Source organism: Tachypleus tridentatus, chromosome 2, assembly GCF_004210375.1.
Source record: "Tachypleus tridentatus isolate NWPU-2018 chromosome 2, ASM421037v1, whole genome shotgun sequence".
In the NCBI taxonomy this organism is placed as follows: domain Eukaryota; kingdom Metazoa; phylum Arthropoda; class Merostomata; order Xiphosura; family Limulidae; genus Tachypleus; species Tachypleus tridentatus.
The window spans coordinates 76,404,305-76,650,710 of NC_134826.1; the positions used below are offsets into that span (position 1 = coordinate 76,404,305).

The following is a 246,406-nucleotide window of genomic DNA, read 5'->3' on the forward strand; positions in this document are numbered from 1 at the left end:
AACTACAACTGTTTTTTTCACACGTGATGTATCAAACTCCACTTCTGTCACTCTACCCCGGATGAGACTAATAATATAATATAAATTCTCAACTGCTCTCCGAATACACAGCAGTTCTTTTTTATTATTATTACTGCATGTTACGGCTATCGAAACCAAGTTTCTAAATTTGTAAGTCCACAGATTTGTCATTGTGCCACTGAGGGACATATTCAAAACATGAAAATGATTCTCTTGTGTGTACGAATTAGGAAACATTGGAATATCTGAATTTGTTTCCTTTTTTTTTATTATTAATTTCTTCTTCCAGTTTCGTAGCTTCAAAGGTCGCTGCTCAGGAAACAGCTTTACTGAGAATCTTTAAAACAGAAACATACAAATAATAGTTTTCAACAAAACATAAAAATTCTAAAATAAATACATATGCATTTTAAATATACGAGGATATAATACAGACCGTGTATAAATTAAGCATGTTAAAATGTTCAAAATTAAATTATATTAATCAATATACTCTCCTGTTTAAATCAAATTATTATTCTAATCATACTGTTCCTTATAATTATAATATAAATGCAATTTACTCACATAATTTCATATTATACTTACTTTTTGTTTTCTGTAAGTCTTAGTAAATGTTTACACGGTTTCACAATTCCTACCCGATTTACACAACCAATTTCTTTGCTCACTGATTATTCTTTGCTCTCTCTCTCTCTCTCTCTCACGGGTATTTATGTTTATATACCCAGGAGGGTCAGGTTTTGTAGACCTCTTCCTCCTTCCTTTGTGCTTCTTTCAGATCAGTCAAGTGTATTTATACATTATACACAAGGACCAGAGAAACCTGCACTTACTCAGGCCCCTGTCAGGGCAATGTCCATGCACTATCCACATATACACTTGGTAGAAATAAATAATTTCTCCACAATTATTTGCACTTTCATTAGACAGGTATCAATTATAAAACATTCACATAAATCCCTTTCAATATTTATTAGTTAACTCCTAAACTAATGTGGATTGTACTTTATAGGTGGTCTTTTTATTTTTATTTTGAAAATATATATTTACTGGGGAAAAAATGTTTAGGACTATCCTCATCATGTATGTAGTATCTGTCTAGTTCGCTTACTAGTTCTTTTTTTTTCAATTTTTATTAAAATAATTTAATTGTACAATGTAGGAGTCTATCTGCTATTGTTTCTATGTGTGCATATTTATGCATGAATTCAGATGATGTAGTTCTGGGTACTTAATAAGTTGTTGTAAGTAGAGTATTTTTTATTGTTTGTAGTTTTGCTTGTAGGGGCTGCATAGTCAATTATGGGTCTAATGTGCGTTTTATATATTTTTGTGATGTTGTCTGCCGTTGCTCCACTATTTTTACCAATTAGACTCCTGGCATAGTTTGTTCTTCACCAAATTTTTGTTGTAATATTACTTGTATGCTTTACCCATGTTAGCTTAGAGTCAAATGTTAGTCCTAAAAATTTTGCAGATATAGCAGTCTGAACGAGTGCTTCATTCATATAGATCTGAGATTGTGCTTTTTTGTGTTTAGTTAACTTTGTGAATACTACTACTTGTGTTTATTTTGATTTTGTATTTTTGACAATATTCACTATTTGATTGTGATTGTATATGTGTTGGCCAAAAGAGTTGGCGGTGGGTGGTGATGACTAGCTGCCTTCCCTCTAGTCTTACACTGCTAAATTAGGGACGGCTAGCACAGATAGCCCTCGAGTAGCTTTGTGCGAAATTCCAAAACAAACAAACAAACTGTTATAGATGCTCAGAAAAACTATTTCCTAAAGAGTGGCCTTTGAAGTCAAAATACCAGTAGAAGAAATTAATAAAAGGAGATACATAAGTGAGACGTTCCAGTGTTTAATTATGTATATTAGTAATATAGTTGCCTGAAATAATTTTGGTTTCATAAAATAATCAATATCTTTGTACAGGAGAAGAAACTTTGAAAATCAAATAGGCCAAACATGTTACTATTGATGTCAGGAATACATTAAACTCATCTCATTTTTAAGTATCAGGTATGTAGTTCTTAACTTTTGTGCACAGCAATATTTAATATAAACATTATTTTGTACTTGATAACAATCCACAATGGTTTGTTATTTTAGAATTTAAGGATGTTTCAGTGTGAAACTGGACTAAAGATTGATTGTCACAGTATAATGGCCACATTATAACGCACCCACGGCTGAAAGGGCGAGCACGTTTGGTGAGATGGGGATTTGAACCTGCAACCCTCAGATTACGAGTTGAATGCCTTAACCCACCTGGCCATGCCGGGCCTATCTTTAAACAATAGACAGAAAAGTCAAAGAAAATTAGCAAGAAATAGTCATGAAAATAAGAAAAGTGACAATAAGGCTAACAAAACAAAGATAACATATAAAATTAAACTAAATGATAGAGAATATCGAAACAAAAACCAGTCAAACCTCTGTTTAACAAAACATCAAATGAAGTCAGGGATACCAAATAAAATTACAACAAAATAATCCAAGTAGCAGAAACAGACCACATGTCAACTACCAGAAATTCGTATTAAGCTCATAGTGTAAATTTATTCACTTGCTATATAAGAAGTGGACATTATCACATTACATAAATAACATCTTGTTAATGATACTGAAAGTAAGTTGTAAAGTTAAAAATTAAGCACATGCAACAATAAAAATTTCTATATAGAATTCAAATAAAGTCTTTCATAGTGCTGTTATAAGTGTCTGATAAAACTGATATATACATGCATGCAGCGACAAAGCTCCAGGATGTGTACAATGACCATTTGGACAAGGCCAAAAGTTATATGGTCCAAAGTAGTTGCTGTAACAATCTTTAGGGCACTGGACACTTTCCTTTTGTTCTTCGCTTCTGAAGTTGCCAGGTGGGCATGGATCTTAAAGAAAAGAATACTTTGTAATGTACATACCTAACTGTATCTTAAACACCAAAACTTTGATAAAAAGAAATCAATAAAATCGTGTGACGAAGTTACAACTGACAATAAAGAACAGAGTAAACCTTTTATAGAACTATTATTTATAAACAAAGTGGGGCGTGGTTCTGTTTTATGACTAGTGTGTTTTTGAATATGAATTATTTATTGTACATATACATTCAGTGTCTAAATGTTAAATTTGTCTGTCTTATAAAAATACTTAACAATGGAAACACTTCCCAATATTTTTCATGTAAAATGTTTATATACACACGTTTCCAATCCCTCTGTGTTAAACTGTGTAACCTTTGATATGTTTCAAAAGTTACAAACTATTAAAATAATTTTCATAAACTGGCTTGAAAATACTTGAATTTTTTTTTGACGTATGATATTTACCAGAAGAACATTAATGTCTGCAGGCAGGGAAGGGTGATAGAGATGTTGGACGTTGTGGGCTTGAGCACCCACATATTGTACTGCTCTCCTAATTTCCAATCTTCTTATGTGGGACTAACAAACTGGAGGTTAAGACTGCTAGATGGTGTATCACCACTGCAATGTGGGTTCTAATTTTCATTCACCTCCAAAGCCTAAAATATATTTTATGATTCTACATTGTAGCTTGTGCCCTAGGACCTTATTTTTAAAACATATGCAGTGTATTTTGTTTAATATTAATGTGTTTTGTTTATGGTATAAAAAAGTATGGTTATAATATAATTAAACAGAAGTTTGGATTTACTATGACCTTTTTTTAAAAAATATGCAGTGTATTTTGTTTAATATTAATGTGTTTTGTTTATGGTTTAAAAATTTATGGTTATAATATAATTAAACAGAAGTTTGGATTTACTGTTTTTGACACAGTCTTTCCTCATGATTTGTTTACTTATTTAACTTCATTTAAATGTTATTGTTTAATTTCACTATAGATATATACAAAATTAACAATAAAAAACTCTCAGAAAAAAACACATTAAGTCCTATTATAGTTTATATGCTTAAGATCTAAAGTCTATTAAAATTGTTTATCCTTATACTTATTATCCAGAAACAGGATCCAAATAAAGATTTCTTTCACCAAAAACTAATAGCTGCATTCTTTGTTAATGATGAATATTCTTCTCAACAACATACAACAATCTGCCTGATTTGTCACTGCAATAGAAAAACAAATATAACACTTTCTAAGGCAAAATACTAAATGTATATAGGTGTTCATTCCAACAGAAATGATATAATAGCCAGTATCTTGATTCAAAATAAAACATTAAATAAAAAGAAATGTTGAAAAGGTACTGCCTCTAATAATTTTTATAACTCTATAGAAAAAAACTGCCAAATAATTGTATACACATCAGTTTGTATCCTTTCTTATTATGTAAATTTTAAAATCTTTGAATTTTAAAACTCACATTAACAGTGGACAAACTACAAGTAATTGACTGTTTTCATCAGTTAGAAGTAGGTCTTAAAAATATGAAAACATGATGCTTAAAAGCAATATATGTACTACATTAGAAGAGCTTTAACCTTAAAATTTTGATTTATCAGAAAGTTTGTAAGCAATACCAATATCTACAGCCAATGTGGTTTGTGTCTTCTAAAGCCATCCAAAATACTTCATGTCAAAATAAATAACTAATATTACATCTCTATCTCATAGAGACTTAAAATCAGATTTTGCAGATATTCTTAAAAGTTAGAGGAAGCAATGGTCTATACACAGTTTCAGGAGTTTAATAATCTTTGTCATCCTCATGGCTACATATTTATATATGAGAACTGGCTATTATGCCTGTTCATATTTACATTTTTTCAACAACACTTGCTATTTTCTAAGAAAACTGCTAGCCACTTTGTGAATCATACTGAGTAGATAAACAAAAGAAAACAAATTTGTCGCCACAAAAGTAGTAAGGTTTGTTTGTTTTTTTTAATTTTGTGTAAAGCTACACAATCTCAGGCTATCTGCACTAGCCATCCATAATTTAACAGTGTAAGACTAAGGAAAGGCAGCTAGTCAAAACCATCCACTGTCAACTCTTGGACTACTGTTTTATCAACAAACAGTGGAACTGATCACACATTATGATGCCCCCATGGCTGAAAGGGCGAGCATGTTTGGTGTAACAGGGATTAGAAACTGCAACCCCTATACTACAAGTCAAGTGCCTTAATCACCTGGCCTTTCCAGACCCAACTTACAAGGATTTAACATACTCATTCAAGAAATATTGAGCCAGATCTTTCAACATAAACCAATACTGGATTAATTATGAGAGATTTTATCATATTCTAAAACTCTTAACAATTTATCAATATTATTCATTAATTAGTTCTATTAATAACTTGAAGTCACCAAAGCTGAAAGTATGGAACACTACTTTAATTATTAAACTGAAAAAAAAATCATACACAGCAATATGGAAAACTAAAATAATTATTCAACTTGACAAATGAGTATACAGTCACTGAATATACACTCACTTATAGACAAAAACATGAAATATAACAAAAATGAAAAGCAAGCATAGTTTCTGTAGCATTATTTCTAGACTAAAACACGAAACTGCGTTAAGAAATCGAGGGTCACACATCTAATAAAAAGTCTACCTCACTAAATAGTTAACTATAAAAACAATATATATACATTTAGCTACAGAAGATCACAACGTTTTCTTAATACATGGTTTTAAAATAGATTCATTCCCCTATAAATACAGTTACGACAGAAAATGTTTGTGCCTCTGCGTCCCAAGTGGTTTATTGCTCATAACTTAAAAAGTATCATGAGTAGGCTAATAGAAGTACAATATATTATAAATATTAAACTAACACACACCTACATAAATTTTTATGTAAATTACACAACAAATAAACTGTTTATAAACAAATAACCAAAAATAGGAGGAGCAGAAAGTGTTCTTACAGTTCAGAACATGTGAGAAAAACTGATATTCCCGTAAAAATTTTGTTCAGTTTGACAAATAAACAACATTATACCATTCCAGAACTAGACACTGGGTTCATAATTACTGGAATTTAGCCAGCAAAAAATGTACTTCCGGCAATTTAGCGCCGTCTCCGTCATTATCTGCTTGGTCATCATGGCAAACAGGAAACGACTTTCCAGTGATTTAAAAAACCAAATTATTGTTAAATACAAGTCTTGTGTGTCTCTTTCCGCTATTGCTTCACAACTTAATGTGCCGATTTCTACTGTTCAAAGCATAATTGCCAAGTTTAAGCTTACAGGATCAACTGCTAACCTCCCTTGTTCCAGATGCCCCACCAAAATTCCAGAGAGAACCAAGAGGAAGTTTCTCAAAGAAGTTAGTAGGAACCCTCGTTTAGCACGTAATGACACGCAGAAATTGGTAAGGGAAACTGTGTTTGAAGTAAGCACCTCTACAATTTCGAACATGTTACACTCTTCTAGGTTTAAATCATGCCGTCCTCGTAGAACTTCATATTTAAAGCCTGTTCATTTAGAAGCACAATTGAGGTATGCAAGAAAGCATGTAGATAAACCATTTATCAATTGGAAGAGTATTCTTTGGTCAGACGAGACTAAAATCGAACTTTTCGGCCACAATGATGTTCACTATATTTTCCGTAAGAAGGGGGAACAAAATCTTCCAAAGAACACCGTCCCTACAGTTAAACAAGGAGGTGGCTCGATCATGCTATGGGGTACCTTCAGCTCTTCTGGTGTAGGCAGCCTTCACCGTGTCAACGGAATCATGAAAAAAGAAGAGTACGTTGATATATTAGGCACTTATATCAAGAATGATGCTCGGAACTTGTGGCTTGGGCGTCGTTGGATCTTCCAGCATGATTTTACAATACATTCACAAAATGAAACTATACTTATTACTAAACCTGATGATAGCATTTCTTTTATTTATTTAATTCTGAATCTAGAGATACAAAATTTACTCCTGGTTAATAGAACTATAACTGTTAATTTGTCTATCTCACCTGTAAAGTATGTAGCACTGGAATGCCATACATGTGAGGAATGTTTATTTGGGCTGAAGTCAAGGAAGAAAACTGATTTGACAGGAATCTATTCCTAATTAACTGTAATGCAAGATGAATTTCTGCTGGGGTACCTGTATATAGATACTTTTAGATATACTTTACTATAGATAAAGTTTATGCTTTATTCATTACTACAAACTCTATAAAAACTTGTATATTACTTTACCATCCTTAATTTGGATATTATTATGTTATACTGCTTCAGCTAAAACCTATTATTAAAACTCTTATACTTAAATAAAACCTTTATACAACACACTAGAAATGAATATTCTTCTGTATACAAACAAAGGTCTATTCCACTTAACTATGGAGAATGTTGTAACATTAATTATTTGTGCAATATAATAAATTCTTGCATATGTATGCAACTTGACTGAATGAAGTTAATATAATCTGTTGGTCAAATATATGGACAAAACATTATCAATCATAAAAGTGGCTGATGATCGCCTTATGTAGACTATGACTCCAATATCTTTAAGATACTGGCTATAAGATTGAATCACATCTTCACCACTACAAATGACAGTTGTATCATTGTATAAAATTAAATGGACTTCACTAGGTCAGCCAATTTATCATATTCCTAATAAACTACATGTCCTTATTAACAACGCTCATGATAGTTCATCTGCAACAGTATCAAGAACACATGCAACAATTTCAATATGTTTACACATGTTGTACTTCACTTCAAAGTCATACAAAAGGCATACAGTAACTTGGAATAAATTCCAATTCCATTTTCATACAAGAATGTGGTCTTCCTTCTTCAGGTATTATCAGCAATTAGGTAATGCAAGGTTTATATTTATCATTACAAAGACAGATGACACAGGAATTAAATGGTGCCAGCAGGTGAAAGGAAGTAGATAAAGGTCAAGTGTATGAACAGTGAATAGACCTTGCCAAGTACAGCTGATATTGCTAGTACCATTAACATGGTTTAGCGAAAGACTGTTTGCTTTGATTATTTTTTAGAGTTCTTAAACATTCTTTCTTTTTTTAGTTTCGGGTTGGCATAGGAGAAGAACTTAATCCCAAAGTACCCCATGATTTGTTTCATATTGATGACATTTTAAAGAGAATATCTGGAAATCACTTCTAGACATGTAAAATTGGTGTTTGTAGCATCTTACTTCTAAGGAACATGACATTTATTCTATGTATTTCTTTTCACAATCACATGGGATACTATATAAGCCTTGTTTTTGTTCATTAGTAGGGATTATTTCGGATTAGGTAGTAAAACGTTAATTTTATGTGAAAGTTTGAAAACATATCCTATGTTGCAATTAAATGTCATCTTAATGATAACTGTTTACAACATTTCACATACATTTAATTTTAACATGTGGTTCACCAGCATATTATTAATGACAATCTTTCTCAGATTATTACTGGATTAAATTGATTTTAAGAGTAAAATGTGATATGCTATGTACATTTAAATAAATAATCTACTAATTTACAATTCCAAATACCTCTTTATCACACCACTATCTATAAATTAAAAAAAGAAAGAGAAGAGTTGAACTTGTCATCTGTAGGTACGCATGTGTATGTTCATCTGGCTTAAGAAAACATGTTACAATCTTTTTGCAAGATAAACTTGGTTTACAGCTTAATATGATGAAATCATTATAGTTTTCTATAGTGGAATAACATCTTGAATGCACAAGTAAGAATAGTTATTTAACAATATTACTTATTATAAAATAGTCTAAAGATTTAAAAACCCAAGTTTCATATGAACTCTTCAATTACAACAACAACATTTCTTTAGTGATTTATTTTACCTGACATTCAAATCCTTCCAGGATATTTGTAATTTGAATTTTAAAATAAATGGCATCTGAGAGTCCAAGTTTATACTTTTTACAGAACAAAGTTTGAGATCATTGTTGAAATGATGCCTCTTTATAAGTCTGCTAGCACTGGAACAATTTTTTTTTTATGTACTTTACATGCTCGCCCTGACAACCAATCAGAAGACTATACAATGGAATTTCAAGGCATGTTGAAACATCACTCCCATCTTTTCCATTATTACTTGAGTCCTGTATAATCAAAACATTTCTGGTTACTGATAAATTGGGAACTCAGTAAAACTAAAATAATTATATGAAGATAAAAAATTACTGCTTGTTCTCATTACACAATTCAATATAATAAACATTCATAATTTTTTACCATTCATGAATAATCAACATATGTTTTGCTTTATCATTCACTCTTTAAAAATAAAGTTTTATTAAAATAATCCATATTAACAGTGTGTACAGCATGCACAAATTTTTATTACATCCTTTTATGAGGTTCAGGTGACAAAAAACGTTTGGAGTGCATCACATTAGGTAAAACTGTTGCTTCTCTTGTAAATACAGAAGTTCGTTAAATAATTCATTCTGGAAATTACAAAACAATACAATACATATGTATTTTAAATTGGCATAATCATTTTGAATTCTAGAGTACCTTTTTTATATTTCAAATTTAAAACTTATTTACTTACAATGATATTTTGAAATTGAAAAAAAAATGTTATTGAACACTTGTACAATATATTTTGTATATTAGTTCTCTTACCAGAAAGTTTGTTAGGCTAGTTTCGAGAGTTGTATCACAGCATTAAACTGGTGTAATACTGTCACTGCAACTTGCACTTTGAACTATTAGAATTTAAGAGGAAGATATATCAAATTTAGTGCCACTACAGTAATTAACACTAATGGTTATAAGATATGCAAGATACGTTATCTTTACAACTGAAAAAATAATTCCTACAGAATTCTAAGTTGTATTGCATCTTTAACTATTTCTCCAATGCATCAAAGAACAATAATAACTGCTTATTTGTCTACACTAATTTTCTAATTAATTAGAGGATCACCAGTGTTGTCCAATGGTATCGACATAAATAAATACTCTTGAGCATACTGACTTCTGCATGCATTATAAGGACCACATCCTATGACACACTGTTCTTCAGTTTGATACTACAATTGTCCTAATGTCTGTATATTCACTCAATAACAGGCTGATGAAATGGAATGTACTGCATGTTCAATTGGCTTCAATCATCTCTAGTATGTATGGCATGTTCTTAGAACTGCATTTTATCTTGTCCTGTGAGTCCAGAAGTGCAAGTCATAATTAAAGAAGTTATTTTAAATACATGATCAAGAACACCTGAGAACCTTATAAATACCCTGATTTTAAGTTTCAAATATTAGGGGTAGGCTATTCTTGTTTGCTCTTCATGATGACCATACTTTGTACATAAGTGGAATCAACCTCCGTCAAACCTTCATTATTAAACGTAAGGATGAACAACTATATCAAGAATTTCTAATCACATATTGAATAATCAGATGTCTTACTTATGACAAGAAAAAAACAAGTTCCAATCACCTTTTCTTTTTGTAGTTTAGTTTTACAGATAACAAATTCGAGCAAGGATCTCTTCTATTTTCTAAAGAACATGGTAAGCAATGCTTGTGTTTATCATTTGTTCAAGACATCTGTCATTGGAGTTTAGAAACTGTGACAATTTAAACGGAGTGTAAGAGTGTCACCTATAGATAATAGACCAAAGGAAAAGAAAAATATCGGCCTCATTAAAACACAACAAAAGTAATACTGTCTTAATTGATATGTTCTTTTAACAGCTGTTAAAGGAGATATTTCACACCTTACCAGAAAAAAAAGATAAAACTGTCATACTGTAGCCAACATAAAATCAGGAGCTGTTAATCTCAAATAAATCATTGGCAGTCAGAACATGAAACTTTATCCCTGAATTACTGGAAGAGCTAGATGTGGTATGTCAAATTTAACAATTTTATTCTTTTCTGTGTTAGCAGTAGTGAAATTATGGAGAAATCTACACAAGACACTTGACCCTGCTTATGTTGTTCAGATGGGCTGCTAGGGTTAATAAAACAGTATGGTTGAAATGTTCTCATAACAAGATATCGGTTTCTGACTCCTTTATAAGAATAAATAACATGTCTTATTGTGTTTGTGGTTAAATGTCAGTTACATTACCTAACTGTATGTGATAGTCTTTGTGTACCACTAAATTTGGTGTATTGTTAAAAATACTTGTTACAGCACTTGAATGTAGTGAAACCTTACCTCATAACTTGGGACTAACTAGAGAAAAAAATTACAAACCTAGACTGCTCAAAACAATAAACACTTAGACTTTGCCCTTTGTATGTAAATTTGCCAAAATAGCAAAACATTCTCAATTTGTCTTTACTACCTCTACTATAAGCAACTGGCATACAGGACAGCTGTGTGAAGTTTGTTCTTAATCATTTATATGCTAATTAGGTGTTCAGTTGTGGTTGTGAACATGTGATATAATCTCTGTAATTGAAATTAGTGAAGACTGACAAACAGTAGTCATTTGCTTCTATTATGGTAGATGTTCTTGCTTTCTCCAAATAACCATTTATTATTTGGAAATGGTTCCACCTCTTATCAATAACACTTTGCTGTTATGACTTTATAGCTTCTGTTTGCCCAATAACCCTCCACACAAGTGAAACATCCATGTTTATTAACTAAAGTAAAGAATACATGACCAATTATTTGCATTGCAGATAATATGAATGATCATTGGATGGCTGATTTGACAAACAGTGAACTGAGAAGTGATGTATACTGATGTGTTTAGCTTCACATACTGTCAACTAAGTGTTATAAGGTTTTTAAAGTTTAAAACTATCATAACATATTCATGTTGTGTTTTCTCCTCTACTAATTAGATTTTTTTCTCACAAACAGGTGATATATAAATATCATGTACTTTCAAGTTGTACAACATAATAAAGTTTTCAAAGTATTAAACTAAGATTCAGACATAACATATATTAATATCCACTGATTGTCATTTGTTTTGTGCCATTTTCTCAATACCCCTGCCTTTGTAGAACCCATCTTACTTATAAAATAAATGGAATTTTCTACAAATATGTGTGAAAATCTAATTACCGAATCAGTGTGTGTATTACTGCAGCTTTTTAGAGCACATTAACATTTGTTGTCTTTCTAGAAGTTCAACTGTACTTTCACATATAATTTTCAAAACAAAGACCAATTAAAATTCTTTCTAGCCTATAACACAGACATGCTCAATGCTATACAGCTGCACGTCTGTCTATACATATTCAACAGTTAAAATTCCAGATTTTTTCAAAATCTGTTACTTTGTGTTTTTCATGATATATTTATTTTATATAAACATATTCTATAATTTCATTTCATATACATATATTAATCAACATAAATATAAATCTTTCTTAAATACTGAAGTTAATATAAACACAATGTTTCAGTGTATATACATATTTGTGAATTTACAATAAAGTTCTACAACACTAATACTAAAAGAGTTTACAGGTCATTAAAACTAGTAACAGTTTTTTTTAACATGTTATAAAATGTTCACAAACTATTTTCACATTTTGTAGTACTAATCTTTACCTTTTTACTCTCCACCAATAATATCAGTAAATAATTATTTTTGTCAAATGGTTATTCATGAATCACCTTAATACATTGGCTTAAAAAAGTCTAACATGCAAAACAAGGTGTCCAAGTTAAAAAACAAAAAAGCTACAAATAAAAACATGTCTTGTAACCAAGTGTTAGTTATCTACATAAATGAACTTGAAAAGAATCTAGCATATCTTCTCATCAAAATAATAATGCTATTTAAAATTGTTTCACATCATTAGATTAAATTTCAATAATTGTTGTATTAGTTTCTAGATTTTTTTTTCCAGAGAAAGATTCAAGAGAAAACATGTTTTATGTTATAAAAACAAGCAGTCTATCTTACCTCACTCAGAGCATTAGAGAAGACTCCACAATGAAGACTATCTTCTTGGTATTGTGGAATAATCAAGATAATCAGAAACTAAATCATAGTGTAAAAAGTATTTATATCTCTCACCTCATGGGGTTTCTCTGCAACTCTTTTGAGAACAGTATTTGAATCTGTTGTTTGAACAGCTATGAAAAAAATTGATCCATCATACATATTTGGATAGTTTTTATCATCATAAGTAAATATTTCCATTCATATACCAACATCTTCATAGATGGATGACAAAGCAAATGATTCTTTTACAAGCATTCCTCACAGTTACAGTTTCAGTTGGGTCTACTGCTTCAACTTTGCTATATGTGTACAAGTCTTTACGATTAGTACAATTTAAAAAAATTGGTTCTACTGTACATGACAGAATATCACTGATTTCTTCTGTGAGTGGGGATTATTTTTTTTATGTGATGATAAGAACTTAGGCCTGATACTGGATATTTGTTTATCTGATTTATCTCTCTGATTACTTTTACTTGTCTCCTCATCCTTAATATCAAGAATATTACTAACTTCACAACATTTTATTTCATGTAAGGCCATTACCTGCATTTTTCCAATACCATTCACTAGACTTATCACTAATTTCTTTACACTATCAGTACCACAAGAGAGGACACCAACATGTTTAAACTTTCTAGTATGGCAGCATTCATAATTCTCAAGTTCAGTGTTTAGTAAACTCATATAAATACTATCATTAACTGTCATGGACGTTATCTATGTTGACTGACTTTCAAATTACTCCATGACAAGTGGCAGTTCCACCAAAAGTTGTTTGAATGAGTTTTGTTTGCCTCTTAAGCTACATAAAATAAAATTGAGGAATCACTAATGGCACAAGTACAGGATGAGACCCCAATTATACTTGCAGCAGTCACAAAATCCAAGTTGATTTCTTCGGAAAAAAAAAAAAACAAATACTAAATTTCTGTTATCTAATGGCTTGTTCACTAGTTAATAGTCTATCTAACGTACAAGCACACAGCAGAACATAGAGGACACCAGACAAACGATTATCACTAATTTTTATCTTTCCTCCTTGCTTAATGACAAAACTCTGAAATGTGTAAAAAACTAGTTTTTTATAAATCTTGTGCCTTAATTTCAAAAATGCAGTTTTCGTAAGCTAGAGGTATGTGGAAAAATATTTTTTTAAGATGTAGAAGGTTATAAAAATATATTAATTTAAATATTATTTTAATTTTTTATTATTTATGCACTTGCTACTAAATTTTTTGCGTGCAAATTAGCAAAGTTACATACAGAAAGAATTCAACCCCAACACCTTATAAAAATTAAAAACCAAATTACACAAACATTCATGTGAATTTGAGAACGCTGTTTATGATATATGACATTGAAAATTATAAAAGCAAATATTACCAAGTTGGCTTTTTAGCTTGCACTTTTATTGAATATATACTTTTAAAATATATGAATTAAATTTTAAAAAGAAAAACCTTTCACAATTACTTTTTTTGTTGTTGTTGTTTGGAATTTCGCACAAAGCTACTCGAGGGCTATTAATCAAGCCTTGTTGTCATAGGTAAACATATACACCTGAATTCAATTATAAATACCATGTTAATAATCAAATTTATCTAAAGAAAATTACCAATAAAAGTTATCAGAAATAAAAATGATAAACACTGAAAATATTAGTTGAAAATAAATATTCAACTCATAAAACTGATGCACGGATGAAAAACAAGATATTTGCTTTTGATATAGTAGTGATGTTAGATAAAATCTTAGAATATAAAACTCATGTAAAAGATTTTGATTTTTAACCATAAAATTCTCAAAAATAGACACACTCTTAAGAGTGGATCTCAAGATAAAAAGTAAAAGTTAGCTAACCTTAACTTTTTCTAGTAATTTAAAATATAATTAGTATTGATTTTGCCTATAAAGCATTCAAAGACCAGGACGTGTACTTATAGTAGACGTCCGTCCAATTTTAAAACATAATTCTTTGTTCCAGGTCAGAATAAACACTTTTCCAAACAAAAATAACAAATGTCGTTTACATATTTATAAACTTAAAACCTTTAAATATGGCGTCCGTTAATTAATTTTATTAATTTAATCTGAAGCTTTCTTGTTATATAATTGTATGTTTGTTTTGAATTTCGCGCAAAGCAACACTACGGTTATCTGCACCAGCCGTCCCTAATTTAACAGTGTAATACTAGAAGGAAGTCATCTCACCACCTCTGGCCAATTCTTGGGCTACTCTTTTGCCAATGAATACTGGGATTGACCGTAACTTTATAACACCCCCACAGCTGAAAGGGCGAGCGATTCCAACCCGCGATCCCCGGATTACGAGTTGAGTACCTTAACCACCTGGCCATGTCGGGTATGTTACATAATAATATCATAGAGTGAACTTTCAGTATCTGAGTAACACAATAAAATATTTCATTTAAAAATGAATAACATTCCTGTAAAGATACCCGATTTTTAGCGTTACATGCTGCTGAACCGCCGGGGAGAGGGATAAGTAAAGAAAAATCGACAGTTAAATTCAATTTATCTTAGTCTGCTTTCTAAAAATTATAAAACACATTTAGTTTTTTTTAATTCATCCATAAATGCTTCATTAATAGTGCAACGGACAGTACAATTTGGAGTGCTCGGAGAGCGCCACATGGATCAGGAAGTGTACTTCTACAATTTGTTTTTTTTATTTCACGCAAAGTTACACGAAAGCTGTCTGCGCTAGTCGTTTCTACTTTAACACTGTAAAACTAGAGGGAAGGCAGCTAGTTATCACCATCTACCTCCAACTCATGGGCTACTCTTTTAACAAAAAATTGTGGAATTGACCGTACTTTTATAACGCCCCCACGGCGGAAAGGGTGAGCATGTTTGGTGCAACGAGGATTACTTCAACAACCAATTGTTCTCTGGATCATGTAAAGTCTCAGCTGCAGTGAAGAAAGTCAGCTTGTTATACTTAATGAAATAGCTCAAATTAATGGGTAATATAGACTGGCAAGAACATGCTTGCCAACTTTTTTCACTCCTTAACGAACCAACTGCCATACAGAGCAACTGAACAGAGATGACCAATTTATTGCTGAATATTCTAATGTTTGTTTGGAAAGTCGTGCTCCATGTAGATTTTTTATAGGATTCTCCAACCCAATGTAGATGTCCTAAAATGTGTACAAAAACATATGGAGTGGCTAAGATCTGCATTAGTTAACAAACATGAATTCGAGATCCAACAGATAGAAAAGACCGCTGTATTACAGAAAAGATGCTATGATAAAACAATAAAAGAATGTATATATATCAACAAGGAGACAAGGTTTGGTTTTCGTATGTGCTAGTGGTTCATTTATGGTTAAGTAGGAACTTTCCTTGTGTTCTGTCTATTTGATGAATTAGTGTAAAAGTTACATCTGTCAAGAGGTACGTCCAATTGCATAATACATTTGACCAGCTGCATTCATAGATCACTGATGAAGTTTTTAAGTATTAATTTGAGTTAAGAAATGTAAAAAAAAAAAAAGAGATTGATAAGTAAGAGGAGGTTTAAAGTAATATTTGGTCTCACCACGACTCACAGGTGTAGAAGTTAATAGCTGAAAGTACTCATTAGGTTTTTTCAACGAGCCAGATGAGGAAATACTGGATCTAGAAATGAGTAGGTGAGTTACTTTACCCATTTTCAAAGGAAGCAACAACGATTACCTCCTAGTCAATATAGTTGTGATTGATTGATGATCGAGAGCAAGATTAAGATATTAATATCACTGAGTGAAAGGAAATGTGATCATTACTTTGAAAGATTTTAGTTCCCCTGTTGACAAGGGTCACAGATGAACGGCCATGTCATCACGTTTGTTGACTCGCATTCAAAATTTTATTCATACTGTTTTGTGAATGTATGTCACTAAGTTGGGTTATCAAATTGTATATTATAATTAAAATTTTAGTACTATACATATGTTAATTTTTTAATTTAAATATTAAAAAACACATAAATGTCGATTTTTGTGTTTCAGATGGTATTTTGAATGCCGCATTAGTTCAAATTAGAGGTTTTGTGATGTGCAAGTACAAAGTCTGTAGTTTATTACGAATTAAGTACTCAAATTACCGATATGGATAAGCTAGAATATAATATAAGAATCAGAACCTTCCATCATTTCTATTTTCTGAGCTATAAAATATACTTCTTGAATCAATCTCGAATTTTTCTACTTTTGAAAATACTTTCTCATATACACCTAATTTACTGAATGGCGTGTGTATGACCAATGGAAGATGAGAATGTCCGCACAGTGGCTTTATCAGTCTCTTTGAGGTGTTTGAATATCAAACTTTTTCGTCTCGTGCTAGATTCTAAACGGTAAAGTAAGACGATAGTGAGCTCGAAATCTTATATTTTTTAGATCTAAGTACAGTTTACTAACTAAGCTTGATAAATTATAATGAAATAACAATAACACTAGTCAGAATAAATATATATATAAACCTAAAAACATTACTTCGTTCATATTCTCCATGTGCAAAATTTGATAAGGCTTAGCGACTTATATCGAGCAGCAAACGAATGAAAAGCTCGTAACTAGACGAGATGATTTTGTACTATACTTTTTTTAATTACTGTTCTATGTTTTGAGAAAAATAAGTTTAAGAACTTATTGGTGAATGGTAATAATGTATATGCATATATAATACATTTATACTGAAATGTGACTATATTTTACAAGACAGGCCACTTTTTAAAGGCCAATTTATACTCTTGGACAGGGTAACTGAGTGCACGTGCGATGCGTCGTTGCCACATTTGTGATGTTAGTAGTTTGTTTTGGGCCCGGCATGGCCTAGCGCGTAAGGCGTGCGACTCGTAATCCGAGGGTCGCGGGTTCGCGCCCGCGTCGCGCTAAACATGCTCACCCTCCCAGCCGTGGGGGTGTATAATGTGACGTTCAATCCCACTATTCGTTAGTAAAAGAGTAGCCCAAGAGTTGGCGGTGGGTGGTGATGACTAGCTGCCTTCCCTCTAGTCTTACACTGCTAAATTAGGGACGGCTAGCACAGATAGCCCTCGAGTAGCTTTGTGCGAAATTTCCAAACAAACAAACAAAGTTTGTTTTGTTTTTTGAATTTCGCGCAAAACTACACGAGGTCTATCTGCGCCAGCCGTCCTTAATTTTGCAGCATAAGACTAGACGGACGGCAGCTAGTCATCACCACCCACCGCCAACTCTTTTTACCAACGAATAGTGCGATTGATCGGCACATTATAATGCCACCATGGCTGAAAGGGCGAGTATGTTTGATGTGACAAGGATTCGAACCCGCGACCCTCAGGCTAGATGTTAGTATAATCATCAAAATAACCAGCTTCTATCACGGATGGAGTGAAAGGTATGTAGTAAGAACCAAAGCGATATCACTCGTATACAACCACTCGTAGAAACTTCATAGCCGTTCTAGGAGTCTCCTGGTGAGGTTAAAATGAAATAATATGAGAGCTCACACCTAAGACTGCCGTGAGTGTGGATTGTAAAATTATATATATAATTTTCTTCATTATAAAAATTTGCATACTTAGCAATGTTTATGCATTGTTTTCTAGGTTAAAGGGTTTCAAATACGATTTTTGTAAATTGTTTTTTTAAAAAATTCTCTGGTTTATAATGTAAAAATGTGCCCGGCATGGCCGAGCGCGTTAGGTGTGCGATGCGTAAACCGAGGGTCGCGGGTTTGCATCCCAGTCGCGGTAAACATGCTCGCCCTTTCAGCCGTGGGGGCGTTATAATGTGACGATCAATCCCACTATTCGTTGGTAAAAGAGTAGCTAAAGAGTTGGCGGTGGATGGTGATAACTAGCTGCCTTCCCTCTAGTCTTACACTGCAAAATTAGGGATGGCTAAGGTTTCTCCTTCTGGTTGGGGGTTGTGCGGTGGGCAAACAATCTACTCACTTAAAAAACCAGTCTGTTAATGAATCCGTATGTTCCTTCATGGAATCGAGAGGCGTAAGTAAAATGTGTTCATTTTTGTTTCCTTATTTTTTATATATTTTTTGTTAGGTAAATGTGTGATTATATTCCTTGTATTTATTTACGGGAAAGTGTACGGTTGAATAGCAAACCATATGCGGTTTCTTGCATATTTAAAGTGCGGAAACTTGTGGACAGGAAATATCCTTTATGTAAAGTGAATGAAAATTAATTGTCTTTGTTTAGGAGTTTTGTTTTTCTCTGTAATACGTTATCTGTGTTAAGGTGTTCATTAGCTTTCTCTTGTATTTGTGCAATATATTATGTTAAACATATTTTAACTTCTGTTCTTTATTTTGTTTGAAACATTGTGAGAAAATAAACGGTTTGTGTCAAAGGATTTGGTTCATTCATTTGATTGTAAAAAACTCGACATGATTCTACTGACCAGTTAAACAATTATCACAGTTAAAGGGTTTTGATTGTATGATGTATTGTTGTTAGAGAGTGTTATTGTGTAAAATTATAAATCAATGTGTTGCATATATTTATCACTCTTTCTGTTTATCCATGCAATGTATTATCTCTCATGTCAGAATATTAAAGTTTTTATTGTGTATTGATTTTCTTTGTTTAAAGGTATTTCAATATGTATTGTATCATTGTTAAAAAGTTATTCTCGTATATTTTGTTGTAGTGAAGTGCATCAGTAGACTTTGTTGTATTCAAATCTTTTCATGTGTAAGAGCTATTATTTATGTTAAGAGCAGTGATGTAGGAAGGAGTTGCAAATTGGAGGTGCTTGGCTGGATATTCAGATAATACAATATTATAATTTAAAGTTGCTACATAAGTCAAAAATATAAAAGTGTTGGTGCTACAGCACATCACATTTATAACGCTTCTTAAGGGTATTATTGTATAAGAGTAATTAATTATGTAAACTAAGTTTATTAAAGTTTTATTTGATAGCCTGTTTTTAGTGTTTTTTTTTCTTCATAAAATGCTTCATTTGTAGTCACATTTGTTTACGGATATCGTCGAAAGGCATTTGAACGCAACTAGAAAGTGCTTTTATGAAAGCTATACAAAGTTGTGTATTTCCTTATAGATTAATATTAATTAATATAATTAATACAGTATTAATATTTTAAAAAATTCAAAATTGGTTATTTATATAGTTTCCACATAATATGTTGGTTAAGAAGTTCAGTAAGTTCCTTCTGCTCTACTGACTGCTGCTTTGTGTCATTCATGTAGAGTAGCGCTTTTTGTCTTTTTTCAATAAAGATCGCTCCAAGGTCATAAGTAGTACGTGAAGTTATACAGTTGTCTTTTCCACAGATGATCTCTTGATGACTTTTTCGTTTTTTGTTTCACTTGCAATCACCAATCACATAGGTCATCTAATAATTGATTTGAGTAAGTCTAACGTTTAGGCGTGCTACTCGTAATCCGAGGGTCGCGAGTTCACATCCCGGTCGCGCTAAACATGCTCGCCCTTTCAGCCGTGGGGGTGTTATAATTTGACGATCAATCCACTATTCGTTGGTAAAAGAGTAGCCCACGAGTTGGGGGTAGGTGGTGATGACTAGCTGTCTTCCCTCTAGTCTTACACTGCAAAATTAGGGACGGCTAAGGTTTCTCCTTCTGGTTGGGGGTTGTGCGGTGGGCTAACAATCTACTCACTTAAAAAACCAGCTTGTTAATTAATCCGCAAGAGATTGCGGCCCTATGTTCCTTCATGGAATCGAGAGGCATCAATAAAATAAATAAAATAATAAAAGTCTAACGTTAGCGAGTTATTCTGGCGAAAGATATATTAACTCCGAAACATTAAGCCCAGACAATAATCTTTTATTGTTGTTTCAAAAGAAAAAAATGAAATAAAACCCCTCTCATCACTAAATTTACTACACTATCATTTTCCTTGGTATCATATTTAATCGAGGCCGGCATGACCAAGTGGTTAGGGCGCTCAACTCGCAATCCGAGGGTCTTGGGTTCGAATCCCCTTCAAACCAAACATGCTCGCCCTATCAGCTGTGGGAGCGTTATAATGTAACGGACGGTCAACCACATCACTCGTTGGTAAAAGATTAGCCCAAGAGTTGGTTGTGGTTATTGTTGACTAGCTACCTTCCCTTTAGTCTTACACTGGTAAATTAGAGACGGCTAGCGCGAATAGCCCTCGTGTAGCTTTGCGCAAAATTCACAAAATAAACAAACATGTTTAATCGTAATTTACGTTGGAGTGACAACTTTAACAAAATAAAAAAAAAAATCTGTTAATCAACATCTTGCGCATTTGAATGAGATCAGGGGCATTCAACAAGAATGTGCACCCGACATCATTATTCATATTTATAAAGCTTTTATTAGGCCCTTAAACGAATATGTTAGCGTAGTTGCGGGTAACATGTCTGATAACCTTCCAAGCCCTTCAATACAAAGCCATCACGTCAGTTCTCGCCTTGACTCACTAAATGTAGGCCCGGCATGGCCAAGCGTGTGAAGGCGTTCGACTCGTAATCCGAGGGTCGCGGGTTCGAATCCCCGTCACACCAAATATGCTAGTTCATTCAACCGATCAATCCCACTATTCGTTGGTAAAAGAGTAGCCCAAGAGTTGACGGTGGGTGGTGATGACTAGCTGCCTTCCCTCTAGCCTTACACTGCTAAGTTAGGGACGGCTAGCGCAGATAACTCTCGAGTAGCTTTGAGCTGCATTCAAAACAAACAAACACTAAATGTAGTATCAGAACTCAAAAGTAGAATTTTCAAGTTTACTAGAAAAAGTATTACTTTGTAACAGTTGTTTGAAACTGTCTAACCAAACAGTCTTCAGCACTAGCAGTAACTCTTGAAATTTGGCACATCATCCTCTCTCCTTTTCAACTATGTAACTAATATAGCATAGTGTATTAACCATATATGCCTTTTTCTCGTTTCAGCCTCACAGTTCAGATGATAGATTATTCAGTGTTAAGATAGTGAAAGTGATTTTTATTCAGGGTACTCCTGTTTTCCTCCCATGACAAAATTCAGGGTACTAGGTCTACACATCCTCAACCAATGGGTTTGTCATACACATCAGTCAAGTTTAATATAAAAGAGAATCTTACTTTAAAACCGCTTGCGGCTTTCGGATTTTTGCTTGTTGAGCCCCTCACCCGTTAAGTATTATATGCATCCATATGAATGATTTTTTGTTTGTTTCTTTTAAGTTTGGTAGTTTTTAAAATTCAATCTAATACCGCAAGCAGGAAAAAGAGAAACCTGTTTTTTAAACACCTGCGATTTCCTCCGAGCTTTAGGTTCAAAATTCATTCCGAAATATCTACCAAGTTTAAAAGAAGGGAAATTCTAAAACAGAATATCAACAAAATATTTTGCATACGACCTTGTTTTAATAAGTTAGATGAGACTTCAAACCTAACTATCCAATAAAAGTGAGTCTCCGTGGTAAGTAAAATACATTTTCACTGTGCTTGTTTGAATAAATATTATTTATTGTGATTGTACATTTGGGCCTAGTCTCTCCTTATTTTTTGCAAAGTTACTTAGTTGATAAATATAAAATTATTTCGAAATAAATATATTGAAAAATCTACTATTACTTTGCAGACCTATATGAAAAATTTTCTATCACAATGAATGAGGTATGCTTGTTACCATTTGATATTTGAGCTTCCATTGATCTATTACTACTTTTAGAGTAAACCTGTACTTACTTTTACGGATCCCTTAATTTTAATGAGTTGGATCACACTAACGCTGCTTTTGCTTTGCAGAGTGTGTTTAATAATTTCATTGCATTTATTTAGGTGGTCCTGTCGTTTTGCATTCACAAGCCTGTATTAACACCAGAAATTAGCTTATTCCATTGTTATCCAAATGCACCCCCCCCTTCCATTGACTCAACAGTATTTTCTGCAGATTTACAGCGCTAAAATCTGGGTTTCTGGGTTTTGATACCCGTTGCTGGCAGAGCAGTCATTGTATAGTTTTGTACTTGTTTACAAATAAACTTAACAAAATTTATCCTACATGTATAAAATATCATTTTGCTGTAATGGGTACACACTTTATGAGACATAACGTAAATTTTGAGGAGAATGTGCAATAAAGTCCCATTTTAAAGATTGTAAATAATCATGAATAACGACATTCCTTTGGTATTGCATCATCAGCCGAGGATGTCACTGCAGTAGAGTTCCGCAGCTGACATGCTCAAATGTGTTGTAGCGCATTTGTAGAGGGACGCTGAGTCTCCACATCTATTTCGTATGAAGTGAAAGTGATGAAAGCAAAGTAGAATACAAATGTTTATGTCGAAATCTGAGTTAATGACCTAAGTAAATCTACGAGGAGGGTTAATGAATGATTTGTACATTATTACTACTAGCATTTTATTATAGTTTATACATATATGCAACCGTATTCGGACTCGTCGAAATCGTACTGGTACTATTAATATTATTTTGATTCTTCATTGTTCGAAGCCAAGTAAATTAAATAGGCTTGTGACTAACTAGTGCTAGTGATACTAGCACTAGTAGTAGTACATACTATCCCTTGAAGTGCTAGTACTACTACTAGTGATAATATCAATCATTGTAAAGTAACGTGTACACTGCCGATTAAGGGCGCAGGAAAAAATAAAAATGGAAAGTGTAGGAGAATTTGAGTACAGCACCAAAGATTTAATTGGACATGGCGCGTTTGCGGTGGTATTTAAAGGACGACATAAAAGGGTAAGTTTACATATTGGATATTCATATATGCTATTCAAGTTAAGGTATAGCTTATATCACTTAAAAATGTTTTGTAAAATAAATGTAAACAATGTGTTGTTGTATAAAGGTTACAAATTATACTGCAGTATTTAGATAGACCAAGTTTATTAGTAATGTAATTTTAATAAATGACAAAAATACTTTCCTTCTGGGCAGGTTTAACTACTAGTTCTTGCAGTTTTTACTGGAATCTTCTGATACTATGACAATTCTGAGATGTACTTGTATGTGATGTTTAATAATGTTCAACATCCATGAGAAAAAGGATTTTATTGAAATTTTAATTTTAAAATGAACTATCATCGTGGCATTATATCACATTAGAATTTATTTAAGTGTTTGTTTGTAGAAGAAGTTACCAGTGAAATTGATTTTCTGTTGCAACACATTTTCACTAAATAAAACATTTTTAAATTTGTTTTTGGTTGTTTTTTACTTGAAACGTAGTCCTTTTTGTTTTTAGTTTTTATTGGTTAAATCTGAAACACTTTTTGTGGAAGATTCAATTTTTATTTATTATTCAGTTATATAAGTACTGCCTAGTTATAAAAATATTTCCCAGTTATTATTGGTGCAGTAGTTTCTGAGATCCATGTTTTAGATGCAAGCTAAATTATAACAAGGTAATAAAAATTAAAGTATAAGGAATTCACGCTGAAAGTAAAAAGTTGAATTGTGAAGGGGTAAGTGTTCCATAGTTTGTAGGGTGCAATATACGTATATATATTTTTAAATAGTGAGTTGAACCAGATTTTTTAGATGGTATAATTGAGTATGGAGTTTCTACTTTGCTTGAAGGAAGAAAAATAAGTTTACTGTGGGGAAACCTTTTAATTAGAGTGTAAAATGTTTGCTAGAAGAAGTTAAAAGCAAGGTAACAGATGGCCATTTGACCCATTGAAGTTACCCCTAAATTAGAAAATGTTTTTACATTTCAATTTAAATTGGCTTTTAACAACCTATAACTTAGTTGTCAGAATTTCAAAAATAGTTACAACTAACAAAAAAGCAATATTATAAGGCAAACCAATCTATTTATAACTTCAATTAAAAACTAAAATCCAGGAATCAATTTTCATCTCATCTTCCAAGACTGAAACTGTTATTCAATAATATTCAAATTTGTTTAGTTTTCATTTCAGTGCACCCCAACTGATAACCCATAGGAAGTCTTTTCAAAATCTTAATTTTCAATTAAAATTTTAAGCCTCTCCTAATATCTTAAGTAACATAAACTAGACACTAGATGTTTCAAGAATCATTCTAGAAACCTTCTTCTGAGCTCTATATAACAAGTCAGTTATAATCTACAATTTGATTCCAAACTTATTGACATAAATTAGTAAAATAGTAGTTCAATAAAATTTTGAATGCAAGTCAACAAACACAATGACATGGCCTTTGACCTGTGACCCATTGTAAAGGGGTTACTACTGTTTTGCTTTCCCTTATCCAGTCATTTTTCTGTCAAGTTTATTAGTTTTTATTAAGTGCCACTGATGTGATTTTCTTAGCTATCTTTTGTGTGCCATCAAAAACTTTTTAAAAATCTAAATCTGTTAGTACATGAAGTGCATGTACATCCATCTCTCATGCAGATAATGTGCAACATTATTAGAAACTATTAACAGATTAGTAAGAGAAAATTGCCCTTTAGTAAAGTTCTGTTGATTTTTTTTCTGTGATATTTTTAGTTGATTAAATTCTGTAGCCTAAGAAGATATCTAAGCCATTAAAATTTATAATAAACAACAAAGGAGATGAGGTAGATCTACTGAGAGACCCTACTTTTATTACTAGTTACATTTTTCCAGTCATACATGCACGCTTTCTATTACTAAGCTGTTTTTCTGTGTACTAAACTTTTCTACCAATTTGTAAGCATCAAGCTTGCCAATTAATCTTCTCTGAAATGCCAAAGATATCTGAAAGTAAAGATAATGTCAGCCAAATTACCATTATCCAAAGTGACAGAACTCCTATCAAAATCACCAAGTTGGAAAGGCAAGAAAAAATATCTTTTTGAAATGTTGCTGTGAATCATAAGAACCCAGCTTTCCAAATGCTTTTATTTAAAGGTTTTTCACAATGACCTTCTTTACTTTGCTAACAACAGAAGTAGAAAAACATTTGTCTTGTAGTGTTTCAGATTTATCTAGACTTTTATTTTGATTGTCATGAAGTATTTTAGTGTCTAAACTTCAGATAGTGTTCAGGGACAACAAGGGATCTGTTGGTTCATCTCTGCCATATCATCCTCTAAACTAATAAATTATCAAATAAATAAATTAAAAAAAATGAATCCAATCCTTATCATTCATCTATCTATCAAGTTTTCTTTTAAAATCAAATTTATTTCCTGCACATCTGAAGCCAACCACCCTATTTGCAAAATAAAATTCTCAGCTGAAGACAGCTTCTACCTTGATTGAATCTATATTTGCATCCCATAGTTCGATGATTTTTGCTGTTAAATATGAAAAATGTTGATACATCAACATTATCAGTTTCTTGTACAATCTTAGACTAGATCTCCTACTAACTATTCTTTGTTCAAGAGAAATAATTTTTAAATATCTTAATCTCTTCTCAAACGACAACCCCTCAATCTCGGGTATGATTTTAGTAACCCCTTTCAACAATTCAATGTCTTTCCTAAGGTAAGAAGCTCAAAACTGAACTCAGTATTCCAAATGTGGCCTAACAAGTGACTTGTACAAAGAAATTATAACCTCTTCTGATTTGTATTTATTATTTCTGTAGATAGAACCTAAGGTCCTATTTGCTTTACCACTAGCAACAGCATATTGCTTGGTTGACTTAAGAATCCAAATAAATTAATTCAAATTATAAACCACATGATATATTTTGCATTTATCATAATTAAAACCCATATGCTGTTCATTTAATTCAATAAATGATGTAAATCCTTTTCTAAAGCATCACTATCCTCTTCACATCCAGCAATACCCAAGACCTTTCTTGTAAATCCAAAAGCGCAGTGATCCTAAGACTGAGCTATAAGGTACACCACATGCAAAATTAATCTTGTCTGACTGAACTTCATTTATAACACCCCTCGGGGGTGGATTCCTGTACGTGGTAAGGGTACCTCCCAGGGAAGGTTCTGTTCTTTGTTTACCTCCTCTGGGATCTAAACATCCACCCACATGTTTGCCCTGAGTGGCAACCTGTGAAAGGGAGTCGGAGATTTTCGCTGGTTTCTCCATCCAAGGAGTTTCTGCAGTGAGGCGTATATCCACTCTCAAAGATGGAATTATGGTGCCGACCAATGTCCATTCTCACATTTACATCACCACGTCTGCCTGCCACTATGAAAGCAGGCTATCTTAATTGCAAAGTACAGCCATTCATTCCAAACCCTCTCAGATGTTTCCAGCATCAGTAGTTTGGTCACTTGAAGGCATCATATCATGGTTCCTTGATGTATGCTTGTTGTGGTGGCAAGAACCATGATGCCTGTAAGTGTGAAACAGACCCTCATTGCATGAATTACAATAGCTCTGACCTGTCGTACTTTTTTCTTGCCCTGAATAGTTGGAAGAAAAAAAGGTGCAGCGTTTGAAAACTGTTCATAACATTACTTATCCTTAGGCTCAAAAGTTGCTGTGCACCACTTTTACTCAGTTGTATGCTGCTGCACTTCATTCCACAACAACAGTGGGAGTGCAGATGGATCTTTCTGTGCCTCCAAAAGAAGCATTCTCTAAACAAATGAAAAGTCTTTTGACCTTCATGGTTAAAAAAGTTGAATAAATTTCATCACCCATCTCAGCCCTTAACACACAGCATATCCCAGGATTCACTTCCTTTGATTCTGGGTACAGGCATTTCTTTGGGTACCTCTTTTACTCCCACCTCAAGATGCAAAATTATAATTCATTCATGACCTCAGTCGCTGGAATCCTGTTCCAACAGACAAAGACCTGCACAATCGAGCCAGGGCAGTATCCATGGAAGTCAATAGACCTCCCTTGAATAAAGACAGTAAAGGGAAAAGATGTGGCTGTAAACAGAAGGGTTTTCCACCCAATTTGCGTACATATAAATAAAAATGACCACTTTGCTACAATGGAACTGTTGAGGTTTATGTTCTGATCTGGATGGTATCAAAAAACTGATTGCTTCCTACCATTGTGTACGTCTTTTTCCTTACAGGAAACATTTCTGAAACCTGCCAATACAGCCACCTTTCAGCAGTTTTCTTTGTATAGAAATGGCAGGCTGTGTGATGGACGAGTGCATGGAGGGGTGGCACTGTTGGTTGATCAGCATGTACCCACCCTGTCTTTGCTATTTGACACACTCTTGGAGGCCATAGCCATCTGTATTTCCTTGGGTTGTACCATCACTGTTTGTTCTCTCTATTTCTCCCCTGGTGAGACCTATGATGCTGTCTCCTTTTTTAATCCTGGGGGACTTTAATGGACATCATCTCCTCTGGGGAAGTGCTGATATTGAAAGGAGGGGTTGCTCTGTAGAGCAACTGCTCTCTGATCACAACCTTTCTCTTTTCAATACTGGTTCTTCTAGAACTTTGGCTCTGCACTAGGGCTTTTTGCACTTTGCCAGTTCAGAGCTTATACGTAGAGTCTCATGAACCTTCTTTGTACCTCAGCCATTTGCAACTGTCTTTACTGTATGCTTCAAATCTTTGTTCCTTACCAAAGCATCACACCTGGGCTTGTGTTGTCCTTCCTCGGTGGGCTATACTTTTTCAGACCAGAAGATCTGCTATTGCTCCTTTTGGCCTTTGTATTCAGGCACAAATTGGATTAATTGGGTCTGTCCTTGGATAACACTGCTATATCCACTGGTCAGCCCACCCCACCATGGCTTTTTACTGTCCCGAAACATGACTTATCTTTAAGCCCTCTGAGAAAATCAGGCACTCTTGTTTGGAAATACCGCTTGTTATTTGCTGAACATCTTTTGAACCATCCTTCCGTTACTGTTTGTACAGATGGTTTGAAATCAGGTGACTGTGTGGACAGTGTCATGGTTTGTTGTGGTTTGGTGATTGTGTACAGAATCCCTTCTACAGCTTCTGTGTTCACTGTTGAACTGTATGCCATTTTTCTTGCCATGGATCACATGTAAGCTAAACAGTACTCAAATTTCACTATTTCTGCTGACTTTCTTAGTTCTCTACTGGCTGTGGAATTGCTTCACGTTATTTCACATTCTGTTTTCACCAATATTCAAAACTGACTGGCCCATTTCTGTAACATCTACTTCTATCCAGTTTTTCTGGATACCAGGCCACATTGGTATTTGTGGGAACAAGCTTGTTGACACTGCAACTAAATCTGTCTGCTTTGGCACTATCACTGCTGTGCGTGTTCCATACATGGACCACAGTCCTTTATTCAAGGCTCATCTTTGTGCCAGTTGGCAGTCAACTTGGAGTGAGGAATGTGAAAACAAGCTTTCCCAAATAAAACCGTATATTGGACTTTGGCTGTCTTGCTTCCGTAAGGATTGGAAAGAGGAAGTTGTTTTAACTAGACTACACATTGGTCAAAGTTTAACTTATTATTTTCTTTTCTCAGGGACTGGTGCACCAATGTGTTGTCTGTGTTGTACTCGGGTTGCATTAAGCCACATTTTACTGTTTTGCCGTCATTGAGAGTCATAATGACGGCACCATTTTAAACATGTTCTGTCTGAATGTTTATCCATAACGTTAAACAGTGTTATTGATGATGGTAACACTGTCCACTTTTAAAATGTTTTGAGTTTTTTAAAGGCCATTTATCTTTTTAATGCTATTTAAGTTTTTTTAATTTATACATTAGGCCTTATTAAATGTGATTTCCTTTTAAGAATCAGTCTATCTAGTTGGATTTGAAATTAGAAAATGGCTGTAATGTCAAATGACTCGAAAACAGGACTGGAAAGGCCAACTTCAGGTGACTAACGCTGCTGTTTGAACTACCTGCTAGTCATCTTGGCGAGTAGTAAAATTTTGCTTCAAGTCTTTTAAAACTTTTATTACTTTGTGAAAATGGCCATATCATCAAATAATGAGCCCTCTGCTAGTACAGCGGTATGTCTCCGGATTTACAATGCTAAAATCAGGAGTTCGATTCCCCTCAGTGAGCTCAGCAGATAGCCCAATGTGGCTTTGCTATAAGTAAACACACTCGTGAAATAACTTGGAACAAGGACTGCAAGGGCCAACTTCAAGTGACTAACGGTGGTTTTTGAACTTACCTGTTTGTGTTCCTGGCAAGTTATGATAATTATAATTATGCTACAGAAAGTCCTTTACATCTTGTATAACTGTAGTTTTTCTCTTACCATTGGAGACTGGATGTAAATATTGGTTTTAATGATATTTATATATTTTTTTAAAACTTTGTTTTGTTTTACATTAATTTCCCTTTATGAATTTTACTAATTTTACTTTAATTTTAACTTTTTACTGGAATGCAGATAGCCAAGCTGCTTTGTGCCATAAAACACCAATCCTACCAACCAACCAACCCCTCTTAAGCGTGTGAAAAGTACCAGCCTGTACTAGTGAAACTCTCACTTTACTGTTGCATTGGAAAGTGAAATTAATAGAACCAGTTCATAATTGATCTGGAATGTACTTTGCATTTTGTTAAGAATTGTTGGTTTTGGTGAGTGAATAAAGGATGAAGTGTAAAGTGGTTATTGTAAAACTGGTCACTTCATTGCAGATATTCAGCTATGAGATACCATGGAAACATAATGTTCTTAATTATTAGGCACAGATCTCCAGCTAGCTATTTGTACTTCAACATTAAGAAGGATTCCATTTGTTTATTTGTAGCTGTGAAAATTTATCAGGTGCAACTTGAAAGCAGTCCTGTATCTGAGAATTTTCAACATTATGATAAGTGGTGTTGCTCACACAGATAATATGTGCAAACAGGTGATAAAGTTTTCTCATGTTAGGCAGCATTCTATTCACAAATGTAGTAAAACTAACTTGCACAAGCTTCTCTCACTGCACATGTCACTTAAGAGCAAGAAATTGTGTATGGTGTTATTTATTTCTTTATAATTTTGAACATTTGGTTTCATATCTCTTCTAATCTAAGGACCTTTTGTAGTTTGTTTTATGATAGTCTTCCATCCCAGGGATAATCCTATCAGTCCTTTTTCATACTCTTTCCAATAATGTAGTATTTTTATCCCTTTAACATCTATGGAAAGTGTTTTGTCATTACTCTAATTGGCAGAAATGTACAGGTGGAGATGGTGTGTATCTTTTGTATATACAGGTGGAAATGTAAGGGTTAAAGTTACTGAAGACTGAACTGTACTCTGAGGCCCAACTAGAACACTGTACAAAGAAATAATTTGACTTACATTCAATATCACTTTAGATAAAGCTAGAACTGGATGATGTAATTAATTACATATGAACAATGAGTACATTTATTGTTGTCATAAACTCGTATAGTAATCAGAATTAGGATTAAGTTAATTAATCTAAATGTTTCTCATTATTACTGTTTTTGTTTATTCTAATAGTTGAATGATTAAAATTATTATTAAATTGATTGTCACAACTATTGAAGTGATGTAATTAAACTAACAAAAAAGACAAAACAACCCTTTTATTTAAATATTTATTGAGCTTTTCCTTCAACTTGATTGCATCTACCACATCTTGAAGGCATTTCATTCCAGACCAATTGTTCTATTAGAAAAATAAAACTGTTTTAATTGAAGTTGTCTCCCACAATTGAATGATTAAAATTATTATTAAACTGATTGATACATCTGTCCAAGTAAACTAAATAAACAAACAAGAAAAATTGCCCTTTTATTTAAATATTTATTGAGCTTTCCCTTCAAGTTGACTGCATCCACTGCACCTAAAGGCATTTCATTCTGAAAACTGACTCTGCTCTTAAAAATAAAACTTTCTCAGCTGAAGATGTCTCACACAAACTTTAAACTTGCATTCCCTGATGTTATTATAATTAAATATAAAAACATATGCATCAACACTATCCATTAACAATCTTAAACACCTCAGTCAGATCCCTTCTAACTCTTCTCTCTTCTAAGAGAAAAATTCAGAGATCTTAATCTATCCTTGTACAATAACCTTTCCATTCTAGATTTCATTGTATTAGTCTTTTTCTGCACCCTTTTCAATAGTTCAGTCCTCTCTTAAGTAAAGAACCTAACACTAAGCACAATGACCTATACAGTGGCAGTATAATCTCATTAGTCTTGTATTTAATATTTCTGTAGATACAACTCAAAATTCTGTTTGCATTTCTGCTATCAACAGCACATTTTTCAGATTGTGTAAAAACTGATAAACCAAAACACAGATCTTTTAACACTGTTATTCCCATCAAAACTATACTCATGTTTCAAGTTGTAATACCTCATGTGCATTATCTTGCATTGATTATAATTAAGTCATCTGCCATTTATTCACCCGACACTTCAAATAACTTATATCTTTGTAAGATAGTAGCATCTTTCTTATAGCTAGCAACATTCAAAACTTTAATGCCATCAGCAAGCTTAGATAATATATTGACCATTCCTTCATCTACATAATTTATGTAAATCAAAAAGGGCAGAGGCCCTAACATAGCCCTGAGGGAATGCTCTTGTGACAAGAATCAAGTTAGACTGAATTTCATTTACAAGTTTTCTGCCATCCATCCAGTTTATCTAATGATCCAAGTTATCCAACACAGAGAGATAACATTATAAAATGCTTTCTGAAAATTAAGATACACCATGTTTGCACTCATACTCTCATCTGCATGGGGAGTGACCTCTACAAAGAATGTTACAAGATTAAAAAGGTAAGCTTTTCTCTAGTGAAACCATGTGGACAATACAACAACATTTTAAATTGTGTTAAATGACTTTTTGAAGCATTTGTTGTGTTTATCAAACTTTCAAAATTTTTGTTACCACTAAAGACAAATTGGCTTATAATTACAAGGACAATTTTTATCAACTTTCTTTAAAACAGGAGTAACCTTAGCCAACTTCCAATCTTTTGGTTTTTGCCCAGTTTTAAAGGTAATATTTTTCTATCATATTTCCATCTGGCAACTGTTTAGGTTGGTGACTGTTGCTTAAATTTCCTTTTAACAAAAGCTTAAAGAATCTAATAACATGGCCATCCAATAATCATCAGATATTAGACTTTTGGTATCATCTGATAAAGGCTTCACTCTTTTACTAATATTTTGAGTTGTGTCAATAGAAACATCTATTGTTTAGATGTTTTTTTGTTTGGAAACACCTATCATATTTAACATGAATAATTTCTTAGGATTTGAAATAGAGTTGGTCAATATAATCATGTAGTTGACAAAATTGATTATCTGTGAGTAGTAGTTACGTAGATAAATTAACCTTTTCACAAGGGGTCGGAGCTCAAAGGACATGTTGTGTCTGTTGACTTGCATTCAAAATTTTATTGAATTGCTATCTTATGAACTTGTCAATAAGTTTGGAACCAAATTGTAGATTATAATTCAATCTTTAATGTTATAAATTAATTTTTTAATTTAAAAGTGAATATTAACAGAACACATCTAAATATATATTTTAGTGAATCACATTGTATGTTAAATGCAGCACTTTTTAAAATTAGATGTTTGTGTGCTAAAATACTAAGTCTATAATTTCATAGAAGTTAGTAACTCAAATTACTAATGTTGACAAACTAGAATATAAAATAAGAACCTCATATCTTGTAATTTTGCTGATATATGGCTTATGTACTGAATAAAACATGGTCCCCCCTGTTCAATTCTTTCCATTTTTTTAAATGGTCTCTTGTATAAACTTACTACAGTATATGACATGAATAACAAATCAACAGCTTAGAATATTCCCAGAGTGGTTTTTCTCAGCCATTTTAATTTTTGAAAAACTACAGTATTCTTTCAATCTAAGCTTTCAAGGATGTAGGTTGTGCTTTTAGTCTGCTGAAAGATTCATAGTTTTTAAAATCTAAATAAATCATAGTTACTAAGCTTAATAAACTGAAGTGGAATTCTGTGGTATCAGTACAGGTGGTTATGATTTGTTATACATGGTTTTATATATATATATAAAACTTTAAAAAAATGTTTAATATCCTCCATGTGCAAAACTTTAAAAGGCTTTGCAAACTATGTCAAGCAACAGTTGAACACAAAGGTCCTAGCAAGAAGAGATAATTGTTTGCTTAACTTCTTTGAGAAAAACAAGTTTCCTAACTTTTTTATACATAGTAATAATCTATATACATAAATAATGTATAATAATTTAAATGTTACTACATATAACAAAATACCAGCCCACTAAATGCTAAAACATTGCTGAGACAAGGAAGACTAAAGGTCAGTTTTATATTATTGGGTATTTGACCTGGGTGCACATGCACTGTGTCAGTGCAAATTATGTAATGTTAGGTATGCACTACTGGAAGGTCAATATAATAAATATATATGTTCGTATATAGTGTTATGAGATTTAAGCTACCTACACTAAATATTTGTGTTTTTTGTGTTATAATATGTAGTCAGTCTAACACAAATTATTTATTTCTTAATTTTTTATGATGGTTATGAGGTTGTTTAAATGACAAACCTCACATAGAGTATAGAAAGTAACAAAATACAAAGTTTTACCGAAAACAAATGTTTTAAGTGTATTTAGGAGGTTTTAGGGATTACACTGGTATTTCAAATTTCTGGGATGAAGTATGTTTTAAACGTAACTTGAAATCAGTTTGCGCTTAGACTTTATTTTCACAAACAATAAATTATTGAAAATACTTCATTAGAAAATCTGATTTTTTTGTGTACAGAAATTTGGTATCTTTACTAGAAGTCTAACAATGTTTGTGAAGGTACATATACTGCATCAAAAGTAATAGTATACGTATGTGCATATATCAAGCCTGTCATGAAAGGGTTAAAGAAAGAGTTTTATATACTTAATCCATCCACCTATGGCACTTACACTCTCTGTTATCAAGAAGAAAATACCTATCTTCTGTGATCTTCATCAGAGTCAGTGCATTCATATGAGTAATGTCAAAAATGTCATCCAGATTATTGATAAACTGCCTTTTTTAATTAGCTTCAGTTTTTCTTATTTCATATTTCTTTAGGTTTGCCAATTTTTGAAAAAGCTTCTCCAGTTTGATGTTCTGGATCAATTGGAGTTTGAACCTTCTTCTAAAGAGCTAAAGCTTTCCTGGTCACAATCTTTGGACTTTCACAAACTGTCTTCTTTAATGTTTTGTGATGGTAGAAAAACACCCACACAGCACTTGCCTATTTGAAAGTGATTTGCTTCTTATCAGTTCAATTTCTTCTGAAATAAACAGCCGAAGCATGGCCTTCATTTTCTAGTATCCATTTGCAATGATACAGAAGAATATGCTTAAGTACACGCACACATGCACGCACAGAGAGAGAGAGAGAGATTCTAGAAACTTCTTTCATATCATACAGTATATTCCACAAGTTTAAAGTAACAGCATGTATTATTTACAAATAGAATGTTATTGAATATTCTGAATAATGTGAAATACGTTCAAACATTTAGAACATGCTACAGTATTCCAGAATGTGTTAGAATATATTAGAACTTTCCATAGTTATTTAGAATATTCAGAATATGCAAATAAAATGTAAGGTACTAGGTAAAATTTCAGTTATCTTGAAGAACCCATAAATGCTATTCAATAAGGGATAAAAGTTGGTTTGAATTACTCATGTATTGGAACAAAATATAAAGGGAGGGAAGTGTTGTAAATCAAAACTTCAAAAATAAGGGTCAGTTGAATTACATCTCACTCAGTAGTCATTTAGAATAGTGGAACAATTATGAACAACCTATATATTTGTTCCTCATTTTGCTTTAAGATTTATCCAGTGAAGAACAAATAGTTGTTGTGTGGTTAAAAATAATTAAGAAGAATGAAATATACTACAGGGTGGCCCACAAGTCCCTACCCATCCATATGTTATTATGTTATATTCAATTACGCATGTATTATAAATTTTTATTTTTTTTCTTCAGAAAAATATGGCCGATGTAAGCCCATTCACACTTGAAGAGCACATTGTGACAAGTACGTCGCATAATATTATGCAGCAAGAATGAGGGATAGCACACATACACTGGATACATAAGATATATGGATGGGAAGGGACTTAGGGGCCACCCTGTAGAATATGAAATGTATAGCAATCTTATTATACCACATGCAATAATAGATAGTCATAACATACAGAAATTTAATGCAACCTTATTGTGTGATGTACACTACCATTTTAGCACAGAAAAGTAATGGATCTTATGTCTCATAGAATAGACACTCATAACATGCAGAAATGCAACACAGTCTTGTTTATGTAACATACAATAGACAGTCATTACATGTAAAAATGTGATGCAACTTTGTTATGTATAGACAGTAGGCAATGGGAACAAATATAAAACGTTTTGCCAAGTTGTTATACCACATGTAGTGGACTTTCGTTACATACAAAAAGATAATGCAGTCCTATTATGTAGCATACAGTAGACAGTCATAATGTAGAGAAATGGAATACAAATTTTCATCTTATTTACTGTAAACATTGATAACATTTTATAATTTAAGTTAAATATTATTCTAAAGCTATCAGGTAATTATCTTTGCATACAAATTCAAAGGTACTGCATGCATAGAATTTGCTGTTGTCATAAAGCATCAGGGTGAACCTTGAGTAGATAGAGCCTACATGCAGAAGTTCTACTAGTTTTGTCATCTAACATTTCAGATACATGTAATTGTTTGTTTGTCGGTCATGTCTATTTATCATATATGTCTTGGTGAGTACACATGCATTTTACTTCCTTTCATCACCATGGTGGATTACATTTAGTGTTAAAAGAATATAATACATGTATTACATTTGTGTATATATAATGGTACATTTTTACAGAAAAACTGGAGAGTAAACCTAGTTTAATAAATCTTTTTTTTGTTTTAATATTTTCATATTTGAAGCAGTCAAAACTGCTCTGATGAGACTGAAACTGATGCCATTCTATTTTTATAGTTTATAGTTTCAATAAATATTTTCTCAGTATCATTTCATTCAAGAAAAAAAATCAAAGTTTGTATAAATTGCTTCTTATCAAAGCTTTTACTTAAACATGAACACAAGTATTGTTTTGTTTCAGTCTTGCAATTTTGGACTAAAAAATACAGTAAATATGAGTTAGTATGATGTTTAGTCTATACATACTGTTCTTGGAAAATTTAAAGATATTTTTAAACATTTATTTTTACAGAAAAAGGACCTGCCTGTGGCTATTAAGAGTATTACAAAAAAGAATATTGCAAAATCTCAGAATTTACTTGCAAAAGAGATCAAAATTTTACAAGTAAGTATATGGTTCACTTTTTGTTTATCAAATCAGATTATTAAAACAACATGAAAGAGTAAACGACAAAAAGTTGAAATTGTAATAAATTAAAATAATGAAAATTACATTTTACTAATCTTGCAACAATGAATAATTTTACCCTGCAAGTCTGTACTGCACACTAACCTAAAAATAAAGTATAAATTAAATCCACCCTCTATTTTTCAGAAAATTATTGATTTTCTCATATTAAGTTCTCGTTACGTACTGCTGTGCTGCCCTCCACTACTGTTAGTTTGTAGCAACTCATTCTATTACCTATAGCAGAATAAGACTAACTTAACTTCAGCATAATTTGATTTTACATTTTTCAAGTTTGCTCAAAGCTAGCAATTTACTTTTAACCCTTTCTACATATGTGAGACATAAAAATTCCATTTCAGCATTTCATCAGTTTTACAGGCATGAATTACTGATTATACTACACCTACATATTCAAAATTGGCTTGAACAGTGACATTGGTTCCTCAAGAAATGTTTCTTTCCTAGTTCCATCAAAGGTGATCAGTATTTTGAAACATTGAGGATCTCTAATAATGCTTGCATCATTCTGTAATAACTGTAATAGGCAACACATTCACATATAGCTTTTAATACATGTAAATATTTATTACAGCATCATTTATGACTGTTTTAATGAATGTAACTAAAAATAAGCAACAAAAGATCTCAAGTGTTGCTAATCTTCAATTACTTCACATCATTGGTTCTATAGCTTGTAAATTAAAAAAAGTGTTGAGGGGAGTCACAAAAACAGTGATGAAAGGGCTCTCAAAGTGGGAGCAAGTACATTGAAAACACCAGAGGATATAGACTACTATGTGGGAATTAAAATGGTTGGTCTCTTACCAGGGTATCAGTTCTTGGACATGATAGATTGATAACTGAATGCAGTGGTCATGAGTCCAAAGGAAAGTTTAAGCAAGGAAGCAGAGATCCTGAGAATGAGTGTTTCTGTGTTGGTTGATGTAAGAAATTGTAGTAAGTTTTCTGAATGGATCATGACAAGAATACCAGACAAATGAGACAGAAACTAATAGAAAACTAATTTAGAAGTAAACATTTCAAGGATATTTATATGGAGAGATTGCAGGTACAGGAGTCCAGAATTGCACTTCACCCAGACAGAGAGGTATTGGTTTAAAGTTTGATATGTTAAATGCAAAGCTACACAATAACTCTTTCGTACTGTGCTATCCATGCATATGGAAACCCTTATGAATGTAGTGTTTTTAGCCCTCAGATTTACTACTGACTCACTGGATATCTGAACAGATGTAAAGTAGGGTAAGAGGGAATGTTCAGGGTCATGTGGTATCAAATAATCCTCTTCAGTAAGAGTGAAACTGAAGCTGTGAAAAGATGAAATATACTAAGGGGACTTACCAGTCAGTTACCTCTTTCTTTCTTTGTGAACCTGACAATACCCGAAGAAGGTCGAAACATTGTTTTTGCATATATATATGCTACAGAAAGTCCTTTACAACTTGAATTACTGTAGTTTTTTCTTAATGTTGTAGACTAGATGTAAACATTGGTTTTATGCTATTTATGTGTTTTTAAATTTTGTTTTACTTTAATTTCCTTTTATGAATTTTACTCAACTTATTTTTTACCAGAAGTCTGGTGCACATAGCCTAGCTGCTTTGTGCTATAAACCAACCAACCAATTTTCCATATTACTTCTCATTTAGCAGTGCTTATGTTCAGATGTTTAATTTGTGCTCTCTCTTATGTTTTTTTTTTTCCATATCTTCATATTAATTTCTCTGAAGTATACTATCCACTATACAATAGTGATACTTGTATATTATTTCGAAGTGAAATTTTATATTTCTACCCACTTACTGATCTTAACACTTTTTTCTTCCAACATGGTTGTGTTTGGTTATTAACTTTGAATTATGCAATCTCAAATTCTAAGTTACTACTTCCAAAAATATATCTTCTGTACCACATATACAGTTTTCAGATGGCAGGTCTTAAAGTATTTTTGGTTTTACTTTGTCAAGACACTGATCATCTAATAAGCTGATCTTCATTGGGCTTCAACATTTTGGGGGCTCAAATATTTGAAATTTGATATGCTAATTTTGGAAAGATGTTATACTATTATGATTTTTTGATACTTATCTGTTAATATTATCATATATAGTTATTTGAGTTCAGTAACACAAGTTTAGTTGATCAATATATAATAATAGTCAAAAGTTCAGCTTAGAATTTAGAGCTTAGTTATATCCTTTGTCCTGTATTGTTAGATTAGGCTTAAAATGTGTATGTTATTCTGTGATTACCTGCAATATCATAAATCTGGTTAACAATGGTGGCAGTCTCTGTTTGTCCTTTCCCTTTTATCACCACCTAGTTTTCTAGCTTCATCTTATACTGTCCATTTTCCATCTGGATGTGTCTATCTTCCACTTCCTTTCTTAGGTATTCCACCTTTATCTAGAGATTTTCTTGGGATACGTTCTCCTTATAATGACATATAATGACGTCCTGCATATTGAGGTGTTTGTCATCCTCAGTTCTTTTCCTCTACATGTGGCTTTTTTGCTTCTGGGTTCTTCTCTGGCGGGACAGTATAGTACACCATTTATTTACATCCACTTCCAATAGAGACTTATGGCTGGTTTTTTTTCTCCAATGGCCCATTTTTTTTGTAGCCACCCCTATGCTTTTATCGTTATGTGGTATAGCTCTGATTATATCTTCTTGGTCTTTGCCACTTTAATTCATGTTTCGTGTCTGATATCTTTCCATCTTTTACCTGTTATACAAATGGTTTTCTGTATTCATCATGTATGCTCGATGCTGATTGGAGTTATGGATTGGTCAGTCTCACATCAATTACTACTTGTTTCTTCACTGTTTGACTATATTGTACATATTTACAAATGGATACTAAGGGAGCAGTGAGACTATAAATACTATCCTGTCAATAGCATTCATAGTCTCATTGCTACCACAGTATCCACTCTATAGTTTTTCATCATATTCTGCTTTGGATTTTACTTATCTTTCTGATCTTCAAGAAGACCAAAGACTGGCATTTGGTTGTTGACCTGTCATTTCTCAGTTGGTATTTTGTTATTCCTTGGTTCCATATGGCAAGTTTTTTTATATTCTTAGATTCCAGCAAGGATTGACTTATCAGATGCCTTTTTACATATTCCAGTTGTCCTGCCCATCAGAAGTTTTGTTCATTTCATCCATTGGGATTAAGTCTTCCAGTTCTGTGCTTTTCTATTTGTCATTATGTTTGCTCCTGAAATATTCAGCTTAGTCACAGGGGCATTGTTTCACCAATGTGGGAAGGCTCAGGTTTCATTATTACATGAATAATTTGCACATACTCTTCCTGTCTTGTGAGAACATCATCTCTTGCACTTGCATTTTTTTTTGTAGGAGGCACTTGGCTGGTCTGGCTTTTCAAGTTTTCCCAACATTTTTTCACAGCTACCAAATATTTGTTGAATTTGACTGTGCCATTACTATGTTGGGCATCCCTTTGCTATTCCCATAATAGAATCTCTCTCATGATAGATGCTTCTCTGTCAAATTTGGATGCCTCTAAACAAAATTTGTGGACTCCAGAGGAGTGTGCTCATTTCACATCAGTGTACCTAAATACCACACTGTCCAGAATGTTTGTTTCCTCCCTCTTCTTGTGAATCAGTTGGTCATACTTCACTTCAAAAAGTTTATTGCCTTTTCTTATCAACTGTCAAAGAAAAGGGCACCTGTTCCATAACTCTGCTTCCATGCATTAGACCTACTGATTTGAGCTTGCTCCAGTCAGATGAATATCATGGTTTGCCATGTGCCAGGGGCTATGAATTTTGCATTGAAACACTTTCTTGGCTTGACAGGATCCTACCCACAGAGTGGTCTCTCTCCACCCTTAGGTTTTCACTAAGCTTTCTCTATTCTGGTCTCCAGTTCCTCATTCTTGGGCCCTAATAGTTGATACTCTCAACCAAAATTGGTTTCACCTCTTTGACTACCATTCTCTTCATTTTCTTCCTCATGTACTTACTTTGGCCTGCACAACTTTGATTTTCTCTGCTTTGTTTATTGGCATCCAGGCTCCTCTTCTTCTACCCCATTTTCATTTTCTCTTGTTCCAACTACATATGTTAAAGAAATTTACCCAAGAGTATTGTCTCATCATTTTCATATGTGGAATTGGTTTGGTACATTACCCACAGTGTGACCTCTCTGATTATTTAGCCTTTTTTCTTATCCAATTCCTGTCATCCTTTGACTCTACCCATCTCTGAACAGAGGTAGCAGGTTTTACAAAGTTGGTTCCTATGAAACTTTCTCTGAGCTGTTCTACTGTGTCTTACCTTTTGTTCTTTTACGCAGGGTTGCTTGACCGTGGATTGTCAGTTTTCACTATCACTGGTTATTGACTGGTTTTATTAACTATATTTTGCATTTTCAATTTTTGCCAGGGCTTTCCTCCTTTTGTCCTCTTCACTTTGTTTAGATCTTTCCTTCTTTTTCAGTCCCCTAGTTCTTACTCGCATGCCTGATCTAAAATGTAGTTTTAGATGCTGTTACTTGTGCTTTGCTTGAAGCGTGACTTCATGCAAAAGGACAAGTTGATTACTTCCATTGATATCTATCCAGTTGAGACAAGGGTAGACACACATTGTACAGTCTAATCATGTCCTAACTGTACCATACTTGTTGTCTCATCAACTGCTTATGTATTAGTGCTTGGTTGGTGATGCTAAAATTCTGTCTATCCTTGTAACACTTGGAACTTTTTTTGCATTTCCTTCTAGATGAAGACTATATTTTCTTTGAGATGAGATGTGGCCTATCCTATGAAGCCTTTGCCAATAAGTGTTCCATTCCATAGACTTTCCCTTTGGGTGCTTTCTGAAGGAAGCACATCTAGGTTTAATTTTTGCACTGCACCTTCCTTCATTTTAATATGGAATTTTTTTTATTCTGTGTGAAGTTGTAAGGTATTATCTCAGAAGTTAACACTTTCTTTATTGATATATACACCTGGATATCTTCTCACCCACCCTTCCCCACTTCTGGTTCATTTTCGTTTTGTCTCAGATACAAGTGAAGTTAATTCTATTGCAAGTGCCTAGGAAAGCTACTATGCAAGGAGGTTTTGTTGCTTTCTTATTTGTGGAAGGCTATCATCATTTCATGATGATGACACTGTCCATTAGTACAATTTAGGTCAAATATGTTTTTCTTAGTTGGGAGATAGCTCAAGACTAGTGGCATGCAAATTGCATATGCAGAAGCACAAAGGAATCTAGCTATTCTATGTAAAGATATAAGTATCTATTGGAAATACATTTTCAAGTAAGAAAATTGTTAACATTTCTCTTTTTTAAAAACCTGGAATATTTACTCTGTGTAATATAAACCAGTTTTTAAAACATATGCTGTTTAAGTTACCTTGTTGAAACTGAGTATAAGTGCATGTTCTGGTTGCTTTTTTATGAATACAACTCTATTAACTCATTTAATGTGTAGTTGAATATCTGTATCTGTTTATAAAATACAGTATATTGTAATAAAATCAATTAAAACTTGTAAAAGTTTTATTCTGCTTACTGAAGAAAATGTGTTTGGGAACAATTTTTCTTTCTATGTAGGAACTTACTGAACTTCATCATGAGAATGTTGTGGCCTTATTGGAGTGTAAAGTAGGTTGCTTTTTAGTATAATCTTTATATTTATTTATTTTGTATAACATCTCTATTACTTTTATTGTAACTCAGAAATACTTTAACCACAATTTCCTCTGCACTTAATGACTTCTGCTGTAATATTAAATCTTTAAAATGTTTAAATTTTGTTATAGATAATTCATGCAAGGTGGTGTTTAGATATTAATGTATACCCTCTTTTTTTTTAAGAATTTCCTGAAATTATCACTGGGTACTGTTACTTCATTTATTGTGTATATTAATATATTCATTATATGATGCATCCATATAACATAATTTATTTGTGCACATCAAACATTATCACTTAATCTATATAAGAAAGAAGAAAATTAATGAATACACAGCCATTTAAGTTTTCTAAATATTTGGTTAAAAGTATTTATACATCCATTTATACATGTTGTATAAAATATCTAAAATTTTAATGTCTCTCTTTATTTTTTGGAAGTTGCATTGCTGGTCTTTGCACAGAATAATAAAATTTTGCTTAGATAAACACTTCCTCCCCCCTTTTTTTTAAAAACAAGAATAGATGTAACTTGGACCTTTTAGCTTGAATCTAGTAGCTGTCAAAATTAAGTCTTCTTGAACCATATATTAGTCAGGATTTAAACTTTATCACATGATTTCTGATAAATTACACTAGTAATTCAATTATTTGCAAATTTTTAGCAATAAGAAGATAATGCACATCTGGAAGATTGCTAATTTAGTTGCCCTTCAACTCAGAGTCGTTTTTCTCTGATTTGAAGTAATGGCAGTCTTGTATTTTGAACTGTTTGGATGCATCTATGAAATACATGTGCATTGGTAATAAATATTCCATCAGAGCTTTAAATAGATATACAGCCAGACTAAATCTTTTTATTTAATGGTGACAGTCACTTATGTAACTCACCATGAAAATAATGGGAATAAAATTTGACATTATGGAATTTGATCTTAAACTTCTAAGTTTATTGTTTTTGTAAAGATTACATTGATGAATATGAATGATGGTTACTTGTGTGTTATCTACAATTAAACAAATTACAACCAATGTTTTGTATTTAAAACAATTTTAAAAACTTTATTGAAGCCTACAGTGGCTTCCACTTTATATATACAATATTTCAATGTCCTTTATGTTGTCTTTAGGAGTTATTTGCAAGACATACTAAGCAATATCATATTATGCAACAAAAAATGTATAAATGAGTGCCTTACAGATAACTCCTGAAGATGACGTGAAGGATATTTAAACATTGTACATGTATATTGAATTTATAAAGTTGAAGCCATTAAAGGCTTCATTAAAGTTTTTAAAATTGTGTAAATGCAAAATGCTGATTTTATTTATCAAATTGCCTTGATTTTGTTTTTAATGATTTTGAAAAATATTGCTGTAGTTAAGTTAAAATTCTATCAAGATTACTTCATGTAAGTTGTAGAAATAGATTTCATGAAAATAATTTCATTTTGTAATACTGTGGTTTATTTTTTGATATTAATTCAGATTGAAATATAAAACAATAAATTAGAGAGGCAAACTTTGGATTGTATAAGTTGTAAAACCTGTTTTAGTCATTATAAAACATTCTCTGAATTGAATGACAAAATATGTAAAATTGTAGTATGTTGATTTTTTTCAATCATATTTAATTATAAAGAATTAACAAAAAAGCAAGAGTTATTCTAACTTTAAAAACAATGCAAAATATCTTAAATGTGCCTGAAATGAAGTAATGCAAATTTAGAATAAAATCTTATATCTATCTGCATTAGTAAATATTTTGACTGCTCTTTTGTAGTTGAAATGTTCATCAGGCCTTCCCATTGAAAGAATAATTGAATATTAAGTGAATTATGTTGTGATAACCTCTTGATCTGGACAGTGTTAAGGTGCATTTTATCCATTTCTTGATTGAAGAATGAGTTTTTTCATCCAATCAATTTATTATGGTCCCTTAGTGGCACAGTTACATGTCTGCAGACATAAATTACAAGAAACTGGATTTCAGTGCCTGTAGTGAGCAAAGCACATGTAGGCAATTGTATAGTTTTGTGTTTAATTCCAAATAAACAAACAGATTAGATGATTATTTTTTTGTCCAAGACACAAACTTACGAGTTATCTTGACTGCTGTGCACCCATGTCTAGTCATGCATAGATGACATCATAACCATGTATAATGTTTATTTTAACCATGTACAGTATTACTGTTATGAAGCTTCAGCAGAATATGTGCTGCTGTTTGCCTGTCTAAGATATTGCACATACAATTTCTGGAATGACTCATTTACTGTTGAAACATAATTTATCTAATAGGCTAAAATAAATAGATAATAAAAATCTAACAATTCCAAACATATCGTATTTAAGGTCTAACAAATCTATTGTAACTTTAATTTATTTTCCTGTTGCAACTACATATTATGTAGGTAGAGCAGAATTTTTCTGTGAAAACACCACTGATAATGCAAGTACATATAAAATTATGATAGTGAAATTAAAATATATATAGTAATAATCTCAAACCTATAATTTCTTGAAATTTGTGAAATTTCTTCATGTTTAACCTGTTTAGTTTTTGTCAAGCAAAGTAATCAATCTGTTAAGTCTGTTGTCTGGATAGTAAGCAGTTTACAATATTTCAAATTTGGTCAGACTTTTGGCTTCTGTTATAAACATTTTAAAATATTCTGACAAGAAAAGATGTATTATTAATTGAATGTAAAAATATGTATATAATCATATTATACACCAATTTATTTTCATTTATATGCATGTTTTATTTGTGAAAATTACCAAACCTATATGTGTGTGTGTGTTTTGCACTACACCGTACTTTGATAAATGTGTTGTGAAACTACAAAGTATGTTAATTTGACTGTTTCATGGACTTCAGTAAACTTTGGTTTTGTCTTCACTTGAACTGAATTAAAATAGAAATTAGTTATTGAGACCAGACAACTGAAACAGAACAGTTTATTTTATTCTGAGTGTGTCTGAATTTTTATATCATAAAGTTGTAATGGAGATTCTGTTTCACATTTTATTTTTACATGTAATCATATTCATCAAACTTTTCTGTTGCAGGAAACTGCACACCATGTGTATTTGGTTATGGAAGTAAGTTATCTTTCATTCTTTAATTTTTGCATAAATATTTCAAGTGAGCATATTCATGTTAGAAATTTTTGTTTGTACTTTGAGTTAAGGTATCTAGCTGATGTTTTATATAAGGTTATTGTGTGACTCTCTTGTCATATATGCAGTGTATTCTCTGTGCAGTTCCTACCATAGAATATGAATATATGCAGTAATTTTCATATTTTTGTTGTTGTTGTTGTTGTACCAGGTTTTCACAGGAAGCTACTATGGTACATAAAATGATAGGTCAGTATTAACCCTCTCTACATTGGTTATGCAATTGTTGGCTTGCATTCAACATTTTATCAAACTACTATTTTATGAATTTATGTTAAGAAATTTGGAATCAAATTGTGGATTATAATTCAAACTTTATTATATATGAATTAATTTCTTAATTTAAAAGTAAATATGAAAAGAACACAAGTATAGATTTGAGTGAATCTTGTGGTATGTTGAATGCAGCACTGTTTAAAATTAGGTGTATGTGATACCAAAATACTAAGTCTATAACTTTGTACAAATTAGGAGCTCAAATTATTCATATTGAGAAGCTAGAATATAAATTAAAAACCTTGTATCTTTTTATTTTGCTGAAATATGGTTTATGTACTGAATCAAACACAGTGCCCCTGTTCAACTCTCTTCATTTTTTGAAATAGTCTCTTATATAATGCTTACTTCAATATATGACATGTGAATAACCAATCAACAGCTTAGAATGTCCCCAGAGTAGTTTTTTCCACCATTTTAATCTTTGAAAAAGATTCCATATTCTTTCAGCCCAAGATTTCAATGAGGTAGGTTGTGTCTGTAGTATGAGCTGTTACACAAAACTGTCTCAACAAAATTATTATCAGTATTGTATTTAATTCCCCTAATTGCTGTTGGGGGCTCCTTGTGTATGTTATGTAGAAAATGGGTGATTTAATCTACTATTATTTTTGGTTAATTCGTTATATATAAAATTTGTTGCAATGAGCATAAAATTAATCAATATGATCTTATATATAGACTGCATTTGTAATGAACTGTGTAAGACAAGGTAGTGATTTGCAGGTTAATGACCAGAATTTCATATTAATTTTTTTTTACCATAGTATTAATGGTCATCACATCTCAATTTTTTCTTTATGTACACATTTTTTCTAAACTAAAATATATTTGCTGCTGTTGAAAATACTTTATATTGTATTTTTCTCTTGAACAGTGCCAAAATAAGCAGTTTTTCAGTTCTTAGTTAAATGGATATTTGATGTTTGTGTTGAATTATTTTCATATTTGAATAAATTAATGTTTTTTGTTACATTGATAACCTTATATTCTGCACACATGCACCAACACAAAATAAAACTTTTCTAAGGCAGAATTGCACAGGACTAAGTAAAATTTCTGGCTTAAGCAGGTTTTCTGACTAAGACAGTGAACATGCATTTCTTTAATTATATATTTAATTTTTGAGCAGAACGTTATACTTGCTTGACTTGAGGGAAGTAAGATGTTTGTAAATAAACTTGTTATTCTGTTTATGCTATATTTACTAGAATATGAACAAAAACAGATATTCAAAATATACACAAGTTAACATCTTAACTTTATTTTAAGAAAGTGTCCAATTTTAACTGTTTCTTTTCTTAATGGGCTTTCTCATGTGGTTAAAAGAGAACACCAATTCTATGGCCTTTTCATGAAGTTCATTTTCACTCTTCATTTTTGCATACAATTTGATAGCTTTATTATAACTTAACACTTGCGATAAAGTAGGAATTTCTATTTCCTCACTATCTTTTCCACTTTATTCATCTTCTGAATTTCTGTTACCATCTTCTGATTCTATTATAGATTTTAAATCAATTTCATCAGTTTTTATTAAAACATTCGTGTCAAAGTTCACAAAACTTTCTGCATTCACAGAATCATCAGCACCAATCATCTCAGAGTTTGGATTTCACTAGAATCATCAAAACAAACAACTTTTCCACAATCTTTGTCATTATCAAGAATAAATCTACAGTTTCAAAAGCATTTTATTACACATTTATCTTTCATGCATTTGATTGAATGACTTAAAAATGCCATTGCATCTACTACATCAATTTTCATGATTATTTCAGATGCTCTCTGACAGTTGTCCGTGTTTGCAATAATATGTTGAAGCATCAATTTTCTGTATTTCGGTTTTATACACTATAATTCTATTATCTAGTGGCTGTAGAGCTAATGTTGCACATGGAGGTAGAGAGACTAAATGAACATTTGAAAGTTGAATTTTTGGATGACAAGTTGCATTATCTAAGAAAAGTAGAATATTCCCATTTTTTTGTTCACATCTTTAGTTTAATTTGTTCAAAAATTCCTTGAATATAGCACTTGTCATCCATGCTTTATTATTTGCTTTCCATTCCACAGAGTTGATTTTTTCCTAAATTTTGAAATGCTGCAAATTTTCAGTTTTACCTATTACCCATGGTTTCTCTAGTTTTCCATCAGCCAGTGTAACTAAAAGTACAGTCAATCATTCTTTCAAATAATGACCTTCAGAATAATGATGGCAGAAAAAAGAACAGAATTTAATTAAACAATAATGTATTAATATCACTACACAACGAAGTTTTTGCTTCTTGAACACTGTTGGGTGTTCCTTATAGATTTTTGGCTTCTGATCACGAAAATCACAGGTTTAATGCTAGTTAAAGTTTAGCTGTTTTAATTAAGTAAACTGTACTCTATAAATGTTTTAAAATTTCTTTTTTTTTTTACTTTGTTGTTGACACTAATTACAGTCAAGGGTATATATGAAATGTTTTAACTTATTTCTTTTCTTCTGTTTTATTATTGCTTGTGTGTTTGAAGGTCCTCTTTTTTTGTTTTTACAGTTTTGCAATGGAGGTGACCTAGCTGACTATTTTCATGGTAAGATATTGTTTTTGTATGTGTGTGAAGTTTATACTTAGATATATAAGGTACACTTTTGAATCATAATTGTCTATTAAATTCTTGCTTCCAAGTTGAAAAGTCACTTAGCTCAAAGTAATATTTTATAAAGTACAAAATATACTACATTTACAAATGCTAGCTCTGGCTAATTATCTTTGTTAAACTTTATTTATCACTCGGAGTAAATTAGACTAGACAAGAAAATTATTTTTGGTTTTGATTAAACCAGTTATAGGATATGCTAAGCATACCTATGGTGTGATGTATGTAGTAATTCACTCTAAAAGAAATACTAATTAAAACATTGAAATGGTCAGCGGTATTGGAATAAAGTTTTTACATTGTGCACCCAAAAATGTTGATCATTCAAGTGTTTCAGTTGTTTATATACACAAGTACTTGAAATTTTAGCCTTTTAATTTTACAAGTTTCTATACAAGTCTGGAGAAATGCCACATTTATTTCCAGAGCTTGAAAATGTACGAAGAATCATATCTCTGTTGTTAAAGTCTGGAATTTAGCTCGTGTCATGGGTAGAGCTGGACTATTTAGTCTGTTAATTGATGTAATCAATAACCTGTGAGAAACAGTTATGCAGATTAATGTTCTATAAACTAGTTGATCAGTTGATTAATGTTGTGAAATAACTGACTAATCAAAATCAATGTTTCCAATTGGTACTGTTTGATTATTTCAACAGTCAATTTATTAAAATTACAATTAAAGTAATTGTCACAAAAATAGTCAACAAATCATAATTAGTGTGTCTCAGAATGGATGGTATGGGTATTGAAATTTTTACTAACGAAGTAGAGAACAACGTTTCCACCTTCCTAGGTCATCTTCAGGTTAACAAAGAGTCTGCAACTGACCATTGCTGGGCATGTCTTGGGGATGAGAGTATAAACAAGTACAGGATTATATGGGGTGCTGCCATTAAATCTTAGGTTATTATTTAGTATAGGTATAAAGGTGTTCCTTTATATTGGTTTAATTTTGGTTTTAGTTGTTGTATAAGTATGGCTTCTTTGATTTTGCACTTGTTTATACTTGTTTCCCTACTTAGTATCTTGGTGTTTTCTATGGTTATGGTGTTTTTATTTGGTTTGAAGTGTTCATAAACATGTGGAGGTGTTTGTTTTTTTGTTCTTTGAATCTGGTTTCCATTTTTCTGCTTGTTTTGTCAACATAGAAGTTGTGGCACTATATTGTTTCAACAGTGTTCTTTGTTACAAAATAAACAACAGTGAATTATACAAGTTTAGTAGTAGTGCTTGCTGAAACCTTACAACATTCTGATTTGTCTCTATTTTGAGTAACAGTTTCTCAAAGTATGGATATGATTGTTATAAATTTGCCAAGTAGTTTACCTAAACACAGCATAAAACAAAGAAATCACATTACTAGAGATTGTTTAAGGCTCAGTAAAGGGACCTTGTTGATGTTTGTCTCTTTGTTTGGAATTGTGTTTTTTTTTTAATGTTCTAATAGATATATGTGATTTAATTGAATTGCAATGTTTATAAACATAAGGTGTGTTTTCTATAATCACCAAATAAAGGTGCCATCAAATCATCAGATGTTTAGTAAGTATGATAGACAATTACAAAATATGTAGATGACTTGTATCTCTATTGGTTATTGATTTTATATTTATTGTATTGAAACAATATGCAGGAAGAGAACTTGTAGATGTCTATCTATCCAGTTAAAAGTATTAAACTTTTCATATCAAGTAAAAAAACTTATATTTTTTGAACTAGGTGCTAACTTCAAAACCATATATTTGTGCTAGGAAAGCATGAATTTTTGAAAGTAACTTGTTAATCTGATGTTTAGGATTTTTTTAGTTTCATCATTCAGTTATTTGAGACTTATTTAAAACCTTACTAATATTTTGTTTTTTAAAAGTTCAAAATATTACTATATGTTTTGAGTATGTTATTTTGTCCAAAAAACAGAAAAAGGTATAGATATTTTATAACTTAATCATCCTTTGTAATATTTTGTTATTAAATTCTCACCTTATTCATTTTAATCAGACCAAGTCATTTGTCATTTTTATGCTTTTTCAAAGATTAACTTGGAAATACTACATTGGGGTTTATGAATCGTATTTTTATGGGTTGAAATTATGAAGTCCTATGTGTCATTTTGTTAGTTATTGCTTTTCCTGTTTCTACCATTTATTTGTTCTTTATCCCACTCACCTGGATCTTTATAAAACTTAATAGGTACATTGCATAGTTTATGGACTTGTAGTCGTGGTTTGGTTATGCAATATTTTGTATACTACGTGTTAGTGAATACTGAAATATAGTAGTCCTTTTCAACTCTAAAAGAGAGAAAAATTAGACAATTTTAACTTTTGCATTTAAGATTTTTTCATTGAATTACAAACATTAGGATATAGTTTCATGTTCATTTAAAACAATTGTTATTTTAACTGTTTTTACATTGTATTTTTGTTAATTCCAGCTAATGGTACCCTCAGTGAAGCTGTGTTGCAGCTTTTTCTTCGACAGATTGGTAAGCTTTCTTTTTTTCATGCATGTTCCTGGTGAGTTCTGTAAAAACATTTATGTATGTTAGTTTGTAATAATATGTATTTGTATACTTTTATGTTGGTTTATAATGGCTGTGTATATTTTATGAAATTCTTATTTTTCCTGAAACTGTTTAAATATCAGTATCACACATTTGATGTACAGTATAAAAGAACATCAAAAGGTTGTAGCCAAAGTAGGCTTGACATTTTTCTTTCTCATGTTTTAAAAGTTGTTCTAATGTGGACCTACCCTCAGTTTTTTTCAAATATGTAAAGTGTGAATAAAGCTTTCAAAGAAAAATTGATATTTTGTTATGTAAAGACATTTAATATCCACAAGTTAATGTGTTGCATATTAATATTTCAAACACTGCAGTGTAGTTTCTTAAGTGCTGATCAAATGAGAAATTCTTAATCTTCAGTTTATTAAAGATTCATAAATAAAATTTTATTTGTAAACCTGAATAAAATTAAACCACCAACACATTTCTGTGCTGTGTAGAACACAAATTTGACTTTTTATACAAAAAAACTTTGGAAAACTCTTATGGAAATTGTTTTATATACAACTTAAAATGTTGAATACAATCTCCAGTGTTTTCTCTAGAATTATACTGAATTCATTCAGTTGTGTGCACATTGTTAGGTGGGGGTTTTTGAAGACTTGTATAGAAAGGGTATGCAGAAAGTAACTCTTTAGGTATTCATTCATTAAATAAGTGGGTGAAAGTAAATTATAAGTGAAAAAATTATCAAGCTGCTTCTTGTTAGTCAGTTCAGATTTAACTATTAGCACTGTACAGATTGAAATAAATTACAGTATTCTTATTTTATGCATTAAGTGGCTATCTGTGGAAAATGATTTCAAACATTCCAAAGTGTGTTGTATAGTGACTTCATTAGTGACAGTTAGATTATTTGTTGTAGATTTTTAAAATAACATATGTACATCATAAGGTTATAGATGAATATTTTAACAATGTTTTTAGTATCAAAATTTAAAATTTGAGCTTATTAAGTTACCCAATTGTAAAACTGTGGACTGGTTCACAGCTAACTGTAGTTTATGATTATCTTAGCTGTAATTCTGGTGCAACTACAAGAGATCCCTGCCTCCTTTGTATTAAAAGTGACTGGACTCACTAAGTTTATTTCCCTGTAATTTTAATTACAAATATGATCCTCTTGCAGTTCCAGGGGCATATGTATGCCACTGGTTCTAGCTTTAAATACTATTGAGGTATTTAACAGGCTGATGTTTCAAGAGAAAATATTGCTCACTACTTTGTTTAGTATTTTACTGTTTTCCAAAAATCTGGTTCTTCTCACAAAGCAACCCATTTTTTCAAGTAACGTTGCAGGCCTGTCATGGCCAGGTGGGTAAGGCATTCAAGTCATAATCCAAGGGTTGCGAGTTCAAATCCCCGTCACACCAAACATGCTCACCATTTCAACTGTTGGGGCATTATACTGTGATGGTAAAACCCATTATTTGTTAGTAAAAGAGTAGCCCAAGAGTTGGCAGTGGGTGGTAATGACCAGCTGCTTTATCTCTAGTCTTAAACTGTTAAATTAGGGACAGCTAGTGCAGATAGCCCTTGTGTAGCTTTGCACAAAATTCAGAAACAAATAATCAAGTAACAAAAGAAATGAAAGTAAGTTAATGATACTGATTGAAAGATTAATATCAACTTCAGATTAGAGGAATCTGTGCTCATAGAATGAAACTAAAAATCAACTTTACCATCAATATAGGTAATTGAATGTACTTACATTTCTGTATATAAAGATTAGGATGTATTATGTTGTGAGTTTGGTGCTCTCACTGTTAATGTTTATTATCATGTTTATGTGTTAATTATTAAGTGTTTTGTCACTAATCATGTTATAAAACTTGTTTATCAAATAAATAGAGTACAATTTCTAGCTTTCACCAGATTTACTGATATCATCAGGTACATCAACTACAATGAGTGAACTAGTAAACTGGAAACTATGAAAAACTAGCTATCCAATAACAAAGTTCCTCACCAATACTGACAAAGTACTTCCTTTAACCCTTTTCATTGCAGGCATCCTTTTCTGTATCATGAATTACATTAAAATTTTTATTAATTTGCTTTTTTTATTCCATGATATGAATAAACTTAGTTTAAAAACTTAGCTAATATTCTAAATTTTAATATATAAGATATAAGTTAATTTTATAAGGCAATAATAAAGAAATATTTCTCCTAGTAAGAGAATTGTGAAATTTACTCCTTAATTTATTTACCACCCATCTGAAAAGTACAAAATGTAATGTCAATTATTAATTATAATGTCGTCATCACTCTGGCAAAACATAATGTCTGTAATCTTCAATCTTATTTAGTTACAGTCATAACCTAGAAATTTGGACTTTTACTATGCTCACCTGTTACATCCTCTTTTTTAGAAATTACTAACAGTTCTCTCTGACATTTAAAGCTATATTATTTATAACCAACAGAAAGACTTTTAATCTATCAAGTATTGTATTATATTACACTATTTGTTTAACAGAGAATTGTCTATTTTGCTCCCAGTTGAAACATATCAGTGAGCTTAGTTGAATTTTCAATAGCTTTTGTTGCAGTTAGAAAACCAGAAAAAACTGTGATAGTTATAGTGCATTGTCTGTTTTTTGTGTGTTGTTATTCTGTGTTCTTTTGTGCATTATTTGACTGAATAAAATTTAGTGCAGTAGTACCATTAGTATCAAAATATAGGGTTAAATTTCATCAACAGTCAACAAAAAGAACAACAGAAAATAGAAGACCCAGGTGAGTATTATATTTATTTTTATGTGTATTCTTTAATTTATTATTATCAATAAAAATATCAATGTAATTAATATAGTATAATATAAAAATATTATTTAATAAAAATTAATAAATTAGTATTTTTATTATTCTAAAAGTACCTAAAATATAAATATTACAAACTTTTTAGGTTAGGTAAAATAAATAGTAAGTTTTCATGAGGTATGAGTAATCTGTGCATTATGTGATTCAGTAGAGTAATGTAAACTGTATGTTTACTAACTTATTTACAAATTTTATGGCAGGAATATTATAATAACTTTACAGTTAAGAGAGAATAAAAAAATGATATAAACAGATGTATACTGTTGCAAGTTTAAAGCTATTTAGAATAAAAAATGTAGTTTTATGTCACAATTTGAAGTCATTCTAGAAAGAAGAAAGGGCAACTTATACATTTGTTTTGTTGTTGTTGTTTTACAATGTCAACCTTATATAGTTATAAAATATAAACTTTTACTTAAAAAGTTTGAAATTTATTTAGGAAGTTTTAGAGATTACACAAATGAAATGAGATTTTTCAGATGAAGAAAGATATTTTTATCTTATCTTAAAAATCACTTTGCACTCAGAACAGTTAACACTTCATATATTCATGGAAAAATTTTTTAGTAAAAATACTTCATAAAAAAATTTTGGTATTTTTACAAATGACTTGATGCTTCCTGAAAGCTTGTGAATTTTTTAATGATTCAAATTGTATATTAGAATTCATAGTGTGGAAACTCTAAAGGTCAATTTTGGGTAGATTTTTAGGTTGAATTGATTGAAGCTGATCAAGAGAGTTACTTATTTGTCCAATGGATATTTAATTATATTTTTCAATGCACTGTGCAATTTTACTTCAAAGTATGTTCAAAGTCTATAGAATTTGCACACAAATATCATATAGTGTAAATAAATAAATCAGTCATTTAATTAGCACAAATATTTATTTTCAGAACAAATCTTTACATAGTTAACATAAGTAACAAATCTCTTGACTTTATTTTTCAAATCCATGTGTTAGTAATAAGTTTAAATAGCATTATGAGCCAAATGCTACAGATTATTAAATAACTGTATTTAATCAATAGTAAGTTAAACTTCAAATTAAATCATGAAAGTTTCCATTGTGTATACATTTAATTGCATCGGAATATAACATACGGCCAACAAAGGGTCACTTGGTCCTTCACACCTTCTTCTGAGAAAAAGGGGTGCAAAGTGTGTAATACCAAATGAGAATTTGTGGACACAAACTTCACTAGCATGATTTAGAATTCTCTTAATTGTTTTAAGTAGTTGGTTATTAACAATTGCATTGCTAACTTTCTTTAGTTACCAGTGTACATATTATTTCTGTTTTGATAACATTTTATTTGTTTGTCTATCATTGTAGCTGAGGCCATGAAAGCTCTTAATGCAAAAGACATTGTTCATCGAGACTTAAAACCTCAGAACATATTATTGTGCCATTCAGGGAAGTCGAGTCCAAAACCAAATGAGATCACTTTGAAAATAGCAGATTTTGGGTTTGCTCGTTTTCTTGAAGAGGGAGTAATGGCTATGACACTTTGTGGTTCTCCGATGTACATGGTGAGCAAGAGATCCATTAATTTCAAAAATATTGGTCTTAGAATCTTCAGTCATAATTTGTATAAAATTTTTATTAATGTGAGAAAAGAGAAATGTGTGATATTATATAAGATATTTTTTTTATATGACATTATTATTATTGATTCACTGTTTCTGATATTGACTTTTTACATGAACATGTTAAAAGTGTTTTTTGAAAAAAATGAAATAGAAATATTTGCAAGCAACATTAGAAATTTTTATCATTAGTGATACAGTATGTAAATCTCTTTCTGCAGATTTAATTAGATTTGTGTATACATTGGAGTGTTTTTTCCATTTTTCTGTGTGGCTATTTATAAGTGGCTGTCACTAGAAGGATTAAGTAAGCTGAAATTTAATATTAAAAAGTTACCTCTTCTAATATACTCAAGTTAAAAAAAGGAAACATCAGGATATTTTTTTATCAAAGCATTGCAGATCATGTATAAGTATATATCCTTATTAAATATTAATGTAACAAATACACGAATTAAGAAAATATGCAATGAAGAAAATGTAAGTACTGAATAGAACTGTTAATCCCCCTACATAAAAAAAAAGGAAAAGTGTTGGAAAGTAAGAATTATAGAGGTGTTGGATTGTTATTATCAATGCATAAGATACTAAAATCATTTACAGAAGGATAAAGCTATACTCTTTGAAATTATTGAAGAATATCAAGTAGAATTCTAGGCCAAGTAATCAGTTGTGGACCACTTTTTTGTGGCAAGGCAGTTTTGGAGAAAATGAAGTATGTTAAGCAATACTGGCACTTATTGATTCATTATCAGACACGTTACATAGACCAACTATGTTGAAGATCGTGAAAGAGTGGAATTCCATATAAACTAATAAAAAATGTTTAAAGCTTATTATGAGAGGAGTGAATGCTCTTTCAAGGCAGAGAGAGTGACATAAGCCAGCAATGCCTTCTTTTACCATTGCTTTTTTAATATTACACTGGATAAAACATCAAGGAAAAGATTGCATAGGTATCCAGGAGTGAGCCTGAGATTGGATAACCAAAACTGAATTATAGGTTTAATTGTCTGTGCAGGTAATGTAGACAGTATACTGAAAACAAAGAAATGATTACAGGATTAGCATTGTTTTCCAAAAAGATGGCTGAGAAGATAGGATTAACCATAAGTAAGAAATAGAACGAAAATATTAAAAGCATGTGGAATTGGTAAGCTTGGAGAATAAAAGAGAGCAATTAACAGTGATTTTGAATATATATGAATAAACATAGGAACAGTTAAGAGATGATAATATGAAAGCAGAAGGGATAAGCAGAATTATGTGTGGATAAAAAGATTCTGGAGTTTTAGAGAAATTAGAATATACAACACTGTAATTAAACTGGTTGTCCTGTATGGTTCTGAAGCATGGTCACATTAAATATATTTGGAAAAGAAAGTACATGTTTTTGAGAACATAGTTTTATGAAGAATTTGAGGTTTAGTGTATGATGCAGATGAGAACAGATGGAGACAACAACATAACCAAGAGATAATGAATACCAGTGAATTAACTTATTTTTAAATATAACTCCTCAGTGTGGATTCCTTTATGTGGTGAGGGGACCTCTCAGAGAAGGTTCTTTCTTTCAGTTTACATCCACCCACATGTTTGCCGTGCATGGCGACCAGTGAAGGGGAGGAGAGGATCCTAGTGTTTGAGGGGGTCCAACCCTAACACATCACTTTGGCCTTGAATTTCTGAAGCTGGGTGGCCTTGGGTTGGTTTCCCCAAGCTCAATCAGCTGCTCCACTTAGGCTAGGGTCGACCAAGTACCAGTGTTATATGTTCTCAGTGGGTGTTGTGAGCATTGTGTCTGATGCTGGTGTTTGGCTATAGTGCTCATGAAACCCTGGCATTGCTGCAGTGTCCTTGTTTGACATTGTAGGACTCTATGGTGGGTGAGGACAGTGGGCAGTGAAATGTAATCCCTTTATTATGGATACTCCCATCCACGAAAAGAATAAAAATGAAAAAATTGATAAAAATAGATTATTGGAAAATGAATACACATGGACAACTCTGTTGTACGGTCACCACTACAGTCAGATTCTGTACTTCAATTTCTAAACATGCGTTCTTTATCTGAGAAATCCTCAGGGCAAATGTTTTCCTTTTTTATTCAAAAGGGATTAAAAGGGCTTGGTGGCTCCCCTAAGTCAGTAAGGAAGTTATGATCTGGAAATATCTGAATACAAAGAGCATTGGGGATATACCCATTTAAGTTACTCCATATGCAGCTTTTAATTCTTCCGAAGGAGTTATAGTTGAGAGGAATTTAAAGAACAATCCCAACTCTGAGATACTTGCTGGTTTCTCCAGCCAAGGTGTTTTTGTGTTGTGCTGAATCTTCACTTGCAAAGATAGAATAATGCCACCTAAAATCTAGTTATTTTGACTTTTACATCTCCATATTCACCTGCAACAATCAAAGCAGGATACTTACATTGTAAGGTTACACCATATATTTCAAACCCTGGAATATATGTTTTCAGTACCAGAGATTTGGACATTAGAAGAACTCATGTCATGGATCTTTAACTGTGTTTGCTGAAGTGGCAAAGACCATGAAGCTCATGAATGCAAATTTGAACCACACTGTCAACTGCAGTGGTTCACACCCCTTGTACTTTTGTTCTTTCCCTCAGTGGGTGGAAGAGTAAGAAGTACGATGTTTGAAGATTGTAAATAATATCTCTTATCCAAAGGCTAGGAAATTAATGTCCCTCACTCCATCTCAGACATATGCTGCTGCACTCCATTTCACTTCTACAATGGGAGTGCAGACAGATTTCTCCATGCCTCCAACAGAATCACTTTCAATTACCTCAAGAGTTTTTTTCCCCTTCCATGATTAAGAGAGTAGATGAGTCAATGTCTATTCCCATCTCTGTCCCCTTTACTTCTTCCAGTGGCTCCCAGGATCCACTTCTTTTGATTCCAGATTCTGGCATTTTCTCAGGTCCATCATCTTCTCCAGCCCCAAGATGCAGAACGATTATTTGTTTATGCCCTCAGTTGCTGGAATCTTTTAATGATGGAGAACTGCCCATTTGACTTGGGGTAGGATCCATAGATATCAGTAGACCTTCTAATAAGGAGAAAGAAAGAAAAGAGATATGGTCCAAAACAAAAGGGCTTTCTGTGCAATTCTTCTCCAGGTAAATAAAAATAGCAACATTAATACAGTGGAATTGTCAAAGCTTCCATTCTAATATAGATGATATCAAGGCACTGATTGATTCCTCTCATCCTATGTCTTTCCACAGAGGATACATTTCTTAAACCTGTTGATACAGAAATCTTTCTGCAGTTTTCATTGTACAGAAATGATAGATTGTGAGATGAACGAGTGTATGGAAGGATGGCACTGCTGGTCAATCAGCATGTGCCCACCCTGTCTTTGACACTCAACCCATCCTTGGAGGCTGCAGCCATCCATGTTTTCTTGGGTCATACCATCAATGTTTGTTCTCTCTACCTGTCTCCTGAAGAGAACTATGATCAGTCAGATCTTGAACAGTTGCCATCTCCCTTTTTAATCCTGGGGAACTTTAATGGACATAATCCCCTCTTGGTAGGTGCTAATATTGAGCATATGATCTTGGATCACAACCTTTCTCTTTAATACTGGTGTTTATATTTATTTTCATGTACCTAGTCAGTCCTTTACTGCTATTGATCTCTCTGTCTGCTTCCCTTCACTATTCTTCCACTTTTCATGGAGGGTTGACAGTAACCCATGGGGCAGTGATAATATTTGTCATTCTGAGAGAGACTGGCCATGGTTGATGCCACCTGATCTACGTGCCCTGAAGAAAGCTAAACCAAGCCAACTGGTCCTATTTCACTGCTCTCTTGGAACTTGATTCTGCCATCGTCTGTAGGCCATTGGCAGATGACTGTGTGGCTGCAACGATTGACTGTATTATTCAGGCAGCTACTCAATGTATTCCTGACCTTGACACATTTTCCATGGTATTCTTTTCCTTGATGGAATCCTACCTGCCACCATGGTATGGAAGACTCAAAAAAAGGCCTGGGATACCTCATCACTTTTCAGCAGGCTCGTGCACATGCTTGGCAGGTTAGACGTCAAAGCCAGAAGGAATCCTGGATTAAATTCTCAACCAGCATCTCTTCTACCACCAGTTCCAAAGTCATATGGGACAAGATTTGGAAGGTCATTTGGCAGAATAATTCTGTCCCCCTTTCAATATTGCTCTCTGATGGCCAGGAAGTTTCTGATACCCAGAGCGTTGCTGATACTCTCAGTGAAAACTTTTGCAGGGTATTTAGCATTTCTGCTTCACCCTCCACCTTCTTAGCCATTAAGACTTGGGCAGAGCAATTGCCTCCTTCCTTTCAGGCTGGTCATCTCTGGGACTATAAATTGCCCTTTTACACTGCTCTTTTATGCTGGTGAAACTCAAGCTTGTTCTTCATTGGTCTAGCACTACATTGGTCAGACCTGATATACACTACAAGATGCTACAGCATCTCTTTTTTGCTTCTCTTGCTGTTATTCCGATTGTTTTTAACTGGATCTGGCAGGAGAATGTTTTTCCTGATGTGTGATGCCAGGCTATTTTCCTACCTTTTTCTAACTTGGGAAAGATTCAAAGATTCCTTCAATCTACCATCCAATTGCTTTGATGAACTGTCTCTGTAAGACCTTAGAGAGGATGTTAATGCTCATCTTGTTTGATTCCTTGAGTCAAACAACCTCCTTTTGCACACCCACTGTAGGTTCCAATGACAGAGCTCCACTGTGGACCACGTGATTCAGCTTGAAATGACAACATCTTGTGTCACTATTCTTTGAACTTGAGAAAGCTTATGATACTACTTGGAGGTATGGCATTTTGTGAGACCTTCACTTATATTGGTTGTATTGCCATTTACTTATTTCTATTAAAATTTTTTTTAATGGACAGGTGATTCCAAGTTTGTGTGAGTTCAACACTTTCTTGTTCTTTCCTACAGAAACTTGGAGTCCTTCAGGACTATCTTGAGTCCTATCACACTTTTCAATATAAAGATTAATGCCCTTGCTGGACAACTCCCTCCTACTGTTGCAAACAGGCTTTATGTCAACAACTGACACATCTCACGTGAGTCATTGAACATGAGGTTTATTGAGTGGCAGCTACAAACTACTCGCAGTTGTTTACAGAAGTGGATCACAGCAAACCATTTTAACTTTTCTCTCTTTAAAACCGTTTGCATGCACTTTTCCTACTAACAGGGTATTCACCCTGATCCTGAACTCCGTGTTGGGAAAGTTGTGCTTTCCATGGTCCCTGAGGCAGAGATCTTGGAGTTTATATTTGACCATACAAGTTGACCTTTATGCCACACATTGAGCAGCTATGTGTTAAGTGTACAAGGGCACTGAACATCCTAGAGGATCAATGTTCTGTGCTAAAGATTTGTTGTGCCTTCATTTAATCAAAACTGGACTATGAGTCTCTGACATATGGCTCTGCCAGGAATATGGCTTTGAAGATGCTGGACTCCATTCATCATCAGGGGCTTTAGCTTTGCACGAGGTGCTTTCCATACTTTCCAAGTCCAGAGTTTATACATAGGCTTACAAACCTCTTCTACACCTTTGCCAGTTGCAACTATCTTTACTGTATGCTTCAAAACTTTGTTCTTTACTGCAGCATCTCACCTGGAGTTGTTTTTCTTCCTCAGTGGGCCATGCTTTTATGAAACAGGTGATCTGCCATTGTTCCTTTTGGCCATTGTATCCAGGCACAGTTGGATGAATTGGGTTTGTCTTTGGACAGCATTGCTGTATCCACTAATCAGCCCATTCCACTATGGCTTGCTACCATCTCCAACTGTGACATTTCTTTGAGTCATATGAAGAAGTCAGATACTCCCAATTTGAAGTACTGCCTTATATTTGCCAAACATCTTTTGAACCGTCCTTCCATTCCAATTTATAGAGATGGTTTGAAATGAGGTGACTCTGTGGATTCTGCCATCATTTTTTGTGGTTTGATGGTTGGGCACAAAATCCCCTCTACAGTTTTTATGTTCACAGCCAAATTGTATGCCATTTTTCTTGTCCTGGATCACAAAGAAGCCAAGCAGTCCTAAAATTGTGCTATTTATACCGACTTGCTTAGCTTTTACTGGCCCTGGAATTGCGTCATGTTAGTTCTCACCCTGCTCTTGCTGATATTCAAAATCGACTGGTCCATTTATGTTTAGCATTTACTTCTATCCAGTTCTTCTAGATATCAGGCCATGTTTGTATTTGCTGGAACAAACTCACTGATACCACAGCTCAGTCTGTCTGCTCCAGTGCTATAATTGTCATGCATGTTCCATATATGTACCATGGTCCTGTATTCAAGGCTTGGCTCCATGCCATTTGACAGACGACTTGGAGTGAGCAAAGTGATGACAAGCTTTTTCAGATAAAACCATCTATTGGACTTTGATGGTCTTGTTTCTGTATGAATTAGAAGGAGGAAGTTGTCCTAATTAGACTGCATTGGCCACAGTTTTTTAACTCTTCTTTTATCATGGACTGATGCACCAATGTGTTGTTTGTGTGACTCTAGTCATAATAACCTGCATTTTATTATCGTGCCAGTGTTACAGCTCTGAGTGAGGGCCCTATTTTAGATAGGGTAGAGGTTTTCTTCTGATGCTGGACAATGTCACTATTGCCAATGATGCTGTACACCTGACAAATGTTTTTAATTTTTTGGGGTTCATTGACCTTTTTGATGCTATTTAAGTTTTAAATCAAAAATTGGACTTTGATTTGTTTTAACATGCTTCCTTTTTACAAATATTAATAATTATACTTTAATTTTTTACCAGTGTTTTGGTGCAGATAACCTAGTTAATTTATGCCATAAAATGCCAACCAATGTTTTTAAATGTACTCTTCAAAAAAAGAAAGGCAAAATTTGAGACATATTGTTAACAAGTTTATTCTGGGTAGTTCTGTATGACATGTGTGAAACTTTGCACATTCACTGCTGAACATCCAAAGTCTGCAAAGGCGAAGTCCACGCTCACTAGTTTAAGTTTAACGTCACTCAACGTCAATAACAAGTATGCCCCCAGTGAGCATCAATAACTGCTTGGCATCTCCTGCCCATGGAAGCGATGAGATGATGAATCACATCCTGTGGAATGGCTGTCCATTCAGCCTGCAAAGCTGCTGCAAGCTGAAGTAGATTTTGCGGTTGAGGTTGTCGCAGTCGCAGACGTCGGTCCACACAGAGTCGGGCTGTGTGAGGATGGGCGTTGTCATGTTGAAAAACGTTGTTGACGTTCACCGTGATGGGTTGCACATGGGGCCTAAGAATCTCGTCGACGGTTGCGTATGGTCTGATCGGAAATCCTACGCAGCCCTGGTACGGTTGAGGCAGTAGATGTCGCAGTGGTGGTCCTATCCCGAAGGTGACGTAACCGGATGTGGGCATGGTCACACAAGGTCTGCCAGATCGTGGACAGTCACAAGTTGATCCATGTTGTTGGTGACGATTCCATAGCCTTGTGATGGTGCTTGGGTGGACATTCACAACTCTGGCAACATCTGATCGAGATTCGCCTGCTTCCAAGCGACCAATGGCATTGTTGCGTTGTGCTTCAGTCAGTCTTGGCGTAACTGTATTGCATGTCGGTGGCTTAACACTGAGCTATGGAAACCGAGAACCTGTCACTTTTATAGGGATTTTGCACATGTTGCACTTGCAGAACATGCAGATTTCTCAAACAAATTTATTGGACACGAATGCGTTTTGGCGAAAAATCTGATGTTTTCCTCTGTTTTCAAAGTGCACAACTTTTATTGTCATTTTGGTCTGATAATCAGTGCCTTAACACGTGTAACATCACATACTCTGAGCTTGTAACGTTATTACATATATTTCTCTTTAAAATAACAAAAATATCCCTTTTGCATTTCTTTTTTTAAAGAGTATATTATGAAGGAAGAATGAGGTTTGTTGGGTGAGAAAAAACATGGTAAGGTATTGTAGAGGGTAATTTTGATGTTTGTATAGAAGGTGAGGAATGGTCAGAGGTTGTACAGGACAGAGAGAGACTGTCTCCGTGATAGTGGCCAGAGGTTGAAAGGCCTGTATGCTATAGTAGTAGTAGTTATATGAAGAATTGAACATGAACTCATTGTTATTAAATTTGTGTAATATTATTTAGTTAGTGTTTTGCCTCTAATAATAATTATTATTCAAAGTGAATAATGTTTTAAAGGATATACATTTTAAATACTGTATTTTTTCGTATATAAGAGGCATTTTTTCCCCCAAAAAAAGGGATATCACACCCCCCTGCATCCTATACACTGAAGGTCAAACATCTTATGCCTCCCTAGGCATAACATACCTTGTACAACAAGGGCTAAAAACTAGTGCAGTCAACCTTTACACATCCCTGGGCTTGTTTTTTCCTCTCATAGGCCATATGGGAAACGACTGTAGAACAGTGTTCCATTAACCTTGCTTCAACTTAAATTAGACATTGTTCTTACAGTACTAGTCATATCTATAAAGAACACAATAAAAAAAAGTACCAAAACTTTTTACTTCCCCATAATGTGGAAACTAATAAAGGTATTTAAAAAAATGTGATGTGATAAATTGCATTAATGGCATCAAAGATGATATTGTTTGAGGACAAGTGAGAATGAACTTTCAGAATTTGTTTTCAGTGAATTCTGTGATGCAAAAGAAGATTTTGAAAGTTTATCATAATGAGTGAACAATGTAAATGTATGAAACAAATATATTTTATTTTATTATGGACACTACTTTGAAGTATTCTAAAAAATATATTCTGCTGCTGAACAAATAAATAAATGATAACGGTGAAAAATGTTTTTTTCCCCTGAAGATGGCCTTGAAAATAGGGATGTCTTATACACTGAAAAATGCAGTTCTTGATGAAACTGCATTTTTCCTCAAAATATGTATTTTGAAGTATGCTTTTCATAGAGATTAAGATTAAAAATGATTTTACCTTTCAAGTTAAACTATTTCCATGAAAATAAAACAAGTATTGTCAACTTCCTTGATTGTATTAATTACATGTGATAAATAACAGAATAATGTAGTTAAAGTAAAATCTAACCTTTACGTTCAGTAAACTTAAATATTATACTTTGTGTCAAATTACATTCTGCATTATATGCATCTATGAATGTATAATTACTAGTGTTGTTTTTTTATATTTAATAATAACAAGAGATTTCATAAAGTAATACAGACTGTTAATTCAAATTGTGATATGGTAAGGTATGAATATATTACAATTACATCATAATATATATAAGGTATAGAGAATTCAGTTTACAGTATATTCTATAGTATAATGAATTTTGACAACAGTTAAAAATTAAAGATTCTGGTTCATTCGTGTGATTCAAACTCATAACAGTGCATTTTCAATATTATATTACCATTAATTTCCAGTTCTGTGTGAGATAATTTTTCAACTCTCCAACTCTACACATTTTGTACTTTCTCTGAATAAAATATGTTGTATTTGTGGAAATTTGAAGCATTTAAAACACGTTTCATTGTGAAATGTTTTTTGAACTCTCAAAACAACTTCAGTCATTTTGACCAACTACCTAATTTTTTGTACTTGTATTTTATACTTTATAGATTTGATACTACTAACTTTTAAAATAGTATGTATATCTTCACAAAATTTGACAGTCTTTCAGCACACATTACAAGCCTTTCGCAAAAAATTATATTTTTAGTGAAGTATTTTTAATTAAATAAAGATTTGCTCATGAATGCATTGAACTTTTGTTTAGAGTAGTCCATATGCAAGGTTATTATCCTATTATAGTTAGAAATACTTTTCCTTATCTCCATTTTCAAATTTCATTTGTATAATCTCCAACATTTTTCTAAATATTTCAAATGTTTGTTTTCAGTATTTGTATTTTATCTGTTATTTTCTTTATAACTGTATATAAGATTAGTCAATTCGACCAACCTCATGACCAAAAAAAAAAATCTAACTACCCAATTTTTTCAAGAATGACTCAAAATTATAACATGAAACTATGTCTGTTTATTTTTCGGAAGCTTTAAATTCATAACAATATATATCTATAATCATTGTTTTATTGCTCTTTAAACCATATCTAACTATTATTCATGCTATTATTAGCTGTAAATCACTTGGGGAACATGGAGCTCACTTTATTTTTGAATCATGTTACCCACAAGCTGTTCATGTGCTCATGAAATATTGTTATCTTATTACTTATTTTACAGAATGTAATCTTAACTCACCTAAACATATCCCTGTTTATACATTTTTTAGTTACTTTGATGATAATAAAGAATAAACAGGAAAAACAATGTTAATAATGCTTAATTCTACCTTTTTTATAATTATGGTGGTGATGCACTTAATTTTTATTTAATTAAATAATGCACCAGAAAATATGGACCAATAGCATGCAAAAAGTGGACAATTTCTCCTAACCTGTATAATTTTTCTGGCTCTCTAACTGTGCAACAAGCCATTACAAATTCATCCAAGCTCAGTTATCTCTCCTGTGGGAATGAAGCCTGTACTAACAGTGAAATTGAAAATTTTCCTTTCAGAAAACAGTGTTATACAATATGTCATTGGCTTTCTATTGGGTATAGATAATAGAATTAAATGTAAAAAAGAATTTCTGACAACTTCTAAAAGAGTAGATGTGGCATGGGGGTCAAATTTTATATTTGACAGCTTTGTAATATAACAAAATTGAGGCTATCAAAATTAAAAATTAATAACTTGTATACTGTTCTAATATTAATTATTAGCTATAATTTTATGGTGTACTAATTGGTATAATGTAAACAAAAAGTAGATTAACAAAGTTTTGAATGTGATTTTCTTTCTTCATTCAAGCACTTACCTAGCAGGTAAAGTCAAATGTAAACATCGCCTAACACAGCAGTATTTTTGACAAAATGATATTCAATGTGTTTAAGTGCAAAATGGATTGAAAAAGTCAACCTCCTCTTTTACATGAAAAATATTTCTTTTTCTATGTAACTTCAACATCATTATTCAAATAATTTGCATTGACTCAGTAAACTTGCACTCATGTTACATGTCCGTTAATATGAAACTGACCTTTAGTCTTCCCTCTCTTTGCTGTATTTTAGAGGACTATTATTTTGTAATATAGTCGCATTTCAATTATTATACATTATACATGTGTATAGATTATTCCTATTTAGAAATAAATTATTAAACTTATTTTTCTTAAAATACACAATAATAAATCTAGATGTAAAGCAACCAGTAAATCACTTCTTGCCACAACCTTTGAACTCAATTACTGCTGGAGATAGGTTGTTAAGCTTTTTAAAATTTTGCACATGGAGGATATCAAACAAAAAATTTGTTAAGGTTTTACATATATAGCTGCTGAATAACCAAAAACTCATCAATGGCTTTACTGATACCATGGAATCACACTGTAATTTATTAAGCTCACTAACTGTGATGTAGTTACATTTTAAAAAGTATGAAACTTTGAGCAGACTAGAGACTCAACTAACTTTTGTGAAATCTTGGTTTGAAAGAATGTAATAGCATTTTCACAGATTAAAATGGCTGAGAAAATCACAATGGGAACATTCTACGCTGTTGATTTGTTATTCACGTGTCGTATACTGTAGTACAAATGTATAAAGGACTGTGTCAAAAAATGGAAAGAGTTAATTAAGGTCACCATGTTTGATTCTGTACATGAGCCATATCTCGGTAAAGTAAAAAAATATGAAATATAAAAATATATTTTAGCTTGCCAATATTAATGTGAGTTCCCAAATTTGCACAAAACTATAGACTTAGTATTTTGACATCAGAAAGATCTATTTTAAAAAGTGCTGCATTTAAAGTACCATGTGATTCACTAAAATATATATTCAGATTTGAATATTGACTTTTAAATTAAGAAATTAACTTATATATAACATGAAAGATTGAATTGTAATCTACAATTTGATTATAAACTTCCTGATAGTAGTTCAGTAAAATTATAAATGCAAGTTAATAAATGCAATAATGTGGTCTTTAACCCTGACCTGTTGGAAAAGTGTTAAAAGTTAGTAGTACCAAATCTTTTAATATTAAATGAGCATAAAGAGGTACATAGAAATTTATATGCAAAAACGGCTCGTTTGGGTTGAGAAAATGTTTTACATAGAAGGTCGAAACGTTGTTCGCTCTTCTATGTAAAACAATTTCTCAACCCAAACGAGCCGTTTTTGCATATAAATTTCTCAACAAGTGGGTTTCTTGACATCACTGAAAGAGGTACATAGCTTGTCAAATGAAGTGAGCCCATGTTGAGAGAGTTAATTGATAGTTTTACTTGAATTTCATTGTCCATAAGTCTCCGACTAGCTAGTACTAAAGTCTAGTCGTTGGTAGCAGATTTGCTGTATCTCAATAAAACTGTATTCTCAGCATCATTAACTAAGTAATTCCCAACCTTTTATGTTTCTGCTATCATCTTATGTTCAGCTTTCAATTGAGATATGAACGATTTCACTTGCAATTAGGTAGAGAAGATTGAAGCATCATGATGGTCATCAGTGGGAGGAGTAGACAAGAACAGTTTGAAAGCAAGTAGAAGCATAATATTGAACTTGGTTTGCTTCACAGTGTCTACCAAAGTGGTTATAAACAATTCCCGAATACCACTGTGTGTAATTTGGAGACTTAAACTGTTAAGTTCATTATGTGCTGACAGATTTCAGTCACCTTACCATTTCAAATAATTGTTTTTGCTGTCCCATTACTAAAAGATTGTGGGAAATGCTTTCTTTTTAACAAAAAAAAATGTCAAGAAAATTTCAGTTCAAAGTAAGAAAAAAAAACAGATTTAGGTAATTTTGCAACTCATTGCAAAAGGGTTAAAATATTGTTGTGAACACAGTTTTTAATAGCTCCTATACTTTAACTATTGGAACATCTCCTTTAAAGCAAGTATGAAGTAAATATCATCAGACTGATTGAATGAACAACTGGTTTGGTATAATTTGTTTTGTGTTAACATAACATTCCTAAAAAAAATTTAAATTAACAAAATTTGCACTTGTTAATAAATTAATTTTCAATTGCTTTCATTCTGTTAGCTCATGTAGTTCCAGATCAAGAACACTTCGAGGGTTGCTATTTTCAAACTGAATTTAATGTTTTGGAAACTGTGCAGAACAATATCAGTAGTGGGTGTTTTAACATATTCTGGAGAGTCTAAATTAGTTTAGGGCAAAACACAAAAAAAGCACTTTACCTCATGTTCATTCTTAATAGATATTAGTTATATTTTGATTCAGAATGCTTTTTAATATGTCATAAATTTGTAAGTACATTTAATATAACAAAATTTGACAGGTCATTTGTATAAATATTGTGAATATATACATATATTTCAGTTTACATAAAGAAATTAAAGTGTACGTTATTTTGGCTGTGTAGCAGGCTATTAAAATAAGAAGTGGATTTCATATAATAGCTCTGTAGCTACAGACTTCTTAATATTAAAACAAAATGAACAAAAATACACATTCCAATGACATTTATATTTTGTCAGTATATTCCATTATCTACCTCGTTAATTTAGAGGTAGAGGTCGTGATGTTTTTTTTTAAATATAAGAAATAGAAATTATGTCTTTTTAAAGTGAGTATTAAATTCAGAAGTAATGTTGTCATGTACACTTAGGAAGTACAGATAAGTCAAATAGCTACTTAATGAAAATTTATACATATTGATTAGTCTTTCTTTTTTCTTCAGGCTCCAGAAGTAATTATGTCAATTAAATATGATGCCAAGGCTGATCTGTGGAGTATAGGAACTATAATTTTTCAGGGATTTACTGGAAGAGCACCTTTTCAGGTAATTGAAGAATTAGGAACTACACAAAACTACCTAGAAATTTAATGTTCATTAAATTATTGATTTTCATATCAGAGAATTGTCATGAATGGGAAGCTACAGTTTCTATTAGGAGTACAAAAACAATTATTTTTACACTGAGTTGATAGTTTATGGTTTAGGGCATGTAAATATGAAAAGGAAAAATTACATGGGGTTAAATTTCAAAAGAAAAAGAATTATCTTCAAGAATAAAGAGTCCATATATGTAAATATACTGAGAAGCCATTTGGCTTGTGGTCTGATGATAATTGATATTTTGCAGTGTAAAATGAGACATTTGGAAACAAAGATTTTTTGTATGATTTGGCACCCACCTTCTGACCATGTAGCTAGTGAAGTTTCGTTTTGAATGCATGCAAATGTTATATAATTGTTAGCAAAACTGTATCAATATACAGTGTGAAAAAAAGGTTTAGTGTAAAATAAATGTGTATTTCAACATTATTGTCATGGTGGTAGCTTTGTATAGGTTGAATCAATGTACCTAGTTTTTTTATTATATATTTTGAAGCTATTTACAGTTACTAAACTTAGCCTAGTTAGAATATTATCCTCATAACCGTAGTTTTATGACTACAACTTTTAGGAGTACTTCAAAAATAATTAACTTGGAGTATTATTTTACATCCATACTTATCTACAGTAGATGGTTTTACAATTTATCATAATTATCAGTTCTTTGACTTGTATTGTAAACACTAACCTGGATGCCTTAGTAGATGCTGTCTTCCTTTCCTTGATTGTTTTCATAAGAAAAACAAGTTCATGAACTCTATTGGCAGATTTTAATACCTGGCAGATGCTCCTTGGTTTTGTGAACCATGTATGTAGCACAAGCAACAGAGCAAATTCTTCCATATAACAATCCAACTCAGTTATTTGAAAGCTTTCGCTCCTCTTTAAAACATATCTAAACAATTGAATGAAGTGTTTGAGAACTTTCTTCAGTTGCAACTCGGTTCAGAACTAACAAATATTTTTATAGCATTTTATGAACTATTTTATCACCAACTAAGTCTCATAACCTACTTTAAAGATAAGTTACACCACATATAAAATACACATTTAGAAAAAACATTTAATTTTAATTGTAGCTTCTTCATTTTGAATCATATATCTCATTGCTTAATATTTGTTATGTGAAGTATACGAAGATCACTATGCTTGAGTTAATACATACTGCTGTTGTAACAAAGCTAAAAAAATTATAGGTTTTTGTTAGGGAAAAAAATTTGATATTGTAAAAATAAATTAGAATTTTATGTCAAGATTCAAAGAAGTCGTGTGTTGAGCTGTAAGAAGACAAGGTTTTCCAGTTTCAATCCAAAGAATAGAAAATACACTATTAGCCAAAATCCTAAGACCAATGAACATAAAGAAAAAATATGCATTTTGCATTGTTAGACTCAACCACTAATTTGAGTAGAGCTTCAAAAAATGAAAATAACAAAAGGGAAAATAAAAAAAACAAACTTTTTTAGCATTTAATAGGGAAAATGTGAACACTGAAATTAGCCTAAGTACTAGCTGGTCAAAATTTTAAGACCATTCCAAAAAAAAGTCCAAAACAGGGTAGGAAATGCCCAACAAGAGGTCTCAGTAGTTAGTTGCATGACCGTCATTGTAAATAACTCCAAACATTCGCTTTGGCATGGTCAATATAAGCATTTGCAGAAGGCTGGCTGGAATGTTATTCCAAGTGGTGCAGATGGCTTCACAAAGATCATGCACTGTTTGGAATTGACGTTCATTTCTATAGACTTCTCTTGCCATCCACCCCCAAACATTTTCAATGAGGTTCAGTTTGGGCAAACACGCTGGAAGGTCCAAAAGAATCATATTATTCACTATGAAAAAGTCCATTGTGGATTGCAGCATTGTCCTTCTGAAAGATCCAGTCATTTCTATGCAGGCAAGGGCCTTTAGTCAATAAGGACACTCTCTCCAACATACCAATGTAGCCAGCTGCTGTTTGACCCTGTATTACCTGAAGCTCCATTGTTCCATGGAAGGAGAAAGCACCCCAAATCATGATGGAATCTCCTCCACTGTGTTGTGTAGAAAATGTCTCTGGTGGGATATCCTTATCGTGCTAGTAACCTAAAACCTTCCTCCACTTTTCTACGTCCCATGTTTGGTGCTTCTCAGCAAAGTTTAACCAAGGTGTTTCATGGTGTAGAAGGAGGTGTGGCCTTTGAAGATGTCTACTGTTTTTAAAGCCTTTCTCTCGTAGATGCCATCTTGTTGTTCTTGAGCTGCATTCTGCATCTGTAAGGGCAATAATCTGGTTCGACGATCGACTGGTGTCTTGCCAGACAACTCATCGAATCCTCCTGCTCAACGGCGGCGACATTTTCTTGGGTCAAACATTTGAAATTCTCATTTTGTATCCCTCAGGGTCTTTTAAGAAATTTGCAACAGCAGTTTTACCATGCCCAATATCACCAACGATGGTACATTGAAAGAGACCTTGCTTTTGCAGCTTGACAATTCTGCCACGTTCAAACTCTGTGAACGTTTTAGCTTTTGCCATGCTTTTACACAATGTAACACAGGAGATGCCAGCGGGAGATGTTGACAATGTTAATGCTTGAACACAATTGACTAAATTTCATTACATGTTTATCAATTAACACTTTGTTTCAGTATGGTCTTACACTTTTGACCAGCTATATTTAGGCTAATATCATAGTGTTCACAATTTCCCTGTTAAAGGCTAAAAAAGTTTTTTATTTTCATTTTTCCTTTTCTTATTTTCATCTTTTGAAGCTCTACTTAAATAAATGGTCGAGTCTAACAATGCAAAATGCATATTTTTTTTCTTTATGTTTATTGGCCTTGAGATTTTGGCCAGCAGTGTAAAATCTCAAAGCCTTTTACAGTGCCAGAAAGTAGACAAAATGAGTGAAATATAATTAACTTAAGAAGTATTATTAAACCCTTTTAGTAATTTCTAAAAATTGGTTTATAATTTAGTTTTCAGTGAAAAAGTCAAAACTTATTTGTGAGTGAATTGTATGTTCATAAATTCATATTTATAATATTTTTGATGGATCCTGTGATATGCTTTTTTTTATATAACATCATATTTTTATGGAGTTTACATTGTTTATGAAACAATTGGGTATGAAGTTTCATAAATATTTCTGTTTTCAAACTGTGCAAATGCAGTATTATGTAATTGTTACCGTACTATACCTGCAAATCTATCTCTATAAGCCCATCTAAAAACCTATACTTTCTGACAATAAACACACTCGTGATATATATAATGGTGTGAAATACATTACTTGTTCATAGGTGACTAAAATTAGCATTATAAAACAGTAATAAATATAATACAAAATAAAAACAATATAACAATAGTAAAATTCAAACTTTTTTCTATTACTGTTTCCTATTATCATCTTTAACTCATAATTGATAATGTCTGTAGTCATAGCTCCCCAAAACAATGGAGATATTCCATTTATCAGACACAGTAGCAATGTCAGGGTTCGAAATTTTCTATTTAAAGCTGGACATGTCCGTTAAAAAATCAAGTTTGACCAGCACTTTCCCATCTGTCACCAGACATCGAGACCAGTGGTCATATTCCTAACATATCAGACAGAAATACATCGTCCCCTCAAAAATAAGTGAGGCAAAAGCTGTGTATGCACAGCCCAAAGATTTTGCTTAAAAGTATATTCTATAATGATTGGAAAATAACTTGCAAAATTTAAGATTTAATTTGAGACAAAAAAAATAAATTTCAAAAAATGGTTGTGAATGCTAAAAAAAATGCACTTTTTAGGTCGCCTTTTCCGTGCTGTCCCAGATAGCCACATGACTGCCAAACATTCATGACAATCTGACCATGGTGTCTGATAGTAAAAAAATGGGAAAGTCTCACGATCTATTTCAGTTTGGCTTCACATGCAAGACTAATGAATCAGAAGATAATACTATGGAACCCCGAGTTAAAAAACCCAAGCCCAAGTGTTAAAGCAAAAACTGTTACTACTAGTACTAGCGCTAAGCCTAATCGTCGTTTCCAGGATGAATGGAATAGAGGCCAACCATGGCTGGAGTACAATAATGCTACCAGACTGATGTTTTGCTCAATTTGTCAGGAATATGACCAAAGTAGTGGAAGGCAGAAGAACATATTCATAACAGGATCTTCCAACGTGAGAGCAAGTGCTGTTAAGGAGCATGAAAACAGTCACGCCCACAGTCTAAGTTGTCAAGCTAAGGCAGCAAAAGAAACACCTGATTTAACTCCCATGATGAAAGAATTGAGCAAACTTAACCAGACTGAGAAAGATCATTTACTTGTGCTGTTCATGACTGCCCTTTATATGGCTTTGAATGCCAAACCATTCGGTGATTTTCAAGAGTGTCTGTTGCTGCAGGAGTACTTAACAGAACATTATGCCAATGACAAACAAGCAGTTATCTTTGCGAAGTATACTGCAGAAACAATTAGAATTAATGTCAGATCTTGTCTGCACACCTCATTATTCTTTGGCTTTATGACTGACAGTTCAACAGATACTTCCAACATCGAGTAGGAGATAGTCTATGTAAGATACAGTGACTGTTACCCAGTAACCCACTTCTTGTGTCTGCAATCAGTTGAGAAGGCTGATTCTGAACACTTGCTACAGGCACTTAGTTCAGGTAAACGTTTCTTAATTACCTGAGATGAGAATTTTCTGGATTTATCCTGAATTCCTAATTAAGAAAAATTAAAATGGACAATATTTCATGTACATTTGTGTTTTAATTCAGGTTTACATAGTCATTCCATTATTAATATACATCAGTGAAAACTCAAGCATTTTTCAATTGATGTAAACCAAGAAGAACCATGTATTTACCACTGACAGAATTGGAGCTTAACCTAGCACAACTAGTGTAATAAATAATGGAGCAATTGAATTTTCCAAAGTACAAATTTACCTTTTTTTCTTCTTTTTTTAACAGAAAGTAACTAATATTGGGCACTAATTTTTTGTACTTGCAGCATTGTCCATATATGGCAAGTTTCCCAACTGGCTTGAATCTATTGTGTGCCTGACAGCTGATGAGGCAGCTGTCAATTTTGGCACAAATAAAGGACTTGTCAACAGATTGAAGGTGCAAAAATCTTATTGCAACTTGCAATTAAGAAGACCAACAAGGACATCCTTTACCTTGATAGTATCCAAACTTTTTTAGAAAACCTGTGGAAGTTTTATGACAATTCACCACAAAATTGGGCTGGCTTCAAAGAAGCTGGTAAAGCTAACAACATTGTTGTTAGAAAGCCAACAAAAAGGACAGGAACCTGGTGGGTGGCCTACAAAGAGCACACTCTGGAGTCAGTTTCTCATAACTGGCCAGCTTATAAATGCACTGACAAACACCACACCAAGATTATTTATAAAATACAATGTGATAACTGCCACGACTTCTATATTAAAGAAACAAGTAGAAAAATTTAAACCAGATTCAAAGAACATAAAAAGTCACTTTCACACGTTTTCGAACACTGCAAGTCACATAAACGCAACATAACCATAGAAAACACTCAAATACTAAATAAAGAAACAAACATAAACAAATGCAAAATTAAAGAAGCCTTACTTATACAGCAACTCAAGCCCAAAATAAACCAATACAAAGGAACACCATTATACCTATATTAAAAAATAATAAATAATAATAATAAAATAAATAATATAAAATTATATATCCAAACATCTAAGCACTCCCTCTACATTCCAACACTCAGTTACACAACTCCTTTCAAACATGTGGTCAGCCTCCTGTTAGTTACCTCTTTCTTTCTTTGTGAACCTGACAATGACCAAAGAAGGTCGAAACGTTTTACGCTCCTTTACGTAAAAAATTTTCTCAACCCAAACGAGCCGTTTTTACATATATATTTTTCTTACAAGTAGGTTTTTTCAATATTACTAAAGATAAATTTTATTACTTTACTGCGTTGACAATGTAGTGATAAAATTATATTGGTTCTTAAGTATTAGGCTTGACAGTAACAGTGTTAACAATAAGCTACTGTTGTTTAGCATAAAGTATTTAGTTTGAGGCTATAAGTATAAACACTGTGGTTAAAACTAGTGTAGGAGTTGTGTTTACAGATCATTAGATGTAATGATCAGGTTTTATGTGGGAACTTTGGACTGTGTACTTTTAAGGAAGTTAGTATTGAAGATGTTCAATACTAACTTGTAGGTTAGAGGAAAGTTAGAGGCTGTCATAACACTACGTGACACAAATTTTGTTCCTGGATAGTATGTGTTATTTCTTAATTGCTTATGTTGTAAAAGTACAGAAAATGGTTATTATTCCCCTCAAACTTTGCTTTTGTGGCCTGGATAATGAAATTTAGAAATTATCCTATTTTATTTGTAAAAGCAGATAAATTTGCACATTTTCATTTACACAAATTCTGAATAAAACAACATATGAATCAAGATTTACATGTATTTATACAAGAGTATTACAAAAATGAACAAAAATGTTTAGAAGTGAGTGATTTTTCGAGGTTTGCGACTGTAATGTAAGTCACTTTCATGTATCAGTTCCCAAATATAGTCTCCCATCACATTTTCATTATACGCTTTTTGGTAGCAGCATTCAAAGTCCAGTATATCTTGGTGGAAGCACTCGTCTTGCTCCTCTGAGTATGCTCCCATGATATCCTTGAATTTATCAAGATGAGCAACGAGGATATGGACTTCAGGGACATCCTGCAGCCCATTTTGCCATAGTTCTTCACCATGGCCTCAACCAATTCCACATGATTTTTGGCCTTGTAATTGCTCAAGAAGCCCCAAACCACTGTGACAAAACTGCCCCAAGCTTTTTTTCATTCCTACTGAGCTTCTTGGGGAATTCTATGCACACCAGGATCATCTTTATCTGTGGTTCAATGAAGACACCAGCTTTGACCTTTGCCTCAGACAACTTAGGGAAGAAGTCTCAAAAGTGCTTGAAGGCAGCAGACTCCTTATCAAGAGCTGTGACAAATTGTTTCATAAGACACAATTTTATGTACAATGGTGAGAACACGTTCTGGAGTCTACTAGTGGCTCACACTTGACACTGTGCTTTCCCACAGAGAACTCAGTTTGTTGTGGCCAGTGCTTCCTGTTGTAGTGTGCTGCAGTGTCCTTGCTGTCCCAAAGAGTGCAGAAGCTTGAAGAATGTTGGTGACACTTCCTCTGACTTGCAACTTGTATACTTTCATCTAACAAATCCCACTCCTTGAGCCTAGATGTCAAAAGCTCGGCATTCGACTTTGTTGGATCAAGATCTGTGATCAGGTCATTGAGGTCTCTTTGGTTGGGGTAGTATGGGTTTCTTTCACCAACTGCACCTCTGAAATTGTAATCTGGATCTTCAACATCTACCACCTCTTCTGATTTGCTGCTCTCTTCTGAAGATGGCTGCTTTCTCTCTGGTGGAGTTGGTACAGGGAGCTCAGGGCAGTGTGGCACTGGGGCTAAGGATGTTGGAAGGTCCAGATACATGATAGCAAATGCATTCTTGCCAGCCTGACATTTGGAAGGGTCCACCATGCAGAAGTAACAATTGTTTTGAGTGGTCAGTGAGTTCATGCCAAATTCTTGGAATAGTGAACTTCATGGCTCTTTTCTCCTCTGTACCATCTTGCATAAGAGCAAAATAAAATTGTTATTGTGAAGAATAAATTTTTCTTCTACAACTAATGTGTGAGAGGTTCATGCAAAATATTTTGTGATATTTTTTCTATACTGTTGGAAATTAAAAAAAATTAAAAGATATTTAAATTTTAAAAGGTCTAAAATATTTGTATAATATAAAATCTCACTATTCAAGCAAGCAAAAATTGTTTTTCTTAGCTTCTAGAGTTTTTTTGCAGTGCTATCAGGTAAAATGAGGAACACAGGGTTTGTCTTGATAGGCATGCTGAAATATGCCTTGCAGGCTTCACACTTTTCAGAAGATGCTGTCATAGAGTACTTTTTTGCTCTTGTCTTGATAAATTGGCCACATACATAGCAGAATGCATCTGGAGAATGCTTGCAGCTTCTTGATGCCATCTCTGATAAAATCAGATAGGTCTTATCTGTTCACTTCAGCAGCTAGAACTAAACTGAAGCTGTGGGTGGTGAGCCCCTGTAAATATATAATGCTATGGAAAGTTGTAGAAAACTCTTAAAAGGCTCTTGAAACTTCTCATAACTCCTACCATTTTCTAGAAAATTCTGCAGAATTCTAGAAAGTTCTTGAAAATTCTTGTAAGTTCGAGAGAATTTTTTATCAGCTACTCAGCACTAAATTTACCTGGAATGTTCTGAAAAATGAGTAAATTTGAAAATTTCATTACCCAGGTCACAAAAGCAAAGTTTGAAAAGAAAAATAGGTCTTTTCCATTTCCTTTAGGCATTATCAATTGGAAAATAACATTTATTCCCAGGAACAAGCAAAAGTAAAAATTTTGTTACATAGTATAATTAAAAGTGGAGGCAATAGATAAAGAGAAGATTGTTATGTGGGAAATGACAGCAGGATTTTAGTAGGAGCTTAAGCATTTATGTGCAAGGGATATATCAATTAACAATGATTTTTCAGGACGTTAGAGTATTATAAGAGTAAAGAGTAGTAAATTTAGTTATAATGAGTCAAATTTGTCGAGCAACACATTTTCAGCCGTCAACTTCTGTAGATGAGGAACTATTCGAAGGAAGGGGAGAACCAAAGGTTCAGAGAAGGATGTGGATGATAGGAAAGTTATATCTATAGGTGATCCCTTGACAGAGCTTGTGGATAGAATAATTTGTGAGGTAAATAGGGATGAAAAGATTGGGCTATGCTACCCAAGGGCACAGGTGGATGATATAACTCTAAGTTAGGCTAGCAGAGATGCAATTTTTTGTGGTGCATGTAGGAGCTAATGATGTAAGGAAAGGAAAGTCAGAGGAGCTGGTTAATAAGTATAAAGGGTTGATAAAGGCATTGAAATAATGCCATGACTTGCTTTTGTTTGGGGTACTGCCCTAAATTTACTATGGGGATGAAGTTATACATAGGTTACTGGGAATAAATACTACCCTTAGGTTAATATGTTAGTGTGATTGGACTTGTGGGATTAATTCAGTGTAAAAAAGGAGCCTTTTGGAATAGATGATTTATATTTAATTAGGATAGGGGCTGGCATGTTTGTTAAGGCTATTAATTCAGTTGTAACGGAGGTTTAAATTAAGACTAGACAGTGATGAGAGGCAGGATAAATTAAATATTAAAAGAATAAGAGGTAGAGAAAAGTTTAGTGTAGGAAATGAGTATAGAAGTAATTATAAGGATAGCCTTAATTGTTATTGTAATGTTAGATGTATAAGAAATGAAATACATTATTTCAAAGCATTAGTAGGAATGGAGGATTTTGATGTGATGGGAATAACTGAAGCGTTGTTAAACATGCATGATTTTGATCACAGAAGTTTCTTTGAAATACAGGGTTACAGGCTATTTAATAGGGATAAAGTATTAGAGGGGGGAGGAGTAGCTTTACATGTATAATGTGAGTTACATTCTGTTGAAGTTAGGAATATTAAAGATAATAGCAAGGAGATTGGAACAATTTGAGTTTTTATTAGTAGATATAAAAGCAGAAAGTTCTTAGTTGGAGTTTGTCACAGACCAACAAATGATACTAATGAAATTAGTGAGAAACATTACAACAAAATAAGATTTCAGCTGTTAATGAAGTCATAATTTGGGTGATTTTAATTTCAGGCATATTGATTGGGAAATTCTAGAATCAAACCATGAGGGAGAAAGGTTATTGGAAGCTCTTCAGGATGACTTTCTCTACCAGGTTGTAAAGGCCTACTAGAAATAATGTTATTTTAAATTTATTGTTAACTTTTCAGATAGAAATGATTGAAAGGATGGAAACTGGGGAATGCCTAGGTACATGTGATCATTGTTGTGGTAGGATTGTTTTGTTGCATACGGAAATCAGGAATAATAATACTATGATCCCAAGTTTCAAAAAAGCAAATTTTGAAGAGATACAACAAAAATTATCTTTTGTTAATTGGATAGCTAAGTTATTTTGAGACACAAAGCAAATGTGAAAAATATTTAAGGAAAAATATTATAGTCAATATATTCAAGGCAAATATATTCTTTATAGAAAGAAAAGGGAAGCTGCAAATTAGAATGGGTTGGCTCACAAAAAGTTTTAAGAGATAAAATTTAAAAAAGCATAAAAAATTTAAGAAATTTTAATTAACTGCTGTTACAAGTACATTAATGGTGAACAAAGTGTTAGAATGAAGGTAGGACTCTTGAAGGGATGATACAGGAATGCTAGTATCTGATGGTTATAAGATTAGTGGGTTATTAAATTTAGTTTTTTCTTCAGATTTTTACTAATGAAGATAAAAGCATTATTCCACGTTTTCTATAGTTGATAAAGGGGAATGAGATCAGACATAACTGCATTAATTCTGAGTTGGTTAAGAAAAAAAATTGGGAAGATTAAGTAAAGGTAAGACTCCTTGGCCAAAAAATATTTCTCCAAGGATTTTGAAGAAGATTCAAGATTGGATATTTGAGCCAGTTACTTTTTTTTGTCAGTCTGTGAATAGAGGGCAGATACTAGAGGATTGGAAGTTAACTGGTGTAAATCCTCTTTCAAGGGAAGAAATAATTTTTCCAGTAATTATAGGCCAGTTAGACCAGTTTTAGAAAGGGTTAAAAAGATACTTTGAAAAGTCATTTACCAAAATTTAGTTTTATTGGACAGTCAATGTGTTGTCACTAATATAAATTCATTCCTTACAATTCTTTTGATATTCTTTGAATAGGTTTCTGCTTATAAAGATAAGGGTGTGGATTTGGTGTATCTGGATTTTCAGAAAGTATATGACAAAGTACCACATAAAAGGCTTGTAAAGAAACTTTTACAGGTGTGGGGGATAAGTTAACTAATTAGTTAGAAGAAAGAAGAGTTCAGTCAAATTGGATTAATGTCAGAATTGGGGTTTTTTAGGTCTCTGTTAGGACCGTTGATTATTTTGATTTACACTAATAACAAAGATGAAGGAATAGTCAACAAATTTAAATAATTTACAGTTGATATTCAGGTCTTGGGTGTTGCTAGCTATGAAGAGGATGCTGCTGATTTACAAAAAGACTTAAAACAATTATTGAGTTGGGAAAATAAATGGCAGAAGCATTTTAATTATAATAAATACTAGGTAATGCATGTTGGTTATTATGATTTGGAGGGAAATAACCTTTACTTTCTTATGAAGGAAAGGGATCTTGATGTAATAGTCTATCAGTCTTTTAAGCCATTGAAGCAGTGTGCTGTTGCTAGTGGTAAGGCTCATAGGATTATAGGTTGTGTTGACAGAGGTATCAAATACAAGTCTAAAGAATTTATAATTTCATTGTACGAGTCACTAGTTATACAAGATTTGGAATATTGTGTTCAGTCTTTAGCTCTTTACCTTAGGAAAGATATTGAGTTGTTGGAAATGGTTCAGAGAATGATTACTAGAATGGTGCCTGAGGTGGAGTGGTTGTCATGAGAGGAGAGGCTGAAATCTCTCTCTTTTTCTTTTTTTTTTCTTGAAAAAAGTGAGTTAGGGAGATCTGATTAAGGTGTTTAAGTTTATAAAGGGAATTGATAATGTTGATACCTCATTCTTTTCTTTTCATATCTAACACTGAGAATATTATGGCCAGGAAATACAAGAATAAATTTTGGTAAGGTGGGAGTCATCTTCAACTAAGACAGTTTTATTTTTCTAACAGGATGGTTGGCCTTTGGAATGAATTGCCTTCAGATCTTGTAGATGCAGTAAATTTAAATAAGTTTTAAAAAACATGATAAATATAGGAATGCTAAAGTCTGGTTTTAAAGTATTTTAAGTTAATTGAATTTGGAGTTTGGAACATTGCTGTGTTCTGTTCAGTATACAGGGACAGAAAGACCAACTTTTAGCTATACTAATTGGCATAACATAAACAAAAAGTAGTGTTATTAAAATTTCTGAGTAAATCACTTAAACCTTATTACATATATAGTAAAGGATGGCTGAGGCGAATAGGTTGAAATAAGAGGTTTTAACTAATTTATTATTATTTAATATAAGGGTAACTTGCATCTGCTATAAGAATAACATTTTATTTCTTTTTTATAATATTAAATTAAAGGATGGAAGTCAGGAGTTTGATGTCAGTTTTGCATTTTACACTGTAGAATGTTTGGGGTGGTTTAATTTTATGTTAAGCTTATATTCTAAATATTAAGAGTAACTCATGTCTCCCAAGAGGCTGCAAAAAAAGCAGTTGGAAATTAGATGTTGTGAGTTCAAGCACTCAAGTCTTAACCCGTAAGTGATCCTCCTTAGTAGCTATTGGTGAGTTTGACATTAGTATCAAGTTTTGTCTGGTAGATGCAATATTCACAATGCATTTCATACTTTGACCACAGACATTATCCATTGTGACTTGAGGATGACAATGAGGAATAGTAATGGAGAAATAAGTTGGAGTTTTGGCTTCATTATATTGTGTTTATGTTAATATATATATAAATACAAACACGACATACATGTATATAAGTAACTTTGTATTTTAACAGGCACAAACACCTCAAGCTCTGAAACAGTATTATGAGAAAAATCCTAACCTTGTACCCAAGTGAGTATTGATAGAAGTTATGTAATCCAGAAATAATTTTTATCATATACTGTCTTCATTCTAATAGATATGTTGTTGTTTTTTCTCTGAGTTTGCCATATTTGTTATTGTAGTACTTTTGTTTATGCCTGATATCTTGTATTTAAATTATATACTTTACTGGCCTGAGCAGTCCATCATTTAGTGTACAAAAATTGTGTTGTGCTTGTAACTAAAAATATTTTTTTTAGTAGTGTAGAATGAATACCATTTTCATTTTAACATTCTCCATAGAATACCAACAGGAATGTCACCAGAATTGGCTGACCTTCTTTTAAGACTGCTGAAGAGGAATGCAAAAGACAGAATGGATTTTGGTAGGATGCAACATTTCTATATATTTAGAGAAATTCAAATTATTTTAAATGTTTTAGGTTTTAAATATTTAATCCAGCTATATTTCCACCTGATGAAAACCATACAGAATTTTTTGTATACGTTTATGAAGGACTGCTGATGGGTTTTTGAATCATTCTTATAGGTATTTCTAACTAAGAAGTTAAATCACATTAATAGTTAAATAACTTCTTAACTAACTGACTAACACCTGGTGATTTGTGTTCAAAGTTTCATTTTGTATGTGTTTTTCATGTTGAAAAATTACATAAGTAAAACTGTCTGTTGAACTCAATTTATTACAGTTTTAAGCTTCATAGAAATTATTACAATTAATGGAATTTAGTAATATTTTAAATTTTATTTTAATATTTAATAATTTGCAGAAAAAATACTGCTTCATTGTAATTTGTAAAAAGCATAGTTTAGAATATTTCACAGCAAGTAAACATACTTAGTTGCCTAGCCAAATTCTGCTTGCATTTTTGGTATAGTTTTATTACTTGTGTGGCATGTTAATATTATGCTCCAAAATATGTTACTGCATAAATGTGGTTAGTTGCCTTTATAAATTATGCTTGTATTTTTTGTATGTTTCTACTACTTAACTGGCAAGTTATTTTGAACTTTGAAGTTGATTGAGAAACAAAATTCCCAAACTGTAGCTAAGCTACAAACAGCAGTGATGCATTAAGTTACCACATTGGCAGTTTGCAGCAATGAATTTCTTAACTGGTATTTAGTTTGAGAGAAAATTTCTGGTTAAAATCCTAGTTATTGAGATATTGTTACTTATTTTTTTAATAACTAAATTAGTGTGAAGAATATTAGGTATATATTTTGTTTATGCCAAACAGATTTAGTATGTGCTGTTAACCTGTACTTAAGAATATTTTTTGTATGATATAAATATTTTCAGTATTGATGGGTAATGCAATAAGTTTTGATTACTATGTGTATAAGGTCATCCCTTAAGTAATGTCCAATTTTAGGTTCAGAAAAAAAGAAAGGATTTCAAATGCTTTTAATGTTATTTAATCAATAATGTATGTTCCATTATTATTAATTTCTTTCTGCCAACGATTCACAAACTTCTGAATGCCACATCTATAAAATTCTTGGGGGGTTTGGAGAGAGAGTTGTTTTGACATCTTTGTGTGTTCCAAGTTCTTTTCCATCAAGATAGTTCTACATACTTTGTAATAGATGAAAATCAGATGGGGCAAGGTCTGGAGAATAAGGAAGGTGTTGAAGTTTTTCCCAGTCAAGCTCTTCAGTCTTTGCAGATGTGATCCTTGCTGCTTGGGGCTGTGCATTATCCTAGTGTAACACAACACCTTTATGATTGATCAAAGCAGGCCTCTTTCAGTGCAATATTCAAGTGCTCTAACTGTTGACAATATAAGTCTCATGTAATCATTACATTAAGTGGCAGCAACTCAAAGTGGATCACACCTACAATATTCCACCAAATGCTTAACAAGACTTTCATAGGGTGGAGGTCCATTTTGGGCTGTGCTTTAACCAGTTTACCTACAATGAGCCATTATCTGTGGCACTTAACATTTTTATAATATAGCCATTTTTCATCTCCTGTCACTAATCTGTCCAAAAAAGGTGAGTTATGTCCACGAGAGTGCAGATACATGCAAATGTCCTCATTTGCTCTAAGGTTGGCTTCTGTCAAATCATGGGGGGGTCCCATTTTCCAAGTTTTGACCCCTTTTTAAGCTGTTGCAGATGACTGTGAACTGTTGAATGAGTTGAATTAAGTTTCTGTGTTAGTTTTTCAACTGTTACAGCACAGTCTTCATCAAGTGCAGCCAGCAGCAAGTCGTCATTAAACTCAACAGGACGACCTGAACGTATCATATCACTTAAGCTGTAGTCATCTGATCTGAACTTCTGAAACCATCTACAACATTTTCTTTCATTGAGAGACTTCGCACCATAAACACCTTGAATGTTTCGTGTAGTTTCTGCTACACTACTGCCTTTTTTAAACTCTTAAAGCATTATATGCCTAATGTGCTACTCAGACACATCCATCTTAAGGGTTGATTTGATTAATGATCTGAAAAAGTGGAGTTGGGTTAGTTTCTTTTATTTGTCTGAAAATTTTTATAACCTCCTACTACATATTTTAGTCATTAGAGCCTTCTACAAAGATAGAAATGATGATGCACTTTCTGTGTTAAATTTTGGACATTACTTATGGGATGACCTGATATAAGCAGCCTAAGTTATCTTTATACATGTAGTAAGAATAGTTCATGGCAATATTGAAGTTAATCTTCTCTCATTACTGACAAATGCATTTAAATTACATGAAGTAAAATGAATAAAAGAACACTAAATGAAAGTTTATAATATTTTTTTCCAAATTAGATGAGTTTAATCAGGTTGTGTAGTTATTAATACTATATTAAGCATAAATTTGTTCTGTTTAATATTATTATTATAGGTGCCATCTCTAATATGCATTGAGTGGAAAAAAAAGAGGTAGTGGGGATAAAAATAGAGAAGAAATATTAAATAATTAAGTAAAATAAGCAGGTAGTTTATGTCTGTCTGTGTGTCTTTATGACCTATTCTATCAGCAGCAATATTGGCATTAAACTTTGAGTTGAGATGCCTTAAACTGTAATGACAGAGTCTCAAGACACAAACATAAGAGTGAAGAGGAGGGAAGATGTGAAGAAATGAAAAGGAGGAGGAAGAATTACAAATGTGTTCAGATAATACCTTAGAATGCTCATAGTCACCAGTTGAAAATTGAAAAGAACAATATCATGATGATACAACAAACACAGCTATGGGAGAAAACATATTACAGAATCACCACAATATTGTTTTGAACTTTTGATGGTAGAGAGAAGTGTCAACAGATGTTAACACTGAATATTGCCAAGTACTCATTTCCTAGAAATATAGTGGGAACAGAGGGTCTTGCAATTAATCTGAAGATTATTGGTACAAAATTGATCCTACTCAGTTTTTTATCCACAATGACATAATGACAGTGGAAAGTAAATGGATTAATTTGCTAAATTCTGTTATAAACATGCACAAAACAGTCATTATTACAAGCAGTTTAAATGTCTAGAACTCTATTTTGGTGGAAACTGAAGTGTTAACAGAAAATCATTTGATGAACTGCAAACTTTTTTCTATATTCTAGTAAATGATTCTCCTAAAAGAACAGCAAAATGAGAGGGTGGAAGAGACTAACTCAGAATTCATCCTTATTATACCTGCTGCATTTCTTCAGTTGAAGTAAAAATTGTTGGCTGTAATGCAATGGTTCCCTTGGGGGTGCGAGATAACATTATAAAAATTTGTTTTGGCCACCTTCACCTTTATTCTTAAATAAATAATTACTGTGAGGGGTGCGAGAACATATTAAAATATTTTAGGGGTGCAGGGCATAAACAAGGTTGGGAACCACACAGTTGTAAAGGGCTGTGACTTCAAGCTCATCCTTGTATATATATATAGCCAAGAAAAAGCTTTCAGGCTTTTATATGAACCAAGATTACCTTACAGTAGGTGTTTGTAACTTGTTGATAAATTTCAACAATAAATAGCAGACACAATCCACGAGTTTTAAAATAATGTATTCAAAACAAGTCAAAGAAAAATTTGTTACACTGCTGACTACCACAATTGTATCCAGAGCTTTAAATAATTTTCTTTTTTTCTTTTTACAAAGGTTGGTTCAATTACTTTAGAATGCACTTTAACAAGAAAAATTATTATTTTTTATCTGTTATCACGAAATAATCATTGATATATTTATTTACATTACTCCATGGATTACTGTTGTTGTATTCAGAGCTTTAAATAATTATATTTTACATCAAAAGTCCACACAGGTTGGTTTAATTACTTTAGAACTCAACTGACAAGATGAATAATTATTCTTATCTATCTCTGTTGTTACAATACAAGCTGTGAAACTCAATTCAAAATCACCACTATTCAATTACTTTAGAAAATCCTTTGACAAAACAAATTATTACTCTTTGTTACAATATGAGCTGGAATACTTTCACTTTAGAAATTGTACATTATGGCTAAACTGACAATCACATAGTCTCACTTTTATCATTTTCATTTTAACTTACCTTATCTGTACATATTTGTAACACTCAACAGAAAAATTTAGCACTCTAGAACAACATTAAACATAATGAGAAAATGTAGAAGCTTCAAGTAATATAATGTCAAGAATATTATGAAAGTCTAGTGTAACATGTAAACTGCATATACAATGTATGACTCATTCAGACTTGTGTAATGAAATTTGTCATAACTATTGCTTTTACAATAATTAGCTTTTAACACATTTGTTATAAAAACTAAAGTCATCAAATATTAAATAACTAAATAACTCTTAAATTAAGCAGTCTTGTTTATCGAACAATAAGCTTCTATTCAAGAAAAACCTTCTCCAAATTCATAGTGTTTCAGCAAGTCCACTTTTAATTTGTCATAGTTCATGGTATCTTCTGACTGACATTATGCCTGCATGTTCTTGTAGGCCTTTTCCTGTGAGAAATTGGCTGAGACAGACTATCCTGTTCTGACTTTTAATCAGATATTTTATATCTCCAGGAAAACATCTGTGTCACATTTACAAATTTCGGCAGCTTATGTTTGCTGGTCCTGACCTCATTGTCCTTATTTAATTCTTCTTTTTTCTTTTGGGTGAGCTTGGGAATCTCAGTATGTGCTCTTATACTCTCTTACTCTGTTTTTCTTTTTTAAGTCTGTTCCTCTTCTGTTTCTAGTTTTTGTTTTTTGTTTAACAAACTCTCATAGTTTGCCATCTTTGAGGTTAAGATGCTGACCTCTCTTTTCATTTATCAAAAGTAGTTAATGTGTTTATATAGCATAATTGTAATATATACACTGTTTTTGCCACCACTGCATTTGTGCATATATAAGCCTATTTCACATTTCCTTTTTCTTCTGTTTACCATTTTATATTCCTTTCTGACTCACCACGTGTTAGGTTTTTACATGGGCCAGGATTATTTAATTGTAGGTATCTGTGACTTGTTGGTGATAAACTTCTGTCATTTGGTTTTGTCAGTAGTTAAAGTTGTGTAGGATGTAAGGTTATTAGATACAATGGCTGCCAGACAGTATAGTTAAGTAGTGAAAGCTGTGTAAACTGTAATTTTTATAAATGAACCATCTTTCAGAAGATAGTAAGTAGTAAATGTTTAGAAAGATGTGGTGTTAATAGATGAACTGTATCAGTAGATAATTAGTAGTAACAATTATGGGTGTGATGTTGGTGGAATTGTTGGCAGAATAAAATATAGTAAAGGTTGTTTTATGCTTAATGTTAATTGTCATTCAAGATCAAAATTGACAATTAAGCATTCAGATTTTAGTGAAATATGTTTGTTTAAAATTAGAAGTAAATATTTTGTTAGGATTAAAATTGTGGGAATAGTTTTGATAAAGTATAATCTTAATATGTTGACTCTTAGCTGGTACAGACAATAATAAAAGTTGTATAATGTGTACATGTAATTTCTTAAAATGATAGTCAAGACTGAATTCATTATTTAAGGTTGTTCAAGTGGTAAACCTTGTCAGGATTAAAATCAGTTAAAAAGTATAATGTTTTAACAGTATTGTAGGTAAAGATTATTTTTGGAGTTTTGAGTTACAGTGAACATGGAGGTAAGAGGTAATAAGATACATGTCATCTCAGGTTGTAACATATACATTTCTGTTTGAGTAAATTAGGTAAGTATGTTATAATTTGCAAGCCAGAAATTTGTGAATTTAGGTAAAAGCATTACTAAACTTTAACATTTCTTAAAAATATGGTATATGCAAGGGCAATCCTTTGCATCTGAAAGGAAATATGAAATTACTGTGTACACAGAATAGTAAATTTTATCTTAATCAAAAAAGGCAATTGTATAAAAAGCAATATTTGAAGTAAATATTAAAGACTATATATATAACATTTTTTGTAATGTTACGGGGATATAAAGAATAATATTCTAATTTTGTGTCATCTTTGTTAGATGAATTCTTTTCTCATCCTTTTTTGAAGCCACCCACAAAAAAAAGTAAGTAGATACTCAAAGAATTTGTTTATAAATATGGGAGATTTTTTTAAAATTAAATATTGCATGCTGTTATATGTTGATAGTGCATCAGTTTTATAATTTATTAGACCAATATTTATTACAAGGGGTTCTGCTTAAATTTTAAATATTGCTTATCACAAGCACACACCATTCTGAAAATCATGTGTGGTGTATGTTATATATAGTAATTAACTGAAAATATTTTGAAATTTATATTTTGTAACATATAGTTAGTTAGTGTAATTTACAAAGAAAAATGCTCCAAACATCATTTCTGCTCAGCTCCAAGAAGTTGCGTATGTAAATCACAAGCTAATCAAACTTTTTATAATTTTTCTGTCTATTTCATAATATGTTTAAGAGTCTGTCATCCTTTTGGAATATAATTATCCATGTCTTGTTTTTTTCATATGATTTTTATTTTTTGTTATGAATTCATTACTGTAGAATATTCCCACCCTTTTATGATGTAATTTTATCTCGTCTGAATAACTGAAGAAGCACAATTTCAGAAATATCCACAGGCAGTATTTAAATACAATTGAATAAAGCAGGTCATACTATATACACCATTGTTGAGTAAAAAAAGTGGCTTTGTATATAGACACTATAATATATTCCTCTAATATTAAAATAAACAGAATATCCAGAATTATACATAATTACTTCATTCTTTTATTTTAAAAGCAAGAACTTAAAATGTAGATACTATTAAAATATGTATTTATTTATTGTACTATGAAAAGAAAGTGGTTTAATTAAATTTTGAACACAGCTCACTAAAGCCTCGTGACATAATTTTATACATTGTGCACACACACGTGTACATTTGTATATCCAATAATTGTTTAACTTCTCTGTATTCTTTATGTTGTATCATTTGGTATCAGAACTATCTAAAAAATATTAGAAAATACCGTGCTATAACTATCAAAGCTTGATTGTTTTGTTGGCACAATCCAGGTCTGACTATCTTTGTATGGCAGTCTTAAATATAGTGAGACAGAAAGGGTGAACAGTAACATTGTCACCTTAACATGAATTCCATGTTTTTGTGCATACCTAGTACCATGTACACTTAACAGGCATTGGTCATTTGCATCTTCTTACTTAAACTGTCCTAATTGTTTTTGTAAAGATTGATAAAACTGAAGTTTCATTCATACTTTTAGTAGTAGGTGCAATAGCAAGCATTATGTCAACACATTTTATTGAGGAATTTTGAAACTTAAACCAGAAAATTGCATAATATTTTCAAGATTTTTGTTTTCAAGAAAAACAATACTGTGTAGTTAACTGTTCTCAAGTTCTTAAATTTCTGAAGCTTTAATTATAAACGTGGAGCAAACATTATACTTCAATGTTATTATGTGTATGTCTTTTACAAGCCATCAATGAATTTTTACAATTATACTTGTTTTAAGACTACATTTTTAAACCCTACATTATTTATCTGGTCCTTCAGGGATTTTAAAAAATTTGAAGAGTGTAATATAATACCATTCCAACCACTTTCATATGACAGTTATAATTTATTACATAGCTTTATTTCATTATAAATAAAAATAACAAATGTTTGAAAAAAAGAAAGAAATGGAAAGAACAACCGTATTTTGTAACCTCTGTAACAGTACATTAACTTGGAAACTTCAATAGCTCCAGTTAATTCTGCATTTCAGTAACAAGCAGTCAACCCTCTGAAACACCTTAAAGAACTGTGAAGAGGGGAAAAGTAGGATTAATTTCCCTCTTGTTTGTTCTCCATCTTGCATTTAAAAATAAGCATTGAATAGAAAACCATGAGTAATTTGTAAAAAGTGACTTTCATTGTGAGAATCTCTGATGCTTTTATGCTCTTTTTCTGACATTTTGAACATTCTTTTACTGTGTTAAATAAAACAGAATTTGTTCTACATTTTGTTTCATCCACCTCAGCCAGCCATGTTGTTAATTCAATCAAAAAAAAAAAAAACATGATTAGCTATAGAAGTGAAAACCTTATGAAATCGTCCAGTGAGACTGTCTAGTATTTTGTTATGGTATCTTCTAAAATTATATATGTTATAATAAATTTCCTATACATAGTACAGAATAGCAGGAAAGTTTCAACTTGAAGATTACTGGATTAAGAAAAATTTTAATGTGGATTTTACTATCGTGGATAGTAAGTGCATGTGGAAACTATGAATGCCTGTTAAAAAAAAAAAAATCATGCCTGAGGCTACTTGGGTAAAAACTTATTGCTCATAGTCATTCTACATACCCCAGGCATTGGGCAACAGATTTGACAAGCCATGAAGGTATCAAGTGGAATACGTCTTAAAACATTTGTTGTACAGACTGAGTGAAAAAGTTATCACCTGCCATCGAGAAATTAAATATTTGTGATTGTACTGTTATTTACAACATTTTCTTTTAATCATCTATTTGCTTTGAACTATTATCATAATTTAAATGTTATATAAGGAAAGTTATTTATTGATGTCCTTATTGTTACTTGTATTAGCACAAGTATTTATTAATAGTATTTCTTTATAGATTGACAGTTTTGAATTTCAGTTACTAAAACATTGTACCTTTTGTTTGTGTCTCTAGATATTGCATGTTTTTTTGCCACGGGTGTCACATCCAGGGAAGGGACAGCTTTAGGCAGGTGCAAGCTTTGCACCTTCACTGGGCCTTATAGTTGTAGACTCTGTGATTAAACAAAGAAATTTTAAATGCTAATTTTATTTTTAGCTATTTTGTTTTTCACCTTTTTTATTTTGTACTGTTGATTATAGTTACCTTTACTATTCTGTAACTAATTAAGTTTAATGCTATATTAGTCAGCTCCAGACAGTAAAACTTTGTTCATTAACTGAGAACTGGCTTTTCATATCTGATGTATCCTCTTTCAGTAGATTTGTATGTGCATTGATTTGAAGTATCATTTATGATTCTTGTAGTAGTCTCAGATACGAACTATCTATCTGCCATGACAAAAAGACTTGTATTTGACAGGAAGTTATTATTCAAAGGCTCAATAACCAGATAACAAATGATCAAGTTCAAGCTGTGCCAGTTGCTCTTGCTGAGACTTGAACATGATAATTTATATATTGTCTAGGTAATCGGATTACATAGCAAATTGGAATAATAATAGTTATGATGGATAACAGTTCATTAAGGATTACTTCAAATTGTTTTGTTTCTCTTTTATGGAAGTAATTTATTCATCAGTCACATTTATTTCATAAAATGTATGTTTCATATTTTTATTGTACATATGTAAAATGTGATAAATTGTGACCAAGTTTTTTTCATAAAAATTGTCAATCTTTGTTTTACATATTTAACAGGATCACTTTGAAAGTTCTTGAGTGTGGCAGATATGATTGAAAAGTGATTTGTTGCTCATTTTCAGCTTGCAGAAGGGAGTTGAGGTGTTTACATTTTTGCTTTTTTTGAGGCATTGTAAGACAGAATCTATCTTTATACAAAAGCCACTGGTTAACTACTCACCAGGATAATTTCATATGTCACATATCTGGCATTTAGAGAAAACACTCATTCTGAACACTAATTGGCTATTGTGGGTTTTCACACCTTATGTCATGGTCCCATTTTTATGGCCAATTGTGCACAACACATATACCGGTATGATGAAACAGTAACTACTGTGGAACGTATACATTTTTTCTGATCACCTCGAGTAATGAGGATAGAGATTTTCATATTCATTTTTATTGCATGATGTGGCACCTCATCACTCGTGTGTTGTAGGCATTGACAAAATACAGCTAATTTTTATCACCAATTCAAATTATAATACATATACTTACATGTAAAATCAAATAAACACACAACTAATGGATTTCTATGTTTCTATTGAAATAAAAATAGTCATTAGAGAGAGGTCATTTTATGATCTTCTGCCCACAAAATTATGGTAATTTGTGAGAGGCAGAGAAAAAGTTGTATCTGAAAGGAAGTCTTTAATTGGAGGGGTTATATCCACAGGGGATTACTGTATTCGTAAAACATTTTCTTTATAAAAATGTTAGTCTTGTGTTTCTCTTTAAAATTAGTTAATGGAACCCTATATTCATGAGTAGATCAGAAACATTTTGTAGGTAAAAGATAAATTTAAGATTCACAAAGTGATGTCATTATTTTACATTGGGCTTTTAAATTATTAAAATGTTACAGGTAACTGAAAATGGACTGTATTTTTAACTTAATAACAGTTGCTGTACATGTTTCATTGTATACCTATCATAGTCATATTAATTAACCAAATGTTATTCTTTGACAATGCTTGATGTGCCATACTAGTATAGTGTAGCAGCCTTTTTTCTCTATCTTGAGATCATAGAATGAGAGAAAAGCCATAATAATCTGTTTAGATACTTACTGCATTCATGTATGTTAACAATTAAAAGTAAGCCTCTAAGCAGATATAAAACACAAACTACAGGTAATAGTGAGTCTATATTGTGTAGTGATTTAATACAGTAATATTAAAAATGTCCTCTAACTAAACATGTTGCAGACATATATATTGAGCCTTTTCAACAAATGCTGCAGTTGAGATTAAGATTATACTTTGCTTTGTCATACCTTTTATTCATACACTTTTGTAGCATTAGATGATAAACATGCATCTACAATTTTAAAGTTTCTTTACTTTTTTTTTCTAAAATAGAAGATGAATGGAAAAAAGTGGTCAGGCAATCATATATGAACTTTAGAACTGTTTTTTTTTTCTTTTTTAAAGAATAGGGAGATTGAGCTTTATAAAAAGATTATCCCTGTTGGCTACTAAGAAACTCAAAACTGGAGTTTAAGAACTCCATGGAGAACATACAAGAAGGATAGTTATTATTAATTGTAATATCATTAAATATCCAAAAATTCAACATACGTATCTGATGAAGCTGTATATTTTAAAATAAAATGAGGAAAGTGTGTGAAGCTTTACAATAGGAATGTTACTGTTTTGTGGTCAGATTTACAGGTTTTTATGGTTTGTTGACATTTTTTGATTCGGGAACTATTGTATGCCTTGCATGCAGTAAGCATGGTTTATTACAGAAGTTGGTGACTGGAAAAGAATAATATGCAAAATAGAAATAAATGATGAAGAAGTTTGTTACTAAAAGCATGTTACATAGTTAAATACCTGCATGCATTTGGAGTAATTAGTAAGTCACTGTTTTGTAACAATAATCATTTCAATTTTGAAAAACTTTATACAGTAATGACAAAGATGAGTAAAATTGGAAGGTGGTGTATCAGCATTTTCAGAGAAATTGTAATATTTGTTTGAGTATTCTTGTAAACTAATACATAGGTATCATGTGCCATATATTCTATTTATAGAGAAGCTCATTATTTGCATTACATAAAATTCAAGCTCTACATGCTTGACAGTTTTGTTATTGTTTGAATGCCTTTTACAAGCTGAGAGAGCATGATAACTTGTTATACTTGTCATAAATACACTAGTATTACACCTATTATATTTTAAGCATTCATTCTTTATCTAATCCCTTAGGGATTTTCATGAATTAAAAGAGTGTATAGTGATAATTTTATCCATACTATGCTTATCCTATCTGTTGCTTAAATAGTGTTCCAACTATTATCATGTTTCAGCTGACCTTGCATGCTCTGGAATGAGTGAAACAAATCATCTGGAATGGATATAGTGAATATAGTGTGGTTGGAATACCATTATTATATGTTCTTCTAATATTTGAAGATCTTTAAGCGAGTAGATAAAGAATATATGTCTAAAAATATAATAGGATTATACTAATTAATACTTTAGGACAATTATATTTTTATGGGCATGGGGATGTTTAAAATATTTAATATCATACTAAACAAAAACATAAGTATATTTGTAATAGAAATAAAAACCTTTGAAGATTATTAGTTTGATCTGTTTACCTATTTCTGAGAAATAGGTACTATCCAGTTTTGTTTTTATTTTTAAACATTTTGGTTAAGACTATTACAAGTATTCAAACCATTAAATATCTCTATACACCGTTATTGTTTTATTATTAATGATTTTCTACATTTTCAAACTATAGCTAGTCATAATACTAAGATGATAATTCATTAGCTGTTTCAGGTTCTGGAAGAAAGAGAAGATCTATTTCACCAGATGGCTGTCAAGCAACAGACAACATCCATCCATCTCATCATGGATGGCGTGAAGAAAGGAACAGAAATGAAGCCATCAGAGAAGGCAGGGCTGATAAAATTAAATCAGCTTTTCCTAATACCAAACAGACAGCTCAGAATGTAAACAAAACATCACCTTGCTCTCCTGATGACCAGGTAACGTAATACATGTACAAACTTTTTATCACAGAACAATTTTCATATTGCTAGAAATTCACTTAAACACTTGTATAACAAAGTCCATATTATGGTACGCTTCCATGAAATGAAAACAAATATAGAGATAGATGCAGAAAATGTTGAAGTTAATTATTTGATATTTTTTATATTTACAACATATGTAACACACAAAACAAAAGGTTACATCAAGTAATTCAAATAGATGGGTTGTGGCATTTGTGGGTACATTTAATGTAACAGATTAGAAACAAATCACTGCTAAAGATACTGCACACACCTATTAACCATCTCACTGTGGGTATGTTTTTCTGTATGTATCACAAGGTTTTATTGAGTTACATTCAAAATTTTATTAAATTACTATATTATCATAACATACAACTCAGCATAATAATTTAGCTAATAATCAAAATTTTAATATTATACAAGTTTTAGGTCTTATAAAGCAATGTTTAAAAACAATACTCCTGAATCTCCCTCAGTGTAAGAATTGTGATATTTGTTTCTAGGCATCCTTTCGTCTGTAGTTTTTCTGCCTCTCTGAGAAGTACAAAATTTGACATAAATTACTAATTATAATATTTTTGTTGCTCAGATAAAGCATAATTTTTAAAGCTCTCCATCTCATTTGGTTACAGAGTCGTGAAACAGACAACCAGACCCCTATTTGACACCAATTTCTCATATGTTCTGTTTCAGAACTTGCCAATCATTTTCTAAGATGTTCAGTAATATAGTATTTATAACCAATAGAAAGCCAAGTTTTTTGTTCATCAAATGACATATGTTTTTTGTACAGAGGGTTATCTATTTTACTTCCATTTCAAACTATTCCCTTGTGATACATTTGACGAGTTTAGCTGAATTTCTTTTCGGTCTTGTTGCATGGCTAGAAAGCCAGAAAAATTGCAATATTTATAGGACATTGTCTGATTTTTGACAATTATTATTCTGTTTTTTAGTGTATTACTTAATTTTAAAAAAAATTTTGTGCAATACTACCAATTAGTGCAAAAAGAGAAAGGGTAAGTTTTATCAATAGTCAACAGGAAAAACAGACACACATGCATTTCCTGTTTTTCATGTGTAATCCTTTATTTGTTATTATAAAAATGGCTAAAATTTAAAAATTATAAACTTTTTAGGTTAGATAAAGTTAGATAAATAATTTTAATGAGGTATTCTCACAAGAAACTCGTGAATGGGCTGTGCATTATGTAATTTGATTGCATTAATGTGAGCTACATATTGAACAATTGACTTACAATTTCTGTAATGAGAATTGTAGATGTGTTTCAAACAGCGATAAAGCAATAAAATTTAAATATAAAAAGATGCCTCTTGTTACATATTTAAAGCTATTTAGGATAAATGTATTTTCATGATAAAATTTGATATTCTAGAAAGAAAATAATTTAAGTTTTTTTGTGTTGGTAGTTAAAATGTCTATCAAATTGACTAATATTGTGTGGAGTTAAGGTAGAGTAAATAAGATATAAAGTATAAACCTTTACTAAAAAGTTTGAAATTTATTCAGGAGGCTTTAGAAATTATACAAATAAAAATTTGAGATTTTTCTGATTAAGAAGAGCATTTTTAATCCTAACATGAATATCACTTTGCACATGGAGCAGTCAACACCTTGACTTCATACATTAACAGAGGTTTTTAGTGAAAGACTTCATGTTTTTTCTACATAAGACTTAATGCTTATTGAAAACTTTGAAAATTTTGTAAAAATGCCCAAAACATGTTTTAAGTTATAGTATGGAAACTTTCAAGTCAATTTTTAGGTCAAATCGAATAATCCAGTAGTAAGAGTGTTAAAACATGCATGTACTATTATGAAATTTGCATATTCTTTGTAATAACAGAGTACTCTCAACATAGATCTACCAACAGAAAGAATGAGATTAATGTACTCTTCTAAGGCTTTAAATGAGATGTGTGGAATCTCCTTCAAGATTTATCAAAATATTTCTACTTCATGCAACATTTGCAAGGTAGTCTTTTATACACAAGATCAAACACAACATAACTATCACATGAAATGATAGTTAACTTTTTTGAATGGACAGCCTACAAAACGTAACACCAACATGTTATGCTTAATTTGATGCATGATCTCAGCCAAACTGAAGTTCATGTAATAATCTGGAAAATTAAAATTTGTTCTTAAAAATATATTTTAAGGGAGAGAAGTATTTCTATACTTCAAATAATTAAATATAGTTAAGAAATGCCATTACACTTACCAAAAGGTACACATAGATAAAATGAGTGTCAAAACTTTTAACATCCTTCTGTTAAAGTGCTCACATATGTTAGTAGAACCTGGCTATCTCTATTAGTAAAATAACTGGACGTTTATATACCACAAAAACATAACATCTTGAAGTTCTATTCTGCAATGACTGATTTGTGTATTTTTCACAGGAATTTTCCATGGTTCCTGGGCGAATACCTGGTGATCAAATTGGTATGTGGATACATTTAAATTTTCAGTACAATGAATTTGTTTCTTTACTGTGTAAATATGTTTACCAGGACTTTTCATTATTGATTTTAAAATGTGTATTGAGATATTAGAAAGATTTTTTGATTTTTTTTTCTTATCTGCAGAAAATGGTAATTTTGGAGAACCACCTAATAGAAGATTTAGCGGTCCAAGAAGGTATGTTGGAATGTTATGTTACCAATATTTTTGAAATCAAAGTCATAGAGGAAGAAGCACTGTATAGCTTTTGTTTGTAAATACAGATACTATGTAATTACAGTGAAACCTTTAAAACATATGAAAATCTGTTTTCATTTCCTTTATTTTTGCTAGAAATTGGCCAAATAAATCCTTTAAAATGATACAAGTTTGAGGTACTTATATTCTCAATCAAAAGTATAGGACAGATTTTTCAATATTCTATTCATCTGTAAAAACATAATGGTTTTATAGATTTTGATATGTAGGAAATAAAACATTACTTTCAGAACTTGTTATTAAAATGCTTGTTATCTCACACAGAGTAATATATTACTTAATGAGTATTTTACTAATGGTTAAAAAAATTGTTTATTATTGGTCATATATAAATTATTTCTATATAGAAGTCAATATTTTATTTGTGAGGCCCGGCATGGCCAAGCTTGTTAAGGCGTGCGACTCGTAATCTGAGGGTTGTGGGTTCGCATCCCCGTCGCGTCAAACATGCTCGCCCTTTCAGCCGTGGGGGTGTTATAATGTGACGGTCAATCCCACTATTCATTGGTGAAAGAGTAGTCCCAAGAATTGGTGATGGGTAGTGATGACTAGCTGCCTTCCCTCTAGTCTTACACTGCTAAATTAGGGACGGCTAGCACAGATAGCCCTCGAGTAGCTTTGTGCGAAATTCAAAAACAAACAAACAATTTATTTGTGAAATTACAATTTCATCTGTATTTTTAGAGAAAGGAACCTTTACAAATTTTTATATTTACACTGGCCTACTTCAAGGCTCGTAAATGAACTTCTGTAACATCCTACATTATGCTTGGAATATGCCACTAGTAGGGTTTTTTCCACAGAAACCGTAATTGAAATGTTTTTATAATAATAATAAAAAAACATTTTTGGTGCTTTATTTTTATATGAAGACAAAAATAATATGTGTTTAAATAAATCTTTTTATATTACTCTCATTTAGCATTTAAGGAAAAGTTTTTTTCCAGTTTCATATTAACTTTTTTTTTAAATATTGATTTTACATTACAATAAACACCTTAAACTAGATTTAGACTAATATGATTTGTGTATAACAAAAAAAACAAACCAAGCTTATTGCTTTGAAAAACATTTTCCATTCAAATATTTCAAATGTATCTTAAACAAATGAAGTATCTGTCTGCTAGTACAATAATGTCCTTTCTAAGTGTAAAAATAAATAATACTGTGATTCTACAGATATATTTATTAAAATATGCTTATGCAGTTTTATATTTTAAGTAACAAATTCAAATTCACAGCTGAATTAGTTTAGTTAAGCTATGGCTGAGTCGTTAAACTACATGCATTTTTGGTTTTTAAATAAGAATCTTAAAATAGTTTTAACAGATATTTAGAAAATTTTCACTCTAATTGTGTTGAATATTGCTTGACTTTGTTCATGCCTTCATTTTTGTTTATGAAAGTGCAAAAGCATCCAGTTATCAAGCTGACATAAACTCCTTAAATAACCAAGTCACATATGTGTATTTTGTTAATTATTTATGATATATTTATATGGTATTTTCTGGCTAGCAGATTAACCCTCAATACATAGTTAGGTCCAGCTAACAGGAGATTCTAAGATATAAAGTATTGCATCTTTTTTTTCCCTGAACTGCAGTTACGTCAAACAAGTAAAGATATGGGTGTACAAATTACAAATATTTGATTGCACTAAAGCAGATGAATACACTATAAAATAGTACACACAAAAGAAAGAACAAGTGTTGTGAATTGGTGTGGAACTCTGAAAGAGAGAGAGAAATTAAAGTAACTTTTATTAAAAATGCAACTCACCTGTTTGTAAGATAAATGAAGAAACTAAATAAGCATTTAATACTTAACTAAAACAAGTTGTGAAATTTAAGTTTGTAACACTTTAAATGCTGGGCTCCAATTCCATTAGAAATGGGGGATCCACAAAGATTCAGGATGAAGAATAAATCTGTTAACCACTTTATCCATTTAACACTTTTCCAGTGGGCTCGGTATAATATACATGAGTTTGTCTACATGTTTGCACACTTTAAATATTTGTGCTATAACTTATCATACTGCATATGTATCTTCATAAAATTTTGTAAGCTTTTAGTAAAGTTTGCAAGTTTTTATACACAAAAAATCAGATTTTTAATGAAATATTTTTACTGAAGATTTGTTGAAAATATCGAGTCAGTTTCATTACTAGCCTGAGTGAAAAGTGATTTCAGGTTAGGATTAAAAAACTATTTTTCATCCCAAAAATCTCTAAAACCTCCTAAGTACATTTCAAATGTTTGTATTTTATCTGTTAATTTCTCTACTCTTAACTGATTACAAGATTAGTCAGTTTCACCAACCTCGTGATCACAAAAGAAAAAGCACAATAAATCTAATTACTTTTTTTTTTTTCAAGAATGACTTCAAATTGTAACATGAAACTACATCTGTTTATTTTCCAGTAGCTGTAAATTCATGACAGTATATATCTATTTATAATTTTTAATGTTTTATTGCCCTTTAAACCATGTCTAACTACTATTCATGCTATTATTAGCTGTAAATCACTTGGGGAACATGAAGCTCAAATTATGTTTTCGAATTATGTTACCCACTAGCTGCTCGTATGCTTATGAAACATTTTTATTGTATTATTACTTATTTTACTCAATCTAATCTAACTCACCTGAAGATATCCCTATTTATACATTTTTAGTTACTTTGATGATAATAAAGAATAAACAGGAAAAACAATGTTGATAATGCATAATACTACATTTTATATAATTGTGGTGGTGATGCACTAAATCTTTACTTGAATAATGCACCAAAGAACATGGACCAATAACATGCAATTTCCCCTGCTCTGTATAATTATTCTGGCTCTCTAACTATGCAACAAGCCATTATGAAATCCATTCAAGCTAGTTTTCTGTAGAAACAGTGAAATTGAAAATTGTCTCTTCAGAAAACTGTTATACAATGTGTCATTGGTTTTCTATTGGTTACAGATAATATAAAATTAAATGTGAGAGAGAATTACCAACAAATCCTGAAAGAGTGGATGTGGCAAGTGAGGCTTAATTTTATGTTTGATAGCTTTGTAATATAACAGAATTGAAGGTAATCAAAATTAAGGTTCTTGGTTTGTGTGAGCAGTGATGATGTTTTAGTGAATAATTTACACTTAATTTCATGTTCATTGGAGGGTTGGTGGATAAAATAGAGAAGATGTGTAGAAAGTGTCACACTAGAGAGAATTTGGGATCTTTTCAAATGGTGCTTTAAAAATTAATAAATTACATACTATTCAAATATTAATTATTGGCTATGATTTTATCCTGTTTTAATTGGTGTAACGTAAACAGAAAGTAGATTTACAAAGTTTGAATGTGATTTTTTTCATTCTAGCACTTATCCAGTAGATAAGATCAAATGGCCTAACACAGCAGTATTTTTGACAAAATGATATTCGATGTGTTTAAGTGCAAAATTGATTGAAAAAGCCAACCTCCTCTTTTACATGAAAAATATTTCTTTTCCTGTATACCTTCAACAGCATAAATCAAATAAAATAAATGAGAAACAAGCTCTTTGCAAGATTTGAACAATAGTTTGAAATGTATCTGTGGCAGAAGCTGTTCACAAACATTTTCTTTTAGCTACATATCACTAAGTGAAGATTTATCACTTTGTTACAATCTGTATGTTAATCTGCTAAATTAAAAGCTATACAGTCTTACAGTTAAAAAGAACAAAAAATATTTTATTATGCCTTTAATCAGGGGCATAGATCCTGGGGGTTTACATCCCCCCCTTCATTTTAGATGGGGGGTATGTTGGATACAATCATCTCCCCCTACAGTTTGGTCTGTTGAATTGTTTTATTACATCACAGGCCTACAAATTGTGCATTTGTTCTTGTGATTCTTGTGTTCTTACCAATTGAATTACGTAATTAGGCCTAGATGTAGGCTTTTTCAGTAGCCAAAATGTACATCTTTAATATAGGCATGCTTCTAAGCTTTTTGATCTAAGTAATAGTTCATAAGTATCAGTCAGTAGGCCTAAGTATACATGCAAGTATTGTGGCAACAAGATTACTCTGTCACTGCATGTTTACAGCTTTCAGGTTTATGTAATCAGAGATTACCAATTTGCAAATTGAACAGTCCACATAAGTGGTTGCAAAAATCATTCCCCCCCATCGGGTGTAAAAAATCTATGCCCCTGCCTTTAATTCTTCAGCTCACAATTTCGTAAAACATCACACTGATAATTGAAGTTGAGAAACAGTGATTTGATAAAATCAATAAAACAACTGTATTGAAGTTACAATGTCAAATTAAAGCTATTTTTGTTCTGTTAGTTTTTGGTTATCCACCTATGGGTTTACAAGTGCTACATTCTTCTGAGAAAAATTAAGTTTACAAAATTGATGTTCTCATTCAGAGCATATTGATAACAACCTAGAATCAAAAATTGCAATTACAATTGTATGTATAAAATTATATAAATAAAACTTTTTCATGGATGGATTTCAACTTTGAAATATTCTTTATTTAAATGGTGTAAGAACTACAAATTTAGTTTTTATCATTTTTATTTATTTGATGTTGAAGTTTTCCTCTGATGGGGAATGAACCCATACAGGTATAATAAAGCTAAAGTGCAAAAAGTCAAAGCAAATATCATACTAATAAAAAAAAATTAAATATTCAGATATTTTAACTTTTTAATCTAAGAGATTGTCATGTTGTTTTTACAAAATCCAGTGTTGTGTTTAGAGCATGAAGTTTTAAAAACATTAGAATCATTGACATCTATTTCATAGATGTTTACATTTACCTGAAAGTTAAGCATTACATTGTATGTTTCTCATGTTTTAAAATCTTATGTGTATATTATTTAACAAATATGTAACACTTTTTAAGCTGCATTTCATAACGTCCCCTGGCTGGTACAGCGGTAAGTTTACAGATTTACAAGACTAAACCCAGGGGTTTGATTCCACTTGGTGGACTCAGCATATTGCCTGATGTGGCTTTGCTGTAAGAAAAACATGCACACGCCTTTCATAAACCCTTTCACTATTGGCTTTGTATGATGAGTTTGTCTTCACATTTGTGCATATTAAGGATTTACACTATAACTTTTGATACCACATGTGTATCTTCACAGAATTTGGTATATTTTTAGTAAAGATTGAGATATTTTGTAAACATAAATTCAAATTTTTTATGAAATATTTTTACCAAAGATTTGTTTGTGAAAATAGTTGGGTTCATTACGAGTGTGAGTGCAAAGTGATTTCATTTTATGATTAAGAATACCATTCTTCATCTACAAAATCTCAAGCATTATTTGCATAATCTCTAAAACCTCTTAAATATATTTCAAACACTTGTTTTGAGTAAGACTGTATATTTTATGTTATATACTCTATGTGGGGTCTGTCACTTTACCAACTTCATAACCATCGTAAAAAAAGGAAATAAATATAAATTATGCTTTCTTCATTCTAGAATGACTACATATTATAACAAGAAAATACAAATATTTAGTCTAAGTAGCTTAAGTCTCATAACGTTTTTATGTATGTTTTTATTTTTTTATTATATTGATCTTCCAGTCATGTCTAGCTAACATTACGTAACTTACATTGACACAGTAAATGTGCACGCATCATCCCTTAAGTAATGTCAAATTTTAGGTTCAGAAAAAAGAAAGGATTTCAAATGCCTTTAATGTTATGTAATCAATAATGTATGTTCCATTATTATTAATTTCTCTCTGCCAACGATTCACAAACTTCTGAATGTCACTTCTATAAAATTCTTGGGGTTTGGAGAGAGAGTTGTTTTGACGTCTTTGTGTGTTCCAAGTTCTTTTCCATCAAGATAGTTCTACAAACTATGTAATAGATGAAAATCAGATGGGGCAAGGTCTGGAGAATAAGGAAGGTGTTGAAGTTTTTCCCAGTCTAGCTCTTCAGTCTTTGCAGATGTGATCCTTGCTGCTTGGGGCTGTGCATTATCCTGGTGTAACACAACACTTTTATGATTGATCAAAGCAGGCCTCTTTAAGTGCAATATTCAAGTGCTCTAACTGTCGACAATATAAGTCTCATGTAATCATTACATTAAGTGGCAGCAACTCAAAGTGGATCACACCTACAATATTCCACCAAATGCTTAACAAGACTTTCATAGGGTGGAGGTCCATTTTGGGCTGTGCTTTAACCAGTTCACCTGCAATGAGCCATTGTCTGTGACACTTAACATTCTTATAAAATTTGCATTTTTTCTCCCCAGTCACTAACCTGACCAAAAAAGGTGAGTTATGTCCATGAGAGTGCAGAGAAGTGCAAATGTCCACTTTTGATCTAAGGTTGGCTTCTATCAAATCATGGGGGACCCATTTTCCAAGTTTTGACACCTTTCCAAGCCATTGCAAATGACGGTGAACTGTTGAATGGGTTTAATTAAACTTCTGTGCTAGTTCTTCAACTGTTATAGCACAATCTTTCTCAAATGGAGCCAGCAGCAAGTCGTCATTAAACTCAACAAGATGACCTGAATGTGATGCACTACTTAAGCTGTAGTCACCTAATCTGAGCTTTCGAAACCACCTTCATCATTTTCTTTAATTGAGAGACTCTGCACCATAAGCACCTAAATGTTTTGTGTAGTTTCTGATGTACTGTTGTCTTTTTTAAACATCTTCATAAAAGTTGATTTAATTAATGATCTGAAAAAGTAGAGTTGGGTTAGTTTCTTTTATTTGTCTGAAGATTTTTATACATGTTTGACTACATATTTTAGTAATTAAAGCCTTCTACAAAGACAGAAATTATGATGCACTTTCTGTATTAAATTTTCGTACATTACTTATGGGATGACCTGATAAAATTGACCTTTAGTCTTCCCTGTCTTGGCTGTATATTAGTAGACTAGTATTTTCTAATATGCAGTCACATTTCAATTATTATATATTATATGTATGTATAGATTATTACTATTTAGAAATAAATTATTAAACTTATTTTTCTTAATATACAGAACAATAAATCTAGATGTAAAGCAACCAGTAAATCACTTCTTGCCACAACCTTTGAACTTGATTACTGCTGGACATAGGCTGTTAATTAAGCCTTTTAAAATTTTGCACATGAAGGATATCAAACAAAATATTTTTTAAGGTTTAATATATACAGCTGAATAACCAAAACATCATACATGACTATACTGATGCCATAGAATTACACTATAATGTATTAAGCTCACTGACTGAAATGTATTTAGATTTTAAAGAATAAGAAAGTTTGAGCAAACTAAAGACTCGACCAACTTTCATGAAATCTTGGTTTAAATGAATGTGATAGCCTTTTTATAGATTAAAATGGCTGAGAAAATTGCAAAGGGGACATTCTAAGTTGTCAATTGGTTGTTCACATGTCATATACTGAAATAAAAGTATATAAGTGTCTGTTTCAAAAAATGGAAAGAGTTACACAGAGACACCATGTTTGATTTCGTACATGAGCCATATCTCAGTAAAATAAAAAGATGTGAAGTTTTTATTTTATATTTTAGCTTGTTAATATTAGTAATGTGAGTTCCTAATTTATACAAAAGTATAGACTTAGTATTTTGACACCATAAAGATCTAATTTTAAACAGTGCTGCATTCAACATACCATGTCATTCACTAATATATATATTTAGATGTGTTGTGTTAATATTCACTTTTAAATTAAGAAACTAATTGGAATATAACATTAAAGTCTGAATTATAATCTAGAATTTGATTCAAACTTACTGACATAAATTTGTAATAGTAGTTCAGTAAAATTATAAATGCAAGTCAACAAATGTGATGACATGGTCTTTGACCCATAAGCCATTGCAAAAGTATTAAAAGTTAGTAGTACCCAAATTTATTAATATTAAATGAGTATAAAGACGTTACATAGCTTGTCAAATGAACTGAGCCCATGTTGAGAGAGTTAATTGATAGTTTTAATTGAAATTCATTGTCCATAATTCTCCATACTACCTAGTACTAAAGTCTAGTCATTGGTAGCAGATTTGCTATATCTCAATAAAGCTGTATTCTCAGCATCATTAACTAAGTAATTGCCAACCTTTTATGTTTCTGCTATCATCTTATGTTCAGCTTTCAATTGAGATATGTACGATTTCACTTGCAATTAGGTAGAGAAGATCGAAACATCATGATGGTCAGCAGTGGGAGGAGTAGACAAGAACAGTTTGAAAGCAAGTAGAAGCATAATATTGAACTTGGTTTGCTTCACAGTGTCTACCAAAGTGGTTATAAAACAGTTCCTGAATACCACTATGTGTAATTTGGAGACTTTTATACTTCTTGTGCTTGGCTGTTAAGTTCATGATGCACTGGCAGATTTCAGTCACCTTACCACTTCAAATCATTTTTTGCAGCTCCAGTTGTAAAAGACTGTGGGAAATGCTTTCTTTTAACCAAAAAAAGTCAAGAAAATTTAAGTTCAAGTTAAGAAAAAAACAGATTTGGATAATTTTTTTTCAACAAAAATGTCCTCCACTGGCTTTTGAGGGCCCTGTTAAAAACTTTGACACTAATTGAAAGGATGGAAAATACACAAGTATGGCCTTGTACTACTATACATTCAGTGATGAAATTGTGTCCTTAAACCTGAAAAACTGCTGTTTTGTAAATTCAGTTGCCTATTAACCCAACATGAATATACAATTTAAATGTGTAGGGATGTTTTGTTTATGGAGATGTAATGGGGGTCAAAGTTAACATTTAAAGACTTGCATGCATATACATCATTAAAAATAATTTCAAATTTTTTATGATATTCTAATTTGGTTAAAACAAGTATTTCTATCATCAAGTTTTAATATTTTAGCTTTTGTTGTTATTTCTTCATGCTTGAAACTCGTTTTTGGTGAGATTTAAGGTTTAATATTGTTAAATCATTCATTATTATCAGGTCATGGAGGTTGATTAGACAACTGTTGCAACAGCTGCTTCTGAAATTTGAAAATTTAATAGTTTTATATTATTCATTAATATCAGGTCCTGTAGAAAGATTATACAAATATTCAAACAACTTCTGTAGAGATATGAAAGTACAATGTTGTGAAATAAATCATTATTACCATGTGTTGGAGGTTACTTATACAACTTTTGCAAAAGCTGCTCAAAGATATAAATCTTATAATTTAAATGTTTTTGGACATATAGTAAATTTTAAGCCATGAGCTAACATATACATTTTGGTATACTCTAATCCTAGTTGATACATAAGTAAATTTTCTTTTAATGTTTAATTTATAGTAAAGAAACATGTGGAAAATATAAAACAAACTCGTATGAGAAGCCTGTATATGTAAAATTGTAAATATCTTATATTAAAGAAATTACTAGAAACTGGTATGCCACATTTACTAACATTTTTTGATTAGATTTTCTTCATATATATTCTTGAACTAATAAGTTAGTTTCTGGTAGTTATATACAAACTCTGTTTTAAGCTTAGTTTATATTTACTATTAGTTTGAAATAATACCAATGAATGTTTTCATAATAACCTTTTATTTCTTTGTTTTATGTTTTAGCTTCCTACCAAGACCTGTGTCATCAATCTCCCCCCCAGTGAAAAAACTAACAACTCTTGCCCCTTCAGTTAAGACAGCAAATGTCTTTCTACCTAGTCGACCACCTACAACGCTTCGCCTACCTTCCACTACTACCTCTGTGGCACCAACTGATAATTATAATACACCAAGCAAACCTTCTCACCCATCTGAACCTATCCCAGTCCCATCACAAAGGGATGCTTATCAGAAGATTAAGAGAAGTCTTGAAGAAACATTGAATGGTTTGAAGGGCTTCCAAACAGAAGATGCATCATCAGGAATCCAAACTCTCAGATTTTCACCTTTGTCCCCTCAAGTTCATTCCCCCAAGGTATGAAAAAACCTTAATTCAATGTTCAAAACCAAAGTTTTTTTTCCAGTTCTACAAGGTGTGATATGACTAATTCCATGTTAAAACCTAATTTCTTTTTCAATACCACAAAGTATAAAATTACTGTAATTTGGTATTAGAAGTAAATCTAATTGAGTGTTAAAAATTTGAAATTAATTTCAGTGTTAAAAACTAAATATATATTTATATTACAACAAGAGCCTCTCAGTGTCTTAGTGGTAAGTTTGAAGACTTTCATACTTGTGGTTGACAGTGATATGTTGCATGGATAGTAATAAGTTTGTTAGAGTAGATTTGGAAAAAAACAACAACACAATTTAAATGCTGAGTATTGAAGTCTAAATACATTCAATTATATAATACTAATACAATACAATTGTTAAAATGAGTGCTACTAAGAGCTACTAAAAACTTTTATTAGCAGAAAAATTTCTGTATCTCAATAGGAAGAAACAACTGATGCATCAGTGAGATATGAAAACAATTCTTCTGGTCTGATGGATGTGACAACAATTCCAGCACCATCTGGTAAGCGAGATGTAGTATAAGTTAAGTTGTGAATTAATAGATCACTTAGATATCTTTTAATTATTCAAATATATGTTTTGAAAACTATTTTTTTTATGAAAGTTACTGATAACTGTGTAATCTTTTTTTAACAGTTACAAGTAAATTTTTTTTTATTAAACATAACATTGAAATCCCTCAAAAATATATTGCTTTTTTGTTTCACATACTAAACATGAATGCTTATACCATGTAAAAAAATTTAAACTAACTTTTTTCTTTTCATATCTTATTAAAATTCTCTTGTAGAAATTAAAATGTGAACGATATGTAGTAACTTGAGAGTAACCAGGTTAGGTTCAAATAACAAAGTAATAATTGCAACTCATGAAAATTAACGAGGTACAAAGCAGGTTGGTGTACTTAAAAAATTATTACAAGCAATACTTAAAGGAATGAGCTATGTGAGCAGTTAGCATGATAGATTATGAATTTTAAGAATCCATGGTTTCTATTCTGTCCACCGCAAACTGTGTTCCGTGTATAAAGGTCATAGAAGCATATAATAGTGATGGTTAAATTCCACCATTCATTTAGAATACCTAAAGAGATGGCAGTGGGTGTTTGTTGAGTAGCTGCATTCATTCTAGACTGTCAATTCAAATTTAGATGGCTTGTGCAAATAGTTATTGTTCAGCTTGGTTGGAGTATTGAAAACAAACAAAAATTAAAGGGTGTATGCATACAAAATTTTCTAGTGTGACTAATGTAGATAAGATATTCCTTTGTACCTGACTTATAAGATAATGCTAGAATTTTACTTTAATGGTACATGTGTGTACACACATTTTTTCATTTTAATTTTGCAATTTAATAATTAGCTATTTTCACCTTTTGGCTTTTTAACATATATACATATTATGTTTTCAGTCCTTAATGCTTGTCAGCTCTGACCATTCTAATTTTACTTGTAGTATTGTACGGTTATGGGGAAAAAAAGTTGAAATTATATCTTTCAACTTTCATACTTTGTTTTCAAACCCAATCATGCAGTTATTAGGTTTAGCTAAATATATATGCACATTTGTAGAAGTAAAGACAGGTTGGACTTAAGCAAGAATTGCACATTTTCCACAATGTAGGTGACACATTTTTCTCCAAGTTGGCCATTTGGACTCATATTTTACTCATTTCTTTTCCAACACTGATGTTGGGGTATTCAACTCTTTATTGTTAATTCTCCATTTTTGACTCTGGTGTTCAGGTCTTAGTTTATTTCATGGTCTGAGACTGAAATTTTATCAGGTACTCTGCTGAAATATAATTTGGAATGAAGGTTGATGAACTAGTTAGCTGATAGATGGGATAAGCAGTTAGTAGCTAATTTTTTTGTTACTATTAACATGGCTGGGGTTATTAGTGGAGAGTGTTCATTTTCCTCGATCATAAGAATGTTTTGATATGTTATGATCACATCAAAGGTGAAAATATGCTTCTCCTGTGAGACTTTTCCATCTTAAAAGCATGTGCCTGTGGAGAGCTGTGCAGTTGACTTATCTTTTTCTTATAATTATTAACTGTAACCACTTAAATTGTGTTGTCATGGAAACATCCTTACAGCTGCCAATCCCGGGTTTGCCTTCTTTTGCAGGTTAGCTAGTTACATGATCAAGTTGTTGTTGGGGTCATCCACTTTGATCTTTGAACTTCTTGCTATAACTTACCCTTTTGTCTATTGGGTTGAATATTTATCACAACTCATCCACAACTTTGTTTTTGGCATAAAATTCCTTTTCTGTAAAATGCTTTGAAGCCTCAAGTTTTGGACCATTTAACTTAGTATTTGATTTTGATTTTTTTTTTATCACTGAGTCCATCTTTTCCAGAAATTTGTTGCTGTTGTTCATATCAATTATTTTGAATGTGAATGGGCTTGGCAGTTTTACTTCACTACTGTTGATTCGCAGCTACAAAAACAATGGTCAACAATTAGTATATTCACTGAAAAGTGGCTGATGTGTTAAATATTATATTTGGAAGCTGTTTAGAAAACTTCTTATGGTATGTCAGTGCAACTAGAAATAATGCTACCTTTGTGATTTTCAGAAACTAATTTCTGTTGCCAAAAAATAAAGTTGTGTCAGCTGATAACCTAGAAAGTTGTGGCTCAGAATCTTTTTCAGAGGATACTAGTGTGCACAATACCACATCCAGGAGATGACTTTTTCTAGCAATCTCTACCTCCTGTAGACTACAAAAATTGCTAGTAGTTTCCTCTTATGTTTTATACTATATTAAATATAACCAATAGAAAGCCAAAGCTTTGATCTTATCATATGATGTATTGTATTACATTGTTTTCTGTACAGAAAATGGTCTATTTTACTTTCAGTTCAAACTTTATTCCTATGGGGAAACACATTGAAGACCTTAGCTGAATGGTCAGAAAATAGTGATAGTTAAAGAACATTGTCTACTTTTGGTGTGTTGTTATTCTTTTTAGTGTGGTGTATTGTTTAATCAAATATTTGTTGCAGTAATACCATTTGTTTAAAAAAGTTGACAGTTGACATGAAAAAGACACAATTAAGGGCTTCTTGTTTTTGATATGTATTCCTTTTGTATGTTATTATAAAAGTAACTAAAATTCAAAAATGTGAAACTTTTAGATTAGGTTATGCTAAATAAAGAATAACAATAATAAAAATTTTTATGAGTTGTGCTTGTTAGCAACTCATGTTCCCTGTACATTATGCAATTCCAAGTGATTTGCCACTTGGGTAGTGAGAATATTAGATATGGTTCAAAGGGACATATCACAATAAAATTTAAGTAGAAACAGATGTGTACTGTTACAAATTTAAAGCTATTTAGAATAAATAAATATAGTTTTATGTTAATATGTGAAGTTCTTCTAGAAAGAAAAGAAGTGGAATTTAGATTTTTTGTGTGGTTATGAGGTAGGCCAAATTAACTAATCTTTTATAAGGTTAAGGTGGAGAAAATAATTGATAAAATATGAAGTTTTACTGAAGAAAAAACACTTCAGATCTACTTAGGAAGTTTTTAGAGATGATAAATTTTAAATTTAAGAAGTTTTACATGAAGAAAATTTTTTTTAATTCTAAGGTGAAAATCACTCTGCCCTCAGAATAGTCGACACTGACTCCATATGTCTACAGAAAAATTATTAGGAATGATACTTCATCACAAACTGGTTTTTTTGTTTGTTAAAGGCTTAAAGCTTACTGAAAGTGTGTGAGAAATGTTGTGAAGATACACTTGTCATATTAGAAGTCGTGGTATGGAAACTATAGAGGTCAGTTTTGGGTTACAAACTTGGCTGATTTGGTTGAGCCCCATTGTGAGAAAGTTAATGCTAAACAGTCTGTGTGATGTTTTAAATTAAAACATTCACTCTTTAATTTTAAACTATGAAATAAGATATAAATGCTCATGGGATTGATTATTTGAAACATATTTCTTAAAATTACAAATTATAAGTCAGCATTTACTTTTGAGATTTAGCAGTTTCAAACATAAATGTACTACATAGAATCTGTGCTGTCTGTGCTGGAATTTAATAACAGTTCACAAACAAATGTTAACATGTATATATATGGATTATTTTAAATTTGTAGCAATATATTTGTGTGTGTTTGAATATTATCAAGCTTGACAATCATAATACGTTTCTCATAACGAAATCTACAATAGTAGCAAATTGACAAATAATGACTTACAAGCATAATAAAGAAGACAGAACAATGTTCTGTTGAAATATAGAGTATTTTCACTGAAATAAAATCACATTTTTATCATTAAGTTATTTGCCAATTTATTATTACATTTGTGTAATGTGCTTCTATACACATTTAAAAATTAACATTTTACAGCATATAAGATGCAGCCATATTTTAGCAGATAAAAACATTTGAAAACATCAGGAAAAACATTTTAGTGTATCAAAGCATTCAATGCTTACTCCAAAGAACATCAATCAAAAAAACATGAAATCTGCATATTAAGAAAAACTTCACTGAAAATATACATCCAACATATTAAATCAAATTTGCATAACAAGAGCAAGGAGATGTAAGTAGTAGATTATTTTTCAAATGACAAACATTTGATTGGTGATTGTTGTGGGTATTGGTCTTCATAGCAAGTAAACTGTACTGCCCTGACATGGCAGTAAATAAAAGACGGGTATCTTTTGGATGTGAGCAGTTTAAGAACTTACATGTTGCAAATAGGAACTGTAGTAGAAATTAGTATTCACAGGAACTTACAAATACTCACTGTTTAGCACTGGAGAACCAGGTGAACTGTTCAGCTTGGGGTATTATTATCTTCTATAAATTCACACATATATTTACGAATTTTTTTCATTAATTATAAGTCTAATCATTTAGTTTTAAATATAGTTTTATATTTTAATCTGCAGCTGTCAATGGAAAGTCTAGTTATAATATAACTCAAAGGGGTAGAAACTGAGAGATTTATTTTATTTAACGTCAAATATTAGATGCAGAGTGATGTTTAGAGACTTGTGTTTTTCAGGAAAAATCTTGCTGTAAAATATGATATGTTGTTAAATTGTGGTCGATTAATGCTTTCAGACGTTGCTGATTTATCATATGCTGGTGGTGAGGCAGCTCAAGGAGCCATAGGGAGACAGGAATTACATAGACCTGAACACCCAATGGAGAACTTTTTGATTGCTATGGAAAAGGTGGACTTTTGTGGCAACTTCAACAGTTACTTTTTGCAACAAATAGGATTAGCCTTCGGCAAAGGAAATGAATGCTATGTACATAGTCATTCTTCCCAGAAGTCTGTGTCTGGTAAATTAAACCTTAGTTACATATATAAAATTCTTATATAACTTGCACTTCTTATTAAGCATTTTTTAGTATAGAACAACTATTTGAAAATTGTCTGACTTTTCACACTCTTTCCAACATCAGTCTCCTTGTTTTGCAGTGTATGACTGCTGTACATCCAAGCTATAGGAATTAAGAATGTTAAAGATTGGTATAACTCCATTTTAGTTTACAAAGTATTAAAATATCTTATATCTTGTTAAATTATGAAAATAAATACTAAAGAAAGTAAGAAACATGTGATAAGAGATCCTTAGTGTGTGTTGAATCAGAGGAAAGAGTTCATTAGATGACAACATCTTAAAAAGGTACTGTTTGCAAAAGAAGTTATTTTTAAAATAGAAGACGTGAATAGCCAGGCTGAAGGAATGAAACAAGAAGAGTTTTCTCTACATCGATCTGGAAGCTCAGGACAATTGGAACAAACACTGAATTATGGAAGAGAGGACAGAGAACCTTATGGTGAGTTGTGTTCTTTAGTTTGAACAGTCAACATGTAAATTTAAGAAAAATGTCATTTGATGGCTGTATCCACAAATACAGTTAAGATGTGTTTAAGCTTAATTGTTGCCTGCACTATTTTTCTGACTATAAAGTAATCAATTGTAATTTATAAATTTACTTCTTGCTGCCAGCAAAAGTAAATAGTTTTTAGCAAAAAAAAAAACTGTTAATGTGATTTAGAAAACAGAAATACAATAAACAGAGATGCTCAGTAAGGTAAGGCATACTTGATCATGCCTAAAGAAATTGTGAAGTTTTTCATTCCAGTTAATTTAAGGTCTTACCAAGGACCAGTGATGAACAGAGCCTCCAAGTAAATAACTTATTTCTTCGTAAGTTGAGGTCATAAGTGTAAAATAAACTATAAATTTTCTTATTTTATGTTTTGTAATTTTTTTAACTAAGATTATATACATATACATTATGAATGCTGCATTAAATATAATACATTGTCAAAGAATTAAACACTTCAATAATTATGATCCTAATAGTACATAGCACATGAATGTGCATCACCAAAAGTATATTTTTTGTAAAGGCCCAACACTTCAAAACCACACAATAGAGAGTATTTCAAAAGCTATGATAGGTTCCTAGCTAGTTTTCCCGAAAAATAACATGTATGACAAGTTTTAATAATTTTGTCCTGTGTCTTGTTGATGCCTAAATGACCACACATGCAAAGTTCATAGGCAACTTTTAATATTTGAAAATGATATGTGTTGGGAACAATGATTTGGTAAACTATAGTCTACTCCTCTGAAGCTGGCACGTCTTGGTCATCTTTATTTCCTCATGAGCACACCGTTTTTGAAAAAAATGACCATCTGGAAGTTTCTCTAGTTGATCTTTTGGGAGTGCATATTTAAAAAGTGAAGAGATTTGAAGACTTTTCTTGTTCAGCAGTTAGTTTACTTTCTATCACATAAAAATTTACCAGTTGAAGCAGATCCCTCATGTCTATCATTGTCACTGACCAAAGAATCGCCAATAGAACAGTCGTTCACAAGATCCCTGTCAGATAAAAAAAAAAAAAAAATGTCCGAGACATATCTATAATATTGTCCTTTGAATGCATGTTTGTATTTTGTTTTGGGCTTTATTTCTTAGCCTGAGCTTAAATCATAGCACATAAAGGAAATGCATTAGGATTTTTCCTATCAACAGTACCATCCTTAGATAAAACAGTGAGTGATCACCTCACTAAACATTTTAGGTTTGGCAACAGTTTTTTCTCATATCTAAATCACTTCCAAACAATTATAATACCCCCTTATTTGGCAGAGTAGGTCTTACTCCAACCACAATTGATCCCAAAACTAGGCCTGATGCAAAATAAATGTTATGAAGAGGAGCATTAACAAAGCCACCCTCAATTTCCTAAGCAGTAACAGAATTACCAATGGCAGAATTCGAATCTAAGTGCAATATACCTTTTAACAACAATGACTGGTTTACCCCAGTATCACATAGAATATGTATGGGTATGAGACTGTTTGTCAAAGACATGGAATCAACAAACGTAAAAGTTTTAAAATCTTACCTGACTACATCAGCCTATACATTTGTGGCCAAATTAACAACATTGGATGATCTGGTGAAACTACATCCACATTTGAACATGAATGCACTGAGTATTGCCTCCTTTCATCTTTCAAACACCAGCAATTGGACATGATCAGGTTTTTTATAGAAATGGCAGACAGGCCTTTATGGTTTTGATGAAATTTTATCCTGACTGTAAGAAGTTTCAAATTAGTAGAGCTGGATTTTTCAGAAGAATCCTCAATTTTAGTGGATTGAATACATACAGGTTTTTGCTAAGAGGGCAGAACTTTATTTTTATAAAGAGTGATTTTATGTGTTAAAGTGTAACCATCAGAAAGAGTAGCTGCTTCATGTAGTGTTTAAACTTTCTTTTCATCCAAGTAAGTTCTTAGATCATTAACATACACAGCTTTAAACTCCTCAGTTAGACATAGTTGTCTTACTATGTCAGAAGACAAACCATATATACAACAACCACAACTATATACAAACAAATGGTCTTAGCATGGGAACCCAGTAACATCAGTTCTAGTCAATATTTTTATGACACAAGTTCAAACACAAGCAGTTAACACAGCATTACATCCACCACTATACTGGTACAGATATGTAGATGACACAATTGCGAGATTCTCATCTACAGAACACACACTTAATTTTTTCAATCACATTAACTCTATACATCCCAACATTAACTTCACGTGTAAACAGGAAGAAAGCAATCAAATATCATTTCTTAACCTCAAACTTACAAGAACCGATACACAATTTAAAACAGAAATCCACCAAAAATCATCCATACTGGACTATACATTCCTTGGGACTCAGCACATGAAACAAAACAAAAACTCAACATATTAAGAAACCAAATAAACACAGCCTTTGCTCACCAGATAAAATTAATGATGAATTAGACAAAATGAAACAATACTTCAGCATCAATAAATTTCCTCCACAAACAGTAAAAAACATCACACACACACACACACACACACACACACACACACACACACACACACACACACACACACACACCTAGACAAAAAGCAAAATCAACTAACAAAAGTAAATATATCCCACAAATTAAAAAAATATGAAACAAAATACTGCTGCATACCATATATTCCGTGACATCAGCAGAAAAAATAATCAACATTTGGCAAAAACTAGTAAAAAAATTTGTCATTCCAGTTAAAACCAAATTTATTCAATAACCAGGCACAAAACTAAGGTCCATACTATGTAAAAACTATACTGACAAACACCACACCAACATTATTTACAAAATACAATATGATAACTGCCACGACTTCTATATTGGAGAAACAAGTAGAAAAATGGAAACCAGATTCAAAGAACACACAGTCATCTTCACACATTTTCAAACACTGCAAATCAAACACAACATAACCATAGAAAACACCCAAATACTAAATAAAGAAACAAACATAAACAAATGCAAAATTAAAGAAGCCTTACTTATACAATAACTTGCCCAAAATAAACCAATACAAAGGAACACCTTTATACCTATATTAGTAAATATAATCTAACATCTAAGCACACCCTCTACATTCCTACACTTAGTTACACAATCCCCCTTCAAACATGTGGTCAGCTATTGGTCAGTTACCTCTTTCTTTCTTTGTGAACCTGACAATGACTGAAGAAGGTCGAAACTTTGTTTGCTACTCTACATAGAGTTTTCTCTACCCATACCAGCTGTTTTTACGTAAATATTTTTCTCTACAAGTGGGTTTTCTCATCATCGAGAATACTGGCGTTCACATACACACATCCATTGTTGATTCCTAAACTCCAGAACCTTCTACAACTTCAGAATATAGGTGGGAATTTTGCAATATAGGTTTAAAAGTATAACTACATATGTTTTTAAATTTTTATTTAACTTAAAGATTAATATTAAAATAAATGTATAATAATAAATCTGTGGCAGCATTGAATCATTTTGATGCACTGAGTTGCATATGACTGAAGAGTACAATCTGAACACTTTTCCAATGCAGTACTTCCCATAAAGAAATCCTTTTTTTAAATTTGTTTTAGTGAAGTGTGAATACTACAATTAGTAATTATTAGTAGAGACAAGCTGCCTCTAGGGTGGCATTTCTGTTAATATATGTAACTTGTGTGAATCTCTAGCTATTAGTAGTCTCACTTGTCACTTTTATGATAAAATTGTTTTAACTTCATACATTTTTCACATTCTTAATTTGTTAATTTCAAATTAAGAAGCAGAGGCTAATAAAAATACTAAATATCAAGTACTTGTGATTTTTCTATTTGAAACATTTTTAAAGTATTCCATCTAATGAGCTGTGATATCTTAATTTTTTTCTATGAAAATCAGTGTTGATCATCAGTTTCTTGAACATTTTTTTAAAAATAATTTTCTTTTCAACAATCACAAATTGTGAAGTTTAAAGAATCTATACCTGGTCCTTATAATATTTCTAGAAGAGCTTTTCACCCCTCTACTATGACAACTTACAATGCAAGTAGGTTTGCAACTCTCTTGAAAGTTCTTTTTAAAAATGAAAGTAATTGATGAAAGTTTTAAATTTGTCTTGCACAATCCTAAAATTATATAGTTTTAATTTCTTAATTTTATAAGAAAATAATTAAAAGTCCACAATCTATCCTGTTATGAGAATTGTGACATTTCTTCTCTAGGTCTTCTTTTTTCTGTAATTTATTTACCACCCCTCCCAGAAGGACTTACTACATACTATGTTATAGATATTGCTCATGCAATGCAATATTTTTATATCTTTCAAACGTATTTGTTTACAGAGCCACAAACTTGAAAACCATACCCACTTGCCATACCCACCTGTCACATCCTTTCTATCACAAAAATGTATCAACAATTCTCTTTGATGCTTTATATTATATTATTTATAACCAACAAAAAGCTCAAGTTTTGATCCATCAAGTGGTATATTATACTACGTTGTTTTTGTACAGACTATGGTCTGTTTTATTTTGTCATTTAGTTTGAAATATTTCCTCATGGGAGTGACATTGATGAGGCTATGTTAATTTTTAAGGCCCTTATTGAACAGTTAGGCAACCAAAAAAATATTATGATGGTTATAGGATATTGTTTTGCATATTGTTATTTTGTGTTCTTATTGCAATATTTGAATAAAACATTTATTGTAGTAGTAACATCAATATAAAGAAGTTGGTTTAAGTTTCATTGACAGTTGGCAACAAAACAAGGAGATCCAGAAAATATTATTTTATGTTTTATGTATTTATTCTTTATTTACTGTTTTTAAATTAACTAAAATATGAAACTTGTTAAACTAGATGAGGTAAGATAATGACAAAAGAACTAAAAGTTATTCACAAATTATGTGTGCAAGCAGTTTGTTTATTATATCTTTCATTCAGTGTGGTAACTCAAACTGCATGTCTACCAAAGGATTTATAACTAATTTGATGGAATTATCAGTTAGACATGGTTCAGAAGTCAGTAGAATAATTGATGTATGCTATTGTGAGCTTTAATTTATTCAGGATAAACAACTCTGTTTTTTTATTATAATGTGCAGTCATTTTAGATATAAAAAAGTAATTTAAAGTTATTTTGTAATTTTTTATGGTGATTACAAGGTCAAAGAAACTGACTGACTGCATAATTATGGTTAATAAAATAACAGATAAATATAAAGTTTTTTCCAGAAAATAAATGATTGGAGTTTATTTATGTGGTTTTAGAGATTACACAAATGCAACTTAAAAATTTTCATTTGGAGAAAAGTGTTTTTAATTTTATCACAAAAATCATGTGCTATACGGTAAAGTGAACACTGCAATTCCATGTATTTGTGGACAAATGATTAGCAAAAATACTGAATTAATTTTTTGATTTGTAATGTGTATTGAAAGTTTGCCAGATTTTGTGAAGATTAAGTACATATAAAGTTGTATTATGTATACCATCATGATCACATTGTGATTATAGTGTCATTTGAAATACATAAGCCTGTTGCAAAAGAATTAATAAGAAGGTAGTTTATTATAAGAAATATATTTTGTAATAAGAAATATCCTTGTGTGTATTTTATCTCAAGTGCATAGAACTTAAAATAAAATTTAAGGACAACAAAAGCCCTGTTTTGTTTGACATATTGTTTAGGCAGAATAGTCATGATGAAACTCAATTAAATTGACAGCAGTTACCTGTTGTAGAAACTCAAGTATAGAAGATAGAAGACAATGTTTTAAAAGACCTTTGTCTTTTGTCTTCAGGTTCTGAAGACGAAAGGTGGGAGACTTTCAAAACATTGCCCTCTATGCTTGTGTTTCTAAAACTGACAGTTGCCAATCATTCAACTTAGTTTTATCAAAGGACCTGTTAGTTTATCTAGGCTTTCTAACTACTAAATGTTAAAAAGTCAACTTTGTCATTAGACATCTATTTAGCTTTCCTTTAAATTCCTTAAATCCATGGTCCTCCAATTCCAAAGATCAACAGCTCTGTTAGAAAAATAAAATTGTCTCAGCTGAAGATGACTCTTACTCTGCTGAAATTCATGTGTGTCTTCTAGTGTTACCATTCTTATCATTAAGTACAAAATAGAGATGATATATCAATACTTTCAGTTCCATTAACAATCCTAAACAATTCAGTCAGGTTCTGACTTCTTTTTTTAAGAGAAAACAATTTCAAAAATCTTAGTTTCTCCTCTTATGACAGAATTCCCACTCCAGATGTCATGTCAGTAGTTTTATTTGCACCTCTTCTAACAGTTCAGTTCTTCTTAAGGTAAGAAGCCCAAGACTGAACACAATGTTCCAAGTAAAACCTAACTAGTGGCCTATATAATGAAATTGTAATCTTTCTTAGACTTGTATGAAATATTTTTGAACATACAATCTAAAATTTTTTTTGCTTTTCCACTAGCAACAGCTTAAGAGACTGATCAACCAGAACATCAAGATATTTTCTTTAAAATTGTTAAGTAGTTCTCATCACAATTATGCTTATAATTTTAATTGTAACTAGTAACAAAAATTGTTGAGATAAAAGGAAGGAAAAAGATCAGACACTAGAGAACATTTGGAATGGGAGGAAAATCTTCATTACCTATTCATGGATGGATGCATATATATATGCTAGAGGGAGTAGTAGTGTTTTGGTGTGCATGCTGGTCATAGACAAACTGTGGTTTGTGAGTTGCAGCTGGTGGATTAAAAGAAAGAAAGATAATCAGTGTTTTTGTGGCCTGTTTTCTAGACTTCAAGGAAGGTTAGCCAAAATTTAGACTGAGTTTTGTCAATGTCAATGGGTTATCTCATGAAATGTACAGCTGCCACTTTTAACTGGACAGTCCCTACATAGGGATCCATCCACACTTACTGATAACTTGTATACAGTAACTTAATATCTTGCATTTATTATTAAAAGCAGACTGCCATATATTCCTACAATTCATAAAATAATCTGTGTCATTTTTTAAAGTACCAACATTCTTCTGACAACCAGTAACATTCTTTCATTTATGTTATGTGTCTGTGTATGTTCATTTATCATTGGTGTTAACAGCTTGGACTAACTCTATGGTATGGGTTAAAATGAGCAAACCAGTAAGCTCAGGTAAGGACCAGTAAAATTACACATTACAAGGCTTGTTTGTGCTTTATTTTTAATTGTCCTGCAACTGCTTTATTTGATTTCATTGTATGTTCTGTGACAAAATTTGGTTTGCCTTTCAAAGTCTTAAGATTATTTCCACATTTATATCTTGTTGCTTATTGTCACTTTATATTTTTCTTTGTCCTTATCCATTTTAGTTTCATTTATGCATCAAAATAATTTTGCATTTCAAAAAAGTTTCCACCTAAAAGTTTTTCAGTTGATTTTTTTATACTGATGTGATCCTCTCATTTCAAATTTTATAAGCTAAATGGGTGAAGCTCGTAAATTTACAATTTCATATACCCACCCTTTCTTTCATAAACAAATCAGTTTATGTACAGTACATTCTAATGTTCTCATCTTTCTTTGCCTGTTGTATGACTAGCAATCTATTGAAATGAAATACAATTTTCATCAGATTTGTTGAACATCATAATTTTTGTGTATTACTTTGATAAATACCTTAGCTGTGTAAACTAAGCTTTACTTACAATATGATAATGTAAAAATATATTTAATTGTTATGAATTATATATATATAAGCTAATAAATATACAACTGCACATCTTTTTTTTGTACTTTTATAAATACCTATTTTGCAGCATATGCTTGTTTATAACTTCCTTTGTTTGTATATTCATAAAGAAGAATGTAAAATGTATCTTTCTTTTTAGGAGTTAAAAAAAGGACACTTTCTAGTCATCCTGAAAAAATGCGTCGTTATTCAACTGGTGGTTATGAAGGTTTTGAAGACTATCCCATGGAGTCAGCAAACACAGAAGAACCAGAGATGTTACTAGGGCCAGAATTTCAGGAAGATACAATATTGGAGGTTTGTTCTTAAAGATGTTTTCCTTTTGTGGTATGAAATGTGTTCTCAGGTCTACAGGTATGGAAATAGACATGTATAATATTATATTGTATATAATTTTCTTGTTTATTAATTTTGTAGTGTTTTCACATTTCAGAGCTAAAATTCCCCCAAACAAATTCTGTGAAAATGGTACATTTGTGCTATTTATATTTTTCCCACTTCTATTCATTGAATATTTTTCAACATCATATGAAAGAAATAAATATTTTTCATTATATTTCATCATAAATGTTAAATTTATTGAAATTGAATCTCTTATTGTAACTTCCCGTTATTTACTTTTAGAGTAACAAGTTAAGTTTTTACTATTTAATCACTTTGATTGATTAGAAATTAACCTTTAGTTTTTAATATATAAAATTAAAGTGACCCAGTAGTAAAAACTTCTCTCACTGTGAACTTGGTCAATTTGATGTAGATTTTGACCTTGAGTTTTTATATTGTAACTTGTAATAAGATTTATGTATGTTTCCAAAATTTTGCAAGCTTTCAATAAGCATTGAGTATTTTCTACACAAAAAAATTATAAATCTTAATGAACTATTTTGTCTCAACTTTCAATATATAGTCAATGTTGACTGCTCCAAAAGCAAAGTGATTTTCATCCTAAGATTCAAAATACTTTTCTTCATCTGAAAATTGTCAGATGTTATTTGCATAATCTCTAAAACGTTTTGAATAAATTCCACACTTTTTTTGCAGTAAAACTATATCCTATCTGTTGTTTTCTTTACTCTGACTCTACACAAAGCTGGTCAGTTTGACCAACCTTGCAACCACAAAAAAGTGAAATAAATCTGAATTGCTTTTTTCTTTATAAAATGACTTTATTGTAACATAAAACTTTTATTGTCCTTTGAATCATGTTCAGTGAATTTTTACACCACAAAAATAGTAAATAACTTATGAAATGTGTAGCTCACAATTCAGTATTGAATTATGTAATGCAAGTGCTGTATGTGAGCATACATGGTTAAAAATTTATTATTGTTGTTTATTAGTTTACCTACTGTAAGCATAAATAGCATATCTAATTCTGATGTTTCAGATACTTTATAGTAATAAATAAAGAATACACATGAAAAACAAGACAGTGTACTTACCTGGGTCGTCGTCTTTTTTTTTTTTACTTTTTTTGGTCGACTTTTGAGAAAACTTAAACCTACATTTTTATACTAATGATGCTACTGCACTAAATTTTTTATTTAGTTATATAATGCACTGAAGAACACAGAACAATAGCACACAGAAAGTAATGCATATTTGACTTTAATATAACTGCAGTTGAAAGTTGTGTACTTCTAAGTTTTATGCAGTTTGTTTATCATGATATCATGGTCATGTCTGAATAGGTGTCAGTGTGATGTGACTAAGCCTAAGACTTAAGTACAAGGAAAATTAAATTAAGTGAAAACAGGTCTTGATTGTTACTAGTTCTTGCTAGTAGGTTAGTTAAATTTCCTGACATTGTAACTGTAATTTACTTGTGCATTTTACAGTGTAACATTAAACTTAATATTGAAAGTTATGTAACAATGATCTACATAAAGCTGTATTATCCTTATATTCTGATTTTCATTGACATTGCCATCCCTACACCATTTTACATTTACAAAATGTTTATTGTTATTTGTACAAGCTCAACCTTCATTAATGTGCAGGCAGTAGGGATTGCTAGAAAATGCTTTCTCCTTAATTATTAATATAGGCTATTAGCTATGTTTTCATGCAAAGTAGTTTCAGTAAATTTTGGATGCAACTCAATAAAACTTTGTGATACACAGAAAAAATGCTCTTAGGGAGAAGGTTAAGTGTGTTTGATTGGGAAGTTTTCCTCTTTATTAAATATAATTTTATGCTCACTTAAACTCTTAATGACATTGCAAAATTTGTTTGGTATTTATAGGTATAGTCTAGTAAAACTAAATTTGCCTAAATTAAAATATTTGTTTGGTTTAACATTGTTTACTTTGTTATACTAGTTTATTTCTCTTTCTAAATTTTTAAGTTCAGTATTTACAACCTACCATGAGATGGATGTTTAATGGTAGAACAAGCACTTCAGAAAATAGTGTACCATGGTATTACATTACCATTAAAATATTCACTCAAAAACAAAAGTCAAATTGATTATGTAATATTAATGTGTATAAATTACATTTACAGAGATGGAAATGGACTGAGTAATCATTATTCAATTATTTGTAAAATGTTTACCAAACTTTGCACAGTTATTGGCTTAAGGACACTTTACCTCTATAAAATGTATTTATTTTCACCTAATTTATTTATGAAATACGTAAAATTTATAACCAAAAATTATATGTCATATTTGTAATCACAATTGATGACAAAAAATAGAAACTTTTTGGCTTTTTAACAAGAAAATCAAATCAAGAAAAACAAATAACTTTCACTTCATAGATGTCTCACATTTGCACAGTAGTAAATCTGTGGACTTAAACACTAGAAGCTGAATTTTAATGCCTGTGGTGGGCAGAACAACATAGTCATTTATGTAGTTTTGTGCTCAATTACAAACAAACATAAAACTTTGTACTGCTGTGTACCAGAGTTACAATCTTACTTTTATAGCTAATATTTTCAAGTATTTTTTAAATTTACAAATATTTATCATATTTGAGAAAATAAGTTCCAACCCTAATCAGTAATACCTATGATCCAGAACCTTTAACACATGCATTCACACTATCCAAACAAAATATTCATCATAAAACTACATAATGTGTGTTTATATGTGTAACTTAACTCTTTAAAGACTTAATAATGAGGATTATGTGTATATTCTTTTGTTTCAGAAAGAACATAATGAGACTTTAGCAAAACTGAACTTTGTTTTGGCACTGGTAAACTGTATTCTTGAACTTGCTAAGTCTAAAGGCACACCAGCAGGATCTCTCAGTGACTCTGCATTGAAAGTACAGGTAAAAACATATCCTATTTGTATTCTTGAACTTGCTAAGTCTAAAGGCACACCAGCAGGATCTCTCAGTGACTCTGCATTGAAAGTACAGGTAAAAACATATCCTATTTGGTGCATGTGGGCTGCATAAAGTTTAATAATACATATTTTGCTGAAATAATATTTGATAATTTGACACTTAGATATTGAAAAGTTGTTCATAATAGATTAATTGATACATGCAGAAATTAAAGATGTGTATGTAGTTTTTATGATATCTTTATGTTCAAACATAAAATTATAAGGCTTAATTGTATATTAAAAATTTAATTATGAGGATTTCATGGTATATCCACTAAAGTATGAATATATGATTATAGAGATACAAACCAATGTTTAGATGTATGGATATGGAGTTATTTATCAGTGTAAATAACTTAGTAATTAGTGAAATAATTACAATTTCTAAGAACCATGGGATTTAGAAATACCTACAAAATAGTGTGTTTTTTTTAATATAAGACTATTATAGGACAGAGTTACTTTGTTTCTTCCATGGTAAATATGATCTAAATAATGACTTTCTAATTAAAGTAACATTATGAGAATGCAATTTGATGTGGAGACTTTTCTTCAGAAGTCTGAGGGAGAAGTTCCCCCTGTAAGTGAAGGATACAGACGAGCAGAACAACTGGTGTTATACATGCGGGCACTTCAACTGTTGTCATCTTCATTGCAGCTGTCTCGTCAAGAAGTTCATAGTGACCGTTTGAAACCGTCACCACAGGTTCATTATGGTAATTTACTGCTTTTAAAGTTCCACTATAGGGAAGAAGTATTAGCAATAAAGCTTTCATTGTATAGTTATTTTATATGACTATAAAACCAAAATATTCTTTTCATGTCAAAAATAAAAGTATTGAGCCACCAAAATTAGTGCTGATTGTTTTTCTACCTTCAGAAAAATGGATGATTTTTGTTTCATTTTGTAGTAAGTTTTTTTTTTATTTAGTAGGATGGAAAGTTTGCTGGTAATTATAAAATGAATATTATTAGTTTTCAATCACAGCATGTTAAGTGTCTTTTACATTTTCAACAAGATCAGGTAAGTACTTTTTTACAAGTTGTTTTCTAAACGTAAGGTAAAGAATAATTTATTAGAGGAAGAACAACTTTTTGTCCAGGTGAATAAAGAATCTGTGTTTCGAAGTAATAAATTGTTCTTCTTACAATTTTCCAGCATCAAAAATACAGTGCTGAAGCTTACGAACAACAGGAAACACAACCAAACTTAATATAATGACAAGAAAGAATATAAAATATAAATTTTAATTTCTGAGGTGTCAATACATTTGTAAAATCCATTGGAAAAGCCCCTATAGTATTTTCATGGATTTCATGTCAATTTATGGTCATGTTTCATAAGCAATGGAAAAAGAATATTGTAGTGTATCAAAATTTTAAAACTGTTTGTTTATATTTGGCAGTTAAAGATGGTAGTTTGGAATAAAAGCTTGATGTGTGTTAAGTAAAGTCATTACTCCTAGTAGTCTATATGTATCTTCCATTGTAAAAGACACTGTTTTTTCTCCCAAAGTATTTTATGTGACATATTTATGACTTTTACTATGGTGCAGTGATTGTTCATGTTACTTTCTTTAGTCATCACCATTTTAATAATAGAAATAAAATGTAAAATAACATTGAATATTTATTACAATAAACAGATAACAGGTGAAACAATCCTATCCACTGTTATAAACACTGTCACTCAGGGTGTACATGGCTTATTTCTGGATAAGTGCATGGCACGTAATGGACAGTTGTGCAGACATGCAGCTGAGAGGGAACACAGCTTACCAGTATGATGTGTGTCACTTAGTTTGTTATCAGGAGCCAGACATTTATAATGACTCAATCTTTAATGGGAAATATTATATAAAAAAAGCTTATTGGGTAAATAAGTTAAATTTTCAGGCAAAATAAAAAAACAAGCTTTTAAGGCAAATTTATTTTTATTCATACATCAGTTGAAGTGTCACTTACCTGTGAAAAATGGCAGACGTAAACAAAATGCAGCAGCAACGGGTTATTTTATATGGTAGTAAATCATTTCAAAGGTCAGGGTAATTCACAAATTTGGGTTTTCTCATAAATGTATGCACCACAAAACTACATGATATATATAACTGGCATTATACAGCCAGTATCTTTGTCATGTCACAAATGGGAAATGTACTTTGAAGTAAAGGGAACATACATAAATTGTAATGGTTCTTTCTTTATTTATGTGAAACAGCAAAAACATTGAGTATAATAATGTATCCATAAAAAGTAATAAAAATATGTATTATATAACAATAGAATGAACTTTTTAAGATCACAAGGATGTGACTTGTACTTATACATCAGCCCTACAATTATCATAAAGGTGCAACTTATTGTAAGGAAAATATGGTAGTTAGAAAGCCAGTCAAGTTATTGCACATCAGGAAAATTCTTTTCTGATGTTTGATATATTTTTTGTGTTTTAAGATGCATATTTTAAAGCTTCATCGATATATTTTTGTAGGCAACCAACATAATGAGAAACGAGAATGATTGCTGAAGAATGACATCTAAGTATAAATGGGCTTCAACACTTAATTCCAAATTTCTTGTTTCTTTAAGTACATTTTTATTTATTTTTATATATTTTATAACAAAATTCACTCAAATATAAAATTTATAAACTTGGATAATAAAAATTTAATATTTCATGAACTTAGGAATTCAATCTCACTTTGTGTAACATTATTGGTTTGTTTACTTTAGATTGAAGTGGAGGAGTGGATATGGGTCTTGTGCTATGATTTATTGCTTTTTGTGAAGTAATAAACAGCCTCTTTGAAGCAAGGTTTGGCAATAAAACTATATTAATTAAATATAAATGTGAAAAGGTTAACAATTTAAATTGTAAAGATAATTAAATTGAAAATGATGAAGCAGAAAGGGGTATTATTAATTCTTATTTCATGTTTCATTTCACTGTAAATTGATGATTTCACTACAGCTTGGATTATAGAAAGTAGCATAAAATATAGCTTTGCTAAACAAAAAATATAACTTTTGATATTCATTTAGGAGTTTCTGTAAATTAGGCAAATTAAATATGAAAAGTATTTTTATTCTTAGCAAGAAAACTGCCTTCCACTTGTGATGACTCGGTAAAAGGCTTTGTAAATTCACAGACAATCCTTTATTTGAAAATCTGATTTTTGATATACAACAAATGGAATATTTACTATAAGATTGCCAAATATCAAGAAAATACTCTTAGTAAATTTAGAGTTATAGTTTGTATGGTTTCACACTTTCAAGATGGGTCAAATTTGCTCACCTTATACTTAACCCTTTCCAGGTGTGTCAAAGGCTGTCATCTTGTTGACTTGTATTCAAAATTTTAGTGTACTACTATTTTATGAATTTATCTGCTTAAGATTGGTATAAAACTGTAGATTATAATTGAAGTTTTCATGTTATACATTATTTACTTTCTTAATTTGAAAGCAAATATTGAATAAACAAATCCTAAGCATCTATTTTTGTGTATCACATGGTATGTTGAATGCAGTGTTTTTTTAAATTAGGACGTTTGTGATGTAAAATTTACAATTTTTTGTACAAATTAGGAACTCAAATTACCAATATTGACAAGCTATAATATAAAATAAAAACCTTTTTATCTTTTCTATTTGCTCAGCTATCACTATGTTCAGCAAATCAAACATTTGACCCTGTTCACCTTTTTACATTTTTGGAAATGATCCTTATATATACCTACTTCTATATTTTACATTTGAATAACCATTTGGAAGCTTAGAATGTCTTAGTGATTTTCTCAGTAAATGTCAAACATTAGTGTCTCTCTTTCTTTCAAGACAAACATTCAAGTTGTTGAGTCTAGTCTTTTTCTGATTTTGTATTTTTTTAATTCAAATGTAGATAAATTATAATGGGATTTTGTGCTATCAGTGAAATCTATTTCTTGGTTATTCATGTGTATATATAAAATCTGAAAGAGAATTTTGTTTCATTTCCTCCATATGTGAAATTTCTTAAGGCTAACAAGCAAAGACAAGCAGCAATGAGAACAAAGGTTGTAACTGGGAGAGATAATTGTGTTCATTATTTAATGTTCCACATCTTACGAAAAACAAGTTTGAGAGTCTGTTTGTAAATACTGATAATATACACACATTTACAATTTATAATATTTGAAATTTGAGTGTACTTTAGAAAATACTAGTCCACACAAATACAGCCAAGATAGCTCAGTTTGTTAACAGCTTTATATTATTGGATATGGTAACATGAGTGCATGTTTGCCATGTCATTGTCACTTCAGGATTGTTAGCCAGGCATAGTTGAAAGGTGAGTATATAATAAAATTTAATAAATATGTATAATGTTATGATATTTAGTCTAAATATTTCATGTTTTTGTTTTATAATCTATAGTGATTCCAGAATGGCTGGTTGGTTAGTTTAGTGTTTTATGGTGCAAAGCAACTAGGCTATCTGTGCCAATTAGAGAATGAAAAAGGCATAATTTATATCCAATTCCTAATTTTATATGGTGCTTTCAAGATCAGTCAAATCGACTGAACCCATACTGAGATTTGTTGGTGAAATTAACAATAAAATGTATATTTTTCTTAAATCTATGATAAAACTATCTGGATGTAATGAAGATTTCATATGTGAAATTTGAAAATCGTCTTATGCACAAAAATATTTTTAATCTTAAAATAAAAGTTACTTTGCATGTCTGACAAGTAACATGAAAAAAAGAAAAATGGTATGAGAAAAACATTGCTTAATGAACCCAAAGACTTAATATTTAAAAACAAACAACTGATATTTTGTGTATGATAACCTTGTAGTGTTTACTAATTGTCAAATTTCATGAACATATGCTCACTAATTTAAAAGTAATAGAATGGAAATTATAACAAGCACAAAATGGTTACGAGGTCTGTCCCACAGGCATCCCAGGATGGCTAAGTGGTTAAGGCACTCGACTCTTAATCCAAGGGTCGTAGGTTTGGATCCTCATCAAACCAAACATGCTCACCCTTTCAGCAGTGGGGGTGTTATAATGTGATGGTCAATTCCACTATTCATTGGTAAAAGAGTGGCTCAAGAGTTGGTAGTGGGTGATGATAACTAGCTGCCTTCCCTCTTGTCTTACACTGCTAAATAAGAGACAGCTAGCACAGATAGCTCTCGTGTAGCTTTGCACAAAATTCAAAACAAAACTGTCTCACAGACCAACCCCATACTAGAAGAGTTAAAGTATTACAGTAATAAGTTTTGTAAAATCAATTTTCTAACCAAATTCTAACCAAGAATGAAGTACATCACACCCAATATTGACAAGCTATAATTATTAATGCTAATCCTCTAGTACAAGTAAGAACATTTTTCATAGTGAATAAAATAGCCTTATTTTGTACAATATGCATTTAGGAAGAGTGTGTGTGTGTGTGTGTGTATTGTAAGTGTAGAGAGAGAATACTAAACATCTTGTCATGCTGAATTGCTTGAATGTATAATGTCAGTATTAATGTATAGGAGTTTATTTGTCATGCATAATTCAGTTACCTGTTTCTACAAGCATAATTAATTTGTTCTCATGTTCAGTATAATTACCTGTTTCTGTAGTCAGAACAGTGTACAGGAATTTGATTTCCAGCTCTGTGAAGTTACTTGTATCTGTAATTATAACTAATGTACAGAAGCTGATTTTCTTTCATGCTGCATAAATTCATGTGATTTATTGTCAGAATTAGTGCTCCACAAAAATTCTCTTTAATAATGTGAATCAGTATACATTGAGTTAACTCTGTCATGCTGTGTAATGTTATGTTTTTGTAATCAGAATTAGTGTAAGTGGAGTTGGTTCTCATGCTCATTAAAGTTGTGTTTTATAATCTGATTTAACATATAGAAGTTGTTTTATTGTGCTGAATAAAGTTATATTATGTATAGACAGAACTAGTGTAAGTAGAGTTGGTTCTCGTGCTTAGTAAGTATATGCTTTAGTGCACAGAAGTTATTGCTGTATCATGCTGAATAAAGATGTGCGAGTTACAGGAAGAATTAACTTATATTAGCTTACCCTAATTACTTTGATGTGTAGAGAAACTTGTTGCTTCCTTTTCTGAATCTTAATACAGCATTATTAATGCAAACTTTCCTTCTTCTTCCCCTCGGTGGGGATTCCTGTACGTGGTGAGGGGACCTCCCAGGGAAGGTTCTGTTCTATCTGGTTACCTTCTCTGGGATCTAAACATCCACCCACGTGTTTGCTGTGCGTGGCGACCCGTGAAGGGGAGGAGAGGATCCTGGTGGTTGAGGGGTCCAACACTAACACACCACTTTGGCCTCGAATTCCTGTAGACGAGCGGCCTTTGGGTGGCCCCCCTTGGGTCAATCGGCTGGTTCGCTTGGGCTAGAGTCAACCAAGTACCAGTGTTGGAAGTTCTCAACGGGAGTTGTGGACATTGTGCCTGATGCTGGTGTTTGGGTATAGTGCTCACAAAACCCTGGCATTGCTGCATTGCCCTTGCATGACATTGTAGTGCGTCCCCTCGTAGGGCTCCATGGTGGGTGGGGTCAGTGGGTACCGAAATTTTTTTTTTTCCTATGGATCCTCCAAAAACTTTAAATAAAATTGTAAAAAAACAGTCAATGGGTAAGCGACCACGTCTTGAATACTCAGAACAGCAATCTTCAACATCAGTAACACACGCATTCCTCATTTTCTTATATTACATTCTCTTTCAGAAAACCTTTAGGGCAAATGTCCCCTTTTTTTATTCAAAAGGGACTAGAGAGACTTGCTGGCTCTCCAAAGTCAGTAAAGAAACTTCGATCTGGTGACATATTGGTTGAAACATCCACATCCCAACACAGTGAACTCCTCTTGAATTCAAAGGCAATTGGGGATATACCTATTGAGGTTACACCCCATGCTACCTTGAATTCTTCACGAGTTATTGTTGAAAGGGATTTGAAGAATGTTCCCAGTCAGAGATTCTCGCTGGTCTCTCCACTCAAGGAGTTTCTGCAGTGAGGCATCTCCACTGCAAAGATGGAGTTACACTGCCAACAAATACCCTCGTTTTAACATTTACTTCACCACGTGCACCTGCCACCAGCAAGGCAGGTTATCTCATTTGCAGCGTTCGGCCATACGTACCAAACCCTCTTCGATGTTTCCAATGTCAGAGATTCGGCCTCTCAAAGACATCTTGTCGTGGTTCCCTGACATGTGCTCGTTGTTGAGGCAAGGACCACGATGCCTATGATTGTGACATGAACCCACATTGCGTAAACTGCAATGGTTCTCACCCCTCTTACTTTCATTCTTGCCCAAAATGGTTGGAGGAAAAAGAGGTGCAGCGTTTGAAAACGACACATAACATTGGTTATCCTGAGCCTCGGAAATTGCTGTCCACAATTCCATCTCGGACATATGCTGCTGCACTTCATTCCACAACTACAGTGGGAGTGCAGACAGATCTCTCTGTGCCTCCAAGAGAATCATTTTCAAAACAAATGAAAAGCCTTTTGACCTCCGTGGTTAAAAAGGTTGATGAATCGACTTCCACACCCATCTCTGTTCCTCCCATGCCTTCCAACAAACCTCAAGATCCACGTCCTTTAGTTTCAAATACAGTCATTTCTTCTGATACATCTTTTTCTCCCACCACAAGAGACAAAACAATTATTCGTTCGCGTCCTTAGTCACTGGATTCCCCTTCCAATAACAAAAACCTGCCCACCCGACCCAGGGCAGGATCCATGGAGGTTGATAGACCTCCTCAAACTAAAGACAGTAAAGAAAAAAGACGTGGCCGTAAACCGAAGGGTTCTCCAGCCACTTCACCTACCCGTTCTTAAAAATGGCCACCTTGATACAATGGAACTGTTGAGGTTTACGTTCTAATCTGGATGATATCAAAATGCTGATTGCTTCCTACCATCCTGTTTGTCTTTCTTTACAAGAAACATTTCTCAAAACTGCTGATACTGTCTCCATTCGGCAGTTTTCTCTGCACAGAAATGACAGGTTGTGTGATGGTCGAGTACATGGAGGGGTGGCACTGTTGGTTGATCAACACGTGCCCACCCTGTCTTTGTCACTCAACATACCCTTGGATCAGGCAGACTGGTCCACTTTCACTGCTCTCGCAGAACTTGATCCTGCCATCATAAATCAGCCATCAATAGACGACTGTGTAGCAGCAGTAACTGACTGTATTACACATGCAGCTGCTCAGTGTATTCCTAAAACCTCGACACGTTTTCCACAATATCCTCGTCCGTGGTGGAATCCTGCTTGCCACTTAGCATGGAAGGCTCAAAAGCGGGCCTGGGATACTTTTCATAGATATCCCACACTTTCAAACCGGGTTGCTTTCCAACGGGCCCGTGCACATGCTAGGTGGGTAAGACGTCAAAGCCAGAAGGAATATTGGATTAAGTTCACAACCAGCATATCTTCTACCACCAGTTCCAAGATCATATGGGACAGGATTCGAAAGGTTAATGGGCACTACAATTCTGTCCCCCTCTCGATCTCACTCTCTGATGGTCAGGAGGTGACTGCTGTTTGGAACATCGCTAACACTCTAGGTGAAAGCTTTTGCCAAGTATCTAGCACTTCTGCTTGTTCCTCCACCTTTTTGGCCATCAAGACTCAGGCAGAGCGATCACCTCTTTCCTTTCGAACTGACTGTTTCTTTTACTATAATTGTCCCTTTACCCTGGTGGAACTAAAAATGGCCCTTCATCGGTCTGCCAGTACGTCTGTTGGACCTGATGATATTCATTATGATATGCTGCACCATCTATCTCCTGCTTCTCTTGATGTCCTTCTGATTGTTTTCAACTGGATCTGGCAGGAGAATGTTTTTCCTGATGCCTGGTGCCAGGCTATTATTTTACCTTTCTCTAAGCCAGGGAAAGATCCCAAGATTCCTTCAAACTACCGTCCAATTGCTTTGACGAGCTGTCTCTGTAAAACATCAGACAGGATGGTTAATGCTTGTCTAGTTTGGTTCCTTGAATCAAACAACCTCCTCTCGCCCACCCAGTGTGGGTTCCGTCGACAGCACTCCACCACAGACCACCTAATTCATCTTAAAACATCTATCAGAGAAGCCTTTATCAACCGCCAACATCTTGTATCAATATTCTTTGACATAGAGAAGGCTTACGACACAACATGGAGGTATGGCGTTTTGTGAGACCTCCATACATATGGGTTACGTAGCCATCTACCCATGTTTATTAAAAAATTTTTAATGGACAAGAGATTCCAAGTTCGTGTGGGTTCGACACTTTCCCGTTCTTTTGTACAGGAACTTGGAGTCCCTCAAGGCTGTGTATTAAGTGTTACAATCTTCAGTATAAAGATAAATGCCATCACTGAACAACTCCCTCTCACTGTTGCGAATGGGCTGAAAGTCGACGACTTTCACATCTCATGTCAGTCGTCAAACATGAGATATATTGAGCGGCAACTACAAACCGCCCTCAATTGTGTACGGAAGTGGACTCTGGCGAACGGCTTTAATTTCTCTCTCTCCAAAACTGTATGCATGCACTTTTGCCATCGACGTGGTATTCACCCTGATCTTGAACTTCATATCGGTGAAGTTTTGCTGCCAGTGGTTTTGGAGACCAAGTTCTTGGGGCTTATCTTTGATCGTAAACTGACCTTTATACCACACTTAAAGCAGCTTTGGGTCAAATGCACAAGAGCACTGAACATCCTCCGTGTTCTCTCTTCTACCAGTTGGGGGGTCAGATCACTTTTCAATGTTAAAGGTATATCATGCTCTTATTAGATCGAAACTCGATTATGGATCAATGGTCTATGGCTCTGCCATACCCTCGGCCTTAAAGTTGCTGGACCCCATTCATCACCAAGGAGTTCGACTCTGCACTGGGGCTTTCCGTACCTCTCCAGTTCAAAGTATATACATTGAATCTCATGAACCTTCTTTACATCTTCGCCGTTTGCAACTATCTTTACAATATACTTCGAAACTTCATTCCTTACCAAAGCATCCCACCTGGAAATGTGTTTTCCTTCCTCGGTGGGCAGTACTTTTTCAGAACAGACGATCTGTCATTGCTCTGTTTGGCCTTCGCATCTGGGCACAATTGGATGAATTGGGTCTGTCCTTGGATAACATTGCAGATTCCACAGGTTGGCCCATCCCACCATGGCTTATTACAGCCCCCAAATGTGACCTTTCTTTCAGTCACCTAAAAAAGGCAGATACTCCAGATTGGAAGTACCGTCTTTTATTCAATGAATATCTTTCAAACAATCATTCAGTTCCCATTTGTACAGATGGTTCCAAATCAAGTAATTCAGTGGGCTCTGCTATGGTTTGCTATGTGTCAGTAGTTGCTCGCAGAATCCCTTCTACAGCTTCTGTGTTTACTGCTGAACTGTATGCCATATCTCTTGCCCTGGATCATATTGCAGCGAGCAGTACTCCAACTGCACTATTTATACTGATTTGCTTAGTTCTATACTTGCCTTGGAATTGCTACACGTTAGCTCACATCCTATTCTCGCTGATATTCGGAAACCGACTGGCCCATTTCTCATTAGCAGCTACTTCAATCCAGTTTTTCTGGATACCAGGCCATGTTGGTATTCGCGGGAACGAGCTTGCAGACATGGCAGCTAAATATATCTGCTTCAGCACCATCACTCCTATGCCTATTCCGTACATGGACTATGGTGTTGTCTTCAAGGCTCGGCTCCGTGCCAGCTGGCAGTCCACTTGGAGTGAGCAACGGGACAACAAACTTTTTCAAATCAAACCCAAAATTGGACTTTGGCCATCTAGCTTCCGTAAAGTTCGGAAGGAGGAAGTTGTTCTCACTAGGCTACGCATTGGTCACAGTTTTTTTAACTCATCATTTTCTTTTATCTGGAACTGATGCACCAATGTGTAGTTTGTGTAACACTCAAATCATTATCAGCCACGTTTTACTTTCTTGCCATCGTTACAATTCTCAACGACGGCAGTATTTTAAACATATTTTTTCCCAGGGTCAGTCTGTAACATTGGACAGAGTTATTGGTGATGGTGACTCTGTCCACCTTGATAATGTTTTTAATTTTTAATGGCCATTAATCTTTTAATCTCATTTAAGTGTTCCATATTTATTCATTACACCTTTTAATTGTGGTTCCTTTTTACAGTTTTAATCTCTCTCCTTCAATTTGACATTGGACAATGGCCAGAACATTAAATAACTCGACACCAGGACTGGAAAGGCCAACTTAAGGTGACTAACGCTACTGTTTGAACTATCCGTTTGAACTACTCGTTAGTCGTCCTGGCGAGTTGTTATTTTACTTTTGCTGCATATCATTTCACACTTTTACTAGTTAACTTTTTAGTACTGGCCATATTGACTCGTAACCCGGAACCAGGACTGGAAAGACCAACTTCAGGTGACTGACGGTGGTTTTTATACTTACCTGTTAGTCTTCCTGGCGGGTTATGATCATTACCATTCTGCTAGAGGTAGTCCTTTACACAACTTTGTTGACTGGATGTCAACATTGGTTTTTTAAAACTTTTATTCTTTACATTTTGATAATAGCTGCTATGACACATAACCCGCCATTTGATCTGTTTTAATTGCCGCTTTATTTTACAACTTTGCTTTTATCTTCAATTACTTTTACAAATTTTACTCCATTTACTTGACTTTTATCTTTTTACTGGACATTTGGCTACTCATTATTACCATTTTGCAGAGTGTCTTTTAAAACTTTTATTCTTTTACATTTTGATAATAGCTGCTATGACACATAACCCGGAACCAGGACTGGAAAGGCCAACTTCAGGTGATTGACGGTGGTTCTTGAACTTACCTGTTAGTCTTCCTGGCGAGTTATGATCATTACCATTTTGCTAGAGTAAATATTTTACAACTTTGAAGACTGGATGTCACCATTGGTTTTTTACACCATTTTCTGTTTTAATTGCTGTTTTATTTTTACCTTCATTTACTTTTACAAATTTTACTCCATTTACTTGACTTTATCTTTTTACTGGACATTTGGCTACTCATTGTTACAATTTTGCTATGTATCTTTTAAAACTTCTATTCTTTTACATTTTGATACTGGTTGCTATGACACATAACCCGGAACCAGGACTGGAAAGACCAACTTCGGGTGACTGATGGTGGTTCTTGAACTTACCTGTTAGTCTTCCTGGCAGGTTATAATCATTACCTTTTTTTTAGAGTAAATACCTTACAACTTCTTATACTCTGCCTTCTATCTTAACATTGTAGACTAGGTGTCAACATTGGTTTTATACTTTTTTGTTTTACCTTCATTTCCATTTATGTCTATTACTACATTTATTTTTATTTTTTTTACATTTTTACTGAATGTCTGGTGCAGATAGCCTCGCTGCTTTGTGCCATAAAACACTAAATCAATCAATCAATCAATCCTTCTTCTTAATGCGTATAGTATGGAGCATATACATATGTCCTGTCTACACTTATTTAGTATAACCAAGTCTTAAAGTTTAAAGGAATGATTCATAGTTTTAGTCTAAGTACTGTTCCAGACATTAGTATAGTTTGAACTATGGTGGACTGTAGAAAGAAATTTACTAATTTCTTCAATCTAATTGGATATAGTTCAATGTTAGTGTTACAATAAGTTTTTTACAACTAAAAGAGTATGTGATGGCTATAGAGAGTAATCTTTCTCAGTTATTTTATAATGGAATGACTAACAGTAACAAGGAATTCAAACGTACTCTGAGAGTAAAGACATTTATAATATTGGTTAGTTATCTACATCATTGCAGGTTTTAGGGACAGTGAATATCTTTCACTTTCCAGAAACAAAAGTAAGTTATACTGTATTCTTTCATTAAGATTACTTTCATTGACAGTATTAGCTATTATATTGTTTATAACTTAATTATTATTTCATTATTATAAAGACTATTTCACATTGTTATCTTAGTTTATGGGTACAGGACTTAGCTAAATGTGCTGAGCTGGCCAAGCCAAGTATAATTTTACCAAGATGTGTTAGTTCATTCTTCAACATGAGCCTCAGTAAGGGAACTTTTACCACTGTTGGTTAAATCATTTAATATATGTATGTACTTTTGTTATTCTTTTAATATTAATTATTTTATTATAGTAATTCTGCTTCATTAGCTTGATATATTTCAAAAAGATATGTTAGACAGGCCAGAGTTGTAAACAAGGTTATATTACTGAAGCAGCTCTGTTACATATACTTGTATAAGTTGTCTTTCTACTAGACAAGTGCAAAAGAGTAATTCTTTTTCAGATTAAAATTCTGCTTTTTGTAGTACACACTTTTTTTTAAGTTTCAAACTTGTTATTTTGTAAAGAAAATGAAAATAATAAGAATAGGTTAAAATCTAAGATAAATTGTGTTGTACTGACCAGGTTTGTCTAAAATGTTATTCAAAAAACATTTAGTATATTGATACATAAAATGTTGTTAAAATATTATAGCAGTTAAATTGTAAGGTAAGTTTGACATTTGAAAACAAGCAATATTTTCAACATTCTTTCAATAAGGGCCAAGCATGTTAAGGCATTCAACTTGTAATCTGAGGGTCGCGGGTTTGAATCCAGGTCACACCAAACATGCTTGCCCTTTCAGCCGTGGGGGCATTATAACGTGATGGTCAATCCCACTATTCATTGGTAAAAGAGTAGCCCAAGAGTTGGCGGTGAGTGGTAATGACTAGCTGCCTTCCCTCTAGTCTTACACTGCTAAATTAGGGATGGCTAGTGCAGATAGCACTTGGGTAGCTTTACGCAAAATTCAAAACAAACAAACAAAATAAATCTTTCAATGGAGAATATGAAATTTCTTCACATAGTAAATTTAAGTCATTTTTGCATGCAGCTACTATCAAGCTTTTAGCACAACACTTTTATCATTAAAGCTCAGATTTATAATTTAGCTATTATTAATTTGAAACAAAGTTTTTTAAACACAAAATTCATGTAAATGATAAATTTGTGGTAGATCTATTTAGTAAGTTATTTACCAGTAGGTAAGTATTACAGAAACTAAAAATATCAGTTATTATATAATAATAAGCTTGTTTCATCTTTCAATACAAGTGGGAATGTTATAGTCTATCCACATTGTTTAACCCTTTTGCTCTGGGTATGCTTTACTGCTCATGACAAAGAGGTTTAGTGTTTTGCATTCAAAGTTTTGTAAGACTTTGTTATACCAATTAGTGTAGCATAAAATCTTAGCTAATAATCTGTGTTTTAATAGTAAATAAATTTCAAGTTCTTAATTATATAAGGCAACATCCTGAATTTACCCTTGTGTGACACACATTTTCTCTAGTTATTGTCTTTGCTTTATCCATCACCCCTTGAAAAGTATGAAATTAAATGTAATTATTCATTATCAAATCATCTTCACTCAAACAAACCATAATTTTTATAGTCTTCAATTTTGTTTGGTTACAGAGCTATCAAATAAAAAGTTAGAACCCTCCTGCCACACCCACTATCATGTCTTCTCCTTCAGGATTTATTAATAGTTCTCTTTTATATTTAATTATATATTACCTGTAACCAGATGTTAGTGTTTTCATCTATCACCTTATTCTATAATGTTGTGTTTTGAACACAGAATAGTCTATTTCACTTCTAATTCAACTTTGGTTCCCACAGATATTATGACAACTAGCTTGGATGAACTTGTAATAGCTCTTGTCACATGGTTAGAAAATGAGAAAAACTATGAATGTTAGAAAATGTTGTCTGCATTTACATGTTATTAGACTGTGTTCCATGGCATATCATTTAAATAAAAAGAATTTAATGCCCTACTACATTTAGTTAAAAAATGTTTGGTTAACTGTCATCAGTAGTTGCAAACAAACAAACAAAATACTTGAGTAAGTACTTTATTTCTTGTTTTTTATGTTTATTCTTTATTTATTATGAAAGTAACTAAAATGTGAAAACAGGGATGTCATTAGGTAAAATAAACTATTAATAATATAAAAAAATTCATTTGAGAGACAAGCACGTGAGCTGCACGTTCTCCAAGTGATGTGCAACTTAGAATTGTGCACATAGTAGTTAGATATGGTTCAAGGGCAATAAAATAATAAAAATTATAAATACTTGTATACATTACAAGTTTATATCTACTTAGGATAAATGAATGTACTTTCAAACTACAAATGAAGTCATTCTAGAAAGAAAAAGAAATTCAGATTTTTTTTGTTGTTTTTGGTGGTCATGAGGTCAATCAAATTAGTCAACCTTATATAAAGTTAGGCTAAAGAAAATAACAGATGAAATATAAAGTTTTATGAGATATTTTTGAAATGTATTTAGGGTGTTTTGGAGATTACACAAATATTTGAGATTTTTTAAATGACAAAAAGTATCTTAACCTTAATATGAAAATTATTTTGCACAAATACTTGATACATTGATGAACAAACCTTTATTTTAGGTTGTTAAAAACACTTAAGAATGTAATTTTTTTTGTGTGAAAGGCTTATAATGTTTACTGAAATACTTTGGAATTTTGTGAAGATTTTCTCACTATATCAACAGCTTGTAGTATCAAAGCTATAAAGACTCTATGCGAGTACAAAATAGGTCATATTGTTGGTAAAATCTTTTTAGCCCATGTGAAGAGAGTTAAGTGAATATCAGCAAATCAATTAAGCAAGCAGTGAGTTCTTAGAAACTTTTATTATTATTATACTGCAGAAAAAAATAAATATAATTATGTTCTTGATTAGGTGAGCAAAGCAAAGCCTGGTGGTTTTATATTATCCTGAAATATCTTGCTAGATAATTCATTAGATTCATTCTCAATATTTGTTTTGTCTTAGTTGCAATTTAGATGTAATCCTTAGTAGTGGTTTTATCACATTAAATAGAACATCATTTACTCACCTTGTTAAAAACCACATCACTTAATCACCATATCTTGTTAAATACTATATAATTTAAGCTCTATACCTTGCAAAGTACCTCATTGTGTAATCACCATATTTAGTTAAATCCTATACAATTTAAACACTATACCTTCCTGCTAAGTATCATATCATTTAACCACCATATCTTGCTTAATGCCATATCATTTCAGTACCATCATAATTTAAATATTTAAAGATATTTTATTGATCTCACACTGCTGATGTTTACCAATGATGATATTTAATCTCTTCATAGAAATTCTAATGTCTGAAGTAACTTGCTGAAGATGAACGGTCTGTAATGTTCAAAATCTGTAAACGTTTCTGGTCAAATTCTATAGTTTTCCAGTTAATAGGTGTTAATCACAATTATAGCTTTCTAGGCTTATAGCACGCTGACTGTAGCTGACCAGTAATACTGTTCTTCTGTCTCTCACTAGCTACCTTTTATACAAATCATGTGAGACACTAGAACATTCACCAAAATTTGCTTGGTAACAGTGCTGTCAATCATTGGTGTTACATACACAACTAGTATATTGTTGATTCTTATGCTCGAGGATCTTCTATAAATTTTGAGAACAGGCAGAACTTGTGCAGTACAGTCAAGAATGAACATTACATGAAAAAAAATAACTATACAGAAACAAGTTTATGCACTAAAATAAATGTACAACAGTAAATCTGTTACAAATATCATATTGTTTGATAATCATATTGTGTTAAGTACCACATTATTTAGTCACTGTATCTTGCTGTTTGGCATTACTATACTCTGAAATATATCTGTTGGTTTCTTTTCTAGTTCTTCATACAATGAAGGAGCGTTTCCATTACTGTCTAAACATGTGTAAATCACTTAGCAGCTCTGGCATTCTTCAGGCTACCGGAGTAGATCCTACTTCCTGCAACATAGCTGCAGATCGTCTTCTGTATGATTATGCTATTGAAATGGTAGTTTTTTATTTCTCTTAGTCCATATTATAGAATAACTCTTGGATTTCGGCTGAAAGTGAGTTATTTTGTGTGTTAATTTCTTCATAATTAGATGAATGGTTAAGCATCTACATTGCTCATAATTTGTTCATTTTGTGTGATATTACAAAAATATAGCCCAAACTCATTATATTATCACTATTTCTTATTATTATAATTTACAAGTAAGTTTTCTATTTAGGTAATAACATGTTTACTGTGTGTTTATAAATCTCTTGACTCAGTGTAAAATGAAAGGGCTAAGAGTCATTCTTGAAGTAAATCTTATTTATATGAACTGTTAGTACATTTCTTCACATGTAGGAAACTACCATTCTTTTATTATGAATGATAAGACAGGACTTGCTTAAATAATGACAGTGTTCTTCAACAAATCCTCTGTATAAATATTTTTTTATATATATATCAAGATGTTTTGCCTTGTGCTTCAAAAAAGTAACCTTTATTGCAGTAAAGTTTTGCTCTGTTGTTTCCAGGTTGTGTAAGTTTAAACAGAAGACTAATCTGGTTGAATGGTGTTACTTATTTCTTTAGTTTTGTTTTTTTTTAATCTGTGTTTAACATGGAAGCTAAATAAATTTAGTTAAGACTGTATTGTATGTGATCTTTTATTCATGATGACAGGAAACCTGCTTGAAGTAAAGTGTGTCTTAAAGACAGCTGGTATAGATATTAAAACTAATTAAAATAAAGTAGAGAACAGTGTGTCCTCCTTTGGTCATCTTTAGGTTAACAGTGAGAGTTTGTAACTTTTATTGTGCATTGTATTGCAGGCTAAAACAAATGACTTGTCTTGAATTCATTATTGACCTATTTGGCTACTCTGTCATTTATTTTAATTGAATTCCTGTTTTTAAAGGTTTAGCATTTATCTGTTTTTTGCATGTATAAAATGAATATATTTTGTTTAAAGTAATAATTAATGCATGATTATCTTTTAATTGCAAAAAATATTTCAGTGCATTAATGTAAAATACAAATTTGTAGTTTGATTTTTTTCTGTTAGTATTATAATAAAGTGGGGAGTATACATACATTGATATTTGAATACTAAAAATCAACTGAACAAATGCAGTTAATAATAAACTCCATTTCACTGTTTTTAGAATATCTAATTATGAAAATGCCACAAAAAAGTTAGTTTCAATAATTATATTTGAAAATTAATGAATATTATTTTGTTTTAAGCTAAAGTATAAATTTGTTTTTGAAAACTTGAGTTAAATCTGAAAACTCTTGAATGGGCAGAAGAGTGTATATGAATAAACACATGCAGATCTTTGTAATTCAAATGTCTATGAACCATACACTTTTTCAGTATCAAAATTGGGGAAAATGCTCTCATTGTTTTTTGTTTTTCTTTTTTGGAAACCTTTTGAGATTATAAATACATATCAACAATATGAATATGAGAGCTTTCTGCAAAAAAAAGAAAAGAAGAAAGAAATCCATTTTACCATATATCCCTCAGTTGTCAAATTAGTATAGCACATTAGCATACAAAGACATGTTCTGTAAGTGTCTTTGACATAAAAAACAGGATTGCATTTTTTTTTCTCTCGTGATTACGAAATAGATATTTCTTTGTAAATGGAAAGCAATATGAGTGAAAATATTTTTGTATTTCAATGATACTGAGTGTATTATCTTGTCATGTGTATGACTTGCATTCTTCTAGTTGTCAGTTGCTGAATATTAACAAGCAATTTTTCAGTCATTCTGGAAGCTGTCAAGAAACTGTTCATTTAAACAGTATTGATTTCATGAGCAAGGAAGGAGTTTGCTATGTCACCTGTTTAGTCTTCTACCCTGTTCATTGGCTACACATTAGGGGCAACCATGGAAAGCTAGTGGATTCATATTAGCAAGGAAGTTGCAACAGAAAATACCTCAACCATCAATAGCATGCCATTGCCTTAGAAAATCAAAGGTGATCAAACAACTTTTGGTCAAATTGCTTAATCTGTTCTTGCTTTAGCCTTAAAAGATGGTAACCAGAACAGAAGAGTCAATATAGTGTTTGATGTTTATCATGCAGAGAGCATGAGTGCTACAAAGAGGTTCCCCCTCAGTGTGGATTTCTGTATGTGGTGAGGGCACCTTTGACAGAAGGTTCTGTTCTTTCAGTTTACCTCAACTGGGATCTGAACATTCACCCACGTATTTGCCGTGCATGGTGACCCATGAAGGGCAGGAGAGGATCCTGGTGGTTGAGGGGTCTAACCTTAACACACCTCTTTGCCCTTAAATTTCCTGTAGACGGGAGGCCTTGGAGTGGCTACCATAGGGTCAGTCGGCTGGCCCACTTGGGCTAGGGTCAATTAAGTACCAGTGTTGGATGTTCTCAGTAGGTGTTGTGGGCATTGTATCTGATGCTGGTGTTTGGGTATAGTGCTCATAAAACCCTGGCGTTGCTGCAGTGTCCTTGTTTTGCATTGTAGTGCATCCTGTCATAGGACTCTATGGTGGGTGGGCATGAAAAAAATTTTTTTATTGTGGATCCTCCAAAAATAACTGTGAAAAAAACAGTCCATAGGTAAACGATCATGTCTTGAAGATTCTGAGCAGCAATCTTCAACATCTCTAACACCTGTACCTTATTTTCTTATTCTACATTCTCTTTCAGACAAACTTCTAGGGCAAATGTTTCCCTTTTTCATTCAGAGGGGACTAGAGGGATTTGCTGGTTCTCCATAGTTAGTCATAAAGCTTCTCTCTGGTGACATATTGGTGAAAACATCCATATCTCAACACAGCGAACTTCTCTTGCATTCAAAGGCAATTGGGGATATACCTATTGAGGTTACATCTCATGCTACTTTGAATTTGTCAGGAGGAGTTATTTTTGAAAGGGGTTTGAAGAACATCCCAGAGTCAGAGATTCTCGCTGGTTTCTCCACCCAAGGAGTTTCTGCAGTGAGGTGTATCTCCACTCACAAAGAGGAAATTATGATGCCAACCAATGTCCTTATTCTAACATTTACATCACTGTGTCCACCTGCCACCATCTAAATTGCAAAATATGACCATAAATTCCAAACCCTCTCAAACGTTTCCAGTGTCAGTGGGTTCGGTCACTCGAAGACATCATATCATGGATCCTTGACGTGTACTTGTTGCAGTGGCAAGGACCATGATGCCTGTGAGTGTGAAATGGACCCTTGTTGCATCAGTTGCAATGACTCCTACCTGTCCTACTTTTATTCTTGCCCTAAATTGTTCAAAGAAAAAGAGGTGCAGTGTTTGAAGATGATTCAAAACATTACTTACCCTAAGGCTTAAAGGTGTTTGTCCATTACTACAGTGGGAGTGCAGATGGATCTCTCTGTGCCTCCAAAAGAATTGTTCTCAAACCAAATGAAAAGTCTTTTGACTTCTATGGTTAAAAAAGTTGATGGATCAATGTCAACACCCATCTCTATCCCTAACATACATTCCAGCAAACCCCAAGATCCACTTCCTTTTGGTTCTGGGTATGGTCATTTCCTCGGGTACATTTTCTCCCACCGCAAGATGCAAAATGTTTATTCGTTCACATCCTCATTTGCTGGAATCCTCTTCCAACAACAAAGACCTGCCCAATTGACCCAGGGCAGGATCCATGTAGGTCAATAGACCTCCCTGGAATAGAGACAATAAAGAAAAAAGACATGGTCGTAAATGGAAGAGCTCTTCACCCAATTTGCCTACATATAAATAAAAATAGCTGCCTTGATACAATTTTCCTACAAGTCTTTTAAAACTTGTATTACTTTCTGAAAATGGCCATAACCTTATAACTCAACTATGACTGGAAATGCCAACTTCAGGTAACTAACACTGATTTTTTAACTTATCTGTTAGTTATCCTGGCAAGTTATGATAATTACAGTTATGCTACAGAAAATCCTTTACAACTTGTATTACTGTGGTTTTTTAACACTGATTTTTTAACTTATCTGTTAGTTATCCTGGCAAGTTATGATAATTACAGTTATGCTACAGAAAGTCCTTTACAACTTGTATTACTGTGGTTTTTTAACACTGATTTTTTAACTTATCTGTTAGTTATCCTGGCAAGTTATGATAATTACAGTTATGCTACAGAAAGTCCTTTACAACTTGTATTACTGTGGTTTTTTAACACTGATTTTTTAACTTATCTGTTAGTTATCCTGGCAAGTTATGATAATTACAGTTATGCTACAGAAAGTCCTTTACAACTTGTATTACTGTGGTTTTTGTCTTACTGCTATAACTAGATGTAAAAATTGGATTTAATGCTATTTATATTTTTAATTCAAAAATTAAACTTTTTGTTTTACTTAAATTTTCTTTTATGAATTTTAATAATTTTAACTTTTGACGAGATGTTTGCAGATAGTCTAGTTGCTTTATGCTATGAAACACTAAACCAACCAACCAACAAAGAGGAGCAATAGAGGTGCCAATTCAAGTGTGCATTTCAAATCAATCCCTTTCAGTCCATTTGTCTGTAAATGGAGAAAGTATCTAGCCAGCATTGGTAACAAGACCAATTTGATTGAGTTTCTTGTTCATAAATAGATGCAGTCTAGATCAGCAGCTTTTTTGCAGGAACATCTGTTAGTAACATGTAAACATAAGTGCAACTGAACCACAAAAGAATGTAACAATGAAGTTACAAAGCTTGAATCTACTCCTGAAGAAACTGGGGCTAGCTTATTATTCCATACAGCACAAAGTTGAATGAAGATGAATTTCTTTTATGTTTAGCCTTCAGTTCCAATATTCAAGCTCCATTGTATCAGAAACATATATGCTTTGTTGGTATTGAGACCCTGATGTATGTAAAGCAATTTTTAGAGCTTAGGATTCTATGGGTTGTGACAGTGTTGGTAGTTTCACTGGCAGGGGTAAAATTGCTGGAATCAATCTTCTGTGGAGGGGTGAAACTCAGAGAAGTGTGGGAGCCTACTTCAACCTGTTATGAAAACCTTAGAAATCTTCACATATGCATTTTATGAAAGTATAGATAACACTACAGTTTATTCTGCAGTAAGAAGGAAGAAATAGTTTCAACTTTTACCTTGCAGAAAGTGTCTGCAAATATGTTGACCAGTCAGGCTAGCAGTATGGTTATTTTGCTATAACCACTGATTGGTAAAATCAGATGTTTCTGATCCTGTTGGACATGATTTGTTCAAGGCACAGGAATGGTCTGATGAAACTCTTGCCATCACCTGGATAAGTGGTTCTCCTGCACCAGAAACTGTACTGCAGCTGTCATCTTATAACTGCTGTAGATCTTGTACACTGCCCATTTGCACTTGCATGGGTAAGAGCATTAAATGCTCATACATGTTAAAACCAACTACAAAAGGAAAAAGATGGTGACCTTAATCTGTCTAGTAGTGGTGACAGTGAATTCTAATCATGCTAATTGTGATATGATATGGTAAAGAATGTATTATATAAATATGAAACATTTGATTACATGAAGTATGTACAATGTCAACATATCTTGTATTAATAGTTATTTTATTCATTTTAACAAACATCCCTATAACTCAATACATGTATATACTAAAATATTACACTGCAAATGATAATTTCTCAATGTTATTTTCAATTGTTGATTACGGTATTTATTTTCTATGTTACTTCATATGATTGTTATGTTATAGACATCCCATGATGAAACAGTTGTGAAATATTCTGAAAGAGTGACTATGACAATATTAGAAGTACAGGCATAATGAACAATTGGCTGGTTAATTTTGTTTTACTTTGTTTACTCATACTTAAGTAGAAAGAACATGTTTTCAACAGTTATGTTACTCTAATTTTTGTTTGATTAATAAACTAGATGCTGTGACACAGAATGTGCATCTGAAAAAGAAGTCTTAAAATTATGACATGATTTTACAGTACTGTTTTTGAAATTTTTGTTTTCACTCAATAAATTATGACACCATTATGTGAATTATTTTAATTTTTGGATTTTACAAAAGGTGGTAGCTTCAAAGTTAACAAATCATTGTTTCTGAATATCACTACATTTTTGGCCAGTCAAAAGTAGATAGTGATATAAAATTGGTGTTATTTCTCCAAGAAAGATCTTCTCTGCTATCATGCATTTCTTGAATCCTCAGAAGGGATTGGCTTGCTTAAAATACAATGATAACATTTGCCCCAAGTTTGATACTGATATTCCAAATTTCATACCCTAGGATTTTACACTTTAAAGAAATAGAACCAAAGGTAAATTTATTTTTTTGTTAGAAGAATATGGATTCCTATTTTAATTTCACAAACATTATAGTGGTATAGCTTTATGCTTTGTTTCTCTTCGTTCTCAGCATTAATATTAGTCAATCTACTGTCTATTAAAATGGCATGGAATGGAAGTGTTAAGTTTTGGTTTTTGGTGTATTCCATAATCAGTTAATATTTGCAACTTCAGTCCAAAATAATAAAAATTGGTTTAAAATAGAGAAATGAAAGAAAGATGAAATAGCAGGAAATAGAAAGAAAGCAAACTTGAGAGACTAAGAGTAATAGTATTTGCTATTGTACTAAGCCATTTGTTTAGTGTAATAGGTAATGGGTCAGTTGGCATTAAGAAAATGTATTTTACTTTATTTCTGAATAATAATTTTCTTAGTAATAAATACAGTTCTTTGATAATGGCCATAAAATGCAAAGTACCAGTTGACTGGGTACAAGAATGTTCTGCTTTCAAGATTTTATGAAACAATGTAAAGAAGTGGCTATCATATGCAGATACTGAATATTAAAAATAGCAGTTGTAGACAAAAGAAACCATGTGACAAGACAAATAAACACACTCATAGTGTGTATAGTATTTCTCTGAAACAAGAGGCTAACGAATTAAGGAATATTACAGTAATGTAGTCATATTTAATCAAAATGCAGTTCAGGTGGAGAGATAAAGTATCAGAGTGCCTTTCACACATTTATAGAGCCACTTTTCAAAGTTGATTTGAATTTACTGTGACTCTTGGTTCTTTCAGAGAATGTTTGAAGTGAAACAACACCAAAATATACTACTTTGGAAGAAAAGTACATACCTAAAGTTTTTTGAAACTTGAAACAAAAATCAAAGTGCAAATAAAAGATTAAAAAGAATGTATAATTGTTGATGAGCCTTCAGATGTTCTTAGAAACCCCAGAATCAATACAGTGATTTATAATGCAATACTTTTAAAAGGAATGATGAAACTTTATCAGTAAACAGTTGTCAGTAGTGCTTTTGTGTTTGTAAAAGTGTCATAAATGTTATTGCTATTGTATCTGATTCTGCAGTGTAAATGGAAAAAAAAAGGCAAAGCACAACCTAATTATTTATTTATTCTTGATTTGTGAGAAATTTATCAGGTTTTTTGCTCTTTTTTATTAATCTTCACCTGAAATTTTTAAAAATATTGACTCAAATTTTGAAAAATATCTGATAATCAGAACTTCTAAATATACATATATTTTAATAGTACATGCTTTTGATGTGGTCATCTGAATTAAATTGCATTACTACATATATTTATAATGGTATATAATTTAAAAGCCTAACTCATGAATGTCAGAATTTGATAGTATAACTGGTAATAATGTGTAACTAACTAGCTATCAATATTCATAGGAAAATTCTGTTTAGAGTGCTATTGATGTTGTAATAGGTAGAACATCATTTGTACAGTTATTTGCATATAATTCAGGTAAACTTTATTACATATGCAAATATATCAACATATTGCTGTGCTACTGTAATAAATATTGCTTAACTTGTAGATTTACAAAAGTTGCATAGCATTAAAGTGCTGCTTTAGCTTTTGACATTGAGTAAATTGACATAGATGCTTATTTTGAAGAAATAAAATTTATATTTGTTAGATATTCAGATTTCTACTGCATTTTTCAAAGATATACAGATCAAAACCAAAGATCTATAATGAAGGAAGTTGTGTGCTTTTATGTATTAAAAACACAATTTGCATAGATGTGTTTGCTGTTTTATAAATAGTTTAAGAAATAAGCAACTAAACTTATTTGACATGTATATTCTAGTGCCTGTGTTGTTATATGTTATTCAGTGTTGTAAGATTATTATATTAGTTTTATTATTTTATTAAAGTGTCAATCAGCTGCACTGGAGGAGCTATTTGGGAAGAATCCAAAGAAGGTAAAAAAAATACAAAGATTACACTTGTTAATAAGTTTTGTTTTCTGAGCAGTTCATTTTAGCAGTGTATATAATTTTAAATTGTTAAAATTACTGTTGCTGAAAGTATTAATTAGTAGAAGAAAATGGTTGCTTCAATGGGATGTAGAAAAAGTTCAAACAGCACAGAAATATTTTTGAAAACTATTTGCATTATTAACAATTCAAAAGATAAGATATGGCTTAAAAGACAGTTCTTTTGCCATAAATGTAAATTTATTAAAACGTTAAATCATTTGAGTGTCAGCATAGTAAAACTTCCAAAATATGGAGCTATAATAAGAGTGCACATAGTATGCAATTTTCATATCAACAAAAAGACATGATTAATGACTTGTACATTATTTTGAAAAGAATATTCTTATTTAGTATTGAGTTAATTATATATTCCCTTCAAGGTGGATTCCTCAAGGTTCTGTACTTTCAGTTTACTTTCTCTAGTTTCTAAGCATCCACCCACGTGTTTGTGGTGCATGGCAACCTGTGAAGGGAAGGAAAGGATCTTGTTGATGGAGGGGACCAACCCCAACATACCACTTTAGCCTTAAATTCCTGTAGACAGGTGATCTCAACAGGGTCATTCAGCTAGTCCACTTGGGCTAGGGTCTATTGAGTACCAGTGTTTGACATTTTCAGTGAGTGTTGTGGACATTGTGTTTGATGCTGGTGTTTAGGTATAGTGCTTGTGAAACCCTGGCATTGTTGCAGTGTCCTTGTTTGGCATTGTATTGCATTCTGTAATAGGGTTCCATGGTAGGGTGGGGTCAGTAGGGACTGAAATTTATTGACTTTATTATGGATACCCCATTCATCAAAAAATGCAAAAGAAAGCAAATTATCAGAAAACAACCATGCATAGATGACTCTGTTGTACAGTCACTATCACAGTCAGATTCTGTACATCAATTTCTAATTGTGCATTCCTGATCAGAGAAATCTTTAGAGCAGCTGTCTCCCTTTATTTTATTAAAAAGGGATTAGAGGAGACTTGCTGGCTCCCCAGAGTCTGCAAAGAGATTGTACTCTAGAGACATTTTAGTGGAAACATCTTCACCACAGCATACCAAACTCCTCTTGAAATCAAAAGCTATTGAGGTGCCAGTTGCAATGAATGCAATTTTGAATTCTTCCAGAGAGAAATTTAAAAAACATTTTCGAGCTGGAGATACTCACTGGTTTCTTCAGCCAAGGTGTTTCTGTGGTGCACCAAATCTCCACTCCCAAAGATGGCATTATGATGCCTACTGATGCTCTGATATTGAATTTTACATCACCCTATTCTTCTCCCAAAATCAAAGCAGTTTATCTGAACTGTAAGCTATGGCCATATATTCCCAACCCTCTCGGTTGTTTTCAGTGTCAGCAGATCTGTCACTCGAAGACATCACGTTGTGGTTATTTAACATGTGCAAGTTGTGATGGCAAAAACCATGACACCCACAAGTGCAAACTGGAACCACACTATGTTCACTGTTGTGGTTCACACCCTTCTTACTCTATTTCTTGTCCTAAGTGGGTGGAGGAGAAAGAAGTACAACACTTGAAGACTATAAACAATATCTCCTACCTAGAGGCTTGGAAGTTATTGTCCCCCACTCCATCTCAGACATATGATGCTGCACACCATTCCACTGCCACAGTGGGAGTGCACAGATCTCTCCATGTCTCCAGTAGAGTCTTTTGCCCTTCATAGTTAAAGGAGATGATGAATCTATGTCTGCTCCCATGTCTGTCCCCACCCCTCATTCCAGTGACTGCCCAGGTTCACTTCCTTTGGCTTTGGGCTCAAGTGTTTCCTCAGGTTCATGCCCTCAGTCACTGGAATCTTTGTCCACAGACAGAGACCTGCTTATTTGACCTAGGGCAGGATCAATGAAGGTCCATTAATTTCCATCCAGTAAAGAAAAAACATAGGCAAAAACAGAAGGGCTTCTTATCTCATTCTCCTCCACATAAATAAAAATGGTCACTTTCATACAGTGAAACTGTCTGAATTTTCATTTGAATATAAATGGCATCCTGTGTCTCTCTCCTTACAGGAAATGTTTCTCAAACATGAAGATGCAGTCACCCTTTGGCAGTTTTCTTTATATAGAAATGACAAGTAAAGTAATGGATTAGTGCATGGGTGGGTGGCACTGCAGGTTGGTCTGCATGTGTCTGCCCTATCTTTGCCACTCAGTGCACCCTTGGATTCCTTAGCCATCCATGTTTTCTTGGGTTGTATCATCACTGTTTGTTCTCTCTACCTGGCTTCTGAAGAGACCTATGAGCAGTCAGACTTTGATGCCCTCATTGAGCATTTACTGTCTTCATTTTAATCCTAAAGAATTTTAATGGACATAATCCCCTCTGGTGCTGATATTGATGGGAGGGGTTGTTCCATAAAGTGTATGCTTTCAGATCACAACCTTTCTCTCTTTAATACTAGTTTTTATTTTTGTGCACCTAGGTCAGTCTTTTACTGAATTTCATATTTCTGTCTGCTCCCCTTCACTTTTTTCTTACTTTTTGTGGAGGATTGACAGTAACCCATGAAACACTGATCATTTTGCTATCAGTTTTGAGGCTGGCCGTGGCTTATGCCACCTGACCCGCGTGCCTTACTCTCTCGGAACTTGATCCTGCCATCGTCTGTAGACCATTGATAGATGACTGCTTGGCACCAGTGACTGACTCTCTTATCCAGGTAGCTGCTCATTGTATTTCTAACCTCAACACATTTTCCATGGTATCCTTGTCTGTGGTGTAATCCTATCTGCCACATAGCATGGAAGGTTCAGAAATGGGCCTGGGGTACCTTTAATAGGTATCCCACACTTTCAAACCACGTCGCATTTCATTGGGCTCATGCACATGCTCAGCAGGTCAGATGTCAAAGCCACAAATAATCTTGGATTAAATACGCATCTAGCAGCTCTTCTACCATCAGTTCGAAAGTCATATGGGACAAGATGTGAAAGGTCAGTAGACAGTATACTTTTGCCTCCCTTTCAATCTTGCTCCCTGATGGTCAGGAAGTTGTTGATGCCCAGAGCGTTGCCAGTACTCTCAATGAAAGCTTTTCTCATGCCTCTAGCACTTCTGCTTCATCCCACACCTTCTTAGCTATCAAAATATGGGCAGAATGATTGCTTCTTTTGTTTTGGGCTGATTATCTCTATGACTATAATCACCCATTTATGCTGGTGGAACTCAAGCTTGCTCTTCATTGGTCTGGCAGTACATTAGTTGGAGCTGATGGTACACATTATGTGATGCTTCACCACCACTCTCCTTCCTCTCTTGATATTCTTCCAGTGGTTTTTAACCAGATCTGGCAGAAGAATGTTTCTCCTAATGCCTGGCACCATGTTATAGTTCTCCCTTTTTCTAAGCCAGAAAGGATCCCAGGATTTATTCAAATTACTGTCTGGTTTCTTTGACGAGCAGTCTGCAAATATAGAGAGAGATGGTTAGTGTTTATCTTCTTTGATTACTCGTGTCAAACAACCTCCTCTTGCCAACCCTTTATGAGTTCTAACAACAGTGCTTTACCATGGACCACCTGATTTGATTTGAAACATCAATCACGGAAGCCTTTTTTAAGCAACAACATATTGTTTCTGTATCTTTTGATTTTGAGAAAGCTTATGATACTATGTGGGGGTATGGCATCCTGCAAGACCTCCACTGGTATGGGTTGTATAGCCATTTGCCAATTTTTATTAAACATTTTTTAATGGACTAGCAATTCCAAATCTGGGTGGGTTCAACACTTTCTCATTCTTTCTCACAGGAACTTGAAGTCCCTCAGGTCTGTGTCTCAGTTGTCACAATTTTCACTGTAAAGATTAATGGCTTCAGTGGACAACTCCCCCCTACATTTGCAAACGGTTACAATGTTGATGACTTTCACATCTTATGTCAGTCATCGAGCATGAGGTTTGTTGAATGGCAGCTACAGAATACCCTTAATCACTCTCTTAAGTGGTTCACAGCAAACAGTTTTACATTTTCTCATTCAGATAACTGTTTGCATGCACTTTTGCAACCAACAGTGTTGAATTTCATCTTGGAGAAGTTGTACTTCTCGTGGTCCTTGAAGCAAAGATCTTAAGGGCTTATCTTTGACCATAAGATGGCCTTCATTTCACACATGAAGCAGCTATGTTTTAAGTGTACAAGGACACTGAACATCTTCTGTGTCCTTTCTTCCACATTTTGGGAAGCAATTCGATGTTCTAGGCTAAAAATCTATTTTGTCCTCATTCAATTGAAACTGGACTATGAGTCTCTGGTCTATGGCTTTGCCAGAACCTCAACCTTGAAGATGTTGGACCCTGTTCACCATCAGAAGCATTGGCTCTGCAAAAGGGCTTTCACACTTCTCCAGTCCAGAGTTTGTATTTAAAGTCTCATGAACCTCTTCTATATCTCCACCATTTGCAGTTGTCTTTACTGTATGCTTCAAAATGTCAATCCTTACAACAGCATCCCACCTGGGGTTGTGTTTTCCTTTGGATTGAAATAATTATTTGGCATTATTGCTATGAAGTTCAATTCCAATAACTCTTTCATTGTTTTTGGATTAAAAAGGTATCTCTTATTTCTTACACATAATTATCTAATATTGTTGCCAGTGTGTTGCTTGAAATGATTATCTAAGATTATTGGAAAAATGTTGATTGCAGATATCTATTTGACACCATTAGCAATGTGTTAGCTCTAAGTAAATGTCTTAACATTATCACCTGCACCAACCTGTTTAGTGTGAAAGACATCTAGCATTGATGAAGTAAATGATAAACAGGTTGAAGTTTCCTAACACATTATATTTTTTTACATTTATGGGAGTACAAATTTTATTAATGCTAACAAGTTTTATCTTATTAAAAAATTTGAATGTTAATAACCAAATTAATAGTGAACACTTTGATATATATATAAAGTGTAGTATGAACCATTGCATATGTTGTTTTATATATATAGTGTATTAAGATTAAGAAACAGTTGTTAAAAAGAGAATATAATGTGTAATTATTTTGTGTTCACTTCAGTATGTTGGGTATAAATTTTAAAGCTATTATTTTACTGTATTATAAAATGGATGATTAGGAATAGGTAAGATGAAGTCACTACAGTGTGTCAAAACCTGAAATATGTTCTCTGAAATAAAAACCCTTTTCATTATTTGTCTAAGAATTAAGGCTTTTATTTACAGTTGCAAAGAAAGTTTATACTTTAGTAGCAATGGACCACTATTCTTTAATTAGTTTCAGGGAAAAGTTGTTTGTCTTCATAACTTTTGGTATACAGATAGTAGCAGGCCATGTCTTTTCTCTATTTGATTCACATCATCTGTTGCATTATAGATGTATTTCAACACTACACATATTTTCTTTAAAACATAAAATTTTCATGTCATAAATTCCTTTGTAATTGTGTAATAGAAGAGTTTCAATATCATCTCTTCTAATTCAAAAGGAGTCAACTCTAGATATCATCTTCATTGGAAAATCACCATAATTTTAAAATTGAAACAGATAAGTCAAGGCTGTGTAGATGGGCAAGAGCAAAGTGATCAGATACCCACAGTGTTCCAACAGGTTGTAAAACACCCTCTGCAATTGTGGTAGTTCTAGTTTTTTTACAGTTCCAGTGTTAGAAGATGCTCTAGTGTTCTTTGGTGCTGCATTTCTCTTTCAGATTTAGAGTTGGTATATTCTTCATCTTTTGTACAGTTTTAATGTTGGTATATTGTGTATCTCTCTTACAATTTTAATGTTGGTACATTTTTTAGTTATCTGACAGTTTTAATGTTGGTACATACTGTAGTTCTTTTATGGTTCTAGTGTTCTTGGCTGCTACATTTCTCTTACAATTTTAGTGTTGGTACAGTTTTCTAGTTTTCTTATAATGTTAATTGGTATTGTAGTTCTTTTCCAGTTCTAATATTAGTACACACTGTAGTTCTCTTACAGTTCTGGTATTGGTACATTTTACTAGTGCTCTTACAGTTCCAGTGTTGGTGGGTACTGTAATTCTCTTTCAGTTCTAGTGATGGTATGTACTATAATTCTCTTGTAATTCTAGTGGAGGCACATTTTTATAGCTCTATTAAAGTGTGAGTGGGTACTGTAGCTCTTTTCCTGTTCTAGTGATGGCACCTTTTGTAATTCTCTTACAACAGATCTAGTGTTGGTACATGTTTTTATAATTCTTTTACAGTTCCAGTGTTGGTGTGTACTGTAGCTGTCTTGCAGTTTTAGTGGTGGTATCTTCGTTTAGTGCTTTTACAATTTTAGTTTTGGTACATGCTATAGTTCTCTTACATTTTTAGTGTTGATGCATGATGCACATCTCTGATAGTTCTAATTTTGGTATGTGCTGTAGTTCTCGTACATTTCTAAAGTTGGTATGTGCTCTAAATTTTTTACAGTTCCAGTATTAGTACATTCTGCAGCTCTCTTACAGTTTTAATGTTGGTACATTTTGTAGCTTTCTGTCAGTTTTCATGTTGGTACATGCTGTAGTCCTCATATAGTTCAAGTGTTCTTGGTTGTTTCATTTCTCTTACAATTTTAGTGTTGGCATATTCTGAAACTCCCTTACATTTTTAGTGTTAATGTGCTGTAGTTCTCTTACAGTTCTAATGTTAGTGCATGCTGTAGCTCTCTTAGAGATCTAGTGTTGGTACATTCTTTTATTGCTGTTGCTGTTCTGTTGTTGGTCCACTGTGTAGTTTTCTTACATTTCTAGTGTTGGTACATTTTGTAGTTCACTTACAGTTCCAGTGGTGGTACTTTCTCTAGCTCTTTTACAGTTCTAGTAATGGTAAATTCTTTTGATATAGTTACTGATACATTTTGTGGGTCACTTACAGTTCTACTGTTGGTACATTTTCTAGCTCTCTTAGAGTTTAAGTGTTGGTATGTGCTTTTATTTTCTTAGTTCTGATGTTGATACATTCTCTATCTCCCTCATAGTTTTAGTGTTTGGACATAATGATGTTCCTTTACAGTTCTAGTGATGGTACATTCTTCTAGTGTTCTTACAATTCCAGTGTTTGTATGTGTCATACTTCCTTATAGTTCTAGTGTTTGTACATGATGTAGTTCTTTTACAGTTATAGTGTGGGTGCATGCTGTAGCTACAGCTCCTGTGTTGATCATGCTGTGGTAATTGTAGTTCTCATACAGATTTAGTGTTGGTACATGTTCTGCTTACAGTTCTAGTATTGGTAAGTGTCATTAGTATTTAATGAATTTACATGTTTTTGCATATTAGTGAATAGAAAGGGAGGCATGAAATTTGTGAGTGTGCTGTTAAAACGATAGTTTAGAAAATCTGTCAAAAATCGCACATTGTAAGTGTTTAAAGATAGTTTAGTTTACTCTATTTATTGCTTTATCTTTTTAGTGTCTTCAGCACTATCAAACAGCCCAAATCCTTCTCCATAGCCTAGCACACCAAATCACCAATGAAGAAGACAAGAAACTTCTGAACAAGTGTAAGTCTCTACCATTCCATACGATTGTTTTTTAAGCTTTACATTTTCTGTGTTGTAGAAAAACTCCACAGTGTAGTTTTCCTAAGTGCTTTGGTGTAGATTTGTTAATGTGTGATGGAAATATCTGTGGTATTGAATGATTGTAGTAAGTAAACTTCCAAGTAGTATATGGCTAAGATCAGTGATTAAATATATGTCATCTGTGTGCCATCTTTGAAGCTACTTAATAAATTTGGAAATGTATAAATTTAATACTGAATGAAATTAGTCAGTTTGTTGTTAATTTCCTAGGTTTCTTAAGCTCAACTGATTGTGTTTACCTCCTCCTCAGAATGCATACACAACTATTATTCAAACACAAAAGTAACCTAAGAAGAAATTAGTTGTAATAATTATATATATTTTTGTAATTAATATTCAAACAAACCTTTGAATTTGTGTGACTTTCTGTGTTTGATATAATTTGCTGCTTTTTTTTTTTTTTTTAAACAAGCTGTCAGCCATGATAGGATTTGATTTTACCCTTGCTCTCTTAGTAGCTTTACAAATTCTAAATCAGTTAACTGAAACTTCTATAGGGAGAGAAGTAGATAACTTAGAAAGGAGACAAAAAAAAGGTTAACCCTATTGTTGTGGATATCCTTTACTATGCATGACACAAGGTTTTAGTATCGTACATTTTAACATTTCACAAACTACTTTTTATTAATGTTATACCATTTTTTATTATAACATAAAAGCTTAGAAAATAATCCATATTTTAATAGTATATGTGTTTTAAGTTTCTATTTCTTTAAAGTAATACTTAAACAAATCTTGAATTTCCTCTGTGTGACCTTCTCAGTGTGGATTCCTTTACATGGTGAGGGGACCTCCCAGGGAAGGTTCTGTTCTTTCAGTTTACTTTCTCTGGGATCCAAACATCCACCTACGACCTACATGTTTGCCATGCATGGTGACCCTTGAAGGGGAGGAGAAGGGTTCAAACCTAACTCACCACTTTAGCCTTGAAGTCCTGTAGACGGGCAACCTTAGAGTGGCCCCCTTAGGTTCAATAGGCTGGTCCACTTGGGCTAGGGTCAACCAAGTACCAGTTTTGGATATTCTCAACAGGTATTGTGGACATTGTATCTGATGTTGGTGTTTGGATATAGTGCTCACAAAACCCTGGCATTGCTGCAGTGTCCTTGTTTGGCACTGTGGTGCATCCCCTTGTAGGGCTCCATGGTGGGTGGGGTTAGTGGACACTGAAATGTAACTTCTTTGTTATGGGTACATCTCTTTCTAACAAAATAAATAAAAATGAAAGAATTGAAAAAAAAGATTATTGGAAAACGACCACACATGGACAACTCTGTTGTACAGTCAACATTATGGCCAGATTCTACACCTCAATTTCTGATTCTCCATTCCTTATCTGAGAAATCCTTGGGACATATGTCTCCATTTTTCATTCAGAAGGGATTAGAGGGATTTGCTGGCTCCCCAAAGTGAGTAAAGAAGTTGCACATTTTGGTGGAATCATCTTCATCACAGCATACTGAAGTGCTCTTGAAATCAAAATCCATTGGGGATCCCATTTAGGTTAATCCACATGCGACTTTGAATTCCTCCAGAGGAGTTATAGTTGAGAGGGATGTAAAGAATGTTCCTGAGTTAAAAAATCCTCACTGGTTTCTCCAACCAACAAGGCATTACTAAGGTACGCTGAATCTCTGCCCATAAAGATGGAATTATAGATCCTACCAGTGTTCCGATACTAACATTTATATCACCTCATCCTTCTGTCACAGACAGAGCAGGTTATCTGAACTGCAGGGTATGGCTTTACATTTCTTATCTTCTCAGATGTTTCTTGTGTCAGCAGTTTGGTCACTCAAAACATTGTCATGGTTCTTCGGTATGTGCTCATTGTGGTGGTAAAGGCCACAACACTTACAAGTGCAACCTGGAACCACACTGTGTTAACTGTAGTGGCCCACACCACTCTTACTTTATTTCTTGCCCTAAGTGGGTAGAAGTGAAAGAGGTGCAACACTTAAATACTGTTAATAATATCACCTGCTCAGAGGCTTGGAAATTATTGTCCCCATCTCTATTTTGAACATATGCTACTGCACTCCATTCCACTACTACAGTGGGAGTGCAGACAGATCTTTCTGTGCCTCCAACAGAGTTGTTTGCAAAGCATCTGAAGAATCTTGTACCCTCCATAATTAAAAGAGTTGACACAGCTGTGTCTACTTCCATCTCTGTCCCTCCACCACTCCTTCCAGTGACTGCCCAGTTTCACTTCCTTCAGGTTCAAATGTTTCCTTGGGTTCATCCTCTTCTGCAACCCTGGAAAGTAAATCAACCATTGTCCACAGACAGAGACCTGCCTACGTGACCCAGGGCAGGATCTGTGGAGGTTGATAGATCTTCATCCAATAAAGAAAAAGAACATGGCCACAAACAGAAGGTCTCCTCCACATAAATAATAATGGCCACTCTGATCCAGTGGAACTGTTGAGGTTTTCAGTCAAATTTAGATTACATTAAGGATTTGATTGATTCTTACCATCCCATGTGCCTCTCCTTACAGGAAATGTTTCTGAAACCTGCTGATACAGCCATGCTTTGGCAGTTTTTTTTGTATAGAAATGACAGGTCATGTAATGGGCAAGTGCATGATGGGGTGGCATTGCTGTTTGATAAGCATATGCCCACTCTGTTCTTGCCACTTGATACACCCTTGGAGGTTGTAACCACCATCTGTGTTTTCTTGGGTCATACCATCAATGTTTGTTCTCTCTACCTGCCTCCTGAAGAGATCTATAATCAGTCAAACCAATGATGCTCTCATTAAGCAGTTACCATCCCCCTTTTTATTACTGGGGTGGTGCTAGTATTGATGGGAGAGGTCGTGCTGTGGAGCATATTCTCTTTGACCACAACCTTTCTCTCCTCAATACTGGTTCTTATACTTATTTTCATGCTCCTAGTTAGACTTTTAGTGCTATAGATCTTTCTTTCTATCTGCTCCCCCTTCACTTTTCACTTTTCTTGGAGAGTTGACAGTAATCCACGGAGCAATGATAGTCTTCCTATCATTTTGAGAGAGACTGGCCGGGGTCGATGCCTTCAGACCCGCGTGCCTCAACGGAAGTTGGACCAGGCTAACTGGCCTTCTTTCACCTCTCTCTCAGAACTTGATCCTGCCATCATGTGTAAGCCATCGATAGACTGTGTGGCAGCAGTAACTGACTGTATTGTCCAGACAGCTACTCAGTGTATTCCTAAAACCTCGATACATCTTAGTATTCTAGTCCTTGGTAGAATTCTGCCTGCCACATGACAAAAAAAGCTCAAAAATGGGCTTGGGATACCTTTTGTAGATATCCCACACTTTTAAACCACACTGCATTTCAGCAGACCAGTGCACATACTTGGCAGGTCAGAAGTCAAAGCCAGAAGGAATCCTGGATTAAATATACCTCTAGCATTTCTTCTACCACCAGTTCCAAAGTCATATGGGATAAAATTTGAAAGGTTAGTGGCCAGGAAGTTTCTGATACCCATAGCATTGCCAATACTCTTGGTGAAAGCTTTTCTCATGCATCTAGTGGTTTTACTTTGTCCCCCATCTCCTTAGCCATCAAAACACAGGCAGAATGATTGCCTCTTTCCTTTCAGGGTGATCGTCTTTATGACGGGAAAGACCAACTTCAGATGACCAATGGTGGTTTTTTAACTTACCTGTTAATCTTCCTGGCAAATTATGATAATTACAGTTTTGCTGCAAAAGTCGTTCACAACTTATATTACTGTAGTTTTTCTCTTACTGCTGTAGACTAGATATAAAGATTGGATTTCATGCTGTTTAGGTTTTAATTCAAAATTTTAACTTTGTCTTGTTTTACTCTGATTAATTTTTACAAATTTTAATACTTTACTTTCAACTTTTTACCAGATATTTGGTGCAGATAGCCTAGTTGCTTTGCACCCTAAAATGCCAAACCCACCCATCCCACCCACGTCTATGTGACACACATTTTCTAGGTATCTTTTCTCCTCTATTTTATCCACCACCTCTTGAAAAGGTATGAAATTAAATGTAAATTACCTACTATAAAATTGTCATTGCTCAAATCATAATTTTTTATTGTCTTCTATTTTATTTAGTTACAGACACAGCATGAAATAGAAAATCAAACCAATCCTGCTATACCCACCTTCTACATCCTTTATTTAAGGACTTGTTAATAATTCTCTTACATTTACTTGTATATTACTAAAAATAAACATTTGAAATCTGATTAGGAGGTTTTAGGGATTATACAAAATATTTTTGAGATGAAGAAAAGTATTCGTAGTCTTAACACGAAAATTACTTTACACATGGGCTGTTCAACACAAACACTGTATTTATTTAAAATACTTCACTAAAAATATTAAATGTGAAAGAATCATAATGTTTACATAAAGATTGCCAATTTCTTGAAAATATATAGTAAAATATACTGTAGTTAAATTAGTAGTATCAAATCTGTAAAGACTTTGGCTGAATACACTGAGGTCACATAGTTTCTCAAATTGACCAAGTACATACATATAGATAGAGTTAATCAGAACAATATTTTATTTGTGGTACATGTAAGCTCTTGTTATTTAACTTTAATGTTGACTGGTGATTTTAAAAGTAGATGAAATATCAATTATAGTTGTATATACTATAAAATTTGTGTTACTTGAGAGTCCTGCGTTTCTTTGGTTAAATGCAATTGTTTGTGTTAAATAATTTCAATATTCTTTGCCTTCTCTGGTGGGATTTGAGGGTTAGATGGAGGTCAGCCTTCTTACCTACAATAAAAATAACTTTCTTTGAATTCTTGTTTATCACTATTATGGTAATCATAAATTTGATTACTGTGTATTGTAGAAAAAATATCACGGGTTCATTGCAGTTTATTTAAACTAGTGTTTTAAGAAATATAATTTGAATTACCTTAGAAGGAAAAAAAAATTAATATGAAGAGTATTAATTAAATTATGTATGTGTGTGTGTGTATATGACAATAATTTGACAACCTGGACCAGTAATATTTATAACTCTAATGCTATCAGGTACATTAATTCTCAACAGGTGATTAGATTAGCACTATAACACAATAATAAACTTAATATAAAACAATTAGAATAAAACTAAAATTAAACAATTATTTACAGTTTACCAGTCCTAGTTGTCATAATGTATAATGTTTGTAGTAATAGCACCCAAAACAAAGAAAAGGAAAAAGTTATAAGTTTAAGAACTTTTAAAGGAAAGTTTTTAGTTCTAGCATCAATTTGTAAATTAAAGGATGGATGTTGGAAGTTTTACCTTTTACTTCTACTTTAAGGTTGTATCAGGCTGTAGACAGCAAAAGGCAGTAGGAATTGAAACACTGTGAGTGTTAGCACTCAACTTCTAACCTGTAACTGATTTTTCCATTACTGCTGGCTAGTTTAGCATCAGTGTCTCGATTTTTCTAATATGTTTGGGTGGTTTGAACACAGACTATCCATTATGACTTAATGTTGACAGCTAGGAGTGGTGATGAAAAATTACTGAAAGTAATGGTTGTATTTAGAACCTTTTTTTAACATTTGTATTTCTGTGCATTTTTCATTACAGATAGAGGTGCAGTGGAACGAAGATTATTTTTGATCCACAGACAAAGCCACATGGATGCTTATGACAGTGTCTGATATCAGCTTATTTTCTCTGACCAGTCAGTTGAACAACTCTTTTTATTTCTATGTCTGAATCCTCAACTAATTCTTCTGATAAGTATCACAAACTCTAATAACATGTAGTGGTGACATTACTGGTCAGTATTTAGGTCTGCTACAGTTTAATGACTCAAGTCAAAGCTGTAGACTCTGAAGCATGGATTACCAAATTAAAGCTGAGTCACAGCAGATGTGCTAGTCATGAATTCTTATTCATTTGTTTTTCATATGAAAGAACAGGGACTTAGGTATTAATGTATAGCAGCATGTTTCAGTGTTTGGTCTTTACACATTCTTACTGTGAAGTTTAATACTAATACAAACAGGTATACAACTGTATCAGTTCATTTTCATAACTCATGTATCAGATATAGGTCAATATATATATATATATATATATCTGCATTGTAAGGACAAATTATAACAAGATAGTATATATGCTCGTGTGTGTGTGTATGATATTTGTGGTTCATTTTAAACAGCAAGTAGGAATTGCATTACTTTTCAGTTGCTTAAGCTTTGATAGTAACATACACAAGTTATAGCATAATGTGAAATAGTCAACTTAAGATACGAGATGTACACTAATTATTAGAAAGTCATGGTGTCACAGAAGTATACGGGTATGTGTGGATTTCTACACACTTGTATATTCTGAAAGTAGTATGTTATTAAATAAATAGCATAGATGAATTTTGTTCTTTTAGATAGGTGACCAATTATTATATAATTTTATGCTGTGTAGTGATAAACGTCCAGATTCTTAGATGAAGGCATTGTTATAGCAATTGGCTTTCACTAGATCTGTTCTCTAATTTTTTTATGTAATGCTTTGATAGCTGTTACCTTTAATGTTGTTTAAGAAAACATAGATATTGTGTTTGCTGATTCAAAATATTGCACAAAAGTTTCTCTTTTTATATTTACCAATATTTAATTATCAGATTTGAAGAAAGTTGCCCTTGAAGTTAAGGAGCATTTTTTAATATGTTGAATTACAAATGGAGCAGATAACATGCTGAGTTAAAAAAGATTGTGTTATACAGAAATGAATTTTTGTTTGTTTGTTTGTCTTGCACAGTAATTAGATTACTAAAATGAAAATTACATTTTGTGCAATATTTTTTATTGGTCCTAAAATCACTGAAGTAACAGTTAAGTCATATTACTTATGGATAATTAAAATTTGAAAAGGACAGAGAATGAAAGCTAAAGCTGGTAAAAGTGTACTTAAAATATGGTAATGTTTTATGTAGGTGTGGTGGTGGTGGAGAGTGTAAGTTTTATGCTTTCATGAGCATGCATATATTGAAATTCTACTTCTTACACTCCTATTATGACCAATTCCCTATGTGAACATTACTGGTTTTTATATTTGTATAGGTTTTGTTTTTAATGAAAAATGTTAACAATAAAGGTAGAATTTGTGCAAACAAGTTGTATAATGTTAAAACAAGTCTAATGAGACTTCATGTTTACACAGAATTATGCATTTTTAAAGCAGCTTTTCTAATCAAACTGCAGTTATGCATATTAGCTGTTTTTATAAGAATGTAGATTAACAACTAATAAACCAATACTGATTTTGAAAAGAATCACTATGAACAATGTTCCCCCATATTACTTGTGATAATTAAAAGTGTGTTGTATACGTCAATACATGATTGTTGTAAACAAAAATGAATACATGCAACAACACACAGAGTGGATACAAAGAATAAAACCAAACCAATTACCACCTTGAATACACTGAATGCAGAAGATTGGCACTTGTGTATTATGTAAACTTCATGTTTGAAAAGTCTACTGCAAGGTTTGGGCCAACATGTTGAAAGTTAAACTTCTAAGTAACTTCTTTTGTAATTCACCCCTGCTGGTACAGCAGTAAGTCCACAGATTTACAATGCTAAAATCATTGGTTCAGCAGATAGCCCGATGTGGCTTTACTATAACAAAACACACACACACACACTTTTGTAACTAGGACTCAGGAACTCTCCTAGAAATAACTTTTTTATTGTAAACATAAACTTTGGTGTTTCTTTCTACTTTACTTTTTTGTCAATATAAGAGTACATTAATACATTGGACCTTTTATTTTAAAAAAGTAGCCTAAAGGCTTATGATTGACTTTGTTTAAGAGTGGAGTACTGTCTATCTAAAACTTTTAACTATTCTAAATATCTTTGAGTTTAATGAAGTGCAGCAACAGCTTAAAAATGTGTTAGCTGTGCTTATGCCAACTTTCTTTAGTAATGGATAACCATTACTAGTTCACTAGTTTTGTTTCTGTCCTTGTCAATTCATATTTTGTCTGATGTTGAATTATTGTGAAATGAAAAATAGAGGCCATTTTTCAGTATTTCATAGTGATGAATTTTGCTTAAACTTTCATGTGTATGTATAGATTGATTGAATTATAAACTGCATAGTGGACTTCAGTATTCACGAGGAATTTGAATGTAACTAGTGTCAGTAGCAGATGTTGAAATTCTTGAGCTTTTATGAAAGTTATTGAAATTCTTATCTGGCTTAAAAATATTGCACTTGCAATTTTCATTGGTACTTTGATAAATATCGATTTGTCACTGCCTTACAGTGACTAAAGGTAGCTTAAATTTTCTAATGATTATTTTGAGTGTGTATAAATTTTGTTTAACAGTACTTGTTTCTGTTAGGTAACAAATTCCATAATCTATGTTCATGTTTCAAAACTTTTTATCCTTTGTGTTTGATAAACGTATTGTTTTTATATACTATTCTGTGTAAAACATTGTATTGTAGAATAATTTTACATTTTATTTAAATTTCTGTAGCTTTATTTTAAGAAAAAATAAATTTATTAAATGTGTTCAATATACATAAGAGATTTTTTATGGGATTATCATCAATTACAGTCCAAATATTAATTTTACTCTGTTAAAAAAATCTTGAATGTTTTTTGTCTCTTATTAGTAAAAACAATAAGAAATGAAAAGAAGAGTATTATTTAAAGTTGGAAGTTTGTGTATGTGTAAATACAGTCAATGTCTACTGAATAAATGGAGACACAACTTTGGTCTTTTTAGCAGTATTTATGTGTAATATTGAATCATTGTGGATGCTGAGTGTTAAGTAAGTATTTTTATCATTTGCTTGGCTGAAATTTACATACAGAATAACTAGGATAAACTATATACATATGATGATAAAATATGAATTGATAACTAAGCCTAAGTTAGGCTGTATATAACTGTAGTTGTGGGCATTGTAATATCTAATGCTTTTTGCATAAAATTATATACATATTTAAGTATTAGTTTTGGCTAATGTTACTTTAGATGTTAAACATTACACTAGGAGCTACATAGAGAATGCACATAGGAATTAATATAAATGCAACTGATGTTTTTTGTTATTCTATTTTTGGGTCATAGTTTGTATAATACATGCTTCTAATAATCAAATGATGTTGGAATTACCCAAATTCACAACATTTGATAAGCTTGCTTTGTTTTGTGTTTCACTGAGAGTTCTGTTTTAATTTGTGAAGAATTTAAAATGGGAAACTATCTTTTTTTTTAATAACATTGATAAACATGAATTTCCACTTGTCATATTGTGTCAGTCATATATAAACAGTTGTGTATTTCTGGGTCCAGATGTTTTCATATAACATTGCTGTCTCAATAAAATGATTTTTTTTTATTTAATACAGGAGGCTTTCTTGTTTCAACTACACAGTATATTTTGTCAAATATTTTCCCTTTTAAGTCATTCTGTTGTAACCTTGCACCTAATGTGTTTTAATATTCAGTTAAGAAGCTGTCAAACTAATGACATTTACAGCTAATTATTTGTTTTATATTTAAATAATATAGTGGACTTCATCATGGTGAACTCTATTAAAAACAATTCTGGAAAGTTGAAAGAATGGTACTTACTATGTGTTGTGCTTACTAGCATAAAGCCTTTCTGGACTGCATTTATGAATGTTGGTGGCATTATTTTTACAGTATGTTGCTTTTACATTCTAACAGAGAGCTTTCCTGGAAATCAGTTCTGGTAAACTGGAAGTGTGTGTTAATACATGTACTATAGTAGGAAAGATTTCCTGGAATTTCATTCTAGAAAACTAAAGTTAATATAATTCATTAGCAGTTAGAGATAAAACTTTTCTGGAATGCAGACTGATAAATGAGCAAATGTGATTATTTTAAATACAAGTTTCACAGTCATTATCCTTTGACAAAACAACTTAGATATATAATTTATTGTTATCTAGAATTTTTTAATTCAGTTCATTTTACAAAGCACTTTACATTTTTTTTTATATTTCTGGTTTTCAAATTTGTTTTGCATTAACATGCGGAATATTTTTTATTTTTTTCTGTTATTACAAATATATTTTACACATTTTTACATGTGTTGTGATAAATGTCTTAGTTTATTTTCTGTTGAAAGTTCATGCCCCTTTCAGAACTAACGGATGTTTATTCATTTATTCTGAAGTTTGTTTTTTCTTTATATTTTAATACCTTAATTTTGGTTATTATTGCAACTCAAGTACATGTTAAAATAATTGCAAACAGTGGCTATTGGGATATTAAGGCTGTCTTTTAATGCTAAGTAAAATTTGACTAAATTAAATAGTATCTAAGAATCTAGATATATTTAAAGTCATTTCCATTCTATAAAATACCGCTTTGGTGAAAACTGTACTATTCACATTTGCTACCACAAGCATTCTTACTGTATGCTTATGAGATTGTAAATTGATACAACTGTTGTGCAGTTTAGTGTTTATAAACATTTCATACCAATGTTTATTTTTAGAACATGGAGAAGTACTGCATAGGTTTTGACTATAACATTTAGCAAAATAATTTTTTGGGGAAATACGGTTATTTTGTAATGTTTGAATATAACAAACATCATAACAGACTTGTTAAAAAGTTGGTCTGGAGTTTCAGATTATTCCAATTAAAGAGAAAGCTTAGATACACATTTTAAAACAATTTATTTGGTATTACAGAATTTTGCTTGAAATGTGTACAAGTTTTCTATTCTTATGTTTATATTCATGGTATATAACTAGGCTGCTCAATTATAGACAGTTTGAAGGTGTTTATCTCTAAAGGGTCCAGTTAACACCACAGAACCACTGGGCAATATAATCAATTGCAAGTTGCATCACAGTTATAAATAGATCAATTGAAACTATAGAACCACTGCACAATATGGAACACACTGTTAGATGTGTCATGGCTCTCTTTACCATCCTCTCAGAAAACACTTAACTATTAGTTAACAGTAAGTTTATTTTTTTCTTCATTGTCTTCAGTTATCACTTCTCTTGGGCTTAAAGCTGTAGAGTTTGTAATTTCCTGGAAATCTTTGATATATTTTGAAATAAAACATTGGTTGTTGAGGTAGTCATTAACTAGTTTTTAGCTTTAAAAACCATTGCCAAAAAAATGCTCAAATAGACTTGAGATATTTAATGGCCATTTCTTGTGTTGTGTATGAAAACATTTCTCTAAAAGAAGAAAAGTTGTATTTCTAAAGCACTAGTGTTCTTTATTTTTTCTGTGATCTAAAGTCAATGTAGAAATGTAGTATTTATAACGTTTTTGTCTTATGTGCTCTTAAAATAGTGATTTGCACTTGCTGAAGAAGTACTTACCCTAACAGTAAGAGAATATATTAGAAGGAAGAAGGATTTGGTTGTTTGTTTGGTAAAATTGAAAATTTGTTTGGTCATTTATCCAACATGACACCATTTTCAAAAAACAATGTAATGAGAAAAATGTTATTTTTTCACAATATTATTTAACATCTTTGCACTATCTGTATTCTGATACTACAATTTTGAAGAGTACATGTTGTTGAAGTGACTTTGATTTTTCATTAATTAAGAAATACTGGTTAGAATATATGAAGACAGAGATATAATTATTAAAAAACAACCCTTTTTATATAGTTTGGATATAATTTGTAAACAATATTCCCTTGCAGATTGGTTAGTAAATTCTCTGATAGATTGTTTAGGCAGAGTATTCATGATGAAACTTTGTAGAATGGATGGTAACTGTCTGTTGTGAAGACACAAGTGTAGAGGATGATGTTTTGAAAGTCTGCATTTTTTCTTAAGGCAGAAAACCTTCGAAACGTTGTCCTCTATACTTGTGTATCCACAACAGGCAGTTGCCATTCATTCTACAAAGTTTCATCATGGTTAGTAAATATTTAAAGAAACAACCATTACAAACTGATATAGTAGGTATTATGATATAACTCTTAAAGGAGAAACCCTTGAAATTGCATATCTTTGCAAAAATGTTGTAGAAAACGTAATTATCAAGTGAAAATCTTGTTGGCTTGCTTTATTGGAAGTTTCCTAATAAAGAACCAAATCATAGTTACTATAGATACTGCATTTGTGATAAATTGTAAGGTCATGTAATTAGAATGCTACTACTTTATTATTATTTATAAGTTTATCATTTTACAAACTCCACATATTATTCAATGGGAAAAGTTTTGATTACTGAGTTTGTTGTAAATAGTGTAAATATTGATGAGAGTTCTGTAGTTTCTGTGTCATATTTGGTGTTGTGTGCAAGTTTACCAAGTGAATGTAATCTCCTTGGATAAGGTGTATATAGTGATAAGTACTGCATTGTCTATCAGTAATAGCTGTGTAATTTGTTTGTATGTATGTTTGTGATTTAACATCATATACCTATCAAAAGAATGAACAAATAAACTGTACACTTTCTCTGTTCGTAGTTTAATAAAGAAAACACGCTAATAAAGTTTTTGTCATTTGCCTTGTATAATCCAAACAGGATGTTTGTTGTTCTTGTCCAAGTGGGTGGCTGTCAGATTAATACCACCCTTTTTACTAGTGATCACATTGGTCCCAAATATTAAGATTTATCAACATAACTATATAAAGCGTACTTTAACAAAAGTTACCTAAATAGAGCTCTCTCTTTATATTTGAAAAAAGACCGACACAAGGAGAAAAATTACCAAGCTTAACACGTGTGAAGAACCTCGTGAAAAGTGTGTATGAGATAGATTTGGTAGTTTTTGAATGGTTTCTTTTATGGAGCTAATTTTAGGTTAGCTGTTGTGTAACATTCAAAATATCGTTGTTACTGTATAAACTAGTACATGATTACAAAAGCCCTATCGTTATGGGTTAACCAAATTTCGTAAGGAATATTTCCTGAGGCCAGTACTAATGTTGGAACTACTATTTTCATTTTCGACGTTACACAATAGAATTACATGATTATGTACTATTGCCAGATGATACAGTTTCCATTTAACAACTTTACACTTTAGATGTGTTTGCAGATCTTGTTACTCTTTTTAAGGGTTCTGCAATCATAAAGATTGTTGTAGTTTACCTTCTAAAAAATGCTGTGTATTTGGGCTTCATATCTTTTGAAAATTTTACTGTGAAAATAACTGCTTCAAAAAAGTAATATTACTCTGTTAGATGATCAGGATTTCACCAAACGTTTTAATGCTAATCATATCACCAATAGCAGGGAGCATGTTCATATAGTGATGTGTGTCGTTCTTATAAAATGTGATAAGCTCACTGTATAACTGTTGTGGCAACAATGACAGGACAAAACGTAAATACAGAATTGCAAAAATTGAGATACTTAACAAAGATGACTACAAAGACAAGCTAATTTCATTAACTAGGTACACGTGTACAACAATTTTGATAAATATCGTGAAATGTAAGTGACGAAGCATGTTAAATTACGTTACAGTCTAAAGAAGATATAATATGAGTGATCTATGTGAAAAATTTTATGTCAGTCAGTGGTTATTATCCCATGTTTATTGGTATACTGCCCTGATTTGGATCTTGCGATCTAAGTGAGATGAGTGGTGTTTTGAGAATAGTGGGAGGTTCGATCAAGAAATATATTACGGAATAAATCTGAATTTCTTGATTTGGACTAAGTCATTAAAATGAAATAGATTGGACCCAAAGTAAAACGTGAAGCCGTCTTTATTTTATTTTTCTAAACGCATTCTAAATGAGTGTTTTACAGTAAAAATCTCCGTGAAGGACAAAAAATGTTCCAGTTCATCAAATACAGCATTGTGGTGTTCTTGATTCATAGGAATAATGGCACACAAGATTTGGTTAAATGGAATGTTAACATGAGAATAAGTGCAGAGAAGGAAGAAACCAATAAGATTGCTAACACATTGTTTGTTCAGTGTTTCACATACAGTTGTGTTATATGACTTCCAGGTTGAGAAGGTGAAATTAGAGTAAAATAAAACAATGTAAAGACTTGGTTACCTTATCAGGAATAGTGATGGATAAAAAATTAACACACACACACAAAACCTCAGTAAGTATTACTCCTTGAGGTAAGAAAGGAGACTTCTGAAAGGTTAAAATTTTCGTTTTTAATGTATCAAGTATTGCAAGAACAAAGCACGTTCTCTGCAGCTGACCAGTAAGAAAACACGAAAATATATAATTATCAGTTTCTTGCGACAGTTCCTCCTTGCATAACATCAAATAAGACAATGGAAATGTTCCATAAAGCAGTACACAAGTTTCGTGATCAGTCAAGCTATAATATGTAACTCTTCAGGTTATAATTTATCAATAAGACCTCAAATAGATCTGGAGAGTTGCAAAAATAATGCTTTACACATCTATCCTGCCAACACAACTAAATGTAATTTTCATTGTATATTATGTAAATAATGAGGCTTTAAAAAATGTGTTCGTTTTAAACTGGCAGAATAATTCTGAAATGTATTTTATTAAGCATATTAATATCACATTTGTGTGTTTTAATAACTACATGCCATGATATGACAGCATTTCATTTAAACACTGCGCATATGGATACGATCATAGTTCTGTTGGCTTTAACAGTATATTTATACATTTCTAATGTAATTCTGTTAAAGTAGAACACCAATCGAGGGAAAGATAAAGGTATAAGCGCTTGGATCAAATAAAGTTTTACCTTACAGTATCATAGAAAACAAGTGTTTTGTTTTAACTTGTTCCTTTTGCAGGATACGAGTTCCTAATTGTTTCAATGCTATATTGATATTATATAATGTTATAATAATAAACTAATTTTGAGGTAAGAGACTTGTGGCATCTCACTTCATCATGAAACCAATATACCTAATATGAGGAGCAAAATGGTAATTACAGTGTTTTCTATGGTATTCCACAAAACAAGTATTGACCAAGGATACCTGGTCATTATTAGTAACAAAGTTGAATGAGTATTTTTCTCTAAACATTCATTAATAGTAGCAATAATATATATATATATAACTTATGAATTTATAGTAAACCACTTTATAAATAGGATGTGTATACAATTTCTTTTTAATTTCGCACAAAGCTATTCGACGGCTATTTGCACTAGCCGTCCCTAATTTAGTTACTCTTTTACCAACGAATATAATGTGATGGTCAATCCCCATTGGTGGTGGATAGTGATGACTAGCTGCCTTCACTCTAGTCTTACACTGCTAAATTAAGGACGGCTAGCGCAGATAACCCTCGTGTATTGTTTGTTTTGAATTTTGCACAAAGCTACTCAAGGGCTATCTGTCCTTAATTTTGCAGTGTAAGACTAGAGGGAAGGCAGCTAGTCATCACCACCCACTGCCAACTCTTGGGCTACTCTTTTACCAACAAATAGTGGGATTGACCGTCACATTATAACGTCCTCACGGCTGAAAGGGCGAGCATGTTTGCCGCGACAGGGATGCGAACCCGAGACCCTCAGATTATGAGTCACACGCCTTAACATGCTTGGCCCTGCTGGACACAACCCTTGTGTAGCTTTGCACAAAATTCAAAAACAAACAAAACAATCCTTCATCCCCTTAGTTACAAGATGTTTGTAAATAATCAATGTTTTCGGTTAATTTTATCGTTGTTTTTGCTTCACGAGATTAGAACATTATTTTAATATTGTATTCTCTAATGTATCAAATTATCGTTATTTTCTCTTGCCAGATGATGATCTAACTGGAAAGTCGAATCGTTGCACGGTCATATTTATATGTGTGTGTATTTCTATGTAATAAAATTGTACAAGTTAAGAACAATGAAGTACGATGTTTTCATGTGATAACAGTAGTTAAGCAGTGCTTGCATCAAGCACTCAAACTCCACCCCCATGGCCATTTCTGGCTACGCCCCTTGAAGCATATGGTACACCGAAAAAACAAGATTTAACCTTAGAATTACTTATAACTTTTTATGGACCAAACTGCGTGTGAACTCGTTACTTTTTTGGTTACAGAGTACCTAATAACTTGAGTGATAGAAAACATACAAGTCGTACAATCACTGTTACATTTAACTCTGCTAATTGCTATGAAAGTGTTTTAGGTAGTTTATACCCTCCCTTCTGAAGTGACATCTGGAGGACATCATTGGAGAGCTTGTGGAGCCCTGTCTCTTCTTTGAATACCACCCTGTTTCTAAATAAAACTTTTTGGTGTTATTTATGATTGTGTTACAGGTAGATCTCGAGTTCAGTTGGAAGTAACCAAGTTGAGCTGGTGATGAACAATAAACCCACTTGAAGTAAAAATGTATATCAGGATGGCTGGTATGGGTATTAACACTTTTACAAATAAAACGGAGAACAACGTTTCGACCTTCTTAAGTCATCTTAAGTAAGAAGGTCGAAACGTTGTTCTCTGCTTTATTAGTTAAAGCGTTAATACCCATACAAGGCTTCCTGAGATACAAGTTGAGCTGGGTAGGTCATACTTACAGGTGCTATGAAGGCTGTTGCTCTTACTTTCCACTTTCCTGGTGATTTGTACAAACCTACCACATATAACTTCATTACCCTGATCAAGGTTTCAATGCATCATACCCCCAAGTGATGCTTCATTGTGAACATTAATGTTCTCACTGTCTGCTGCTACCACTACAGAGTGTGGATTTCTGTGCAATTGATCATCAGTGAAGATACTCACAGAAACCCCTCTAACAAGCCTTGGATTTAGCTTGGATGAATGCTCAGTTCCTTATTTATCAGATTGAAATATCGATGTGACTTGCCCAAAACTGTCAAACAGTTGCATCTTCAAAAGATACTTATTAGTTTTAAATGCTTAACCATTCAGGTACAAAATAAGACACTGTATCACATATTATTGAGGCCAGTGAATCCAGGCACTTGGTTTTCTTTTCGGTGAATCATATAATAGCTAACAACAGCCACATTTTTTTTTACATGATATACTGTAAAAAATGGACTGTTTACTAAATTTAGTTTTGGGTACAAATTTGGCTCTGTTTTTGTATTATAGTTTGCCCCAGGAGATTCAGATTTTGACAGACTTACAGGCTCTAGAATCTTAGTACACTTCTCATTTTACCTCAGACTTGAATTTAAGTATCCTACACCTTTAGTGTAATTTAAAGTTTTTCTTGTATTATAGGAGGCTGAATATTGAGGGAGTTAAGAGTTTGTTTATCTCAACTTATAGATTAAGCATTTAGATTGTTTACAAAACTTTAACCTGCTGAGCTATTTTTCATCAGGGTTTTACTTGCTTTGTTTAACTTACAAGAAGAGACATATTAAACTGTGTAGAGAAATTAATAAACATTTTAAACATATTTTCATTAGTTCTACTCATCTACTAGTCACACTTCTCTTACTGTTTTATATTGTGTTAAGAAATGACACTTTGCAATGATGTGAATGCACTCCTACCATATTAAACTTTCTACTCTGAGAAGTATCATGGTCCAATCTATGAAAGATCTGCATAACAATGAGAGGTGTCTTTGGTAAGAAAGTGTAGATCATTCCCCTGATATTTAAGGGAGGGGTGAAGACTTGGATCACTTACTAAGAACGTAAGCAAGGAACATGGATAACTATTAATAGTGAATACACTCTTATACACGATCAAAAGAGAAAATTGATTGACTTGCTTAAGCACCTTATTGTTTAAAAACTGAAAATAATAAAAAAATATACAATAACTGAAAAAACTCTACATATCAACTAAGGGAGAACTAATGCACAGTATATTGCCATTAGGAAAAAAATATGAAAAGAATCAAATAAAGCATAAAATGTTAAACAATTCAATAAACCTTATGATGAATGTTACTGATTAAGAATCTTTTACATCAATCATTTTAAGACCTTGGTTTTATCTGCTGTTACAGCTAAGACTTAACTAATTATTGTCCAATTCACTTGCATAACTTCATAAAAGAGTTGTCACACATCATTGTAAAAAATAAAATCACTGAGACGAAAAGAAAGTCATATGAAATACAAACACTTTGTTTGGAAAGGACTAAAATTTTGAGTAAATATAGACCTACACTTTAGGATGGGAAGAAAAGTTCTAAAAAATGAATAAATCATTTTATATGCAAAAACGAGCCGTTTTTGCATATAAATTTCTCAACAAGTGGGTTTCTCGACATCACTGAATAAATCATTTTATTAGGTAATACCTCTTGGAGCTGCACAGAAATCAAAGTTTAAATATAAAAAGTTTCTTACAAATTACACTAAATGAATGTAACAAAAATATAGAATTGCAATTATAAAATATTGTTCAATGAAATATTTGTTGGAATAGAATTAGAATTAATATGTTTACTTAAATTTAGAAACTTGTTCTACCAGTTTTTCATTCCACAGTAGAAAGCTTCTCACCAGCCACAAAAATGGTTATCCAGAATGAAGTCAGTAGTGTTTTTCAGCTTCGTGACCTTAACCCTATCGACACAGGTCAAAGACCATGTAATCACGTTTGCAGACTCCTAATCAAAATTTTATTGATCAACTATCTTATGAATGTATGTCAGTAAGCTTAATATTAAACTGTAGGTTATAAGTCAAATTTTAGCATTATACTCGAGTTTATTTCTAAATTTATAATACTTAAAACAATCTTAGATATCTATTCTTGTGAATTTGAATTGGTTCTGCATTCAAATTAGATGTTTGCATTATTAAAATATAGTATTTATAGTTTTGCATGAATTAGGAACTCAAATTACTGATATTGACAAGCTAGAATATAAAATACAAACCTCCTGTCTTTTCTGTTTGCTGATATATCACTCATGTACTGAATCAAACACAGTGGCTCCACTCTTCATTTTTGGAAATGTTTCCTTATTTACAATTACTCTTCCTATGATATGTGAATAACCAATTGAAAATTCAGAATGTCCCCTAGTGGCTTTTTCAGCCAACTTGAAGTGTTATGTTGTCATTTCCTTCTTTCAAAACAAGACTTCAAGAAGGTAGGTTCGAGTTTTCAGTTTGCTTTTGCTTTATTAATTTAGTGCAAAACTACACGAGGGCTATCTCTACTAGCTGTCCCTAACTGCCACCCACAGCCAACTCTTGGACTACTCTTTTTACCAACGAATAGTGGGATTTGCCGTCACAATATTACGTCCCCACGGCTAAAAGGGCAAGCATGTTTGGTGTGATGGAGATTTGAACCCGCAACCTCCCGATTTTGAGTCGAGCACCCTAACTATCTGGCCATGTTGGGCTTTTAGTTTGCTTGAAATTTCTTATGCTTTTTTTTTCTTCAGAATCAAATACAGCTGAGTTACTAAGCTTGATAAATTATAGAGGAATCCTATGGTATCAGCAAATTATTTATGATTTTTGGTTATTTGAAATGTATATATAAAACCTAAAAAACTTATTTCACATCTTCCACAGCTGAATAAAGGCTTAAGCTTCAGCAAGCAGCAAACTAGTATTAAGGTCTTCATACTACAAGATATCTAGCCCAGCATGGACAGGTGATTAAGGCACATGACTTGTAATCTGAGGTTCACAGGTTTGAATCTCAGTCACACCAAATATGCTCGCCCTTTCAGCTGTGGGGGCATTATAAAGTTATAGTTAATCCCACTATTTGTTGGTAAAAGAGTATCCTAAGAGTTGGAGGCAGGTGGTGATGACTAGCTGTCTTTTTTTTTAGCTTTACACTGCTTTGCACAAAATTCAAAAAATAAAACAAACCACAAATTTGCTATATTTATTTACTGTTTTAAGAAAAATAAGTTTAAGAATTTATTTGTAATTAGTAATAATGTATATACACATAAAATGTATTATACGTGAACTATGACTGTATTTTACAAAATACTATTACTAGTCACTAAAACACAGCCAAGACAGGTTATGTAAATATCAGATTTACATATACTGAATATTGTACCTCGAGTGCATGTGCACCGCGTTATTGTAATTCCTGTGATATTAATCAGAAATGGCTCATAATGTTATGAGATTTAAGCTATTTAGACTAAACATTTATGTTTATTTCCTAATTTTTATGGCAATTACAAGATAGGTCAAATCTACTGAACATATACAGAGATCCTGATTTGACAGTGAAAATAAAAGATATAAAGTTTTTCTTCAAAAGCATTTAATAAATATTTGGAGCTCATAAAGATTTCAAATGTGAAATTTGAAAATGTTCTGATGCATGAAAGTATTTTTTAGTTTTATTTCCTAATTTTTAAGGTGTTATTGTTTAAATTGTACAGAGGGACAACAGTGGAACAAAAAATTTTCCTGAAAAAAAAGTTTCATAATTAGTAAAGTCTGCTGTGTTTAACAATTTTAAATTATTGTATACTTTTAAGCATTGTTTTAACTGAATGTTTAATATCTGTACACAAGGCTTATGTTCATACGGAATTTTAGAGATTTCAGCAGTTTAAAACCAGCTAGAACAACTTCAACTATAACTTAATGTTGACCCTTCTATTCTGAAATACATGGCAATTATCCAAAAAATGTGCAATGCAATCACTCCACTTACATGAGAGGACAAGAAGAATTTATCATAAAGTGTTCACATGTTATGCAACTAATCCTTCAGAACTTCATCCTTCCAATGCAAAGTGCTATCTATCAGGATATGACAGATGCATTGCTTGTGCTGCTACAGTAGTAGGACCTGAAAAACCCTTTTTGTCTACTGATAACCAGAGGATTTACATTATGCTGACTTGGTAGTACTTGTAGCAGTAAAACAGTGGGTGGAAATGGTGATATTTAAACACATTTTGAGGAATTTTCAGTCACCAGAGCCACTTTATTCGACGTACTGTCTTCCAATTGCTTGCTCAGTTTGATCAAATTGAACCTAGTTGCCATAGAAGAAAGTAGCAGATTAGCAATTAGCAGCCAAAACACAGGATAAAACTATATAGCGATTAGTAATAATTAATTGTAAAAAATCGTTAATAACTTAGATGATTGTACAGGCTTGTAAGCATGACAATAATTAATATTAGGTATTGCACCACCTATCTTCTAATCTAAAAATTCAAGCAATTATTTGTCTCAATACTTCATGATATTGTACAGATTATGCTTAGTGATATATCTAAGTGTTAATAGACAAAACCACTTTTCATTATTACCATTGCACAGTGAATGTAGATTCTCAGTTTTGGTTGTTAGGTGGTTGAGATGCCAATAATATGAAAGGCTCCAATTTTTCTTTATGTCTGAAGACCCCAGCATGTATAACAACATAGCGTATTTGTGTCTTGGGTATACACATGACAGTTAATGCCATTTGTGATCTTAAAGTGTCATATATTCTGATAACTATAGCAGCCCATCTTAGGAGGTTCTGTGGTTACACCAAAGATAACCACTTTTCCGATCTGATAATAATTGTTTCACTTGATTACAGAAAAAATTCGTCCAGGAGCACCTCAAATTGTTTACTTCTTGACGTCAATTTTAATAAGCACTGAAGCTCAAACAGTGCTGATTGGAGGCCATGTTAAAATAAAAAAACTGCTTCAGTAGGTATTAGTGTCCAAATAGGTAACAGAATAATAAGATGCCCTGCTATCGTGGAAATCCAATCTGGTGGTTATATCCTCTAGTAAGTACAAGGTAATTTTATAAAATTGAGTAAGTCCTGCAGTTATGGTAGGTCTTAACTGCTACTGTACTTCTCAGTCTTATGAACTTGCACATAATAATTATTTGTATCTACTGAAAAATACCTTAATTCAGGAGACTTTTCCCAAAATTGCCCCACTTTCTCAAATCTTATCTATACTACTATTTCCTCCTTTCCACCACAATACCTTTGTGACCCTTGAAATTACCATTCCAACTCACCAAAATATATACTTTACATCAAAAACTATAAATGAATAAAAAACAGATAAATTTGATGATTTTTCTTAACTACTAGATTTAGTTGGAACTATATTCAAATGTAATCTCTGCCGTGACTTCCAGAATGTCATGTTACTCAAATCAGAAGACTAGTCTTGCTATTAAGGAAAAGACAAAGCAGGCTTTACAAGTATCTATACACCTGCACATGTATAAGACATCAGATGTCTGGCTACATACAGAGGCAAACACACCTCTGCAGTAGTTTTGACTGTAAGTGACCTCTTTATAAAGGTTCATATAAATGGACATGTACGGACACTTTGCTACAGTGGGGTGCTATCAGAAAGACGATTAACTCCTAGTATTTTGTCGAGAGTTGAAAGTAGGTTCTTTGGCTAACTGCCTTCTCTTTAGTCCATAGTTCAACAGAGACAGCCTAATGTAGATGGCCCTTGTGTAGTTTTTCATTAAAATAAAATACTTTTACACTACATATTCACTGACTACATTTGGAGGAAATAAAAAACTATAAATTTATTCTTTTAGACAATCCAAACTAGTAAAAAAATAATTTCATCTTCTGAAACATGTGTAATAGAGATATTGCATGACTAAGTATTAAGTCTTCTGAAAAAGGATATTGCATGACTAAGTATTAAATCTTCTGAAACATGTGTAATAAGGATATTGCATGGCTAAGTATTAAGTAAATTGCTTTTTCAGATAACCTAACAGATATGTCAAATACCATTAAGATCTGTGAATGCAGTGATGCTGTTACATCAGAAATGGTAGAACTGGCAGTTGTTTTGTCTACTAGTAAGTGGTAAAATTATGTATTCTTTTCATATATACTAAAAGAGTTTCCAACAGGAGATATATAGATAGCAGTTGTTAATAGAGTCTAACAGTTGGTTTCTGTAGATATCTGAGTATGTATTATGAGATACAAGTTTATTGTAAATTTATTTGGAGTTTTGAAATGCAAAGCATATTTCCTGAGGTACCAATTTCAGTATATTTATTATCAGTGTATAACAGTCTTCAGTCTTCAGTAGAGATAGCATGAGTTTGTACAGAAAATCTGTAGTAACAGAATTAAAAACAAAACATTTGATATTTTATGTTTTTTTATCTAATTTACATAAGTTAATACTAAAACATTGAAAGGTTGGTCAACTATTTAACCCAAATGAAATAAGTTGATTGCATGATACAGTGATAGGTCTAACCCTGTAAGGCAAAATAATGATAAATTAACTTGAAATACCATTGGAGTACATATCTCCTTAAACACATAAATATTAAAAAAATATATCAGTAGATACAGCCAAGATCTATATTTAAAAGATGAATCTACTTTGGTAGAGTTTCAGAAGTTAGCTAACAGGTATTACTCTTCCTAATGGTTTGTCCTGACTGTTTATTAAAGTTGATAACATTGGAAGCATTTTTACAGGAATATTTATATAATCACACACCAGGTTTACATTTATAAATGTGATAAAAGATAGGAAAACTGAGTTATATAGTTAAATTTAACATGTTCAATTATTTTACAAGTACCTTTTAGAAAACCTAATAAAATGAATTATTTTTTATATTATTATAATACTGGTATTTTGTATAGAAAGACAAAACTTGAGATCTAAATAACTACCATGCTGGACTGTAAGTAAACTAATTAGCTTAAGGACTTTTTGAATGACAGTATAAAACTGTAATAAGTTTTTACATATAACCTGTAGTAACAGAACTAAAAACAGAACACCAAATATTTATCTAATTTACATAAGTTCTGTTATAGTTGCCTTTTTACTCAATACAGTGAAAATTTACTTATAGGTGTATATACATACACTTTTACACTCTTTGAATTTGATAGACATTTAATGGCTATTGAGTTAAACTAAGAATTTCTTCATATTTCAGCAATCAGCTCACAACAGTTAACATGGCCAGCTAAGAAATACTGTTCCATGCTATACCATGTTTCTGAATTTATTGCCTTGCTTTTGTGATAAATGATGGAAAGCTAAGATTAATACAGTACATGCTATGTAACTGATTTATTGTTATACGTTTATTTCAGTTTGATGCACATGGCATATATTGTTGGATGCATATTGCATAAATCCCACCTGGATCTCAGAATGGCTGGTATGGATATTAACACTTTTATTGATAAGCAGAGAAAAACACTTTGACCTTCCTAGATCAATTTCATATTAACAGAATTTTGTTAACCTGGATTTCTCATCATTAAGAATAAATCCCACTTTTTATCTAAATTGGTAGAAGATTCTTGAGACCAAAAATCAACAATATATGTTTTTTAAACAAATGTGACTTAAATTTGAGTATAAAAGCACATGTATATGCTATAAAATAATTTCATATGATGAAAAGTTGTAATATCATAATTTTACAACAGAAGTAATTGCACAATAAAACTCAATTTGTTATTAGTAAACTGGATACAGCAATATTACACTATACAAAAGTCATTATTATAGTTACAGAACACAAATAAATGTAGGTACAATAAACTACCTAGACATTTTATGTATAACACATATTTATATTTTATTCATATTAATCTCCTATATTACTCTCATCTTATAATTTGGTAAAACATAGTATGTTCATATAACTACTTGTATGGAAATCACTTACACATATTGTTACAATATCGTAAGCAGTGTTCAAAAAACTGAACCCTGATAGGAAGCAGTAATACCAAGTATAACAAAAACAGATGTTTTGGAGGGGAGTTTTCTGACCTGCATGTATCAAAATCACCAGAAAAATTACTGGTTTCTAACAGACTGGCATTCTCTAACATCTGAGACTACACTGGTAACCAAATATACAAAAATAAGTCAATTTAATAACTGAAATCACAAAGCAAAGATAGGAAATCATATAAACTGCATATACGTATATGGCTTTTAATGTATGTAATACCACTAGTCAAACACAACCTAAAAGGCACAAGTGTATTTGTAACATAAAACTCACTTAAATCAACTGATATAGAGTTACATTAACTTTGGAAACCACTGGTATAAGATAAAGTTTCCATAAAAATTGGAAACCATAAAATACTGGGAGATAAATACAATAAAATACCATAAAAATACAAAACTAAAACAGATTCTAATTCATTTTATCCAGTGAAGTTTTGAGGGACTATTTTCCTTTTGTCTTCCAGATGTAAAAATTGGTTTCATGCTATTTATGTTTTTTTTTTTTAAACTTTGTTTTGTTTTACCTTAATTTCCTTTTATGATTTTTACTAAATTTACTTTTACCTTTTTACTGGATGTTTGGCACAGATAGCCTAGCTGCTTTGTGCCATAAAACACTAAATCAACCTACCAACCAACCTTTTGTTTTAATGTGCAGAAACATTTAATAGGTGTTGTTTCATGTAAGTCTGAAACAATATTTTTGCAAGTACAATAGCACTTTATAGATTTAATTTTTTTCACTGTTGTAAACAGTAAAAAATCTTAAGTTGCATTTTTGTAAATACAGTGCAATTACATTTTTTTTCTCCTTCATATAAGCTGGGGAAGTGTAGTTGCATGAAACATCACCAGATAAAATATATTTGCTTCTATTTTATGTGTTTTCTACAAGGATTTTATTTTATTGGGTAAAATATATACATAGATGCACACTAAAGAAATTCAATGTTCGTCTGGCAATATTCAGCCATAAGATGGTAGTGTTATTTTTTATATTATTTGTTTACTGAATAATATGAACATTGTAAACTGATTTAGTCCTATTTAATTCTTTTATTCTGTGTGTTAACAAGGTTAAGCATTCTTTTTCTAGCACATAAAGTGGATGAACTTGATGGTAGAGTACATTCAACAACAACAGGTGAAGCACACAGAACTGTACTAACAGAACTCTCTTCTAAAGCAGATGATTCCATCATCTCCAATAAAGTTAAGCCTGCATTTTTACCAGTTGTTGCTGAACCTTTAGAAAGAGGCTTAACTAAGCGTTCGGTGGTGGCTGGAATACAGAAAGATGGCAAAGCCTCCTTTGGTAGTTCAGAGCCTCTTGTGGTGAATACTGAATGGGTATTCTCAGGGTTTGAAGAAGTGACAGGAACTACATGAACAACTAAATTATCACTAGAGTTTTTAGCATGTTCCCTTGCTTTTGTGGTAAATGATGGAAAAGCTGAGACTGATACAGTATGTGCTACAACTGGTGAAATGTTTGACATATTTAAGTTATCAGGGCTTCTCTGTGCTAACATAAGACCATCAGAAATTCTTTCACACTCATACAGCTTTGTAATTGGTAATGAAGAAGAAGACAAGGTCATATACTTTGACACGTCAGATGAAACATATGGTGTACCCGAACTGATGGGGTTGGTTTGCACCAAATAATAATTACTAGGAGATTCTCCCACATTATATGCTTTTGACATAGATGATACAGAAGAAGAAACACTATTTATGTGTGAATTCTGAGATGGTATAGAGGCTAAATCTATGCCAGCTGGCACAGCATGCATAAATGTAAAACAAGAAGGCATTCCTTTTAAACCAAGATGTGTTCCTGGAACTTGGTTGCTTGGTACAGAACATATTACTGATGGAGATAGTGTTGTTTTTTGTGTACTTGCTAAGTTACATTCACTAAGAATCTGAGAACCTTTCTGGACAGATGTCAACACTGGAATACTGACCATGCTGATGGGTTGGCCAAGTCCTCCAGTATATGATAGCAAGTTATCAGTGCCTGATGAAGAAGTTGAGTTAATTTTTGGTACTCTGTTTACCTGGGAAACAGTCACAATGAGAGGGGCTTTATTTAGTTGATTGCTAGATTTTCTAGACATCAAACTAAGAAAATCACTGTCTTTGAGAGTCAAAGAGTTCTCAGAGAAGGATGGTAAAGACTGGTGAGTAGAAGTGGTAGTTGATGAAGTAACCATGTATGGTTTCAAAGTGGGCTCAGCTGTCACTGAGACAGGCACAGGAACAGTCTGAGACAAGAAGCCAGAATGTGCATCCAGGATCAAAGCAGGAGACTGCACACTTTGTTTCTGATGGAAGAATAAAATTATTACTCTTAATTACTAAAAATATTACTAGAATTGAAAAACATTATTCCACAACTGTCTGATCACAAATATACAGCTCATAGATTATTTCAGAAAAGATTTAGTGAGTAGCTTAAAAACATTTTATTTACGATTTAAGTTGAGAAGTTATTAGAGTGTAATCATGTGTTACAAACCAATGAAACGGACTTTGTAACAGTTGCAAATAGCTTATTAAAGTATGAAAAAGTCCATTATTTCTGTGTTTCTTTAAATAACACAAAAATTCTGCAAATACTTTGATTTAATGTCTATGTCATAAAATAAGCACACCGTATGAATTACTTAAGTATTTCACAAACCTGGATTTGGAACTGTATTATTTGTTGTTGAGAACGTTCAAATGGCTGATTCTGAAAGGACAGTGGAAGTTCTTCTTGTTTTGTATTTACAGATTTGTTCAGTTGCTTTAACAACTTTTCTTCTCTCTGATGGGCCTTCTCCAGCTCCTTTTTATGTGTTAGAAGCTGAGAGAGATGTGGAGGATAGAAATGTTACAGATTGCCTGGAATTTCATTAATTATCTATATTTATCTCCTAGCATCAATATGTTTAGCAATACTTTTATTCCTGTAAAACGTCTCAAATCACCTTTTGAATGAATTTAAGTCTTATAATAAACAAATTAAATTTCAGCAAATGGATCCCCTTGTTCTTTAGAACAGAAAAGTTTGAATGTACAGATAATACACATAAAATCACAAAAAATAAGTATTTGTATTTAAGTAGTCAGTTTATCATTAGTACAGTAATTACAGAAAATGCTATAAAATGCAAAAGCATTTTGTATTCAACTTACATGTAGCAGTATATTTCACTTTTATGCTACCATAAAGTTATCAATGTACAAGTGCAGAATATGATACCAAATATCCTGTACTATTCCCCATTATTCAATCAAGTTGTCTGATTGCTGTTTGACCTTTACAGTTTCCAAATAAGTCAACAGCATTAATAATATTAGGGCTTTCTTTCAACCAACAATGATGTGTTCCAGGTGTAATTCACTACATTTCTTGTATGCCTGGGATCACTTCCTTTACATTTCATGTCCGCTGTTCAGATGGGTGGTGCTTGCAAGTCCAACAATTAGAGTGGATTATAATTCCCAGGGCTGCAACGTGGAAACTCTTGCAGTGGTCTCAATGGGATCACTGTGTCATTATAAAATGAATTCCTGCCCAGCAGGTCTTGTTGTTGGGGAAATGATATGATGTATAAGAAATCTAAAAGTACTTATCAATAGTCAGAATGCCATTAAGCTTGTGTAGGTCTCTACCATTACTGCTGAGATGCAACCTACACCTGCTTTGGTTTTTCAGCATGCTTTACTGCAGATGTTGTATGCAAACTATAATAATGTTTTTGTCTGTTCTTAAACAAACTATTTTTTTCATTTTTACCGCACAATCTGAATTTGGATACTTATGTAAGAACAACCTTTATTCAGCTTTGCTAATTCCACTGTTTGAAGTCTGATACCTTTTTGTGTATTTCTCTATGTAATAGTTTTTGAGAATCTACATGTCTAATGAGGCTACTTCATACAAATATCTTACTGTTTCAGGGATAGTATCTACATTTGTATTTACAGCTAAATTAATGACAAAATCTCTATCCCACTGTTGTGCATTAGGTAAAGAGTACATCTTGAAATGCTTAAGATAATTTTTGTAAAATTTGGACTTTCTAATTCAACTGGTTCTATTACCCAAATATTAGTTTCACAAACTATCTTCAGTTTACATACAACTCTTACTGAAATATGAAATTTTATCTCCATCTGTCACAAAGAGTTTCTTTCACTACCAAACCTTTCATTTCTAAATGTTTGTGATGTGCATTTTTTGCCCTGTGAATAACGAATGCATACAACACACTGTTGCTATAATAGTAAGCTTGTAATACTTTTATAAGCATAAATAGGCCTGGTGGTTAAAGCACCTGACTTGTAATCTGCGGGTCAAAAGTTTCACCGAACATGTCTTACAGGGTTGTCTCACCGAACATGTCTTGTTGTCATTTGTGTAAAAATTACCGATTACTCCACACTAGCTTGAGGTCATAATGGAGAATAAAAAGTATAATTCTGGTGTGTTAGCCAATCAACAATGTAAACCAGGGGTCTCCAAACTACGACCCATGAATTCAGTTTATTTGGCCCACCAACAGTTTATTAAAGTAATAATATAATTTTTTAATATTATAAAAACAAAAAATAATTGAGCAAAAGCTAATATAGTTGCAATATGCCCTGCCAACAATTCATTAAAGTAATAAAATGATATAATGATATCATTATCATTTTCAATGACAAAAAATAAAACATAATTCAGCATATTACTTATTATTGCATCATCTCACTAATCAACCCCAGTGCCCTGAAGCAGCATGTTTCTTTCCATGCCTGTCCTATACCTCAATGTGTGTCAGTGAATGCTGCTGTTTACTTTATGTTTGAGTTCATAGCTATTCCTAGTTATTATGTCAGGATAAGGGAAGAAGAGAAAAGTTAACTCTGAAAGTCATGTTTCTAAAGAACAGTGGAGTGTGGACTACTTCATTATTGAATCATGTAGCCAAGTGTTGTGCATAATGTGCAATGAAACTATCACAGTGCTAAAAGAATACAACATTCATAGACATTACCAAACCAAGCACTCAAACTATTCTTAGTTCAAGGGAAAGCTAGATTCAGACAAACTCAAAACCTTGAAATATAACTTATCATCACAATAGTTCATATTTAAGAGGAAGAAAGCTTGAGAATGAAGCTGCAATAAGAACAAGTTTCTGAGTGGCACACCTGTTAGCCACTCTAGGCAAACCATTTACGAATGGTAAGCTAATTAAATTATGTATGATTGAAGCAGACAAAGAAATGTGCCCAGAAAAAGAAGACTTATTTAAGACTATCAGCCTTTTGGTGAACACAGTTGCTCATACGGTTGAGAACATTAGAAGCAATATTATGTCTCAGCTAAATTAAAAGGTAAATTCAAATACTTTGAGTGCTTTTTCATCTCGTTTGATGAGTCAACAGATGTGTCCGACACTTCAAAGTTGCTATTATTTATTTGTGGAGTCAATATTAATTTTGATGTGACTGAAAAATTAGCATTGTGCACAGTATGCATGGAACAACCACAAGTGAAAATAATTTCAAAGAGGTAAAAAATCACTAACTTAGTACAACCTGAAAGGAAACAGCTGAAGTACAACAGATAGTGGTAACAATATGTGTGGTGCAGCAAAAGGTTTAGGGGGGCAAATTTACAAAACTGTTGAAAATGCAGGTTGTCCCAAGCCTATGGTTTTTACTGCATTATTCATCTGCAAGCACTGTGTGGAAAATATTTGAATCTGTCATGTGTCAAGCCTGTAGTTTCATTCTCTCTCATAAACTCAACCATCATCAATTCCATGAATTTTTGGCAGAAACAGATGCAACATATCCCAACTTGTCCTACCATACTTCAGTTCAATAGCTTAGCTGTTGGAAGGTTATGTCAAGATTTTTTTACCTTGAAACTGAAATTTTCTTAAATGAAAAGAACCACTCTCAAGCATCACTCATAAAACAGTGAATGGTTTTTATTGTAGACTTAACCATGTACCTGAATGAATTCAATTTTAGATTACAAGGTGAAAGCATTTTGGCAAAAACTAATTCTTTTTCAGTCCCAATTGATGAAGAGTTGCTTCACACACTTTCCATGTTGTGAAAAGTTCAAGCAAGAAGCAGGATCCTCATTCTCATGCAGGATTGCACAAAATATCCTTTCTGACCTGAAACTACAGTTCAAGGAACATTTTACTGATCTTGATGTGAGTGCAACAGAAATAAGGATTTTCGATAACTTATTTGATTTTGTTGTTGATGAACTACCACTTTTGTTGCTAAATAACACAAAATAAAAGACACTGTTGGAATGTACTGTTATTAAAACACATAGGTTTTTCTGTACATTAGAAGTTCTTAACCTAACTGATTTTTACCAATAATTATTCTATGAATTCTCCATAAATTTATTTCAAGAGGGCTGGTATGACCAGATGGTTAGGGAGCTTAACTCGCAATCTGAAGGTTGTAGGTTTGAATCCTTGTTCCACCAAACATGCTTGCACTTTCAACTGCGGGATGTTATATAGCGACAATCAATCCCACGATTTGTTTATAAAAGAGTTGCCTTATAGTTGGCAGTGGGTGATGATGACTACCTAACTTTCCTGTAGTTTTTCACTGCTAAATTAGGGACGGCCAGTGCAGGTAGACGTTGTGTTGCTTTTCAAAAAATTCAAAACTAACAAACAATAATTTCACAAATGATCTTAATTTTGGTTGGCTCATAAGATAATTTACTGACACTTGACTGCACTTTTCTGTCTCTTTGTTGGTCAAGCTTTATTTCACAAAATGTATTTATTTCAATTAAGTATGAAATGTGAAGTGAGGGTATAGTATGGGGTGAAGGGGACTTATCCCATCATTTTTAATGGGCTATACATCAGTATGATTTATATTTCATACCCATTTTACTCACTGTTTTCAAAGTGTAGTTTTAGATTAGTGAAAATTTGATTTTTAAGTACAACTACAGCCCATTCTTAGTAAGCTGTGGTTATTATCAGAAACTTGACTGAATATGCCAACAACAAAATACCATGAAACAAGATGTTGTACAAACATGCACTGAAAAAAAAAACTTAAGAACTTTGTCAGGCAAAGACTTATAAGGTAAAGATACCATTATGTTCAAACTGCACCATGTAAATCTTATAAAAATTTTCAAGTTTTACAGAGTTGGATGCATTATATTTTGAATATGCAAACCAGCAAATCACATGATGATAAAAAGTGATATGAAGTTACAGTGTACAGAAACTGCATGTTGATATTTAAAAGGTAGTATAATTCCATAAACACTTATCATGGCCCTTTTCAAACATTTATCAAACATAAATCATAAAGGGATTTGAAATTTCCAGGACAACAATAATGCTTGTACTTAAATGACATTGAAAAACAAAGGAATATAGATTAACTTGGGGAACCAGGACCACATTGAAACACACCTACAAGTTATACCACAGCCATATTAAGTAAAGAGTGGCATTTATTAATGGGTGAAAATCTACAAATACAAAGGTCAACAGTAAAAGCCACATTCATGGCCAAGGTAACATTAAGCAGCATCTCCATCTGAAAAAGTAACACAAGTCACATGTATACAAATTGCTTCCATAACACATCTGATCAACTGCTGCATATTTCAAGCTGTTGAAAAATTAAAAGGGTACTCATGCTAATCTATTTGATGACATGCTGTTCAAGTTATTTGAAGCCACACCTTCTGTATGATTAGACTGTTAAAACAAGAACGAGGAAAAAAAAACAAACTGCTATCATTGTAGACTAGATGTATAATGGACAGCTGCAAGGGAGGTATGCCTTGGATAGCCTTGTGACAGAGCTTATTTCAATGCAACCTACACTCCAGAGCTAGTTCAAGAGGTACGGTTGTCAGATAGATCATGACTAAATGGGGTGACATGGATTGGAATAACATAAGGTTCCAAGAGTGTTTTAAAACAACTTACTCAATCTCTGTATAATGTTTATAATGAAAAGTGTCTTAAGTTCAGAGGTTAATAAATCAAGATAAAATGGTAGTTACAGCATAATCCTCTGGTGTCACCCACAAAATTACATTACCTTGTGTGCCAAAAAAAAAAGTATACGCATAATATTAGAAGCAATATACATGTAAAAACTTCAAACTTTATATCACACTAGCTATTTTGCATGTATCTTGGAACTACATTATAACCTTAGAGTTAGAACTTTACATTTTGTCCCACAATGAACATTTCATTGTTTTGGAGAGTTAGAAAAACAAGTGACTAGTAACATTAAGAATAATTCCAACTTTGCAATTACAAGCAAAATGGAAAGCAGAGTTATAAATAATATTCTCAAGAACATTACTTACATAGACATAAATAAATTCAAACCCTTTGTTTTGTAAAGAAACAACAAAGACCTATAAAGCAAGAAAACATTACAATGTTAAATACCAGATTTCAGAATGTATAGCTCATAGAAACCATCCTACCAGTGTCTACACTGCCTGTATTCCTTTTAAAATAGGAGTTTCAATAGTTTACTCAAGTATCATACCTATGTAGACTAGCTAACAGCTGAAATGAAAAAATAATACTTCACTTACCTGGGCCTTTAATTCTCTGATTTCTTCTTCAAGTGCTTTCTCAAGTATTTCTTTATCTTTTAACTTTTTGATATGAGCTTTAAGATTCAGTTTAAGATCTTCATATATATTGTCCTGGAAAGTGTGTTATAGTTATTACTTTATAGATGAAGTGACAAAATACTACATTTAGTTATTTTCATTAATCTTATATAATGCCATAGTTTCCATTATTTCATAAAATACACAACAACGATACATTAGCACACAGATACTAATCTATTCCTTTACTCACTAATTAGAATACATTTGGTTCAGTTTGCAGCAAATTTAAAAAATGTATACTTGATTAAAAGAGAATGTTTATTCAGTTACCATATAATTATACAATATCTTTACATGATTAGTACATTTTTACAGAATGAATTTCAATTACACAATAAAAAAACACACAAAAAACATACTTTAACCAAGAAAAAAAATATTGTAATATGTTACATGCAGACTTTTGAAATGAACACTTGGAGTTCACTTAAAATTTTTGCTTAATTTTCTTCAATGCAATAAGACAATAAAATCTCTAAGCACTGTAATCTGCTGAAATAACCTATGAATCACTGTTCAAAAGCACCTAATGATGTACTTATATCACTTTTCTAAGAGTTAAAAAAGAAGAAGTTTTTCCTCATTTGCAGATTTCACATGTAGCAAGTATGTTTAAAAGTATTAAGTTGTAATAATTTACTAACTACACATATACTTTCTACAGTCTCTCAAGAATGATAAATATATCTTTTTTTGGTATTTTCAGAATACACTTTCAGTCATATTGGTGTATATAGATACATGGAAAACTACACAGCTCAATTGTTTCATTTTTTAATAAGAGACCAACCAATCAGATTCACACCTACATTGCCCTTCTTTAACCTAAAAATATGACTGATTATCAGTCAATGTAATTATAGATGAGAATGAGGAGTGAAACTGGACTTCTTAGCCCATAGTGTAGCATTTTAACTATAGTCTTTGTTTTGTTTAATAAAAATAAATACTTAAAACAAACATATGACTTTTGAGACATTATTTCATTACAAGACATAATAAAGTCATTAATCCTGAAAATTATCATTTCTATCAAGAATATTAAAGCATATATTGTATTTTCTGTAATCAATGAGATGCATTTGTCAAAAATAAATGATAATTTTCATACTCTGCAGTATAAAGTACATTATACCATATATTACATAACATATGAAGGCATGAAAACTGGACAAGTTAATACATCACTAAACAGCATTTATTTACATAGCTTTTAAATCATGCTATAACAAGTGGAATATAAAACCCAAACACTGTAGGACAGCTTAAGATATTCTAACTGTCTTTAGAGTATAACTATTTAGGCCTACATAATAATCAAAAACATAACCAATTAAAACAAATATGCAAACATTACTCACTGATTTCTTTTGTTATAAGTGGAAAGTAAGACCAGGCAAGTGCTGTATTTTTTAAAAGTTAATAACTTTTTAGACATTTAGGATACAAGTTTTTTTCTCACAACATGAATGACATTTACTCAATTCTAAAGCTAATTAATGTATGTTTCTTGTACTTGTATTCTTATAAACACTGAAATTCAGAATTTTCTTTCATATCAAATTCCTGATCTCACAACAACTTAGTATTTAAGCCCTCATTCATATAATATTGGGTTGAGGAATAATTCGTGAGCGTTTTTTCAAGTTAAAAAAATATATTCATAAATGAAACACTTTCGCAAAATATTTCATGTCATTTGGTAGATAATATTTTGCTCTAATAGATGGTGTGTTTGATTTTCATATGTCTTTAATTGTTGCTTTCATTTTCAGCTCATTAAATGGAATGTCAAGTGGACAAAATCGGGCATTTTCGACACCATCTGCTTTTCGCATTTAATTTCTTGCAATTTCGTTTACAACAATGCATACTATATACCTAGGTATTACATGAAATAAAGTATCATAATAAATGTTTTGGGTGTAATGTGTTCATGCATTGAAGTATTGTATAGTCTTGCATGTAATGCTTGAATGAAATTATTTAAAAATGCTCACAAATTATTCCTTAACCTAATATTACCACATTTTGAGACTGACTCAACTTGCAGTCTCTAACAACAGTTATTAGAAGGGAAGAATGGAAAGATAGTGTGAAAGGAGACAAGTATTACCCAGAAATACCATCTTCAATTTAAGAAAATGTTAACTTCAGAAACTTGCTTAACTCTTTTCACACTACAGCTAGAATTCCAAATTGATAAGATGGAGGGGCAGGTTAGAGCTTTATCCACAAAGAAGGCATTTACATAGATCATGGGTGTGTCAATAGAAGATTAGCACCTTAGTGGAGGAATTACACTACATCAAGAACAGGTATGCTCTTTACCCAGAACTTAATTAATTTAATATGAATGGAAATGTACATGATTTATCATCTCCACTGACTAAGCTCCACTTAAATAGTTGAGGTTCCACTGCTCAGGTGACTAGAGCAACTAGACAGCAATATGTATACTTAGGAGTGAATCTAAACCTGAAGCCATAGAGTGATATCTTCCAAACCACCAGAATCATGATGAGAAGGTATGCAACACCAAAGTAGACAAACCCTTCTGTTCAACATGAAGAAGCATGAAAGGCAATAATCCAAACTTAAAATGATGGGATCTTGTAGACAATACTCAATACGAGGGAAAATAACTAAAAGTTTGAAATTATGTATTACATTATAGTCTGGTAGCCTATTAAAATGAGAATTTTAATCCTGAGATGGGTGCACACTTGCCAATAATGTATAACAGCACCCTCTAATTATCAAGAATCCTTCTTGGATTAGAACATTTTGCTGATCTAGTCATTCTTACAACTGGTAACTAGGTACCTATGTGTTTTTTTTTCCACCCTCTAGTAACAGATAATGGTGAGGTACCTACATTTCTTAATGATCTATCAACCAATCCAATATGTGTGGCACTATCTCATTCACCTTACTTATACAAGTTGTGTCAGCCCTTCCTATATTCTGGCAAATGGACAATTGTAATGTTGCACACAACTAAACTTCAGGTGGTTTGACAGGGGTACTAATCTAACCAGATACTCATTTTACATGTTACAGTTTAACATCTGTCATAGCTGTAGTATCAGAAGATGCATCATGAATCATTGAAGCTAGCAGACATATTGGATAACCATCAATGCTGGTCTGACTCTTGCCTGTCCTCTTGAACAACTACACAATGGATGTAACCTTCCTTGACAGTCCAACAATATACTTTGTGCTAATGTTTTGTGGCAACATTAAAGTGTAAGGCATATATTGCAGCAAAGCTGAAATCAAAAGCAAAATACAACCATTTCTTGTCAATCCTGCCAAAATAACAACCATGTTCTGAACACTGTGTTGAAGAAGATAAACTAAAACCATCACTTGCAGGCATGAACATCCCTCTGAAATAAACACTGAAATACTTGAAAGTAACTTTTTGTTAGGCAACTCAACCCTCTAAGCTATATTAACACCATGATAACCAGAATTAACAAAGGCATTGAAGCACAAAAAGTTGCAGCAGGAAATAAGAGCTATTATGCTCCTAGATAAAATTGTAAAAAGACAAAACAATTAAGTCTGGTCACAATATATACTTCAGCCACCTCTATCAAGGCCCTATTACATCTTCAAAACCCCAGTATTACTACAGAGCACCATCATTCCCTGGAATCTTACTACATAAAGGCCATCTATTCCATGATCAAGCCAATGCTCTTTTCAGTTGAAACACAAAGCACTACAATGACCCCATAGACACCAATTAAACAGGAGTTAATTAAAAGTTGCCTGAGGAGATATTTATGGATGAAGAGATACCATATAGACACCAGTGAGATAATTAGTTACCACCAGATCTCAAATGTTACAATGTGGAATAAATGTTTAGCATCACTTGGATCTGCAGAAATCAACCTAGTCAAAAATGTCGATATTAGGCAGAGGAATGAAACAGAAAGAGTATGTTTATTTAATTTAGATACTACAGGATGTTAGTACTGACCAAAGTACAAACTTGCCTTTCTGCCAAATGTGGAGTTCCACAATACCATTTATGTTTCAATACTCAGTTCAAGCAGTATTGTGCTGTCTCTGATTTGACCTTCCAACCACAAGGAGGCATCAAGCCAGTAACAACCACTTCTATTTTATACTATATAATGAATAAGTATTGTGTATCATCTTTTTTATTATAATAAATAGTTTTATTTTACCAGGCGTCCAATGTAAATAAGATGATTTTACTGTTTTTACTATTTATTTATAGTTTGGGAGTTTGGCACCTGCTTTGGTAAAGCTCTCCTCCCTCCAATAATCTCCTCAAAGTTATTTCAAACACAATGCCCAGTTAAATTTCATTTAGGTAGTATGTATTCTCCTGACATACTTTCTCACTTACTCCACTTCCATACTTCCACCTTCGTTACTCCCATATTCTAGTTGACCAATTTGACCTCTGTTCCATCTTGTCCAGTTTTCTCAGTCTATATGCTAATTCCTTGATAGCATCATTCAAAGATCTTAATAGGTTTTTAAGGGCTGTGTTTACCAGATGGGTAACCTACTTTCTCATTGAATGATATGGTTTTATAGCCTGGAATATATGCTTTTATTAGACGAGTCCTCAAGTTTCTCAAAAGTTTTAATTATGTTCTTTGCACAATATACCTGTCAGCATCTATTTGAAAACTATGGTGGACATTCATCTGTTATCACAGCCACAGAAGGTTCCTACATTACACATAGAATTAGTTAGGCATTTATTGTCTTAAGGAGTAATAACATCTTACATAAGGCTATTGGAGCTTCCAAACTTCCCTCAAGCAGCACGCATGTGGAAATGGAAACAACAGATCACAGTCTTCCATGATTTTGTAAAAGTAATAAACCACAGTTAGACAGTGCCACTGATATAAAGTTTAGTGACTGATCCACAAATGGATGGCAGAAAACATAGTAATTAAATGTTAAGACTGTCAGTTGGATATATGCACTAGGTCAGGCAATGGTAAAGCTAAGTAATAAACCTGATGAGCACAAAGAAGTTTCTATATCAAATCTAGCGTATCTCTGCTGGAAGAATATAAGCCTCTGTGGAACTAATAAGGATCAAATGACAACCATGGAAGGTCTTCAACAACATTAAGAATGAATTAAACTACAGTTAAACAAAGTACTGTATAGTATAGCTAGATAAAGAAAATGAAGGAGAATCAGTACAAAAGTAGGCAGCTAGAATGCCACTGATAAAAAAATCATTAAAAAACTATTTCTTGCAAGACAGTTGGCCTACATATGGATTGTTATCTAATAATCAACTCTACTAAACCCACAGTCCTAATGGTTTCACTACATAAATGTATTTTGACAGTTTTTCCTTAGTTATTACTTGACAATATAACTAGTTCAACACAAATAAATTTCCCTTGAGGAAAAACTTTTGTATATTCTATAATTATATATATTTGAACCTTTACAAAAAAATCTACATGTTTAACTACCTATGATTTCAATACTAATCTCAGAAACTAAAGATATATTACCTCTATTTCTTCTGTGTTAACAACAGAAGACACTCCATAAGGATCTTCTTCAATTATCATGATGGCAGCAGTTTCCACTTCACCAGAAGATTCAGAAACATTTGTCATAGCACAAGTTCCTTCACTATCACCAATACCTTGCCCATTAAGAATAATGGCAGACACTAAAAGTAGAAAGATTCTCTATATACCAAAACAGATTTTTGGGAAACTTATTTTCATGCATATCTTATGAAAAAAATGTTTGTATAAAAGATAATTAAAAAGAAATGAACAGAAAATCAAGCTTTAACAAATTAAGAAAAAGATACCTAATCTATTTAAGAAATACATGTATGTGTTGCATTAATTTTGTATTATCAGATAAGTAAAAGTTCAATAACACTGACCAAAATATTTTCATGTAATGAAATTTAAAATACAAGGATCTTTTAAATGCCTTAATATTTAACATCTTTATTCTGAGCATACAACATGGTATTTCTTATTATTTTAAGCTCTCGTGGTTATTTTATCACTTTAAATAAAATGCTAAATACACTATTCCTACGAATTACAGATGTGTCACTCAGAGATACAAATTAAACTTTTCATTCCATTTTAGTACACACACACACACACAATGGCCACAAAATTAAAACAAACACTGCTGCAGTTGCAAGCTGCATTTCTGACAATCATGAACCACAACAATCAATCATAACAGAAATTGCAAGGAATTGCATAAAACCCTAATAGTATGTTCAGGTAAAATGCACATTAAACAGTAAAGATTCAGTTCAAAAAGAGACATAGAGGAGTAGGAAAACTGCCCATTTGTAGCTATTATCATCTTGACAGCCTTCAACAAAGATGGCTTGGTATATTGTATCCAAACCTTTTATAGAATACAAAATAAGGTATTGCAAAAGCCATAGGGATATTGAAAAGTTGATTTGTTCCTTCTGTATTTTACATAAGCTAAGAATATAACAGTGTAAATGGTGTTATCATTACCCTGCAAAGTTAACTTTCTTACAAGTATCTAGTGTTCCTTCAACAAAACTTAAGTATAATGTGAAACAGGAATTACCAGCCAATAATAGATGAATATTAGATGACTGTAACATGAAGATACTCTATGCTTTGTGCACTATACAATCAGTGTCTTGAGGGATCCAACACCTATATTAAGTATGAAGTGAAGGAGTAAAAGAAAAAAAAATCAATTTGCATATTACATTTGATTACACACATTCATTGAATAATTATTTTAAAAGACACAAAGGGTTATATGTTTCAAACATATGTACATGTTTTATCTGAAAAGGCTGCATTTCTTTTACTAAAATTTTATACACACTTAGTGGGAGGTGTGTTTTAGTTTAGGCATATATCTTCCTATTGCTATGCATTATATATAGAAAATTTAGTTACACAAACTATAAATGCTCACTATATTCTCAAACAAATCTTCACAACAATTTCCAGCTGCAGCTTAACCTTTTACATCTTGAACTAATGTGATCAAATAGTCAATAGTTATACTAAATCACCATAAACTGTATGAGATAGATACCTTAACAAGTAATTCTTTATCCATATTTATAGGTTTAAATTCCCAATTTTTTATTATTCTGTTTGCAGGCAAAGTTACTCAAGTTACAAATTCTTATTTTGAATCAACCAAATGTAATTCTAGGTAACAGCAAGAAGCCAAAATACACCCATATTCTGCATCAAATGACATAGAAAACAAACAGAAATGACTTAAAATAAATTATACTGGAAAACCTCACAAAGTATATAACACACTAAGCAAAGAAATTTACAGACTAGAATTTTACCATGCAAACAATCTGTGCAAAATTTTGTGCAACAATAAAAACAAAATCAAAATGTACAGTAACAATAGTGTTTATCAATTAACATATCAAGACTGCAACAGTTTATACACTTTTGAGGCAGAATGTTTCATAAAAACAAGAATTAAAGAACATTCTAGAAGCTAGAAATTAAAGAAAATGAATAAAATATTTGCATCCCACCTTATTAAAATCACAATTTTATCTGAAAAGAAAATGCAAAATTTTCATATCTGTGAAAAAGGTAAAAAATACTAGACAGCATGGAAGTTTTAGAAATAAGTCTTGAAAACAAATTCAGCTCCTCTCCACTTTGCACCCCATTTATTTCGTGGTGAGGGTCAAGGGTACTTCTGGTTCTTTGGTTAAACTACATATAAACATGTTTACAAACCATTTCAGTCTGTACCTGATGATGCTTTTTACTGGTGAAGCTTTGTGGAGTGTACAGTTGTCTTTCTTTTTTACCTCAATTCTGTAATTATGGAGTCTCACCAAGTATCACACTTAATATCTCTCATATCATTCTAACAAAAATAATAGATTATGCATTTTGTTATAACAAATACAGTTCAGGTGGATGAATACATCAAGTTTTACAATTTTTATGCATCATTTATTATGAAACATAGAATAAAATATTATATAATTTTAATTAAAGGTCTACTTAAGTGCTAGTTTAGCGAGAATATTAAAGCCAATTAAGGATAATTCAGAAAAAAAAAACTTTTAAAAAGAAATAACATGTTGCAAATAAAGAATGTATGTTTGTGAGAAAATATGTACACTTTTGGAACAACACTTTAATGTGTACTCTTTAGTCCTACTAAGTTTTCTACAGACAGAAGGACTCACACAAATGTTGAACCTACAATTTCTTAGTCTTTGTACTACTACTATTTTGTTCAAAAAGTGTATTTTTACATTAATTTAGTTAACACACATACTTTCACTATAACAGCACACCCACAACTTAAAGTCCAGCAGATACTTCATGTTACAAACCTGGCTCACCAGCTCCAATATCCAGAGCCATTCACACCAAGAAGCATAAATATATAAACTATACTGTTCTACTACAGCTTACGACATTGAAATTGTAATTAATTTCTCTAACTTATTATTTTTCTTGATTTGTGCAGATTTAATAATATATACATAAGAATCAAACAATTTAAATATACAAATATAAGAAAAGAAAAGAAAATTGTTGGTACAAAAGGAAATAGTTAAAATAAATTTAAATCTAATGAAGGCTGTGTATTATTTAGGAACAGAAGGAGAGTTTTTATTATTAATGTTTCTTTTTTAAGAGGTTCAGTATCATGTTTGGCTATTGATAGAATTTCAAAATTGGATAAAAAAGTTGAATATCCTGTTACTGTATTGTGCTAATAGATAGTGGAACTGGGAGGTTTTGTAACCTTTCTTCCAGTTTTTATAAATATACACATGCATTCAGATGTTTGTACTTTAAGGCTATGTTTTTTGTTTCACCAACACAGGAAACCTTACAGTTGCCAGACATGTATAAACAGACAATATGTGGACAATAGGCAGTCAAGTAAATGATCTTTGTAGTGAGGTAAAAAGTGGGCCAGAAATTCAGTTTCATAATAACTTTCAAGTTAATTTGGGGATAGTAAGTTTTGCATTATGTTTTTGAACTGTTTGATGACAAAGAAGCTTTGTCTCCTGAGGTATGGTAAGCAGGTGTAGAAGGGACATTTTTGTACATTTGGTATCTTTGATGGTTTGACAAACAGATTACCATATTCTTGAGGATGAGAAACCCACTTGAAATAAAAATGTATCTCAGAATGGCTGGTAAGGGTATTAACACTTTTATTGACTAGCAGAGAACAATGTTTTGACCTTCCAATAGGAGGGTTTAAGTAGTCATTTTTCACATGGGTATTTAACTAGTGTTTAGAGTGCTTGTCTTCTGAGATGAAGAATTTCTCTGTTGCTTTTATAACGCAAGTGGGGGTCCAGCTCGTGACTTTTCACAGGGTTACATTCAAAATTTAATTAAACTACTTTATTACCGATGTACCTTAACAGACTTAGCATCACAACATAATTAATACACCACATTTAAGTGCATGTTTTAATTTCACATTTTTAAATGGAACTATTCAAATAAATTAGCAATCTTCACCATTCAATATCATGTGGCACTGCCCTTTTTCCTTCTTACAACCCCTATATGATGTTCTGAGTTCAACATAAATTACACACTTATTGTATAGATATCAATACGCATAAGCATGATCTTATTACTCTCAAAGTATGATCTTATTACTCTCATTCTTCTTGTTTTAGAAAGTCTAACCCCTGTGCCATGATCTTCTATCACATCCTTTTTTCATAAAATGTCAGTAATTCTTTTTCTGATAATTACTATTGGATTATTTATAACCAACGGAGAGACAAAATGTAAAGAATCAATTGATTTCTGTATAAGGTTTACACAATAGGTTTTGAATTATTTGACCTACAGACTCAATACTGATATTGCCAATGTCACCTTCACTAGGTAAGGGAACTATTTTAATCCACTTTAACCAGAACTTCTAATTTTATTACATTTTAGTTAGAAAGCCAGTTAAGTTATGATAGTTTTATATCATTGTATTTTTTCATGTTAATATTTTGTGTTCTTAACTGCATGTTTAAGACAAAATTTATCTTATGCACTACTACAATCATTGCAAAGAAAATAAGTTTCAAGTTTTGATGAGGGCCAAGAGCAAAGAACACAAAAAACAAAACTTAAATGCTAAATTTGTCTTCTATGTATAGTTTTAATTTATTGTTATAAAAATAACTAACAATAAAAATTAGAAACTTATTAGGTTAGATAAGATAGCTTTGTTACATAGGTTTAATAGTTCACAGAGAAATAAAAAAATGAAATGAAAACAGATATAAATTGTTATAAGCCTGTTTAGGATAAATAACTAGATTTCTGTTACAACTTGTGGTCATTCTATTAAAAAAAAAAAAAAAAAATTTAGATTTAGTTTTATTTTTTGTGGTAGTTACAATGTTAACCAAATGGACCAAGAGAAACAGCCATTATGCAGTAAAAGTTTTGCCTATAGCCAAACCTTAAAAGAACTATCAGTTAATGTAATTAAAAATAATAACAATATGTTTTATGCACTATCTGCCATGTAACCACATTATCGACAATAAAAAAAAGATAAATGTATGACGAGAATATAAACACAGTGAAGAAAATATTAATTTTACAGTATAAACAAATATAAGTAATACAAGTAATCATATTTAATAAGCATATGTAAACTGTAAATGTAATTATAACCATATGTATACACTCTTTAAAGAAGAAATGAAACAAAAAACAGCAAAACAACATCCATATCCACAAACAGAAAATAACTATTCAAAATTCCACCTTCTACTCTTCTTAACTGAAGGCTTCTCAAATATAATGAGAGAGGACTCCTTGTGCTTTCTCTCAAGAAATCTGTGTCATTTTCTTTTTACTTTAATGACATATGGTGATCAGACTAAGTTCATTAATAAAATGTGCAACAATTATAGTCTTATTAACCTCACCCATCATAGTAGTATGAAGAATTTCTAAGCAATGGTTGAACTGGCCAAAGGAAGCAATTAGAATGACCTAACAAATGGTAGAAATGAGGGAAATTGTACATGGAAGTAAGAACAGGGGAAGAACATACAAGAACCTGTGGGACCAATCCCTGCTGAAGGCATTCACAGCTCTAGCTAGAGGAGGAGGTACCAGATACCACATAGAGATAAGGGGAGGTTAAGATGGATATAATGTGTAAATTCAATAAAAACAAACTATGAGCAAAGCAATAGCAATGGAATATGACACTCAAGGGTAGGAATATCATGCAAAGGGGCCCAAAAGAACAGATCTAATACGTGAAAAGTAAGGAAATACGAACAGATGCCAACCACAGTATAAATACCTCCAAGAAAGGGAAAATGGAAGAAAAGGAACAGAGATATAAAACCTTATTAATAATGCAAAGGAAAACAAGCAGTAGTGTGACACTTGATACTAATCCAAAAGCAATGAAACCATGCAAGAAGTAAATGAACTTGGCAAAAACCACAATATGGAGGGAAGTAAGATAAAGTATCCCTCAAAAAACACAAAATATGAAAAAGGATATTGAATAAGGGGAAACATGAAACATTAAAGGTATAATTGACAATAAGGAAGAAAAAAAAAGACAAATGCTGGAAGAAATCTGCCTGAAGATAAACTACAGTAAAATTGAAAGCCCAAAGAAAGTAAGGCTAGTAATTACTCAAATGGAAGAGAGACAAAAGGAACAGCACAGAAGACAAAGATAATATTCTGCAAAACATGTCTGAAATGTGTAAAAAGGATCTAGCAGATATGCAATAGAACTATGAATAGAATTCCATGACAATGTCAGTGACAACTGAAAACTTTAAGGCATTGGAAAATAAGTTTAGCCATTAGATGGGGAAGGTGAGCAATAGTGTAAGCAGATATGACAGAAACTGTCTTCCAGGTACCAACACATGAATTTAAGTTGCTACTTAAATTGCTTAAGTAAATTGCTTAAACTTAAGTTGCTATCTAGCAGATATGCAATAGAACTATGAATAGAATTCCATGACAATGTCAGTGACAACTGAAAACTTTAAGGCATTGGAAAATAAGTTTAGCCATTAGATGGGGAAGGTGAGCAATAGTGTAAGCAGATATGACAGAAACTGTTTTCCAGGTACCAACACATGAATTTAAGTTGCTACTACTATGAAGGATAAATTATACATGAAGCAAAATTAATAGTAAGAAGTATACAGCAGAAATTAAAGAAAGTAACTATAAGGGAAAAAAATGAATTAGTTGACATAGTGAAAAATGGTGTATGAAATGCATTCCTTATGATGTTGAGTTGTAAAAAACCCTGGAATCAAAGTGTACATTAAACTGTTCATAAAATTACAGGAAACCAATAAACTAATTACTGTTAAGGAGGGTAAATTATTAACAGTATAAAGAATAAGCTAAATGAAATGAATGGTAAGAATGAGGAAATAAAGTAAGTAAAAGAATAAACTATAAAGAAAAACAAAATGAATCAGTCGACATATAGAATGGGAATAAAACAGCACAGATTTTGAATTCCATATGATGTCATGAGGAAGAAAAACTGGAACCTAAGTAGATATGAATCCATCAATAAAACCATGAATAAACCAATAAGTACAGTAATGATGCCAAATAACAAAGATAGTGACCAGAAATAACAAGGAAACCTAAACTAGAACTGTGGTGAAACTGAAAAGTATAAAAACTAGTTAAGCCTAATCACACAGTACAGAATGAAAAGAAAAACTGAACAATAAACAGTCATAATATGGGGAGAAGTCTGTGTGGGTCCTGATTCATGGGTTCCATCCAAACAAAGAGAAGAAGAAAATTATTAACAAAATAAAATAAAAATAATGATATAAAAGTAAAGAAAGAACATAATTAAACTAACAAAGGACATACCATGTTAAGCCTAATGAAATGGTATAGAAATAAAACAGAAATTACAAATCATAATGGAACTTAGTATTAACTAATCTAGTAAGCATATATTATGGTATTTGAATAATTACAGGTAATGAATTTGTAAAATATCTTATCTCTTCAAAGTTGACATATTATATGGCAAATGGTGAACCACAAAGCATGAGACGAGGTCTGATGAAAGTTCAGACAGTACGTGATCAAACTGACAAAATAAGATGGAAACTTTCCATGAAAAAATGTGAATTAAAGCCATTATAAACATGTAAAAAGAATATAGAATTTTCATATTGGGAATAGAGACTGCAGAGTACAATTAAAGAACCAAACACTTCAAACCTGGCAGTGAAAAAAAGCTGTCAATATCTTTGTCTGCTTGAACAAAGCTGATGTCTACAGAAAAGATTGTGGGTTACAATCAACGAAAGAGGCTGAACTTTTTAATGTTCAATCTGCCAAAGAATAAACACCAATAAAAGCCCATGCCAGTTTGCCCACACCTGTGCATGATCCCCCAAATTGGTAGCATTACCTTACAAATGCAACTAAAGTAAAGTGAGATAAATGAAGGCAAATTTCAAACTCCAGAAAACCTAAAAGTTATAATAAATGAAGATCACATCATGAGTATACTAAATATGAACATGAAACCGAAAAGATTGACAAAAAAATGTCTAAATAGTGCTGCAAAACAAGGATGTGATAATTTGGTAGAAGTGCACATAGGGAGTAACATGCATCATATGAGTGTACACTGCTCCTATTGGTGGAAAGGCAACTCTTCATGATTTACATAAGACACATTAAAAACACTTGATTCCAAGAAAAAGAATAAGTTTGCATATGAGGGGCAGCAATGAACAACAATAGCTAATCTTGTGAGAGGAAGAAAGTATCATATTGGAAGTGCATGCACTCCGAGTTCATTTATACATTCTTTGTAAATTTCATATTGTTAAAGAATAAAATACTATATACAAGATATAGCAGACCATATACTTCTTATTTACTGTATGTGTATACATGCTACTTATTTCACTGTAATTCTAATTAATATTAGGTACTGTGTTTCATTGCTACATGTGTACCCACTTGATACTTTTGAAAACTAGAATCTTTGGTAATCATTCCACAATAACAACAGGATAATAAAACTTTTTAAGCATAATTATCATCACCAATTAGGCAAATTGACAAATGAAATATTAGGTTTCAGTGAAAGAAAACTTCTGATATTCCTTTTGGAAACTACAGGCTATGCACATTTAACACTTTATTTGCCAGAAACCTGAATGTACATGCTGCATTACTACCTGACAAATACTACATTTGGATTCCAAGTCTACATTCATATTGCAAGAACATGCTAACTATAAAAAACTGTTGGTCTAATTTCTATAAAAGCTAATAAAATATAAGTAAGGAAGTTTCATAAAGGTCCTTACTACTATTATACGTAACAACTTTCACATTTTTGTCATGGTGTCAAAAGATTGCCTTATCTTTGGCTGATGATTCAGCTATATATAAAAGTGTGAGAAACTCTGTTGACCTCAATACTGTAGAGATTTATGATTGCAAATACATTCAAGTAATACAAATATGTCAACATAATACAGTTTGAAAGGCAAATAATTATTTCATGCTTACACATTTAGACACACAAGTTTCTTTAAAATGTATATACAAAAATTCAAATAAGTAACAATTTTAATACCAACCAGTCAATGAATAGGTATTTTTTAATATTCCATTGTAGAGTTGCATGTACACTGAATGTTAAAGGTTGTCCCCAAATGGTTTTATTTTAAATATTTAAAAACATGCACTTGAATTGAAATCACAAATCAATAACAAAGCATATTCTTTACAAATGTTTATACGAAAGAATACTTCAAACTTTCATTAATACTGATTTTTACACTTTAGTTCTAAAGCATTCAATACTTATTAAACTCAATAAAGGGACAAGCAAAACTTCTGATGAAAAGTAAGACTGAACCATGTGACAGTTGCATTAATAACTTTTAGCTAATGCTGACTTGTAGAAAGCGAGCGTTTAATTCCAAATACCTTCAACTCCTTCAACACGAGGTTTGTTTATATGACCAACCACATAACCTCTTTGTACTAATTTAAAGTTAATAAAATTTTAAAGGTAAGACATGAAAACATTGCATTATGTGCAGTAAACAATACCAGAGCAGGTAGAGTTAAAGATTCTGTGGATTTTTCAAAAAAATGCTGGCAACTTCAATGATCTTTTGCTTAAGCACATACACAGACACATTAATAGATAAATAAAATATTTTCTTAACCAAATTTTGTTAAAGTTGACAATTAAAACAGGTATTGATGTTATTACTTAAGTTATTTGTATGTGCATACATTTCAGGAAACTTAACTAATGTATTGAGCACAAATACCACAACTTTCAAAGCAGATGAATTATTAGAGATTAAGAGGTAATATATGAAATAACTTTAGAAACAAATGAAACTTACTGTTTTACACTTTATGAATTACTGAGTTTAAAACAATGTTTGAACCAATATGAACTTATGGCACTATGCATTTTATTTATTGTTGTTAAAATTATATTTTATACATTTAAGCTTCTTTCTTTTTAATAAAATCCAAAAGAAACTACTTTACTGCTCACAATCTCTCATGACACTCAGTAAATGCTGCTATTTTCTTCTTGCAAGGTAATGCTACCAAAAATAATTAAGCTTTGAAATATTATATGCACTACAGTACTGTACTTGGACATATTACTCTTATATTCATCATGGTATTTAAATAAATATATATATATATATATACTCAACATAAACAATGTACACAACAGATTTTTTTCACACAATGCATAATAGGACTTATGATAAAACACACAAACACCAAACTACATACAGAAAAGAGATGTTACTAGAGTTGGCCGAGCTTTATATACATATTAAAAATCATTTTGTATCTATATATACTCAAAAACTAATTTTATCACAGAGTGAGAGAGGGAAGACAAACAAGGAACACCTCCATACCTATGACCAGTGAGTGGCAATGAAACAGTGACCTAAAAGCTAAACAAATAAATTTTTGTTTTAATAAAGTTTCCTTTTTGTTTACAAAACACAACACTTTGAAAATAAAAGCAGCTATTTACCACTGAGATAAAAATATAATTATTCAAACAATATTTGTTTAAAAACATGACGTTATCAAGAGTTAGTAGAATCATCAGTGTCAATGTATTTATGTACTTTCTAATTCTTTACTGTACAACATTAGAATTCAATCATATTAGTAAGAAAAAAATATGCTGAACTTACAACCATTCATGGAGAGCAGAAGTGATTTTTCAGCTGTCGTGGTTTCAGATGAAAAATTTATATCGTCAGTTCTTGCAACATTCTATAACAGAATATTTTTTACTCTTGAAAGATTTTGTATATGCAAGAATATTTCCAATACTTGTTGTAGCTTTTCTATTGCTTTAAAAATAAATATTATTTTAGATTTTGAATTTTATTAGTTCAGAACATTTTTGCCACAAGAAAGATATAAATAAAAAGTTAATCTTATTAGAACAATAAAAGTCTGGTAAACACTACATAATACTTTAACTTACTGTATAGTTAATGAAACAGCTAATAAATCCTTACTTACCATCATAACTGGTAAAACTAACAGAGTTAAATTATTCAAATTATTATCTGAGTGAATATTTATCTATTTATATTTCTACATATTGTAAAAAACTACTTAAAGGAATTGAACTTGTTAAAAACATCAGTATAACAAAATTAAAAGTTGTACAATACTTGAAAATTTTAAGACACTAGGTCCTACCTAATAATTTCTACACGTTTCTGTTGGTCATTGACTCACCACCATCCAGAAGGAGACAGCAGTGAAGAACCTTATTGCATTGTTTACATACCTTGAAGCATGATTTCATTGACAGAAGATTTATTGGTAACATCACTGATATAATTAGTAATCAGATGTGTAACATATTAAAATTTCACACTGTATTAATCTTATAATTAGTAAGATTGAAAGAAAGAATATTAATTTGTCATATGTTCAAATGGTCCCCTCATATATTGGTAATGTTTTTATCAAATATGTTGTCACATAACATTTCCACTATGGGTTAAACATTTTAGTTTGCTTTAAAGATAAAATCAAAGTTATAGATAAATGTGGTATTTATAAAATTTCTTGTAACTGTGGTAAAATGAATATTAATCATACATATAGACATTTAAAAGTTATACTTTTCTTACACTAAAAATGTATTTCTGATAGGCACCTTTTCTCACAGTGTTGCCTATCACGTGCAAAAAAAACTTTTGGGCATGTCAGAAACTTTAAAACCTCCACCCATATGGAATTGACTAATTCCAATGTCTTGCATGCAAATTATTTTGCAACAACCATCTACCAATAAGAATGCAACAGACATACATACAAACACATTCTTGACACACATAACTCCTTTTGTTCATTCTACCAAACTATCACTTGAGTGTTTGCAGAATGTGAAAGCACTAGTATTCAATGTGGAACAAGTAAGAGAAGAGGTTAATATCTTTTACAAATACATTTTCAGTATAAGAAAATTATAAATTCCAATACAGTACCTTACCTCTTCTCATGTAAGTAGTAAGAATCCCACATTGAATAGATGGAAGGACCGGTGCAAGGGAAAGAAAGAAGTATCCTTTGAAAGTATCCACAGGACACTCCCCAAAAGGAGATTTTTGGAGTAAAAGATTATATGCGGGAGACCACATCACTTTTGAACAAGATATACTCTGCCCATTGTGGAAATATATGGTGTATATGGGTAGAGAGATGAAGGAGCACATTTAAATGGGAGAACAATGGCAAGATAGTGATCCAAACCATACAATATTTATTAAACTCAATCCTTGAATACATAAAAGTGTGTAAGATTAAAATACATGCCCCTAGATGTGGAGTAGCTATGGTACAATAGACAGTACATGGCAAGTCAACTACATCCAAAACCCATGCTGCTGGGAGCTAACATTCAACTGGAGGTTCAAAAAAGTATCATAGTGTTTTCACCTTAAGTTCATCCCATATACTATCTGACCTATGAACAGGCATATGATAACAAAGTAAGAAAATGAATAATTGATCTGGGAACTCAACATCTGGCATAGAAAAGGTGTCTATGTAATGTAAACCATCTTACTCAGAAATATAATGCCCCAAACTGGCCCAAGCACAGTAACATCCTTGGAATAATAAATTCAGGTTAAGTAAACCTGCACACAAGATCACCTACAAAAACTCCTGGGTCTCATTTTGAAAATATCCTCAGAATAACGATCATTGAAAGATAGTGGAAATGAAAGAACTGTAGTAATCTGCAAGTACCTCCACTATGACTCACAACAAAGATGGGAGTAAAAAGAATATAAATGAATGAGGGAATGGAGACATTACAGGCACAAAAAATATGTTGATTGGTTCAGCTATAAATCAAAAACCAAGTCTATGGAAACTGCCATCCACATGGAAGTAGGATTAGGGATCTCAATTGAATGGGTAAACTGCAGCTTTAACAGCTCACTTTCATGTTATATAGGGGGGATACCTCATCATCTACACCAATAAAATACCCACTATCCTACACTCAATTGAATGGTTTATATTCATTTATATACATTATATGTATTTCATTAACACATTCAGCAGGATGCCTTCACAGTCCATCATTCGAGCAGCTTGAACTAGAAAGTGGTAAGAACTCTCAAATTCCATTAGAAGAAGGGTGGTTGAAAGTGTGGTAGAGAATCCAGAGGAACACCAACACCTAAGACAGTGCAATGGGTGACCATGAAACCAATTTTGAAAAGCAGGATATACTGATTTATGCATGGAATAGACGGGCAGCTATCTTCTTCTCTTTTATCTACATGGTCCAAGTGTGAGTACAGTCCAGGACAGACAAACATATCACATAAATAAACTTACAAGATCAATTGTAGATATTCTTTAACCATTCAATTCTGCACTTTAAGGCCATTTTAAACGGTTAATGAATATCTGGTCAGGCACCTGTTACCACATGCTGCATTCAACATACTAGGTGACACACAAAAATCAATGTTTGTTGTGTTTTGTTTTACTTTTAAATTACAAAATTAACTGAGGTACAATACTAAAACTGAATTATAATGTACAATTTGACACAAAATTTGTTAACATAAATTCACAAAATAGTCATTCAATTAATTTTAAATGCATGTCAACAAATGGAATAACATATCCATAGGAAGACCCATTTTGATAGGGTTAAATAATGAACACCAATTAAGTACAATAGAAGCTTTAGAAATATCTGAAAACCCAAGAGTCAATGTTAGGTAAGATTCAGGTCTACGGATTACAGAAATGTATTTTTGAAATCCTATATTATAAAAGATAAATGGCAGTACCATTTATTCTGACTAGTTCCAATGTTTTTCTGTTATGCAGAAAAACTGGAAACAATACTATAGGGTTTTTCATTGCTGTCTCCTTCCTGATGATATTGAGTATGTCCTTGTAACTTAATAAAGATTTTAAAGCAATGGGTAAAACTTAATGTTGTCTTACTGAGTTTTTAATAAGTATACTTTGCACAGGGCCTGTCTAATTTGATTTTAAAAGAACTGAACTCTATCACATTTAATGTGCACAGTAATTGTAAGTAGTAATAGGCTGTCATAGGTTATTAATTATACTAAAAGAGAAAAAGGATGGAACCAAGAATTGTCAGTACAGACTTTTACAATGAATGTTTTTATTCAATCATATTATGCAGAAAAATTACATAATTGGATAAATTATTTATTTGACAAATGAAGCTTATCCAGTAACTAAAATGAAATAGAGGTCACAAGAAATGTGCTACTGCCCAATACAGTACTTTAATCAAAAATGGTGATTTTTATTTCAAAAATAATATATTATAGAGTTTATTTTTCTCATCTTTCAGGCATGACCATATATCAAGGTATATTTTGTAGCATTATGATATATATATATATATATATAAACTGTAGGCTCACATGTATTAATGTTAAAACCAAAATCAGTTGTGAGAAAAAACCAATTTTCCTTCAAGAATTAATCATAAAGTCACTTAAGGCTGTTTCATGATATGTCTCAAAATTTTTAAACCATATTACTTCCATAATTCCACTAGCTTCCCAATGCATAAGTAATGCATCATGAATATTAAATAATTTAAAAGACCAGCAATGTATGGAAAGAAAGTATTAATTACTAAAGACTAGAAGAAAGTTGGTGTTAAAAGAAAATAATATAAAACGTTATTAAAGTATATGTTGTTAACTTACTTAACCATAGTTTTTTTTTTAAATATAAAATTACAGAAGTTTGCAGTCAATTTGTGTTTTTTCCACTTCCATAACAAGAGATGTTTGACTTGTACAGTTGGCATAGTGGGATTGAAACTGATGAATTGAAGCACATGATAATTATGCACAGAAAAAAAATTGCAAATTGGCTTAACTCTGGTTTCTTTGGTTGAATGAGATATATATTTTGCTATTAATAATTGCAGAAAATTTTAATAACTATTTGTTTGTAGTTAAGCACAAACTTGCACTCTAAGATTATCAAAACCCAATTCTGAGTGTTGTAAGTCTACAGACTTATCATCGAGCTATCAGCAGATAACTAGAAGCTTTCATGTAATATTACTTTATCGTTTCTGCAATTTCCAACTGTGCTATAGAAATTTTATTAGTTCTTAACTAATATACAATTAAAATGTTTTTTAATTTATATTCAATATCTAGGTACCTGAAATTAAAAATTAAAATACTGTTGCATATACACTTTCTCTCTTTTGTCCTCTACTAATGCCTTTCAGCTATATGGTAGATACAAATGTCCTTCTACATTTTTAGTTGTTCCTTTGACACTATTGAACCAATATCAACTTGGTCTTACTCTGCCTTTGTTTCTTGTTAGTTGTAAATTTCAAGCTCATGTTGGTAGCTGCCCTGGACTCATTTGCAACAAATGGTTAAATAATTTCAATCTCTAGCTTTCCATGTGTTTCATTACTGGTCTCACTTCAAACTGTTGTCTCACTGTTTTGTTTCTTAATTCATCCAGCCTGGTCTTACTGACAGCTTTACAGAGGGCTGTCTTTAAGGGATGGTAGGGGTGACATCTGACACATTACACAGTTTGCTTTCTGACAAATTCTTAACTCTATGTACAGTACAACTTGTCATTTTCACTGAAGACACTCCCAAGATACTTGAACTCCTCACTTTAAGTGATTCATATATTTCTTTCAGTGTATGTTTAGTTTATTAAAATGGTTTTGAAGTTTCTTTTCTTTTTTGTCAGCATGGTCTGATTATCTGCAAACATGAGATAATTGATTTTTTCTGACAATAAATTTGCTTCTTTTGTGATTCGGTCCATCTATATTATGAAGAGTAACAGGACACATCCTTGAAGTATGCCAGATGTTATGTTTATCCAATCTGTCAGTCTACTTGATGTTCTAACAGTACATACAAAGCTCTTACATTGTCCAATAAATAGGCCTTCATGCCATAACCTTCTAGAATTGAATTGTCTATAATGCAATTTCTTTGACCTGACTGAATATTATTTTCTTGTCAACTATTCTCTTGTGCTCTCACCAAGCTGACAGAATATGAATATGGCATCAGTGCAACTGTTATCCTTGGGAAACCCCATCTGTACATTGCTTAAATGGTTTTAAATGATTGGTCTTGCTCACTTTTCTACAAGTTTTGCAAACTTCTTTCTCATGTGGCTAATTAGGGAAAAATCTCTATACTAGCCATAGCCTATTTTACTTCTTTTCTTTTCATGCACAGGTATAGATATTGCTGTTTAACAGTCATTTGGTACTATGTTTTGTACTATATGATGTTAAAATTTGCTGTGAGCACTTTTGAGAGAGAAGGTAGTATTTGATGATTAGTTTATGAACTTTGGCAACGGTTACTGAAGTCCTTTTACATCCTCATATATGACCACTTATTTATATTGGTATACTCCAGGCTCTGCAACTATTCATTAATTTACTATCCGAATACCTGCTCTTGGGAAACGTTTGATAAGTTCCACGAACTATAAGTCTACCAATGGCTATTATTGGGCAACACTTCAGTTAATGAATATAATCTATTATCTATGAATATCAATTAGTGCCACATAAAACTTATGATTAATTTAGGCTGACCATTTATGTCAAAACAATAATCAACTAATTAAAATTAATGTTTCTGTTATTACTTACCATTTTATTATTACTACTAACCAAGTAATTAAATTTGGTTAGTTTAATCAATTAATGTCATGACTGATGAAGATACAGGTTAAATTAGCATTCTGTTGATTCAAAATAAAATTTCTGGTTTACATCACACTGCATTATTGTTATGCACTCTAGCAAGTCCAGTGGTACTTGTTATTAAGTTTACTATCCCTTTGTACAAAGAAAACACACCTAAATATTCATATGCTTGATCACCTAAAGGTATCTATAAACATTCTGTTCATCACCAAATGCTCAATCAGCCCCATATACTGGGTTTGTATAAAACTGTAAAATCAGTCCTTGTAATTAAGCATACTTATGTCAAACTATACCAAAAAGTTTTTCTCTAGTTACTGTTTAGTATTTTTCTGCTTTATGATCAATGTTACAAAGTTCATCAACAAAAATTCAGTATTCTCAGTAGCAAGAATTTGAATGTAGAAATCCACATATTGTATGTAAGATATATTTCCATGTAAAATTGTCTATTTAGGATTATACAAGTAACAATCCTGAACATATGCACCCATAGATGTTTATCACATTAAATAAATAGCACCTCAAAATTGTCTTAAAAACCTCAAAACAAGCTACAGATAAAAAAATTAGGCTTATGTGAGAACTGATTGTTGAATATAACAGATTAATCCTTTCACAATGAGCTCAATATAAAATGTTGAGTCTGTAAAAACATTTGTTTTAATTAAGTATTTATATTATACACTTTAATACAGTATGTGTATTTTCACAAAATTTGGTAAACATTACAAGTTTTTGTACACAAAAACATCAATTTTTTAATGAATTATTTTCACTATTTTTTATATCTTGGGAATATACCAAGTCCATTTTGTTATGCGTCTGAGCAATTAAAAATACTATTCATAGTCCCAAAAATATCAAATTTCATTTGTGCAATCTTTAAAACCTCCTAAGTACCTCCTAGTCCCAAAAATATCAAATTTCATTTGTGCAATCTCTAAAACCTCCTAAGTACATTTGAAACATTTATTTTCAATAAAACATTATATTTTACCTATTATTTTCTCTATACTAGATGTAAACAAGGTTGATCAATTTGACTGACTTCATAACCACCAAAAAAAAAATCTAAATTATCTTTTTTCAATTCTCATGAAAATTTATTATATTATTATTTATTCTGCTTAATATATCCTTAATTAACATAAATAAATTAATATTCTTACATTTTAGTTAATTTTATAATAATAAATAATTAATACATATCAAAAAACAAGAATTAAAATAATTATCTAGAAATTCTTTTTCATTTGCTGTCAACTATTCATGACACTTTTTTTAATAGTATTAGTGCACTAAATATATTTAATTAAATAATGCACCAAAACGATAGAATAACAACATGTAAAAAGTAGACAATGTCCCATAACTATCACAGTTATTCTGATTTCTAACTATGTAACAAGATATGTAACAAATTTATCCAAGCTAGTGAATATGTTTTTCTTAGGAATGAAGACTGTTCTAAAAGAGCAACTGACAATTCTATGTTCAGAAAACAATGTAACATAATATAACATATAATAGATGACAATCTTGGCTTTCTATTAGTTACAAGTAATATAGTATTAAATGTAATAGGAAACTATTAACAAATCCTGAAAGAGAGGACGTGACAGGAAGGGTCTGATTTTCTGTTTGATAACTCTGTAACCAAACAAGATTAAAGGCTATATAAATGATGCTTTGTCTGAGCTACGATAATTTGACACTGAGTAATTTACATTAAATTTTATACTTATTGGAGGGGTGTTGAATAAATTACAGAAGAGGGGATGCCTAGAGAGAGAAAAAAAGTTGTATTTTTCAAACTAGGGAAAATTCAGAATTTTCTTAATGCTGCTATATGAAGTTAATAACTTAAAGCTACTATTAAATTATGGATTATTAGCTATGAATTTATGCTATACTAATTGGTATAATATAATCAAAAAGTAGTTTAATTACATTTTGAATGTAAGTCACTAAATACCTCCTGTATGTGCAGAAAAGGATACTCATACAAAGAGAGTTAATGAGCCCAATCATTAATCAATTAGCAAATTTCACTAATTATCTAGCTCCATCCATGGCAGCAATGTACTCTGATTTATCATATATATGTGCTACACATATAACCTGTAGCACCATATCTTAAATCTGTCATAACATTCCATTAAATTACCATATGCAAATCATTCTTAAAAAATATAATTAACTTTGTGTCTTTTTAATTGCTTAACCTATTATGATAAAAAAACGTTTGGCTTACCTGAGATATATTAATTTGAAATGTTGTTCCTGGATGTCGAAAATGTGTTTTGTAATGCTTGATGGCTTCATTCCTACGATTAAATCCATTTTTACATTTGTAACAATGCCAGTGTGCACCTCTGAACTTTTTTTCACCCTTGATAAGCCCTATTATATCACAGTGGTCACTACATCGTAGGATTTTTAAACCTGAAAAGATCAAGAAAATGTTCCTATGACATAAATCACTCAAAATTAAAACAAAATAGTAAAAAATCTAACAATTATACAATAGGTATTTCTATTAGCTGAAAATATAGTACATAAAACGTCTGTGCAAAGTTAAACATTTTCACTTCTCTAAATAGACTCCAACAGCACTACCTAAATTTGTAATTGTAGCCACAAATTTTAATTTTTTAAACTTAAATGTAAATTTTATATGTAAATAGTGAATGTTTCAGTTAATTAGAAATGCTGATATAGGTTGAAGCACTAACTGATTACTAGGATAAACAATGAAATATACTTGTACATACACTTTTATTAACACAGAAATAATGACACGATGCAGCACCAAAAGAAAGACAAAAAAAATATTAACTTTTACTACTTGCTTCCTGATACATGCATCTTGAGGATAGTTTGAGGTAAAAGTCAGCACACAGTTTTACTTTTAGCTTCATAATAAATCCAACTTTGTGAAGAGTTTGTGGTAAAAGCATACATAAATCAGCAGGTGAGTATGTCTGAAGCTCAGACCATTTTTGTATCTTTGTTGCAGATTATACAATCATTTAATATTTAACCAGGGTTTAGATTTGACTCTCAAAAAATGGTCCACATTAACTACTGACACAAAATTAACAGCAACCAAACTCTCCAGTCAGTAGCCAAAAATACCATATAAACAGTGTTTCAGAATTATTTGCACAAATGAACAATAATCATGCTTTTCAAGGAATAAAAAATTGTCAATAAACTTCTACAAAAGACGATCAAAACTGGCTTTTATTAATTAGATTACATGTAGAATATACTGCTGAAATAGTTTAATTACAATAATTTGAATATATATGTTTTCCTTCACACTGATATAACACAAAAATGTGCAAATAAGGTCATGATTGATAATAACTACATTATTGATTCTGATCGATAATACCTTAAAATTTCTTTTTAATACCATCTTAAACACTTTACTATTTTAGTATACAGTAGTAAATTTGTTAATATGAATTAATATTGCAAATATTTTTGTTTGAATATCCTAATTTGTTTGACATGACATTGATGTAGCCTATGAATGCATAATTTGATACAACCATGAAGTGTATGATATTGGCCGTGAATGTTCAGTCTCCACTGTATTCATTTCATTACTATTTTATACACTATCTCAATGGTGAATTTAGAGTATTTTACTTTCATTAAAATGAAAAATTTATTAGTGGATGTCAAGTGTTTAATTTGAACCCTTTTCTTTATGGCCCAAAGGTGTAAAAAATGTATTAAATCTATTTGGAAAACTAAATATCTCAAGAAATTGCAATAGATGTATTAGCAAAAAGATACATGCCCAGATAAAGTATTAAATTTCATGTTATTTGAAATTTTTAATTGATTTTCTCAATTTTTTTTTGTATTAGGAGTAGAGAAGATGATTAACTTATTTCAGACTTGAGGTGTGTAACTGATATCTCACAGTGGAAATAGTTGATTTTTAAAGGATCCAAGTCTAAGTATTTGGCCATTACCTATTTTACTCATAACATATAACTTGTGGAAGAAAATTTTCAGGAACATAGAGAATGTCTTAAGAAATTATAAAGTATTCAGTACATCAAAAGTTAACAACATGCTGTGACCATATTGTGAGCTTAATTACACTATGTAACACAAATTTTGTTTCTGGATAGTATTTGTTGTTTCTAAATTGCTTATGTTGTAAAAGTGCAGAAAATGGCTATTATTCCCTTCAACCTTTGCTTCTGTGACCTGGATAATGAAATTTAGAAATTAACCTACTTTCTATGTAAAAACGGGCAAACTTGCACATTTTCATTTACATAAGGTCTGAATAAAACAACATATAAATCAAGATTTACATGTATTTATACTAAAGTTATACAAAAATGTTTAGAAGTACCGTATTTTCCGCCTTATAAGCCGAATTTCTGGCCCTAAATTTTTTACCTGATTTTTGGGGGTCGGCTTATTGGCCGATCACTCCTTTCTGAAATTTCTTCTTCTTAGGAAATGTTTTTCTTTTGAAAATTACCATAGGCGGTAATTTTGTCCCATCAGTAAAGCACGTTAAGACTACAGTGAAACGTTGTTTCTGGAATTTCATTGGTTACCTAATTACAGTGAGTGGAGCCAATAACGAATGACATATTGATTCCATCTCTGTCTCAATACGACCGTTCTGCTTTACCACAGAGCGCCAATGATCACACACAACATGCATGCTGGCTGAAGCGAGACTAAGAAATCATTTTGAAGAAACTTGTCACTTCTTAAAATGGCTTCGCTTATTACGGTAATAAGCAAAAACCCTCATTTGCAGAGCTGAAAATTGGCCTCGGCTTATTCGGCGATTCGGCTTATTAACCGGAAAATACGGTAAGTAGTTTTTCGAGATCTACAACTGTAATGTAAATCACTTTCACGTATCATCCCCCAAATATAGTCTCCCATCGTGTTTTTGTGATACACTCCTTGGTAGTGGTGTTCAAAGTCCAGTTTATCTTGGTGGAAGCACTTGCCTTGCTCCTCTGAATATGCTCCCATGTTCTCCTTGAATTTATCAAGACAAGTGTCAAGGATATGGACTTTTGGGGACATTCTACAGCCCATTTTGCCATTGTTCTTCACCATAGCCTTATCCAGTTCCACATAATTTTTGGCCCTGTGATTGCCCAAGAAGCCCCAAACCACTGTGGCAAAGCTGCCCCAAGCTTGTTTTTTCCTTCCTACTGAGCTTCTTGGGGAATTCTGTGCACTCCAGGATTTTCTTTACTTGCAGTCCAATGAAGACACCAGCTTTGTCCTTTGCCTCAGACAATTTAGGAAAGAAGTCTTGATGATACTTGAAGGCTGCAGACTCCTTATCAAGAGCTGTGACAAATTGTTTCATAAGACCCAACTTTATGTGCAATGGTGGGTACAATACCTTTTGGAGGTCCACTAGTGGTTCACACTTGACACTGCCTCCCTACAGAGAATTCGATCTATTGTGGCCAGTGGTTTCTGTTGTAGTGTGCTGCAGTCCTAAAGGCAAAAATAACAGGAAAACTTGGTAAAGCCTCCTTGGAGACCCATCAGGAATGCCACCATTTTAAAGTCTCTGATAACCTCCTAACCATATTTATCATACTTCAAGGCTTCTAGCAAAATGCTGACACTGTTGTATTACCCTTTGAGGTGCATCAAATGAGCCAGGAAAAGAGACGGATACTTCTTCCCGTTATGGAGCAGCATAGTTTTGAGGCTTCTGGATGAGCTATTAATGAAGAGGCATCGTTCATTCGGATTACAGGCAATTCCAATTGTCTTGCACAGACCGGATACATTGTGGCAGAAACAGAGCCCATCTTGACAAGTGAAGAAGCTTGAAAAATGTCGGTGACACTTCCTCCAACTTCTAACTTGCACACTTTCATTCTTGAAAGTTCTACAACATTCTAGAAAGTTCTCGAAAATCCTTGTAAGTTCGAGAAAAATCTCTACCAGCCACTCAGCACTGGATCTACCTGGAATGTTCTGAAAAATGGGTAAATTTGAAAATATCAATAACCAGGTCACAAAAGCAAAGTTTTAAGTGAAAAATAGGTCTTTTCCATCTACTTTAGGCATAAGCAATTAGGAAATAGCACTTTCTGCCCAGGAACAAGAAAAAGTAAAATGTTTTGTTACATGGTATTATCAAGATCAAAACGCAAGAGATGCATTAAAATATTACAATTCAGATTACAGCAACAATGGTTTTAACTGGATCATAAAATTTTTAAGACACGTGATGTGGTCATTACTTTTGGCATGTAGACTATTGGGAGCATATAACTAGTACCTCAGTTTGACTTTTAATTTCAGTGTCTTGTGTTTTGTTTTTTTATGAAATACGAATTCACAATATAATAAATTGAGAAATGTTGATATCTTTAGTTTTATTTCAATTTATGTAAAATCAGCAACTTAATCCAGTGATTTTTTTTTCTGATAACCTTCACCAGAAAGAACATTTTACAATGATCTATATGAATGGCCATGAAACTGCTTGCAGGCCCTTAAAAATGCATGTTTAGGGAGGTCCAGGTGACTTCTTAAAAGAAAAGTTAAGCATGAGCCTGGAATAAACAGTTTGTTTTTAATGAATGGTTTCATATAGAGTAAAAAAAAATTTTTTTAAGTGGTAAAACTTAAGGTTCATTTTTGATTCTTATTGAACTTTCAAAATTCTCAACTGCAAATAATATATGAACCCTCTTATAAAATTTCAGTTACCACTTAAATGGAAAATAATGCAGTGTTAAGTAATAATCTAATATTAAATTTCTTGTTACCAAATGGTTTTGCATTCCATGATAATCTTCAAGTTTAAAAACACAGTAGATAGCAATACAAAGAAGTTTTTTGTTATCAAGGGCTCGTTTTGAATTCTGTAAACCATATACTGCATCATATTTAAGACACAAATAATAAAACTGCTTTTAATCAAAAAACAAAATATCCTATTGGCAACCTTTCAAACCTCCTAAATATTTTGAGTATATGAATAAAACATATATTTCTTCTATTACACTTTGCTAAAACAAAGGCATTTATTCTCATGTTTCACTTTTCTTTTACTCTAAGTAACTGTAAAATTACTATTTAATGTATTATTACAATTATACAAACACTGATATAGAGTTAATGCAATAAATAACAGCCAAAGCATTAGAAAATAAAAAAAAAAGAGTTATTTATGCTAACATACAATACTTACCAGCAAAATCAATTCCTTTGTCAACATGTTTTACATAATAGTGGGCTTCTAATATTTTAGTGTCATGATATATCTCAGTCTTGGCACAGAATGGACAATGCATATGTGAAGAATTATCTCTGCATACAGGATCTCTACACTTAGAAGGTGTGAAGTTTGCCTCCATTCCTTTCACTCGAACACTTGGATGGGACTGTAACAGGAATGACAAGAATACTTACATACTGTATTTAAAAGCCATAAAAAAAAAAAACTTCAGTATATCAAAATATCTCTAATATGGAAAGTCATATTCAATAATCTGTAAATGTTGAAAATCTCCTATTTATAAGCTACTTAACACTATATTTACAGTATACATCTGTGCCCAAATATGTATTAGGTATAACTCACTCTAACCTACCTCAAACTATCCAAAACTTAAAAAAGAAAAACAACCTTTAACTGTAACATATTTCTGTTATTATATATATTTAGTATTTTGCCATTATAATATGCTACAAATTATACATATGTGTCTTTACAATATTATCATCACTTGAGCAGAAAGTCATACTACATGTCCGAAATAATCAAGGTTATGATTGCTCAGATAAAGTACCAGTTCCCATAAGGGCCATTTTCAGTACTAAAATACAGTAAACAATAAAGTAATGAGAAAGAAAATATCTGGTACTTTAGCAGTCCCAATAGTACCTACATCCAGGTAAGTCAACACGACGATTTGTATGACATGTTCGTCAACATGATGCAGATTACCAATTTCTGCCAAACAACATTTACACACACACATAGATACCACTTTTTAACAAATGCATGTATTTACCACCATAACATTCACACAGTTTATATATAATGGGATAAAACATATACCATATAAAAACAAGTTCCACACGCTTATCATGTAAAGAACAATATGTATGTTATCACAAGTGATGAAAACTTGGCAATTTTGGTATAAAAATTTCACACACACATATATATATATATATATATACATATACTGTGATATAGTATATATATATATACTCTGATATCATTAACACTGTAGCATCTGATAATTATATCGTTTGCTTTTCACAATTTACTGGCAGACATGTCTGAATATGGAAAAATGAAACACCAGTCCACCAACATCTACAGGGTTTTTGGACAGTTTCTATATCACATCAATGATGCAGCAGGGTAAAGCAGTATTTTTAATGATACTGAAGACCAAGATCCTAGTGACAGCATAACTTAGAAATTATGGATTTGAACACTTCACACTGTTATGCACATAACTGGCTTTATGCATGTTTAAGTTGTGCTGTCTATGAGTTAAAGGAATAGGATTCTCATTTCATGTATGTATTTCTCTTCCTGTTTTTCCCTTGATAGGGTAAACACTAGTGTTTTTTTAGCTAGTAAAAGCCAGACTATTATGTGTGATACAGCAATTGAAATTCACTGTAGGGCCACAAACAGCCTTTATGGGCCCTATCCTTTTTCTACTACTTACACTAGTTTTTTTAAACAAAAATTTAAAAAGTCTAAAAAAATCTATTATTCAGTTACATGATAACTAGATGAAAAGTTATACACACACAAACAAAAAGGTTTTTGTACTATAGAAACAAAATTGTTTTGTAAGCTTCCTGGATATTTCCTACTCTGTGAAATAAACTTCATAGTAACTGTATTCAACATCATTTATGAAAAAAAGTAGTTGATGCAATTAAAATGTCAATCAGAATAAAAAAAATTGACTTCCTGATCATCATGCTACAAATACAGCCAAGAATCTTTACAAATATTAAAAGTTATGCAATTCTCCAGATTCCTAAAGTCACTTTTTCTTACAAGTGCCAACAAAAAGTTTAGAAGACATGAATTTTAAATTATCCTTTGTGAAACTTATTCACAACACAAAAACACAAGAGAGGAAATCTTGTTTATTTAGGGGTTAATTATTTCTGTTATAAGCATATGTACATTATATACATACTAAGTTAGAATAGAGATATGGGACTCCACACTATTTCAGTATTTGTTGGGTTACCAAATGAGCATCAGTTATGCACTTCTCACTTTGGTTCAGATTTTGTTATTAAGTTACAAGTAAGCATTAGCCTACTTGATTTTTAAAACTGATTCTTATCCTAGTTAACAACCAACTCTGAAAATACTGAAAGTGAAATTCACATATTCTGTATTTTTATATTAATATTATTATTACATTAATACCAAGGAGTATGTTAACATATTTTTAAGATTTAACTTTTAAATTAAGTTTTATGAGATAAGCTTAGATTAATTTCTATCCTATCAATAATACCAATATTACTGTTATTAATACTGACACAGTGACAGTGACATGACAACCTAACATCGTAAGTTGATTTTGATTCTCGATTTTACAGTACAACTTAAAAACATCACAAATAGTAACATAAACACTTAATAATAGTAGTAAACCGACTCTTAATAGCCTCATTATCTAAGCACGTAGAAACTGAGAAATTTGGAAACATCATACTCAATAGTAACTGCAGTTACAGAGTTAGGCTTACCATTATTAAATCAGAGTCCATTTCGTTTTCCTTGATAAATAAGTTTTGTTTTTCTTTCTCAGATCAAGCTGTAATATTGGGATGTTTAATGCCAGAATTTAAAGCAAACTTTAATGACATAACTGATTTTCTAATTATGATTCCAACCATATGTTTAATATTATAAATAATATAATTTAAAAAGCAAAGTTTTATGCAACGATCCTTGGTGCACTCTACCAGTAACATCAAGAGCCCAGTTCCATGAAACATCAATACAATTTTTACTCTTCTTTCGCTCTCTAGGAAATGGTTCTGCCAGGACAGATTTGAAATAGAAACACCAAATAGTCGTTTGCTGTCTTCTGTATAAATTTACACTCCTTTTCCTTCAATTTTGGTTACTACTGAGTAGTAGCAGAAGACATTTTCTAACACTAAACATACGGCAAGCTCAAACTTTTAACACATGGTTAAAAATGAAATTGGAAGCGATTCTTAAGCTGCCTCGATTGTATGAACTTTCATATCAGCGTACAAAAGCTTTAAACTCTTCAGTATATACTTACAAATACGTAATATATACATGCATGTACTTTTTGGCATAAGATAAAGTATAATAGTTTTTATTTCACCCACCAAACTGAAGTTAACGTGATTATTATTACATATTGTAGGCTTACTGGTTTTCTAATGTTTCACCCACCTTCAGTGTTTCAGGATTCAAAAACCATACTAAATAACTTTCAATTTCAACGATAAAAACAAAATTGCATATTAATATAGTTTAGAAATATAAAGAATGTAATAAATAGCTCATATTCCACAAATCTCTACAGCAACAAATTTTCTTTTATCATTCACACTTTTCATATAAGCAGCAGCAGCAGGGGGGGATGAGCGTACTAATGTTTTGGGCCACATCGCGGCTTCCAGGAATAGGAAACATTTTGACGTTCGGGTTTTCCACGTAGAAATGTTTTTAACATCTACGGAAGTCTCATCTGGCAATGGTCTATCTACGTCTGAGGGCCGCAGCGTAGAAATAAAATACAGTAATGCAGTGTCAGCCAATTGACAGCTGTGTCATGCCGATTGTTGTTCTTACGGGAACAGCAAATAAACCGTTGCCGCCTCCGAGACAATGTGTCTGTCTCGGACCTTAATATAGAACACCAGAGAAGGCCCATGCATCTCGCTGGTCCGGACTCTACAGCTATTCCCACCTTTGGAAGACGTTCAAGTTGAGACGACTGGAACACCACATTTTCCCTCTTAGATATTTTTGGCGACAGTTATATGAGGGAGTGGAAAATGTGATGTTTTTGTATGAATGGACTTGCTATTTTATCATTTTCTCCCTTGGAAAAATGGATACTGTGCTACTGTATGAAGCAACGTCATAGCAACCACGTTTATACAGGAACACCAAATTTTTCGTTTTAGGTATACCATAAGTATGAAGGGTCAGAACCAATTCAGATGGTTTATGATTAACCTTTTGGCCACCTGTGAGAACAGATGCATATACGAACAATAGAAGCTCAGAAAAAGTGCAATAAAGCCTTGCCCCTGTCGTAAGTGCAAAGCGGAGACCCAGTCTGACGCCTGTGGCACAGATCGGGCTCAGTACATGCTTATGTGCAAGAAATGATGGGCAAAGTTAAAATTTTGCAGAGGTACTTGTTCAACTAAGGAGGAGAAAACTTCCATTAGAAGAAATGGACTTGGAAAGGTGGTATATTTGTAACAAAGCAAACATGAATAATCTTAATGAAGAGCTATTTGCAGAAATGCCAGAACCTGCTCCAGGACAGCCTGTCATTGATCTGGACACTAAAGCCCTTCCCCCTGTACAGCTGCTGGCTAAACAGTTAATTGAGATACTCAGCAAGCCAAAAATTAGTTTGAGTTTGACGTCACCATTGTGTTCTTCTCTACATTGAGAACTGAAGCAGAAAACCCACTTGACACTGGCAATGTTTTTGCTGATGGGCACGGTACTTCACCTCCAGCTTCACACTGTACAGGTCTTCTATTATTTCAATTGTGCTATAAACTCAGCTGGCACTCTTTAAAAGCCCAAAAACATAAACCCAGCTCCAATACTAAAGTCGCGCCTGCCATATGACGAGAAGCTCAAAACGTCCAAGGCAGTTAGTTTGATTACTTGACAAGTTTGTAGGCAATTAGTTCAGTGGCGTCCACCCCCAAGATAACAAAGGCAATTTTGCAGTCTTTTTCATAATCCGACGGCACGTAGACATCAGTAAACAAGGGCTTAGAGCTGAGAAGGTCAAGCATTTTGTGTGGGAACCACTGTGAATACTTGCCGATTACTGCATACACATTTTAGAATGTGTTGGCAACATGTTCCTCATCACAGAGTTGGTCTGCAGCTATTCTGTAGCTTTGTCATGGTGTTTCTGCTTCTCATCAACACCCAAGCATGTCAAAAGCAGAAATCATGGAGAAGAGATAGTTTGAGTCACTGAATACAAATGTTGACAAGAGTACCCCCACAGAGCATTGCAATCAAGACCATTGTTGTTCCTGTTATCGGAAACCAATAATGCAGGTGTATGGTTGGCTCAGTATATCTACCGGAATGATACCTTGTTTTATCAGTATGTTTCCATTTCCATAGCGAGGCCCAAACCATAGCCAGCACAGTTCAGCTTAGGGGAGACTGTTGAAGACCATTTCGTCCAGGTGGGCATATCCCATGGCAAGGCTATTAACTACTGTGGAATGGTAAGCTGAATTGGCCAGCATGTTACCATTAATGCTTGATGTTGATATGGTTGCTACTGCTAATAGAATGGATTCAGACCATCCTTCAAATGCTGCTCTAAAGGAGCAAATACATATCTTTCCCACTGGTAAAGTTTGGCCAGTCTTCCATTCCTTTGGAATGTATTACATTCTGCCTCTGTTCTGTAGGAGCAACTATTGTGAAAAAATGAAATGACCCATATGGCCTCTGCAATACCTAGATTACAAATAATATATGGGGTCCACCACAACTCCTTTATTGTGGTTACCTCAGTTTCAGCTGCGATTGAGTTGCAGCCGGTGATTCCCACCACTATGGCCGTTCCAGCACTACCACCAATGGTAGCTCCACAGCTAATGCTGTTAACTGCTGACGTCTTAGCTTTAATGCAGTGGTGGCTTTCAGCATGCAACTGTTCCTTTGGGAAACGATTGTACACACGCTGAGCAGTTCCTGTGATTTTTCTGATGCATCCAATAGTTGATTAATAAGTTCATCACAGTCCAACATCTTCTGCTATCATTCCTTTGGAACATACAACAATGACCACTCGCCTCTGAAGTCTAATATAATCGTATAACCTCAACCCCAAGTCCTCCTAAATTGGCATTTAGGTGATAATCAAGATTACTTTTTACGTGATTACATAAATAACAGTTCCAGTGGCGTAAGCAAGTACTTTATAAGCCATTGAATTATTAGTCTTTAGTGGGAGCTTTGCATACTTTGTTTCTGCCAGTAGTATTTACAAAATGATCTGTTCATCTCTTGGGGGATGACATAAATCTCCTGGAAACAGTCCTTGATAGCCATAATCTTTGTAGTGGAATAGAGCAATCCAGTATGATATTTTAAGACTGAGTCGTATTTCTGTGTGGCAGCTGCTAAAGACCAACCCGGAAAGCATGCCATTTTTCTTAGTCAGGGCCTTTGTCACACTGTAGTCATCAAATAATGTCTCCTTATGGCAAACAGCTGGTAGAATGAACCAATTACCTGAGTGAGCTATCTGGATCTTAGGGTCATTCCAGTTCCAGGGTCAAATTTGGTATATCTTGTTTTATTTGAAGGTGGGGTAGAGGATGACAATGTGCTGAAAGATATCATGGTAAAAGCCATCCAGAAGGTATATAAGGGAAACTGTTTTCCTATAGCCTGTCTAACCATAGATGATTGAACATTGGAGGTCTTTGGGGTGATTAATAGAGTGCTGATGTAAAGTGGTCATCCTTGATGTTGAGTTATGCATCCAATCCATAATGATATACAGGTACTCATTCCATGTGCCAACCACCTATGCCTCCTTGGTGATCTGAACATTCTCACTTGCACTTTTTACTTGGTGTCCACTGCTGTACAGATGGTCGTCATCTATGGTGCACATGTCGGACCTCGTGGTTTATTACTCCATGAAAATGCCATAAATATAGTTACTTTTATTATTTGTATTTATGTTAATAAATTGAAATACATCGCAAATCATTTACTACTTAAGCGTTTGTTTCTTATGATAAGAGAAGACCCAAATTATATATATATGCATTTCTTCTCTTTAATGTACGTTATATTAATTTTTATTGTTGAATTTTATAGAAGGAATGTCATCCTGCAAACAGGTGTAGCCACGCCTCTGACATCACGTTTGTTTGTTTATACAATGAGTTAGCTGTACTATGTCACTCTCTCCTCTCCAAGTAGCTCAGGCAGGGCCGGATTAAGGGCAACTGATGCTCTAATCACAACCCAACAATGGTGCCCCCTCGGCCCCTACATTGCTTAACTGACAAGACATTAAGACTCAATAAGTGCTGAAAGTGAAATAAAAGTTTCAAAATTTATAAACCTTCTTCAATTTTCTTACACGTCAGACACCAGGCCAGAACCCACAACCATAATAAATAAACATTTTTTGTTTAATTTATTTAACAGATTGAGCATGGATCAAAATCAAGCAATGATTGAGGCCTTTTATTTAGAAATGATGAGGGAAATCACTTCTTTGATTAATGATAATTAAAAATAATTATTTTTAGTGTATATTCGTTTTCACTCTGAGTTAAGAATTCTCACTTTGATGTTTACAAATTCACACTCTGATGTTAACAAAAATGAAAAATTTACTAAAAACTCTTTTATTCAAAAAATTCTCACTTTGACGTTAACAGTTTCTCACTTTGAACTTAAAACCCTGTAAGCAAATTATTTACTTATACCTTAACATTTATTAAATTTTAAAAGTTTTTCTAGATTTTTTAATTGCAAAGTCTTTGATCAAGTCCTCAAAAGTAATTTGGCGTAACAAATCTGCTTCTATACATAGCAGAGACAAGGCATCCAGCCTGTCTTGTCGCATAGTTGTTCTGTTGCGATTTTTAATATGCTTGAGTTGATAATATGAACGTTCAGCTGTGCAATTTGTGACCATTAATGTTAAAAATAATCGCAATGCAATGTCTACGTTTGGAAACGCACACTCAATTGTGTGTCTTCTTTCTGACACGTTTGCGAGTTTGAGCTGCATTGCTCTGAACATCTGGTAGTTTGTCTTTTGCAGCTGCTTCAAATCTTTCAGTCATCCCTTAAAGTGCGTAGTTAGTCAGCTAATGACCCGTACAGATCTGCACGTGTTTTTAAGTTCACATCCTCATTTTGCAGAACTTGACTTGCTTTATGAAACTTTTGCAAAATCTAACCCCACATGATGAACATAAAAACAAATTCTAGCTCTTGCATCTTATTTGTAATAATGTCTGGTTCTCTTCTAGTGTCTCTCTTTTCTGACTGGTCTTCAACTAGATATTCTAAAGCTTCCAAAATCTTAAAGAAAGGTTTCAAAATTGCTGTTGTTGCCACAACATGTGCCTCCCATCTGGTATCACAGAGGGATTTTAACACACTCTCCAACTTGGAGAACGACATCATAAGTTTCAAGAATTTTCCATCGGCTAGTTGAGGCTGAAAAAAATGTATAGAGCAAATGCGTTGTAGAGTAAAATTTAACTGCCACGTGACAGCAGTCAACAGCACTTTGGGCACATATATAGCAAACTTATTTTCTTTTAAAATCTTTTGCTGCATCCCCTTATAATGCCCAGACATGTTAGCAACTTTGTCACAGACTGACCCCTATATTTTGAAAAAATTAAGTTTGCAAACTTCACATAAGTACTGCAATACCTGGTTTGCAATTTCCTCACCAGTATGGCTTTTAAGTTCGAGAAAGGTTAACAATCATTTAGTAGGCTGTCCATCTTTTAAGTATTGAAGTACAACACTTAACTGATCTGTAGGTGATAGATCTGGCGTCGGGTCAACTGACAAGCAAAAAAACGACAAGAATTTACTTCATCAACAAGAACGCGTGGACCTTCTAAACCATTGGTTCAATTAGTTCTTTACAGGTTGTTTTGGACAAGTAAGAAGGATTTCCTTTTCCAGAATTTCCATATTTCGAAATGCGCCCTGCTAAAAATGGATCAAACTGACTTATGAGCTCAAGCAGCCCTAAAAAATTTCCCATTCTGCAGTGAACCAAATTTTTCATCAGTTCCTCGAAAAGCCAGGTCACGTTCAGCTAACGTACGAATAACAGCTATTACACGCTCCAAGACATGTTGCCAGTAATTGCACTTTCCTTGAATTTGTTTCTTCAACTCTTGTCAAAAGCCTAAACCTTGTCTGCGAGTTAAGTATGGTAGCATAAAGTCTTGGTGAGTAGTGCTTCTTTCACAATGATCAATTACAATAGTATTTCGCCAGTAACTGAACCCTTCTCTTTCAACAAAATGCGAAGAAAATTTAGGGGCAAAAGTTTACAAACAAAGCAGTAAACTGATCCTGTTGATGGTGAATATTCTCTTTTGTATTGCTTACCATTGGCTTTTACCCTAGAGAAAAGTTTTTGCGAACAGTATCTCGTTGGTTTGCCACTATTGAAAGTCCAGCAAGATTTGCCAAATGGCCCGTTGTGGCGTTGACAGTTAGTGGGTCCACAACCAATCCAATAAGCCACATCATAAGCAGAGAAATCGAGCTACAACCCTGGATCTTTTGCTTTAGTTTCTCCATCTTTTGTAGACTGAAACATTTTACCATAGTCCGGTAGATTTTCATTTTCAACAATTATTTCAACTTCAGACTATCTTGTAGCGCAACTTGCATCAACATTAACACTAGAGATATCAGGAGAATTTACAGGCAAAGTGAGATCAGTTGTAAGATTTGTGCCAGTTGAGCCAGCTTGTGACACCTCAACGTCATCATGATGTTCTGATCTTGAAGCGGAAAAAGTGGTACTTGTAGGTTGGAGCTTGGTTCAACTTCAATCTTCTTAGAGTCAGATGTAGTACAAATGACTTCTGATGGGAGAGAGGGGTTTGGATTTAGAAGATCATGTTGTGTAAGTTGAAAGCAAAATTAGTCAGCTTTCCAGTCTTGACCATTAAATCCAAAGTCTTTTGTTGGTTCTTTTTTGCCAGTTTTCTCTTTCGTGCACCACTTAATTGAACACGTTTCATCTTGCAGTCTGAAAAATACAGAAATAAAAATAATAAAAAACACAAAAGAATATGGATGGTTCGAAAACCACTAAAATTCATAAAGAAAAACGTTGGTAAGACAGTGAAACATATTAAACTCTAGGTCTACATTTAAACAAAGATTGTCAGAAAGTTATCCTAGGAACTACGGCCATTAGCACATAAACATGAATTCATAAGTATCTTTATTGATTTGCTGCATTTGACAGTAAATGTATGTTATTTGGTACAGCTTTCGTTGTAAAATAGTGTACTACTAGTAGTAGTATAGTGTATACATAACGTTAAGAATCATGTTGTTGTACATGATCCTTGCGCAATTTGACTTAAATGGTCGAATTATTGCCTTTAGACTGCTCCGATCAGTCAGTTGTTTTCCCAGCTTTTCAAAAATGTAATAAAACAATACTGATCTGAATTTATAGTCGCAAAATAGCTGAATTACACCTAAAAGTTTGTCGTCGTTGTTTCTGGGTTTTTGTCTCGGGTTGTTCGGTCGTCTCATAAAAAATATCACCAAAGGGCCGGGGTAGGGGCATTATGACGTCAGGATCTAGGAAGAAGTAAGGAGAATATAATTGTGATCTCAATTTTTTTGTCTAAAAATGGCATATTTGTTATTTAAAACCGGGACTCTTGTATTTACCCCTTAAGTAAATCTCAGCTTTTGATCTGTTTATATTATTACATAATCACAAGGGAATACATACATGCCCAAATACTCTTATAGGTAGCACATAATCTATGAACGGTGGCATTGTTACAGTGGACTTCCTATCTAAATTTTTTTACTAGTGTGAAAAATTTCAAAACATGCACTCACGCAAAAGTTTTTTTTTACAGCAAGTTGTTTGAAGTTAAAAAAAATTACAGTTCAGAAAAGCTTCAGTGAGAAAGACACTTATAAAAATATTACAAAACACACATGAATGATGCAATACTAACGCAAATAAAACTAAAACAAACGAGACAATAACTCAAATATAACGTATGAAAACAGAAGCCGAAAACAAAATCATAAAACTCACCACGTCTCTGTACACATCTGTCACCATTTCGTTTAACTTAGGTTTTTATGGTATTATACTCTTATTTTTCTGAAGATGTGACTGAATAAAGCAGTAAAAGGTAAAACAAAACAGTTCCACTGCCTGTAATTTCGTATAAATAGCCACAACAGAAGGAATGATTGAGAAAAATATTTCATCTTCAATTTCAGTCATCATAACATACGATTATCTTTTACCTGAAGTTTTATCAACATTTTATACCGCTCTTTACAGTAATCTTTTGCAGATAACTGACTTCTTAGTTAGATACATAGTTTAGTAGTTTGTTGAAACGTTAGTCACTCACCGAGCCAAAGAAAACGTTTTTTTTAACAATGCAGAGTAAAGTCGAACACGGCAGATAAGGACAATAAAAAAAACCCAACTAAAAAACTCTGTTGTGCCCCCTTTCCCTTGGTGCCCGAAGCACGTGCTTATTTTTCTTAATGATTAACCAGGGCTCAGCTAAAGTGTTATTTTCGTATTGTAAAATACTGTTCACATATTAATTGCTCAACTCTCCTGTCTGATATCTCACGTAACTCAATTATGCATTATGTAAGATTTTAGGCCCATATGGTATAATATGCTAAATTTTGTTGAATTAATTGTAAATTTTTACCCAAATCTAATATAATGCACCAAACACTATTTAGACTAGAATAAAAGAAATAGTTCAGAAAAGAAACACCAATTTAAACGTCCTCATCGCTTTTATTGGCAAAGTCAAAGCAGCACACTGGATGACAGCAATGGAGAGTGCTAGCAGTGAATGCCAAAATTATACTTTACTTTGTGGTAATCCAGTCTATAAACTAGAAGATACATCTCAATAATTGACAACCACCATTTATCCATTTAAGAAAAATAATTAAACTGTCTCAGCTTTGATCAATAATAATTATTGTTGTAGACTCAAATGGAGTAAGTTCACAAGTCAACAGGTAGAAGGTATTAATAAACACGCATCAAAATCAGTGAATGCTTCATCTTCAAAAATGTGCAATAGTGTGGTATCCTTAGATGGGAGGTGAATAAGAAAATGCCTGACAAAGCACTATTAATATTGAGTTTCCACTGACGTGGTAAATGCAAAATGTTCAAAACCTACAATACGAAGAGAGAAGTAGCTGTTGGTAATTAGAAATAATTCTTAAACGTCCTGCAATTGTACTTGATGATATAGCTAAAACTTTAGATACATTAAGTTATTGGTACCCTTCCAAGATATTAAATGGCTGTATGAGAAGTACAATAGTGAAGGTCAACAGCTTTAATACCCTATAACCCTATCACTGGAACTGATGTAACATTATATCTCAGAACGGTTGGTATGGGTATTAACACTTTTACTGATAAGGAGAGAACAACGTTTCGACCTTCCTAGGTTATCTTCAGGTTAAGAAAGAGAGAGTGTTTGAATGTGACCGTTGACGGACACATGTCTTAGGGACGAAAATATCAACGGGTACCAGATTGTAAGGGGCGTTGCATGTGAATGTTAGGTTATTAATTAGTATAGGTATAAAGGTGTTCCTTTATATTGGTTCAATTTTCGTTTTAGTTTCTTAACCTGAAATGTTGTTCTCTCCTTATCAATAAAAGTGTTAATACCCATACCAATCGTTCTGAGATACATTTTTATTTCAAGTGGGTTTATCGTCATCAAGAATGATGTAACATTAGCTGATAGAATAATACAGTTGAGAATTTAATGAATTAAATCTCTCAAGAAATACAGCGAATAGCGTTGATCTCATTGGCTGAGAAAGAAGCCTCAGTTCTAATGTGCAACTATAACAAAGTAGCCCTGATGATAGTAGCTGGAACTACCGTAAGAAGCATACAGATTCATGGAAGCAAAAGTTATGATTGAAAATTACAAACACTATACAAGTGATACACAAAAGTTTACAGACCTTTGTCGACGATAACAATTTATTCGTGAAAATAAAATGACGAAATTTGATGGCTCTTCTCTTAAGATACAAATATTTTGATTGTAAAAAAGAATTATCTAATTTAATTAGATATGCTGTAAACAGTGCCAATAGCTGACCTCTAAACAAATCCATTTCAAATTGATTGGTATGTCAAGAATGCTACCGTATTAGAAATAAACAGCATGTTTGTCATTTGATGTATTTATTCAGCTCTTTGAATACACTTGATAATCAATATTGGTAAGAGTAAAAATATTAAAAGGGAACTCTTTAATTCTGCTTCAATATTTGCAAGGTAAATGCAATCACAAAGGTAACTATTCTTCTTCTACTTAAGGCTTGACACCCTATCAAGTAATTAGTTTCGTTGATTTTAAACATATATACTATTGATTAAGTTAAGAGTTTATTGTTTCTCTAATGTAAGTAAAACCTTTGAGACAACACTTAGAAAAGTAGTTATAAGGGGCGTACAACTAAAGTCGAACCTGAATCATGCAAATGATAGTCAATAAGTCAAAGTTTGTTCTAGTTGCCTTAACCCTGTCACAAGTAATTAAAGTTGACAAATGTTTCTTTTACAATCCAAAATAAGAATAATCATTCACAGTATTAGGAAAGCATTTAAGTAAGTTTTAATATTAGTCTTTCTATGATATTTAGTAGGTATCAATTTTGAGTTATGACCGGATTATACTGGGCTTGATCTTTTTTTAATTTTTCGATTTAGAATAGAGACTAAACTGTGGCCATGTGTCAGTAATTCCCTAAACCTTCCACAGCACAGATTCTGTACTACCAAGAAAGAGTTTATGGCGCTCTTACCTTTATCAAACTTTACCTACTTATTAGAGAAATCATTTACTTTGAATGTTGAGATTACTTTCCTCAAAGGTCTAATGAATTTACAAACACTAGAAGTAAAGATAGTTAGATGGACTATCTTGTTACCAGGGTTGAGCTTGGACAGAAGCAGCATAGGGCAGGGTATCAACGAGACAGTGCTGATGTATTGTCCAGAGACTCGGTCTATAAAAAGTTCTGCTTCAATCACATCAAGAATAAACATAAATAACTTACAAAAAAGTGTAATGAGACAAAAATTAATGTTGTTAAGAGGGTAAGAACGTCGAATTTTCTGCTACGTTAAATAATTCATTTAGAAATGTATAAACGTTACCTAATTATACATAGAATTACGTAAATTCCACTGGTATCAGTTACTTATACACGATCTCAGTACAACTTAGAACAATGAGAGACTTAAGGCGTAAATATTCCAAATTAGCTGACAATGTATATTGTCAACATATTCATCGACTTTTCTCAAAACATCAAAGCAATGAAACGACTTTAATAACTGGGTAAAAGTTATGGCTTCAAAAACTCTGAAGACCAATTTATTGTCCTGGGTAAAAGGGTTTACAATATTCTTGTGTCAATACAGTAAAAGATAAACTATTTTAGGTGTTGAATGCAACATTGAATGATTGGCATAGGTATTTTGAAAAGGAAATGAAAAAAAAACAAGCAATCCCAACACAACCCATTTAGATATGAGTAAGCAAGCTCATTTAACTTAATGACTAACAAGAAATGAGATCTTAAACTCATTTCGTGGGATTAATTTCACGCTAAAAAACTCTAGGACATTTCTCCATGAACATAATTTTATCTTACTTTTAAGAGCTTTCGGTTCTCCTGTTCGAGCATTCAACGTTCAATATTTTAGCGTTACATGAAATGTATTGTGTAAAAAACTTGTTTGAAATGATTTTAAAGTATAACGCAGTAACAGTCGTGGTTAGAAAATAAATAATTATTGAAAAAATACAAGACATATGAGAAGCATTTCCAGCCGAAAAACACCGTGTGATATATATATATATATAGTAACTAAGAAAACACCATGTGGTTTATACATAGTAACTGAATATCATGCCAATATGTTACAATAATACACATTTTTGCGTGTCCTTAGAAGACACGCACTTCATTTCAAGTTCGAAAAGACACATGTAAAAATATTTTATTAAACATTTTGTTCAACAACGTATTTAAAGCTTATCAAATGTTTTATCAAAAGTCTGACAATAGGTCCTAGAATAACATTATAAGTTTATTTATTGATAGTATTAAGTACAGTAGTGTTTATTCCCAACTACATTAAAACAGAAAACGAACACATTACAGTGTTAATATATCTTTTTGTTAAATATAGGCCGTATTTAACAAATGTACTTTCCATAGGGTTCCCGAAAGTATTTTGTGAGAAAAAAAAGAGTAAAAAAAGAGTAAATAAGAATAAAATTAAGAATAACAAATGTTTTAATTTCTTGAGTTTGATGTTTATATGTGTATATATATATATGTGTATATGTTTATATATATATGCTTATGTTTATATATATGTGTTTATATATATATATGTGTATATGTTTATATATATATGCTTATGTTTATATATATGTGTTTATATTTTTATATATGTATGTTTATATGTATATATGTTTATATATATATGCTTATGTTTATATATATGTGTTTATATGTTTATATATATATGCTTATGTTTATATATATGTGTTTATATGTTTATATATATGTGCTTATATTTTTATATATGTATGTTTATATGTTTATATATATGTGTTTATATGTTTATATATATGTGTTTATATGTTTATATATATATATATGTGTGTGGGTTTATATTTTTATATATGTATGTTTATATATATATATATATCTTTATGTTTATATATACATGTTTATATGTTTATATATATATATATATGTTTATATTTTATATATGTATGTTTATATGTTTATATATATATCTTTATGTTTATATGTTTATATATATATCTTTATGTTTATATATACATGTTTATATGTTTATATATATATATATATATGTTTATATGTCATATTTTGTTGTTAGTGCATCATTATTTTTGTGCTTCACGGTATGTACACGTTTTAAAAAAATGTCACGACAGCAAAAACTGGAATATTAAGCGCCCTTTATGCAGTTTTACTTTAGTGTCTACTGAACTAACTAACTTGGCAGTGGTTTGGGTTTCATATTTTTCAAGCACTTTCGGGGCTTATGAGACAGAAATGGTCGTTTTCCTTCAGTCCCGCTAGCGAAATTAATTAAGATTTGGTTCCACTCGGAAGGAATAATGCTATTACTTGTGGGTGTGATAGATACTGAATTAACATTAAAAAACATTAAAAGCTGATGTTGGAAAGCTGTGAGACAAGACGGGAAGTCGAGAAGGAGAGCTGGCGTGGCTGATCGGAAAGGTAGCTTTAAGGATGGCTAGGTGATCTGCGGAAGACGAAGGAAAGGAAGGCTGTGATGAAGTAGCGAGTTCCTGAATTAACAAATCAAACACAATGAACTGATTCATTGGAACAGGATTTTAGATTTGACGTCGACTTAACAATTGGTTTTTACTTTGGTTATGATTTCGTTTTGACATAAATAACTTTAAATAAGAAAGCACCTTTCAATGGCAGGGATAATAAAATCCAACAGTTCAAGGCAATAATTTTATTGGAGTGGGGGCGAAGGTATCTCGAAAAAACCCACTTTCATAGCCATAATGCAGAATAAAATACTCTGACCGTGCTCGGTGAAAGCTGTAGGGAAAGAAAAATATGGTTAATACATACGTGACTATCAACAACTATACTGAAGAGAACATTTAAGAAAGACGTGGAAAAGACTGACTGATATCATTCTGGAAGAGTAAGTTATCGTCCTCTAGGTGTAGTTTTAGGAAAATGGGCCACACTGTTAGTTGGGCTTAAGTGTAATTGTAGGAAACTGGGCCTGGCTGTCAATTGAGCTCGGTGTCGGGATTACGGTTGAGTGGTGTCTCAATGCAAAGGAACGTGCTGTAACTGTCGAAATAATTTTATGCAAGCATTTCTTCAATTATAATAGCTATTTTTCGGTTTGGGTTTTACTGGTTTTCGTAGAACGAAAGATGATACTGGTAAAAAAGTGTTACTGAAGCGACCAGTGATGACGAATAGACCCGTGGTTAGAAACCAGTTAAGTGACAAATTATTTTTCTTTTGCAACATTATTTTTATATATTTGTGTGTGTATATATACGTAAGGTTTGTTTTTTTTCAAATTAAACTTACTTATCACTGTCAAAATTTGAAACTTGATTCGAAATAACATGTAATATTAAACGTTTTTTTTAATAAACTGTGCCTTACTCGGCTATGTAAAAGTTGAAATTATTTTAAGTATACTTACTCTCTTACTATGTTCATGTTGTCATCACGAACGTTTCTTCCATTTAAATAACTAGCTTGTGTATTATTATTTAAAAAAATAAAAAATCAGCTTTTATATTTTCAGAATGAGGATCAACAGCCACTTGAATGATACAGATTATCAGAATAAAATTGAAATTTGATAATTAGTCGAACATAGCCTGTATATATCTAGATAAGACTGAATTTAATATAGAGTTACACCGTATATGTCTGCTAGATAACATGATATTCGTTCAAGTTATTATTGAGTAATACTGAACATGTTACTGACTGATTCGATGTGGAATGAAGTAACACGATTAGACATAAAATGTAATACAAAACAAATAGTTTTTATTATATTTATTAAAGAAACGCAAACATAGTGCGAGTACATACTATTAGTTACAAGATCACAGGGCCGACTACCGAAAACCAAGTTATAGAAAATACTGTTAATATTATTCTCTAGGTCAGAATAGTCAATTTTATTGTTCCGTATCACACAAAAAACCCGTCTGATAGATTGTTTAGGCGGAGTATTCATGATGAAACTTCTCGTTTACCCAGGTCGAGATATGATACATAATTGGTCATTGTCTTTGCAAGTAATGGAGTCGTAACCTCTAGATACTACTTGAAAACCGTTGGACACTGTTGTCGATATCCTTACAAATTGTGTCTTATTGAGCAACATCTTTTCCGAGTGGTAATAGGCATATTTTATTATTAAATAAGAAAATTACAAAAAAATGTTTGTTTTTTGAATTTCGTGCAAAGCTACTCGAGGGCTATCTGTGCTAACCGTCCCTAATTTTGCAGTGTAAGACCTGAGGGAAGGAAGCTAGTCATCACCATCCATCGCCATCTCTTGGGCTACTCTTTTACCAACGAATAGTGGGATTGATCGTCACATTATTTCGCCTCCCACGGCTGTAATGGCGAGGATGTTTGGTGTGACGGGGATTCGAACCCGCGACTTTTAGATTACAAGTCGAGTGCCCTAACCACCTGGCCATACCGGGTCTAGAAGAAAATATTACCAATGATTCAATTTTCTCACAGTTTGCAGCTCTACGTTCTTAAATCTTCCATTTTATGAAGTTTTCTTAATTGATATCAACTTCCTAGTAGTTACAGTTTGATGTCGCAAACAACACCATTCCCAGTAACTTTCTTATAATTGGAAGACATTTCCCGTGGTCTGTCTGTTTATTATATGAAACTGTATTCACTCTTTACTCTTCAATTTTAAGTTGCACCATTAACAGTAGTATCATATGAGATTAATATATTGGAGGATCTTGGTAGTAGAATATCTTCCTCTGCAGGCTCAAAGTAAGCTTTAATTGGACCAAGAGATCTTTGAAGTCGTCTTTGGTACTTCAGAGTACTCCTTTATGTCATCAACGGCATATCTCATAAACAGAAGAAAAGCTCTGCGAGCTATTTCAACATTTGAAAGTGTCAATAAATAATCTTTATATATCTAATTTCCAAATTGAAAATAAAAAGTTGAAGAATTACAGTCAGTCAAAACACCAAATAGGTGTGTAGGTTGAAAGAGAATCACAACCATCTTGTTTTGACCATTACTTCTCTCCAAAAAGAAAACAAGTACCTTTAGATGACGAGTAATATGATGTTTATCTGGGTCATATGATATTGCTATGGGGTTCACATGTATTGATGTTATGATATCCTGTAGAACATATATCTCTGGCACCCGTGAATTGCTCATTCAGCCTCTTCTTGACTGATATTCTTTCTAGTCATGCCACTTTCTGTTGTTGCCATTCCTGTGACAATGGACAACATGCTTACTACACAACTAAATTTCACACACATATACAGACTTGGATTGGACAACATTAATCATCACTTTTGACAGTTATGATACGTTAACGTTTTCACTATTTTTACTTTAGGAACTCTTTTCAGGTATTACTTTTTCTCTTCCTGACAGACTTATGGTATCTGAATATACAATATACCTCAATATTCTTGTAGCATTATCATATTTATTTTAAAATAATTATTTATTATAAACATGCAGTTGAGAAAATTGTTAAGTTTTTCATGTTTCAAGTTACCTTTGTTGCTTTATTTTTTTTAAAAAAGATAATTACTACTATAGCCCTGATAGAATATTGCTTTATATAATACTTTGTGTAAGGATATCGACAACTGTGCCATTCAGTGATTATTGAGATATCAAGTTGTTAAATGTTTGGTTCTTAGTCTACTAGCCATCCTGCCCTAGGCTACATTCAATGATTATTCAGATATCAAGTTGTTAAATGTCTGGTTCAAAGTCTAGCCATCCTATCATAGGCTACATGGAGTGCATGGAGGAAGATTAGCTATGGAATTTCAAGATATTTATTATTAATTGCGCTGAAGGTTCAACCTGGTGGGAAACAGAGAAAACCGGAGGTCAGGTTCAAGGTTTGGATAAAGGGTGCCACCAACAACTTCTCAGTTTATGAGAATGATTTATGTTCATTACATTATAAGGCTTATTCTGCAATGCCTCAGCATACTATGAGGCTATCACAGTAAAATTATGCAGCATCATTTGGGTGTAACAGACTTTCCCACTCTTACTGAAACAAATTTTGTTCCAATGTGGTATGAAATTATTACTTCATACATTTCAAAAGAGAGGAAAAGTCTGTAGCAGAAGATATAGTCACTTTATGATGGAGAGACTTTCCTACCCAGAAAGCCACATCACCCTACGTTCAACTCTTGCCGGTGGCTAATAACCCATCCACATATTCTGATATCGTTATGCAACCACACTGGCATCCTGTGAACTGGAAGGACTATTTTGGTCCTCCCATGGTTTATATGCTGTGACACATAGGGTGGTCTTGGTAGTTACCTGTTGGGGTAGGCGGGCGAGAGATAGTGTATGTTTTTGATACAAAAGCAATGAGAGCTTTGGTAGGTTAGATACTCCAAGCAAAAACACCACTCAGACCTATGAAGATAAACTTTGTTGAAACGAATGTAAATAAACTAGATATTACTGAAAATGTCATATGCCATCTACTTTTAGGAGGTTTCACCTACAGAATGAAAGTAGTTAAAAACAACCTTGATTTTAACAATAGTATTCTTAAACTGAATGTTATATAGAGTTCCCTTCTCAATTTCACCTATATTCTACAAAAGAATTACCTTACGTTTGTCAGATAGACCCCAAGAACACTAGGCTGCAGAAGAGTATGTAAAAGAGAAAATCACAGCCCCTCTTCCCTTATGAAATACTGGTGACCTTTGGTTTATCACAGACAAGGTGTATTGTGTCAGAGCTATGTAATGCATTAAATAGGCTTTTTTGTCCAGAAAACAAGCAGTAGCATCTCAGACAGTTATCTATCCAAGTTGGGATGAAGTCCTAGTGTTGTTTTACAAGTATAATGATAAGTTTTTGAGCAACAAACTGTGTTCGTCACTGGCACAGAAGTGAAAGCAACTTGTACTTTAGTGGTAACAACACGGTTACATTCATCCTACCATGTCTGAAACTAAACACACGCATACCAACACATTTGAGATCACTAGTTGAAAATTTAGCAGAAACCTAGATTCATCACAGCAGCAACAATTCAGTGATTTGTCAGCAGAATATGCTAATATGTGACCGAATGGGTGATTGAATCAAACGACAGTTGTACAACAAAGTATACTTAGGAGGCGATGCATGTCTAGTTAAACAGTCGCCATACAGGTGTCTTTGGAGTCATGGATACATAACCAGAAAGAAATCACACGGTCTTCAGAGTGTTTGGTGATTTTTACCTGTGGCTGTCAGAGATAAAGAAAATACATCAGTTTCTGAATTGATTTTAGACAGAGGAATGCATTACCGAAGAATGAACGTCCTTATTAGCGGAACAGATGAATGCATGGATAAAATGGAAGTTGTCTATTGATTTAATACTTTAGATATGGTATATAGATAATGGATAATATAAAGAAAGTAAATGATGCGTAATTCTGTGCATTTCTTCCTAAAGGCAGCTACGCTTCTATAAAACAATTTTAACATATGAGTTAAATATGTATAGACTATGTCTGTAGATGAATCATAGTTAACTTGTACTATTGTTACATATAACTGTTATTAGCCATTTGCATAGGTCTATTAGAAAATGGTCAATCATTTAAAAACTTTACTATGATGAAATTCCACTAGATTTGATACTAAAATTACGATACCTAGATATAATGATATATATAATTAATGTCAAAATGTGGTGTGAGGAAAACATGCATGCTCAAAGAATCATTTTAAGACAAAATTACAAAATATATAATGAACATGGAAGTTAGATAAAGACATGTTTATGACTAGAATTCAGTTACATTCCTAAGCATTTGTTATTATACATATAAATATTTTAACTATCAGTACCCATTTGGAACAGTCTGGTGTAAAAAAAGTGGCCTAATAATCTTTAAACAATCGCAAAATTTCACCATGACGCAAGTCTACCAGATTCGATTCTATAATATGATGGAGGTGTAAAATAATATAATCAATGGTAAAATGCATTACTTACCTCTGACGAAATGTTTGACTGTTGACAGCTGGTCTCGAAACGTACTTAACGTTTGATGACTGCTTGTTTTACAGCTAGTATCTATTTTCCTCGTCTGTCATCATCGGCAGGAAATCTCTGGAATAACAGGTCTGATTTTTTTTCTCTACAAGTTTGACATCCTACAGCTACACAATTTAGTGTCTTTGCCATTGTTTCTGTAAAGTAGCACAATAATGTGCTTTGTACTTGTAAAATGCATTAAATATCTATTGTGTGCGAACTGTTTTCACTCGAACATGGCGGCATAAACGGAGATCATTTGTGGATCAAGTTACTTGTAAAACCTCTATACATATCTAAGGCCAGTTTCTCTCACTTGTACAGAGAACATGAAAAAATAGTATACACGTATAGAGAGCTCTGTTAAGGAGTATAAATTTGAGCATTCAGATTTTGCATTATATTTGATAGAATTTAGAGATAAACCGTCATACCACTTTACGTTCGACGAAACAAAAATGACGATCTGAAGTGATTAACCGATATCTGTCTTGCTAGTGAAAATCTCATTTACGCTTGTGTTAGATTGTGTCTGTAGTTATGCACACAAAAGGTTGTGATTATATATATGTGTGCGTGTGTTAAATATGTATTTTCTTTTTCATCAGAGGTGAAATCGAAATGGTAATAATCTGTGATGTAGAAGCCTATGCATTTTTGATCGAACGTCTCCAAAACTCAAAACCTTTGAGACAGAGATTGTACACAAGCTTTTATCCAGCTTCTCTGTTTTGTTTGTTCGTTCTGAATTTTGTGCAAAGTCATATAAGGGCTATCTGCGCTAGCCGTCCCTAATTTAGCGCTGTAAGACAAGAGGGAAGGCAGCTAGTCATCACCACCCACCACCAACTCCTGGGCTACTCTTTTACCAACGAATAATGGGATTGACCGTCAGATCTTAATGTCCCCATGAATGAAAGAGCGAGCATGTTTGGTATGACGGGTATTTAAACCTCATATTACGAGTCGAGCGCCCTAACCATCTGGCCATGTCGGGCCCTTTCTTTTGTGTCAGACTTAGTCTATGACAGAGAAACTCGGGCGATTTTCTGTTGTTTCTAGGCGTTTTATCCTGAGAAAAATTGGCGAATCTGAGAATAACACATTTGGTTCCACCAAAAATTCTAATAACAATGATTATTCCATGTAATTTGATCATGATAACAACATAGTTCTCATATTGGCTTCTATATGCTATTGTGATTATTATTCGGTGATTCTAATAATTAAACTTTCAAACTGTACCAAAATAATTACTTTATGTTAAATGTAATATAATTGGTTGACTAGTACATTAAAAAAAATTACATGTTTATTATTATGATGATAGATTACTAGTAACTAATTGTGTAGTTTAACTCAAGTGAAACCTAAAATTCCTGAAAAATTCTTGTCCTGAAAAAAAGACATAAATTAGCGTTTAGTTACAGACAGTAGTTTGGAATATACTTGATTCTTGATTTGGAAATATCAAGTTCACAGTTTGTTTATTTATTAATTACATCTGCTGTTTATGTGATAGTTTCTGAAATCTTGTGAGTGAAAAATTTCAAGTGGAAACTTTCAATTGAAGATCCTTTGTAAGGACAGTGATAACCAATACAGAAAAAAACAACTGACAACATTGTTTGTAAGGACCTCTTGCACACGCCAGGAATATTAATGTGTATGTTTTCTTACAGCAGAGCCACATCGGGCTATCTGCTGAGCCCACCGAGGGGAATCGAACCGTTGATTTTAGTGTTGGAAATTCGGAGACATACCGCTGTACTGCATGGGTAGGAATATTAATACTAGCACACGTAAACTAGTTTTGTTGCTTCTCAGCAAACTGTTTGAGAGTATATAGCTCTGAAAGTTAGATTTCGAAATTATCGATGACGAAAACAAAGAAATCCAGTTGTGTAGCTTTGGGCTTAACAAAGAAACATTTGTTTTTATTTTTAACTAAATAGCTTTTTTTTCAAATTTAAAGTGAATTAATTGATTTAAATTTTATAAGTAGCTAATGATGTGCATGAACTTTACCTATTAGAAATTGTTATTTTTATTCATAAATTAATTTTTTGTAACTTACTAATTGTGTGCATGTTCTTAAATAGTATTTTCTAATGTCATTCATAGATGTCGATGTTCACAGTTTATCATATGTATTTTAGTGCTTACAGCAGAAATAAAGAGAACGCACTGTACATGCAGGACAAACTGTTTACTCATATAAACTTTTAACAAGTAAATAATACATTTTCAAAAGTTTTTGAGAACACCCTTAGGTGATAAACAAGCGATTTATAAAATTTCAAGTCATAGATCCACTTAAGAAAGTCAACAGAGTCAAGAAAGTCAAAAACTTCACAAAACCACAGATGTTTTAATCTCACTTTATGACTGACATTGTTGGACTTTTTACATTATAACCGTTTTACCTGGATTTCTTCCATTAGTGTCCAAGTAAGACAGAAATTCTGACTGACTGTGGTACTCATTCTGTTTATGTCAAATAAGATTCCCACTCAAAATTATAACTTTATTTGGCATATTTTACATGAATAATATGATGTATCTTGATAAAGTGACATGATACAACCTGTAAAGCTTGTCCATTTCCTAAATACTACAGTATGTGCGCCCATAAGATATGGAGTTGAGTCCACCTCAGCCTTCTGACCACAAAATAGGTTAGCGTTATCTTATCAGCAGTCTTTATTTGAATATTTTAAACTTTAACATGCAAAGTGTTCGTTGGAATACTTTACTTGAATAATATCAGTTTATTTTCTGTAGTACGAAGTAGAAGAGAGCAAAAAGAGAAGGTATTATCCGAATAACAAGCAGAGAGCTTTGTCTTTGCAAACAAATAGTTACAGGAAAAATCGATGTAATGAGAAAACATGTGTGCCATCACGTATGTACTACACACGCACATTCTCAATGTGTACACATACCATATGCAAAGACAATGTACACCACACACATGTATACACAATTATACGCACACATACTATAATATTAGTGCACACTCACACTGATGATATACATACAGGATATCAAGATGAATGAATGATACATACAATCATCTCACCTGAAATGAACAAGTGGAAAATATTTTAAAATTTGAAAGTGTAGGAATAGGTGCACGAGAAAGTGAGGAAATAGGGTAGCAATTAGCATGATGTAATAAAGCCTCACAGAAGGACGAATCCGGTTAATGCCTGCTTTGTTTTCTGTATTCATTATATTATAAAAGTTATAAATACATAAAAAGTGTGTATATGATTATTTTACTTTTGTATATATACAGTAAAGAATCTATGACATCAATACACAGAAGCCTCTTAGAATTCTTTTATCTTTATATTTTATCCCACTAATATAGCTAATTTACTCTTGCCTTCTCACACAACTGATAAAAAAGGGAGAAGTTGTAATATTTTTTGTTCAACTTGGAGCATAATGGTGAGTTAAAGCATAGGCTTACCTAACTAATTAATAAACCAGATTTTTTAAAATATACGGAGGTAGTATTTTATATCTAAAATATAATGTTACTAAATCATTTTATAGTAATACGATGGAATCTAGATTAACAGTTTCTTGTCATTAACCACAAGAACTCAATACTGCCGAATCAAGCATGATTACTTACGTTAATTGCTTAAGCTAATATTATGTGACATTAAACTATTTTTTCAATTAGGAGAGTTAGTAAATTTGTCCTTAAAATTTCCAATCATTCTTTTGACAACTTGAGATAGAAACTGCTAATCTAGTTTGCTTGGCCTAACCATTTCTTAAGTTTATATCAACACGTGCTTTCATTTTGTTGTTTTGCTGCTCTAAATAACCGTCTTTAATCCGAATGACAAAA

The 246,406-nt window shown here is 32.3% G+C and overlaps 3 protein-coding genes across 23 annotated transcripts; 1 reads left to right on the forward strand and 2 right to left on the reverse strand.

Annotated features, from left to right (window-relative positions):
• Window positions 1-265: 265 nt before the first annotated feature.
• LOC143244272 (uncharacterized) lies at window positions 266-14,491 on the reverse strand. 16 transcript variants are annotated; one of them, XR_013024997.1, is made up of 8 exons: window positions 12,876-14,257; window positions 10,436-10,599; window positions 9,611-9,693; window positions 8,821-9,081; window positions 4,012-4,129; window positions 3,368-3,561; window positions 610-2,926; window positions 266-358 (listed from the first exon to the last, which is right to left on the reverse strand). XR_013024997.1 is itself a non-coding variant. In XM_076488630.1 (7 exons), exons 4-7 carry the CDS (start codon window positions 8,825-8,827, stop codon window positions 335-337), a joined length of 318 nt encoding a protein of 105 aa, XP_076344745.1. In that variant the 5' UTR covers window positions 8,828-9,081; window positions 9,611-9,693; window positions 10,436-10,599; window positions 12,876-14,052; the 3' UTR covers window positions 266-334. The 16 variants fall into 16 exon arrangements, 7 of the variants coding, with proteins under 7 accessions (XP_076344745.1, XP_076344740.1, XP_076344743.1 ...); XM_076488630.1 differs by lacking the exons at window positions 3,368-3,561; window positions 4,012-4,129 and adding an exon at window positions 6,956-7,089 and having other exon boundaries at window positions 2,774-2,926; window positions 12,876-14,052; XR_013025005.1 differs by lacking the exons at window positions 266-358; window positions 3,368-3,561; window positions 8,821-9,081 and adding an exon at window positions 6,956-7,089 and having other exon boundaries at window positions 2,572-2,926; window positions 12,876-14,252.
• Window positions 14,492-23,117: 8,626 nt separating this feature from the next.
• On the forward strand, window positions 23,118-167,286 carry LOC143244275 (serine/threonine-protein kinase unc-51-like). Of its 4 annotated transcripts, none has more exons than XM_076488632.1 (25): window positions 23,118-23,645; window positions 37,014-37,106; window positions 42,788-42,838; window positions 45,942-45,974; window positions 48,872-48,908; window positions 51,411-51,461; window positions 55,705-55,901; window positions 69,765-69,866; window positions 82,549-82,607; window positions 82,881-82,963; window positions 89,036-89,080; window positions 95,226-95,434; window positions 97,895-97,937; window positions 98,081-98,132; window positions 107,801-108,152; window positions 108,620-108,701; window positions 113,303-113,527; window positions 113,909-114,028; window positions 121,964-122,121; window positions 124,983-125,108; window positions 125,724-125,883; window positions 141,961-142,109; window positions 150,262-150,309; window positions 157,750-157,840; window positions 163,497-167,286. In XM_076488632.1, exons 1-25 carry the CDS (start codon window positions 23,556-23,558, stop codon window positions 163,568-163,570), a joined length of 2,730 nt encoding a protein of 909 aa, XP_076344747.1. In that variant the 5' UTR covers window positions 23,118-23,555; the 3' UTR covers window positions 163,571-167,286. The 4 variants fall into 4 exon arrangements, 3 of the variants coding, with proteins under 3 accessions (XP_076344747.1, XP_076344746.1, XP_076344748.1); XM_076488631.1 differs by having other exon boundaries at window positions 23,119-23,645; window positions 95,217-95,434; XR_013025006.1 differs by lacking the exons at window positions 150,262-150,309; window positions 157,750-157,840; window positions 163,497-167,286 and adding an exon at window positions 127,901-127,982 and having other exon boundaries at window positions 23,119-23,645; window positions 95,217-95,434; window positions 141,961-142,098.
• Window positions 167,287-181,188: 13,902 nt separating this feature from the next.
• LOC143244276 (uncharacterized) lies at window positions 181,189-224,485 on the reverse strand. 3 transcript variants are annotated; one of them, XM_076488636.1, is made up of 9 exons: window positions 224,039-224,485; window positions 223,354-223,421; window positions 220,802-220,994; window positions 215,831-216,021; window positions 207,509-207,590; window positions 196,770-196,933; window positions 191,149-191,262; window positions 185,221-185,385; window positions 181,189-184,861 (listed from the first exon to the last, which is right to left on the reverse strand). In XM_076488636.1, the coding sequence occupies exons 2-9, from the start codon at window positions 223,372-223,374 to the stop codon at window positions 183,575-183,577; spliced, it is 2,217 nt and encodes a 738-aa protein (XP_076344751.1). In that variant the 5' UTR covers window positions 223,375-223,421; window positions 224,039-224,485; the 3' UTR covers window positions 181,189-183,574. The 3 variants fall into 3 exon arrangements, with proteins under 3 accessions (XP_076344751.1, XP_076344752.1, XP_076344750.1); XM_076488637.1 differs by lacking the exon at window positions 223,354-223,421; XM_076488635.1 differs by having other exon boundaries at window positions 223,354-224,483.
• Window positions 224,486-246,406: the final 21,921 nt, after the last annotated feature.

What these genes read in the sequence shown, in the direction of transcription:
- LOC143244275 (XM_076488631.1), top strand. Translation starts at nt 23,556, where the DNA reads ATGGAAAGTGTAGGAGAATTTGAGTACAGCACCAAAGATTTAATTGGA. An exon ending in AAGAGATCAAAATTTTACAA is followed by an intron (nt 37,107 to 42,787) that starts GTAAGTATATGG and finishes CTTTCTATGTAG; the next exon opens with GAACTTACTGAACTTCATCA. An exon ending in TTCCCAGAAGTCTGTGTCTG is followed by an intron (nt 113,528 to 113,908) that starts GTAAATTAAACC and finishes TTTTTAAAATAG; the next exon opens with AAGACGTGAATAGCCAGGCT.
- LOC143244276 (XM_076488636.1), bottom strand. Translation starts at nt 223,374, where the DNA reads ATGGACTCTGATTTAATAATG. An exon ending in TTAACACAGAAGAAATAGAG is followed by an intron (nt 191,263 to 196,769) that starts GTAATATATCTT and finishes CACACTTTCCAG; the next exon opens with GACAATATATATGAAGATCT. An exon ending in TCAGAGAATTAAAGGCCCAG is followed by an intron (nt 185,386 to 191,148) that starts GTAAGTGAAGTA and finishes CATCTCTCTCAG; the next exon opens with CTTCTAACACATAAAAAGGA.
- LOC143244272 (XM_076488625.1), bottom strand. An exon ending in CAGTGCTACATACTTTACAG is followed by an intron (nt 2,927 to 6,955) that starts GTGAGATAGACA and finishes CTTTTCTTTAAG; the next exon opens with ATCCATGCCCACCTGGCAAC.